The sequence below is a fragment of the Bombus vosnesenskii genome, unplaced genomic scaffold, assembly GCF_011952255.1.
Source record: "Bombus vosnesenskii isolate JDL3184/JDL3185 unplaced genomic scaffold, Bvos_JDL3184-5_v1.1 scf7180000013301, whole genome shotgun sequence".
Lineage (NCBI taxonomy): Eukaryota > Metazoa > Arthropoda > Insecta > Hymenoptera > Apidae > Bombus > Bombus vosnesenskii.
The window spans coordinates 366,696-614,569 of NW_022882950.1; the positions used below are offsets into that span (position 1 = coordinate 366,696).

Consider the following 247,874-nt stretch of genomic DNA (forward strand, 5'->3'; position numbering starts at 1 on the left):
TTCCTTGAAGGCCGCCGGTCCTATCTGGGGGAATGTTTCTGACCGCACATGGATCTTTCGGAAAAAATGTTCGGCAATGAACCAAGGGAACGGAAACCATTCCTTCCTCCCTGTGGTTGGCTCTTGGCCGATGATACTGAAAGAGAATCCTGGAAAATCGTGGCTAGTTTTCTGTACGAGTTTCTAAAGTGCCAAAAAAAAAAAAAAAAAAAAATACTCTGTACATTTGTGCGTGTAGCAACAGGACCTTGAAATAACAAAGCTAAAAAAATGTTTAATTCTTGTACACATACGAAACACAAATGGTTGGAACAACAACTTTGCAAGATGGTCGGAGAAATTTTAAGCTTGTCCTTCTGAATGTTTCACGATGCTCGATCGGTCGAACGTGATCTGCACAATAAACATGATATTACTTGTTCCTCGACTTTCCTTTTATTTTATTCTATGATCGTCTCATTCGTGGTTCAATTACATTAAGCCGAACGCATGCAAGGCTCGGCTTGCAGCGGAAGGTTTATCGGTTGCTAGAGATCGTTTCGTAATTGCCGCCAGATGAATTTGCTGTGGTGCGAGGTAACTGCGAATATATCGTACCGGGGCCAAGCAGGAAGGCGGAAATTAAAGGAACGAGAACTGTGTACGGGCAACGAGTTATGAAATACGACACGGGTACACGGATCAGTCTGAAATTTACACGAAGTTTAATCGGGTTGGGCGAATACACGCCTCCTACTAGTTGTCTATTGCCCTATAAAGATCGTTCGTGCTTTACAATCTTCTGTCAACATTTCCACTGTTATTCATCATAGATAAGAACAGGTTAAACTACATTTGAGATATATGTATACACGTACAGACGTATGGACGAGTTATATCAATTAAATCATCTGTAAATTACACACTTAACTTTTAATTTCAGTCCCAAATGCACAAAGAGAAACATGCGTGAGATTTCACTTCAGCGAAGAGTTCGTAACATTTTAGAATTTAATCCGGAAAATCTCATTTTGAGAAATCATATTAAGGGCAAATTATGAACGAATAAATACAATAAAAATCGTGAAATAATTTACGTAGGCTTTCCAAGTTAATTCGAAGATATACGTACACGTATGAGATCATTTTGCTTTCATCCGCAATCTCTCGTTTTTGTCGCAAGAGGATGTTCTATGGTCGCGATGGGATAAACACCGGGGGTTTGTGAAACAATCGAATGGGGCATTCGAGGGAATTTATCAGTGACGCGAAGTGTGTTGTAACGCAGCGATTTAAAATGTTAAACGCGTATCGTGGAATTATTGAGGGCAGCATCGAATCCAAATTATCAATAATGGGCTATTTAAAACGATTAGCGAATTTCCGCCGAGGCAAACCGTACTTTACAGGAAATCTGTATAATGAGATTGTCATATCGATATATTTTGTATCGCCTCTTCTTTTTTTAATTTTAAAGTCGCGTTCAACTGCGTATTGTACTTTTCAAAGTGTTACAGAGCAAAGTACCCGTGCAAAAGTTATTCTGTGTACGAAACACGAAGAGAGTAGCTTTCTTTTTAACTTTGAATCGCTTTTCCGAGAAAATCAAGTTCGAATGTTTATCAAACGCATATGAATTTGGAATTTATGGACTTTTAACGAGATACGAATGAATAATTGGCAAAAGATTATCCTACAAAAATAAGTTAAAAATGTAGAATACGAATTTTTCATGTAAAGCTAGATTTTCGACAAAATCCAGTTTGAACATTCGTCAAATACGAACTCGATTTTCACTAGAACGAAGCTTCAAACGAAAAAAGTTCAATTCCATTTTTTACTTATTTTCGTCTATAAAATAATCTCCTGTCGATTATCCACTTGTCTCCAATCTGGAACTAACCAAGTTGGTGAAATAACTTTTCAAACCTAATATTCTCCGAAACGGGACATCGAATGAAAGAATTACATTCTATATTTTTGTCTTACTTTTGCATGCCACACCTCGTATACAAACGATAAACGGTGAATCACTGAAAATCTTATTCGCCTGGTAACAATGGCAAATGGAAATTACTATGTAACTCCGATAGTTCAGTTAACCAGAGGTTCGCTAAAAGCCATCGACAGACGTCTCTTCTTTGTTTCTGACTGTTATTTTACCATGGTAGACAGCGAAACTTTTTGAAATTCCAGAAGAACCAGCGAATGGTCCCAATGGCTCGTGAAAGTATGAAAACTTCGACTAGGAATGGCGGAACAGTTTGCTATATTTCGTCTGACAAAAGCACAAGCTTCTGGCGAATACGCAGGCGAAGTTCGTCGAAATGGTCGGACACTTAGAAAATTGCGATTCTTGTATTAATGTGTCTTTTTATACAGACACCTTGACGTGTATCAAGAAACATTCTGAAAGGCTGTCTTTAAAAGTAAAAGTGTACAACTAAAGTGAAAACTGCGTAAATCTTTCTATATGTATCATATGCATATATTTTTAGGGATTTCAAATAATCTACCTTTCTTCCTTGTCGTTATTTTCTTAAATGAAAATTGTCTTTTTATAAAGTGTACGAAAATTTTTATAGATGATTATACTATGTTTATCTAGCTAATCGATATAACTTGCGAATCATTTGCAAATATTGCTGTCTATCAATTCAACGAAGAAGTTGAACGAATTTTCAAAATAGTCGAAAGTGTTCAGGTTTTAAGATACTCGAAACTTCGGATTGAACCAACGAAGTTGGCTCGGAAGCTTAATCCACATTAATCCAAACACACAACGCGTTGCACGAAGAACAGGAAGAAGAACACACGTCAAATCAATTAACGCGCGGGGGATACTTCTGTTTCAGAAGAAAATAGGTCGAAGGGCCGGCAGGCGACCGAAAGCGAGCGTAGCCATCGTATGTATGCTAATTGAACGAGGGGCAATCTGGAATGGACCCAGCCAGTGGCTTCCAGTTGATTACCATGGCAAGTACTCGGGCGGAGAGTTCCTCCACGAACGACAATGTGAAAACAGCTTTAATGTTCCTTGCCGGTTTCCCTCAGGATGGTTCAAAGAGAAAGAGAGAGAAAGACGAGAGGATGAGAAAATCCTGTTCTGGGATTACCGTGTCATAGAAAGTATCAAGCTTTTCGTCTAGATTGAAGTTACAGTGAATGCACATCCATTTTAAAAAATCTTAGGGTGGTTATTATTATATTTTGCCTCGAAACTGCATGGATTTAAAGTAATTTAAATAAAAAGATCTGACGTGGAACGTTTATGTAGAATATCTTTAGTTGTAAAGATATGAATCTTCATAAATATCTGCAATCTCGATAAAAGAATAGTTTTGAAGACCTCTGAACGGTGTCGTAATTTAGTAAATATAACACTAAATCGAAGATTTATTTTTACGTTCTTCACAGTATAATTTTGCATAAATACGTAGAGTGTATCAATGGTTCTCGTATCAGAGTTAAAAGTACGCTTCGTTGGCCGGAAACCAGGTAGGTTACGGATAACGAAATGCTGGAGGGATGGTTGTATAAATTAAGTTTAGTGATTAACTGAAACATTGAAATATTGTTGCGTTTAAAAGCGAGATGCTTATTAAATTCGGATGGTTGAAGCTATACCGCTTGCTGAAATATTTACAAGCGGGAAATGAAACGGTGGAAGATTTAATGAGCCGATTCCGCCGCGGATTAACATGCAGTTTTTATATTTACTCATTTTGTTAGGTCCTTCGTTTAATGCAACTTCAATCTACAAATCAAACGTAGATCGTAATAAATTTTATTATCGCCAAGCGTTACAGTTGTCCTTGGTATACAAATAATAAATTCTCTTAATATATACATATAAATATATATAATATAAATAAATAAAAGATAAATTAAAAAATAATAATTAATCTCCTAGATTTTCTAAAATCAAGTCTTTCACCTTTAATTTTTCCAAGATTACAACTATCGCCTATCGATTACGATTCCAACTACTGTACGATCACCACGGCTCATCTCAACACAGTCGCATTAGAGTATCTTTGTCACGGCGTATCACGCTTGGAGAGAATCCTGCGGGACACGGAACTGGTCTCTTTCCGCGGTGGAATCGAATTTCAATTTAGCGAGTGGCAGAGGGCGAAAGAGTGGCAAGACCAGGTTGATCGTGGAGGTCCGCGGTTGTTTGTCGACAGGCGTGCATCGTTCTCTCCTGGAACGCTTTTCTTCGGCAATCGATTGCCGGACAGGACCCGGCATCGAGGGATTTCCTCGAGTGCTTCCGCTGTCTCGTGCAGCTTGCACTCTCTCGAATCGGTTCGCTGGCTATGGGAATGGGACTAACTGTTTTCTCGATCGTGTCCGTTGATCGAATTCAACGGAAACAATGACCACCGGAATAACCGGTACACGTACGGTCTGCTCGAACTCGTTCCTCCGGCGAGTACGTTCGATTTTCCGAAAATCGTTGACCAGTTTGGTGTAAACGGGTCTCTGGCCGTGGATCCTGATGACGGTTCGCGAAGTACACGAGCGTCCATGGTGTAACCTGCGTGCTAGCATTGTGAATTTCACGCGGAATCTACCGTTCTGTTGACGAGCAAGTGAATTGTTTGATCCTTTGCGCGTCACGGTTCGAAAGTGCTCGAACTGTTGCCCACTTTTTGGCGACGTGTAATTTCATTAGGAATTAAATTGGTTTTTCAGGAAAGCAGCACATTATTAACGGTTCGTCTATTTAGTAACGAACAAGTTTTTATTCTTCGCTGATTTTTAAAATGGCACTTATTGTTATTTTAGTGATAAGAGAAAGAACGTAATGTAATAGGGTTAGTTGTGATCAGTTGAAGGTAATGTAGGAAAAGTATGAAAACGTCGTATAAAGACTTTATGTAATGTAAAAAATGAGAGTGCAGTATAAAAATTCATGATAAAGTAAAACACGATGGTTGTGTATGGAAATTCCATGTAAAGTAGAGAATAGAGATACTTTGTAAAAATTCTAAGAAAAATGAGAGAGAGAGAGAGAGAGAGAGAAAGAGAATTTTATATAAAATGGGAGATGGAAATTATATAGTATGAATATTCTGTGCAAAATAGAAAACAGGAAGATTGGATATGAAAATCCTCTAGAACAGAATAAAACAGAGATTTTGTTTAATGTAAACAGACAAAGTTCCTACGTGGAAAGAAATCACCAGACACGAGAGCAGACAAGAGACGAGAATAGCAGGATCGAAGAGAGAGCGTCTCAAGAACGAGTGAAGTGTTTCTGAGTCGGTCAAACACTGAATCCAGATTTCTCGAGGCTTCCTCTTATATACCAAATCTTCCTCAAAAAGATCGACGTCACATGGATTACAACACTGTCTCTTACAGTGTTAACTATAGTTACAAATATTATAAAATACCACCGTTTACTTAATAACAAAATATTCAAATATTATATATACCGAAAGTATCGTACAATTCTAAAATCGATATCCAAAGAAATTTCAAGCTCGAGAAATTTTATATCGAAATATGGATCTTATATATTTTTAAACTTTTACTGGAAATTTTGAAACTTTTACTGGAAATTTTGAAATTTTAAATTATTCGAATTTTAAATAGTAAGCTTTTTTTAAGTGAACGCATAAAGAACATACGCATAATTAATGTTTTGTATAATATTCAACTTTTACTAAAAGAAACGGAACCTAAATAACAGACGATGTATTTTCAAGTGTTCTCGAGAAATAATGGCGAGATTTTGGCACCATAACGACTTTCTGCACGACTTCCGGACAGGGTGGTGGCATGCGCTTGCTCCGTTAACATTAATACGTTGGACGTCGCGTAAAACTGGTTGCTTTACTGCGATACGAGGGAAACGTGCGGATCGTAAGAACTTCGTTACCACTGGCGCGGGAAATTGCACCAACTCGCGAAAAAACCCGTCGCACCCTGTAAATTTGCCATTATTAAATTCGACAAGGACGAACGAGGCAGGAAAAGCGGTCCGCCTACTTCCAGCCAGAGCGAGTTCTTGCTTCTAGAAACGGGGGAAAGATCCTTTCTGCTTCTTTTTCACCAATTTCTTCTCTTCTTTCATCTTTATCCAATATTTTCTTCCTATTCTAAGTGTAATATGTCATATATTCAGCGTTTTAATATTCCCACTGATGTTCCTATTCATAAGTATCACGTGTGCAAATTTACTGGTTTGCAAACTGTACAGGGACAAACTGCAGATACGTTCAATGATAGACGTGCAAAATACGGTCGTACTTCTTTTAAAGGGTAAATACACCGTTTTTGTGGAAAATTTACAAATATTCAGGCAAGTGTGTCGCATAGAAATGAAGTTTTAAGTTTCAGTAGGTAAGAGAAATCGGTTAAATATGCTTTTTACCTTTTATTTTTGATCAAAGAATGTGATGATTCAAAAGAGCCTTCGAGTCAAGATTGAAGCTGCCCTGATAGAATCATGAATATTGATGTTTGTCCCGAGTCGTCGCGGATGAAAATGATGGAGCAGCAAGCTGGTGTAATGAGTTATTCAAATTTTGTTTATGCCTTGTAAAATAGAGAGTATCAAACTAGGTTGCGAACCTTTGAATCCTGAAAACCTTTCACAGCAATATTCCCAAATTCCGAATTGCGATTTAACCACTACGTCTGAGTAAAAGAATAAAATAATAATAAAATAAAGTAGAATAAGCTCGGCCATAACAATAATATATTGGTTAACATATTTAACACTCGTTACACTAGCTTCTCTACTAAATATACGCTTGCAATAAATATTTTGTAATATCTACGTATTTTTAGATTTGTTCCAAATCTTTTGCTTTCTAAAAGTATTCCAATATTTTCGTGAGTTACTGTAGCTTGACTAATCTGTATGAAGTTTATCGATCGTTCGTTTTACGCGCAAGAAAGCCTCGATTCGCTTGACACGAGCGACGGAACACAGCTGTAAGTTGCAACGAAAGAACCGCACCCTCGTCAGTTTGTACGCGCGAAACCGCTGCGCGAAACGAGGCGTATTCGCGAGAATCCCCTAGGGATTCTACCGTTCTTGATCCCTGTTAGTTTTCGTTGCTTCTTGCGAGCTATGCGGCTAGCAGTTTAAATCGAGTCCGCGTCATCGGAACGAGCACGCAATTATGCTTTTTTCCGCTAGTCGGTCGCTTCTCCCGCCTCGGGACTTCCCGATTCCTCCACGAGAACCACGAATCTCGAGCTTTCTCTAAACGTGATGAGGGTGGAGTGAGGTTTTTCTTCACTCCCCCTCCCCCTGCTGTCAGCCTTGAGGAACAAAAAGCTAGATTCTCGAATTTTCTTTAGCAGACGCTCCAGTCGAACTGTTTCGCCTGTTTCCGACGGAATTTTGGCCATTTCTCTACGCTTTTTAGCGTTTCATATCCTTCTCGGTTATTTTTGTCGTTGACAGATATTATGGTATTATTGATTCAACTTTTGTCAGTTAATTAGTTTCACATTATTTCACGATCGTATATCGGAAGGAACCTCTGTATTTCTTTGATGTTTTATTATACCTGAACTTACAGATTGATTTGACAGTTTCTAAATTTTCTATTCAGATCTTACTTTATCAGTCACGAGGAAAATATTCTTTCATATAACAAAGGATTATAAAATTTTGACTATCGTGTTTTATCGTCCATCGATACAATTCTTTTACGTAATAAAAAAAAAAAAAAAGAAGAAAAAGAAACGGAGCAATGTAAGCTTTATTCCATTTAACCATCGGTATCCAACGATTGTACTCTAGTAATTACATCTGTTCTTCAGTTTCTCCGATTCCTTTATCTATCGCATCGAATATCTCGATTCGTCGGGGGAGGAACACGATCGAGCACAGTGAACGCGGTTTTTTATCATCGTCGCGGTCCCCGGTCGAGATTTTCGAAGCTTCCGTACCATCTCTCCTCCATCCGTTCCTTTCTTTTGTTCAGACCCATCGATCGTTCGACTCGATACGACGGGGAAAACGAGCGGTTTAGTGGCGCGACTCGATTAACCGATTCCCAGTAATCATAGTGAAAGCTATCGTCGAATCTTGGCGACGTACTTCTGCGAGAAAGAAACTCTACGGACTCTTATCTTATCGTCCGTTGCTCTGGTCTGCGTCTTTATCGTCTTTCTCGTTCTAAACGAAACTTGTTTGTTCCTCAGAGGCCGTTTCGAGAGTGTATCGTAATCGATGATCGATTAATCCCCGCGGAGGACGCGCGCGTTGCTTCGTTAAACGCGCCTGTCTTCCGGCGATGGCTTTTCATTTCGATAAAAGCTTCGAGAAACGTTCCTCGATTCTTATAGATCTCTACGATTGAAGTTAAACTTGATCGATGCTTACACGGAACCGTATTATATATTTGCGTTGAAAGGTGGGGGAATTTTTGTTGGGCTTGTGAAGGAAGTGTCTGACGTGGAAATATGATTCTTCTTCGACGGCTTTGGTTTTATTTTCTGGTTTGTTTCGGTTTCCAGAGCTCTCAGTCCGTATCGCTGGAATATACAAGCGGACGTAGATCGATCATCGTATCGCCTTGTCCGCTGTTTTTCTATGGGGAGATTGAAAATGGAATCGTTGAATTAGGGGGAAGAATAATTAGAATTAATTTAGACTGTTGGAAGAAAGTTTCGGTTTCGATAAATAGAAGAAGCAGTAGATAAGAAGCGAAGACTGGACGAATTTTTGATAAATAAGTTTCGGTTAATCTGTATAACTAGCCTTACTAATAAGATTATAATTTTTCTACCCGAATTGTTAATTTCGCGCAATTTACCCATTGCACGTGTTTCTCCATAATCCACCTACCCATTGATTAATAAAATAGCAACGTTCACGCGGTGTCTGCGTGATAGAAGTAAGAAATGTCAAGAGATAAAATTTCAGCCAACACTCGTAGCTACAAAGTTTTTAAACTTTTCTTCATCACGTGGTCGCCTTTCTAATGAAAGTCCGACGCGGGTCTCCGTTTCTTTCAGTGGCGCGCGTGCGCTTCCATTCTAACTCGGAGAAATTAGAAAATTAAACAAATAAAGCCGGAGCGGCGCCGCTTGAGCAAAGTGTTCCACCGACAACACATACAGCTGCATATACATAGATGCAGAGGCGCAAACTTCATTCCGTGGATATTTCTAGCAAAGTTAGAAAGTTACTGTAGCTTCCCTTTAACTCTTTTCAGCTGGCAGCAAGTTGCTCGGTCTACACATGTAGGGTTTGAGAATTAGCAACTCTCCGGCGAAAAACGAGACAGCAACGAGCGTGCTCGGATGAAACTGTCTGAGAGAGACATTAAAAATGTACGAACGAGTAGTTGAAACGTTAAATGCAGTGAGGACAGTTTTTTCTGATTTGTTAATTGAATTTTGGGGACTTGTTGAAATTTTGGTACACGCGTAAAGTGGTTGAAGGAAAGTTTGATTTTTATCAGTTGTTGTTTGATTATGAGAGAAAAGTACTTATTATAAAGAGGTGTAAAGTACTTATTATAGCCACGAGCTAGACAAATATTGTCCGAATTAAATTATTTCATTTTTCTCAATCGATCTAAAACCTGATCGTCCGAAATTTTCCTCGTTCATTCGATTGACACCGATTTTTCGCACATTTACGAACAGCATCGTTCGTCGAGCGACTCGCTGATGGCTCATCCGGGGAATCGATTGATTCAATTCAGCCGGTCCACTAACCCGATCTATCTGGCAGAGATTAGGTCCGCTGGCTAAGCCAAAATCCAGACGGCCATAGAGCCAACCCGGTGAAGCTGCCCACCGATCTCCAAGCGCCACCGCGTTCCTCGCGGCAGTGAAGTCGAACCTCGACAATACGCTCACCGAAATCTGAAAAGGAATTTCCGTACGTTAGTTGTATGTATTTGTACTATAAAATTTGTTCCCCTTGTCAAGCCTTTCCTTATGTTGCAAATTTTTCTTTGCACTTGCAATGCTGTTCGTAATTAATTTTATATATGTATCGATATAACAAATATAATAAAATACAAATATAATGAATAAATGTAAAAATATGTATAATATATGTAGTATCGTGGACGAAAGGCCTAAGAAATATCGGGCGAACTATGAACAATGTCGCGAGAGCCGAGGCGCCGTCGGGCCCATCAATGTGTCATCAGTCTTTTCAAGTGCATAGTTTCGTGGAAAAGACCTACGTGACCCTGGCCACGAGCGCCTGCAGAACACGTGTGCGGTGGGCCTAGGAAAAAGACAACGGAATGCGGCAACGGCCAGAGCATTAGTCGAAAAGCAGAGTGCGAGTCGAGCGGAGACAGAGGTTGCGAGTGGCGTTGCCGAGAGAGTGTGGATTGCGCTGTTTTCTGTGCGTTTGGCGTGAATAGTTCAGGTTGAACAACAATCGTCTTTTTCTGTCTGATTAACATCTCTATTGTCCACTCTTTGTAAACACATTATATCACGATATTACATATAAATAATAACGACTACGTGTTATAGAACTCAAGAATTTGAGAAAAGAGCTTCAATTTTACTTTGTCTTGAAGCAAGTTTTTAACAAAAAGATCTGCCAGAATATGGGCAATTTCTATTGATACAGTCTATTTAACAAAAATGTGAGTGGCGTAATTTAGTAACTGTTCGATATGGCAGTACAAATCCTATTTACTATATATTAAAACGCTTTCATATTAATAATCGGCTCGACCAGCACGATTGCCTAAAATCTATAGCATTAATTTCCGATTAATAATAAAATTAGCTAATATCGAATTTCAGGACTTACATCACTGGAATAGCGATGTTGTGGTAGTTGAAAGTAAACCGACCAATAAAATGAAATTTTTGAAACATAATTAAACATAATGAAAACAGCAAAAGACTATTGTGCTTATAACAAAGTATAGGTATTAGAACAGGAAAACCCCGCCATTTTACGTTCAGCAAGATACCAATATTTTAACAATAAGTAATATGGTGCAGATGATTTCCAAAGCGATGAGAGAGATCGATAAAAGACAAAACGGAGCGAGGACACGTAATGAGGTGCGGATTAAATGTAATGTGCAGTGGAAGGGGTGATAGTGGTCATCAGTCGAGGGAAACATTAATGTTCATTATATTTCATGTGTTATAGGTTGAACACTGCGCGTCATGATTCTGAGAATTCGTGGACAGCTAGCGAGACAAAACTTGGAAAGCTTAGTGGTCAGTGACCAGGGAGGCGTGGAACAGATGATAGTGGCCGTTAGATGAGGGAAACATTTATGTTTCCTTATATTTCATGTTATATTATAAGTTGAACTGTATAAGTATTCGCGACCAGTTAGCAAAACGATTGGAGATATAATATTCACGAATTTTTACGTTGATTATTTTATCACATTATCTTGTTACGTTATCTTAGTCGAAGGACATCAGATTTTAAAGAATTTTTCTTGGATCAGAATAATTTGCCGCGCGAGCTTTTCTTCGCATAGTATAACATCTTGTCAATGAAGGTATAATGTCTAAGATGGTCTTGTTAGATTTCATAGAATATTTTTGTCGGATGAATACGATCGAGGGTTGAATTACTAGAGCAACGAAACGATGGAAATTTGGCGTGAAAAGCAGCCTTTCACCTTAAAATATTACGCGTTTGCGGGCTTCGATGACACGTGGTATCATCGCGTCCAGGCAATCAATAATTCCGAACGAATCTGATAATCCACCGCTATTTCAGTCCGCCTCTCGTCGACTCGCTTGCAGCTCTCCACTGTCGCGCTTGTTTATTCTAGATCCGCCAATAGCTGCAGCGATAAAATTGCTGCTATCTACGCTTGTAATTTTTCATTCGATCATCTGTCAAAAAAGAGCTTTGGAAAATCCGCGAATTACGTCGACTTAATCCCTTTGGTCATTTTTCTTCAGCAGATTTTTAGAAATTCCCTCTGTTTAAATAGATCAATATTTGATTCGCAGTGTAGAAAATCAAATATAGTCTTTGACATAAACGTATCTAGAAATTACAATGGAAAGAATAATCTACGTTGGTTCGACGTTGTCCAACGATCATTTCGATAACAAATTTGATCCATCGTGAAACGCACTTAATCCCAGCCATCCCGATTCGACTAAGCAATTGTTTGCGCCGGCCGGCGCGTTATTATTGATTTACCTGTAACACAAACAGAAACGCGATCAGGACTACGGTGGAATAGAGCGTTCCGTTTAGCACGCTGTTGATGGCGACGAGACAGCCCCGAGGGTTTAGGCTGTCGTAAGTGGAGTTTTGTTCCGAATTTGGCAGCTGAAGCGGATCGTGATAGCACGGACCCTTTACGTTGATTCGGCAGCAACTCCACGGCACCACCGGCGGTGTCACGCGACCATCCACTTTCGCGTACCTGAAACAAGATTCCTACGTGTCGGATCGCCTCCACACGTACAATCCATTTTCTCTCTTTTACGTTCCTCTGCTTCTCTAGCCCTCCTTCTTATCCCGGTCTCTACGGTGTCGTTCAGAAGAATCGTTATACTTTGGTAGAAACGTGTTTCCAAGATGTTGGCTGCTACATCGGTACAGCTGGACAAGGGAAAGATGGTTATGCCGTAAATGGACTGAGTTTGTTTTAAGGAAGTGGCGATTTTGAGTTGAGGTTTTTCTTTTGCGGGAATATTTTTGTCCCCGATTATGAAAGTAATATCAAAATTAGAAAGTAAAAAAGATCGTTACGTACGGTTGTAGAGCGATTAAGAAGGGAGTTAAAAATTAAAAGAAATTGTCACGTACTTTCGCAGGTACTGACAAACGCTTCAATTTTTTTCAATTACTTCTTGGATAGTCATAGAAAAAGCCAGGATCAGTGGACGCCAGGCGTAGGAAATTATCGGGGAACGTCGATAGCGAACATTAAACGAGCCACCGATTGGCATTCCGCAAGTTGTTGAACTTGCTAATTCGAACTTGTACGCGAACAGGTCTGCGAAGTACAGAATGAGCTACGAACCGTGTCGCGTACCCTCCTGGACCGGCGACACCATCTCGACCGTGGCTTTTCGTGGCAAGTTTTCGTGCGAAAAGCGGTCATCGACCACAGGACTTTCACGTGTCCTATACGGTGGCTACGTTCGGGTAATTAAACGCGGTGGCATCGATCTGCGGCTTGAATCGGTTCATGGACATCGATAGAGGCGAGCTTGGATTTCGCGATGCGAAATTGGAGAAAGATCATTTCGGAAAGTTGCTTCCATGAATTATAGATTCCGTCGAGAGCTAATCGGATGTAGGAGTCTTTTCAAAATTGCTGGCAAATCTGGGATCACTGTAAGAATTCTTTAAGGAAAGAGCATTACCATCGTTATAATAATCGATATTTTTGAAATGTACCTGACAGATGGTAAAGATAGATTTTTAGTACTAAAGAAAAAAAAAATGAAAAGGCAATATCGATAACACGATATTAGTTGCAAAACTATTGCGAAAAGTAGATTTTAAATTAGATTAGGTATTTTAAGATGTTTCAATTATACAGGCTGAAAGCGGCGATAAGGAATTCAAGAAACTCTTGCCTTAAAATTTAGGTATCCAGGACGTTCGAATAATTGATCGAGTAAAATGGTAGTTCTCATAATTAAAACGATGTTATATCACGTTAAACCGTTAACAAAGAATCAAAGAAACGACTGTTTTGAAATTTAGGTATCTAGGTCATTCGAGCAATCGACCGAGCGAAATGCTGCCTCTCATAATTGAAACGATGTTATGTCACGTTACACCTTATCGAATTAACCCGTGGCGTCAGCCATTTTGTCGCGTGCATATGATATAATCTCAATGGATTTTACGAGATCAACGTGGAGAAGGGGGTGGTTGACGCTTGGGGAATAGTTGCGGCGGCGAGGAGAGACCCGGGGCTCGATCCTAGTGGAAGGTATAATTCTGCAATTAACATAACGAGAAATCGATAACCCACTGTTCTATCTGCGATTACCAGCCACGACACAAAGGCTTCTATTCGGAACGCGCTATTAACCCTTTATTATCGAACGTATTACCGCTACCACATAATGCACACATACGTCAGCCTACAGAAACCTAACTATTAGGCAATTACCGCGAAACTACTCTAAGCAACGCGAACTCGCCCCGACTGCATGAATTGTTTCATTCAAATGTTTCGCATCCGTTACTTCCGCTTCTCTACTCGCAGCCAGCAAAATTCGTTAACCTCAACAATTCCAGGTATCAAGCGCACGGTATCTGTACCAAAAATCCTAAAGATAGTTTGCTAACTGTCAGAAATTTATTACAATCGGAAAACTCTATGGAATAATTACAGAAAGTGCAAGATTTTTGCGGAAATTTCTAATTTTTAATTCTTCGTTGGACGCTGATTCGAACGAAGAACATTGTTGCCAGATATTTTGCAATTTAAGCGGTAATAATGATCATGAATTGTGTACTTCGGCATTCCACAAGGCGATCGATCTTCACAACAATCGAGTTTGAAATACGGTAATTTGGTACGATAGAAGTTTTACAAAATGAAACTAGAAAATTATAAATATACAAAACGATGTCAGAGAATTAAGGGAAATACGCGTATCATTAATTAATTATTCATGCATAAATATTTATTTTCACCTAATGTACCAAGAAGAAGCACATATCGCCTACAGAATGATCGTGTAGCGGCACTCGACAGCAAACTTTCCAACGGTTTCTGTCCTGTGACTTGCTACACAGAGACCCTATCCTTCGGACAAGATGATTGCCAGATCATCGACGGAGCCAAACGTACGACGACGCGTACGACAACATAGACGCGGTGAACACACCGTTCCGCGTACTACCGTTCTGGCCATACGATGTTACACTGTGGTTCGCGATGCTGGAAGCGCAGTTCGGAACTGCCCGGATTACGGGCGACAAGACGAAATTTCAGACCGTTGTCGCGAATATTACCGCGCCGCACGTGCAGCTATGCGCGTGCCGCCGGGACATACTACTCGCCCCGCCGGTAACGTACCACGATGTACGCCGGAGGGTACCTCAAGAAGGAGCTCATTAAGAGATTGAGGGACTCGGACTCCAAGAGAGTGCGAAAGATGCTTGAAGATGAACACATAGGCGATAGGACGCCGTTCCAATTCTACCGGGATCTAATAAATCTTGCCATCCCGTCGACATCGAATGACTTTATCCTCACGCTCTGGGAGAGCCGACTACCGGTACATGTGCAACACGTTCTGGACGCCATGGACGAAAAGAAAGCTGAAACGCTAACCCGGATCGCCGATAGTATACACAAGATCCTCCCGGAGGCAGGACGGATTGTCGCGGTCAGCGCAGAAAGAGCGACAACGAACGACTAAATCGCGTCTGGGACGCGATGGAAGACGCCCTTTACGAAGACGAAACCGGAGTCGTCGTAGATCGACTTCGAGAAACAGATTGCAGCAGTTCGGACTCTGTTACTACCACGCGACGTTCCTAGAATGCGCGAAGAAGTGTCGTTCCCCGTGCACCTGGAATACGGGAAACGGGACCAGCCGTTCGTAAGCGGGGCAAGCGACGACGGCCTAGTATCCCGCCGCATATTCGTCATGGACAGGCACTCGAAGATCTCCTTCCTAGTGGACACCAGCGCCGATATATGCGTATATCTGCGCAATAAAATACGCGGACCCGCGAACAGAAGCGGATCGCAACATACGGTACCATCGTGATTAACCTGAACCTGTCCCTAAGACGAGCCTTCAAATGACGCTTTATAGTAGCCCATCATCGGCAGACTTTTTGAGCTGCTATGGGTTGCTATGGACCCGCGGAACAAACGACTCCTCGATACGACAACCCAATTGTCATCAATAGGATACGCTGCCACGGCCGACCAAATATCAATAAAAACCATAATCAGTGAATCAGTTTACCATCGACTCTTGGTGGAATTTCTGGACCTAACTCGTCTACCGGTTTTCGGGCGAGAGGAAACTCGACACGGCAATCGCAAGCTCTACGCAAAGTGTATATCGAAAGTTTGTTAATAAATATATTGTTAACTATACTCTAGTTTTTCTTTAGCACATATCACGACTTATCCACCTCAATCCAATATTAATATTCCGATGGCCAGACAGGCCAATCATCCTCCTTTGTGATGTAATCATATCGCAAACACGAGACATATAATTTTAACGATATGAAATAAATAGTGCGGAAATGATAGTCGAAATTTATTTAATATATTCACAAATTCTCATATGGATATCTAGGTTGGTTTGAAGAATATAACGGTTCACGACCTCGCTTAAAAATTCCTCCATGTTACACACAACTTTCTTTCTAAAGAAACAAACGAATCTGAGCGATCGAGGAGCATTAACGTGCAACATTTCACCGGCCGTAAACCATTTCTAAATCCAGATGGAGAATGCTTTCGCATGGGCGTAACGTGTGGCCGGTAAAAGCACACACGAAGGAGCCCTTAGAGGGTGAGTTAGGTGGGCCAGACCTGAGGTGAAAGGCCCTTTCCACGGCGTGGAAATAATCTGGCCATGGAAGGGCACTTTGCCGAGGAGCCAGCAGTGTTTTAAATCCTTTTCTAGGAGCATCTCGTGGAGGGCGTAGAATCACGTTTCATCTCCTTCACGCTCTTCCTTGTGCTTTTTCTTTTTTCGATATACAGGGTGTTAGAAAAAAGTGGACGATATATTAGGTTCATGTAAACTAGTTGGTGGAGTGCAACGAATCACGTAGGAATTAAGCGTAATTTAATCAGCGGATTAAACGTATGATATTTTCAACGCACGATTAAAGTTTGAATCCAAAGAAACATCCTACGTGCATCAACCTATAAGTATAAGGCGTATATTTAATAATCAAGACCACGAACACGTTCTTTTAACACAACGTATAGTTTCATTAAGAAATGGAAACCTCTAAGAAACAACGACGTCGATGTAGCGAGTATGAACAGCTTTGCAGAATCGTGGATGGCCGCTTTAAAATCGTATGACGGGACCACCCCTCTCGGTCAACTACTCCCGTTAAAATTTCGTTTCTACGCGGTGGGAACGCGTATAGTCGTAATTAAAATCCTGGCATACTTTCTGCGTTTCCATTAAAGTTCCTGGAAAATTTGTTCCTCGCCGTCGGTGGACAGAAATGGCTTGGGTATTACGTGTAATTATTGCGCGGATGCTCGTGGAAAAAATGTTACCAACACGATGGGATGGGTGTCGTGATTTGTTGAATTTCAATGCGCTTGATCGTGTGATTTCTGGTATCCTATTTTATATTCATAGAATAGTAATATTCTCCTGTGTTTGCCTGCAATTCAGGTTAGGGTTCATGTTCCATTCATAGTTTTATACAGGGTGAATCATGAATTACTTTACATTCTTTTGTTGTCAGTGAAGCGACTGGAACTCTTTCCGTGTCGTATCATATAATTGAAACGGGTATTTGGGACGATTGGAGTTCCCTTTTTATCAATCCTGCTTTTCCCAAGAAAATGAAAATGATAACAATGAAATTGTAACCTGTTCCCGCTCAGTTTTTAACTAATGTTCAGACAAGTTTCCGTAATGTTAAACACGCAGCATGCAAAATATACAGAATAATAAAAATATTAAACATATCAAATAAATAATACATAGTAGGATATATGTATGAAATAAATAATCGAAAATATATAAAATAACGAAAGCAAAATTCCATTTTTTTTTGTTACGTTTATAAAAATATGGATTTGTACGGACATTAAGTTTGCATTAAATTGCAGTTCGTATCTTTTCGAAGAAATTCAATTTCCGGTTACAATTTTAATTATAATTATAACACCGTATGAATTCTTATGATAACAGTTTAATAGCCACGATAAAATTTCGATATACTACTTTCTTGGGAAGATGTTCCACTTGGGTTAAGCAGGATCACTTCCTTGGAAGTAACACGACTATCGTAAGACGATAAAGCTCACATTGTCCATGAACCATGGTGGAGGGTAGGTGAGAAGATAATAGTCGATAAACGCGGATGAGATATAGATTTTATGGTGTATCCGATCGATAGGTGCTATCGACCCTCGATTGTCTTGACATAATTAAGCGATAATTACCTCAAGATATCCGGTGAGTCAAGCACAAGAAACTCCCGTTGCAGCCAATATGTCTTGTGCCAATCGTCGGACGAATCTATTCCACAACATTGCATGTTAACCTGCATGCTGTCTATTTTTCGCTTCCATGACACATCTGTGAAGTATCTTTTCATACCTATTTCACAGAATACGGAGAATTTTGACGATGAATTTTGATGAATTTTAGAAGGAACTAATTCTTTAGAATACGATCAAACACGATTCATTCGTATTATCTTAAAAAAATCATAATTATTAAATGGCACTAAAGGAGAGACGCAAATAATATTTAACCTATGCATGATGATTGAATCTCCCATGGGTTACCAATAAAGTGACTCCTGGGAACGAGACATACGGTGTATGAAAAAGAATGGCAGAATCGTCGGGCGTACATGAATCTCGATTATTCTCACACGAGATGGGACGGTATTCTGTGGAAGCGCCGACAAATTCCACGGAACGGTGGCCGGTAGCCTGGAATATTTTGCATTAGCCTACGACTTTCCGATATTTTATATCCTATCGAAGGAATTTGTCGAAGTGGTTGGATCCGTGGAAAATTGAAATTTTCATTTTCATTTCGCGGTCGAGACCTTCGGCGTATTAATTAAAAACTCATGATCGAAATAATCAAATGTCGATTCTAGTTAAATACTGGCGATTGAAGGTTCACGCGAGATCGAGCAGTTTATAGCGATTTCATTAGCGGTTTGGGAGATTTCAAAGTAACCACGTGGATCTTTCCATTTTAACGCAAGTGTAGAATAACGAATACAAAGATTCCCCATAGATAATTTTATTTTATTACAATTCTGTTTTTTTTTATAACTTTGTCATGCTTCATTCTACATTTATTTTGTCAAAGGAAGATAAAGAAATAGTAAACGCACGAAGATCTTCGTATGGTTCGCGGTTCGCGGATAATCAAAGTAAAATATATGTTTATCGTGGACCAAACAACTGTTAATTCGATCACCACGAAACATTTCACTGATACATTGTTTCTTTTTGTATAATTTGTCAGTGGTATTAATGTTTGGATTATTCTGAACTCTGTCATTACCACTAAATTCACGAGATACAAAATATACAACACATGTCCTGCACCATAAACGATTCTTCACCAGCACTCACCCAGAAGCACTAAGTCGATCGCGATCTCCATATCTCTCACAATTTACAGCTAATTAGGGTAAATTTGCGTAGAGCACGCAGCGGAACGCGACGCATCAGCCTGCAAGTTTATCGGGAGCAAACGTTTCGAATTTCGAGGCCCGGAGCAAGAGGATCCACAGAGTCACGTATCTATTCATTAAGTAGCTAGACACCAAACGAGATTTCCATCGGTAATTTCGAACGGGACAGCCGGTGTGCGTCGCGTTCGACCGTCGATTTGCATATTACATAGTCGGATACTATTTCGCGGAAGCGCACCGTTTCCACCATCTGCCTGCCATATTGAGACAACACTCTGCTGAATCTAGCGTGCCTCGCGTGCCTCGTATACATCCAATCTTTCCGCTATTTTTCTCTTTCTTCTGTTTGCTTTGTTAAATATTCAAATTCGGAAAAACGACGGGCCAGCGGAAAATGAAGAAGGGAGAGGAACGTGGAAGGGGAAAAAAGGATAGGCGACAACGGATAGGCGTTCACGAGGCGATCACGCGGACAAAATGAATTCGCGTACAGCCACCTGCCGATCCGCGAATATCGCTCGCATACATCGTTTGTCGATGAATATTTCACGATTCCGGCGTTTGCCTCGGTTTCGCTTTGTCTCTCTGTTTTCGGAAAATGGGTTATCCGCGCTCGGCCACCGACGAATACCGTTTGCCTTGCTTTCGTTTTCGTTAATGGAGTTATCGTTGGCTTCGTGCAACGCCTGCGAGCGTTTATTGTTCCAATGGATGGAAATTAGGGAAATCGCGAAGCTCGAAGATATTATAGATCTGTTTGGGATTAATCGTTTGGCGAAGAAAGAAAATCGCTCGAGAAATTAAAAATTTAGAAATGAAGACAAAGCGATATAAAACCGGGAGAACTCAATGTCCATAAAAAATAAGCGGCAGAAAGTAATTTTTCAGTTAGAGTCAAATCAAATAGACATAATCGATTTTTCCCCAATTTTCCCTCCCCAATATTATTTTAAACTCTGGAACTCACCCTCGTGAAGAGTTTGCCTAAGTTGAACCGTTAAAAGATCCGCTGTAGAGAAGCAGATGCTGGCCATGAAGCAGCCAACGAGCACCACGAACAAACCTATCAGAGTCCATAGGAACAGTCTCAGGTTCATCCCTGGCCTGAAACAGACGAATCGTCCGTTATCACCAACTGGATGGCTTAATCTATAATCTTTATTTAAGACAGCCTAGAACCGGTCCATTTTTAACTCAGCAAGGAATCAGTCGTCTTCCAATTTTCACACTTTGATGCAAACACGGGTGCGTCTATGTGCGTGTACGTGTATGAATTGAAAGGAGGCGGAAAATCATTCTAACCACCGACTAGATACCGCGGAGATACATTAACGAGCGAAAGGATAATTAAAACAAATGAAGTTTGGCGGAGTATCGGTGGAATTACTTGAAAATTCTGACAAATCGATCGGCCTTCGGCAAGCGGCCGTTTTCCAATTCGTACTCGGCCGGTCGACAGAGAGAAAGAAAATTAAGAAAAACACGCTAGGGGTTAATTCTCCGGTCGTTCTCCAACGAGGTTACGCTCGAATCCACTTTTCGCCACTCTCTTTTTCCTCCTAGCCCTTTTTCGTTGTCCATTTATCGTTTCTTTTCGTTTCGTCTATAAAGAGTCGAATGAACTGGATGTTCTCTTCGATCTTCGTTGTTCAGGTTAGATACTTTTCTTAGACTTAGATGATTGTGAAGTTTAATCGATAAATTCGTTGATCGATATACCATTGAGAATTTTCGTCAATTTTATTCGACGAGTATAGCGCAAAAGAATTCTTCACCTTTCTGAAAATATATACTCTACCATATACGTTTAACGTTACTTGTTTAGATGAATTTGTTTAGATTTTCACCATATAATTTTACGTACATCCGATTTTCTTCGGGGAAAAATCCTAGTTTCCAATTTTTTAGCACTTTTGTCTCCATCTCCCACGGATTTTGTATAATAGCAACCGAGACGCACATTGTGCTCGCGTAGATCCGATTACAAGGACCAATTGATTGTATTCACGCACACTCGACATCCCTAATGAATGCTTCAATCCGGTGAATTTCCGTTCGCGGCGCGGTTTCCGCAGGGAAATATCAAGAATATCCTGTCGTTGTTCTCGTTAACTAATTTACGCGAAATCACAGCTTCGATCCGGCTAATTCGCAATTTGGCCGGTATTGTACCACGAAATTTAACCTTCCAGCCTTTTTCAGTCTTCTGATTTCTCTAATTGTACTAATTCGCGTACCGATGAAACGTTCAAATAACTACATGGAAACGTATTGCGGCAGAGAACAAAGTTACAAATTAATTAATTACGAAGCTAAAGGGATGACACTGTGAAGAATTGAAATACGCGATTAAATCGAAAAATTCTCCGAACCTTTACACATGCCACAAACATGTTCAACCTACTAATTAATACGTAAATTTGTTATGGACAGAATCGACATAAAATTACAAAAAGCGACAGAATGTAATTTGAAAATTTGTGTTACGACAATAATTGGTTTACCGTTACATTTTAGTATTTCTGGAATATTTTATCATAAAATTAAAATTCGGAAAGAGGTTACTTTTTGGTGATTCGTTTTCGAAGCCGGTACACGTGCAACGAATGAGCAATTTGCAGAAAAATGAACTTATCTTTCTTACGACGTTTCTCTTCCACGAGGCTATCGCAAAAACCGAAGAAATTAAAGGAGGAATGTCGCTCGCGGTACCTTTGATCGCGTGGATGTTGTGGGTCGTTAATTAAGCCGCGATGTCATCTTCTTCTTCGTGTACACTTCGTGATTGCGCGTTTCCACGTTGAATATTGTAAGTTAGAGTGATGTACGTTGATTACTATCACGATTACTTATGTATTGCGTACAAAATGTTTACCAATGTAACGATTACGAATGCATTTTTAAAGGAAAATGAAAAAAGATCAAGATAAGGTTACAGACGATATAAATGAGATTATATACGAGATATGAGACAGACAATGTAGACGATGTAACAGATGTAAATTACAAAAGTACCATTCAATTTACTTCTGTTAGTCATTTTAATATTCCAGAAATTTGTCAAAAAAGCTTCTCAAATGATACAAATTTTCTAACCTAACCGCAAACGCTATAAACCAATCAATTATATTCTTAATTGTATCATCGATTCATTAATTATTCATTAATCCCTACAATCCATTATATTAATAACTCAAGGATTACATAAAACAATTAATCTTCTGAATATAATATACGAATAAGGAATAAAAAGATTAAAAAAAGAGCATTTCGTTAATTATGTCACACGTTTCTCCGGTACAGAAGGCACAGAAAAGTGAAATCTTATTAATTCAACTACAATTACCCTTCGGCATAGTGGAAGTAATTATAGCACAGCTTCACGCCCACCAGATTATGAGCGAGCACGTAAAGACCGTATAACGTCAGGGTTTTAAACACAAGCCCGAAGAGATTCTCGTCGTCGAAGCGCAGTTTCGTCGCAATCACGAACGAAGCAATCACTCCCATGAAAAACAGCAAGAATCCGATAAGAAGACTCGCTAGAATCGCGAGCACTACGTATCGATGCAGATATTTTCTCTGATTTTTCGTGAATTTTATATCGAATACTGCCATTTTAATAATGTCACCGTGTTTCCTTTCTTTTGTCCCATCAACGCCCTCTCGTACGATTTAATATTATCGGCGAGTTTTGTTTCTTTGATAATTATTAAAATTAGGTATTAAAATAGAAATCAGTCGTCTATTTGAAATTGACATGGATATTTCTATTCGCTGGAAGAACCATGGCTATTCGGCGTAAAATAGAATAATTCTGTTGTTAAGAATATTGTTAAATAAATTATTGTAAGAGAACCCAAGGATGACTGGAATAAATCGAAACGAGGAAGGACCTATAATCTACATCGTCGTCGCTAATTAGTCGTTCCCATGTCGCGTAGTTCGTTCAGAATTCTGGCACTTGTGTCGAGGCCGGTTTGCTGCCGTGTTAAGGATCCGGAATTTCCTCATTCCTGCGACGGAAACTGTACCCGCCGAGGTATTTCTATGGTATCTAGGGAGTCTTCGTAGTGAATCGCGTCCATGTCTACAGGGTGGAACACGCCACCTTGCGACAAATCCCTTAACACTTACAGCAGTTCACAAAAAATATTCCAAAACTTACGAAAATCTTTTATGAATGCGTTGCTTATGTTATTGTGTACCAATGAAATTTCAAAATGTTTTATATAACACGTTCAATACGGACATATAAGTTCTTTACGGTAAACATTCAAATACATTCTTTAATTTACTACGTGTATCTTCCATGCATTCAAGTCTCTCCTGTTTATTTCACTATTTTTGTTTATTCCTCTTTAAACACAGTTTCCGATAGAAATTATAATACCCACTCTATAGTAACTTTACGTTAAGCAACTATTACGATATAAAGAATCTTGAATTTGTTTCAACGTCGAAGAAATAAAGCCACGGAAACTTCCAAGAAAATTTTAGTCTTCTGCTATTACCTACTACATTAAAACTACCACTTGCGTGAAGGTTAAAACGCAAATTTCCAGTATGCTTAAGCTATCGAAGTTTCTGGTGGACGATGCAAAATCGTAGGATACACGGTAAAAGCGACGAATTGAAGGGAACACGAACAACGATCCTTCCTTTCTCTTACACATTCTCCCTTTCTCTCTCTCGGGGTGAAAATCGTTTAAAACGCGCCGAAAGTTTTTTAATTCCGCGAGAGGATCGTGCAGCCAGGGTTTTTCATTAACAGAAACTACGAAAAATCTGACGATGGGCGGCCAGCAACGGCGTGCTGGAGGATTACTTCCAGGTCACCCGGTAAGTGCTAACGCGCTATACCAGCGTTGCTGTAACGGGCATCGTTGCAGGACGAGAAGAACGAGTAAACGAGGGAGTATGGAGGCATTCAGTGTACTCAAGGGTGGAAGTTGCGAAACGTGTACGGTCTCTCGCCTTTTGCTCCCACCCTTTTCTGTTGCCTATCAAAACAGTCGTTTCGTACGGAAATTTCACTATCCTAGTCCGAATGAATATTAATTCAATTCCTCTTGTATCTGATAAAAATCTCAGCGTACACTCCGGTGGGAGGAATTCGTTGTTGCGTGCAATCGGATGGCAGAGTTTTATTTCCTCTTTGTTCGTGGCCACGACGTTTTAATTAATTTTTCCCTTTATCGGAGTGACCGTATTTATTTAGAATTTCTACGTACCTTTTAGCTATCGTATCGGATCGAGGTCTTTTTTATGGCCATGTTACTGGAAACTGCAATGTTTTGGAGAGTAGAATCGAATTAACTACCCATCTCTTTCAAATGGATTATTTAATTCTTAATACGTGGACACGAAATATTAAAAAGACAATGCGCCCTACATATGCTATTTGCGAACGATTTTTTAAAATTAATTCCATCAACAAACGAACTTCTATTAATCTGTAACAAAGTCAAGTCAGAATTTGTAATTCTACCTGTCAATAATTATTCCAACAACATTGAAAATATTCCAAGCAATCATTCACATCGAAACTCTCGATATTCGATATTTACGTCTTACATTTCATAGCACGTTTCGATTAATCGAACGATCTACTGTGGCTGGTCGTATCGATAGCCGCAATACCGGTTGGAAACGCGGGGTAAAAAGCTCCCCTCATAACCGCGATAAATTCATTGACAATGTATGGCCACGGCGCGCCTCGTCCCTCCGGAATAATCAATTACCACAGGCTCATTAATTAACTGGGAAAAGTGCAACGATTTAAAGGCAGAGTAACGATGCAAGTGGTACGGTGCCACGGATGAAAGAGGAAGTATAACTGGATGAGCATAAGATGCCCTATAATGAATCACCCTCAGATGATTCAAGGATTTAATGGGAAAATATTTTGTGGAGATAGTTGAAGAATTTTTTTTTCGAATTTGGAAATTGATGCGATTATGGAATTTAGCAGAAGTATCGATTAAATAAATATTTTGCGAAACGTATCGTATTTCTTTAGAACAGAGAATTTTGATTCGATTACTATTTATCTGTATCTACATAATCTTAGACTTTATAATTATTTCTCGAGTGAATATGTAATAAAATTATCAAACGTATACTTCACAATTTCCATCCAAATTCAGAACGAACTAAATCATCCGTTTGCTAGGATGCGATAAATTCTCCATAGAATTCATCCCATATTTGCTACTAACAATAATTCATATTCCTCACAATCAAACCATCAGAGGGTTCTAATCGATCTATTATTCAATCTGTTTATTTCATCAGGCGTAAAACTAAATCTATCACACCTCCGAATAAATCCAAATTCAAATTTGCCAAAATTAACTATCGATCGTTCATCCGTGATAATTCTTGCATTGCGTAATTCGTCGTTGCTTTTTCCCTCTTTTCACCTATTTTTTAACCTTCCCTTTTTCCTCTGTTTATCACGGTAGACACAATTCCCGTTCGCTGGTTAACAACGGCCAATGAAAACGTTTCATTACGCATCGGTGTTCCGTTGTTCGTCGACCAGGACCAGCTTTATCGCGTTTGTTTGCTCTTCTCAGCACGCTGATTTCCGGAAATCCGCGGGAAATCATCGAGCCACCAGTTTAAACGCGGCTTCAGCGACATTCCCGAGAGGATTCGAACGATCCCACGGTTTAATCGAGCATTGCGACTGCTAAGGGCCGATTCAGCGGGCTCTTTGGTCCAAATTCTGACGTTTCAGAGATTCGATTTTAGGGGCAGAGTTTTATGGAGATTCTGTGTGCTGAGATCTAACCTTGTTACCTGAGATCTACCTAGCCGTATTTGAGCTTGCGAAAATTGAAAAATGTTTAATCCATATTCGAGGATTTTTCGTTATACAGGTTTTTTTATTCCCGAGGAATTCTATTATTTAGAAAGAGATGTGGGAAAGTAATTTGTTATATGTCCGAGAAGTGAACTTGATGACAGTCACTGCACAGGATTAATCACAAGCATCGCCGAATAAAATTGATTTGTTTTATCTCTCAAAGATTATTCTTTAACAATCGTACCGTTATTTTCCCAGCTTATAAATCTTTTATCTCAGAATATCCCATGCCCTCGATATTTACAGAAATCAATGACAAAATGCACAAAATATTCGCGCAAATAGTGGCGTCGTAATCATACAATTTCACGTTACAGGTTTTGTTACCTGCTGTAATAGGAGAGAAATAACGTAAGCTGACAGATCGGAAGCGATCGATTCAATTTTCTCCATCGATATAGTTAGGATCGAGGCGACAAACGCGTGTGGCAACTCAAACAATCAAACGGAACAAACGGCCCGCCTAAATCGTGCCAATCGATCGGTCCTGGTTGACCAGCGGATCTATGCCTCAATTAACACCTGGCTGGTGCGTGCGCACCGGTCGCAATACATCGGAATCAATCCTCATTAGCATAGGTTTTAATTTAATTGCCGCGGGGAACGAGCAGCGCCACGATACCTCGTTATTTTTCTCGATCGAGTTCGTTTCTACCGGACACCCTGTTACTTCGTGTCCAATCCGGTGACCGTGTTCACCGTGAAATGCTAAATAGCTTGGATTTATCGCTTGTAAAGAAATTCTCCGAGGAAAGTTGCACCTTTTTTTTTTTACCTTATTTTACAATCGAAATTTTTATCAATTTCTTCTTACGCTTCAATATTACGCCGTTAATCTTCTTGTTCGACTGTATTTGGCGGTTACATTTTTTTACACTTTTGATTTACATTCTTTTGTAGATTATATCAGGACATTTTCAATTATCAATGTTCTTAGTTTATACTTACAATGTTGTACGATGCTAGTTGAATTTTCTTCTTTTCCCTGATTGACCAAAGATTTCGTCAACGCAGAACGTTCTCTTTTTTTCTTTTCTTAGGTATTATTTCATGATCGCACAGGCTGACGACAGACGGCAGTAAATTACCACGAATTCAGCTATTCTTCGCGCGAGCTGGCGGAGATCCGCGCGCATTTTATGAAATCTCGCGGGCTAATAGCTACGGGTGGATAAGATGCGGGCCTCACGAGCTCGTAAAGAGGAAAGACGGTTCTTACGTAGCAGGGCGGAGGGTAAAGAAGCCGGCTCGCGAATTATCCTTCTAGCGAGAATGGTGAAGCGAATTCAGGCGGGCGATCGACCGTGACGAGTCACGCCTTTCCGTCAGAGAATCGGGAGAAGGGAATTTTTCTCAAAAAATATTCTCTTTTCCTTAGATCGGGATCTTCTGATCTCGTGATTTAAAACGAGCCAACTGGAAATGTCGGAGAAACGAGATAAAAGGATTCGACGATCGAGAAAGATTTCAATATTCTGCTATTAATTTCCGACAAGATTTCTCGTAATAGCGAATTCTCCCAAAATATATTCTCAGTCGAAGCGTTTGGAATTACCACGCATTTGAGAATTAGAAAGACGAATAAATTTAGAATTTTCTTTATCTTCGATCCAGTATGGATTTTTAATTAAGAATGTAACAAAGTAAAAAAGGATATATGGTGTTTATTTTGTGAGGAATTTATTGAGAAATCTACAACAACAAAGAGAGTTTACAACATCTACCTTAAACTGTAATTTTTATATGAAAAAGTCATATGTTCTACTAATCAACAAATAAATGAATAATGTCTGTTTTGTAGTATTCCTGGCAAGAGTTTAATAATTAAACAAATTAGAAAATATTAGACAAAAATGAGAGATGTTAAAAAGCTAAAAGATTGTCAAATCACAAAAATGAAGCTTTCAAGAACGAATCAAGAAGAATCAGCTAAATGACTATAAATTTAACAACAAAAGGACTATAGTGAACGTACACGTATAGAGGCAGTCCGATTATAGAATACTAACAGAGGCTTCCTTTTCCTTCATGCAACAGTCGAATCGTGTCACGATTCCCTCGTCGAATTCGACTCGCATTATGCACGCGTAGAACGTGGAAACGCTGACGAACATAATCGCATTAAGGTCGCGACAAATTTCGACGCTGCCTGGATGCTTATTGCTTTGCACGTACCAGGATGCATACACGAATACGTTGAATCAAGCGCAAACGCGATAAAGGAATCCGTGCTCCTTCAAAATTTCGACGAAACAACCTGCACCACGAACTTTCCAAATAAGCTTTAAGCTTATTAGCTGTATTTTAAACGGCGTTCGTTCGTTTTGTTTATCTATCGCGAATGTAACCGGAAAATTTCTGGAAATAGATCTTTCACGGGAAAAGGATAAGATTCTTCCAGACATTTTGATAGGATGACGATTTTTCTATACGCGCGACACGTACAAAAAGTTCTTAGAGAAAGATGCATAAGTATTTTATGAGAAAAAATTCACCTTTTAGATACAGTATTCTAATATATCGATGTAAAATTTCCTTTACAGTTGATCCAAGTCATAACCGAAGGAACTATTGCGATAATCAGGCAAGCAGCACTTTCCATTAAGGTAAATAAATAACTAACTGACCAATTGAAAATCAATCACAATCAAATGAGTTTTAAACACGCGGTATAAAGTTATAATTTATGGAACGTTTGTCACGTATCGCAGAATGCGACATTCGTTTCTACAATGAGTAATGCTCGTTTCGAGCTGCGCTGTTACTGTAGAATCCCGCGTGGAAACTTTGTTCATATATATCGGATGTTATTGATATTTTAACTATTCTGCTGTTCATTTCGTTTCCGATAAAGCTGTCTCGATTTGATTATAAATTCTGGTTAGCGTTGTTTATTTGAAGGAAATTTGTTTCCAGTTGTTCGGCGAAATTAATATTAAATTTATTAACAAGTTGCTCGAGGATTCTCCTACAAATTGCATCTTGACATAAACGGGGCTAAAATTAAAAAAAGAACCAAAGGAATGAAGTTGATGGAGCTGGAACTTGCAAGCATAAGTTTTCAAAGCTCTCGGTCGACTGCTTGCTTTTAAATACACTGCCGCTCAAAAGTTTGCTATTATTGTTTGAAAAGAAAGGAACTTGGATTCGTTAATGGAAAAAGTACGAATGTTCTAGCCTTTTAGTAAATTAGTACACAAAGAAGATTGAACTCTACAGAGTTAGACAAAAAACATACATATTTAAAGAAAACGATGCTGATATTTCAACTGTTGACCCCCGTGGTTGATCGAATATCGTTGTATCTTGCGCGTGACGCGCCGATTAACTAAAAATAGCTACCTATCGATGAGTGTCGATACTGTGACAAATGACGACCAAAGAGGACAACTAGCAACTCAAAATGACGATTAACCATCAACTAGTTATGTCTAAGAGACAACCAATTCCGCAGTCACCTCCTCCAGTCGGTCTGTAGCGAGACGTACTGCTCGAACAGGTGTAAAAAAGTTAGTCGCTGATGGATGACGGTTTGGCAATAGGATGATTCCTCCAGGTCAAAACTCGGTGTTACGTTACGATACGTTTTTTAACAAGAGAACGAATAATGACCGGCTTCTAACGAGACGAATTTCTACTAACTGCCGTGCGTAGTGTTACGTCGGCCGACTCTTTATCTAAATCGGGACACACACCGCGGTCAAGATAGCACCCAGATGTCTTCAAATCACTTACTGCGTACCCTCAATAGTCTCAAGTACCCTCCATAAATCTCAGGAATTTTCTAGTTAAGATCTTTCAGACCGAACAAATATTCTTTCACTGAATTGTTTTCTAAAGTTTATTGTCCACCACGGGTTGACACGGGAAAGTTGGTTTTTCTCAAGTATGAGGCCTCCCACTAGCAACTTTATATCGAGGGAGGTTAGCATCCTTCCTCACCCACCAACATAGCAAATAACCAATTAACAACGAAGCCTACTTCCCTCACTCTCCCAGCCAAAATTGCCATCAACAAACCCGATGGTCTCGTGCGCTGGACACACCTATCCTTAGCTTTCCTCCGCCACAGCATCGTCACCGAACTTGACTGATTTTCCATCTTTCAAACAGTGAACATCTTTTGACTGGGTTTCCACCCTTAGATCAGTCACTTACTTAACTTATACATACGCACCAGCGTAACTATATTCTTTACAAAGTTGTTGGAATAAACTGTAATTTATAACTTGTTATATCAGTGTCATATTTAATTTAACTACCTCTATTATCCTAATCGAAATAGGGGATCGATCATTTCGTGGTGTCGATTATCTAATCGTAACGGGAATTTACGACTCCCGTTAATGTGCTTCCTCGCGATCGCGTCTCTCCGCGAGTGGTCGAAACACGTAGACTAAGGAAATTTGTCGAATAGCGAACTGAAATGTATATGATGCCTCGCTGTATCGTAATGTTACCGCGTTGCATTCTTCAACACAAACAAAATCATCTTAATCCGAAAAAGATGACGCGCAGAGTTCCGAATGTATCTGTCAAGGAGTTCGGTTTCCACCCACAGAAATCATTCGTTGCTGATCGTCGCGAGTTATTAAAGTCAAAACTAGATTGTCACCAGACTTCACTGGCATGTTCCTCAAACGCTGTTAAATATTGAGCAGTCGCCGGGTGGTCGCTTAACGCGAAGGCTATAGGTTCGTTTGACCGTCCTCGATGGTTCCTCTGGAAGACCTTGGGGAGCGTATCGCGGGTGGCAGTCATTTGAATTTCGAAACATCTCCAGAGGGGGATTACGTTTCGCTGTACATGCAACTTTCCGCTCCTACGAGTTCATGCCGGTCGGGACGCGGATCCATTCGATGATGAGATCGGCTGGAAAGCAGTCGATCTTACCAGACGAGGAGAATAATTCCGTTCCACTGTTCTTTCCCTGTGAAATAATGGCTTTCGTCGGAGGGACGACAACGAAAGAAGAAGCGAAACGTAAATAGGAGATGTTCCTTTAAAAGATGAGGACAGAGAATGTCTGGTTGATGAGGTGGAGGAAAAGGGTGAGTTTCAAAAGGAGGAAGGGTGAATTCTGGCAGACTAGTCTGGAGGCCGCGTCGTTTGTTCACAGGGTGAGTGAGAGTGAGAGTGAGAGAGAGAGAGAGAGAGAGAGAAAGAAAATAGAAGCTAGTCCGCGAAATGTAGCGTTTCCACGTGAAACGAGTATCGGCTGGTGTTTCGTCCATTTCACGGTCCACAGTACGTCGACGTTACGTTCTCATACGGTTCTATGAACAGCAGAGGATGAGTGTGGTTTTGTCGAAGGCGAACGTCGACGAAAATCGCTCGATAAATGTGAGTTCATATAGAATAAAGTTTGTCTTTATTTTATGGTGATTTCTGCCGCAGACGAGTGTGCGACTCTAATGGGATATCATGCTGGAAAGATAAATTGTAATCACTGGATTGTAATATTCGTATACAGTTGTAAAATATAATATTCGATCATTTATCGACACCTTTTACGAATATATCGTGTGTGTTATATGAAACATTTTGAAATTTGGATAATTTGGAAATCCTGTATAATAAGACGTATTTTTCTATAAAAATTCCTGTCTTGTAACGATTTTGATACAAAAGTTTGAAATTAAATTTACTGAGTCTCGCGCAAACTGTTTTCAAGAGATACAAAAACCGAGCCGCTTTTCTGATTGTTTTATCAGCTCTCTGTTACGTATCACATCGGCGATTTCCGATAACTCGTTCGGTGTTTAAGCTCCGCATGCGTCTACTTCTTCTGTCGCTACTGATTCAACTGATTCGACGTTTTTTTTTCGTTAAACCGAGAATCGAGAATGTTGAAGGTTTCGTACAGAGAGGCTACTCCCTCCACCTCTGCTTCCTCTTTCTCTCTCGAGTGTTTCATTTTGCTTTTCTCTTGTATTTATTGTTTCACGTGAAAGCACAATCGACTACGTGAAATATTTTTCCACGCTGCCATGCCAATTTGCAAATCAATCTATCCCCTCGTTAAATATTTACCTATCCGAGGATGGCTACAAAATAAAACCTTCTGAATTCTATAAATAACTTATTGAATTAAGATCAATATGTACTCAGATATCCAACTCCATTTCAATATAAAACTTCTGCTTCAAAAGTCAGCGTACGTATTTCTCCAACGCTTTTCATTCTACTCTACTCTTATCTTTATTCCTTCAAAACACGTTCAAAAAATCTCCAAATTTTATACAAACACTCCCTCGCGGGTAGAAGAGATCATATTCTTTAAAGCGCATTTTGTTTCGTCTCGATATCACGATCCGTTACGGAGATACAGCCTTTGAAAGCGCGCGGTTTGAAACGCACGAGACGGCGTGAATGGCAGCCGAAATTCCCGGAAATAGCGTGACCCATTTTTCCCCCACGGCATACGCACGCGGCGTAGTAGTAGTAGTATTGGATAGTAGAAAAAAACCGCTGACTCGGCGTCCGTCACTGACCAGCGCACAAGTGCCAGGCGTGAGATAGGTCAGTGCTCGGGAGTGAGGGAGAGACGCGAGTCGCGCGACGAGGATAGAGACAGCGAGACGGCAAAAATTACGTTTGGATTTAAAGGACGATATCTCGGGAACGGAAGGTCGTATCGACTTGGGACAAAAAGCATTTTAAACGACAGAATCCCGTGCTTCTTACCAACTTCGTAACAGTTGGCTCTGAATTTTATTCCTTGAATTATGCAGCTTCTCGTTTTAGATATTTTTAATTCGTTATACGTAGTTGTTGACGTTATTTGATCGATTATTTATGACTGTAAATGGACTTCTCATGTGCAGCATTATTATCAGCGATGGGAACAAGGGTGATACAAGTTTGAGTCCAACTGTAGAGTTTGGAACGTGACAAGAGTACGGCATAAGTTCGGTTATTAGAAATTGTGATTAACGAAAAATTTGCAAATGGTCTCTTGTATGAAAGACTGAGAAATAAGAATAGTGTTACGTCGCGTAACACTCTACCTAGCCGAGGCCACACACCGCGGGCAAGATGGCAACCAGATGTCTTCGGATACTCACTGCGTACCCTCAACAGTTTCAAGTACCTTCCATAAATCTCATAGATTTCCTAGTAGAGGTCCTTCAAACCAAACAAACGTCTGTTTCCGAAGAATTTCTAAAGACTATTGTCTATCACGGCTTGACAAGGGAAAGTTAGTTTTTCTCACGTATGATGCAACTTTCCTCCTACTACCCACTTTCTCTCGAGGGCGGTTAAGACCCTTCGTTTAACCAATTAACGACGAAGCCTAGTTCCCTCACTCTCTTAACTAAAATCGTTACCAACAAATCCGATGGTCCCGTGCGCTAGACACACCCATCCTTAGCTTTTCTCCGACACAGCATCGTCTCCCAAGACAGTACTGATTTTACATCCTTCGAACGGTCAACATTCTTTAACCGGATATACACACCCGCAGATCAGTCACTCACTCATCTCGTACATACGCACCAGCGTAACTGCCTTCGTTATAAGTTGTTGGAACAAACGGTGAAATATAACTTACTCTACTGTGTCATATTCATTTAACCACCTCTGTTATCTTAACCGAAATAGGGGAACGACTACTTCGCGGCGTCGATTAACCCGAATCGTAGCGAGAATTTACGCCTCTCGCTGACGCGTTTTCCTCGCGACCGCGTCTTTCCGCGAACGGTCGTAACAAATAGAGAGATGTTATTTATTTTGATTTGAAAGCTCTGCTGTCTGTTCGATAAATTAATTAATAAAATGGTTCGAAGTAAATTATTTTCTCTCATACGAAAACGAAGCCTCTTTGATCAATCGAAAAATTCGATTAGTTCATTCGAGGAATTTGGAATGTTTTAGGCGTTTGAACCTCTGTTGATAGAACATCAAAAGAGTTACGTTATACACAGACGATGAATATAACTGGATAAAATTTTCAAGAGAAAGATTACTAGAGAAGTTCAAAGACAATATAACGAGGGAATTGGTTTTCATCATTTTCGTACGTGAGCCAACTATATTTGAATTTCTATCTAATCTTTCAATCACCGATTATTATACAATCACAACGAGCGAAATCATTCAAAGTTTCTCAGAGAAAGAAAAATTCCAGAGGATCTGCAAGCTACGGTTCGTCAACGCTCATAGTAAGACTCATCGTAGAACGAGAAATTCAAATCTTACAAAAGCTTTTACATTCCCTCACTGTGTCTGCAACTCGCCTCGCGTTTGTGATTCGCTTCCTGGCTCTAGCTCACGTTGATGGTAAAGTTTTCATCGGTATCACTCTCGATGGATGCGGCTGCGTCTCCGTTTTCCGCGGCGAACTTCGATCATTCCCAACTTTGTCCCTGCCATCGATCTCGTCTTGGCGTCCCATCGACATAAATTAACCGACATGGAATTTCGTGATATTCTCCGTTTCCCTTAAAGCGTTTCCTCCTCTATTTCTCTTTCTCTTCGCCACTGTTGGTCAACTACAAATCACAAGATGTTGGGTCGTGGAGAGTTTTTCGTTCCTTCGACGATGCAACAAACAAATAAAGTAATAATAATTGGCCTACGGATATTTATGCAAATTCATATTTTTGCACGATCGAAGAAATGAGATTTCGGAGGAAACTGAGTTCTTTTTTTACCTTAATAAAACATGTTTATCACATTTCGCCAAATTTCTCCGTGATACCACGAATCCTAGTCTGCCAATGCATTTCCCAAATTGTTCCCCGCTTGCTTCGCGATACTTTGCTATCGACACTTTGGTACAAAGCTTTGGCAATTCGCTTAGTTCTCTGTACAATACGAAGTTTACGAAATGTTTACGAAGGCTAAGAAGCGTAGAAGATCGATACGCTATTTCGTAAATATCCATTTCGTAGAGAGACGTTCCCGAGTCCCGTGAATTTTATTGCATGGGCGAAGTGCTCTCGCCAGTTGGTTTCCTCGGTGTGCAACCCTCGACGACCGGGGATGCTAAGAAACAACGGCCGGTAGATTATCGTTCTCGCGTTTCATTGTAATTCAACGGTCCTCTCGTGTTAAACGCTGCACTAGCTGCTTCCTGGCTGTGAACGGAAGCTATTTGGGACCGAGCAACTCGAGAAAATAGGCTAAACTTTTTCGTGTTCCTCTAGGAAGCCGTTAGATCTCATTTTGAAGGATTCTGATCCAACTTGACGATTTATAATTTCAGATAAAATTTGTGGAAAGCGAAAACACCATCTTTAATCGAGTATTCTCGTCGGATTCGATAGAAGATTTTCGAATCTTCACTTTATCGGACACTGCAAATTTTCAATTCCTTTTTCACTTTGTTCCTTGAACGTAAAACTAATGCTTTTTTTTTTAAATAAAATATCCACACTTATAAGCAGTTAATCAGGAAGATTTCCTGAAATATCTTCGAAGACGCGTCCTTCATTCTTGCTTTCCTTTCTCGTGTAAGACCGTAAATCATCGATGTCCGCGTATTCTCGTGATTGCACTCCGCTAATCGGCCAGCACTCTGCTCGGCCAATTATCATTAAATCGCATGTGCACACACGCGACGTTCAACCGGCGCGAAACGTGAAACGGCTGGGAAAATTGTTTAACGTTGGAAAATTGGTGCAGCGTGCAAGTGTTTCTGATTCAACGACGTCCACGAAAATTGCCCCGGATACGGTACATATTTACCAGGGAGGCCAGACCAGAAATTTATCGTTCGATCGACCATCATCGCCAGAGAAATACACTTATCCTGATTTATCGCGCTCGCGAACAAATACGCGCTAGCAAACGTGTAACACGCGTCTCTCGTTAATCCGCCTCCTGGCAGCTGACGATTTTTTCGTCAATTAAACCAGCTACAACACCCCTTCCCCCACTCCTTTTTGATCATGTGTTCGTTCATCCTTCCGAATACAGCTTTTAATTCACTCGTTTAATCCCCTTTGTCACTCGAAAACTCTCTCTTCACTTTTTGCTTCATTGTTTTTTATCTTGTCTTTTTTTATCGGAGTTATATCGATAGTACGGGGGAAACTGTAGAGCCTTGTACAGAGATTAAGAGTTTTCTGTCTCCTGTTACAGAATTATCCTCTGTGATCCCGAATTAATCTTTAATTACAGGGGGACACGAAAGTCGAGCATAAGTAGCAAATGTACAGGGCAGTTTTTTGACTGGTTTATCATTACTCTTTTACTTAGATTTATTCTCTGTCGAATAGTTTGGTGATTTTGTTAGTGAGTAGACCACGGATATTTATGCAAATGAATAATATTTCGTGGATAAACTTAAAGAAATGGAACGTAACAGATTTGTCTCGTTTACTAAATATTACAATAAATATGCATCGTACTTGGGATATTTTATATATTACCTGTATTTTTCTAATTTCAGAATTCCCATAAATAGTTTAGGTAGAGATGAAGGGTACAATGGTAGGTTTCGTCAAGATAGTCCATCTCTTCTCCACATTAATCATCCACAGTCGCTAGGTTTTGGGAAGAGATTAGACATCAAACCGCTTCCATCTTCTCTACGATTCCATCTCAGTAGACCATTCGGAATGTTCTTCCTTATCCGTCATAACGACGATCGTTCTCTTCGATCTTCCCAATTTACGATATTCATCGCGACTCTATGAACTCGATAAACCCTCGTTCTACCGAGATTGCATTACACGACCATGACGAACTGAATATTTCACAGAAAGACGACATTCGTGTAACCTAATAAGGACGATCGTTCCTTTTATCGGATGTTTAGTTGCAGACAATAAATCATATTTATAGAAAAAGAGAAAATAGACAGTTAAACAATTTAATTCAATGTTCGAGCATTCTTTTATAAAACGCGTTTGTTTACGTTTAGCAAATAAACCAGCGTTTTGCAAAAGTTATTGGAAAACAAATTAGTATTAATAATATTGAACCAAATAAATAGTTCAAATTAATACCAAATGTTTCTAAATTTGATGCATTTATTCCTTAGTAAAAAATTATGAAATGATACGAAAGTAATCCCAATTTAAATTAATCTTAAATCAGGTCTATAATACAGGATCGTTACTGTGATAATGACTAAGTATTCCTAGCTTAAGAGTATTAGAGCCTTGAATTTTCAAGTTATAGTGAAGACACATCATATATCTTTTACCGCAAGATAAGTCTAAATTATTATACGCGAACGCTTCATTAATCATACGAATACAAGATTGTTTATCGTTTAGTCTATCTAAATAAATTTCACCATCATCAATCTAATACGTTAATAGATATTGATACTTTTCGTTATGTAATACCATGCATTGCAAGGTAGGCTTCACTACCAACTTCAAGAAAAACAGTATTCCTTGTACTTATTTCAATTAATAATTATTCTTCTCTTTATCGTAAAATTGTTAAGCTTTAAGTTTTTAGGTTTTCAAGTTTTCGAGATAATACTAGATCTTAAGAATCTTTTCTATAGAAAAATTTTATCTTACCTTACCAAAGCACGATTCACGATCAACGACAAACAATCACCCCCATAAATATCCAACTCGTCCTTTTTCACTTAGAACCAGACAACCTATTCCAGAAAAATTCTCAAACAGCTTGTTATCTTGCCCACCATCAATTTCAAACAATAACGAGGCCAACTAGCTACTTTTCTACTTAATCGGAAGGAACGTAGCGCGCACGCAGGCTGTTTCCAGTTTTCCAGAGAAACTCTCGTAGAATTCGTAGGAATTGTACTACAACTTGTGCCTTTTGTTTTTCTTCAACCTGCTCGTCGTACGTTTCTCGTAGGAGAGAGAGAGAGAGAGAGAGAGAGAGAGAGAGGGGGGGGATGAAAGAATAAGGAAAAGGGGTGGTGAAACGCGAAAGGGGTTGGCTTGTCCGCGTGAATTGCGAGCACGCAGACGTTACAATATCCAGCGGCAACGATTCTTCCGCAGGCCGCTAACTGGAACTCACTGCATTAAAGTTTACCCCCGCCGGTTCTTTCTTATCATAATCGCATTTGTGGATAATGGGCCAGGGATAATTTGTTATCGCGAGATGTCATGGAGCAGAAACTTTTTAAATTACTTCGTTCCTTCGGACCAACTTTTCTTCCCGCCGCCATGCACTCCCCCCACCCTCAACCTCCACCCGTTATTCCACATCTTTCTTTCTGTTCTCGCACAATTCCACACCCTTTAGTCTCGTTCCGCTCTGTCTAACCCCGCACTGACTTTTCCACACGAGTTCAGTTGCCAGAGATACGAAATCACCGGTTAGTACATTCGGGTTACATTGAAATCATCCACTAAGATTTCACTGATACAGATTTTATTCAGTAGAACTCGCTAAAATTAGTCTACACCGATCACCATACTAAGGAACAATTACAAGATATTAATGTTAATGACATTACGATACGTCACATTTTCTACTTATTACAAGAATATTTTTGCACAATATTTACGCAGCTTGATGCAATACTGTAAATTAATTTAAATTAATAAAAATTATCGGATAATACTTATATTAGCCTAATTGTTTCAATATCGTTGTCGGTAGAGATTGTTTGTGAATTTCGCTCGATTCTCTGTTGTGAAATTCGCTCTGTCACTGATATCGACGTAACATGAAACGTTCACGCATGGAATACAATACGGAGATATTTTTCTAGCCATTATTCTACCTTAACCGCTGCTCTTTTCCCATTTCTTCTCTTTCTTGTTCCAATCCTTGTCTCAAACAAGGCAGCGGAGACGCATTCAACTCGAAGACGTCGCGTTCTTAATGCGTCGCGATGCACGGGCAGCCGGTTGTTTGCCTCGAAAACGCGGCCCGTTTAGCCAGCGTGGTTCGACGCGTAAATACTCGCCGCATCCGGCCACTAGCTTTTACACGGATTGTTTCGTTGCCAGACGGAAGAATCGGTATAAAGTGGAGGACTTGGTACGAGGCGAAGACAGTAGGAGGAAGTTGCAGAGTCGAGAAAGTTTCGGCAATTCGCGATGGTTTCGAGAAACGAGCTACCGTCTCATAACTTCCGTCATGGCAAACGTTTCACAAAGGAACACGCCGTTTCCTGGATCCTTTTCCACTTCGAAAGGACGACGCACTTCGTGAAGGTTCACTGGGACGTGGCCGATTTTAGGAAACGGCTGAAAATTGCGCGCTTGTTTCCGGTTTCCGTAGTTTCGTAGATTCCTTAAATTCCTTGGCTGCAACTAGCGAGAGGTTTACTTTCAGCAGTAGTACGAGTCAATAATTCACCGGGCAATATTGCCGGTGCTTGCGTTAGTCAGTGGTACGACCAGATGATTTATCGAACGCCCCTCCGGCGCAGTTGCTTATCTACGTCGCGGCGGAACTAGTCAATGCTCTTTCTCTTCCGCCGTGTCTCTAAACCGTCGCTTTAACTGTGACGGCAGTCGATAATTTAGCGTACACGCTATAGCTTCATTCTTTTTCTGATATTTTGTCATCGTATGTTTTCTGCTAAGGAATATTGAGCTATAGCTAATTTAATCCGCGAGTGTAATTGATCTCTGTATTGAGAATCTTGCCTCGATAAGCAGTTGAGAAACGAGCAAATCGTTCTACGTTATCTCCGAATTACTCCTACATCGAAAACTATCGTTCGCTGAGAGCCTCTCGAATCAAATATCCACCGGAAGCGAAAATGACCAACGACGCGGAATATCGTCAGGGAACATTGTGAAACATTCCCGCGTACGCGCGCGTCAGAGAGAGAGAGTGTGTGAGAAAAGCTGCATAGTGACCTTTCCAAGCAAAACCGGGAAAAAAGAGAGAAGAAAAAAGCCGGGTTGGAAAAAAAGATAGGAAAAAATGAGAAAACAATCGCTGCCGGACGAAATACCTTCCAGGATCGCTTTTTCATCCCTCGATCGTGGCTGTCGAACCGTCGGAACGAGACGCAGGTGACCGGCCGTGAATCGAATAATCCGGATAACGGCGGATGCATTTTTTTTCCATTTTCCCGATAACCCTGAAAACAATGTTGTATCAGTGCACGTGCGCGCGCGCTCGTCTGCAGGAACGCACTGTAGCTCGTCACGAGCTACGTGAAATCGGTGAATTACATTTTTACACCTTTTGACGAGGCTTTTCCTCCCTTTCCTCTCTCGCTTTCGTTCTGTCTCTGTTCGTGGATTACGATCCGGTCGACCGACCGGCAGAGAAATAACGCGGATTTCTCGTCTGTTGATTCGGCCGCGCTGATTGTGCCTGTGATTTACATCGGACGGCCCTGTAAATTTTTCGTGCGACGGTACGTTCGCCTGAAACTCGTACTCGTCCTGTATTTCGATCGCAGTTAAAAGAAACACCGTGTTTTTTCCCTTTATTTCTGCCCGCTCTCGAATCGTCGAATTAGCGATTGAATGCGGCGGCGAGTAATTGAGTCGTACTACTTGCAACTCCATACTGATTTGGTGGATTATTCCTGCTATTTGCTGAATGTAATTACAAATAAAATACATGACAGAAATATCATTGGAAAGTAAGAATGAGAAAGAAGAAAACTCGTTTTTGTAGCGTAGAGATATCCGTCGATCCATATTAATTGCTTAATTGACCAAATTAATTGGATTATCGGTATATCGGTATTACCTGTTTAATGTAGTTCCAGATAGAATACATATCTTAAATATAATGGAAAATTAGAATTAAGAACAAGAGAAAACGTTTTTCTACTATAGCGTAGGGGTAATCATAGACTCGTACTACTTGCAACGATTTTTCTCCGATTAGCGAAGCAATCCAAATCGAAACGATTCGAAGTTAAGGAACTTGAAACTGATTTGCTAACGCGGAGTTGTTTTATTTTATTTATTTAAAAAAGATACGCTTCTACTATTCTTCCACGCATTGAGCTCTTTATATAACATCAAAATACACGACCGCGATCACCCTGAAGGTATAGTAATCTGAATTCGATCGTGGTCCACTAATATCGCGGCCAATTTCAAGGTGAATTAAATCAACGTGATCGAAATTTAAATTGGCCGGAGCGCGGCGTTACAAACTGCGCGTTATCGAGAACCACGGTTCCTCTCTCTCTCTCTCGGCATTAGAATATAAATTAAAAAACACACGTGCATATACTGCCACTCTTGTTCTTCCTGCAAAACTAATTGAGTTTCTTCTCTTATATTTTAAATAAACTTCCCATCCCTTTAACCTGTGGTTATATAAATTCGCATCAATTCAAAAAAAGAAAAATCCTTAGGAAATTTTCAATCTTATCTTTCCTGAGTAATTTTACTGGCTCGTTTATGACAGTCCTCGTCGGTTTATCAGATGGAAAAGGCAGGTCGGTTTATCGAAGTTACGAAAGTAAAATGCCTTCCGTTGGAACACGAGGGAGTGGAAAAATCGCGAGGGGGAAAAATTACACGAACGCGAAATCACTCGACCCTCGGTTTAATAGAGGCAATGGGGGGCTATAACAACGGTTATGGCATCGTTACACGAAAGATGTTCATTGCAAAGCGAAGGAACTCGCTCTTGAGGCATGATTTACGTGGGCCAGCTTCCAGATATCGAGCCACGCGTTCCAGCTTTCGCTGTAACCAGATCTTGAGGACACTATGCCTTTTAATTGCCTCGAATCTGGTTACCATTATTCGCCTGTTACCTTACCTCCACTCTAGTCGAACCTGCCTTGCACTTTCCACTGTTACTCCGTCAAACGAAATGTTCATTACGAAATGAGAGCTATTACTTAGATTCCCTATTGGAGAGTTTCAAATGCATGGCATTTGTGATAACGGGGCGAAACGAGCTCAAAGAAAATTTAGTACCCACCATTATTACTAAGCTTTGTAACGCATGAAATTTTTGATAATGGGATTACACGATGTCAAGAAGAATGTGGTTAGAAATTGAATTAGAATTACGTACGATTAGAGAATTTGTCTAGAATTTAAGATTCGTTTCGTTCAATTTTAGTTACAATACTGTTGAAATATAACGATATCAGTCGCGTGCGGATAGAGCGTTTGATCGTACAGATTCTTCCGTTCGTTGCCCAGCGCCATCCCCACCAGCGTGCGTTCGTGAGATGCACCACGGCAGTTAGCACGTGCATGCTTTTTCAAAAAACGCCGGAAGAAGCGTGAGGATATGGATGGAACATTCTAGATGGGCACGTCGAGAAGCTACTAGAAGGTTCTGTGCCACATGTGACGCCATACAGACACCCACACAGGTCACACTCATTACTGCGTAGAGAGTGGGGCTCTAAACCTTTTCAAGGGCCATGGGTCACTAAGCCAGTCTGTGAATAACTAGCCAACTGTCTACATTCCAGAACGCACATTTATAACTGTCGAAATAATTGTTTAATAAATATCACATTGTATTATTTCAACACAAACATTGTGTCTTCCACAGAATATTAATCCTAATTCCAAGATTAAATTCTAACAAATACACTCAGACATCTCTTTTAAAATATAAAGCGCGATGTCTATGTGGCTGGAAATTTTTTCATACCTTTGTCTATTAAGCAAGAAATTGCGCACATTATACTTTAGCATCTTTACACGGACAGTTTTCAAAGTTACCATAAACTAACCGCAAAAGTTTTTCATCCCCAATTATCCCAATTATCAAAATTGTTCACGAATGAAAATACACAAAGTGAGGACGAAATTCGGCGCTCCCATCTTGACGCATAGGGGCAAAGTAAATATTTGAGAGGCTTAATTAACATTTCTAAGCAGGACCAGGCCAGCTATGCGAATAGAAAAAAGCGAAATCCCTTGGCTGCGTGTACGTCTGGTCTCTTTCGTTATCCTTATTTACCATGGCGCCGACGGAAAACAACGACTAATCCGTAAGAAGAGAATTAATTGGCTGAACAAACAATTAGCGAGAGGAAAGGTAGTTGGGGATGGGGGTTGGTTGTGTGCTCGAGTTTAAAACAACGAGCCTCGACGAAGCCTGAACGGAGAAGTTAAGATCGTGAGATAAACGCGTAAACCACAGCCGCGATCTCGTAAATCAGCTCGCAACGCGGTATAAACGGATTATCAGCCGGGAAAATTTACTGCACGCTTGCCACTTTTCTTTGCGGTGTAACTTTCGAGGAGAAGAGGGCGTAACGAAACGCGTGCATCGAGTTTGACGGCCGTGTTGATTCGTTGACGGAAGTTTCCGCGGCTTGGATATAGGGCTGCGGTATTAGAAATAGGATTATACAGGGTTGGAGAAGTTTGGAGACGGTGTCTTCGGGGATTATGTTGTTTACGAACTCTCTATTGTTACCCAATCTGCCTATGGATTATGTAGTAGCTCGTAACGTATGAAATGCGAAATTTCAAGATTTTAACGTTACAAATTCTTTATATAAATTACACATTACATTATTATTTATATCAACATGTACAATTATACAACGCACGAATACGTTATTGTCCATAACTACCTATTTCAATATTTTCGATAATACGTAATTAGCCATTCGCTTCTCATTAATTTATATATTTCAGTAATAGCTATCGCGACAAATCAGCTGCAGTGTTACTTCGATCGATGTTTAATAAACGATAATTTAACGATAATAACGAGCAACGAATACAGAAATTTATATAATTCAAAGAAAAAAGCCAGGCATAATATATAATTTAGAGAAGACAGTACTTTTATCACTGTAATTAATGCAAATTAATTCGTAAGAATACCAGTAAAATAAAGCAATTTCAAGAGAGCCCTCCCTGGAGATTTTCTCGAATTCTAAAATGTAGAAGTTACGGGTATCCTATGAAACTAAATTAAAATTTCCATCTAGAACAGAGTACTCGTCAAAGACTCCTGTGGGTTAATCGAAGCCTCGCGATTCACCCAGACAGTCATAAACTCGAAATCTACCGCACCGACGTCCAAATGATTCATCTCTGAACCCGAGACGCCGAAGGAATCGCGCAATAACCTTGTTGGACGTGTTTCAGCCACCGACAGTCAGTGAACACAAGACAATCTTACATTTGCATCGCAAAAGTCGTCGTCTCCATCTTCCTGGGAGCAAGTCCGTGGAAGATACACGTTCATTTCGAGGAATCGATCCTTACTCTAAGGGAATGAGAGAGAAATCCTAGATCGCAAGGGTGAGATTCGTGATATCGGATGTTATCATCACTTTTAAAGGAAACGACATACGTTCGTACGAACATACGCATTGCTACTGCAAGAAGTATAATAAATAATGTCACGATATCAGTTCTTCGAGGAACTTGAAACACGAGATCTGCCTCGAAGAAGTAGATTGCAACGTCTAGGAAGACGTCTACGACTGCGTCAATGTCTACGTTGGCGCGAAGCGTACGTGCATAGTGCAAGTACAACGGTTGCACGATTGTAGCCGAAAATCAATATCGTGACACCCCGCCATCGTGAAAATTTGAAATCTAAAATATAATAAATAATATGTAACTGAATTTTGAATGCAAATTGCATAATATAAAATCATGAGCTTCATAAGACAAGAAATCGATGGATTTACGTTTCTCGAGTTGTGCCACTATCGATGCCAAGCAGCGACGTCTAAACTCTAACTATTTCTCAATACTAATTAGGCGATGCGAAACGAAGAACTTCATTAAACGAGCAACTGTTCAGTTTGATTTACAACAAGCACATATGTTACTTTAAATTTCTTATCACTTTCGAGATTTCACTGTATCTTTTTCTCTATACGTGACGGACAATACGTGACCACGTATCGCGCTTGAATTCCACGTATCTGTAGCAGAGATTAGACGAAAAGAGCGAATGCTATAAAGAAAGAAAGGGGGTAAGGAATAAGGGAAACGCGATGCACGGGTTGATTTCTTAGCAGCGCGTCGCAAAAAGGCTTGACGCCATTCCAAGAAACAAATCGATCCGACTATACTCGCTCGTCGCTTTCCTCCGAGTCCTCTGCTTCCTTTTACCCTCTGGCTTCGATGTTCTCTTCCGTGTTTTATGGTGTCACATTTTTATTATTTCTGCGACTCTTGGGGACGAAGCGAGTGCGAAGCGAAGCGTTCGTGCCTCGTACGTGGAAACGCTTCGGGGCCCGCAGTAGAATCGTTCTGTAATGGTTGGACGTTGTTTTGAAAACGGACGTAGGGAGAAAGCTGGCGTGATCGCGTTTTCGTGACACGTTTCCTGATGCACGCTATTGTGTCTCTTGTGCCATAGTCGGACAGGTTGCACGGGAATGATATCGTTTTCAAGAGTCGCCGCGCAACGTGCGTCCGACTATGAACGGGGTTAATCTACTGGCACGAATCCATCGGGTTATACGGTGCTTGGGTAAGATTTTACTGCAATTTTTCTCTCGTATTTTTGTTGCGTTTTATGAAGCTAATTATAAGATTTGACAGAATGCATACGGATTATTTAAATTTAAATCAAGTTTCTAATTTCTCGGACAATACTCGTTTGATTCGTTTAATTTTCATTTTTACTTTGTATGCTACTATATTTTTGATTGTGATTTGTGAGATCTTATAGAATGTAAATTATTTGTCTTTTACTTAATCTGTCACAGACGAAGCACAGGCTTCGTATGCTACGTATGATTTCAATTAGAAATTCCGTTACTTGGAGTAGGTTTACTAACAGTTGCTAAATTTTTTACTTCATTTTATGCATCCCAATTCCTATTTTCTAAAATCTGTATCATTCCGCACGGAATTGCCAAAAATTTCGTCTCGTGATATCTCACGAGGGATACGAAGCAGATTGTAGACAAAAGACACGGTAACATGTTTTAACGTAAACGTACTAGAGAGAGAGAGAGAGAGAGAGAGAGAGAGAGTGTTGACAAAACGTCCCCAACGAATTTCACCCTCGTTTGGAACGGACCACTCAGAAGCCATTCAACCGTCTGTCGAGGAAGGAAGGGTCGCGATGAAGCTACCTCGACGACGAAACGAGAAAAAGTCTGTGTCGCGTGGCGGCGCGGTGACACGACGCCCTCTTTTGGGGATGGAAAACGCGCCGCTCCCCAGAGTGTCGTTCTATGCTCGAGCCAACATAGCGTCCTGATGTTTTACGAGGTGGCGACCCGGTGCCAACTATGTCTCGTTATATTAGATTTTACTGGCCGCTCCAGGCGGTGCATAAATTCGTTAACCAATAAAATGCTCATCGTGTACCGCGATAATCGGGTCGGCTGCCTGTGATAATCGAAGTCTGTCTCGCGATTCTTAGCGCCAGGCGCCTCTGTTTTCCTCCCCTCGTCTCGTTATTCATATGGTAATATGCGTGAGCAGGAGTTTGCGAAGCTTTGATTAGAGTAGCGGAGAAAGCTACTTAATAAAATTTTGTAGTTTCGAATAATTGAATCGTATCTCTAGATTGGAAATTGTCTACCTAGATTTTTGTATTTTTGATTATTCTTTCCATAAGCTGTTGAAACATAATTTTTTTTTTTGAAAAGCAGATTCTCAAAGTATTCTTTCTACAGAAGAAGAAACATTATCGTTTCCATAAGCTTTTAAAAAATCTTTTGGCAGGAAGATTGAAAAAGTTATACGAAAGTTCGAATGGAAAATGGAGTGTAGTCCAAAGAATTAAGACGGTTTTCCAAATCATCGAAAGCAGTTCAGGCTTGAATTTTTCGTTTTATCGTAAGAAAGAATCTTCTTGTAATTTATGTTGATTTAACTAAATGAAAATCACTGCTCTGACCATCGCTGTTCGACCCTCTTGTAACCCGGTACCAACCATCTGAGAAAACGGAGACTCGCAAAAAAGTACTTTGAAACGTGCACCTAGTATCTCGCTAGGTTTAATTAAAATCACACGTACCGTTCCAGAACAAACAGACGTTCACCTTTGCGGGATTTGGGCGAAAGATTGGGTCGAGACGAAGAGACCTTCGCTTCGTTCAAATTCATCCATCTTCTTTAAGTTTCGCTCAGACTAATCAAAGTTCAAGTTGATCGTTCAGACTCCATACAGATACTGGTAATACGTATTTAGAAAATTTTGTACACGATGATAGGAACAACTTTTCGCTTCAAAAGCAAATAAGAAAATAATTTTGGTAATATGGAACTGGTCGACAATGTACTGAATTTTAAAGGCGCTTTCTTGTAAAAAATGGCAAATATGATTTATCGTGTTTTTGCTCTTTGGTCTTCGAATAAGCACGGAATACGTTAACGTGAAAAATAACATCATTTCAAAAGCTACGATTCCAACGTTGAAAGATATGAGTACTTCGTGAGAGAAGCACAAGATGAAAATATAATTTCTTTAGATGGTCTAGGATATAAAGTTTTATTCTTCGAAACACGTTATATTTTTTAGACTCGAACGCGTATTCGGGAAGCTGCTCGGTAGCAAGCAAGACGAACAAGGAGATGCGGCCCCGAGAAAGACAATTTTCCTTCCATAAAGCTTTCCCTTTCCGCCGGGGAAAGGCTCTTAAGATCGTAAAAACCGAGTTATGCCGTTGTACTCTCGCTGCGTCGACGCGTAATCCTTCTCGACTAGCTGCAAATACACCGAGATGATAATTAAAAACCGCCCTGTGTTCGTAGTTTTTCTTTTTTTTTTTCTCTCTTCCATGAATTATTCAGCGGCAACGTCGTTTACACGACTTTACACCTTCCTTCCGTTCTTTTCCGTCGCACCATCTTCGATTCACCTTCGACCATTTAATAAATTTTCGCCTCGAGTTTCTTGGAAATTCGTGTAAGGTACAAGATTGAGTCTAGTTTTATACTTAGTAGCTTTAATTTACATGAGTTGTACAATATTAGTGTGTTACATTTTCCTTGTGTTCGTTTCTTTCGTACTACACTGCGTTTACCACAAACTGTTACGTAAATTTTTTTTCAGCTCTTTTCTCTCTAAGCAGGAGCTCTACACTCGATTCTGAAACTGTTAGAAGATTAAGAAAAGATTCGATTCGTTGAAAAAATTAGAACAATATACCCTTTTAGGGTAACAAACAGACTGTTGAAGTGCAATTAAAATGCGAGCAGGGTATGCAGGGAGAAAAGCCGGGTCACGTTTCAATCGTCGATAGTTCCAGGACGCTTCTTCAAAGCGATAGAAATTCAGATCTCTGGTCTCGTGGAATCGAGGTTCGTCGCGACGTTACAAGACAAACAGGAGTCGATAAGCCGGAGCCATGAGCGTGATAAGGTCGCCATAGAGGGGGCGAGATCCGCAGGCTGCTCGACTTATTCGCTGTCCGTGATATAAAGCTCGGATTTCCACCGAGTCGTCGAACTCCGGAACGTGAAGCTCGGAGAACCGAGGCGCTCGTATTAAAATCCCTCTCAACGCGCGCGAATATTCGAGCGGGTGAACCCAGTGAAAGCTGTTTGATCCTCTCAAAGAACACATTCGCTGGGAAATTAATCGAGAAAGAGGAGGAAACTGTTGTTTATTATATGATCGAAAAGTAACAGTCTCACCTGTTGGAAATTTTATCAAGAGAAAGACTCGGAGAATTATTTTATCGCACTACGTCCGAAAGCGTCGAGTTGTATAACAAGCAACTGTACGAATCTTAAAATTCTCTCAAAAACTGAAAATCCTCGATATAGAAAGTTCAGCGGAAATTATTATTTTATAGTGCAAGCTAAGATGTACATCATAAAGATTAGTCAATTCCCATGTATCATCCCCAGAGAAAAAAAGACAGCAAAATTGTCAACCAGTCGTCGACATAACAACATTCATAGTTGTTGGTAAGTCGCGTGCTCCTACAGCGCTGAGGAGCACTCAAGAACCAAAATGGAAGAGAGTTCTCCGAACTTCCATTAAGTTAAGGATTTCGCGCGTGAGAAGAGAGTGAGCAAGATTCGGAAACATATACGATAGAGCGAGACGTAGACAGTTGAGGCTACTCGATGGATACGAGCAAGAAATTCTCACTGCAAACTCATCTTTACCTTCCCTCTTTGAATTTCCTCTCTGAATTTCTTCATGTGTCATTACTAGACTGTGGATTTTCATGCAAATTCATTTTTTTGCAGAATGTAGTTAACAAAGTACAGACGCGGTATAAAATTGTCTCACCCACCAAATATTATAGAAAACATTTGGGAATATCTCGTATATATTTTCATATTACGTGGATTCTGTGTAATTTTGCACTTTCAAATTTATCATAAATGCATGAAACTTCGTCGCATTCTAGTCATTACCCATCCAACCCCTTTCTTCTTCAACCCTAAATTCCCTCTCCTTCGTTATTTCTTTATAAAAGAATTCTTTCCCAATGTACTCGAACTTTTTACACATTCCCCAGTATTATTCGAAAGCCATCTATCCTATCTAAACTCGTTTCACGTGTATCATAGAGTTTAAGGTGAAATTTCCCAGTTTTCCGTTCGCTTTTGTGCACCGTCAACTCCCCAAGACTCTCTTTCTTGATTCTATCCCTATTTCAATCCCTTCGCCCAGCAGTCTCGTTTCCACCCCAAGTACCCATCCTCTCGATTCCGTTTCCCCGTCCCCGCATGGTCGATGTTTCCTCAGGTGAACGAGAATCGCGTTGGCTCGTTACATCCAGCTCGAAGGAATTCTCTGTTCGCTTAGCCCACCCATTTCCACCCCTCCCCTCTTCTCGTCTCTCTATCGCAGAACACGAGAGTGTACAGCCCGATCATCAAATTGGGATCACTCTAAATTTTCAATACCATTCATTTTTTTGGTAAAGTTTAGAGACGCGAGCAAATTCTATTGGGTTGGCAACAGTTCGAAGTTTTCACTTTGCACTCTGGATTACTATCTTGCATGGACATACAATTCTGATCGACGTTCCTTTGACAGTATGGATTAATTATCGCGTTTGATATTTGTTAATATTTATGAACGGAGTATTTATTAATATCTATTAATATTTATCGACAAAAATGTACACCATCATATACATATTTATTAATAAATTTAGGTAATCACGACTGCCATTTATCTGATACTGCATGATTCCTTATAGTCGATGAAGTCAAATTTCTGCATGTGAATCGGATTTCGATGGTTAGTGATCGTAGAAAGGCGGATCGTGACGTTACCGCGATTTTTCCCGCACGAGGTAACCCGTACGAGGATCCTAGTTGCCAGGCAGGATTAAACGAAGTTCACGTTCCTAAAGTCGCTATTACCTCTGACACGTCGAAAGTTTATAGCCTAGAAAGAGGGAAGGGGGAGAAGGTCGGATCGATTTTGGCCGCCTTTCGGTTCGCCAACACCCTTCTCCACGTCCCTCTTCTCTCTACTCTTCGTTCCGAGTCGAACGTCTGTCGTCTTCACCCCTCTCTCCCGTTATGTATAACGTTTACCCTCGCAGTTTGCCCCGGCCAACAGCCCCGAGAAAATGTAATTCCATCGTACAGTCGAACTTTCGGGCTTTAATGTTTGCCCGATTTATCGTCCAACCGACTAACAGCCAGCTTCGATCACAAAAGGGAACCAAAGTACTAAGCTGCCTGTTTTTATCCCTCATCCCTGTTTACGGTCGTTCGGGAACAAGTGGTAAGCGATATGAAGCTTCCGATTGATCTTTGCGGACGTCCCAAGTTTCTGATGGTTTAAGGAATTTCTTGCTTCCGAGGATTTTTCTTGGCTCAGATTATGGCTAACATTTTTAATGGGTTATTGATTCGACCAGTATACTCTATTTATCGATCCTCTCCGATATTTTCAGAGATAGGATTATTTTTTGATATTTCTCTTTCTCTTTCTCTCTCTCTCTCTTTCCACACAGATTTAACATTCTTACGAAGAGTTTAATTCTAATTATAAGAAGATCCATTTTTCTACTTTCTCAAATTATTTCACTGTACGTCATCCAACGTAAAGAATATAATTCTATTTTCTACGAATATATTCCATATTTCTATAATTATAAAATGATGCGTTTCAATCACATGGCTAAATTCTGTTCCGCAGCTACATCAAACAGAATGAAAATTAGCTATCCGATCAACAGATTCCAATAATCCCACACTACAGAAATCCAAGTGGTCTTTAAGCCTGGCCTCGTTAGGGCTCTCGCGATGAAGAGGGTCATAACTCGACGAGACCACAAGAAACCTACCTCTCCAACCCTCCGCCTCTTAACCATCTTCACCACATGTAACCACGTTTCTCCGTGTGTTTAAAGCGCTCAACGTTGCAGAGAGGAAAAGAAGCTTCAAGTGTTCAAGCAGGGAAAAAGCGATCGAGTCGCAAATACGATATCGGTTGAAAGTTTGAGGAAAGATTCCAGTTGCTTTGCTTCGCGGAACGATAACAGGTGGCCAGGAGAAGCTTCGCGGAAAGGAAATTGATATTATGTTCCTGATAAAAATGGGAAGGAGCACGATGTCTCTACGTACGATACGTACGCAATAACCAACTTTCATAAAGCCGGCAAATATTGACGTTTGGTGATTTCTATTTCAAGAAGAACCAGTCCACCGTCGTTTTTTTCTTGTTTCAAAAGATATACACCCCGGTTATTTCCCGGTTATTTAGTAAATCAAATCAACTTAATGCGCGCAAACAGAAGCCTGTCTTCGATTCAGAATTAGCAGAATTTCCGAACGTTTGGTTTCGCGAATCGCTGTTGGTATATTAAATCATAAATTCCAAGGTAAACTTTTAAAAATCATTTTCCTCTTTTCGCCAAATTTATAGAATTGATCGATGTATTTAACTGACCAGTGTGTATTATAAAAAAAACATTAATATAATATTTTATGTAATTACGTGATATTTTCAAAATATTAAAGTAGCGAATATTTTTGTGAATGAATATTTTTTACATATTCTATTGACTTACTTAAATTTAATTAAAATTCAGTTTGATGTATGCGCGTAATTATAATTGTAATATCCAGCGGATAACGAAGTTTGAAAAATCAAATTGCATCGCGAAGAAAGAGCGAAACGTTGCGGTATGCAGGTTGTATAACGTGAGTGATTCAAACGCGCGTATATCAAAGGGACAACGAAAAGTTATTACCATCCAGGCAAACTATGCTACGATGTATTGTTTAATTTAATTAAAGAATTCGCCAATATTCGTTGATTCATTCCTGAAACGTGCGACTGTATCGAGAAATTCTTTCTTCATAAAGCGGAATATTAAATCGCCAATCTTCAATATTGGCAAATCGAATTTCGTTTCTTTTCCCTCGAAAACTGTGACAACGAAACCTTCTTTGTCCCTTAATCCGATCCATCTAACGCAATTAAACCCACACTCCGCCGTGCTTTTCGCATAACAAGCGACAGCTTACAACTAATAAACGTACCAGGTTGATGCACGCGAAGTATAGTTTATTTAAATAATAGGGGCGTGTAATAACTCAAAAATGATTAGAAACCCGACGCTGGAGACGGGTCGGGTCCAGAAAGAATTTCGGTATTGGCCTGTCTCATACATTATTATTATTAAATGAGTAGACACTGTGTATCTAATCTCTAAATATGATTCAAGTACTCAAAAGTGCAACTATTTCTGGATTCTCGCACGCTTTTGTTAAATAACGCTTCAACTACGCTCAGATGTCTTAATTTATATTTAAACAAAATAACTTCCACGTCGGTTAATACACTTTCACGATAATTAAGCAGTTTCGTTATCCCAGATTGCCGAGGATTACTAGTTGTGAACTAAAATCTCTTGGGATAAAGCTGTTGCAATTTGTTCCAAGATAATCGGTACATCATTTTAAAAAAATGACAACATACATAAAGTTCGACGATGAAATTGGTGAGCTGCGTTCTTTTTTATACGGTTACCGTATAATAAAAGAAATAAATAAGCAGGAAGCAACAATTCGAGGGAATCGAAACCACGTAATAGAGAAAGGAGAAAAAGACGAAGAAAGAGGAATGGAATCTGAGTGGCGGATCGCAACGAGATTGCTTAACTAAGACCTTAATGAGCAGATCTTCCTTTTCACTTGGCCGCGAGGCGGAGGATCGTAGTGGAGATGTATCCTTTGACAGGGATCGCGGTACACCGGCGATGAAAAGCTAACGAACGCTTGTCAAAGGACAAAATCCACCATTCCGCATTCTTTACGCAGGAAAAATTACCGTTTCGTTTCATTTCCTTGCGCCAGTATTTCGCCAGGAAACAGAAAGTCTTGCAACGGAGGGGATGAATTGTACGGTCGAGAGTTACGATCACGACGATCGCATTATCGTTGTTGTTCGGATAAAAAGGGATGGCCCCATTGATTTATCCTGTTTCGCGAAGGATAAAGGGATTGGGATCGTTGCTCGTTTTCGATTTCTAAGTGATTTTGTGGAGGCGACCGATGATCTCCCTGTTGCCTTCGAGTGGGTTTAAGATGGTAGTTTGTATTGGGATTTGTGTCACGCAACTGGAATTATTTTTCAGTGCTTGCGAAGAACACTTCTTTCTTATATTTTGATACTTTTCTTAACAATAATTTTATCATATTCGTTTTATATTCTTCGAGTGATTTTCAGATAGAACTATTATATTAACTTAACGAGATATTTTATGATATATGTATAGAGAGAAGCTTAGATCTCATATTTCTATTAATAATTATTTTTTGGTAGCCAGATAAATAAATAAGATGATTCGTTTGATATTATGTAAAATATTGCGAAGAAGTCGATTATGCTTTCGACGTTTCAACGACTTTCTTTGAAAACTATAAGACTAATATACTTATTAACTTTAGAAAAATCGTAGAGTTTATGTCAATATGCTATAAATTGGTCAAGAAGCCCTTCAAGAAATTCTGCCTGTTTCCACAGAAAGTAGGACTCATAACTTATCAGTGATGACAGAAAAATTCTAACAACCCAACAATCCGGCCGTCCCCAAAATAATCTTAAAACATATCGTCCCATAAATCTCGAAAAGTCGACTTTACACAACTCCCTCAATTTACGAATGTATCAAAATTAATCAAAGGTAAGAACAAATTTATTTCGACTCTTCAAAGAAAATTTTATCATAAAACAACCCTCCTCGACGTCGCGGTTTACACTTCCTTCGTGTGTGTTCCTATGAATAATCCTGTGTACAGATTTACGATGGACATACGCGTGAACCGTGTAGCCAGCATCCTTTTGCTTCACTTCCTCGTGCCACGTGTACGTTCGAATATATTCAAAGTTCAGTCTCGTTCTTCCTCCTTTCTCCTTAAATTTGAAAGGGTTCAGGACTGGTCGGGTTTATTAACGAATTGACACAAAGAGGAGCATTGGAACAATAACGATCGTCGGCTGGCTCGAACGTCGAATTAGCACGTCCATCCGCGAGATTCGAATCCATAGACTCGTATCGTTCCATGGAACATCGTAGCCACGATGGCCTCGAGTAGCTAATTAATGGTATCAGCGGCGTGATAGGATCCCGCGTACCTCCGATGCCTTTCTTTCTCCTCTTCTCAACGTTTCTACAGTTGGTTCTTAACTAAGATTCAGACGATGGTTTGAATAAAACGAATACAGGATAAGCTAGCGATGGAATTTCTGGACAGAGGGAAGTTGCTAAGTAAGGGCTGTCAAAAGGTAATGAAGATTGTTAGTTTGGAATTTGGTTAAGATCGTGTTCTTGGAATTATCGAGAAGACCGCCGAGTAGATTTGAGCTTGAAGTGTCCAATTTGAATGAAATGTGAGACAAATCCAAGGAAAGTGGGCAGCTTAACGATTGCACTTTTGAAACTTTCCTGTGAGATCTATCAGATCGAATTAAATCGATGCAAATGGAAAAGATAGGAAAAATAATCTTTTGCAATATCATAGACGATAGTCGATTCACCAGGGATCAAGTACGTTTTGTTCGATTTGCCAATAGCCATGAGCCGCGAGATAGGGGATGGAAAACGTCGAGTCCTTTTCATCGACTCCCATCGATTAACCCTCGCAATACTCTTTGTAGAATGCAGGAGCGAAGCGATCTTCGAGAAGAAAGCACGTTGAGGGCGAGTTTCAGCTCATCGGTCTTATTTACCCCTGGTAAGGTAACTGTGGATGAGCTCAAATATCTCGAAACTTACTTCATTATTTCTGTCATGGTCAACGGAGCCTCTGGTTTTCGGGCGTCGTCGTGGATTTTCTTTTTCTTAACTGGACAGATTAAACTGGACGGATTAAATTAACCACTGCCGCTACCAATGCGGCTGACCGCTCTTTCATTGAAAAATTGTGTTTGCTGTTCGGTTCGCGTACAAATTTTATCTTCTTGTTACAGTTATGGCATCTTAGATCATGTCAGAAATAAACAAATGTCCGGTCCGTTTTAAACAATGGCATACGTCAGATCTGCAGGCTTCAATTACTAAATAAAGAAGTAATTTGCCAATGTCCAGTCGCAAGACCACGATAATTCATCACCGACTAATGAATTATATTTCGTTCGAACGAGGAAATCGATTGGAAAGGAAATTTTAAGGATCCCGTTTTGTGCTCCTTCGTGATTAATGGTTCACGTTTAAAGGGCTACTTACCACGGGTAGGTTAATAATATTTTCCGAACGATGGAGAAGAACACGTTTGCTATGGAATTAAAGGAAACGTTTCCACAAGTTACTTACGATCGTGTTTCGAGCTCCTTCGTGACGTGTGCGCGCACATCTTCGAAGCTATTCCTTTTGGTGCGTGGTTCGACTTCACGAGAATTGAGCGTGGTCAGTAGCACGGGATGTTACGAGGCTTCGTGAAACCCGCGTAAATACAATAGCTGGCCAATGCCAGACCTCGGTGAAATTAATTTCAGCCTGACTTCACCGAATTTGTGAGCTAACTTTTATCGCTTTATCGACGCCCGCCAGAGTCGCTCGGTGAAATAAATTTCCAGAGCGGAATTAATTTTGTCACTACGTTTCGACCGGTCTTTCTCTCTTTCGTTTCTTTGGTAAAACGCGTTTTCGACTAATGACGGTGGAAATGCATTGGAAATGAAGGTAGCATGTTGATTGTTTCAAGGAATGGAGATGCGGTTTGTGGACATTTGATTCGATTGCGTGTTTGAATTCAGGATAATATGTGACGAACATTTGGAAAATGAAACGTAGATTGCGTATAATTTCCAAGAGTTATTTTCTACTAAAATTGCAGAATTTACACACTGCGTGGTATGCGATGAACAGATTGGATAATAAGCATTAATATTCGATTTCTAAAAGATGAACGAAAGATTGAGAGTAAAATCTTTTACGTAAACCATAATCGTTTCCGGGGAATGAATTAAAAAAAATAAGTTTTCCTTTTTTTGTCATTGAGAAAGTTCGGACGGTTCGTTAAAGCAGCAAAGACACTCTAATTTCCCGACACGATACAGGGTTAACGCTTGACGGGGGTGAAATACGCGCGAGACGACGATAAATTCAGCAATCACGAGCATAGTTGCCGCGCGTCGCAAATATTATCAGTCCTCCTTACGCTAATGTCTCGGAAGATTACGCGCAGGATTAACCCTTCGTAAATAGAAGAACTCGCCGGATTCCGGCGATGTAATTTATGACGGGCTGCCAGGGTTGAAAGGCTGGTGTCCTGGTGTATCTAACTAGATATGAAAGTTTAATGATCGCTTAATGATAGATGGTGTCGTTAGAAGGGTGCCTTGAAAAGACTGCACGATCTTTCCGGTAGTAAGACGCGCTTCGCCCTTCTCTATCGGTTTCGTTTCTTTGGCTGTTTGAGTTGGAAAGGGTGCAAGAAAGTGTGCACTTCTTGAGGCTGTTATTTTCTGACTTTTGAAGAGATTACGCTATTCTGTAAAAGAGTATGATGAAAAATGAAAGATAGAAGAATTTTTATCCCTTTAAGCGATTTGGAATATATTACGTTTGAAAATTCACAAATTTTTAATGTTATACGTATATGGATAAATTTTTAAAGGAAGATTAATGATTTAACACAGAAAAAATCAGTCAGATCATCTTGTCGACTTTTATTCGATGCATTTTGTACAATATTTAGAAGAAGAAATATCTGCAACAAATTTTAGAAAATTAAACATTTCATTATCCGCCTTCTATGAGCTTTACTGCTTCATAAAAATTTTCTATATAAAACTTGTACGCGATTCTCTCTTTCCATGGTAGGTAGCTTCGTCCAAAAAACGTGTCAAAAATAGAGTGCATGTGAAAAAATAAAAAAATTAATTTGAAACGTGAAAATCCGCTACAAATACTCGAATAAATGTAGATTTAATTTTTGCTCAATCGATCAGTAACTTCAAACACAAGATAAAAAATGCAGAGAATTAGGTTGAAAGTAAAATTGAGGATAATTCTACGTAATTCACTGAATTGCGAAAATTCTCGGAACTAGATGTTACGAGTTTGTTTTAAACGAAATGTGTTTCGTACAATTTTTCCATAAAATAGAAAATAGGAAAATAAAGTATGAAAAATAGGAACATAAAATAGCAGAAGCTAGTCAACAAAATGCAAATTCCTGGAAAAGCATAAAAAAATTCGAGTACAAAGTGACGTTTTTAAATTCAAAAGTACATTTGTAAAAGGGCGCCGTGTACGTGACGTTTGATCAAATTAAATTGTGTAGAAAGGGAATTATTTTTTTTGTTTAAACCGCGTTAAATGAAACTCCAGTAAAATAAAAATTGGGTGCATTCAGTAATTAGAAAAACATGAGTTTTTAATACCAGCATTTGTAAATATTCTCAGAATATTTATCCACGTTTAAGTTCCTTGAAACGCTCTAGACAATCATCTTCGACAATATTGCGCATGAAAAAATCATCTTAAGATCGAAGAAAGATTAACAAAGTTCTGACCAATTTGTACAGTTAAAGAAAGAATGAAGAACACAATGAATAATACAGAATAAAGTACAAGAGAAAATAGGTGGGTTCGTTTGAGGCGCTTCCTTTATTCCGTGAAACGATATGAAAAAGTGGTTCTGCCGGAAGTTACACGGGCCATGTTCACGTTACACGAGCTACCCTTTGTGGTGGAAATTGTTTCTTTTTAAGTAGGGGTGCAAAAGGGAATGTCAAGCTCTCTCGCTACTATTCCCGGTTGAAACGCGATGCTACCATTTTTCACTTCCTCTCTCATTCTTTTTAACCGATTCAACATTTGCTAGTCGACCATTCAATGAACACGAAAAATAACCGCCCCAAAAAGGAAATCGAAATAACTTTTCAGTTTACAGCCTGTTAAAGAATATCTATTGTAACAATGATATTTCGCTAACACACTCAGGAACCATTCCTATCAAAAATTTGTGTGAAATAAAGCATCTGTTATTCAACCATTCAACGAATACCGAGAAAAGAAATAACCCTCCAATTTACGGTCTGTTAAAAAAAAAGAGTCGTATTCTATTTCCTATGACACTTTCAGAAACCGTTTCTACCAAACTTTTTTTCAACGTTAAACGATCGTAGAGGGTTGGAAATCGTGGTAGAAAATCGTAAAAGGCAGCAAACGAACCGCGCAGAGGACCAGGATCCAACAGGAAATCCGGCCGATGCGTAATACGCGATTTCGTCAGGTGGAACGGCTTGGGAATCGAATTACCCCGCGAGGAGTATCTACAAAATGGCCGTGCAGTTGTTTCCCGGCTCGTAAGTGGGTGCAGGAGAGACAAGAGCGGAAGGAAACGACGGAGAGGGCGAGAAAGTAGTTGAAACGGTCAATGCGAGGAAGATACGGGGAGACAGTCATTCCGACGTCGTCTCTCGGCATCGGGAAACCCTCTCTCGCATGAGAAATAACTCGAATTTAAACGGCTCGCATGCCGCCGTCAGCCACCCCTTTTACGACCGCTGGAGAAATAAACGGGAAATGAACGACCAAAAAAAAAGTTAAGGGGAGATGGAAAGAGGCATAATGGCAGCTAGACGCTACGATGACTGAATATCCAGGAGTTTTTCTTACGCCAATTCCTTCCTTTAACCACTTAGTTAACTGGAAGAAGATACACGTATACATAGTATACTATTAATATATATATATTTTGTTTTTGTATAATTTTGGTTAAGGGTTTGGGATCGCTGCGTGTTCTCTAGAATAGGAGCAATTTCAAGGCAAACGTTGTTAGAATTTTCGTACTTTAGAAAGTTTACAGACAAAGATTTATTAAATTGCAGGAAATTCCTATCGAGATCCGAGGCGTTAGTTTTAAATTGATAATAAAATTTTATAAAAGATTCGACGTAGATACATTGACAAAATTGACCAAAATTTCCCCGTTGTCATTAGAAAACCGCCAGGGAAACGTTTCGAGGTGCGCTGCAGCGGAGAATTCACCGCTAAGTAGAATAGTCCCGTATCTATCCAGCCACGGTAGAAATTCATCGATAGCGGGTCTCGCCGGGAAATGTAATTTCCCGGAACCTATCGTTATCGGGACACGAGTAACAGCCACGATTTACATAACATCACCCTGCTGGTACAAAATGCAGAAATCGAAAAGGAGGGACGAAGAGGACCAGAGTCCGAATGAAACAACCTGTTTGAAACGAAACCACCCCCTCCATTCTCTTTCCAATTTCCCAATTCGGGGCGTGCAAAGACGACAAGGACTACTGCATTAGCCTTCTATATACATGTATAGGTACGCTGAATTGCAAGAGTATCGCGTGAAGCAGCGCATATCTAAATAGACCGTGCCAGGAATCGAGCGCTATCTGTTCGAGAAACCTGTGAATAATTTTCACTGCAAGCGCTCCCAAGGCCTCCGGGGGTTTTTAATCGAGCGTCGGTTATTCCAGACGCGAGACCTTATCCTCCTGCGTTTCGTTCGCGTAGAAAAAAGTAGAAAATACTCGAGAAAATAGACGAAACACGACGTCGCAACCTGTACCGTGGTTATCTACGTCTACGTGTAAGAGAAGCAGGGGTAGCAAGGGGGATGGTTACTGATGCACGCTGAAATTTTAACGAAGCTTCGCCAGTAGCCTTTCTGAATTCACCGACGGACCCGTACTTTTTTTCCTTCTCTTCTCGTCTCTTTGAGATCCTCGATGACCTCGCCTCCCATCCACCTTTACGACCGCTGTCATCACCTACGCCAAGTGGATACGCAAGCCGGTCCGAGACCAGCAAAGTTGGACGTGCTTCGAATCCGCGTTTCCAACTCATTTACGAGTGGTAAGAATTTAATGGAGTATTAACACTAGCCCAGGGGAGAAATGGTAAGGTGGACTTTGCCAAATCTTCTGGTATGGGAGGGACTTCCGTAATTTAAGTGACAGGAGTGCTGGCGTTGTTTGATTTTCGGTGTTAGTGGAGAATTTTTATATATTTGAAGATCACAGGTGAGAATTCATATTTTCTGCCTCTCCTTTTTCTTTCTTCGCAAAAGAGCAATTTCTAAATTCAATTATATTGTTAAGGAATATTACATCGAAATTATCATCGTTCCAGATGCACCAGGCTCGCCAGAAAAAGGATAAAAAGTCCATGGTAATAATAAAAAAGGAATCGCAGCGAAACCAAATAGCCACAGAAATATCGATTATACAAGTGACCAAAGCTTCATTTTCTAATCGAAGTTGTATCTGCTTTGTGCCCAACATTCTCATCTCAAACCTTTGGGCGTACATTCCCGTTTGAACGGTAATTGAAGAGCTATCGCGATATTATTAAAAACAGAGAGCGGAGCGTAAAATGATATGAAGCATTAATGGAGAGCGCGGGGTGAGCGGCTGTTCGCGATGGATGTAATAAATTTTAATTAAACGGCCTGCGATAAAAGCGGCGCGATAGGCGGTCGAATCAAAGTAGAGCGATGAAAATCGTCGGTCGATCCATTCGCGAAGCAATCGTAGGGAAACAAAGGAGTCGAACAGAGGGCGGAACTCGAAGAAATTAAGCAAATGGCAAAGAATAACCTGGAAGTACGAACTACGAAGGGAATGAGGCGTTGAAACGAGTCGTGGAAAAAAGCATCGAGGAATTTCAGTGAACCATGCCGGTTTATCGAACTACTTAACTGGAACAAAGAGACAAAGCAGCTAACACGAGAGTCGAGCGAGGGTGACGAGAGGGAAAGTTTTTAGGACTCGAATCGAGATTATTGGAACGATATTTCTCGTCGATCTATTCGTTTTGACCTTTACATAAGACGAAAGATTTGCTGAAGGAGCTGTAACCTGTTTCCTTTCAACGAGATTCGCAATCTTTCTATAAAAGAGGAATTCCTAGTCTTGTCAATTATCGAGAAAACGTTCCGCTGGCTATGCGAATTAAAATCATTTATATTCCATAGAGACGTACTTTAAACCAGAGACAAAGAACCAGAAGCCTCGTAAAGACCTTTGAAGACCGCCGAGCTTCTCCGCCCGACTTTTTCATCAAATTTCACGAATTATTTTTAAATCGTCGCGTGGCAAACGGAAGAGTCTACTTAAAATCCATTGTCTTCTATAGAGAACCCATCTCGCGCTGGACTAACCGACAGATCTAATTTCTCCATTGAAAATCCTCTCTAAAATGGTGTTTCCTTTCGCATTAAATATCCACCCGATTTCAATCTCTCTGATTTTCCCTCGGTCAGAAGTGAATACGCGTACGATTCAAATAGAACAGAAGCTGTTTGGCAACCTAAACCCAAAGAACCTCCAATTTCGTGGGGTCTTGCTCAGTTGTTCGTTCATGAAACAATTGAATCGTCTTTGTATAGCTACACGTGTGGCTATGTGTGCGCGTGTATAGGTAGCAAAGGGGAATCTTTCGTCGAATTACGAGGATTCGTGGCACGGGTCAGTGGTCATGCAATTTTCGTGTCTCTCGGGTGTCTGCATCGACTTTCTCGAACTCGTGGCAGTCCCACCGAGACTTCCGTCCCTTCCTGCAGCGTTTATGCGTCGCCTGGGACGCGAGTACGTTGAATAACACACGCTATGAGTAGAATGGGGTGACTAGGCTCGAGGAAAGACTACCCGAGGCTGTAAGAAAAATAGACGTGCTTCCATAGCGCCAGAAGCTCGCTTATTTGTCCAGGCCAAGGAATATTTTGCTATTCTCACGCGTCACTGATGGTTTTGCTACGATAAAGTGGCTGAGAGATAGCGGAGGGTTCGAGTGGTTCTTGCGTGATACTTTGCGTCATTATTGTAAGAAATCTGATTCAACGTTTTTGGAAGATTTAAGCGTTCGTACTGTTTGCAGTATTTGCTGGCTTTGGGGCGAGGGATTGCTCGAGGGAAAATACGAACCTTTTTAAAAAAAGAAGTAGTTTCTTGAAAAATATAAATTTCTGGAAGAAGGGCTGATATTTTAGGAAAAATTGAATTTCCTAAACAGGAATTGTTCCTTTGAAACGTATAAATTTGTGAAGAAAGGGATGTATATGTTTAAGAGATACGAATTTTTCAAAAAAGAATTACCTTTTCTGAAAAATCTGAATTCCGTTTGAATGTTTTAGGAGATATGAATTTTATAAGGAAAGGATGATTTTGAAGAAAATATGAATTTCTGTGGAAATCACTTGAAATTATTATAGTATTGGTAGATTGTGGTGTAAAAGATACGATTTTTTCCATTGGACGTAATTACGTTGTTCTATTAATCGACACGAATTTAAATAATTAAGGGGGCTAAGCAATTAATCGAATGAATCTGCGGGCGGTTGCATGATTTACAACCGCGCCATCGGCTTGTTAACCGACGGATATTTAATCAAGCAAATCTGTGTAATGCATACGGGATTTCCTTTAAGCTCGTTGCATATTGCACGGCATGGCTGTGCAAACAGAAACATGCTATTCCTTCGATCGTTAATTCCACAGCAACCCGAAATAGTAAATACAATTTTCAGATGCTACGATAGAAGAAAAAATTCTAGACAAATTAAAGAGTTCATAAAAAATCGATTCTTATTTACTTCTACCTGTTACTTGTCGAATGGTAAAAAATATCTTTGTATTTTTCATCTTGATTGAATGGATTTCAACTATTTTAAACAAAATATCATATCATAAGACAAATTAAACTAAAAATAAAATAATCGAATTAATAAAGTTGGTTCCAGGAAATTTTCACGACACATGTTCGGGTTAGTTTTCGTCATTTAGATCAGTTCGTACTGACTACTACACGATGTGTTTTTATCGAAAAGACGGAGAAATTTTACAATATTCTTTTTCGTTACGAGATCCTCGATCATTAGTGTCATTGTGCATAAATGACGAACCGATAAAATCGACGACGAAGGCTAGTTGATTTTTCAAATAATTGTCGAAGTAAATCAGAAAGACTATAAAAGGAAACATCGCTCTGATAATGAAGCAAGATGAAATCGCAAAAATCGATCAGCCGCCGATGAAACGGGAATTAAATTCATTCCATCGTCGATATTACTTCAACTCTTTACACGGCGCGCTACGGTTATGCGACCCATTAAAGCCGGGCAGTGTGCTTAAACTCTTTTCGATCGAAATATTAACGGCTATTGGTGGATAAAAAGCGTGGACGGCTGGATAGAAAATATATAAACGATTCGATAGCAGACTGAATTGGGACAGGGAGAGGTGTACAGTACAGAGAACAACGGAACGCGATCATCGAATCGATAGATAACAATATCTAGTGTTCGAGATTGCATATCGCGTTACAGAGAATCAGTGTATATCGGCTGATTGCCTCCGTGCCCATTTATGACGGCAATTTCGCTATTTTCTCGATACGTCGGGCTTGAAATAGAGTGAACCGATTGGGGATGAGGGTGGAATAAGCGGAGGGGTGGGAAAAGAGCGGACGACGGTCTACGCTGTGGCGCTTCGAAGAATTCATTCACAGTATCCTACGTGCAAACAATGAACATCTACGTTTGTGAATTCCTAAAAAGTGCGAACATTTCAATTATATTTTTGTGGAGATAATTTAGAAAACGTATTGGTCTCGAAATATATAACCAACGACGACTTCAAATATAATATCGTACAAAGTAAAAGGTACTTTCTGTTACAACGCTTGTCGTTAGGATAACGTAACTTGACGTTATACTTTTAAGTCTGCAGAGAGTAAAATTCAGGCTCTCCTTCCATTTCATTTAAAACACGAGTAATTTCCTGGTGAAGGCAATCCAACGAACACATTCTTTCCACCGCTCGTGAACGAAATTCCCCTATTACCTCCTTCTTTTTTCCCCTTTTTTCCTCTGCCCTGCATAACGATATTCCAGAAAGTCGCAATGTCGAACGAAAACGTAACTTACTCTGCCGAAAAAAATGCACCCTAAATCACCTGTCCCATTAGCGTGGACAGAAAAAAATGAGATACACCTAATTACTTTTCGCTTTTTCCCCAGCATCCGCTCTTCATCCAGATGAAACGCGTTGATTCTCGTTAAAGTAACCCAATAAACGTGAGGCTCCTCTCTCTTTTTGCTCGACTCGAGGAGCGGCCACGGGATAAAATTCTCTCGAGTCCTCCGGCTTAACACGTTGCGAAATATTCGACGCATGTTTCGTAATTCTCGCGTTGCGCAGTCCTCCGGCGAAATAAGGGCGAAAAGTTGCAGTTAAGCGCTAATTGCTTTATCCTTACCTCGACCGTAATGCGGATCGCGCGTCGTCCAAGCGAAACTATGGCCAACCACCTCCGGAACCTGCAACTCTCTCTACGGATCGATCGCTTCCTGTCGACGTTCTGTCGCGATACGTGATATTCTTTTGAAATTAGACGAATTGAGAGACGAAAGCTGTTCGTTCTATATTTCTAAAGAGATTTTGGCGGGGCTTGCTGTTGTTAATCCTTTCAAGGACTAGGAATGGTGGAATACACGCATACACACGCACACACACACACACACACATATATATATAATATATACATATATTTTTTTAGTATTTGATATTTTTAATGTGGAATTTATTGGAACGCCGTGTCGTTCATTTTATGTCGTCGTTACTGTAAGAGCTTAAAAATGTGTAGAATAGAAATATATTAAAAGATAAAATGAAAAATGGAAAATAGAATGCATATGGAAAGGTACAATAAAAATGAAATATAAATAGTATATGTGGAAATATATAAAGAATATATGTATGTTTCTATATGCACGTGAAATGTACAATAATCTTCATTCATAAAATATAATTTCCACAAATATTTAGCGAACATAAATTTTCGGATACAAACTATTAATTCATACACGTTAATACACGTTTCAACCAAAATCAATTATTAACCTATAATAGAAGCTTTTTAAACCAATCTAAAAGAAACGAAACCTGTGAATTTGTAATCCTTGAATTAGTCCAAATTTGTTCAGGCAATAGAAAGTATTTTTTATTTTTTAGACAATATAGAATCAAGTCCAAGAAAATGTTTACGAAATATTCGTCATTCAACGATCCTTTCCACATATTCCGCGACATTCAACCAGCTTCTGAGTCTGAATGAAGACTACCTGCATCGGTGCTATCACTATCACCGCGTTTGTTACATTTCGCGTTATTCCTTCAACAATGTTCTATGTTAAACGTATACCTCTGTATCGAATATCGTGTCACGTGTTTCACGCGAGTTCTTAAGAAGATTGATCGTTATCTGTGTGAGAGTATACTGAATATACGTGTACGCGATCTCGCACCATGCTCGTGAAGGTGAATGGGGTTTCTGTATATACGTGCGCGCGTTTTCAATGGAGCGTTGTTTGCCCAGACATTGCGTATTTTGAGCACGTTGACTTGATTTCGACGTAGTAATTGAAATGCTAGCTGATGAAATATATCTTTAATTCAACGCCATTCCCTCCCAACAATAACTTCTACGACGTTTTGCATTTTTTACGTTGTTATGCTTCTATATAAATCTCCGTTAAAAGAGAAAAACGACGTTTTGTTTCTGTTATACGTATTTCCGGCAATATGTACGATTAAAAGATTATTCATAATCATGCTTGAATTAAGGAAAAATTGTAAGCACACATATATGTAACAGTAAAAGTTGAAAAATTCAAATGAACATATCGCATGCTACTGTACGAAATCATTTCAACAAATTACTAGAAATATTGCTGATCAGCTAACAAAATCTTCCTCCACATTTTCCAATAGCAACTGTCTTCCTTCTGGATACTTCATTTACGCTCGCGGGGTTTTTTGAACCGTCCGCATTCACGAAAGGTTACCTTCCTTCAAAATTCCGCTCTATGCCCGAACTCAAGCCCCGCAAACTATTACTCAAACTATTCCAACTCATATTCAACTTGTCCACCCTCATACGTGGCCCGGTGTTCGAACATGTTTGAGAATGCATCCGCCCCGCCTCGAGTAACGTCAGCGGGCTTGTGTTTGCACACGCAAACATCAATATTAGCACGTGCATCGTTCGCGCGATTCGCGTTTGTTTGAACCGCCGCGATTCGCCTGCGTTTCTCCGTTCTCTTCCGCCGTTGTCTTCGTGTCCACACTTTCCATCACGAAATCATACTCCATCGACGTATACAAGGTGTTTCATGCAACATGGTCAACACTATACGACAACTGGGAGAAGTAACTGCATATGGACGGTAGGTTCATGAAAATACATCCGCTTGTATGAACGAAATGTCTGATTGACTGAGCTTAAAGCCGAATTTCCGCTGTATCACATTGCAGGAACACGGTGGATGGACGCGGATGAAACGAGAATGAAAGTAGCTGTTCATCATTCGTGTTCGTCCAAAATGAAACAATGTAAATTCCGCTTTAACCGAACTCTTTTACCTGAACTATCGCCGAGTGTCAACCCACTTATGTGAACGTCTAACAATAAGATGTAAACAGTAGGGGCACGCGTTACGTGACAGACTCTCATATTTCGCAGTGGATACAAGTTTGCAACATTGTTATGTATTCAAGGGTAGATGTTCCGAGGAATTCTCTTATACGAGCATGAACTTCTATTAACCGAGTGAAAAGAATTACAGATGGAGAGAAATGGGTGGATACCTATTATGCAAATGACCTGGTTATATAAACAACTCGTATAAACAGAGTCCTACTGCAATTAGATGCTACAAAATATTCTAAAGTTTCATTAGTATTGTTACAAAACTCGACTACCACGATTATAGATGTCGATGAAGTTCGAAAGACATCTGGAAATACATATATTATTTTACATATAAATTGTACAAAATACAAATCATATTGTGTTGCTGTAGAAAACAATTTCTGAGCATTTACAGATATAGCTTGGTCCAGTTACACGAGACACCCTCTATACGAGATTTAGGTATGTATCCACGGTGTGGTCGAACGAATACACGCGAGAATAGGAACGCGCAAACGCGGAGAAACACGAGCCAGCCAGCGAGAACGCTTTAACGAACCAGCAACGCCCGAAGCGATCGCGAGAGACACCGTCCTTGTTTCCCGCGTAATGAATACGAAATTGAATAACATCCGGCGTCGAACGTTTACCCTAGCTTTACAAGCTTTCAATGACGCGACGAGGGAGTTGCGAGCTCAACTCGTATCGTTTCGTTTCGTCGCGCCGCGATGTTTTTGTCAGCAGATCGTTTGATCGACAAACGAAGGAGTTTCGTAGATGCGAGGTATACTCGAATTTTGCTTCGTCATGATTACTTGCTGCCAAGGATGTAGGTACTATGTTATGTATCGTGATTTTAGATACTATTACCACGTTTCATCAAAGGGGTAGTTTTCGCTAAATTCGCGAATATATTATGTAGGCTATTAATTTATAGCTAATGAATATTTTAATGGGAACTCGCCAACAATAAGAGTATAACGTAAGATTTCAAAATCTAAGTAGCTATTCGATCGTAACACGCGAAATGACCGATTTGTAACAAGATTCACTAAACGAATTAATAAAATAAAGAAATTAGCGTTACATATAGAAGAGAAAATTTTCAATTTAAGACTTATAGATAACAATTATCGAGTAATCAATTTTTGTCGGTCTAATGACCAGTTTAACTTTTCAAAGGCAAAATCATAGTTGGATTAAACTTGGATTAAATTTGAGTTAAGCTTGGTACATGGATAATTTATTTTATAGCGTCTGGGAGTACCTGGGAATTATCTTGAGGCAATAAAAGTTTCTTTCTATTTGTCTGTGAAATATTTCTGTCTTAAGTCGAGACTTCGGATTTTAGTCGCGTCTCCTCGATCTGTAAACTCTACTTTATTTTCTTGAATAATATTTTACGATTCACGAAGTATACTAAAGAAACAAAGATTGTATTCTAAAGAGAATTCAATTATAATAATGTGCTGGCCAGAATTAGCATCTTATCGACGAGATGCTTTTACCGTGAATAATAATCTTATTGAAATCCTGTCTTTTAAATTAATCGAGCTACCGATATGGAAATTTAATAATATATTAAAGAATCTTTGATTATTATTCGTATTGTTAGAGTTATGGAAATTCCAATATTGAGATATTTGATACATTTATACATCTCATCTACATATTGCAATGTAACATGTTAATTTTAATGGCCTGCCTTGCCGTTAAAATGTTCATGATATATTTCTTATACGACAAATACTCAGTCCAGAATTCTTTTATCTTAAGGAATTTATTCATCAATAATCCACTGAAATAAAGAGAATTAATGCTGGTATCTGTAATATTCAGACTGCGCATTTTTACACATTCACGGAAAACATAAAAATACAAAAATGCATAGAATACGCGTAATATGCAAAAGTATGTAAAATATGCAAAGTTCACCACTTATTATGATATTTAATAGGCAAAACAAATTCCTGTATCGGTTCTATTCCTCTGTTTGTTTCCTTCACAAAAATATGAATTTGCATAAATATCCGCAGTCTGGTAATACTAATTCCGAAATAATAACAAAATCAGGTTCAGATTCAATGTATGTACAGCTGAGTTCACGAAAATTCAGTAACTCCAAAGTTTTTGGAATTAGCGTATAATTTACATTCTCCACTACTTTCTAAGCTTTATATACCCAACTATTCATGTATCGTGACAATACAATTATTACGCATCGTAAAACACGAAATCGCATTTAACACCGTACTGATATCGTTTAATGTTTAACTAATATTAATTCGCTTACTTGGCAATCTTCACTTCCCGTTTAATATCTGCCTTAATATCCACGTTTGGATATGGTTATTCCGCGTCACTTTTATTTCCACGTAAACACACGTTGAAAATAGATTGTAGCGGTAACAAGTCGTGGCAGGTACGGTGGCCCAGTTGTTTAGCGTCGTTTAACTGCAATGCTCTCAATCGACGCCAGTATCGATGGAACAGAATAACGCTTGTCCGTCACTTAGGACGCGTCGCGATCGACTAAATGTTTCGTATTCGAGGTTACTTCGGGCGAGGGGCACCCCTTGTCTGCGATGAATGCGAGCAATTCTGCTACCTGCGGTTTGTTGACGTCACGCGGATGAAATATTTCGTGGGATACGAAACCGTTCGTATCGTATATCTCCATTTGTTGTTTGAAACTTGTGCTACGCGAAAGACACGTGCGATGATAGAGTTAAAGGATAATTCGATTTGGTCAATTTTCTAGAACGAACCTTTAGCGATAGTATTGTTGACTTTATAATATTAACGTAACAATGTCCGTTTAACGGTACTATTTTTATCAGTATAAAAGAATTGTTTAAGGGATACGTGGAATCTTTATATCGTTTACGAAATATTTTGATCTACTGACAAACGTGGTAATTTTAGTTGCATAGGTGACAGAAATCGTGTGATAAAAAATATTTGTTATGAATTTTTATCTAATTTATATTTAATGTTTCTAGAAAACTGTGTTTATGTTTCATTTAATTGATTTTTCAAACGTGATAAATCTAATTTTATAGGCGAGGAAAGTTGTTTAATGAAATTTTTGTAATGAATTTCTCATCGAGTTTATACATCGAATTTTTATTACGCGCGGACAAAATTTTATTTATTCCATTTAATTTACCTAAAAATCCTGTTTGATCATTTAAATCTATTTATTCTGTAGAACATTTTGTAATTTTAGTTTCACGGATCGTATAATCAATTTTTTCGTAATAAATTTTTATTGAATTTTTATTACATTTATTTCTTCTATAACGTATTTAAAAATTCTCTTTGGTTTAATCTATTTGTCTTCTTTAAAAGAGCTCAACAGCTTCTGTTTTACAAATTTTTCACTTTTTTTTTTGAAATACGACAGTATCGAATGATAATTAAACTGTAAATTAATCCTTCCGCCGGAAAAATTAGTTTCGTTTTGAAAAATCGAGAGGCTCGGTATTTCTAAGTACTTGGTGAGGCTTGATAGCTATGCTACAATGTACAATGTACACAGGCGAGTGGAGACAAAGCTGCTCTGGAGAGATTCAAATTCAGGATCCTTCTCTGTCATAGACAAGCGTATTACCTCCCAGTCTCCAGCTATACTGGTAGCTCGCGTTATCGTTAGCCGGGATTTTGCTCGTAAATGACAGCTGCAAAAAGGAGAGTGACCGTGCTTCTTTGTGTCCAACATAGTGGCGATATACCAACGATATTAAACCTATTTCCATTTATTTCTCTATCCTTCTTTACGTCCAAATTTCAAATTATTCGCCGAATAATCATACAAATGAATCGAATAAGAGTAATTTAACCCTGTTGTTCGTATTGTCTCTATAATTGATCACAAATGAATATTATATTTCAAAAATTATTATTCAAATGCAGATTATTTTGAAATATTTGGTTATAGTATCATTACTTGGTAATATCGTTTGGTATAATTCAACTGAAATTTAAATTGAAGCGCTTTAAGTTCAATTTTCGACGAATTCCAAGTCCCGTTAGAATTGATAATTATAGTCGCTCGCAACCCTAAGGAATAGGCGTTTTTCACAGAAAAAGTACGTGAGCGGCAAAGCATCATAGGGAATGTTCAATTCAAAATGGCGCACTGCCAAATAATTCGCGGAAGCTTCGAGTCAACGAGAGAAATGTGAAAGAAATAAAGGCGACGATTTTCACGAAACAGAGGCACCCAGTATCCATACAAAGATACGAGAAACACGAGTACGAAAGAAACGGAGAAAGAATGCCGTGGATTGCAATCGATAAGAAGGAAGAGATGCGGAGAGATAAAGGATGCTAGCCACACGGTGGCACGCAAGCGAAATACACTTTCGAAATACAGACGGAGGATTATAATCTGAGATTTCCTTCTCCCTGGAACGAATAATCGACGGTTTCCTGGAATTCGAGTCAATGGAGGGAACCGCGATACATTTTTAATCGAAAAACTATTCGCTGGATTGTTGGAAATATTCGAGGAAAAGATTCAACAACGATCTCCTCGGTAGTTTTCTACTAATGGAGTATTAACGTTACATAAATTTCGCAGTTGTTAATTCATCGTCAGAACCTCGTCAAACCTAATTTAAATAAAAGTAATTGAAATTCAAATTAATTCAAGATTGTGTTTTTTACGTAGTCCGTGGACATTGTATCTCGTTTCATACCTTCTCTTCGTCTATGTAGCTTCACTTCGTTCTTCGTAGTAAATTTTTAATGGACCATCGTACGACGTATCGAGACTCGTTACTGCAGCCACCCAGACGGATCCCCGCCGTTATTTGTCTCCGAACGCGAGTTTTATAAAAAGTCGCGGAATTCGGTATAAAATTCAGTGGAAATTAACGCGCTCGCGGTTGGGGTGATTTCAAAGAAACCGGAGCCCCTTTAGAGACGATGGAATCCGCGATAATTATCGCGGCCAGGGATTTTTTCTCGCGCCTCGATATTATTTTCAACCCCTATCCGCGTGTTTCTCGCTCGAGACGCGTCTGTATCGCGCGCTGTAAAGGATAGAGGGGCCGGAAGCGTCAGCATCGACGTGAGATTAAAAAGTATCAAACAGAAAAAAAAGAGAAACGAAACAGGCAGGGAAGCAGAAAAGAATTGCATCTGCAAAGTTACACATTTGCAGCGCAATTAACGAAAGTTTCAATAGTACGATGCAAGAAAACAACGAGTCAACTCGGCCGATCGAAGCTTCGTTGCGATACCATCGAACGTTGTCGGGGCTGGAACCCATCAAAATCGAGCAAGAATGCTTTTAGCCGACGGTTTTCCGTCGCTCGACCGCCGAGCCGCTTCCGATGATTCAATTTCCACGCGGAGTATTTGCGAATAAACGTTGATACACGGCAATCGGAATGTTTAATAAACAGCGATGCGGAGTACGGGCCTGCTATCTCGACGGGTAATCGTCGATTGATTTTTCCCGATTCGTTTTCATTCCCGGCCGTGTCATTGTTTTCACTTATCTTGTCCGTTTTAGTTGCAGCTTTCCTTTGACAATTCGTTACGATTCAATCGACGAATATTATCATTGTGCATTAATAATTATCTACAATTTTATTCCATCATATTAACCCATTTGAATTTCACAAAATTCAGACACCTTCCCCAGTCAGCAATAACATCATCAAATTGCATCTCTATCCGATTCCTATCCAAAATCCTATTACCTAATAATTCATGAACTAATGCTATTAATAAATTGACAAGATATGAGGTTACAGGCGTCTCATTGGTAATATCGAAATTTCACGTTTACAGCGGAATATAATCAGATGATACGTAATTTGTAAAATTTACTTGTCAAACTTCGTTCGCTCGATCATCAAACGCATATCCCTGTTATATAAGAATTATTATTCGGCTTAGACTTGTAGCTTCTTATCCATAAAATTTCGCTTAACGATTTCAATCGAATTATATGTATAATTAAACGTGTCTTCTATCCTCGCCAACAATAAATCATAAAATTCAAAGAATTCGCAGCGAAACGTAAAAGGCTCGTTCGTCTATTCATCATCGCCTACAACATATACACACCGTGCTGATAGCACGGTCAGTAACAATGCTCGAATCATAATTGCGCGTGCACATAATAATTGCCGGGACGTTTATGCAAATGCATAACTAATAACTGGTCCGAGGCCGCGACCGTGCATTCATCGAAACGTTATTACGGTTAATGGACGGCCGTGTCGCATGTTTGTGTCGCAAAACAAATCTTGTTGGCCGCTTTGTGTGCCATGTATCCGCCTATAGTAATACATTGGGGCGCGAGAGGTTGGAACGGAAGGGTGAAAGGGCGAAGGAAGAGAGAAAGGAGGAGGATTGGCGCTGAGATCCGCAAGCATCTCGGTGACGATACCGGTTGGCAGACGAAGAGCGCGGCCTGTTCAGCGGCCCACACGACGACATTCAACGGGAATGACAATGCACACTCCGCTGCACTTGCTGCTTAATGTCATCCTCAAGCCGTGCCTAGTACCATTAGTGCACGCGTACATGCACCCCTCCCCAAGCCCCATCCTCCTCGCCAATGTACGAGAGAACGCGTCATTGTCGCGGCTTGCGGTCGAACCTGCGCGCGCCAGGGGCTGCTTTCCATTCTTGGGACAATGACGATGCCTGCAACCCTTCAACTGAGACTGGCCACTGGTTCCAACTACGGATGTTAAGGCGTTAGCAATGGCTGGCTTTAAGCCAGGTTTACGATGTAGTTTCCTTGCTATCTTTGAGTGTTTGATTTTCTATATGCATTTTTACGCTAACATTGTACACCGTTGGTTCAAAACTTCTTCGATTAGCTTCTCTGGAGACTTAGAGATAGCTCAAACCCTCGCGAGGTTTCGTCTGTATAACGTGGAACCTGTCTGTGCGGCCTAATCCGAAGCAGTCAGTCAACCCTAAACTGACCCTGACCGTTTCTCCCACTCGGTACGTGCTGGGTAATTCAGTTGGAATTCAGATGCCTTTGCGAATGTTTTAAGTTTTCTCCTTACGCTTGATATTCGTCCTGACAATTCTGTACAATATATATCTATATATAGAATTTGTAAAAGTAGAAGGATAGTAGAAGTGAATATTTCAATTTTAGGGTGTTGCTTCGTTGGTTTGAATTCAGAAGGAAGATATCAAGGTGTTGGTACGGAAGGAAAGAGGATAATGGTTCGGGTAATTACACGATCGGTAGGTGGCACCTGCAGTAAAGTAATTATGGGGTGCAGACGATGTTGGGCTTTTGAGACTTGATAATTGACGATAAGAACCTGCTTCGGGGAAAAGCTTCTTGATAGCTGTGGTACTGGTAGTGGGTCGGGGGCTTGGTTAAGTCTCTGATTAATGTTATTTGGTTTGTAATTCGAGATCTGTTATTGAGAAATAGAGGTTCTTGGTGAAAGAAGGGTAGTCTGTAATGTGGATTCGAAAGGTAAGTGTGGTTAATAGATGGTGATTAGGAGCTGTGAAGAATTATTAACGATACGTCTTAGAAAATTCAAGGTAACTGACTTTAATTGTTTTATAAAATCTAGGAAAGAGGATATTGTTACGCGATTAAAAATTTATCGAGGCGTTTATAAATGTAACTCGAAATGAGTTGGATTCGATATCATCGAATGGAAAATTAAATCTCTCATCGGTCGAGCATCCTGTGATCAACAGCGAGGAGAGAAGATTTTTCTTCTGTAGCTTTGAGTACGTTCATCAGTGTAAGGATTAAAATTACGGTCTTTGATCATCTTTAAGCCATATTACTAACATTAGAATTAATTACTAACGATTAAAGTATGAAACTTGTGCCGGATTTAAATGAAAATTATATGGAAAATGGATCAAACGTGCATTGTTGTAAAAACGTGCATTTTCACTATTCTAGTAGTTTATAAAATTATTCTAGTATTAAAATTAGAGCACAGTTTAATTCAAATTAATTAATTAATTAATCGAGTTTCAGGAAAAGAATCGATTCTAAAGCTGCACATTTGTTAATGATTGACCAAAAACTGTTGCGTTTAATAGAGCTCAATTTGAAAAGATAGGAAGAAGAAAATCGAAACTCGAAACTTTCCAACGAAGTTAGAACTCGCGTCGGAAACATCAAATACAAACGAATCGCATCCGGAAGCTTTCAGTTTGTCGTCATTCGATTCAAAAGCGCCGAATTCGGAAGATTTCGAGCTGAAAGCTTTCTACTTGTTGCCAACCACTCTGCAATCCTTAAATTCGCACGAACTCACTCGGAAAACTTTCCAGTTCTAACTACTTAATTCGAAACATGAGAATTCGATGAAACTCGAAAATTGCTCAATTTTCTGCTTCAATCTTATTTTAGCTTATTTCAACGTGTTGCGTTTTATTAAACTATACATTTTGATTACAGGAAAATTTCTTTTTGTGTGTGTTTTTTTTTATTCAAAGCTTCGACGTGGCTGTTGCAATTGCAGATAGACATCGCGATTTAATTCACCGGAGACAATTACCAGGGTCGCGTCGTTGCAACAACGAGTCTTTCTCGCCGTAGAGCCCTGATAACGCTTATGATGCATCGTGGCAGCGATAAGGCGGTTGTCCTTAAAAATGTTACATCGCAACCACTGCCGTTGCGCGTTGTCTCGAAACGAAAAAAAAGGGCAAAAAATGAGAGAAACTTTCATGAGAAGGCTGACGGAAGATACCATCAGAATTTTCAAATTCGAACTCTGATATTAAATAAATTATCCAGGAAGTTGACTTATTAAACAAAACTTCTGATAATTGTCTCAAATGGAAATTAAACTTTCTTTCTTACAATTACAAATTATTATTATTCATCAGTTTTCGTAACAATACCATTATTTACAAAAATAGTATACCAATGTAAAAAATATGGTATGTAATATAATATGAAATAAACAATTTTAATTTGCAATCCTTGAGTTCGAACGAGTTCGTTCTGCAAATTTTTCAATTCTAATTTTTAATTCGATACGTGAGAAATTGGTAAGATTCGAAAAATCAGAACATTGTAAAATAGGCTTAATTCCATGGACAAGTGAACATTGCCACTTGAAAAGTACGTAGATACGTGTTGTACGATGTGATACCATTAACTACAAAGCGAACACACAAAAGGAGCTTGATCGAGGTGATAATTGAAATGCCACACGGTAGAAAATTCCACTAGACCTCAACAACACAATCCATCAGAACGTAGAGTCGTACAAATATGCATTCGCCTGTCTAGTTAACAGTAATGGTGAAAACATCGGCGTTCCATGAATAGTTTATTATATAACCTCTGGTCATTGAATTAGGACCAGTGAAAATTTTCATCAATCTCCCATCCTCGTCTTTTTTTCTAGTAACAATAATTTCGATAGCCAAAAATGATTCGCCATTTAGCATCGCAATTAGAAAAGAGAAATTCTTGTAGTATCTGGTTCTTCTTCAATGACCAAGGAGTATATATAATTGCAAATCGAGAAGATATCATCGTGTTTCGACTAACCATTGAATCGTCAAGGATTCAGTTAAGCAGTTTGTTCCAGGCCTCGGAATTTCTCTAATTCGTGTTGAATATGCGATTGACGGCCTAACGCCCATTCAAGTTAAACTTAGTTTCCATGCAATCCAAGCTATAACCATTTACGAAATAATTCGTACGTAACCGGGAACCGGAAGCAGACCGAACCTCGACCTAACTTAAATGAAACCGTGGAGCCATCGCAGACATCGCCTACCTTTAACTTACCCCTAACTTCCATCTAATTTGAGGCTAAGTAACGTGTACTTGGGTGTCGACAATTGGCAAGAATCTACCGAAACACAGGCTCGAATATTTACTTCGTTTCACAAGATATATCAACAATAATTCGCTGTTGCTTTAATTCTAGGCCCGGGGCAGGATATCGAAACATCGTACGTACTATATATTCGATGGTACAAATTATCATAGTCTTTGCTTCGTTCCAGCGAGACCTACTAGAACCCTCCGTACCGTTCTGTCAAACACTCGAGAATCTCCGATCAAAACCACTTTCTATAATATGCAAATTAATCGCATTTTTATCTCTCACTAATTGAACCAAACCTTCTGTAACCATTTCAAATCTTCCATTCCGCGCACATTCCACCTACCCAAAAACGTTAATTCCAGTCTCACATACAAAGAATCCATCCATCGTTCCCTCTGCTCTCGGCTCAATGCCACACCCCCTTCTCATCATCTCCGTATCCACGTTCATTCTTACAGAAAATCATCAGCCACCCTGAAACCCTAAACATTCTCAGGATCCGGCTGCATTTGAACGAAGAAGAACCGTGCGATTTCCTAAATCCACTGCCTCGGAACTCACACCCTCACTGACACTGCGAACAGAGAAACAGCGTGGCTGGTAGGACGAGATAGAGACAACCAGAGCGGAGATATCCCGGGCACGAGCGCCCGACAGAAATACAATAATCATACAAGCCGGTACATGGCCCGCATAATGGGTTCGTCGAGAGGCCAAAGGAATACGAGTATCGGAGGCGGGCGAAGAGAGACAGGGAGCAGGAGCGCAATCTCGTCGGGCGGTCGCGCATAAATTCCACTTGGATCGACCGTTTGAAGGGCCGGCCAACGGGTCGCATTCGCCCCCGGTCTCGTGGTCTCTTCTTAATATCTAAAGAGCTGGCGCCACCCTCGAGGATACTCCATCGAGGCTGGCGTAATTCGTCTCGGTCTTCTTTCGTCGCTCGTCCCACCAATAGATCAGTGAACCTTTTTCTTAATTTCGCCGCTTCGGAGCTTAAAATCTGCTTCCCTTTCGGATTTTTACGGCGTGCTACGGGTTTCGTCTCTCTTACACAAGGGAGTGTAGTTGTGGCTAGTACTTTGGGAAAGAGAATGATTTCTCGAAGAGAACGGAGGGAAGATGGTGGTGAAATTTCGAGATATTTTAAAGTGAAATTAAAGAGTTACTTTGATCTCTGAGAAAGTGGTTTGTTGGGAATCGAATGAAATGCCGGACGATGTTTATAAAGGTAGAAATAGTATTGTATAATTACATTTAGCTAAGTAGGTTATTAGATTTCTAATTAGAAACGAGATGGACCTTTCGCGAACTGTAGGAAAGGAACAGTGGCAGAATTGTGAGAGATTTTTAGAAATTATTGAAAGGTGTGACTTTGATTTTTGATAAGGTAATTTATCTTGAATCGAGTTAAGTGTTGAGATATTTACAAAAGTGAAAATTACATTATGTAACCGAATTTAAATTGGTAAGTTATGTATACAATTATATAATTGTCATATGATTGTGGTTAGGTTTAACGTTGTATACCTGTATTTAGATTTAAATTTAGAGACAGACTCGAGACACAGTAAGGTCTGATAGGGGTTTAGATCGAACAATTTGTCCACGGTTGTCGCTCGTTTTATCTTACGTGTCGGTAATATTATTAACTTTGTTTGATAGAAATCACGGCGCATTTATGACGACGAATTAACGGGAACAAGAGGGGGCGAGGAGGCTGTTGGTATAATCAATAAGTTGAGCTTGTTATATGAAACCGATTGATATACACAGAACGAGCAAGGTGTGCGGAATATAAATGTTTCCGCACCTAGTGGGAATAAAACCACCATGTTCAAATCAGTAGCCCTGAATCACGAAGAATTGCCTATCTGAAAAACTCCATTTCAACCTGTGTCGATGTTGAATAGCTTCCGTTACAAACTTTTGTAATCTTTTCTTGTGTTATTTAAGCATTCTTTTGACTTGAACAGATGCAATATATTATACGTACAAAGGCATATTTAATTTTAATCATATAAAAAATAGTATTGAGAGATAATGTTCATCGCACGAAATACAAGTTAAAACAACATAATATTCTAAAACTATATTGTAATATTTGGTCCAAATCTTCGTAAGCTAACAATATTAATTGAGGATTAAAAATTGCTCTCTGATATTCTGGAAAATCTTTGAGAGGTATCGAAACCGCAAGTCGCGTCGTAATGACAGAAGTGGGTCGATAAAAAGGGCGCAACTAATTCAACTCAGAAATTCAAGAGTGAAAAGGGTAGCAAAACGCATAAAGAACGGCAGCTACCAGGAAAATTGAACGGACCACCGCTTCTGGAATTTTCATCGAATTCTCCTCGTGTAACGAATATCGAATCACTGAATCGTTCATCGATTGATCGACAACCAAGATGGGGGTATTGGGATTGGGGATGCGACCAGCTGGAAATCCGGTCGGCTAAGGGTGCTTTTAAAAATTCAGTCAGTCCGTTCGAGGGATGTTTCAACAGAAAAAAAAAGTGTCGCTGTTTCTCGCCGAGGATGAAATGTTGAAATTTACCTATCTCTCCCCCTTGATGTCTCTTTTCAAGACAAACATTCCAAGGAATAAGTGTTTATCCTCACACCGGATCGTTTGCCATCGATAATTTGAATTTTTCATTCTTTCTATATTTTGGTTTTAATTCTGCTTTGCTCAAAAGGATTCAGGTAACACGTAGCGATAACAACTATTGGACGATATTCTAATAATACTTGGAAATAAATAAAGTAAAAATAAGGTGGCAGAACAGAGGGTTAAAAGCCAAATCCACGACCTTTATCGCTAGAATCTTTTCTGCTGTGGTAAATATTTCTTGCGGTGACTTTGAGGATGAGTTAACTCAATCTATAGCGAACCCTAATTTCGCGAAGCTGTCGTTGTTATTGCTGCACGAGGTTGCGTCTATTACCCCCGTGGATAACGTGATACATCGCGTCTGGCTTTAATGTCTTCTGGCTGCCAGTGAAGCGATGAAATTCGCGAATATCGAGGCGCTCGATGGGTTGTGTAACATGTTCAACGTATTGCTGGTTGAATAGTCGGGAAATTCAAAATGGCGGTCGTGGGCAGGTGCTCGATGTTCTATGCGGGATTGTATTTTACCAGATTAATTCTTATGAAAGCGGTAATTGTGAATGGCCTAAAAAAGTATTGCCTCGCCATTGTATTTGCTACAATAGCCACATATTAATTAATTGGATTTAAGTATATTAAATGTTGTAGTATTGGGTGGTATTTTTATACAACTACAAAAATTTGAAAATTAAATTTCGTTATCGCGCTATATATGAATTTCAAATGAAAAAGTCTTTCGCGGCTTTTTTTTTCAGTGCGATTGATAATTCGTTTTGTTTCCTACGAAAATTCACAATTAAATAGAATAAATGGCTTCTTTCCGTTCAAAGAATATTAACGAGACAATTTATTTTCTAGAATATCTTTCTCGATATCTGTCTAAAGTGATTTAATAAATTATAATTCCTATTATCAAATGCTTCTCTTAAACGATTATTAAATATAACGTTGCATCAACACTCAGAAGTTATACGTTATTCTATTCGAGATCTCCACATCGTATATTAGAGCCATCGTCGATCGCGATCGCGACAAAGCTTGCTCTTTATTTTTTCGCCGTTCCTCTCACGTTATGTACGTTTAGAATTACGTACATGTCACATGCAATTTACCGACGCGTCTGTTTAGCGACGGACATCGTGACAAACAATTAATTAACAATATCAGCCAGTTGTGAGCGGGAGTAAAGAGCAATTTGATCGTTAAATTCGATTTAAAAGGCTGTCCAAGCTGACACGACCCCCGCAACCGCGCTTTTGCACGCGTTTCCCTTATTTTTTCTCTTGTCCCCATTGAACGTTTTCAACAATTTCTCTCGTCATCGTTCCCAGCGTTCGTAATGGAGAGATAAATAAAATATACGCCAGTCGATGGAAATCATCGATCGCTACAATGACAAATGCCTTTTCTCCTTCGAACAATTGGACACGCGACGAGTCAAACGCGGAATTATGCGTTGACAATGTTTCGAAACTTTTCAAAAATTTCATGATTATAATTGATGATTGATGTAATGATAATTGAGAAATAGCACGAGCGTAACCTTTGATTCACGATACGTGCGACGAGCTTCATGGAAATTACAGTGACTGACTGTTAATTTTTTGTCAATTTCTCAATTTCATTGCACAAGTGTACGACTAATGTTTCATCCTTATCGATTTAAACATAATCGATGTTGAAACCAATTAAAATTATAATTATCGATTTAAACTTAACTACCACCAATAATAGAACTACAATTTCCAAGTTATACAATTTACTCCATCCACCACATTGTCTATATTTTCCAGAGTGCTCCTCTATTCGTTCGATTAACGAGAAATTCATTTTCCTCGTTGTATATCGCGTAGCCGGTGGGTACTTTTCGATAAAGATTTCTCGTACGATTAAAACGTGTTTGTCGAATTGGACGTTAAAACGTTCCGTTGTGCGAAAGCGACTAGCTGAGACGTCGCAGTAAGCATCCTTTGTTAGCATTCCACAAGGGGATAAAAGTGAATTGAAATGTCGAAGAAAGCGAGTGGCAAGAACGTAATTGAACGTTTATCGGCCACAATAACTCGGTTTAAAGGGGCCATACCCTGTTTATTCGACGTTGAACCGCGAGCTAAAATTCATATCGAACTCTTACATTGTTAGTTCATCGTGAAGCGATTTTCAATAATAGACTCGATATAAAAACCAGAAAAATTGCGATGTATCAGTTTCATTTTTTCGCTTTTTTTTTCAAAACAAAATAACTTTCTATACGTACAATCTAAACTCTACCAATAGCGTGGTAAACTACGAAGGTTTCACGGATTACTAAAATTATTCGATACTGGTTCGACAAGCGGCGAATAAAGTATCGCGAATAAACACCAACGAATATGTAAACAGACAAATGAAGAGTGTCAAACTGAAAAATGCAAACAAACAAGGATAGAAAGAAACTCGAACGTAAACAGACAAACTGAAATTGTAAACGAATAACACCATTACGTAAACGAGTGGCGAGTGGGGAAACCGGGAAATTTTTCACGGATAAAAATTAATCGACATTTTGAGGACGAAACATTTTTTTAATCGCTAAACGGAATCGTTTGTTCGAGCTACTTCAGGTGATCGTATAAGTGATGACAGAAAATCTCTTTCTTAATCCGCAGCCTTATATCACGTTATCCGCCACGTGAGAACAACTGACAACTACTTTCCATTAGTAAACTTTGAATAATGGTATATTCTTGTAAAAAAATATTTATAGAAAGATGTCGCGTGTATCTATGAAATCGGCCAACCCCCAAAGGGATCATTGAATTATTCGAAATTAATGTTAGCGGGAGTGAAAAACGTGAGAGAGCGAAACAAACGAAAGAAAAAGAAAGCGGGACAAAGAGTAGATAGGGATGAGGGAAACCGCACTCAAAGAGTAACATCTCCCACGAGATCGACGTTCCGCGGCGCTTTTCCACGTTGGATTACGAATAACGGCGTTGTTTCAATTTACCCGCGACCACCAACGCCGTCACGCCTTTCGTTCGAATGTCAAAGTTACTGGGAATCTCGCTGCTGCCTTTCGGATCGGTTCACGACAAAGCCACGCTGGTGTTTGAACGATCACCGAAATCGTACTTTGAAGGCTGTTCCGCTTTTGTCCTTGTACGATGCTAAACCAGCGAATCGGTTCGATGGTCCCTTTCTTGGTTTTTGCTGCGGTTGCTGGAGGATGAATCTGTGCTTTGAGTAACTTCGTTTGTTACTGGCTACGTTGCGCGAAAGTTCTTTTATTAAGAGAAAGTATCACACTCGGTGTCACTTGAGATTCTGAATAATTTGTATGCTAAAATTTATGTACGCTTTTTATTTACGGGGCTTGTAGTTAAATCTTCGAATATAAATCGCGTGCTGATATACAGCGAGGGGTTCATAGCGAGTTGAAACGAGGACATGTGTCGTATCTGTTCAATTTTTGGCTTTTCTATGTCAACAATTTCAGTTTCTGCAATTCCATTACCTTCTAGTATAATATCGTGTGCATTACACGTATTCACATTACGTGGTAACATATAAAACATCTGTTACCTACGATTGAAACAAATATGCTTCTGCTTTCTACCAGAGTCAGTTTATTAATCCATATACCACGTCGTTGGGATCGACACACTTTTGCCATCACAATACAATATTTTCCTATCCCTGAAAAATATCGCTGTCCTGGATTTTACAAGATTTTCGCACATCGTCCTTCGTTTTAGAAAAGTATAGAAAAGAACGGTGGATAGTGCATTTCGTTATTAACATTCTTTCATTCATAGTATTTACTTTGATCGAAATTAATAACTGCTATCAACGTTAGACGGAATTCCACCATAAGAATTCCATGAATTACGTTCATTCGTTCGGTAGCAACGACGAAAAAGTTGACAACGAACCCGGAATTAACTTCTTTAAGCCAAGCCCTGCTGCTTTCTTCGCGGCGACTGTCTCATTTAAGTCGTGAAACTTCATAATGAATCTAAACTCGCCGCTCTTAACCTCTCGACTGCGGCAAAGTGAATCATACTTCTTTTTTTTTCGAATGACGGTTTAGTCTCATTTAGTCGACGGGAAAGCACGCTATCGCCAGAAGTTTCCTGTGTCCGCCCCAAACGCGGTTTCCAACGAAAGAATTTCAAGCTTTTGCACGCTATTACGGAAACTCGATCCAATTTTAAAGCACTTCTAAGACATCTTCGACTTGGCGCAAAAACACAAAGATCGTTGCAAAGACAGCGAAGCTTGACAAGAATTTAGACATTATTTCAGCTTTTCTGCCGAAAGATATAAACTCAGATATTATGAAATATACTTGATGAGAGGCTCTTATACAACCTGCTTTAAAATGAAAATTTTTAATCAAAGAGCGAAACTTATTCCAATCTGAACTTTCTTTTATATAACCTTTTTTTTATAAGTTTGCCGATTCTAGTTTTGAGTTTTAGCTAGTCCGAAATAATCTAGGTAAGCTTGCATATGTTTCTGAACGTTGTACATTGAATAAAGTAAAATGTAATTGTTTCGAGAATATTATCAAACCAATTAAAAAGATAATAGATTTTTCGAACAAGATTACATATTATTAAAAACAAATATCAAGTGCTTTATCAGGGTAAAATGATTAAAACAAAATTGTTGTGGAAGAATTTGTTATATTAGCAAAAATACCGAATGCAATAAAGCAAAGAAAATCACGCTGTTCTCAACTAAACCTCAAAAGTTTAACCTCGAACTCTGTTGAGAACAATAGAACACTTCACGAGAGGTTTGGGAGGGTGCAGAGACTAGCAACGCGTATGCGTGCATCGCGGAAACGAGAAAGGGCCACTCAACCTGCCGCTAACAACTTTAAAAGTTCCGACTAAACGAGAAATTGCATTAAATTGCGTTTCAACCGAACCCTTTCCACCGTAGCCCGTCCTCCATTCTATACGCGACGCTAATGCTCCTCGCGGTTGTGGTAATCCTTCTGCGAATCACCCGCCATGTTGTGTTACATTCTCCCCAATTTTTGGTCGTCCAACGATTCGTAATCTCGAATTTGCGATGATAAATCAGATTAGAACCGAGGATTTCTGGATGCAGATTTCAGTGTGACGTGTTATCTCGCGTCATTTTGAAAAAAAAAAAAAAAAAATGTTGAGAATTGTGGATCTTAATTGCCGAAATAAAAGTAAAGGAACACTAAGGTTGCACTTAGAATTCATATTAAAATAGTTTTAGATTTATTTAATAAACGATTTCCAGGATTTTCGTCGATATACATTTGCACGCGTCTCAGCACTTTCTTTGTCTCACTATCTTCCATACCACACTGCCAACGGAACCGTTACATTCGTCTGTTTTTCGAGATGCCGCGCACACACATACTTCCACACACTCATATTCTCATACGTGTCACTTCTACGCGGCCAATATAGTCTAGCACACAAAATGATACATATCTTAATAAAAAAAAGAGAACACGAAGATTAGAAAGTATATCTTTGAAAGGAAACAGTCACATTTCCAAGTTTGATACCATGTCGAATCCTTTATTTATCTAATGATAATATCCCATATTCTTCGACAAATCTTCTTTCAACTTTCTCGTGAAAAAGAAATGTTTCCAAAATTTCTCTTTATACGTCAACGACAAGTTAATTAGTTGGATAGCAGGTTGTTTCCAGAAGTAGTTAGAATCGAGAACCAGTGGAGCAGAAAGAGAAAGGGAAGGAGAGTGAAAGAGCAAGAGAGGAGGTGCAACGTTCGGTTGAATTACGCTTATAATCGGCGAATACCGCTCGAATCGAGCTTTGAGTATTAATTCCACGACGGGCTAATCTCCCCCAACTTTTTACGACTCTGTTCGCCGTCGTTATTTTCACTCGACCCGCCCGCTTTTCAAGTGAAAATACCTGCTTCGCGGTTGACGTTGGGCCAATTCGTGTGCCTCTACTTCCGCGTGGACTCACGGTTTTTATTCGCCCACCACCCGCTCACTTGGATCAAAAACCATCCTCTGTGTCGCGTTTTTTCGCTAACGATCAAAGTCTCGTTATGCGAACGGCAATCACATGGTTGAGATCGATTTCTTGGAAAGTATCAAGAAAGATTGTTCACAGCTTCAGTTTAACTTTTGGTTTAAGGACCAGATAGGGAAATGTTGGGAAAAGTTTCGGAAATGTTATAGCGTTGAGAAACGTATAATAATTTGTCGAAATTTCAGAATACAAAAATCTACTTTCTATAAAATTGTCCAAGAGAAATACATTACGAGATACAAATGTCAGCCGTAAAACTTTCTTGAGAGGTCTTCAATAAGATCGTAGGTCGCAGGTTGTAATCCAGAACTCCGTGAATGGAAGGACGCGTGTCAAAGTGCGATTTCAACAGTGAAGACGCGCTAATGCCTCGTCTATTTGGCCTGCACGCGTGGATTCAGCTTTGATCCACGAACGTGTCTCGCCACGCTGACTACACGGTTAACACGCCCTGTGCACCTGTAATTTAACTTCCTGTACTCGTGTGCGTACCACAATCTTCTATATTGATGACGTTTGACACGAATGAAATTCAAGGTCACGTTTCGCGACTTCACATCGTAGTTTTATTTCCCTCGAGTAATATGCTTAGCCTGAGATGGTCGCGACCGACGAACGTCTTATTTTACGAAGATAAAGTCAAGAGCTAAATGAGAAACACTTTTACTCCTACGAAACCGTAAAATTCGTTTCAAAGAATGAAGCGTCCCATCCGAAAATGAAGTGAAATGTCTGTATACATGAAACTCCTATAAAAGTTGTGCATAAAAATTTCTTCAAACATTTATTACGTTGTAGGATTGAAGTGACGAAAAAGAATATTTAACAACCTCTTAAAATTTACAAATCCAATAAAAATAATAATAAAAAAGAACAAACGTAGAGAATTCAATAAAATAAATGAACAGAAAGAAACATTCTATATGAATTGTTCTTAATAGATCAGCATCGATTAAACACTTAGCACCATGATCAAGAGTTTAAAATTCTCTTATTGTTCGCAATAAATAATTCTCGATATCTTCGAACATTAGAACAGTAAAACACTAGGGGTCTGTCCTTGATTTAAGAAATCCATCGTAAAATCTCAGACCTCGCTCGAATCCCTTCAGCCCCTTTCGTCGAACTATTTGTACTCCTTGGAGTTCGCTCGAATTTCCATGTAGCCGATAACCTTTAGGGTGCGAGGAAGCATGGGGGTAGATCGCTATCAGTGGAACGGGCCGATCGTCGGCTCGACTAACGAGCGAATCGTCGTGCCTGGAACGTCGTCACGCGACCTTCCTCCCCATCCTCTATATTGCCAACCCCTTTTCTTAAACGTATGCATGACTCTCGACCGAATCGGCCCTGTTAACATATAAATTGCCGCTTAACGGCGAGACAATCAGTCGCCGTGGAAGCCATGGCGCGAAGGTGACGATGGTCGGTTAAAGAGAAAGGATATCCAAAGACGAGAGAGTTTGAGTCACGTGACGAACGAGCAAAGGAGACGAAGACGGATCGTCGAAGAGGAGAACGAATAAACGTGGAGGGGGGAAGGGTTGAAACAACCGACAGACAGAGCCCGAACAACGAGAGGGACAAGCGTCTGGAAGCGGTAGGACAAGAAGAGAAATAACAAGAGGAGGAGGGTAGCTCGGGGGGTTGGGATTCAATTCAATTTCCTAAGAATCTCTTTAGTGTTTGAGATACAGCCAGCGAAAGGATGCGCGCCAGCCTGAAGGGGACGAAGACAGAAAGGTAGGACTAACTAAGAAACGGCGGAAAAGAAGGGGTGAAAACGAACCGAAAAGAGACGAACTGCCCTCTCTCCTACAGGTCCACGGTAACGGAACACAGGTAAAACGAGATAGAATCGTCGAAAATTCAATGGTAGAAAGAAACAACTGTGGAAGAGCGCAGAAAGAGAGGTGGCCACAGAGAGCGTGCGGAGGGTGAGAGCGTGTTGATATCGAGGGCGACGAAGAGGCGGATAGCGTACAGCGGAAGAAGAAGGAAGAAACCGAAAAGAGAAACTATCTTCCTTCTCTTTTCACTCTTCGTTGCTGGAATAGTGGAAGCGAGAAGAGGCAGCGAGGAAGGGTGACTAAGTGACCTAGGGTGCCAGGAGTGCAGGGGAGTAAGGATTCTGTGCGCGGGCGCGAGGCTGGCGCAAACTCTTCGTGCAGCATCCCTCGTCAGTTGCAAGTCAGGAACTGTCGCGTCCGCGTGGCGTGTGAGTGGCGAGAACGTTCGAGCGCGCTCGCGCCCCTCAGTGTCGCGGTGTATTTTTGTGCACGGATTTCTTCTGATTTCTGACAGTAACGTAGCCAATTGTTCGCGGAAACAGAAACCACGGAGTCAGAGTCGAGTGGACCCGATGACATTTGCCCGCGCGGCTCGCGTCCCTTGACACTGTTCGCCACGTTGCAATAACGGAGAACGGAAGTTGCGGAGAACATCCACATTGCCGATGATCGTCGTTCGAGGATCTACGAGCGCTACCAGGATCCCCAGAATGGATAAAGACGTTCGACGGAAGTGCGGGAAAGTGCGACGTGCCCTGTTCCAGCTGCTGCTGATAGTGGGGGGTAAGTTTCTTGGGGGGTGCGAAACCATTCGGGCATCAACGAGATTTTAACGAGACCAGTCAGTGACGAATTCTAAATGAAATGTACATGCAATGGATTTGACAATGATTCTCGATGGTCCCTGTAAGGAAAGTTCAATTTAAGCAAGTTGAAAGAGGAAAGTTAAAAACTATGCACGATCAGAGGGGGTAAATAACCCTTGGTTCGAAGTTGATCCTCGTCTGGAAGAAGCAACGTCGATTCTTGAAGTTGCGTTTGCAGATTTGGTTCGACCCCATCGTTCCGCAAGCAGAATCTGCTGATGCAGCAAAGAGCAAGGATTACTCGCGATCTTTCCCCAAAATGGGGGTAGTCTAACGTGGCTCTACAGCCTGCCAGCAATTGCATCGTTACCGTGACTTTTGTCCGCTCTTCCAAGATCTTACTAGGATTTCGAGTTTATGCTCCTTGGAACAATTAATACCAATAACGGTAACATTATCTAACCGGTGGTATTTAAAATTCTTCGATCAACTTTTGCTTTTATTCTTCGCCTTTTAGTCTAATTCTTTAGCTTTTCTTAACATAGCAATTTTGCCTTTCGAGGAACACATTTTATTCAACAGACATTTATAGTCCAATCTCTTTTATTGTCCCTTTGCAGTCTGGAAAAATCCCTCGAATATTTCCTCCAATTCGCTTTTAATACACCCTATCTTTGGGCATCTCGAATGTTGACCGAATTTTTCGTACATTTTCATCGGATTTCTCTGGTTTTAACGGGATCCTCTAGCCAGCAGTTGGTTTGCAGAATTTTCTGAATCGGCTCCTATTCGATCCATGGCTTTTCCAGTAGACTGATTCGAGTCTCGAGAACGAGACTGGATACGTACCTAGACAAATCGCGACGAACACGCGCCGGAATGTACACACACGCCGATTCTCGAGGCTCTTTCTACATGCAGACGAGTTTCCAAACACTCGTCTCGTGAAAGTTCGATATTGAAATTCAGTCCCGTCGCTTGCTTACTCGATGGAATGTAAATAATATTTCTCGCGACCGAACCGCGATTTCTCTCCGTGTCATTTTTATGGAGAATGGATGACTCAACGCTTCTTTCGAGGATGACGACCAGGATCGAGAATCGTTTACAGTATGTTTAAAGTTCGATTTTATGAGATCGATATGGAACAATATGAACCATATCTTTTTGTAGCTTCCAGAGATTCTCCACATTTTTCTTCTCGTGTTGTTTCACTTTTGCGTGGCACTTTTATGCAAATGACTTTATGAAGATAATTGAATATTTTTGGCATCGTGTTTGAAAGCTTTCGCGGTTGTGAATTTATTTGATCAACGCTAACTTCCTGATTAATGAATTATCATAATATATATAACAGATTGTTTTATAATATAGATAATACATGTACAACACTTCGTTAATTTCAATCTGCTAATCGTGCCAGTCTTTGTCTTTATTCCGTCACTTCCTTAACCCAGGTCAGGTTGTTAGAATGTGAAAGGTGACGAGATTGAATAAATCCACGCTCCCCTGTTCCAACACGGAAGCACACAACAACGACGTGTTTTATGCTTTCCTCGAACTTCTCTCAATGAAGAAATTGCTCCTTCCTCTGCCTTATCTATGCATACACCGCCGATGCTCCGATTCGTTCAACGTTCACTCCAAAAGAAAGCATAGACTTTAGATAGAGCACTTTGACTTTAATCTGGTAATTGCGGTTGCGCGTTGTCCCCATTGTCTCTTCTTTTATTTACAACTCTCTCCTTTCTTCCTCGTGGTTTTTCCTATTTCTTGTTGTCGTTCTTGCGAACAAAAGAAAGAAAGGAAGGAAGAAAGAATGGAAGATGAACGTAGAACGTAGAAACGGAGCTGTGCACGCGATACTCTTATTTCGTTTTCGGGGAGAAGCTATCCAACGTTCCTCAGCGCGAACGGAAGGCTGGCCCGGTTGTTTAAGGGGAAACTTCCCGAGTAAATTCTTAATTCAACGTGGCTGCGCGAGGCGCGCGTCTCGCCCGAGATCCCCGCTGTTCTAATTCAATTTCCTCGTTTTCTCCTTCGCCGTCACGCTCGAAAACGAACCGTCTCGAGCCGTGTGGAATAGAGAATCTAATTCGCCGATTGTGCAATCTCTTCGTGGATCCTTCGAAAGAATTGCTTCGAACAGGTCACGGTTTTCTGGTTATAAAATAAAAGCATTCTTTCATAGGCACTCGTTTTGATGGATTCTGATACCTGTCTTTTCTTCTTCGTTTCTTTTTATAAAAGTCACGCTGAATTATATCGGTGAAATTGATTGGATTTTGATGCGAAATATTTTGAAATTTCTTTCGTATGGAGCGTGGTTGATTTGAGATTTCTGACACTATGCCCAGTTAAATAGGATTTCTTGATAGCAATTGACGGGACGACGTGGAACATTTAAGTAAAAGATCTACGGGACATTTTACAGACGATGTTTGCGTTACCCGTAAAAACGCAATAAACGACGTGGACGCATTGCAAATGCAAAGCCATAAATAGCGTACCCACGACCATTAACTTTGCCATTTGGTGTTCGCTATTTGGCCAGAAATGATATTCATTTATTTTCAAACACAGAAATACAAATCGCTATGTGCTGCTCATAAAGAGAGCAGATTTTTCTAATCTATCTATATACGGTATATTTCAAAAGTGAAATATTTTCCATTCCAATTCATCCTAAATCACTATTCATCCAATCAATTAGTATTATGAAATAATAAAATTCTACAAAATAAATTTGAAATTATATCCTTAATAGAAATTCCCCGCATAAATCTGTGAGAATTCAACACAGTGAACAAAGGATCATGGAACAATTCATTCGATTTTGTCGAAAACATCTGCTGTCGAATTGTTCTTCATTGTTCTCCATTTCGACAAGCGTCTGCAGAGACGACAGTAAACGAAATTTCTTAATCTAACGACGTCAATTCGTAGCTGCTAATTGCATCCGACCGTTGGCCCCGGGTCCAAGCTTTCTTATTACTGCATTTGTTGCGAACAGGCCAAAGTTGGCTCGCGCCTCTGCTCAGCCAATTATTCTGAATTACTTGATCGAATTATCCGCTCGTCGGTTACATCGTTTAACGAGCCGCGCGACGAGAGCTCTGCGGTCGAAACGCCGACAACGAATTAATCGTCTTAGCGCGTGAACTTTCAACAATCTCGGTGCTTATAAATCGTCGATCTCTGGTCATAGATTATTAATTGAAAATAGTTTATGGCAAGTAGAAATCGAGCTAATATATCGGAGATAGATGGCGGTGCAAGGACGTTAACGGAGAAGAAAATTTGGAGAGGAAAATTTTATTTTTTCCTGCGACAGAATTAAGGCTCGAATTATTTTAGTTCGTAGCGTAAAATTCTGTAGAAACGTTTCTTCGTGGCAGATAGTGAAAATTGTATGGAACGATTGAAAATAAAATAGAAGACTAAATACTAATATTAAATAATACTAGAATCATACGTACTATAAATGAAGGTTAATAGTGCCAATTATATCGTCACAAATTCACGCTATAAATGTTACACGAAATACTTAAAACCTCAACTCAATTTGAAAACATCAAGACTTTAATACCTTGTGATTCGGGATCCCCATTTCGCATCCATCCTTCTCCATACCGCAAACAGAGCTCCTAAGATTCCGGCATAGCCTACACAGGAAGGGTTGTACTTCTCCTAACAAAGGTCAGAACTCGGTAGGCAGTGCGGTTTCTCTAGCGGAAACCGCGGAACTGGAGCACCAGGGTTAATGACCAGCTCGACGATATCGGAGATCTGGCAAGGAGAAGGAGAAAATCTGTTAGCGGACGTGGCCTAGTAATAATCATCCGGCAAGCGAGATGCATTGATTGCTAGGTTCGTGTACTTGATTCAGAGACTCGAGTGTCCACAAGCGGAAGGTCTATTCTACCGTCTTTTCGAGTCGTCTAGGATCAAACGATGGCGCAGTCACGAACGCGAAAGTAGACCAGGCGAAAGATTTGCTGGGAGCCATAGGGTATTCAGGATGCGCCTTCGTCGACGATACATTGTTTCCTTTTTGATTTCTCTTCCTTTATCTGTCTTCTTTCTATCCGCGCCTCTCTTCTTTCTTTTTCGTCTTCGTCGCTCCTTCGCTTTGAAATCGGAGCACGAAGGATGCAGAAACGAAGAACGAGGGGTGGAAAGTGGTAGGTCGGTATTCGCGCAGTTCGAAGACCTCATCGACTTCCACCCCCTTTTTCCGATTGTTCCACTCTCTCGTGTTTCAACGGTTGGTTCGTCATCTATCTGCTTTTGCTCTGTTCTCCCTCGAAAGAAGTCTTTCTACGTCGGTCTCGTTCGACGCACTAGGAAACGAGCAAGGATTCCCAGAGGCACGTTGGCCTCGGACATTCGATCCTACTTGCTGGTTTCACGGAAAACATGGACGAAGAAGAACGAGAGAGGAACGTAAGAGTGGGCAGAGAAAACCGACTCCAAGCGGGTTTTATTTCGTTTTCAACGGGTCGAACGATGTCTCCTTTTAGCGATTCTTTCATCTTCCGACCGTTTTGTAAACCCTTCGTGCTCCGTACCCGTTGTACGTGTCCGGAATTCCTTCGTTCCTATCCCCCTTTCAACCCTCTCACCCTTATCGGTCTGTACGAACGAAAGACGAGCTCCTTTCGAGGCTCGAGTTTTATCGCTCAGACTACTCGGTCGCTCGATGATTCATCGAGGACCAGATTTGCATATTCTACCCCGTTCCTTCGTTTCCCCGTGGTAGAACGTTCGAAGGATAGTCCGCGGATGACTATATTAAGTCAGCGACGCGTTGATTAATCACCTACCCCTTGGTTTGCCTAGAGATATGATGTTTCCAGGTCGAGGCTCACGTTCAAGCCGAACCTTGCGACCGGGTTTCGTTAATTAACGAGCCTCTGTACAACCCGGACGCTGATTAAGGGTAAAAACTGTACAAATTAGAAGCCTCTCTGATAATTACTAACCGCATCGACAAAACGAAATGGCCAAAGATTCTTGAAGCGAGATCCGCTAATTCGTCTAGATTTCGTTGCCTCTTGCCGTGATTTTTACGCGATTCTGTAGAATCGACCGTGGAATGCCTCTCTTTTGAATAATATATTTTGAGAGAAAAAGATAAATAAATATATAAAACGCAATTACATCGTTTCTGTTGTGTTCTTCTATTTTTCTTTCCCTGACGTTCCTCGTACGAAACTTGTCTCGCGCATTGACATTTCCATCGGTTACGAGACTCGCATGAATATTCAAGACGGGTGCAAGCTGCATCCAAGGAGAATGCGCCTTTCCGATGCAGTATGCAAACATAATACCATCGTACCCCGCCAGTGTCCTTCTTTCCTTAGCATTGCTTCCCTAGGAATTTAGGATTATTCTCTGTCCGATATCCTGACGTCTGATCTAATCTCAACGATCTTCCAACAATTCCATTTCCATTTTCATCAACACGCTTAATAATATACCGTGTCTTTCGGTTCGTTTATAGCAGTAGTCTGACCAGAGATCATCCTATTTTACTAGCTTGTTTCTCTACAACAGCTTCCGGGGTATGTGTACAGCCGTGTTGTCTGACCAGTTGTCGTCTTGTTCTACTTGATCGTTCATAGCATAGTCCTGTACTACTTGCTTGTTACTTTATGTTGATCGTAGATTTTATACAGAATGTAGCATTAGTGTCTGTCCTGTGATGCAACTACTTGCTGGTTACTCCACAGTTGCTTCTATGTAGGTTTCATGTAGGATTACTGTCCGACCATTGATTGCTCTGTACTACTTAGTGGTTGTTCAACGATAACTTTTACGAGATCGTATATAGGACTATTATCTGATCAGCAATCGTTTTATTCTATTTGCTGTTTACTTCACACTCGCTTCCTCCCACCGCTCGAAGAGCAGTAAATAATGTTAGTGATAGTAAAGCGTCGATAAATGTTAACTCGAAGCAATCAAACATTTCTAGAAATTAACGTAATCAGCGCCAACAATGTACCGTTTTCCTATCCATCTCTCTAGCCACTTCGCACTCATTTTAATCGAAGCACGGTGACACGAAGGGACAAAAGATCAAAAAGTACATGCGATCCATCCCCATGATACAAATGTTTGATTTTTTATAAATAGATACCAGAAGATATAGTGTAATGTCGAAAGGAACTTCGTAGAAAATTACATCAATTAGTAAAGTAGTTTCGTAACAGAGAAGATTAGCAGTACAGAAGTAGTATCACTGTAAAATCGTCGAAAACTAATTCGAAATTGTGACAAGGTGAAACAAAGCGGATATAAAATACGAGAATTAGGTGGAGGGACCATCGCAAGCCGCATACAAACCAACGGAAGGTAACGAACGAGAAATAGGCCGATAACGAGACTCGATCGAGGTATTGTACAACGAAAGGTGGAAGAGAAGGGGTAGTATCGTCGACGATGGTACCGGGGTGTTTCCTTTACCGCGTTACTAGTCCGGAATCGGAGCTCGTTACGAGCCCTCCTCAGGGCAAGGACGAGATTTTCATTGTAATAGAGGAAGAAGCGATCGCGGATTTTACTCGTTTCTTTATTCATCGCTCAAATTGTTCACCTCGACTAGTAGAGTCGTGGCCGCGAGCAGAAGAGGAAGAAGGCAAACTGGAGACTAACGAAGAAGTCAATTAGTTTGTTACACCAGTCGTGCACGATTTTATACCGATCGGAGTGAAGGAATTGCCACCCCATTTCGCTTCTTCTGGTTTGCTTTGAAATTTTAGAATTGTTGAGGAAAAATTTAATTTATGGGAGAACGTTTCCTTGTCTATGACAGACATTTTATTAAAGAATTCGATATTGTTGGAAACTGTTATCTATTAATGGAACTCGTATCGCAATTAGGTTACGTTTCAATTGTATTTTTTTGTTGTCTTACAATAAAAGGCAAGTTCCTTTTTTCCTGATTTAACGCGAGTTTCCCCAATATGTTGTATCTATTGGTAATAACTCGACACAAGGTATACAAGCAAAGATTTCGGAAGAAAAGGATCGATGAAAGAATCTTGGTAAAATTTTCTTGCTTCTTCTAAGTGGAACAATTTGCCGAAGCTTCGTCAACTGAAAAGAGAGCTAGTTTACTCGAACTGAGCAAACGAGGTGTCCGGGGTGTCACGATCTCCAACAAAGTTCTGGTATCAGAGGTACTTTTTCTGGTACAGTCGTGCGAACGGACTAGGTTGCTTATCGATGGACACGTGTATATCACGGCTCGTTTTAAGAAACGAATGCCAGTCGCGTGAGTCGAAAAGGAACCGATTCTCCTTCCTATCACCGATCGATTCGTAAACATCCCTCTACCTCTCTTCCACCAACAAGCACGTCTCTGTCCTCTTTGAATGATTTCTTACTAGGACGAAACGAAAAAAATCACAACTAAGCGGATTGTCCTTTGATTACGGAAAAAATATTGCCTCTAGATCAAGAAAGTTAATTTCTCTCGAATATTTTATCGAAATACCGTAAGGGTTTCTTTCGAAACGAAAGAACAATTCGATAGATCTCACCAAAATTTCTAACGCCTCGATAAATTTATCGATGGAATTCAAATTTTAACAGCTTAAATGTCGCTATAAAACGCGACGTTGCGTATCGGAAGTCACGAATAGCACAAACCAATTTTCCCTCTACATTTCGTTCCTCTCTGTTCGCGATACGATCGTTTCGCGAAGATTCATTCTAACGGAGTACGTAGAAGACGAGAGACAAACGTACGTGACGATTTTTCGGAAACGTCGTTCGCAAACAATTCGATGCAAATCAAAGCGAACATTTCTACAAGAAAAAGAAAGGAAAATAGAAAAAGAGAGAATAAGTCTACGTGACAATTTTTTAAACGTTCCACGGTAGAACAACCCTCGAGAGAGTAAACAGCTTCCCCACCCCTCTCCAAGAGCGAGAATTCCGCGGAATTTGCAAAAACTCAACGCGAGGAAGCTTCGCGTTTCCTATGCCAGTCGAGTCCATCTATCATGGCCTGTATGAATTCCTGTAACGTACCCTGGTTTCGCATACACGTTTCTAAAACTACCCTCCAGCGGCGTATATTTTCAAAATGGTAAATCGCTGCACTCGTTCACGACGATGGTTTGCGACGCCTAAGAAGCTTCCGTGCGCTCGAGTCTCGTCCTTCTTACGTTTTGTTTGTTATATACCGATCGCTTGCTCGACGTTCGATTTCGTAGGATGACTGGTTTCCAAGTACCACGAGCAACCCTCCTTCCACGTCTGATCTTGATTTGTCGCCATTCGGTCGCGTAATACGTGCAGAAGCACGCAATCCGATCTGGCCGCTAGGCCGATAACAGGCGTAAGAGACGCGTATAAATTTGTAGACAAGCTTACAGCCCCTTCGTATATACTTTGGAGGGGGAGAATCAGGTGTGTAGATTTTCTATCGCGACTTAAAGCTTATTAGAGAGTACATTATCGTCGATCTACCGCATTTGTGCAACTGAGAAGATTTTATAAGAGAAATGGGAGCAAGGGTGTTTCTTTTTCTTCTTTTATAGGAGGAATTTTCAATTTTGGAGAACGGGTATTCGAATTTTTTCACGGAGAGGGTTGACCGACACGAATAGCGTTTTCCAATTTCAGAAGGTGCCAATTCAAATTTTCTGGAAAAGAGATTTCATCGATAGGGAATTTTCTAGCTGCTGTAGAAGGAAATTTGAACTTTTTTGTGGCAAGTGGTAATCAATGAACGATGTGTTTATACTTTCTGAAGGGTGAAATTCGAATTTTCCGTGGAGAGGATTGATCGATGAATGATGCTTTTTCATTTTTAAAAGCGGAAATTCGAATTTTTTCCATGCAGAAGATTAATCGATAAAAGTGATGATAACGTTTTCGTTGTTCGCCTGACACGTCCCAAGAGCGAAAACGAGGACAGGCTACATAAGTAAGAAACAATTTAGAAATTCGAAACACCATAATTCAAATGCCAGCTAATTTTCTAGCGAGCAAAGGCAGTGCTCATTACGCTAATGAGACTTCCATACCGTATTCCTTCTTACTGATATTTATACTACAGAGACTGTATATCTCTAGAAAACATAAATTTCCTACGACAATCTGTCTCGTTCTTTCTATAATTACTTTTTAATTTCTACGAACAATTGCATACCGTTTAATCCAATTAATTTCATATGCAATTACCAATAACAAATATATTAATTTTTCTTTATTCCTTCTTTATTCGTACTATCGCAACTCCTCCACGGTATCCACAGATCTCTTCCAAGTACTAACTACGGTAAGTTCATCTCTTTGGGCAATCGTAGGAAAAAACAGGACTGGGAACGAGTCCAATTAAAGCTCTAGCAACTCCCTCGCTAATTATCAACATAACGAAGCGAAGCGAGTTGCCTCTTTTTTCCCTTCTATTAAATCGAGTCAGTGTACGATTCGACTTTAATGTAAAACCCGTCTTATCCTCTTCTCCATGTTTCAATATGTCGTTCCGAATTAAGGATCGACGCGATTCTCTCCGCAATCTGCTCGCTTGTTTACCGTCACGCATTTTGCGGATACCTTCGGTGTTCCACGATTCCGATTCGACCAGAAGTGTTGAGCAAAGACGACGTCGACGTTCGTTTCTATTTGTTCCGTCGACTCATGGGCGACGCGCTAGAGAAACGGGAACCTGTTTAAACCGGAATCTTCTCCAAGTTTTACCGGAAAATGCTTCTGTCGACTGTGTTTCGTTTCTCTCAAGGTTGGATTAAAAATGTACTCTTTTCGAAGAAGAAAGACAAACTAAAGAAAAAAGAGTAAAAAGAAGATTGAGTCGGATGTCGATGGTTGATGAATTGCAAAGTTAAAAGTATAACGTTCAAGAAATGTTGTTCGCTCGTCGAAGCGGTTCGATCGTTAACAATTGAACGAATATTTCTTGAACGAAACACTAAACGCTTTTTTACGTTATCCGAATTGTAGACGATTGACTAATCAATTCGCTTTTGCACCGTTGTATTTCGATGACATGGTGAACGGTGTATTTTGAATTTTTCTAATTTTTCGAACTCGTCCATTAGTAGGTCGACGGTTTAAAGAGAGGCGTGTTTCGTAATTAATTAACGGTCACCGGTTTGCGTATGATTCAACCAGTGTCGGAACTCAATTAAAGCGAATTATTCATTCATTATCCAGCGTGTTTCCTAAGCTGATTCGTTACACAACAAGCGTTATCATGGAGAGAGAAACTACCCCCCGTGTTCCATTTCGAGCCTCCATTTCTCAACGTGTTGCGAGCGAAATTTTGCGTGTCATCGAGGATGGCTGGTTGTTTCCGACGGCGGAGAGTTCATGCTAGTTTTCGTTAAATGATAATATGTTACACGGTGGTACCGTTGCCTTGGGATATACATATATATTTCCGCTGGAATCGCGCACACAGAATCGCAACGTATTCGAACACTTTTACGAATTACGTATGTGAAATATTATGTACATTGTACGAAGCATTTCGAAAGTTCATCAACCAACATTCGACTATGATAATTATACTGATGAAGTTTGACAGAAAATTCTATGGAAATTAAGAGGCGTTTAATACGCACATAATATTTTCTAGAGATAGCAAGAGTATTCGATCAGTCAATTATCGATTATATGGATAAATCTCGTGGGATATTAAATGTTTTAACGCTTTCCTGAGTCACTGTATGTTACGTGTGACTTCATTTTGATCTTGCTACGTCGAATCTTTTCCGCCTCTCAATTCTTACAACATCGTATGTACTTGTTTTGTCGTGAAGAGTTTCTTTGAAGAAGAAATATTTCTCGATTGCTTTACGAAGAGAAAGTTTTCTCCTTTGAATGACGGTGTATCTTGACTATGTTCTGAGGGAAATAGGTATCAGAAATTGTAACAAGAAAATATGATGCGCACGACAACAGAAGAAGAGAAATGTTTATCGATAAGAGAAGGAAAAGGGAGAAGCCGCGGTGCAAGTAGTAGTGGAACGTATCGTGTCAGGCACAGGTTGATATTTCTTAAAAAAAAACAAGAGATACAAAAAGTTTTCAATCCCATGCTTTTTTTATATATACAGCGTAGAAAAAAGAAAAGAGAAAAATTGTAGATAGATGTCACGTTGGATATGTATCGGTGTAATACGGAATCACATCTCAATTAACAAGAAATTAGCTACGATTATTACGCGATTAATGGTGTAATTAATTGAATCAGAGTAGCAATAAACCACTCATGGCTATTAAACCTGAATTACCGAGTTATGATCATTAGAAACCAATTATGGACGATCAGCGTGTTCGCTGATTAGTTCATTAACTTATTTCATCGTTATGCCTATATTCGACATTTTAAAAAGGAGATAAATTGTAGCAGTTTTTCCTCCATTGCTAACTTTGGTTTCCTTTAAAAAGTCAATAAGATTACCGTTGTCTTCATCGAAATTCAAGTTCGTCGAACTTGAAATGACCGCGATGGGTTCTACATTTCGAGCAAAAAATTGAATTCTTTACGCGTGCCTATAAAAATACGAATTTGCATAGAGAAACACGCTCTGATCCTCTGTAAAAATTCAGAAAAAGCTTTAGCCCCGAGGAAGATTCGCATTCCGCGGGTCACGGTGAAATAAACGATCATCATTTCGAAATTTGGCACGACACAATTGCTGGCGCGGAAATTCGTAGAAGCCGGTCGAACCGGGGAACGTCAATCGGCCGAATTCGATTGAATTCATTCGCGGGAATTGAGAGGAGCAACGCTCGTACCAGAGTCGATTATTGCGAACGAGCATGGTCAGGCCGTTTTGCGGCACCCCCTGCGGTTTTCATATTAATTCTCTTTTTCCGGTATCGGGGAGAAACGTTTCTTTTTTTTTTTTTTTTTTATTCTCGTTGGTTCATCGAAGAGGAACGGGAACGCGACGGTAATTCGACTATAGCGAGCGCGTAGTATCGCGAGTCGGATGAGCGTTTTCGATTTTTGCGCCAGGTGTCCTTCCGTTCCTCGTTTCCGAACGATTTCATTGTTCCAGGTGAATTCGATCGATTCTGCTGGATCATAAAAGGTATCGGAGGCTTTTACATTGAACGGAATGGAATTCACGCTCCTTTTTGTCATTTAAAATGCTGAATTAAAATTGTAGGCCACTTCTTTCCTTTACTTTCCTCCTCTTCTCCTCTCCTTTTCGTGTTTCCTTTCACATTGATCTTTGATAAATAATCTAATCTTCGATAAATCTAAAATCTTCAAAAAGATACGCGATATTTGAAACAGAGTAAAAATCACACGAAAAATATGCATGCAAATTTCTCAGTTCAAAGGAGAAAATCTTCTCGAAATAACCAAGGATGTAAGAGGAGATGATGCTGATATCTGAAAGGATCTCTGTAGAAAAGAGAAATTTAAAGAGAGGCAGTTGCGTATGTAATTCCTTAAACGACCCACATATCGGTTCCCTCGAAACCAGTCACGAACTGTTCCGCAAATGTTTCCAACGTTTGGAGAATTTTCGTAAGAGACAATTTCGAATCAAGTGGATGTTTTTATCGTCGGAAAAGAGCCACCGGAGATTTCCTTTGCAGATTCTTTTTTAAACACGTCTACGTCCACGGGGACGTTCCCTCTTTACATGGTTTTTAATTTCATTCGCGTCGAGCATTTTAGAAAGGTTTCTCACAAAGGCTAGCGAGACTCTGTTGCTGTGGGAACGTTATTCTTTCAACGCAACGACGACTTATTACTACGATGAGTTTTTTTCGCGTTTGAGAGGTTTTTAGCTCTTTGAACTCCTTAGAAAAGGGGGAAAAGGTAACAGAGACAATGAATGATATTCCCTACTAGAACGACGCATATATGACATTTCAGAATCCTATCACTCTCTCTCTCTCTCTTTCTTTTTTTCTTTCTTTATATCTACCTCCCCCTTCTATTTCGAGCGTTGGAAAATTGAAGTTGCAACGAGATGGAACCGATTGCTTTCTTCGATCAATTCACCATCGGTTTTTGCTGGATTATGTTAGCGTAATCTTCTCGATATCTATTCACGCATAAAACCACTTCAATCTGGACACGGAAAATTGCGAAATGAGAAGATACCGAGCGCTGGTGAAATTTCTGAGAGATTCTTCGCGAGATGAACGGAAAAAAGTAGAAACGAAGAAGCTGAAGTAATTTAGCATGGATCTTTAATAGAGTGTGGCGGTTTTGTCAATGGAAATTATACTTCGCGGACACCAGCAACGAAAAAGTGGAAACAGTATGGCCTACGCGACCATTTTCTGGCTCTGTGAACCGCAAAAATGTCGTGAATTCGTCGGGTCGCGAGCTGGACGATGCGCGTGCCTGGTCACGCTCGGTCGAGTGGAACCGAAACCGGAACCTATTTGGAGAATTACATCCGGAAGCGTTTCCCGTCTCTCCGTGCTGTCTTACCGACTTATTTATGTGGCCGTCTTTTCCTTAGATTCCACGGTTTCTTTTCGTTTGCTCTCTCCTTTGCTTCGCTTCGCTTTCCTCCCTTCGCTGTGGCAATCGATGGGCAAAAAGCTGGATTTCGTTTCTCGTTTGGCTTGTGGGAAAAGCGTTTGCCTTTGCTCTTTGGCGTTTAGACTTCATTTCTGAATTATTTATTTTATTCATCTCCTATTCCTTGCAGCTTCATAATTGATGTGTTCTAATAAATAGTTTAATATTAACGCACGCAAGGAACGAAAATTGTAGTTTTTAATGAATTCTGGAACTTTTTAACGAGTTCTGAATATTGTTAAGATACTCGACATCTTTTATTTAAGTGTAGTCGTAACTGGTAATCGAAGCAGCAATATTTCTTCGAATATTTTACTGAATTAATATTTGTTAAATATTTGGCCAATATTCCTTAGTATATATCCTGTTAAATCAATATTTCTCAAACTATCGTATTAAATTAGTATCTCTTATCGTTAGAATATTTCATTTTATAAATGTACACAATACCGTAAAAGTATCCTAACAAGCCCATTCACTTTCTTCCACGAACGATGTTCAAAACTCACCTTAAGAACGACCCTAAATTTCCAACCTTTAATATCCTCTATTTCCAAATTCCTGTAACAACCAGGAAACAGCGATAACTAGGGGAAATCAGCAAAATCAGCATCTCGATCACTCCTTTCATTTTCCTTCAGAGAGTCGCGCAGGAAACCAGAATCAACGGAAGAAAGCAAAATTATTCCTCCGATAACACCGAGACACCGTAATCCACGACAATGAAGTCAAATAAGAGGAATAAAATAGGAAAAATCACAGGTATGAAACCAAACGTTGATGGTATTGCAGAGTTAAAAAAAAAAGAAAAAGAAAAGAAAATTCGAGCAGAGTTAAAAATTACGAGGAATTCCACCATTAAAAAGCGCCACCGATCTGATTCCGCTTCTCAATTTTCCGGCTGTGTCTCGCAGCGACACAATGGCGGGCGCGCGACGACAACCGTTCGTAGAATGTTTACAATAATCTGAAGGAAGAATCTGCGGGGGCCATCTATAGAAATACAAGAGAAGGGAAATGTCGCAGTACGGAGGGACGGGGTGGCACGTGGATTGTTGGATGGCTCCATTTTCCATTGTTCCCGTTCGGAGAACGCGCTGAGATCGCGCGTTTCTTACATTGCAAGCCTGCAGCTTTTATAACGGTTGCACCCGTAGCGCGCGCGACCGAAGAAAGACCCGACGATAAAAGAGCCGTTAAGCCTTCGGGAGGAAGAGAAACAATGGGACAGCAGAAGGGATGAGGGGCAGAGACCCGGTGTCCAGGCAAAATCGAGAGAGAACAACGGATCCACCAGGAAACTTCGGTTCGTTCCTCGAGTCTGGCGTGGAATGGCGCGCGAAAAAAACTTGTTGCTATTTCCTGCTGAAATTGGGGGCTGATATGGTGTTGCATCGATATTGTTGGCCATTCTGATCATTAAAGTAACTTCTCTTGGTGCTTGAGAATGTTTCGTGAACTCTGCGAGTGAGAGACGAGGATGGAAGAATAAGAAAGTCGTAGTTTGTGTGCTCGCGTTTGGTTTGACGCGATTGCTTCGTGGTTGAGAAAAATTATGTCTCATATATACGCATACGAAACGAAAGAATAGAAAAAATTATATAAAATTAGGGAATAAAGTAGCTGGGTGTAAAATATATTGTGGAAAAGTCGGTGAATTACGAATTTGTAACTTGATCAAGAATTTAGTATTTGATGACGATATCAGCAAAATACTTCAACGTGGTATTTTCAGTGGGATTTCTTAGAATGTCTGACGAGCGAAGAAGCGATGTTTTAAGCCGGCGAATAAGAGCAGGATATAGAATAGAGAAACAGACGAGACAGGATACGGAGTGTACGAAAAATACAAGGATATAGAGACGGAGAAAGCCAGAAAGGGGAGACTCACCTTGGAGTCGAAAGTTTTTCAGCCAGCTGCGAGAGCCGTTTGGCTATTACCGAGGATCACATACTTCTTTCACTGCATTCTACTCCTATTTCTTGCCAGAAATGGTGGCGCTATATCACTATTTCTACGAAATCACCGTTTTCCAACAAAACTTTCCCCAATGTTCAAGCGAATTAAAAATTTACATGGAGGAACAAAAAATTGATTATATAAAATGTATTTTTTTTCCAAATTTTCTGTAACCTTGATTCTTCTGAATTCTTTGAGATATTTCTGACCGAATTTCGATCTTCTACTCTTAGGAAATTTCTTGAGATTGCGAAGAATACGAGAAAGTCGTTATCCGCATACGCGATTTCTTATTTCAGTTCCTCTTTTCAGAATCAGTCAGCATACTGCGTGATTTGTACTCCGAGAGTTATTTTCTCTAGAATGAATTTAACATTTTTTTTTGAAGTGCTTATGTTCAAGTTACGGTTATATTAGAATTTTCCTTGTCGACGAATTATCATTTATATTTCCATAGCACAGGGGCCTGGATTTTCTATGGATTCACTGAAAAAGAAGGAGGTACTGCTAAATGTTCTTCGGCGTGTTTAGGGGCAGCCGCGTAAGCTACAGAGTGGAAAATGTAAGCGGATCATTGTGAATTTGTTGAAACGGTGGGAAGTGGTGTAGTAGACAATGCAGCCGCTTTTCTTCTTAAGCGAGTTATTTTAATTGAGTAGAAAAGACGAAGGCTCCAGTTCTCCCTATTCATTACCGATCTACTAGAACTTTAATTTTTTACACTCTTCATCCTCTTCGTTTACCACGAATGTACTACGATCTAACCAAATTCATCTCGGCTTTGCATAACTTCAAAATTCTACAAAGGTTTCTTGAAAATAATCCCTAAAAGACAGTTTGCGCATCATAATAAACTAACGACTGACAGAAGCGAGGTCGCTGTTAAAATACTAATTTTTTCTTTCTATTCATCCAACAAGTATTTTCTCGCGTTGAGATAAACCGTTTAATCAACTACACCTATTATTTTCCCTAGCACACAAATACAAACTTGCTAAAATTCGAGAAATCCGATTTATCTTTCTCGAGAAACAACCGCGCGTTATCCGGCGCGCGATTGATAACACGCAAACAGTCTCAGCAAAAATACGGACACAAGGATAAGAAGATCCACCCTCTGGAAGCCGGAGTTGCTCCGTAGGAGTTATCCGTGGCAAAACGATAAGGAGTGGCGCTCGAACTCGGTAGAGGGGGTGTAGTTCGAGGCATGCAGCTTCCGCTCGCAATAATAAATGTTATCACCGCGCGGCACGAGGGTTGCAGCTGCAGAAGAAACCAGCTGTTTCAGTTCGTGACGATAAATAGGGTGATTCCTTTCGGACCGGGGAATTTATTCCGGGTCGCAGTGGTAGCCAGTAGGTACTTTTAACAAAATAATGCTCTTAGGCTGGGGCAACAAATTCTCGAGGGTGAAACCCGGGGATGATACGTGGACGAGCCGATGTCGTAGAAGGAACGGGGTAGTTGGGCGTCGGAGACGGGGATGGCAACGTCTCCTGCTACACCAGCGGGCCACATTTAAAAGTATAATTTTAAAATGGCGTCGGGAACACACGAAGTGGCTCATAAGCATAATTTATGCGCTCGTTTCACCTTGCTCCCACCTCTTCCAGCCACCTTCTTTCCCTTCCTCTTTGCAATGTCGAGTGTCTCATTGTTTCTCCAGGCCACTTTTAATAAAGGATTCACCCTCTCCCCTCTCCGCGACGACGAATCCCGGGGGTAGGTTTTTTTGTTTTCCGTAGCACCCTGACAGCCAGCAGTCTCTTAGCGTTCCTTTGAATTCGTTTATCCCGCGACTTTCTTCTCCGTCGTCGAGAAACACTTCCTTTCCTCTTTCTGTTCCGAAATAGAATCGATTTTTAAAGATGGATCTGCTGTATGCAAGCTCGAACGTTACAGAATATTAGAGGGAAGTGGGGAGAAGGTACGAAGCTCGGTATTATTCCTCGGAAAAAATTAAACGAGTCTTTAACGAGCGTAATCAATTGGTACGATCGAGTTAATCGATACGACAATTACGTCAATTTCTGCGCCGTTAACCGCACCTACGCTATTTCTATCTCTTATTTCCGCTGGCTTTCACCGGCAAAGCTTGCAAGCGGTAGTAGAACGAGAAAGAACAGAGGAATGTAGTAAAGGCAAACGTAAATAATCAACAGCGAGAACGTTGGGCGAGCGTTATCCGGAAATAGGGGTGAATTTTCGTTGCGTCTCTTTCTCTCTTCTCCATGCGTTTTACCGTGAAACTAGGCGTCGTTTAATAAGTAGCTAATTGTGAAAACGCAGCCGCATTCTCTTTGTCCCGTTTTCGACTGACGGAACGCATTTGAACATTAGAAAGAGCGAGATAAGAGGGTGAAAAAGAGAGCGACGGAGAAAGTGAATTCGCGTGGAATTGTGGAGGAGTTAATTAATTATTCACGGCCAATTTTCCGTTGCTTTGACGCGGCTCGCCGCATTGACACACTGAAGCTCGACGTAGCTAGACATGGGAAGTTCGGGAATTAACTCGGAAACTCGACGAAGAAACGCGGAACCCCTTCTGTCGAACCCTCGGGATGCAGAGTTTTGGAAACGATGGTCCGGTTGACAGCGTATCGAGGAATCGTTCTCTGTTTCTCTTTCACCGAACGAACGTTCCCTGTTTCCAAGTTCCTGAAGACTACTTTGACGAAACTGCGTGGCTTAGGGGATGATGAATAGGGGTTGGAGATGATTCGCTGGTGAATAAGGAAGCAGGATTATTTGGGTGAGACGCAGCATATAGTTTCTTGTTTCTTGTAAGATATTAGTATAATTCATCATATACCGTAGTGTATTATCACTATAATCTTCTCCAAATTCAATTTAACTCCAACTCGTATCGTAATTTCTGTTTTAATTTACCCTACAATTTATATCGTAGCTTTCTGCGTGAAATTGTAAATGTATTGTACATTTTATATGAAATTACCTAGACGATAAGTATACACGGCGAAGAAGAATTTTCGTGAAAATAACCATCACGATCATTCTATTTAAAATCTCACTATAATATCTAAAACTGATACCACTCGATGCTGAAACGCACGGTATAGCTTTACAGCTGCTACAAATGCGAATACAACATAATATCAGCTTCCGTAGATCCGGAAACAAGAAACAGAAATAGTAGCTCGTACTGCGTAACGTTTACCGAGACAAAACAAGCTGGAGAACTGGGTTTTCGCGCGAGATTCGATTGTCAGAGGAGTCAGTGTAGTGCCAGCTAGTACTGAACAAACGAAAATTGAAATTGGCGCTGGATGGAAACGTCACGCGAGTCGCGCGTGAGCATTATGGCGAGCAGTTTTCCTTACTGGAAATAATATTACCCTCGGGCGTTAATAATTCCCCCGTTTAATTTCGTGAATCAGACCGTGACAAACGTCGCAGAGGTGCACGCGGATGGAAACGTTCAGCTTTACGGTAACGTGTTTATTATGTAATTCTTCGCACAGCCTTCTTCCTCCGTTCCTCGCCTCCGACAACGAAGAAATAATTGTTTCCGACCTCTTGAGGAATTACGTAACCGTATAATTTAAACAAACGAACAATGCGATTCGATGTAAGAGAAACATAAAAAGAAATGACGAAGCTTCTATAGATATAGACAGAATCGATGGAATTACAAATGTCGAATCTTCGTATCTTTTTTTTTTGTAAAAGTAGCGATTAAAATTTTGCTGCGACACGAAAATACACGTATGTGGAAAAGTTTCAGTATTACGCGTTTCCTTCAGAGCCTAACGAACCTTCGAAATGATTCTCCATTATGCAGAAGCGTTTTGCACCCTTCGCATCTTCGATCAAAGGGACGTGTCATTCACGAGGCGTTTCTAATTGGTCGAAACCGTCAATCTTTTTCCTTGACACGATTTCCAACGGTATTATGTGGTTCGAATCGCTTTTACTAAACGGTGTTCGCCGTTTAACCGCGTCCTACCCCTGGCAGTCCTGGTTTTCAGTTTACTCTCGTCTACTGATTCATCCCTGTCCGCGTTGCCACGGCTAACGCTTCGCTAACTCGAAGTAATGGGCCGGCGGCGTGTTAATCGTACCGCGCCTAAGTTAATTAGTCGAAACTCATAATCGTACTGTTACGTCTACGGGGATAAAAAGGGATGATTCGCGAGGTGTCGCGTGTGGGACAGTTTCACTGCCACGATTCCATCGATAGTCCACCGACTTGCATCAATTTACACGTTCAGTCACGCATCATGCAGTTGCACAATCGTCGAACGATAACACGAGCTTTCGTAAGGTTAACGAGTAATCGAGAACCGAGACGATATTTATACAAATATTCCGTCTTCTTCGTTTTAAAAGAAATACACTCATGCTACTTTTCTAGCGAACCTCGATTATTCGTCGTTTGATCGAATCGTACAGCCAATCAATTCAGAATAAAAATTTCAGATCCTTAGAATTAAATCGAAGCAAACTAATTGAAGGACTTGCTCCGTCGCTTTTTTATTTCACCACTTCCCCAGACGATTCCTTCAGCTTTCGCGTTCCCGTCGGGAACTGGCGCGTCACCCTTCATATTTTCCTCCACGTTTTTCAGCGGAGCCTGTTTTTCCATCAGCTCCGTTTTCTTCCCGGAATTTACCGACGTCACCGAGGAAACGTTCTCTGATTAATCAGCGACCCTCCGTCGCCCTGATCGCTCAACGAATTTACTCGAGTGCCCCGGATGAAAGCGTCTCGTAGAAAAATCGCAGAGTTTCAAGCTTTTTCAAACGTCGATGGAAATCATCCCAATGGAATGCAGGCTCGGTGCCTCTTTTGTCGAGAAGAAAGGAACAGTTTTGAAAAATTCTCCTCGCTTGATTTTCAAATAGTTAGAATTAAGGTTGATGGAGCGGTGAATATTCAAGATGTTAGTTTATTGTCTCGAGGGAAACTGTCTAGATTGTAATTGCCAGGGTCTGTTCTGCAGATATACTCTAGTTTCTAATAAACTGCTACGCCCTTCGCCGCCGCACCATCTCTCAGGTTATGTATAGAGCATAGGTCGAAACTTTAGGGATCGAGAGTTTTATTAGGGTTTAAATGGCGAGCGGAGTGAAATTGTATTTATGGCCGGGCTAAATTCTTATAGATAGAGATACTTTATCTGAATAATATTTTAGAGACTATATCTTTGAAATAGTAGCTGGACTTGGTAACTTACGTTCGATGGTCTCGTAAATTTCTGAATTTTTCCGTGGCAATGAAACGATGCTTGAAAGTGACCTGAGAAACAGAAAAAAAAGAACGACGGTAAAAATAAATCGAAGATATTTGACCAGTTTGTGGGCAAATAAAACGGTGGTAATAAGCTGAGGATGTTTGACTGATTCATTAGAACAAAACTTTAATTTTAATCCAACTTAAACTTAATTTCTACTCAGCTATGTAATTAAACACCCTATATATCGGAACATTACAACACGTTTCACAAAGTAAAAACAATCAACAACATAACACGCCTCGTGATTACACTTTTACATCGTGAAAAAAATTCAATTCACCGCCCTCTTACGACACCGATTTAAATTCATGAATTCGTTGGCATACAGGGATTCCATTTCCTAGAAAATTATTAATTGCACATCTGATTTACTTTTCGCGGAAGCCAATTAATCCTCGCGGCACGACTTTCAGCTCCGTAATTAGTTTCATTTCTACATTAATAAAAACCACGATAAATCATAGAAAATTTTAATTAGAAACCCAAGCGCTCACACCCCTACCAATCTGAACTCTCGTTTGCTCAACATTATTGTCACGTAACCGAATCGATCTCTCTCGCTGTGACGATTGCCGAGTCGAAGTCACAGTTCGTCGTTATGAATTTTTACCGACTCACCGCGACAAAATCCAGCCAGAATTGTAATCTGTTTCCTTTCTTAGACGAGTCTCAGCCTCTGCTCTGCGGAAAACAGGTGGTTCCCCCCTGTCGATCGCTAACGAGTCTCGTCGAATTCGCGCGAGATACATTTCGATCGTAACTGGGTCAAACTGCGTCCTCTCTCTCTCTCTCTTTCTCTCTCTTTCTATCCGGTCTAGATCGTAGCTCATAAATTTTTCAGAGGGCCACGTCGTGCAACTTCCTTCGCTTTATTGGCAGCCAAGGAAGCGGAATCGTTCCACGGGTTTCCTGTTTCACGAAAATTCCTTCCCCGTCGTGATGCGCGTGTTTCTTTTAAGAAAAATATTCGAAAAATTGAGATTAGTCGAGATATAAGGGGAGAAGGTTGAAGAAAACCAGATAACAGGTGGTTGTTGCATTCTATAGAGTGAATAGTTATTTTTGATAATGGCGAGGAGGAACGATTGTTAGTTCGCTATAAGTTTTGATGGATGTGTTCAAGTTTGTCGTTTGAAAGGGAATATTCCTTTTCCAAAATCGATGGTACTTTTATCATTGGAAGCAAATTTTAGGAATTGGAAATCGTGGAGAAATAAAAGCACTGGAATTGTTAACACGTCGGATAATTATTGCGTGGAAATCGACGCTCGTTCAAAGGAATTTCTAGATCCATGAATTCCTTGGTAAAGGTAGGGGGCAAGACTGCTGGAATGGAATGGTACTTTACGGTAGAGGGATTACGGAAACAATAGGCCGGGAACAAAGGCGACAAAGTTTCGCTTGGTGGACTTTATTAAATGAACGATAATGAGCCAGCCGCGTGCATTTAGTTAATTAGTCGTAACATCGAGCAGATCTTGCCTCTCGATCTTGGTAACTGTGCTCTTCACGGTTTAAGCTTGTCTTCTTACGCTCGATCGAGCGTACAATCTCCCACGAACTGAATAATCCTTGTTATAACGATTAATACGTGCGATACTGTAGTTCTCTTTATGAATATTTAACGGTTAAACAATCGAAATTAAGATAATAAAAACGTACGTACTGTAACAAAAATAAACGTTCGGTGTTGAATTAATATAAGGAGAAACGTTTGATCGAAAACGGCATTTTCAATTTTTCTGTCAAGTCGCTGAATATCTTTTTGATAAAAATATAAGACTACAACAGAGTACAAGGTTTTTCGAGAGAACATTAGATCGTAGCTTTTTGAAGAAAGTACAGCAGTCGAGTTACTAAATTTGGATATAAAAGTTTGAATATAAAATTACAATTTTTTAACGAGGATACAACTTTTGAAAAAAAATAGCTCCGACTTTTAAAGATAGAAATTTGAATATATAATTTGACCGTAAGGAGAGGAAAAGATCATCGAATTACTTCATCTTGGCATAGAAGTTTACCAAAAATACATATAATTTAATTAATGATTTTAAGCAACAGAACATGAACAATTATGTTGTTCCAAAGTAACTAATATTCTCTGTATGTATCCATAAAGACAACGACAAATTTTAGCAAACACGACGAGCATTTTCTGCAATTATGTCAAATTCTCCGGCACGGACACCTCATTTAAATCGAGTCGATTAATCACTCTGTTGTCGGCCACAATCGCATCGCGGAGAATTAATTTTAAATCCGACGCCTTCCACCGAGGAATTCGCGTGGTTTCACCGCGAAATTTTCCCCCAGGAGAGTCGCGTAATGATTTAAAATAGCCACGGCCAGCGGCCGAGTATTTTCCACTTTTTTCTCTCCCTTCTCTGTTGTACTTTCCTTTTTCTATCCTTTTTCATCTTTTCTCTTTTCGTTCTTTTAGCTGGCAAAATTTATGTTCCGCACACTGTGTAACGCGGCGGTTCGTTAGACGAAGTTTTAGCCGCTGGTTTGTGATAAGATATTTCTCGCGTGCACTCTTCTATGTCCCCGATTTTCAATTAACGGGTAACGAACGAGCACCTAGATTCTTTTGGCAACGAATCGCATGAAAATGAGCACGTAGAATGAGTTAATACAAGTAGAACAGAGGTTTCAGCGTGTTCTCATTTTATTTCAAACGTTCGCGTAATGAAGATGAAAGAGAAAAGTTTCTCGCGAAAATATGTAATTTAGGAAATAATTATGCAATTATCTCTTTCACGGGACTACAAATTTCACCTTTTAAATATTTATTACACCCTACTTAGTCATTAAACCCTCTTAACTATTTTCCTAAGTATTCAACAGTTTCAAGTTCTTGGATGGAAATGAATATTTCTTACATTGAAGAAATGATTCGATGTCCCGGTAGCGAATCTCAGACGATTCGTACCAACTAACTCGTTAGAATGACCCAGCTTCCAAATTCTTATCGCTATTCGCGAATTTTCATCAATTTCAGCGTATTAAATTATCGCCACTTGACATTATCGTAAAACGCGATTAAACGCGCTAGCCGAACTTTTCGCGACTTTTTGTACCGATCCTAGTGTTTGAAACATCTGCACCGCTTACACGGTCAACCTTCTCCAGTTTAGAATTGAGGAACAACCTGCCTGAATCTATCAACGCTTGTCGTTTAGGTCATAAGTGGGACCAATACTGTGCATTTGCCTTTTTCTTACAAGTTTTTTTTTTATATATAACGCGTTACATTATACGTTGTAGACTCAAATTTGGAGCCTTACAACATAAAATAATAATTTTTGCAATCGAGTAGCTAAGCCACGACTAAGATAACTCCATTTTCTCAACGAAGTATGAAACATAATCACCTGTTCCATCATCGCCGCCCTAAAAGCAGATTACTTACTCTGCTGCACTCGGTTATTGGGTAAATTTATACAAGCCGTTATCCCACGATATAATTCCATCCTCATACTATGCGACTTAATTAAATTGACTTAAATACACGCAGAATAATCGCCAAGGTTTCCCAGACCTTTAGAAATTCTACAAACAATTGCGGTCTCTTTGTCACTCGACGGGAAACTCGAATTTTCAGCAGAGAAAGACAGCTTCGACTTATTTCATTTTTATTAGAATTCCGCGACGGTCGTCCTTTGATGAATCTTTGATGCGTATTTCGAAACTCGGATACTCGAGGTTTCGGCTTGGAATTTATCGCTATAAATACGTGAATAGGGTAGCCACAGTCGGGGGATTCTTGTACCATAACGAACGATGTTCGCATACAAATTTTCTTAGAAATCGTTCCATTTCTCAGGCATTTTTTGTGATGCAGCAATTTCTTTATCTCAATCACGCCCTATGTTTCTTATATTTGCTAAATACATTCGCTTTTCATTGATTATAAAATCGAAGAATTGAATTTAGCAAAATTTATAAAAGAAATAAAATCTTCTATTCTAGTTACAAAATTCCACACGCATACACAAAAGAAATATGTATATATATACGTAATAGAGAAATTCGTGTCATTTGACGCGCGAGTTTCTCGAGTTCCGTGGGTCTAAAGGAACCCGATTGTCTGCCGGACCTTCCACGGGAGAAAATTGCTTCGGCGAGGCAATCCATTCACTCGCGAGATTATTTGTCCGCGAAAGAGACACGGAACCGCCAGAGGTCGGCCCATTAAAATCCGAATGGAACGGTCGATAGGAAAACACTTATCGTCCACTCGAACGACAAGATGTTGGCCGGAAGTGGAGGCGTCGAAAGGCTCCTTCGTTGTCGGTCCTTTCGCCGAACAACTCCTATTTCATCGCTCCGTGCAACGTCTTTCGGACACCGCTCGTTATATTTTATTTGATGCTCGGAAGAGCCGAGGCTTCTCGCGGCTTTTCGAGTCCCCCAAAGAGGAGGGGAAAGCACCTCGATTCTTAGGAATTCAATCAGCTCGGCCAATCGAGCCTGACAATCGAGTAATCCGGATTGCCAGCTGCACGGCTCAGCGTTTATCCCGGTTATGGGGGTAACGGCTCGATTAAGAAGCAACCGTGTCGCGTCGTTCGGTCTCGTGGCGGATAAAAGATATTTAATAGAGTAGTCGAAACTTCGTGATAACGAATAAAAATTTTTGTAATAGTATATATAGGGTTTTATTTATTCAGAAATATTAGAAATTAGGGTTTACAATAATTTCTGACCTATATGATAAGTTTATTGATAGATGTATCTATTTATAATGAATTAAACAGAAAACGATGATTACTTAACGTGAACTAAATACAGTAATGTCTTATAACTAAGACAACGAAACGGATAATTTACAACTCACAACTAATAGTTTACAATTCATAACAACTCGACTCTCAACCAACAACTCCTCACAACTCGACTTTCAACTCACGACTCTCTATTAATTCGTCCTTTTCCTAAGGGAATTAAGGCATCCCTTTGTCTTTTCTCATAGATCCACCATCTATGATACGTGTTCCGTAACTGTCCACGGTTATATTCACGTAGGCCATTTTTCCGCGTAACTATTCGACTGAAGGACCGACGACACATTGATGGGCTGCTCGGTCCATTGAAGTTCCCAGACTCTTTTGGCTTGACGGCGCTTGACTTTCTCGCAATATTGTTTATAGTTCACCCGATATTTCTTAGGCAATCCGTCCAAGATATTACATATATGTGAGTTATTTTTACGTGAAATGTATATGTAAATAAATTACAGAAAATATAGAGATGAACGAGAATTCCGAGAGCTGATGTAAAGTATAGGATTTATAAACTTTAATAAGAAATTTGAACGAAGAAATTACATAAGAAAACCTCCAAGCGTAATCAAATAGTGAGGTATAGTAACCGTTGTATGCAAATAAGGAAGTATAATGAGCGACAGATTGAATTTATACGTGCCTTTCGTGTGTCGTAAGAATGTCTGATTGAATACGGAGTTGTTCTACTTGCGCGCGCCACGACACATAGTAGACGTGAGTTGTCTGGACGGAGACAGGGTCATTCTCCTTGGAAGAGATACAAAAGGCTGCAAAGTTACCTGAACAGTATCTGACGATCCTCGTTGCACGTTGTTTGCAGAATGTGATCAAACAACGAGAAATCGTAGAATCTCGTCGATAACGAAGCTCTCATTCATCTTGATAATTGTCTGATCAAACACGAATCTACTTCTGCAGCAAAGAATTATTTGTCTTAATACGAACGGAAGAAGTATCTCGTATGAAGTATGATTCATTATTTAATAAAAGGATTTTCACAATCAATTTAAAAACTTCTTTGTTTCATTGTAACGTACGAAGAATAAAATGAATGTAATTCTTTGACTATTTCGAAAAGTTATGAACTTCGTTCGAGGAGGTACGATATTAAAAGTACCTTTCTGTAAAACAATTTTATAGGAAACATTATACTTCATAAATCTACATAAAGATTTAATTAGTTTAACTAAGAGAAAAAACCGATTGTAAAGAGTCGATATAAAGCATACGCTTTGTACAGTGGTATTGTACCGCTGTTACTTAACAAAGATAGCCATAATGAAAGGGTCAAGCTGTACTGCAAACACTCATCCCTTGTCTACATAATACAAAACATACATTTAACGCGAAAAAACGAGTAAACAGCTTGGAAACTTTATCGTTTAATTATCAAAGATCCCATATCCATACTGGAAAACCCATTCTAGTCAGTTCAATTTCCCTGGTCAGCCGTAGGGACAGGAAAAAGAAGGGGTAACTCGGATCGTCGGTCGGAGCAAGCGACCACGATCGAACCTCCAGCTTACCGAACTCGTAGCCCGATAATTCCCCCTTCCGCTTAATTTGCCGACGACTTATTGGCCGCTGCAAAAACCTGTTTTACACTGCACCCTCGACGTTACCGGCGTCAACCCCCTCAACCCTCTTACGGTTAATAGGATTCAACCGCGGCGATACGTACAGCGGAATTATTCCAATCGGGCGAGTTTATCAGCCGGCGAAGACGAAATCCAATTGCGCGCGGACGCGATATGTGCGCATCCATTTTCGCGGTGGTTGGTTCGTCGAAAATTCAGAGCCGATTTGCAATTTTCTTCCTAGATCTATCAACGATACCGAAATCCTTGTGAACTAATCTTTTAATAGAAATTTGCTTCGCAGGATTTGGAATTTTTTGGAAATTTAACACGAAGTTTCATTCGAGAAATTTACAAACGAGAAAGAAACCACGTTCGTCGTTTGTTGAATAGTCGGCTATCCGTGCATCGGAAACGATTGACAACAAAAATTCACGCGTGCGATCCTTCGAATAGTACTCACAGAAACGTGCGCGTGAAAATGCGGGTGGAAGGTCGAACCAACGTCGATAAATTTCCAGCGCGATATTCATGGGGTTAGGCGCATTGACGAGCGTTCATTCGTGTCTCTTTTCGAGGCGTTCTCGTCAAACAAAGAACCGCGTCAAATTGGAACACATCCCCGCAAGAATATCCTCCTTTTCTGGTCGGCACTTTTATCGCCCGACTTCCGTCGCATTCACGTCCACGTGAATGCGTAAACATCCTGCCTACTACTAGCCATATCGGCACGCTTTTCTTCGTACCGCCGATCCTGGAATATTAATTCTTCACCGACCTTTCTGGCAAAGGTAACTCGAGTGCAGCCTGTTCGACTTTGCTTTCACCCCTTTCCACCCGTATACGAAACTCCAAGGAAGGAAACCAGCATTTTTCTCTTGTTTGACGTTGTGTAGACAGGGGTGTCAATTCGGAGAATGAATTATTGCGTTCTAGTTCCGTGAACTTTCTCACAATCTTTTCTCCAAACTTCTTTTCTTTCGTACATGTAGTTCTTCTTTTTTCTTTTCGGTAAGATACTGTGGCAGGTATGCTGTAGACACGTCACCCTGTTCAACGCGCTGTTCTAAAACTCTTTTCTAAGTCTCGTTTTAAAGTTCGTGCTCGCAGATTTTTATAGACATTTTCAATTTCTGGCCGTTTCGTGCTTAGCTTTTCCAATAGACGCGTCTCCCGTTTTCGGAGAAGAAATATTCTTGTAAATCCTTTTTTTCCCCGCGTTCTTTAGCTACTAACGAAAATCGATATCAATCACGATAGTTGAAAAATTCTTACATGGGGACCAATACCACCTTTCGTTAATCCCTTCGTAAACTTCGTTCTCTAACTTCTAAAATCCAGTAAATTCCAAACTCCTCCCTCAATATCTACACATCACCCATACAATCCAAGCGTTCGAACCAGCCTGTCACCCTGTTTATCGTTCCATACCGTTCGTCGTGCGACACAACCGTGGACCGCGGTCGAGCCACCCTATATTCGGTCGCCAGTTGTTCCAGCGGAAACAATGGGCGCGGTTACATCGTGTCGCGCAGTCATTTATTTCCGGCATCGGTGCAGGCCGCTTGAAACGTGAGAAGATTACTCAACCTTCCTCCAACCCTCTTCTCGTCTCGTCTCCGTGTTCGCGGTTATTGAAGATAATTGGCAGAAGTCAGGGGTGGAAACACGACTCTCTCTCTCTCTCTCTCTCTCACACACACACACATACACACACGCTCTTTGCCTGTGTGTACAGGTTCGTGTCTCACGCTGATTGCCAGCAACCACGTGAACCGTTCGCGATTTACACGAGACGACGACGCTCGGCTTTCCTCGGTTTGCGGATCACGGGCGTCGTACCAACATCCCAAACGCTCTTAGGTCCGCTAGTTTCCGGTTGCAAGCTCGCAAGCACGTTGCATTGTTTGTCAAAATGAATCTTCCGCCGTTAAGAGGTGACGGGTTGTCGCGAGAATTCGACTACAGTTTGTTTCCGGTTTACTGAAGGTGAGCTGCTCGAAACAACGTTTATACTAGGGTTTCTTCGAAGACAAGAAGATTGCGTTGCAAGAGAATAGGGTGTCGGTGGTTTCGCTCGGGATTAATTGCTTCTGTTTTGTGGAAACGTTTTTGGTTCCCGCTTTTGCGTTTGTCTTACAGACAAGTGATTTGGGAAAGACGCGGACGAAATTCGTTTAAGAGATTTAGAGACGTGGAAGCTCGCGCAAATGGATCTATTAAAATACTGGACCAGGTTATTCTTGATAACCTTTGTCCTTCTTTTTTCCTAGTTTCTTTGATATTATTATCGTCCTTCGTAGTTTGATGCTCGGTGAACTTGTATATTTTAATGACTTAACAGCCATTGTCACGATACGAAATGTACATAGAAAATTTTAGATACTTTTACTTGTAATCTATCTGTTAATAAATAGCGATATGAATTTAACGCCCGGTGAATTGTCGGATTTTCTTTGGAATACAGAAATTTGATACCTGAGTTGGTATTTCATAAAAGAATTGTGATAGGAATTTTAATTTATACGAAATATGGCAAAGCGTGAATGAAAATGAGAAGAAAGGACATCAGATTGATAAGTTTTATCGGAATAAATTATTCTTGTAACCATTTAAAATCATTATTTCGCTGTAATTTAATATTAGTTCCCTTTGTACAGAATTCGAAATAAAATGCGTTATTTCAGCTTTGAGACATTAAACACAAAACTGATTATTAATTTTGTATCTGCAACGTATCTTACATCTATCGATATATCCAACCATCCGCTAATAATAATAATGGAATCAATGAAACGGATTAACGACCGTAATTCCATACCAACCAAAGAGAAATATTTAGCAACATTTGTTAAAACGTACATCAAATCGAAAAGATCATATGCAAAGAAAGTGACTGCAATCATGGTTCTAATTAGAATAGTATTCCGACAATCCCAATTAGGCAATTGCTTATGACAGTTAATCCGAGAATTTTAATGTTAATGTTAATGTTAATGTTAACTAGTATAATAGACCAGTACGTAGCCAGACAAATTCCGTTTAAAGAAATACCTTCATAAAATTCACCTCGTTTTTTTCCATTACGTTCCCGATAAAAACAGCTTCTCCGCGATGTAACTCACATTTTGAAATATAAATTACAATTCACAACTACCCCTCGCGCAAGCCACATTACCCAACCTACAATTCCAAACCCACGACTTTGCTGCGATGGGAAACCATTGTGGTCAAAATAATCTCAATTGCACCATCTAATTCACACCTCCGTCCACGATTTCGAACCTGGTGAATAAAACATTCATCTTGCAAGGGGATGAAACGCGAGCAACTTGCGAGGGAAACCAAACAATTTCCATAGCGCTCTACGGAACGGTTTCTATCAAACAAAACCCACGTATCAACCAGACCAAATTATTTTTTTATAACGACATCCGGTATCACGAAAGCTTGTCGCGTTGACTTTCCCCAATTCCACGTGTTTTCTGTACGCAGGAATTTTTTGTTACCAGGCTTCGTTCTCGTTTCTTCCATTTCTTTTCTGCTTGTTTCAAACGGTTGCGATGGATCACTACCGCGACAAGGGAGCAACGGATACGGTTGGAAACGGCGATGCGAGGCGACGGCGACCTTAATCCGCGCACCCCATCCTCGCCAGGCCGGATATCTATGTAAATAAGCGGCTTCACGACCATTTCAACGAGCAACGATCAAGAACTCGCTTCTGTCTGCTCCTAAACGTTTCTGGATATTACAGGGTGGCGAGGGAACGTTCCGTTTCTCCTGGGAGGGGTTGCAAGTTGCGTAGAGGTCGGAGTTTAACTCGGAGCACTTTCGAAACATCTCTTTCCATCGTTCTCGATAGAACGTTCGTGTATTTGGCAAATGTTTGAGAGAATAAGTTGTAACTTGGAAGATATTAATAGTTAAAAGTTTGAATACCTAAATTGTCGAGAATTTATCTTTATATTTTATTCCGAGAGATTTTACAAAGGAAATATTAATCGTTCCTTTGCGTTCTATTCATCGACGAATTTCAAAGCGATTAGGGTGGCTTGCAAGTACGTGAACTCGTCTAATCTAAATTTACGTATAGTTCTATATCTACATAATCTAAATCTCAGCATAATCCTATATAATCTATGTAATCTAAACTTGTATAGTCTGAAATCTTACAAGTACGTAGACCGAACAGCACAATTTCGCCCGAAGCCCATCTAAATTGAGTCTAGAGAAAATTGGATCGATTATTGGTCTGCAGCTTGGTGGAATTGTAATCGATCACCCATTGATCCATCGCGGACTCTTGATGTAATCCAATATAAGCGGCAAGCTCTACGATCAGGCGTATCTACTACCGCAATCATCTATTATTCCTCGTCCACCTACACGCGTCCATCCAGGCCAATCTATATCCACTAAAACGTCACGTTATGCTAAACATTCGATTCCTAGCAAGAACCTATTTCTTCAGAACCAACATTGGATCGATAAGAACAGTACTTTACAAGTTACCATATATTTATCGCAAACATACTGTTCACAATGGTCACGAAATTGTTTCAACAGTCAATTACTTATTATGTTAACAAGACTCGATTAATTAATTTAATGATACCACTTTTAACACTGATTATACTTATTCCTTTTTACCAGCTGTATGTTAACACTAACGTCTTGTAACCTTCATATACATTTTCCGATTGCTTTCAAATTCTACAAGGTTTTTTTTCATGCCAGTTACCCTCGATTTCACAAGAAATTTCATTTTACACACGCGAAAGTAGATTAAGTTCCCTCGAATCCCATTAAAACTTCTCGCCTTCCATAACCATCGACCATCCGTTAACGAATCGAACCGGTTACCCTATTCCACCCTCCCGTCCCGCAATTCTCCATAATTCATCGATCCGTCGAACCACCGGTGTTCTCAAGGATTCCTCGCGGAAAAACTACCCTCTGCCTCTCGCACCCTTTCCCACCTACCTTCTGGTTCCATTTTCACGATGCTTAAGTGGTCACGTTCGACGAAACGCTGGGAATCGGAAACTCGCGAAGGAAGTTGCGGAATCTTCGAGAAAGAAACTGCGTTCCGATAAAATGACTGGCGTGTCTATATATCTACGACTAGTAGAAGATATCAGCCAAGGATAGAAGGATCACTTTGACGCGACGAACGATTCTTAGTCGTGTTTCAAACGAACAGAAAAAGAGAGAGAGAGAGAACATTCTCTTGGGTCCGTGTGTCTGCGAGGCCACCGCGTGTAAAAGCATCAGAGAGACGAAGCAACTCGTTGAAAAGTTTCACGTCGAGCTGCCACCACCTCCGACATTTCAACCGAACCGCTTTCTCGTACAACATCCTGTACGCTGAGTTTTCCGTGACTCTCTATCTTTCTCTCTCTCTCTCTCTTTCACTCTTTCCACCCTTTTGCTCCCGTTCCCAGTTTCTTCTTTTCTTACGCTCGTTCCCGCTCGGTGACTTCGTCGACGACACACGGCAACTCGCGAGATTTCATTTGCAACGCGGATAGGGTGGCTATTTGAATTTCCTCAGGGCGAAGCTGAGATTTTTTGTCGCTCGCTCGAGTGGCAAGTTCGATAGTGCGAAGGCTGATCGCTGAGACGTCCGTTTCAACGCGGAGATTGTAATTTCTTTTTGCTCGGGAAATGTTGGTTAGATCGATCAAGTTTGATAAACGCGGTATATTTGTTAAATTTTCGAAATATCGCGTATATCCTGATTTTTACAGATTTCGAACTTTCACGACCATCAGGTTTCCATCGCGTTAGTAGTCACTCCGAATGTCGATGAGTGACGTTTGGATAAAATCGGAAGCGAGGTTATGGATAATGCGGACGATGTACTGTAAATTATTTTAGAATATTTGAAAGATTGATATTTCGAATTTTGAAAATTTCCTGTAACATCACGTGAAAGAAAACATAAAAAGTGTATAAAAACCCAAAGAAAGGGATTGTGAAAGATTCAACGAGCGTGGATTTCAGAACAAACAAATAAAAAAGGGACCGAGGAAAAAAAGGGTTGTCTGTCACGAAAGGAGGGCACAAAATCGATCGTTCACGTTGGATTTTGACGAGTCGAAATTGTTTGAACGTCTGGTTCGTCAAGCCTTGTTCGACGTTGACGCCTGTTATCTTCGTACGAGACTCCTCTTCTCAATCAGCAGTTGACGTACGGTCGACTTGTTTCGCCATTAAATTACATCCGCATCGGTTTGCTATCCGGGATTAGATTGTCAACTGAGAATTATTGTCCCCCGCGCTGTCGCAACATGACTGACGTATTGTAACGATTTACGATAATCGACTGTAACAGGCTAGACACGTAGCGGGATCTAGCTGATAAACCAATAATAGATCAGGATATTTTAGCTGGCGGTGGTCTGACGCGTCTCGCCACGTATTAGTAGACTATGAAACCGACTGACGATCGTTTCTCGATACCGCGTTTCACGACTCGTTCGATTTATATCGCGTGCACCGGAAAAAACAAAAAGGTTACGAAGACTTGCAACGTATGAAGTTTTCGTAATAAGAATTTTATTCGTTTGCTTGAGAAGAAAATTGTAATAAACCGCAGATTTGTATATTCCTATCCAACGTTTAGAATCTGATAAAGTTACGTTATAGGGTTGTTCGGAAAGTAATTTCGTCTCTTTCGTTTAGATGTCGTTAGACGTATTTTTAAACAGTCAATTTCGTTTTAATCTATAGGATGATTGCATATTACATTTTGACTACTGACGTTTCAAGGAAAACTTGTTTTTGAATCTGACAAGCCATTTTTGTTTGTTGTCGAAGCAAAAATGGGAAAGCAAAGTGAACTTTTCTGGCTTTTGCTCTTTTATTACTGTAAAGGTAAAAACGCAGTGCAAGCAAGAAAAAATTGTGTGACGTGTATGGTGAGGATGTGTTGACTGAACGCCAGTGACAGAATTGGTTTTCGAAATTTCGTTCTGGCAATTTTGATCTCAAAGATGCGTCGCGTGCTGGAAGGCCAGTGACGAAGACCAAATGAAGTCATCGGTGGAAGCAAATCGTCACTTGACAGCACGAGAAATTGCTGTGAGATTGAATTTACATAACTGAGTGAATCTATTTCCTTCTATTAAAAAATCGTCTTTTATTTTCATGTAAAAAAAAAAAAATAAAATTACCTTCCGAACAATCCATTAGCTGAATTGACTGGTGTAACAATAGTATGATTAATGATTCCCTAATAATCTTATAGTGTTGTGGCGAGATTCGATTGGGCGCAATGGTTAAATGTCAAACACTATTCTCTGGATAGGCAAAGACGAGTTTAACCCTTCAACCTACGATTTACGTTCGAGAATTTTGGGCCGAAAACGTAAACAAGCTATTATATATTATATTACATATTATATTTGGCCCGATTATCGTACTACTGGCTATGCCCATAATATTTACGTTTGGTCCGATCATCGCGCTACGGGCTATGCCCGTAGTTGTAGATTAAGGGGTTAAAGCTGCAGATTTCTGCGTTACATGATTGCAGTCTGATTGATGGATTACAACAGGCGAATGTACTGTCTTCGTCTTAAGCTGCTTAAATGACACGTGATATGTTTGAGCGATGATATTACAGCCGGATACCTTAGCCGATATTTAATAGCAGTAAGTGGATAGTATCGAATTATGTAAATCAAAGTTTTTCGTTAATATTATCATACATCTATTTATCATCTTCTCCCTCTCTATCCTATACTAATACACAATTATTTCTAACATACAACATCCTAAAATGAAATACCACAACACGTAATTTTTACGTTAACGACAGTCTCACCCAGTTTCGGACTTGCTCTCTCAAGCGGCTTTCAGTATCAAGGAAACGAACAAATTACGGCCGCGGAAGTGTTAATTGGAGTATTCAGACTTTCACAACGACCTAGTTTACGATTCAGTAAAGACGTATACTTTTTTCCTTAATTATATCCCTAATTACAAGCCTGTGAATTTTCATTTCGACTCAATCGACCATCATTGCAGAAAAGAAAAAAGATACTCAACTCTTTCCATTTTTTTTCTCTTACTACTTCATCATTCACACCACCGCTCCATCTCTTCCAAAATTAACCCTGCCACACTTGAAATTTCCAATCCCAATAAGAATCATACTGGACTCTCGCAATCCCAGAAACCTTATCAAGATATCGATATCGAAACCCAGAGAGAAAGACAGAGAGAGAGAGAGAGAGAGAGAATCCCGTTTCTTCACTTTGGATCAATCTCCGTCGATATGAAGCAGCAGTTTTTCCTCTCATGACCATCCTTCGTCCTTCTCCTCTGTATTACTCCCTTATCCCTTCAGAAACATCCAGAATCGAGGAAAATGACCCGAACCGAAGCGACTGTTGGCGTCCAAAAATCAATATCCTCGGATATCAAAATATATACGTATGTTGGTTTTGGGAGACGACGATCGTCGTCGTCGTTATTTCTATAGGCCTTATTCGTTCGCGCGCCGATTTTAGAAATTGGATCCGACGTGGCATAAGCCGTAATTCATGCCTGACCGTAGCTGGCCTAACGTCCAGCAACGACCTATAGTAATCTATCGTGAAACGGGGCTTTCGGGCTGCACAATCGCGCCGATAACGCGCAACGACACGCCGATAACAGGATTTAGATGGGGGTAGGGAAAGAGTAGGGTTGAGCGAGAGTAACCGTTCTCCGGAGCTACGAGAGAGTTAAGTAGAATTCGCTGAAAGATCCTATCGATTGGGTCAGCTGTCTCTGATACCATGTTTCGAACTAGGAATTCTACCTTAGTTTTGCGAACTAAGATTGGAATTTTAGCGAATTTGATTGTTAGGGTGTGATATAAAGCGTCGTAAGTTGCTACTTACAGCACGCAATTAAAAAAAAGGTGGAACCTAAACGGAGATTTGTTTTTATCTAACGAGCATCGATCAGCAACGAGTACAATATTTTGGATCTTTAATATTTTTGCGTGTTATATGCGATCTCTTAAAAAGATCTAGAGCGAGACTCATTTTGACGTTACGATTATTATTGTTTTATCTGAATACAATTTTTAAGTGTAACCCTTGGCATTTGCGTTCATATTTATCAAATAAAAATCTTCCCGCAATTTTCCACTTTTACGATATTATTAGCGATTAAGAAAATATTACATCGGTTAAAAAAACTAATTCGCTACTATCTGATGTTCTCCTACATCGATTCTCCTATAACACCAAAAAGGAAAGAAAAGGGAGGAATCGACGAGCTGACGAACCCCCATAGCTAGCCAGTTTCCTGTGGGTCGAGTTCGTGAAGGGTTTCATTTTGGCTGGCAATTTCCTCGGACGATCTCGTCGGGATACGACAGAGTGGCTGCTTAAAATTCTGACTTGGGGTGGGGATGTTATTAAGCATACTCCTCATGACATGTTCCTTTCTCCTTTCGTTCCCTTCTGCACCTCTGTTGGCGACCAAGAAACGTTCTTCCTTGTGTGTAACGGAGGGAAGAAGACGAGCCTCGAGAATCCATTTGAATTTCAATATTTTTGAAGCGCCTGCGATCGATTGCCGACTTCTCCGGTCGAGAATCGTCATGACGATGGATTTTTGTTGCTTCTTTCGAATACTTCGTAGATCGCTGTGTACGCGTACGTAATTTCCTCAATTTCATAGCGAAATGTTAATCGATTTCGGTGTCTGATTTCTGTCCGAGTACAATTGTACCAAAGGTACATTTAGAGTCCATTTAAGTATGCTGAGATAAAAATTGGAAAGATTCGAAAAATATATACAACGAAGAAAATTGCAAATAGTTAAAACGCAGAAATAGTATAAATAAAACTCAACGAGAAATGGGTTACATTTTATAGCGCCTAAAGATTTAAACACATAGGCCAGATGGAAATAAACTCAGAACACTTCTTTCCATTTATTAACGCGATAAAGAGGAGCAAATGATCAGATGCGCAATCATCACCATGAAGAAAAGTAGGCTCGTTCCTTTCTCTTTTCCTTCCACTCTATGAATGGGACTGTTTTTATCCGCGTAAACAACTTTACGGTTATAGCTCGCGCTTAAGGGCGGGTGAAGGGCCTGGCCGGAGAATTCTGTGGGAAATTCGGCGATAAAAACGGGACGCGCGATGCTTCCTTTCCGAGCTAAATTACCCGGGCATACTTTACGGGATCTAATTTCGAATACCGTAAATAACTTATGAGGGTAACCGGAGATCCGGCTGCCGCTGCAGTTTCCCCTCTACTCTTCCGGTTTGTTCGCGTTGGATTCGTCGCCGGGCAAAATTCGTTAACGTAAACGAACCGCTATTGCACCTCCGCGTACATACGTACATGTACACAAATGTGTATTATAGCAAATGGGAATACAGATCGTGATTTGTGTCTTTGGGTATCGATGTTATCACTTATTAACAGATGACGAAATTACCCTGGGCTCGTGGTTAAAACCCTTAATAAACGTTACATTAATTCGGAATTAATAAGCACCGAATAGCGACGAGGATATCACCAACCAGTTCCAAAATATTTCAACGTCCACGGGGATGATATTACGCAGCGGAAGTTCACGCGCCGCGCTATCTGTCATCGCGAACGTGCCACGCTCCATCGAGCTTGCTTATTTTCCGCGATAACGCCGCCCAGTGATCCTGTGTCCCTTGTTGCATTGCTGTTGGAATGCGAACAGACGCGAGCATGCCACGGCTTGTAATAATGTACAGTCCTGCAATATGGCCCGTCTACGAGCGGCCATTTAATATTCACGTCTCCTTCACACCATAGTTTCCTATCTTCTAAGACCTACACTCAGTATTTTCGCATCAACACCGTTTTATGATAAAGTAACGCTCTAAACCTAATTCTGACAGTTATACGGAGGTGAGAATGTTAATTCCAAAGGTGGAAGGATAGTTTGAAACATCTTACTGACAGGAAATGAACGAAGAAACTACGTTTTCTCAGAGTTAGAGACTTATTTCCTGGACCTTAGAACGAATTCTCAATTGCATCATTCTCCCATTGGATGGAAGAATTGCATTTGCTTTAACACGGAAGTCTTTCTTTTTTAAGGTTTTATTACGATATTGGGCATTTAGACTGATATTTATGATCGTTTATGGCTATACTTTTATTTTCATAATTAGAAATACTATTACAAAATTAGAGCAACATTCTAGGAATATTGAACAGCATGATTAGGTATTATGCAACGAGGAAGTATGGATGAAAATAAATTTTAGATTAGCGAGACATGAACTAATGAAATTTGGATTTAGAGTCAAGTGTTCCGAGAGTTTAGCTGACGAAGAATTATGAAGGTTTTACGATATACCATTATTAATGGGCTATTCGGACAGATGTTATTAATTCTACGGTATTAGCACCCAATTTTCGAGTATTACACGGATAGTTCTAGATCCTTCTTAATATTTACTAACCCTTTATGAGAAGAACCGGTATACTTATGCACGTACATAAGTATCCTAATTGAACATTTTCCGCATCGCTGAAATGTACGAGAGGAAAAAATTCAGTTTTGCCGAATTTCGGCGAACTTAATAAGAATACCCGGGAAATTATACTGCAATGCAGTTCTGCGTACGTAAAACTGCTTACGTAACCAGATCTTCCGACCTACGAGCAAATACACCTAATTCCTCTTGATAATCCACTTTCCAAACAAAACTGTTCTACTCGATCATTAATTTAAACATCCATTAATCTTTGAAGATTCAACAAACATTTTGGCTCTTTATTGTTCAAATACTGCAACCTCGTCAATTACGATGATAAAACTAATAATGCTAAATTCTAAGGTAAATATAAAAAGCCAATGTTTCTATGTTTTTCAATTTACAGACTTATGAAACTAAACATGCGTCCCTCGATTATCGACACTCTCTCAACGGTTCTACACACCGATCAGCTCGTCGACCAGCACAACGAGGAATAAACTCATCTGACCCATTTCCGTATTCCACTCCATTTTACTCCCAGAACCACCCCGTGCCCGGCTCATCCCCCTGAGACACACCGTTACCCCAACTTCCTCACGGTTCTCCAATAATTTTCAAGATAAGTGGCCGAGGTTGACCGCGGTTAACTCGGTTCCGGTCCATCGTGGCCAAGTTTCGCAAGGGCTACCTCCGTTCTCTCGAGTTTCTTAATTTTTTATTAATAGCCCAACGCCTGGCTTCAAGTTTACTCGAATCCTTATCCCGATGGATCGAGTTTCGCGGTTCCGTCTCATCCCTACGAATTTCTTCCCGCTCGTGGCCTCTCGTGTCGATCGACGTTCCTCCGTCTTTCCTCGTTACTCGCCACGCCAAGAAACTCGTAACCCCGCCCATCCGACGATTTTCACCCGTTTACCGTCCCTTTCGTTGATCTTTCGAAAGCTTTAATTCCTGCCAGTCAGTCTGCAAGTTACTGGATGAAAAACGAGCAATCGCGCAGCCGTGTCCCGTTGGAAATCGTATCGATCAAAGATAATCGGGAAATTATATTTGCCCTCTGCTCCACGAGAACTCTAGCCTGTCGCAAAAATGGTCCCAGACGCGTTTCAATATTTACGCAGCTCGTAAGGACGAGCTGAAATTCATCGTCGAGGGTATTTTGCTTGGAACGTTGTCAAAATCCTTAGCTGAATACTTTCCACGGTGTACGAAGGCTGGAAAGTAATCGAAACTGTTTCTACTGGGATAACGAGTATCGGAAATTGAAGTTACGAATTTTAAAGCTGTACGGAGCTTTTCTTACATTATATCAGTTATTGCTACGTTCTTCTTTAGTTTGTATACATCTGTTCAACGATTAAACAGTAGATGTTCGTGCAAATTTATACCACGTGCTTGCTAGAATACTGACAGCATTAGAAACGATTTAGGAAATTGCTATGAAATAGAAAGGAAAGTATATTTTCCTATTAAATAGTTGAATAATTAATAACCAGCTGTGTCTCGAAGTAATTTCACATATGTCAGACGTGTTTTGCTGTGTAAACGATGGACAGGTTAAGGAACCCTTACGATGGAATTAGAAATAGAGCGCAAAGGTTGAAATGGAACGGGTTTGGAGAGTAAGACGCGAGGAAAAAGAATCAATTGATTGGGTCGATGGGCTGGGATTCGGGGCTGGATTTGTCATGTGACGCGGCGAAGAATCGCTCCAATTAATTGGACTGCCTCTCGACCTCTGGAACTCTCTTAGCCAGGGCTTAAGCGCGTTTTAATTAATCGTAGATGATTTCTTTCTTTCTCATCCCGGCTATGTACGCCTTTGCCGACAATTCGGTTTGATTCCCCGAGTGGTCGAGCAAAATTCTGTTTTCTTCTTGAGAATTTTATCCAGCAAGAGAGATTAACTCTCGAAATACAAAGGTTCGTAATTTTTATTACAGGTGAAACTTTCATTCGTCGCGAGTAATTTTTCATATTTCACAGTTTACTAGAATTACGCAATAATTTTTCTCATATATTCATATATTTCGTAGTATCTGAAAAACATCCTAGTTCCTATCGATGTTTGTATTTTAGAACGAAGAAGATAACAAAAAGAATCTTATAATCAAGAGTACGATTAAATCGAAATAGAATCTTCAATCGTAGAATGGGAAAAATTGATAGGAAGATGAGAGAACTTTGTAGTTGAAAAGACTATTGTGTTTTATTTTTATTCGTTCCTATTTTGACAACAGATTGATGGAATTCGATGTTTCACGGGTAAATGGAGTACCGTAATATTTCAATAACAGCCAGGAAACAATTCGTCGGCCGGCTATGGACGTGGGCTCATCTCGCCTGAAAAACGATACCCTCTCGATCGATAGGCATTATGCGTATTGGTTGTTCCTAGCTTTTCAGTTTTTTTTCAGTATTGCCTTCTGACCCTTTGTCGGAAACTGTACCTCACTTTCATGGTTTTCAACAAGGACGCCTGGTAATCTTCTGCACTTCCTTTTGAAGCCCGCGATTCGATCTCGTTGATTGATTCTCTAACGAAGTGCCTCAAATAAGTAACAAACGCGTTAATTAAAATTAAGAGCGAACAACGTTCGTGCGCTCGAACGTTGAACTTTGAAACTGGAATAATTTTCGATGGCAATTTAATTTTTTCGAGGATAAGAAAGGTAATAGAAGGAAGATTTTAAGATAAGACTTCTGACGGCAGACAGACTTCAAAAAATAGATATTCAAATGGTAATTGCGAATCTAAGCTGTTAACAAGAAACGTTGAAACGTCTCGAAGCGTGTTCCATCTAGGCTAAACATCTACGGTATATTCAGTTATGGCGCGTCTTTGAGGAAAGATGATTCAAATGATAATTAGGAGATAAAGTTCTGAGAGATTCGTGGAAATACTATAACTCGTGCTTAAATTATTCCACGTAATATCCTCTATTAAAACATATTACAGAACATATCAAAATGAATGGTATTTTCATGAAACGAAGATGTAAATGGCACAATTAGAGAAGCGAGTGAAGGTTCAATCTCAAACGACAAAAGACACCATTATATTCAACTTCGCAGTGTCTCTTCATTCCCTTTAATTTACTTGCAATCGTTATGAGCAAGCAACGAATACGCGCTGCTTTGCAGTCCATAAACATCTCCCAGAGTTTAACGTTTCATACGTTTTTAATATATTTAACAATATACGTAATATTTTCCATATATACAATTCTAAAATTCTATACAATTCTTCGATTATTAACGTTAATACCATTCTCGTTAATAGCATTCCTTCAATAATTGTAAAAAAGAAAAAAATACAAAGGAACGTCAACGTCGAAATATCATCGAAATGATTTTTTATCGAAAAAATTGCCACGAAAATTCCCTTTCCCAAGAAACAGCCAGTCACCGAAAACGCGAGTGGAACGATAACGAAAGCAAGATACTTTCAACCCCCGCGACTAAGACTGTCCGTCCACCTGTCTACGAGGCGGTTGCTTCAATTTCTGTCAGTCTTCCACCCACCATCGCCCCCGCGGAGAGGCGTTGTTATCGGTTTTTCGTCTGCCAGCGAACAGAATCGTACGTGCCTCGACAAACGTTTTCGCCCGGCGCTGTATGGCCGAAGCGTATACCTTTTGTCCGTCGTTTGTCCCGATTCTCCGCGTCGTTCGTGCGCGTCCATCGAGTATCCACGTTCCACGGACGTCGTGCTTTCTCTTTTCCTTTTCGGTCAGCTCTCTGTTCATCCTTTTGACTCGACGATAAGCACAGCCCTTTCTTTACCTGGTTGCTCCCTTCATCGCCAACGCGAGAAGCTTCCCTCGAGGACGTTTTCCTCTTGTTCCGCGCGAGTGGCTTATCGTCAATGTTTAATCCTCCCCTTCCTCGGGGTGGGACTATCTTTATTTCCATCGCAATACGCCGATCGAAACGACAGTAAAAGCGACGAGAGACGACGATTGAATTGTAAAGCACGCCGTGGGAGTTTCTACGGGCGCGCAGGTGAGACGACGAATTAGACGTTTGCGGCCAACGCTCGTGCCATCGTTTCCTTATAGGCTGTAAAAGATTTTTGATCGCGTTAATCTACTCGACAATTGCGGATGTCGGTTTTTACACAGAACCCGATGGATTTTATTTGCTTCAAATTGCGGACATTTATGCAACCATAGAAAATTTGAACGCGCCAAAATGTACAGGATGTATATACATACGCAAAAGTACAGGGAATATTTAAAATGTCTGTTACAATTTATTTTAGAGTACGAAACAAATCTCTATTTAGATCTCGTTTCTTTACGTACGTATGTTCATAAAAATTTGCAGTCATACGAAGCCAATAATACTCGTACAAAATAACAGTAAAAAAGCTCATGAATGCCTTTACGGATATACCTAGTCGTTATAAAGAAACGTCGATGTAAAATTTTCCTCTTCTAATAGAAATTTTACTATTTCTAACTGTCGGAAGCCATTGATGGCATAAACTACTCGGTACGCGTAGATAAAAAAACAATTTAAATGAAACGAAATACGAAGTAAAAGGTATCGTGTTACGAGTCGTTAAGCAGAGCAACAACTTTTCAAGCTTGGTTCGCATTTAGAACATGAAACTTTCATCGCGAGTGTTCATGGTGATTAAAAGTGTTTTCCCTTTAGCATGCGAACGTAGACGAACGACAAGCGTCCGGCATTCCCGACGTATTTTTCACCGGGACGCGAATATATTTTTTATCGTGCTGCACGACGCGTTCTACGTACCACCCTCTTTAAGTTCTCCGTCCCTCCCTTATGCTTTATTTATCCAGGACTGGAGTTCGCTGCCTAATATCCACCGGCCGTAATGAAGATAAGGCACGGGGAAACGAAGCGAGTGGCTGCGCTTGAACGTCGAAACTTTTCGCATAGAGCTTCGCGGCAATTGCCGCAACGCTTTCCGCGGAAACGCCTCGAGATAAAACTTGCGAATAACACCGAACCGTTATTTACAATTACGTACGCAGCCAGCCAATCTGGGACCGCTGTTTTCTCTTCGTTTCTTCAAAAGCAGCACGCTCGTTTCTTTCGAATTTGAACAGTTTCACAGATTTCAGATTTTTACCAGATCTTTTGATATTACAGAGTTCTTCGATAATTCGATGATTAATATATATGCGCGTTGATCGTATGTACATGGATATCGATCAACAGCATATTATATCGTAATATGTATAGCATTCTTCGATACTAGAGTAGAAGAAAGTTTTTTCGATAAGGGAAAAATTATTTTCATCTCGTACAGTAAAACAGGTCAAACGTATTTATGGCATAGAACGACGCGATGATGGTTAGGAATGTTTAAAGCAGAATAATGTGAGAAACTGTGTGCAGAATAAGAAGGATATAAACGTGGCGCGTAAAAATTCCGAGGTATTGTGAGATTTACGACTCTATTTCATATGTTAAGAAGTTCGCCGACTTCCACCAGCCATCTAAGATTCCTGGAGACATTCAACTTTGAATAATATCCTTAGCGCCGAACGATTCCGGTTTTCGTGTGTAATTGAATCCTCGTAAAATTTGCTACGTAGAAACTCGATTTAAAAATACACGCGAAGTTGTCGGGTGCTTCGAAAACTCGGAAATTCTTTCCATGTTGATAACTATCCTTTAACGGAAACATTTCTCGAATCATAGTAAAATGTAGTTTATATTTTTGTTCTGTTTTTCCTCGATCTGTGTCGCGATCGAAAGAACCTTAATCTTCGACCAGGTCCACAGAGGATACCACGGCTCCAGATTTTTCTCCCTCGAATTCCAGACGAAATTTACGAGCCAGTTCGTTCGGCTGGACCCTCAGATAGAGACCCTTTCAGATGGAAGCTGCTCGCGTGTTTATCTACGGCCATACACTCGCCAACCGTCATTACCGATATTTGTAACACGATCGAGCTGAATTTATAACTGTGCGGGACATTAAGCCGGTCGTATGTGAGCTTAAACTTCCTGAAAGCTTGTTGGTAAGCAAAATCTGATGCAACTGTTTATATTTTTTCCCCAAGTATAAACAACCTTCTCGTACTTTTATTCGCGTTTAAATATCAGATAAGAATGTAAATAGAAACGTGATACATGTTTTCGCACGTTCGCGGGGAGACGCGATCTCGAAGAAGCGCGCCAACGGGAGTCGTAAATTCCCGTTACGATTTGCTAATCGACGCCGCGAATCGCTCGATCCCTTATTTCTTTTAGGATAATAAGGGTAGTTAAATGAAAGATAACGCTGTTGCTAACAGGTTATTATATATTTTCACAAACCAACAACTTCGGTGTAACACAAAATGAATATTTGTTATGAGATGACTACGAATGAGTGCGACCTGAGTCTCTAGACGGATTATCGCGTATACTGATGGATTTGTCGACTCACTGTATTCGAATTGTTGACCGCTTGACGAGATGCTTGATTGAGACTGACTGATCTTCGGGTGTAAACCCGGTCGAAGAATGTTGACTGTTCGAAGGATGTAAAATCAGTGATGTTCGGAGACGATGCCGTGGCGGAGGAAAGCTAAGGATGGGTGTGTCTAGCGCACGGGACCATTGGATTTGTTGGTGACGATTTTGGCTAAGAGAGTGAGGGAAATAGTCTTCGTTGTTAATTGGTTAAACGAAGGGTCTTAACTGCCCTCGAGAGAAAGTGGTTAGTGGGAGGAAAGTTGCATCATACGTGAGAAAAACTAACTTTCCCTTGTCAAGCCGTAGTAGACAAAGGTCTTTAGAAATGCTTCGGAAATGGTTTGAAGGACCTCGACTAGGAAATTCCTGAGATTTATGGAAGGTATTTGAGACTATTGAGGGTACGCAGTGAGTATCCGAAGACATCTGGTTGCCATCTTGCTCGCGGTGTGTGGCCTGGGCTAGGTAGAGTGTTACGCGACGTAACAATACAAGCTTAGGATATTTTAAAATATCAAACAATAAGGAGTGTAACGAATTCAGTTCTTGGACTTCTGAGTCGTTAAAAAATTTTCGCCGTCCTATCTTCTTCTCTCTTTGTTTAATCCTCTGCGTTTGCATAATAAGATTTAATTTCACTGAAGCGTAATATTATTATTTTATAAACCCATGGGACAAAATTTAGGATTCGGCAAGTCGGTTCCCGGAATGTCAGGAAAAACACTACTGTCGTTAAGAGCCGGATGCAAGGGTATGCAGATGGCCGGTCGTAAAACAGACCACCATAAAGCGCCACGCCTCGCAATTACTGTCGTCTGACTCGCAGTAGTCGTGGAACGTTACTGGTCAGACACGTGCTCTCAAGAATCGAGCTTTATCTACATCGTTACATCACATTGTTCTTTCCGCCTATTCGAACTTACTATTTTATAACGCGTAATAGTACAATTTGCTATTGTATAACTTGTACTATTACGTAGTTGTATTGTGTATACTGTTGCTAGCGAAGTTAAACGAATATAACTGATGTTGAATAAGATCATTCTTGATTCCCTCTTTTCTATTTGGATAACATAACCATCGTGTATACCTGATCAACACGTGCTATTATTACTAACGTTATATTACAGATAATTGTATCTCTTGTCTGTAAAAATTTCAATTTTACGGTTCACTTCGCTAATATTCCCTAACTTATATCTTAAGGCGGTAGCAATTAGTTTAAACAGGATTTATGACACGGACATGACGTCTCTGCTATTTTGCAGTTTACGTTTGTATACGTATCGTTGCCATGTACTATTTAAATTCTACAGCCAGGAAAATTTTGAATTTTAATAAAAACGAACGAGATAGTCCAAGTTCCTTCTGGCACTGACGTATCGCAAACTTTCGAGTGTCGAATCTATGCACGCGGCCGGTGAGTATCTTCATCTGGGGTTTTCCCTGACTCTAGTGGTTTCGTAGTAGTGTTTTCATTGCCAATAATTAAGAGGTTAAGTAATTCTTGGTATATGTTGATAAATTGGTATATCTTGTGGAAAGGAATGAAGAATGCAGGTTCGAGAGTCTACACGCAAATCATTCGCTAAATTATACTCACGTACGCGTTATTATCCAGTCCATTTGAAAGTCGCCAACAGTCGACTATTCGCGATGCAACGATATAACTCGAGAACAAAGTACACCAGAACGCGTGTTTATCTAACTGTTTTCACAGCTTTGTTTCATTCGTACGTTGCTGAAACGTATCCCACATATTATAAAACACTGTGCACGAAAGCAGGATAAGGGAACTGACATCGACAAAAAGACAAAGAAACCTTCGTAACACCTCCATAAATGCGCTTACGAGTATTCCTCGTCAAAGATAGCAACATCACTCGTTTGTAGCCCATCCGTTATAACGTTACTGTAATTACATAAAACTTCGTTTAAAACGAACAACATCGTTCTACTTAAAAGAAGACGTAAAGCATAAAATGAACACGAAAGCGGAGCTTCATTAATTAACTTAGTCTTCAGTTCGTTGAAATTGGTTCGTCTATTAACGTCGGCGTTTTTAATAAACGAGCGTGTCGATCGAGAAAAATTCCGCTCGATAAAAATACTTGCAACAAACATTGCCCTTTCCCGTTTTCTTTTTTTTCTCCTTTTCTTTCTTTATCGATATTCCTCCTCTTTTTCCTCTTGGTACTTTTTATTCCGCTTCTCCTGTTCGACGAGTAATTATTCTCAGTGACTACAAACCACCCCTGTCCGGCAATTTCAGTCTCCCTTGGTGACGTTCTTGAAATCGCGGCCACTCGCTGATTTTTCTGCACGATTTCCCGCGGGAGAAAAGCCGGTACGAAAGAATTCGCGGAAACAAAATCCTGTGAGGATACCGGCATGGAAATTTAGCTGTGAGCACGCCCTCGAAAAAAATCAAACTCGATTGATCCGATACCAACGCTTTGTGCCTTTTCATATCTCCGAGCCACGGCCCATTTTGGAGGGAAAAAGTTTTTATTGCAAGGTTTCCATTTCATTGCTGACAGTTAAGGCCAATAGTCAAAGAAATTTCATCGGTTAACTTCTAAAAGCTTTGCTGAGTATTGTAAAGTAAACAACTCGGACAAACGAAAAATAGAAAATTGGAAAATATTCGTTTGAAAAGATTTAAAAGATATGTAAAAATTTGCATAAAAAAATTCTGCGTCTGGTACGGTTTATCTTCGAGGAAAATATCGCGTGAGACGGTCTCGAGAGTATCGGAGTGCGATCTATCGACGCCACTAGGACGGAAATCCCCCGAGGGGTGAGCGCGAGCATACGATTGCCTTCGATTCTTCGTATTTTTACGTGCGTGCGTCGACGTCTCGGATCCGTTCTCGCGAAAAATTGCACGCAGAGAGAAACTTCTCAACGACTCGAGAGTGTTACGCTCAGTTTGGTCGTGATAAACGAGCGGGGACGACTCTTGGAAAATGTCTAAGCCCTTGTTGACTGTCTTCAACAGCCTGAGGGACGTTCTCGCGACGAGTGAAGCGAATGTGTGCTTTGTGTCTGGGCGCGGATCAAAGGAATCGAGGTTATCGGTATGTTTCCTTCGTTCTTTGATGTTATTACGGTAGTAAATGTTACGTATTGACGAATTATTTGACAAAGTACTGTTCGAATTATTCTTTGACAAAGCATTTATCTTGAGACTTTATCGTAACTTCGTTTGAACGTACATCAAAGAATATTTTATATTTAATACAGCGATATATTCGCGACGAAGATCTATTAAACACGATAGAGACGAAATCTTTGATAAGAATACTGACCATCGTTCAGCGTGACGAAAAAAAAACAAGCCGTATCGTCGACCAATGGAATCGTTCGCATCCCGTCAGATCGGCGATAATATCGTCCAAGTTGTTACCAACTCTCGCCTTTCTCGATAAGACCCTTCACTTATCCCGACGAAAAATCTCCGGACCAGCAGAGGCAAAACTTCGACGAAACTGTCGTTCCCGTGGAAACACGTACGTGTGCCGGCTGGTAGACGAGGAAAACGTCGCATAAAAGCGACGACCAATCCCCATATGGAGGATGAACGGTCTGATAAGGCAGCTTGCTCTCGTTCCACGCACAAATCCGCACCCCTCTGCCCGTCTCCAAACTTGCCTGTAAATATTTGGAACGGAGAATCGAGAACCAGACCTTTCTTTTGCCGATTGGCAGATTCTATTTGCGACTGATTGTCGAAAATGGTTTAGATTGGGGAGTGATTCGAGGGCGAATGGTAGTTTTTGTAGAGTTAATTGGGATGAATTGTGTTTTATGAGGTTTTATGAGGTGAATAATTTATTCGTGTTGATTTATTATTCCATTATTCTTACTTTTATATTACGGTAATATATTATTATAAATATTAATAATTTTATTTAGAATCTATTATTAAACATTTTGACAGATTTCTCGTCTATTATTCATCCTATGAGTTTCATAGTTCACGCACTACTCACTATAAATGGATTATGTAAATTTCGTGATTATGTATCTAATTTCTGATTACACGTATAACTATCGCATGTATATTTAAGCTTAAGAAATTGTCGTTGAACACGCCATATCTAAAAATTTATTAATTTAACGTGTATTTTATCTAGCTTTAATGTTGATACATTTGAAACACTACCCTAAACCTCTCACCAAGTATCAAATTTCTTAAACAAATTTCAATCGCAACTCCAAAACCATAATCCTCGACTAAACTGTAACCTTGACTGTAATTATCGAACTACGATCTCAAGATCGAAGAGAACGAGCACCAAGTTGCACAATTATTTCCGTCTATCATCAAGTTTCGAAGTATCATCTCCAACTGCAATGAAGATATCATTGAGTAAGTCCGTTCCGGAGGATTTCGGTGCGGAAGTCGTAGCCTTATCGTCGCCAGTTTGTTTCGCGTTGGATGCGAAGATAGGACGGCGACTTTGCGGACATTTCCCAACGGAAACGGCTACGGGAACCCGAATGGCATAGCATCGAAATGGCGATGGCGATCGCGACGAGCTCACAGCCTTCGAGCAACTCCCACGCGATATGCTGGCCAAGCGCCTGCCAGCCATTTCTGTCAGACCGATCGCGGATATTTCAACGAAACAAATTCACCTCTATCCACGTCGTCGATTTTTCTCCGGTGGTGACGCAGGAAAATCACCACCTTTCGCCGATACAGGCTGAAAGCTCGCGATCAAATTTGTTCCTTGTCCCCGTTCTGGATTGGCTTCATTTTCAAACCGATCGATCCAGAGCTTTGCTTCGTGTGCTATAGACGACAGAATTGAAATTCTTCTCGAATTCGTGGCTTTACTATGTTTTCTTTGTTATTCTTTATTAGGGAACGTTGTGTCGTGATTATTTTAGACTTTATCCTTTCTTGTTCTATTTTCTTTCAACAAAAGAGATTCTTCTCTTTCTTTCGACGACAAGTGGATTTTAGAATATTGGTAGGAAAGAGGAATTTCGCTTTATTCGTTGTTCGTTTAAGGGGTGAAATATTGAGTGAAATAATAGCAGTTGCATATAAATATATTGATAATGTAAATGTAAGTGATAAAATTTTACAATTATGTAAAGCGTCAATGATTTTATTTAGGTACTGTGTTCTTCGCTTCATTTTTAAACTGGAATCATCCACGCGTATCTCTCTGGATATACGCATTTATTTACGCATTTAAATTTGTTTCGATTTCTAAGAGGACACGACCAGCCTCGTAGATTCGAATAGACTTCGCTTTAAATTTGAAAAATTAACCCTTTGTAGAATCGGAGATAAAGAAGAAATAGCGCGAAACGTTCTTTGGAATCGATTCACGGATAGGATAACGAGGTAAAGGGGCCAGTGAACCGACGTGGCAAATCTTCTCGCTTCGCTTCGTTATCCCCGGCTATTTTAATTCGCGCTTTTTGTTTCACCGTAGGATTCCAATTCTCCTTCGATCTCGTTACTTTAATTCGGTTCGCAGACGAAGAAAGAGGAAACGCGCGTTCCGGACACCGATCTTCCTGTTCGATCAATTAAGGAACAGCGGTCTGGGATCCCGAGATAGCCAGGTTACTACCTCTCATCCGATCGATATTCGATTTATTCGCGAGCGCGTGACCTTCGTCGAAGTGTCCGAAGGAATTTATGGCCAGCTAACTACGTTTCGTTGCCTTTCCTGCTAACAGAATTATGGGAAACGAGCGTGAGGAAGATTAAGAACGATATTACGATTCATGGAAAAATTGATAAAACTTTTTTAGTTCCCGAAGCTCCACAATTTAGAGGAATTTATGGTGAACTAGCTGGCCAGAAAATGAAATATCAGAGGCGTGAATTAGTTTCAGGGCTTTCAACAGAGTGCTCCAGTTGTAAGTTGTAGAATTTCGCGGTTATATCAAATTACAATGTGACCATGTCTCGATATTTATGTTTGACGTTTAATATGTTACGTAAACGATTGAATTTTAAAAGCAGCGAAATGAAACCCGTAGAATTCACAGTCGATAGGTAATGCACACTGTTTGGTGGGATCAAGAAAATGGATTCTATGAACCATTGTAACTGCACGAAGGTGTTACGGGGAATCGTTATCGACGTCAACTACGTACAGCTTGAAACGTACTCTAGACCAGGAACGTCCACAAATATCAAATAAACGACACAAAGTCATTCTCTTGCATGACAATGCACGACGTTGCAATAACCGTGAAGCAAACGTTGTTGGAGCTCGAATGGGAAGTCCTTTCCCACTCTGCGTATTCTCCAGACTCCGGTTCCATTGGACTACCACCTTCGCCGGTCAATGCAGCACGTACTGGAAGGCACACACTTCTCAAATATCGGAGAAGTGCAAAAATTCACCGATGAATGGATCAATTCGAAAAATAAATCGTTCTATCGTCGCGACATCCATCTCTTGCCAGAAAAATAGGAAAAAGTTGTAGAAGACGAAGGAAGATATTTTGATTAATGTAACTCCTTTGATTCTCTTGGAATAAATGTACTTTTAGTCAAAAATATCTCTGAAAATTAATTCGCAATTTTAATATAAAAGAATCTTTACATTTTCCAAAAAAGCAACACCTCGCAGAAAAATAAATAAAAATACCGTGTCCACGACAACGTTCGATAGTTTACGCACTTTATAAAAGCACTAAAAGTATACAGTAACCACCGCGGAAGTATAAGAAAATATTATGCTAAAAAATAAAAAAAAAAATCTTCCCAGTTTCTACATGTAAAAACCATCGAATGAAAAATTTTCCACTGATATAAAGAATGAAATCTCGCGAGAGATTGCAAGATCGGATTCACTGAACCGTCCGATACAACGCCTGTAAAAGTAGCGACGTTAATTAAAACTTCGCAACGGGTACTCTGGTTGGTTCTCTTTGCCACGGAGCGAACGTCGTTGTGTTTTTCAACGTGGAATCGACGTCTTGTCTTCGACGAGGGTCTGCTTGCAACGTGGCAGACTTGTCGTAGCGGCGACGAGTACACGGAATCGCGGGAACGTCGTTAGGCTGTTTGTTTCGTTCGCACGTACTCGTGACGACGTGTCTTCGTGACACAGGCTTAATTAAACATGCGACGCGACGTCCAATCAGCGGGTTAGGTTGCTCGTCCGCCTTGGGAAATTCGAGATAATTGAGTCGACAGATGGAAAATAAATAAAGACACTTTACTCGGACGTTTCGCTGCATTTCTGCCCGCATTTTCTTCGAGTTTTGTAAAAAACAAGACAGCACGGTCTTTGGTGAATGTTTTTGCAATTATATAATTATTTTTCCAGAACTCTTCTTCGCATTTTTCTGTGCTTTTTCTGTTCGAGATTGTGTTTGGTGCCTGTCAGCGAACGTTGAACGTAGCGTGTTTCTTTAGAACGTAACTTGACTAAAAAGGAACAAATTTAATTAAATTAAGCAGGAAATTCATAAAATGGTTGTACTATAAATCCATGTTCTTGAATGAGATATTTCTTCAATTAGCATTACCTCGATTTCCTCTTTCTCCGATTTTTACATTCTATGCCATTGTGCATCTTATACTTACAAGATGCCAATTTATTAATAATTAGACCGAAGTACTTCTACACAAAAGAAAACTGAAATGTTTGCATCTGATCGATTACATTAAATAAGGACAACTCATTGCTATATTATAGAAAAATTTCCCCATATTATATTCGCTAGATTTGAATGTTATATAACATTATATATGTGCTTCATTAAGGAGAATATATTCTAGGATACTCAATACAAAGACCAAGATTCCAGCACAGTATTTATTCAAATCTGCAGTCTAAGAACTTCAAAGGTACGTCGTCTCCCAGAGTACCTAATCAAGAAGCAAACCTAATTTATGTCATCCTCACCGGGTCGCGTCCCAAAGGAACAAATCGATGTTCCAATCCCTCACGCATTCGATTCAATTTAAATTATGACAAGAGACCCTTCAAACGCTAATTCAAATTCTCGAATCTTATATAATTTACTATTGTCGTACCTCGAAGCTACCACTCGTATTCGCAATTATTTATTTTAAATTATAAATTAACTCAAAGCTAACGTAACGCTAATTCGGATTTATTCGTACGAACTCGAGTTAACTTACGACCGTCGTATGCCAAAGGTCACCACCACTCGCTTCCGCAATAATTAAAACCTCGAAACCGTCACTCTGATTCCTTGGTCGAACAATTAATTGCGTTCGAAAATCCTGTGCGTTTTCCTTTCAGTAACTCGGCCAGTTACCGCGTTGTCCGCTAATGAAGCGCAGAGTTCCGGCGGGCGAGGGGAGAAGGGGAGGTAAGGACACCGAGAACGTTGCTCGGTTTCCGAGTCTCGTTTCTCGATGGAGAACTTAATCAAAATACGAGCGGCTAATTATGTCTGCTCTCCTTACGAGAGACTGCAAACTCGAGTGAGACGTGGAAACATCGACGAGGAGCTTGAGAACAAGCTGAAAGCGTGGATTGAACGAACGTAGAGAAACGTAAGGGGAGAGATAGGGGCAAAGAGGGACGGAGATGGGAAGCAAATTAGGGGTGTGGAACGGAGAAAGACGTTGCAAGGATGGAGGAGAAGGAGAAGGTGTAATTGGAACCGCGGACGCGGAAGAAGCTTCGTTTTCGCTTCGTTCCTCCCGGCACAGGGTTTCGACGGGTTCTGGGCCTCGAAATTAAGAGAACTCACCTTAATGCTCGACCCAAGCAACAACCGTGTCGAACGTTTTAACTACGTGCAAACACGTGAAACTGGAGGCTGACTGAAACAGAGAACTGGAACGAGCTATCGAAACAAATTAATCGTATCAGAGAGAAACTCGATTTCTGTCGGAGTGGTTGACTTTTGCGGTACGTGCACGATTAGGCAGGATCTTTTTGAACTGGATTTTGGTCAAACCGGTGATTTTTAATGCACCAATTTCGACGTGTGCCTCGAGTGGCATGGTTCGTTGCACAAAGTCTCGTCGATGAAACGTAAACGGGTCAGGAGCTGTGGCTTGGTTTGCTCTCGGTACGCGAAGCATGGAAAAACTTGTACAACGGTAGAGGTGTAATGGTCGTTGGAATGTGAATCAAAGTGACGGAACGAAGGCATCAAAAGTAATGGTTCCACTTGTATTTCGTCCACGAGCTATTGTGGTTGCAGCGATACGGATTTTGTCAGTTAATGTATCGCTAATTTTATTTCCCTTAGTTTTTATTTTTGAATTTTTCATTGTGTAATAATCGGACAGATTAAATGTAAATTTATGTTCATAAATATTAGGTGTATCTTCAGCAGGTGTATTTTCAGAAGCGTGTGTTTACACATCCGCGAGTACTAGAACACTCGCTCAATTTCTGGTCATTTTAACTTTGCAATTATACTTCTCCTAATATCACGGAACAATGTCGAGAAACGTTCGATCTACACGTAGTTAATCAACACGAAAGAAACTCGATTAACGATTAACGGTGTGTTTTCGGTGGCTATGGTAGACAGAACGACAAACGACGTGGGTCCAATGAAATTGCCGCTCGAATTCAAGGCTAAATTAATCAGCAATTATCGAGATCCACGTTTCAGTAGCACGAGCGCCGTAGTTGCCCCGGTTAATTAGCCAGCGATGCCTCGCTATCAGCGTACGAGAAACTCTGGTCGGCAATTATAGCCGTGTCTCGAGATCCCTCGAGTGACCTGTTTTCCTGATGCACACGTTGCATCGAATCCGCTTCGATGTCAATGGATTTTGGGAACTGTGCTCTGATCGATTGCAAGTGGAAACCTGCCACAGGCCTCGGAAATAATTAAACTTGATACGAACCTGTTGCTGGATGAAAATATTATCGCTCACAACCAAGGACTAAGTCGTACAAGAAGAAAGATTATGTTCATTCGCATACAGAGTATATATCAATTAGGTAGAATTAAAAAAAATTTGTTTCTATCTTCGATACAAGTATAGAAACCATCCTAACAATTTCAATGAACAGAGGTATAAATTATTGTAGGACCTTTACTACAATTAGTTTATTTACAATGGATTAAACACATGTTGGTTAAACAGAAAACGATGGTTATTCAACATGAACTAATCACAATAACGTATTATAATTAAGACAACTAGGTAGTTAATTTGCAACTCTTGTCACCACGGATCCAACGCTCTCTCTCACGCGGACCACACTCTCTCAACAACGCTAACAACACTATCTCCCTGACTTCTCGATTCACAGTCTCTGGTTTCTCAACTCACACTGACTGTTAATTCGTTTTTGTCCCTTAACAACCCCTTGTCTTTTGTCTTAGCCCCACGTCTATTGTCTTAGCCCCACCACGTACATGTTCCGCAACTGCTTGTTTATAATTCGCTCGATATCTCTTAGGCCTTTCGTCCACGATACCACATTATCCAGCATCCTTTCTCTTTGCATAGAATTTTCGCCCCTAAAAGAAATTAAATTTCCAACCTTACGTTATACTGTTTAAAAAGTCTGAGTTGCCAGCGATTTTACAATTTCCTAATCTAGTTCCTAAAATAAAATCTCCGTTTCACGCGATCTTATCAAAACCAATTACAGTATCCGAGCCCTAAAACCCCTTCCCCACAGAGGTATATATACACAACCCTAATTCCCATTCCCCAGCTAGTAGAAACCCCCGAAATTAAATCTCCTTCTCGTTTCTTCCACCAAAGCACGCTCTATTAGCCAGCCAGACCAGCCAATACGTACGCAAACAATCGTTCGAGTTGGCCGTCTCTCGACGAACTTGCGACTTAGTCGAACTTCCAAGTGACGGGAACAATGCCAGACTGAGAGTTTCGTTCCTCGAAGCGAACAGGACATCCAGATGCACGCGAGATGAGAGACTCTGGAACGATCGCGGAAGCGAGTCGCGAAACAAATTGCGAGATGAAGGGGATCGATGTTGGTGGCGATTGATTAGCTTGTACTCGTGGAATCAATAGCTCGTACACCCCGTAGGTACCGAAAGGAAGAAATCGGTCGTCGAGATCTTCCAAAGTTCTTAAGGAGATTGTCGAAGAGACTAATCGGATTTTTCGAGCCCAACGTCGAGCGAAGCAGATTTAATGTATCGCAAGCTCTAAGAGGGTAGCTTGTGTTTCTCGGTGGCGGGAAATAATCGCAGACCGTAAATTAAATTGTAATGCGAGAAGCAGTGGCGTGATGAAACTGATCTATTCGTAGGTTTATATGGAAGTTTCGTGGGTTTGTAGCTACTGTTAACTGATAGATTCATGGATATTTTGCAGGTGCATTTTTGGATTTGAATGATTTTCTTCTAAGCATATAGAGTTAAAGACATAGTGACTATAACTGCATAGTCAGTGAAAAGTTTCGTGAGCAAGTAACGTAAGAGAAAGAACGTCGAGCAATCTACAAAGTGGGTCGTACGTAGAAATGTCGGTCTGTGATCAGCCTAACGCCAAAGAATCTCGTATCTACGAACTCTAGAACACGCGCAATCTCGTCAAATATTTCTCAGAATCTCTTTCTTCAAATAAAAGAACAAAGAAACGATTATTGAGAAATCAACATATAACAGATACTAAGCAGAACAGTTCGTCTATGATCGGACCTCCGCTACAGAATTTCGTATCTACGAATTCAATACTCAGCTCAACTGATATTTCTTCAAGGAACACGTACACAACGCATCTGCGCGAATTGCTCTGAATCTACGTTTCGACGGTTGAACCGATTTGCAAATTGAAAAATCGAATTATCTCGAAACAGCGAGCGGAATCGCTCGGTAATCGCATCGTCGTTAACTCGTCCCCGGGCAACTTTAACCGAGGCGTCTTTCGCGGCAACAAAAGAAAGGTAGATCAGAGGACGAGAAGGAGGGGTAAAAGATCAGCGGAAAGAAATAAAGGAGGTGGCTAGATACCATGCTGCGCCTTATAAAAATGCAATATCTACGGGCGGTGACCGCGCGAAATGCTTCAACCCCTCTTTTCAAACATCCACGCCGCGAAGCTTCATCTTTTTGTCTCTTCTTAATTCTATCTCTTCCCCTTTGTGTTCTCTCCTTCTGCTTAAAACCATCCCTGCTACCATCACATGCCATTTATTCTTCTACCATATACCGTCTTCTTTGTTCCTTAAAGCAATCCTGTTCCTTTTTCCCCCGTCCTTCTCCTCTTTCTTTTCTTTTTCGTTGCCGTAGCTTTATCCTAACGTCCACCCACGGTGTCCGTGACCTTTTTTCTTCCCTCTGAAACCCGATTTCCACTCGTCATCCCCACCACTGTGCTTGCTCTGCGCCAAGCTAATGGCGAAATTATGATCAAGCCAAGTTCTTTTCAATGGGACGACGTAATTACCGCGCCGGTTGTTCCCGGATACCGGCGTCTAGCTGCATTATTCAGCAGCCGCGTGTAAGCGCGAAAGCTTGGACCAAGCCTCGCCAAGGGGAACGACCATTTAATCGAGAATACAGCGCGATTACTTGCACGCCCCCTTTCACGAATTTCTGTCGGTTAGACCGGTCTTTTTGCAAATCAGTTTGGTGGAGGTGACGATTGTTTTGTACTTGGAGCATGTCGAATTAATTGCGGTTTGTCAGAAGTTTTGTAAGGGTTCCTGTTATCGATGCCGATAGTGTGTATATATTACGTGTATATTTTTGAAATCTGAATAATTTTCTATAAATGATTCCTATGAAAGGAACAAGTGAAAGCTTCATTCTCATTTTACATTTTACAAGCTTACGTAGTTTTCCATATACGTAGCTTCCATTTTATTTAATCGTGTTTCAGTTGTCAACTGTTCCTAGCGATAAGTATATCCGACAACCTGTTATTTTTCAACGATTTAAAAGATAATTTTCACAACACCTAGAATTCCACATTAAGATATATGAATAATGAATTTCAAGACTCCACTGTATAAAAGAAATCTTGTTTTCCTTTTCATTTTCAAATCATATTTAAATGATAATTTTCACCATTGCTCGAGTTCTAAATTAAAATTCGCGAATAACAAATTCCGAGTTTCCATTGCATACATCAAATCCTGTTTTTCTTTCATTTTTAAATCAAATTTAAATGATTCCCAGCGGAATATCCATTACCCTACGAATTCGAGATTGAAATACGTGAATAACAGATCTCGTAAGTTTCCAATTGAATAAAGAAAACCTCGTCTTTTGCCTTGTATCGTAACAAGAAAACACGTTCGAAAGTCGTGCGTCGATACGCCAAATCGTTTACGGAGATGCTGTTTCCTTACACTTTTACTACGCCTGTAAACGTTTTTACTTCCGAATCAATAGCATCCTTCGATCACCCTGACGAAACATCGACCGTTCGAACTGGATTTACTTTGAATAGCCGCTTCGGCCAGAATGAAACATTCCGCGAGGATTTAATTGAAGTCGCTATTCACCGCCCGCCCCATTCGCTTCCTTTCCACTGTACTAGCTTCTTTCCGCTGTTTGTTAATTTGCTGGCTGAACAAACTGCGCACTGATTCGATTCACACAGCCAAAGGTATACAAATTCGTAAAAGATTTCGAAATAGCTTTCGAGCTTTTGTTCATTTACGAGAAATCTGCATTTAAACATAGAAAAAAAGAAAGAAACGATCCCTTTGAAAATTCTTTAGTAGCGGATCATTTACTTTTTTACATCGAGAAATTGTAAAATCAATGCTTTTTTTTTGCTATTTCGTTGTCTTTCTACATACGCGTACATATTTATTGGGTTGGCAACTAAGTGATTGCGGATTTTGTCATTAGGTGGTATTGACAAAATCCGCAATCACTTAGTTACCAAGCCAATAATATTTCCGATATGCCTGTAAAGCGCGTAAATCGATTCGCCGACTTCTTAAATCGAACTGAAATTATGCATGTGTATCATATATATATATATATATATATATATATATATATATATATATATATATATCGTATTTGCGCGTACCGTGATTTTCCAATAAAGCGTTTTGTTACAAAAATCCGGAATCCAGAAAGAAAATCACTCGTCTTTTATTTGTAAACGTTTGTAGAGAATCTATCTACTATCTCGATATATCCCATTACAATTTATTACTAAACATCGGTGCAAATCTCATCTATTGAAAAGGATGAAATCAGAAGCTCGATAGTTTCACAAAGAGAACGACGTCAGATATAGGAAGTTGTTCACGATGGATCCCGTAGAATTTTATGGGAAACTCCAGGAGGATCAAGCGATACTAAACGACGATTCCTGCTCGCGAATGTTTTACGTATTCACGATTGGTGGTGAAAGAAAGAGCGTATCGCCTTCAGAACGTTTATTATTTCCCCGTCTGTCTGCTATTTCTACAGAGCGAATCTATTGAAAGTAAATGTTGAATAAGAATCAACAGTATTACATCGAGTCTGTCGTGATTCCGATATTTCTCTCTCTCTCTCTCTCTCTCTCTCTCTCTCGATCCCGTGAGACGCGAATCGATGTCTAAGAACCGGCAAAAGGGTATTTGAGAGAAGAAGAGAACGATTGGATGCGCGATTGGAAGGATCTCTCGATTGGCAAGCTGCTCTTTTATATCACGATACGAGCAACTTGATATTTAATGGAAGAATGTCGAGTCTATTCGATTACAAGTATTTTTCAAGCTTATTAAATATGCAAAGAGGGATTAGCGAGAATCGAATGGATCTTCTTGGGTTTCTTGTGCGGGAAAGACCTACTTCTACATTTACGTTACGGTAATAAATACATTTACATTAATCTTCGTGATCTGTGATTATTCGAGTCGCTGGTTATTTTTACAATTATACAATATTTTTAATACACCGATACGGACGAATACAAATGAACGAATAAGAAGGAATCGACAAGGATTAGTTGTGGTTTGACTAGATCTTCCGAATCTTTAAATGTAAGGACGTATCGGAGAAATGATATTACGATACGAAAAATCTAATATTCAATGGAAAAGTATTAACGTCACCGAATCGCTAGCTTTTAAGATTATTAAATATGTCTGCAAAATTTAAATAAATTTATACACGGGTAAGGTTTGGTAAGGGTTGGCTTAGATTTGGTTAAATCCTTTGTTGGTCGTATTCTGCATATTTTATAGAAAAGTATCGAAGCTGTTCGATCCAGATAATTTTTAACCTCGTGAAATGTTCAAACAAGGTTTGCTACGTAAAAGCTGATCTATGATTGGATTTGTGTATTAACTCTTAAACTGAAAAGTAATCTTGAAAGTTAAATTTTTATGAAAAAGTACTAGAACTGTTCAAATACAGATAATTTTGAAACTCGAAAAAAAAAAAAAAAAGAAGATTAGGTAGTATTAAACCACTTGAAATAGACGTATAAAAAGAGATCACAGTTGGTTGAAAATTAAGTAGGTATTCCTCAAAGTGGCAGGAAATTTCGTAAAACGTTATTTGGGGAATAAAGTGTCAGTCACGCTAGAGGCACATCGAATTTTTATGAAGTGGAATTTTATGGATACTAAAGATTCCTCATTATGGTAAAGTGTGATTCAATTACATCTGGTTTACGGTCCATCCTCCAATCACGACTCTACATCTGATTAGATTCATCGAGCACTTATCATAATTGTAGAAACTATAGAAACTCCTTAAGACGTACAGAAATTTTACATCTCCATTCTCTAAACACTGAAACCTTTTTGTGGAATTTTTAAAACTTTCGAAAATACAAATTCAATCACGCCTCTACCCTTTAAACGTATCATCCCTTTAGTTTCGCAATTAATCAAATTACAATTTAATTCTCCATCGCGATACCTTTTTGCGACTTGCAAGAATATAATCAACTTTTTTCAACAATAAATGCAATTTCCCTTCCAAGGTAAAAGCGTTTCGTTTCTGAAAGGGTTAACCATCCTCGTAGTATAAAAAAGAGAGCTAAAAGTCGTAAAAATCATAAAAACGGAAAAAAATACGCTACTAAAGGGGAACGAAATCCACTCGAAGCTCTAATTGCTAAACGCAACGGCGAAACCACGACAAAACGATAGACCATTCGGCTGGTAACGTTCAGCCAACTCTTTGCAACTGCAATCGAGGTAGCAACGTTAACAATTAACCCTTCGCCGACTCTCCAATAACGATTAATATTCCCCGGACACGGGGCTCGCGATTCTAGGAATTTCACAGCGATAATGAGAGCGACCCCAATCCCCTTTCAATCCCCATCTCTGGACCAATTCAGCCAGGTACCGATCGGGAAACGCGGTGGAAAGTTCATCGCGTGTGCCAGCCAGTAATTTACAATTACGGGAAAATTCGCGTGATCCAAGCTTGCCTCGGTTGAACGCGTCGAGTTTGTTAACGCAGTTAACTCCCAGTTAACTAGCAGCTCTATTGGTCCGTACTTGTTTATTCGTCCTCGCAGCGTGTTAATTAACGCGACTCTCTACCAGCTTGGAAGAAACACGCCATATCTACGCTTGCTCGAACCTATTCCGTGCCTATTCCGCTCCGACGACCATCATGGATTGTCGTCTCGAGGCAGACAATGTAAATAATCCTTGATTCGATTTCAATCTCCACGCTGTCGGATTATTAAGTTGATGTTTCACTAACGATAATAAATTGTAATTAACAGCGGCATCTTCCCTTTCAAATTGATACTCCAGAGATCGCACTACAAAGAAATTCTAATTAACAATTCTTACAACAACAAAAAAGATCTTCGCAGCGATAAACATAATCGAAATCTTAAAGCACGAATGTTTATACATTAAACAAATAAAATAAAGTCTACGACATACCGTCAGATAGACGGAAGAGACGGAAACCTGGTTGATCGGCAATACGGGCCAGACAGCGAGGAATTTGTGAATCCAATTTGACGGGCTCGGGATTTCTGGGGCACGCAACGACATTGGAGACGCTGATTCCTAAAGCAATTATCATCCGGTCGGTGGAAGGTTCGAATGAATGGCGTGGAGACCGGTCCACTAGCGATAACCGGATTTCTCCCGTGGGACGCTTCAAAACTGTCGCACCCCTTCTTTTGGCCAGCTGAGATCTTGTTGAGTAGATACACGTATACACACGCTGCACGTATACACGTACAGAGAACAGAGGAACTTGAAGAAAATAAAAAGAGGAACTGGATGGAACGGGAATAAAGTTCGTAAGAACGGAAACTCTGGGGAACTTGTTCTAAACTACGACACGTGACGCGGAGGAATTAAAGAGGCGCTGAAAGTTGAGAATCAAGAACCCACGATGGCGTGTCATTGATTTTTACCGATCTTACGGGATTTTCAAATTGTTCGCTCTAGGTCTTCCTTTATTAATTTAACGTGTCTGAATTATTAGAGCCAACCATAATCCAACGAAGAATTTAACGAAACGAAACATTCGAGAAAAAAGAAACGGAGCTTTTTCTCTTTCGTTCGACGTAGCTTTTAATTCAGAATGATCGGCTCGAATTGAAACATGGAAATAAACAAATTATTCTGTAATTTGCTCGGAAATGTTTAACGTTTGCAAATTATTTGGACGCTGACGCGCACAATTTGTCCCGATGCCATTTTTAAGCGAACCAATTTGGACAATTCCATTGGAACGTGTAAACATTCAGCTTTGAACTTCGCTGCGCCGATTTTGTTAAGTAAACCACATTGTTTGACCACAGTGAACCATGTAAATTCACCTTTAATGGAGGAGAATAATTAAGCGAATGGTAAACGCATTTCGTCGTAATAATAGTCGCGTCGCTTCGATTTCCAATTTTTCATCTTTCTTTTTTACCTGCATTTTCCCCCTTCCAGTACCTTTTCTATCGTAAGAGTGATTCCATTGAAATATACGAGAGAGTTGGTTCCGAAAAAGGATCGACGAAGTCTGTATTTAAGAATCGAGGCTGGTTTACTATAACTACGATATCGAACGATATCGAGTAGTGCAAGAATATGCAATTGTCTGATACGGAATTAACGAAGCTACTAGCACGGAAGAAAAATGCATCTATCCTCTGCTTCTGTCGAAAATGACAATGTGAGTTCGCGCTCGCCATCCATATGCAGATGCGCTAGTTACGATAAATAGTAACTAGAAGATAGTTCTTGATACAATCAATAGGTTTAAGATGTTCTTTTGTTTTTATCCCTAGGCCATGTAAGAAAGTGCAATAAAGGCTTTTCGGCTCAGAACGGTGCTATATATATATATATATATATATAGAAATATAGAATATAGAAATAACAACAACTTCGTTGATTAATTTGTGACAAGTAAACTACAGATGCTTATGCAAAGTAACATTCTCCGAACTTAACTACAAAAATACGATCTAAATAGAGGATTGTTTCATCGATTAAATATTACAACCATTAATACGTCTAAGACATTAGGTTGTCCGAAAAGTTTCTTTCGTTTCATAAAGTGATAATAGATGAACAACAATTTCTGTTTTATATTAGTTTACTGAATTATACACGAATATGATATTAGAAATAAATCGAAATGGATCACACATAATTCAATAAAATAATATAAAACAGAAATTGTTGTTCATCTATTATCACTTTATGAAACGAAAGAAACTTTTCGGACAACCTAATATACTATAGAAAATATTTAAATCAATGAATATCTATAGAAGAATGCCAATTTGGATAAATAATTTTATTATAGAATACCGAAGTAACTCGTAAATTTTTATAGTAAAAGAAATAAAGGAATATTCGGCACCGTAAAATAAACGCGACAATTTCAAGCCAATTCTCATAAAGTAAATCCCCAATTTACCTCTATTAAATTAACTCGACAGAATAAGCCGAACAAACCCACTCTAGCCAGCCAGTCTCTGAATTATCGGAAATAATTAATACCAGTATCCGTGGGAATAGTTTGGAACCGGATGCACAGACATCGAATAGTCCTATATTTAGAACTGCATCGTATCGACGCCACATTGTCTCGCGTAAAACGAGAGACTTCGAGACGAGCGTAGCAGCTGTAGCAACGCAATTACCGATGTTGCGTGTAATTAGACGATCAGCCGAATCGTCGGTGTCACGATCGAAACAAGAAACTGCAACGGAACGCTCGAATGTAACCCAACTGTTATCCAACTCGCCTGTCTTCTTCGTACCGCGATAGCTTTGTATTAAGCTTCATGTTTATTGACAATTATATGATGTGTACGTTAAAAGCTTTTAATCGTCACTCTCGCAGTGCTTAAGATCAAAAGAAAATTACTAAACAAAGCAAGAAAGTATAAGAAGTGCGAACCGAGATTAAAGGATAACAATTTGAAAAATAGTGGAAGAACGGAACAGAGTAAAAGAAACCTTAAAAAAAAACGAGAATTTTCAGCGAAATAGTAATTTAAATTAATTCGATTTCCCGAAGTGTACTACGGCTTATAATTAAAATCGGAGTCACGTTAAACGCTTGTTAAGTTAAAAAAAATCGTATTAGACATCTCGGCCAGTAATTTGCGAAACAACGTCAGAAGTTTCCCAGATTTCCCAGCTTGTTTTCCAACCTGGAGAAAAATCCTCGCCATTCGTATCGATTGTACATTAAGCCGTCCGGTCTTGGACGATGGAAACGTAGTTTACGCGGCAATAAAGCAAGTTGTACGAAGGAGAGACAGATTCGGAAGTGCGGTCATGATTAATGTAGCATACTTTTTTCTTAATCAGCCACACGCGGCTTGCATTCGGTTATTGTTTTAACTTAATACTCGCCAAACAGGACGACTAAACACGATGGAATGGACACTTTTTATCGGTTGAAAGTATATCGTTCGAGCGAATAAGGATTTGCTGGAAACTTATGAATTGTGTAGAAATAGAACTTTCGAATTAGTAATCGCGTAATAATAATGTAGAGTTACATAGATCGATAATCCCGAGGAAAATAAGCCACTCGAGAATTCTATGAATTATCAAACACGTTGTGGTTTCAAAGTACGCAAACACAAATTTATCGTTTAAAAATATTCTATGACAAAAAAAAAGAGAGAAGAAAACACTTGGAGCCATCAAAATCAACGTCTCCATAGATTCAGCCCGAATTTCCATAGAAGACTAAGGAAGGCAAACATCGAAGCGATAACCGTTCGAAATTTGACTTTCCACGAGTCGAATTCAGTTATCCAGGTCGGAGACCAATAACCGTAGGGAATTTCATTTTTCTCTGGGCGAGGGTCGAACGATCGGCATTCAAAGGCCAATAACCAGAGAGGCCGGGGAATTCTAACTTTTCTCTCGCAACTCGTCCGAACGATGTGTCTCAGTTTGTATCCGGTTCGCGGTCGCAGCATCTCGAAGTCACGGCAAGCTACTCAATTATCCACGAATGGATTATACCGGTTTCTGGATTAAACTTGAAACTTTAAGAGGCCGGCCACTTCTAATAGTAATAAAGCATGGCGCTCTCTTGTCAGGGATTTTCGGATTATCCGCCAGCTTCGGATTATCCATTCCACTTCTTATCGTTGGATTATCGATAATCGAAGCAGCATTGTATCGCCCGCGATGCAAGCACCGATACACACGCGATAGTCTTCATTGCCACGACGACTATTTCGATCTCCGACCACAAATCCGCTGCACCTCGAATTTCTCATTCTTCGATTACGTGATTTCCAGTCTTCTACAAAGTTACTGTATTTTCAACCAATCGCAGGGAGACGCAATCGCGAGGAAACACGTCAACGGGAGTCGTAAATTCTCGTTACGATTATAATAATCGACGCCGCGAATAGATCGATCGCCTGATTTCCGTTGAGATAATAGGGGTGATTGAGGTGGTATAACGCTGCGATTAACAAGGTTATAGAATTTATATTGCCAACAACTTTGTAAAGATAATTACACTGATGCATATGTATAAGTTAAGTAAGTGATTGATTTAAGGATAGAAACCCGGTAACGACATGTTGACTATTCTAACGATGAAGAATAAGTAAACTTCAGTGACGATTCTGTGTCGGAGGAAAGCTGATGATGGGTGTGTCTAGCGCACGGGACCATCGGATTTGTTGATGACAATTTTGGTTAGGAAAGTGAGGGCGGCAGACATTGCTTCTGATTGGATAATAAGAAGGTTGGTGGACTAGGAAGGGTCTTAACCGCCCTCGATAGAAAGTTGCTAGTGGGAAGCATTATACGTGAGAAAAACTAACTTACCCGTGTCAAGCCGTAGTAGACAATAATCTTTAGAGAACGATTTAGAAAAAGATATTTGTTCGGTCTAAAGGACCTTAGCTAGAAAATTCCTGAAATTTATGATGGGTCCTTAAGACTATTGAGGGTACGCAGTAAGGATGAGCGGATATCTGGTTCTCGTCTGGCCCGATGTGTGTGGTCTGGTCTAGGTAGAGTGTCGCCCGACGTAACAGTTACAGTGTACTTGTTACGACCGTTCGCGGAGAGACGCGGTCGCGAGGAAAACGCGTCAGCGAGAGGCGTAAATTCTCGCTACGATTCGGTGAATCGACGCCGCGAAGTAGTCGTTCCCCTGTTTCGGTTAAGATAACAGAGGTGGTTAAATGAATATGACGCAGTAGAGTAAGTTATATTTCACCGTTTATTCCAACAACTTATAACGAAGGCAGTTACGCCGGTGCGTATGTACGAGATGAGTGAGTGACTGATCTGCGGGTGTGTATATCTGGTTAAAGAATGTTGACCGTTCGAAGGATGTAAAATCAGTACTGTCTTGGGAGACGATGCTGTGTCGGAGAAAAGCTAAGGATGGGTGTGTCTAGCGCACGGGGCCATCGGATTTGTTGGTAACGATTTTAGTTAAGAGAGTGAGGGAAATAGGCTTCGTTGTTAATTGGTTAAACGAAGGGTCTTAACCGCCCTCGAGAGAAAATGGTTAGTGGGAGGAAAGTTGCAGCGTACGTGAGAAAAACTAACTTTCCCTTATCCAGCCGTGGTAGACAATAGTCTTTAGAAATTCTTCGGAAATAGACGTTTGTTTGGTTTGAAGGACCTTTACTAGGAAATCTATGAGATTTATGGAAGGTACTTGAGGCTATTGAGGGTACGCAGTGAATATCCGAAGACATCTGGTTGCCATCTTGCCCGCGGTGTGTGGCCTGGGCTAGGTAGAGTGTTACGCGACGTAACAGTACTCATTGATAATTGTTGAATATTTTGGATCGTTAGTGGTATCATTAGATTTACAGATATTTTGGGAGTTACAAAATTCAATGGTAATCTTCGGATACTTTCGATTATCGCGTTTCGTGAGAAATCGTTGCAGTTTGTAGGTTTCTTCGATGTCATGGTAGAACTCTTTGACGATTATTACGCGTCTTCGTCTACTTTATTTCGGTCTTTCCATCTATGGGTAATCATTTAAATAGGAAACGTGTCTTCGTTCCTGCGTTATCGTGATTATAACGTTCAGCGGCGCGACGTTCGTTCATCCAGTTGAGAATGTCAGAAACAGACGAAACCATCCTCTTCCTTCCGTTCAACCAGCCCTCGGACATTTCGTCAACGGGAGGGAAAATGGCATCCGGGTTAATTCACGTTCCTTTGCCGGTGATGTAGCTAGTGGTACGATCCCTGTGCGGTCAGTCAAGATGCATATTCGGACGCGCGTGTTTCGGTGATGCATTATGCGTCGTTCCCGTGACGCCTGGTCGACGAGGGAATTTGCGGCCGCCATGGTGGCTGTTTGCATCCGGGAGAATTGCGGTCCACTTCCGCCCGATTTATGTAACCGAATAACACCCTGTTTTCAGTCATCTTTCGCTTCGATTATCGCTGCCCGATGCGAGCCAATACAATTTCGTTTTACGCTATTGATCGGAAGCTTGGAATCGTTGCTAGCGAATCACACTAGCGCTACGAAGTTCAAGAGTCCGAGAACAATTTCATTATTTTAGCAATTTTTGTTCGTTTGAATGATTTAAAATACTTCCTCTTCAAATAATTTTCTTTTACATTAAAAGATCGTGACTGTTAAAGAAAGGTAGATATTTGACAATTGAACGGATCTACACTTTGCAGATTTAAAATAGTTGCACGTGCACTTTGAAAACCTCGAAGCAAATATTGCACATCCCACTAACCGCATTTGCCAATAGAATCGATTTCCAAGTAGTTGGTTCCAAGGCATTCTTTTCAGTATTCTTCGACGACTAACACGTAAACCCGTGGAAAGGAAACGGAAGAGCTTTAACCGACCGAATTTCAGCCAGTCCACACAGAAAATTCCATCTCCTAAACGACACAATGCCTTCCGATCGCGAGTTTCGTATCATCCGGCACATTCCAACGAAGCGTCGTTCAGAAACGGCGTCGTCTGTAAACTCCACCAAGGAAACGCGTATTCGTGGGCGGGAATGAGCGCGGAAAAGCGACGATCGAACGAGTTTTACGCGCCAGACGTTTAAATCCATTTCTTTGCAGATCTCCTTGGTGGTTTCGTGAAACCACAGACTACCAAGAAACCCTGGACAAAGGAATATCTTTCTTGTTGAATTTGCGGAGAAAAGATGTTTGGATACGAACCCTCCCAACCAACGAAATACAAAAAAACAAGAAAAACACACACAGCTTTTTCCACCCTTAGGAAATGTCTTCGTCTACAGAGTAAAGTCAATTTAATCTTCCATAAAATATTTTAATTTTCGAGCGAAATTACTTTGAACGCTTCGCGAAACTCTATCGATGACACGTAACGAAGGTTTGCTTCTTCTGAGCAATTCGCTGACAGCTTCCACGTTGATAGAATATACTGCAAAGCAGACCGCACGCGACAGATTAGTTTTTATGATGACGTGGACACGAATGACAGGATTACCAGAATCTTGAGAACATCTCAATCGCAGAATTATCGTTTATTAAATTACAATTGTAGGCGTGGCGTTTATTTATATATTTCGAATAGAAGATATGGTACATCTCATTGGGCGACGCGAATTTTTTCCACGCAAAAGTGGAGATTAATAGTCAAAAAAAATACGAAGAATAATGGCGCGGATGGAACGCTGTGATGCGCCGATAGAGAGATTCGAGGTTCCACGACTTAATACAATGATCGCAGACCTTCCAGAAATTGTCAACCTGATGAACATGGCTAAGAAGGTTTAGCATCTGCTTTGAAACAAAGCTGAGCCTGGGAAGGGCAGGCGGTGACAATAAGACGAACACAATACCGGAAACGAAGTTAGCCATACGTGCGTGTGCTTGTTGCGTGGTACAAAATTGTCGCCTCTGGCTGATTCGTTTGCGAAACTTTGCCTTTGCTTGTTGCAACACGGATGGAAAACTAAGAAGACGCTCGCATTAAGGATTTTACTGTTGCAAATACGCTCTTTGTGGACGGTTTATGAGATTGTGTACGGAACAATTGCTACGAACTTTGCTCACGAAATTCTACTCGAGTTTAAAGTTGCGGAAGCTCGGTAGACGCTCAAATACTTCACGTTGATTTGAAATAATTAGGCACTTGAGGAAATGTACATACAGGAAGATTTTCATATTCGAGCTGTTCATATTATGTACAAGTTATACGTGGAAGAACAGCTGAGTTTCTTTCCAAGGAGAAAAGGATCGTGTATGGTCAGACGCGTCAGACAATGCTCAATCGATGCAAACTCCTAAGTAGAAAAGGATCATACGTGGCTAGGCACATCGAGAAATGCTCGATTTATCGTAAATTCTAGTCTATTACTTTTTGAAGAAATTTTCATAACAAACTCAATTAACAAAGTTAACAAATACTCAATTTGCTATAAATTATTCTTCGCAGATTCCTAAACAAGTTTTCGATGAAACATATTAACATTAAAATCGACAGGGAGGACTATGACAAAGATAATTACGCTCTAGAGACAAAATAGCTAAATTATTTCTCTACCGCAAATACACGTGTATGGACGATAGTGTAATTCTTCGAGTTCGCCAACGATCTAGTCACTTGTTGAAACTTATTGAAATATGTGCCGGTGACAGTGAACTCGTCACGACGGAAAGTTCCGAAATTTTCCAGCCAGTCTCACGAAAGCTTCGCGGTCTCCTGTTTATACGGAAAGTTTTCACCGAGACGTGGCGGTGGCCACGAGTCAATAATTCAAGCATATTACAGCCACGGACTATATTTCTTCGAACCGTGCGGCAAGTTTCACAATAAGTTACCAGGAACTCGTTCGTTCCGCTGCGCTGGCTTGAATAATTCTCCCGGAGGGTTAAAACGAACAGTGCCATGTGCAACGTCGCGAAATATTCGTGCTTCGTTTGTATACATGACTGAAACGACCGCGATTTTCAAAACGCCTGTCAGTTCGATAAATACTCTAAAGTTGCAACGTCTGAACAAATACTGGAAGATGGAAAAGAATAACTTCGTAACGATGGTTTAAAACATTTATTCGAACATCGTCCTTCCTCGAATCCTTTAACTGAAAATTCCTCGACGCGTTCCAAAAGCACACGCACCGGTTCCAATCTCTATCTGTACAGAATATTTATATCACTTGCTTACAGATCACCAGTCCAACCAAACAACAAGTTTTCTACAACCCTCGAGTCACAAAAGAAAGATAATCGTGGAACAAGAGTGCTATGATAAAAAGCGCTCGGGTAAAGAAGAGTCGTTCGAACTGAAGCCGTAAATTGTTCATTAAGGTGTCGGGCCAGGCGATAGGAGAGAGAAATAGGATTCAACAGAGTCGAAGTGCTCGTGGATTTAATCTGAATCCCGAGAGAAGGAACGATGGCGCGTGCCCTGGAAAATAAGGGAACCGGAATCGCCGGTCGAGGGAAAGTTTTCTCGTTAGAGGACGGTCCCTTTCCCGCGTAGGCTGGGTCCGTCGCGAGCCGTCCTCGATTATCCTTCTTTAAATGCATACCGACGAAACGATCGGGACAGACGGCCTAGAGGACGACTTAATCCGTTGGCAGACTTGCTAATTTATGATAAGACCGAGAAACGTAGACTGCCAGCACTTCAATCGCATCAGAGGGTTCTCGTTACTCGCTCGTCCCAGAATGTTTGCTTCGGTTCCAAGCAGATTATTGGCTTCCTTCTATGTTTCGAGTAATGGAGGAAGGAACGTAAAATTTGTTCTTTCTGCGTTGTTATTCAAGATCGAATGTTACTAACAACATTTAGAGTATGGATATGGATAAAAATAGCTGCTATTTCTGACGGCTAAAATATTTCACTTGTTTTGCGCTCGCGTAATCGACTGTCTAAAAATTAAAACATCGACAAAACGATACTTATCATATTTTATATAACGCGTGTAAGGATTTTATTTCTTTCAAAGTGGAAGTTTGGAATTTCGATACTCTCGAGGCATTCGGTTCTTTGAGGCAGAAAAGTTGGAAGTAATTCGTTCGGCGAGAAGGAAGTCGTCGAGGATAAAAGAGCTAATCAGTCGAGACAGAATCGAACTCTGAGGCCAGGGCGTGATCTTCTCCGTGACACTTTGAGTACAGTCACTTCGAGTAAAAAAGTGGCTCTTCAGCGGGAACGGTTCTTCCGTAAACGACGAGGTCGCATGTCCAAGATAACTCGAATCTTGGAAGATCTAAATCGTCCTGATTCGCTTGTCTTTGCCTCTATTTTTTCTTTTTTTATCCTTTCGAAAGAATTCTCTCACTTTTTCGAACGGAACATGATTTGAAAATCGAAATATCGGAATTCAGAAATTTCAGTAGCGAGTCTCGCAAAAACATACTTCCACCCTTCGCGTGAAATAGGATTTTTGTCGACGGTCCGAGTTTCAGTGAAACTCTGTCTCTAACGCGACATTCCAGCGCAACTCTCAATTAAACCAACTTCAGTAACAATCCCTATCCCGAAATTCGAAATGCCCTGTCTCCTAACAAAAAGTGAGCCAAGAACCCTCGGAATAATCCTCTTTACTCATAAAAGGTCCATTAACTGTGTCCTCCAGCTAAACTCCAACTTCCCACGAAAGCCAGCTATCAACCCGACTACGTTAAAGAAAACACTTCCATCCCCTAGAAACGACACTGGCAGGTCGAATGGGTGTTACGAGACTCTCCCTTTCTTTTTGTCCTTCCAAGAGGTAATCCTCCACGAAGGTTCAAACAACCACGTTGAAGGTGTGAAACCTTTCGTTGATTCAGCGACGATTTTCCTGGACTGGTAACATTTGCAAGAGGACAAGAAATGGCGCATGTCCAACCCGTCTGCCAATACCAAGTATCTCGAGAGCGTTACATCGTTGCCGGTCGATTACAGCCGCGATATCGATTGTTAGGGGGCAAGAAGCCGTGACAGGAGAGGCCTCGTCTACGGACAAGCGGATAGAAGGCTTATCAGCGATCTTGTTTTCTCGAGAATTTCCAAGTGTTCCGAGACGTTCAACTGCCGTAATCCCTTTCGCGTTTGAACTAGGAATTGTTTCCAACGCTGCACGCACAATTTCCGTTCGCCGTGTAATTTGCAATCAGAAAGTTCGCGAGTGTTTCGGAGATGTTGGAACCGAGCGATTGAAACGACTTTTGGTGACATGTTACGCGGAGGAGTTAATAGTCGATAGATCAAAAATTCTTTCGCGCTTTTATATAATTAGATAGCTTTTAAATAAATTAAATTATAGCTCTTAAACAATTTCAGAAGCAGCAAAATGATGTCTTAAACGCCTTCTACTTGTATATGAATCGCGGTATAGTTTAATTGGAACGAAAATTCAGATATCGATAAAACATCGAATAAAACTAGTCGATTCGGAGTGGAACAACTTTTACACGAAGAGAATAATTGTACGTTTCAACGGTTCGAGTACGAAGAAATTTCCTTCAACAGTCCCCCCGATTTATTCATTTATTGTTCACGATAATATTATTCATTCGCAGAAGATAGCGTAATTTAATTCGCAAACAACGAAATCTCCAACCTAAAGCCCTAATTCAATAAACGCGTGACCCACTCTTTTCGCGACTAAACACCCAACCTTTTCTTCAGCCCCCTCTACGGTACATTTCCCGTCCAGATAATCTTCGTCTCGCTCTCACGCTCGTCATTTCACTACCTAAGAAGCGTTATTTCTCAAAGACAGTGCTGAAACGGTTTCTGCCGCTCTCAACGGACCCTGCCGCGATCGAAAATTCAAGCCTAGCTGTGAGTTACGTTCAACCCCTGGTACTTTCGAAAAATCCTGCGCACGGAGTTGGCGAGGCTCCACGGTCTTCTCTTAACCTAATTAAACGTCGTTTATCGCCCCTGTGTATGAGACCATACTGTACAGTGAAGGGAAACAGGACATTGAAAACGGCAATCGAGGGTTGCAGCTCTAGGTATGAGGAAAATAAGGATTGTAAAATCCTTAGGGATCAGAGCTGGATAAAAGTTTGCCTTTGGAAGATGAAAGGAAAGTATAATTAAAGGGAAAAGACGGAACTCCTGAAGATGGACAACTGCCGAATAGAAACGATTAATAACATAATTTCGCCGATTTTATCGCAAAATATATTTTTCATTTTGTTTAGTTAGAAACAGTTCAGCTAATCGGTGATTGGAACCGTAGTTGGTGTTGGAGGGAATCAGGGAACGGTAAGAGTATAAAAGACGAGACCTGAATGAAAGTTTGCCTTTAGAAATTCAGATAATAAAGAAAGATGAAATTTTTTATAGTGGTAATATTCGCGATGGAAATTGGTACGAAAATAATTTCGTTGATTTTATTACGTTGAATGTCAATAATGGATGCGTCGTTAATCTTATTTAGTTAGGGACAGTTCGATGAAATGGTCGGGTACGAGTGATTTATCGTCTCCGGATAGAGAAAGCGCGGTTGGCTTTTTCTTAGTTGCCGATGAGCCAGCACCATCCACGGGTGACGTTCGTCGGGTAATGGAACGTGATTTAAGATGCCTCGAGGTGAGGGGTTGCTACCTCGAGTGTTACTTTTAATGGGTGCCGTTGAATATGGCCGGTGAATGGAACATTGGATCTATTTATCGAGTTCTTCAGCTTCGAGTGTTTGGTTGCCGAAGTGCTTTGGGTTGTAAATCCTTTGTCTCTGAGTAGTTTCTCAAAAGCTTAGGAAAATATCGCACAGTCTAATAAACTTTGTAAGTTTTAATAATGCGAAGAAATCTAGAGGAAATTTTCATAGGAATTTTCAAATAACGTAGAAAGAGCACCTACATTTTTCTTAAATATTTTACACTTCAAGTTGTGAAAAATTAAAAGTAAAACCTAGAGTAAGCTTGGAAATTTATTAAACGAAGGGGATATATTTTTGAAGCAGTCTATAAGAATCCACATTTATAATTGTTAAGTGTTTTCAATTTTCTTGGAAGATTTTTGCGATACGAAACAAAAAACATCTCGATATCTCATACACCTTAACATACAAATTCTGGATTAAAAGAATTTTTCATGAAAAAAGTAGGAAGTTTTTAAATATTCCATGCTTAATTCGTCCCGTATTCCATAAATCATAACTTCCATATTTTAAAGGTATAAAATATATTTAAGAAATCTTAAATGTAGATATTAATTTCCGTAACTTATATCTGTATTTTAATATACGAATCTCAAGAATCGAGATAAAAAATTCCCGAAGAAGTTTCTAAAAAATAAAAAGAAGAGAAAAATACAGGAGCAGAAATTTTCCCCTAATTTCCGCGTGTCAAAAGCGCAAAAAAACATTTAGAAAATCTCCACAGAAGATAGCGAATGTATTAACCCCCGTAACTACCCCGAGTTCCAATTCACGTCGAATCAATTTCCAGCGATCGACGTCGCTTTCACGCAATCAGTCTTCCACCCCTAAACGATACTCGACGACTGTAACATCCCGTGGAAATCCCTTCAGCCACCCTAAGGCATTCTTTGCGAAACGAGAAGACAATTAAATCGATCCCACACCCCTTCTCGAATCCGACGTGCTCGCGTCTCGGAGGGACGGAATCTCCGTCGAAAAATCCATCCAGCCGCGTATTTCCCTCGATTTCGAAGACAGAATGCACGAGAACGATCCATTTCCAGGCTGCAAATTCGTTTCCGCGATACAAGAGCCTCTAGTGAGTTCAATTCCGCGTGGCCACGAGCTGATTTTGAAAAATGCAACGAGCGCAAAGAGGGTGAAGCAGAACGAAACGAGGCTCGTCCCCGTTTTGTGTTTGCGCACGATCAAATAAGAAAGCCGGCCGGCAAATTGAATTTCCCATTCGCGGACGGTTGAGAGGTGGATGGGGTAGGACGAATAAGGGGGTAGTTTCCCCTCAGCTTTTTTCCCTGTAACAACAAAAGGGAGAGGGAGAAAGAGAATAGAAGTTAGCTTGAAATGAAAACGATTCTACTCTTTGTTCCTTTTTTTTCGTCTTCCCCCACCCCTTTTTTGTCTCTTCCGTTTTGTTTCTTTCTCTGTTGGCTATTTGTTTTCACGGTCTAGATTGGGTACGTCTTTCCGCCACGATTTTAGAAAACAGAGAGAGAGAGAGAGAGAGAGAGAGCAGCAACACTGACAAGGGTAAAACGTGGCGTTTAGATGCGGCAGCTGTTAGGCTACTTTGTTAAGCACTCGTCACACAGCCGGAAGCTCACCGAGGGACCACGAGGGTTTTTCTCATTTCTTCGCCGGTTTTTCCGCCACTTTCTGCTGCTGCGGACCGTTAATAACGAACGATGGTAGAGCTCGATATTAAAGCTGGAGATCTCGCGTGCACCCTTTGAATCCCGTTGAAGAACTCACAGACAGTTCTTTATCCCTTTTGCAGCCTCCTATTCTTTTTACGATGCAGAGAAGATTAATATTGAATTATCGTTTTTTAAAAAATATTCTACAAATACTTCGATATTTACAAAACAGAAATTTTATCATAGGATCTGCCGAGCGAATAATTTTTGTCAAATATTTAACGATGTACATTCTATGAAAGTAATAATTGTTGAATAAGAATAATCAATTTTTAAGGGATATTCTGTGCAATTTCTAATAATTAATTTTTTTGAGATACCGTTGACTTTGTTAATAATACAGAACTTTTTAATTGGCAAGAAGAAAGTGTTATCAGATTGTAGTTTTAATAGAACTAGTAAACAGTAGAAGTTTCGTAATAGCAAACTTCGTAAATCAGAGTAATCAAGTTCTTAAAAATACACTATAACACTTTTACTTGGCGAACAAGGTAATTCCTATAACATTAATTATTTAGCAGGGACGATCTTCGTAATCATTTTGCCAGCCAGCCATAGGCGATTTAGCGTAAACGAAGTTAGCGTAAACGCGTCTAAATGCAGATTTTCCCGGAGAACGTGGCAACATATCCAACACACCAAAGTCGTGCGAGTAATTAGAAACGCGTAATTAAGACCAGCTTAAGGCGATATCGCGTCTAGCGACTACGAAATTCCCGTCCAGAGATTATACGGTTGAAGCGGTGGAAACGTTGGACTGGCGAAACGCGGCTGTCCGTTCCCTCTCTTCGTCACTTATATTTAAAACGACGAGACCATTGTAAACATGTGCTTATCTTGCAAAGAAATCTCCCTAAGAGCCTCTACTAAAGAACATTTTATTGGAAGTAGCCGGGAAGTGTGTCCTAGGCTCCCTACACAACTTCCATCATGAATTTTGAAACCTAAACTCTGTTTCATAAACTATTTTAGTTTATTATTTTAATAATTAATAATAATTTTTATATTAATATTATTATCTTGAGTTTTATAAACTGTTTATTACTTTCTATATTGCACGTTCTTATTTTTATTAAAAAGCAGAACACTACGCGATATCCGTATTTCTATCGAAACAACGTTCTACCGTTTACGTTCGACGATTGACGTGTAAAGAATTCGTGTCGTTGCAATTTTATTTCGCCCATAAGGAATGGGGTTAGGAAGATTAATATTACGAGCGAAACAAAGAATTAAATTTGCAAGAGTTTCTGACGTAGTTTAATTATAGGACGTAGAACTTTTCTAGGTTTTTCGTTGCACAAGTTAGGAAGATGGGAAACTTGGTCGTGATGTGAACGAGGGTTTAGGTGTCACGCTCAAAATTCTGGAAAATAGTGTAGGCGCGGCGCGTCCTCGCGAGAAAGAGGATGCATCATCCTAAAAATATCGCCAACATCGCGATTATTTTCACCGTATCTTAGGAAATGTGGACGTTGGCGATAAGAAATGATAGATGCGGCGTAAGATACCGCGACAATCCAGCGCCGGGACGAGAGAAAGAGGCGGCAAAGGAAAGACTTAATGGCAGTGTCGTGGAAAAACTCGGCGATCTCCGGAACGCTTTGACCGATAAAAATTTGTTAGACTGGGACGAGATATAGGCCATTCCATTCGATATATCAAGGTGGAAATATCTCTGAATTAGAAATTAGAATAAGATTTCCACATTTTCTCGTGAAAATCCTCTCCTGACGATAAAACATGTACAAATAAAAATATAAAAATAGAAGGTAAATCGTATCGTAGGTACTCATGTTTTTTGTTTCTGTTTTATTCTTCTCGATGGAATAAATCAGCACAGAACGATCAAAGATAATGGCGTTTTAAGTGACTGAAGAAACAATAGTCGCTGCAATGGTAACGCAATAGCGACATCGCGATGGAATAAAGAAACGTATCTTTGGAAAGACGTCGTAAAACAGCGATTATTTTCTATCGTTTGTGCTTAGAACGAATAAGATGATCGCGAGAGATCGAACGCACAAGAAACAGAAACCGAACACAGAGAAAATCGTGGAATAACACGTCGTCGATGTTATAGGATTAAGATCGGTCTCGAGTCATTGGAGATGCGGCTTTATGCACGCACGGTTTTATGACATTTTTACGCGGTCCGATAAAGGAATAACGGCCAAGCGAGGAAATATACAACGCGATATATAACGGGACAAGAAAAGAGGCGATTCTCCGTGAAAAAGTGGATAAAAAGCGTGAAATAAAAGATATACAATTTTTTTTTTTCAGAGAGGAAAAATATAGGTTTCCGTAAAAGCGAGTTTGAACGCATACACGATTTTCGAGAATAATCGAGATAAAAGAGATTGAGCAAACGATGAACGTTTAGAATAGACGGTGGAGTCTATATCGAAACGTTTTATCGCTCGAGTATCGGAGTCGCGACTGGCGATGTTTTCACATTCATATCAATTCATTTTTCGATTTAAAAATTCCTATCGTTAACCGTGAGAACGTTGATAAGTTATTCTAACATTTCCTTTTGTAAACATTGAAATACATAGTTATATTTGTTTTAAATATCGTACAATATTATACCTTTGTAATACATGTATAAAAAAGCACGTAGTTTTTCATTAGTATCGCTAAACATTCATAGTCTAGTAATTATATTAGCAGCCCTAACACAAGCTAATTAATCTAATCCATATTTGGCCAAATATGTTTTTAAAAAATACATAAATAAAATGCAAAAGATGCGTTAGATATATGTACCACGGAAACTAACTGATTATAGATATAGACAGTATATAAAAAAAAGTATCAAGTTCGTTGGAATCTTTCTCGTTCGTTAATATTATATTACGCGTTAAGCGAGGCGCACGGATGACTCCCAAGAATGCAAAGCAAACGAAAGCCACGATAAACCGACAAACAACGAAAATTTCGTTAGGTCTCGTTACGAGGGTAAATTGGCCGCGTCGATTTAATATCGACACCCGGCAAAGGGCGTCGATCTTCACAAAGGCACCGAATGACTTTCAGATGAGCTTTCCGGAGATAATAAGTCCGGTTTTTCGACAAAGAAGGCCTCGATCCCCTTTGGTAGGTGGGACGACGTAAGAGTTTAATGAATTTCACGGCATTCCGTTCGACAGCCTGGAGATAAGTTGTCAAAGAAAAACCTCTCGCTCGAACCTCTATCGGTGGGGAACAAAGAATAATTTTTTATAGGGGGTAGGAAACTTTTCTCGCCCTCCGGGATACTCTCGACCTGGGCCAGAGGAAACGAACGGATACCGAATTCCTTCTCGATGATGCTGCAGAGAATCTTCTTGTTAAAGGCGAACAATTTCCACGGGAAGTTCCTCCTGCTACGCCAGCCAGAACAATCGAATACTTTTTAGATTAAATGAAATTTTCCAATCATTGGCGCGAAAAAAAACTCGACAAGCCGGGAGTTTCATCAATTCCTTTCTCTTCTTTCGATTCGATTGAAAATATTCGCCTTTTCTCAATATCTTTCTACGTATTCCAGAAATCTTTGATGACATTCTTTACTGTAAATGTTTTTTTCGATTGTTACTATATTATAGATAGAGAAATATCAAAGATGGTCACTTTTCGAACATAACTTCAACTTTTATATTATCCGACATATTGTAACAATTTACGATGTCAAAGTGGAACTTACTATGATAGTGGAAAATACGTGTTTCCTAACATCCACTGAGAAGTAGAGCGCAGAAACGGATTCACAGCTTTCTATTTGTACACTGAAGCAAAAACTACAAACGATACTTCAACAAACGATATCAAGTTGCATCGACAATTACCAAATGGTTAACATTCCCAGTTCAATGATTCGCCTGTAATTTAAGTAGAATAAGACGAAGGTATAGACAAAATCCTCGCAATCGAGGAGTGGAATGACGTTCCAGGGATTGAATCGGGTTTGGGAAGTCGCGAATTTGGCTTAAACAGGAAGTTTATCGGCTAATGTACGGCACCTACGATAGTTGTGCACGAAAATTCCATTCCTTCAACCGAAGGTTCGAGGTTTAACTCGCGCTACAAATTTCTGCTCGAACGCCAATCGGGGAGCTCCTTAAGGCGCGTTACGCGAGATACAGCTCTGGTTACACGATTGGTTCTAACCTGGTAACTTCGCAGTTTACATCCAGCGTCGTTATCGTCGGCACGATTGCCGCTAACACGGCTCTGCGCGCCATACATATACGCGTATATCGCGCCGCTATGAGGATTCTGGACGATTACAGCGGCTGGCGTGGAAACCGGAGAAACGCGATGGGGGTTGTCGTGACGATTGGGCTGCGAAGTTTGCGATGTGTAAAGGGCGAGATTATTTTAAACGAAGAGGTGGAAATTCCAGGAAACTGGTTCCGGTACGTGTTGCAGAATTGTTATTTTCTCTCGTCGAAATGGAATAAATGAGAGCGTAAAATGAGAGGACTTACTTACTCTTTGTATCCAAATCATAGTATTTTCATAAAACGTTAAAAAATTCCGAGGGCCGGAAATAACTAAATCTACATCAATGTATTATCAAAATGATTTCTTATCAAATAGACTCTAATAAAAATTTTCAAACCGTTCTTTTCTGTTCCACTGTTTATTATCCAAAACGTCCAAACAAAAACGAGGCTGAGATTCTAGTCGACGTTATCATTTTTCCACTGTTCACGTAGAAGTCGGAAATCGGATCGATCTCGTGCGAATTTTTAACGCAGCCGCGGGCATCGCCGGTCGGTTCAATCAAGATCACGTCACCAATCCGTTCAATCATTCATCCTTCTCACTCTAGCACGCATAGATTCAGAAACGCGATTGTTCACGAGTAACGATCAAATTTTCGTTCGAGTAGTAATGTCAGTTGATTATGGCGACTCACGGTAGAATTTGAATATTTATCACGGGAAACTTTTATGCATATATTTATGATATATCGCATTTGGTTAGCATTTATGCATATATTGAGTGCGTTATGCAAAACATTTTGAAACTTTATTAACACAACATCGGTGACCTATATAGCGAGAAATGAAGCCCAAGCTAAGATTTGTTGCGCCTTTTAAACATCACAAGTACCTTACCTTAAATATTTCTCGTTTATTTTAACATTTAAATTTTCCACAAATGCGTAAAAATCCCCAGTCTAATTATGAGACGTAATCACCGCGATTACAGCAGTAAAGTCTGGAAAAATCCGAACATGTTCATAGAAGTGACAAGTTTGCAAAGATAATAAATTGTTCAGACATTTTTGTAAATTTCTACAATAAATGGCATATTTTGACCTAATGGAACAAAGAATAACATAAAATGCAATATGTGTTTGTTAAATAGTTGTATTAAAATATTGTCAAAAGACAGTTGCTACTAAAAGAGCAAAGGTATTAGGAATAAAATGTCAATTATTTTAAACGCACTTTTTTTTTAGATAATCAGTAATCATTGATTCTAGAATTTCAAATTTTTTCGATGTAAAGACGATATTAGAACCAAGTACCAAATATCCGAAAATTAATTTATATAATAACCAAATATTTTCCTCTCCAACGCTTTCGCATAACATATTGCAGTACAAAGTCTAAAATCCTATTAAACTTTAGCTTAAGAACACTTTGTGCAAAACACTGCCGTATGCTTCAACGACGTTAATTATAGATTTATCGACATAATAGCTCTATTAGTTACGCACATTCATCAGTGCATTAGCAAACTCTTCGAACTCTAATCTTCCAAATCTTCGCTTTTCTTTCCATGGCGATTTCAATCCCAAATCTCATACGATCGTAAACTGTTAATCATGCTATACGTGTTTCAAATGACAATTTGTTATATATTAATTAAGTATTCTGATGTCATAAATTAACGTCAATTATATATGCAGTATTAATAATTAAATTAAAGCAAGGGAGTTCAGCAGACGCTCGTATCTGGAATCATATACATTAAATCGTAAATGCTATAACAAAAATATTTTACAGGAGAATGGTGAAAATTGTTGTGTTGGCTAACTAATTTTCTAAATCGACATATTCTCACGATTAGATACGGTACTGATATTTTCATAGTGCATTGACTCGAAAAGAGTTACAAGCAGCATTGTACGATGGAACATATAAAAGATGAAAAGCGCGATTGTTCGTTACAATAACATAATTCATCGAGGAAACCGTGCAACAAAATTAGTTTCGTGAAAATAGAGAAGCATGCGCGTCTACATTATTCTACCTGTGTGAACTTGCACAAGCGTTGAAATTGGTTGAATTAGACTCTGCAGGAGCAAGAGGAGGCATACTGGGCAAGAAATAGCGAGTATAGTATAGCAGATGAATCTTCGCAAATATGACACCCAAATTTGGACAACTAATTGTGTGTAACTTGCACCGAAGCTCCGTGAATCCTGAACCCGCGTTAATTGGACTGTTATATATATGCGAAGTAGTTGCAGCAGAAGGGAAATTTCTAAATTACGTTAATTAGGATGCATCTAGGTTTACTCACGACTTCAAAAAATTGCACCAACCTTCGAACTACATAATAGAACCTTCCCTAGCGTGTTGTAATGTTAATGAAACCCGCAACTCTGAAACTACAACCCTATTCGGAGTTTTGCTTAGACACGAATGATTGCCTTTTGTGTTTCCTATGTTATTCATAAAATAAGGAAAAATGAATTATAGACATTTTCCTAAAACTTTGAATGTTTTCTTCTGCTTTTGAATATAGAGGACATACAGAATAGTAGTTATTATTAGTAAAGTTATTAATATGAATTACAGGGAATACAGTACCTTTTTATACATATGGTATGATGGAAGTTATGTTGTATAGAAGATGAGAAGATGGCTAGTAGAACGACAAAGAACCTTTGATACTTTTGAAGTCATCAGTGTTTACGGTGACAGCAAATTTTAAAACAGTCATTAAACAGAATTATGTTGCCATAGTACTTATGTTAACACATTCACTGTACTACCTACAAATAATTTTAATACAGTACCTATATCTATTGTTCAACTTCACATATGTATTTGATATAAATTGCTATGAAATATTTTCTCATAATTTCATACAAGTTGGTATCATGTACATATACCTGATCATTTTCAGTTTTCTATCATACATAACCTGAGAGTGTTGATAATTAAGTCTCTGACAACGAATTCATCTCCACGCCAATACTTGCTTGTTCATACTTCATTCAATCCAAATGTATTTAATAACTGCATTAGTAAACGTACATAGTTAAGAAACAATTAAAATTTTGTTAGATTTCCCAAGAACAAAATTTCAGCTTCTATATACGTCAACTCTGTTTCACACTACAATATGGAAATAGATAAATGGATACTTAAGGTTTTCAGTCAACATAATGAAAAATGTAAAAATATTGTTGAGTTTATAATTATTTACCGATACTATATAATGATAGCTAAAAATGTAATCATTACAGTTTGATTTACTAGTAATGTAGTAATTAAAGTACATTTTGTTAAACATAAGAAAATAACCGGATACATTTGAACGCTTATGTGTTTCATGCATATAAAACGGAAACATAACCTTAAAATGACAGAAGAAATTTGTTGTCAGGATTTTGATGTGATAAGGATTCTCGGGATATCGTAGGCGTTTTCGTGATAAATACGGGCGATGCACTCTTACAGCATATTACTTTTATATAGATGTTATTACTACTTTTATTAATTTTACACTGAAACACAATAAACTGCACGTTTACACTTAGATCACCATCGAAGAACTCGAGAGCACGAAAGTATCCGAAGAAATCCGAACGCTTTTCCGCACGGCAACACAAGCGCGCGAGATACGATTGCGAATTTGAATATATTATAATGAATTTACGCATTTTAGACAAATATAAATCCTGCTATTTTTCAAACAAACTGTACATATACTCTATACATATATGAGATCGAAAATATCGAATATGTACATATATATAGCAAAGAAACCGATAAATGTATTTATATGAAATTTAATTTACTAATTAGTCTCTATAGTGTAGTATAGTACGTTTTTATGAAAACTGAAGTTTTTATACTTGTTAGTTTATATAGTAGAAGCGAACAATAGCGTAAAAGATATATCTATCGAATAATTATGAGCTGCACTACACGGAACATTCGTGATAGACTGTACTTTTTTTTACTAGAATTTAGATGACTTTCAATCCCCATAAATCGACTATATTACACTATGCGGCGGTTTTGGCGAAAACCAATATTGGTCCACTTACTATTTATCCATATTCATTAGCGGGTCGTACCGACGAGCCGCCTACCAATCAGCGCCGATAATTATCCGCGTAATTAGGCCGAGGCCAGCTCAAACAAGGCTATTTCGCCGGTCTATCCTATATTTCACTTAGTAGGCAACATGAAATTGAAGCAATCCCAGCATACGCGAGTCGCGATTACTTTTTCACGTGCACGGAATCTGTTATGCGATCAGAGATTGTTATAATTATCCTCTGGACCGATACTATTAACGATTATTGCGATTGTGCAAATTGACATTACTTACGATTTACTACCAGATGCGCCCAAATTTTTTTAATGGTGGTTTTCATACTAATTTTGTTTCTCTCCTGTTTGGGATTTAAATTGAATATATTGATTAAATTTTTGTATTTTTATGACTACAAAATAATGTTTCTACAAACTTTGAATTTAATATACCTGCGATGCTCCCCATTAAACTTAATTAAATTTTATTATAGGTTGCGTGTATTTAATATTCAGAAAATTTACAATAAAAATATCAAAATCTCATTATTGGCTATCATGGATAATCAGAATATTCACATTGTTCTTTAATCAGTTGAAATGTAGGAAAAGTGCCATAAAAGTTGATTGGAATTATGAACTATACATTTATATTGAATTATTAAAGACATTTATTGCTCGTAGACAATTTTTCAATGCATAAATTATTTTGAAACAAATGATCATAATTATATTCTCAGAATTTTGAATTTATTGTATAAAGTTTTAAATTCTCATAAATATGGAACAATGAAACTGGTTAGTCATCATAAAAGATAAGATTTACCTGAAAAAACATTTTATATCCATCAACCCGGTATTATTGTTTACTACTAATTAATTTTTCCAACTGTTCGATCAATATCATAAAAAATCACAAGTTATGTAGAAAAATTATTTTTGTAATCGTTCTCCTGAAAGTATAATAGGTATGTTTGATTTGATATCCCGCTTTTCGGTTGAATAGAATAATAAAAAAAAGTTTGGGGGCCACGCTTCGTCGACTGTACCATTGATGTTTATCAATTTAAGTGATTAACGAATTCTCTTTACGGAATACAGATGCATATCGGTGGTTATTCATGAGAGAGAGAGAGAGAGAGAGAGAGAGAGGGAGAGCGAAAAATATTCAATAATAGAACGAAAAAGACGAAACTTTTTTACGAGAATTCTGTGACTGCATGTTAATCGACCAAAAATCAAAATGTTCACTGAGTGTAATCATACGGTTTTCTTTTCCCGAGCTACCAATTAGAGCTGATAAAAACGCCTCGTAAGTTTTTGCTGACTGTATTTTTGCTGTTCCGTTTCGAATAATATCGATATCTCGACCATAATTAAGCAAATTCGAGACGTTTGCGCCCTGGGATTTATTTTAACGCGATCTTGGGGCAAATAAATTGATACGTGTTTTTAGAAAGTTAGTTAGCAAGAGAGACAAGCAAAGGTTAAAATGTAGAAATGTTGCGAAAAGAAATTATTTAGATAATTGAATCGATACAGCGTAGGTATCCGTCATAATAGACAATGTGTCAAATGATTGATTTTAGCTTCTACTTTAAAATAACCATTTTAGCAACGAGTCGTGTAGATAACTTTCATGTAAAAAACATACATCACTTGCTAAACCGATGCTACATTGTTAAATCAATGTATAATATGTATCGTAGCAACTAATGAAATAATTGATTTTTTTAAATTAAGGTTATATTTATTACTGTGAAATTAAACAATTGAACAAAGCATGCGATTTTAACGTTAGTAATTAATAATAGTACATTATCTTATTCATTCAGAAAGCGATGAATAATATTTTCCAATTTATCGTCAATGCATCAGGAATGTGTCCATCCTCTGCCTCCAATCACTAATTATCTCGTGCAAATACGTGAAAAGCAAGCGCGTTCGATTTTCACCACAAGCTAACCGAATTCCAGTTAGCATACTGAAACTGGCGGACTAATTTGCACGCTATACGTGAATGTGAATCGATCGAATGCTTGAAATACTTCGATTGTTAGTACGGCTGTCAACATGTGATCCGTCATAGCTTCTTAGATATGTCAATTTGGATCGCTGATAGATACAAATCAAATGCGCGAGACGTGTTCCAGACGTCGTATTACATCGTTAAAAAGCAACCAAAATTTGTCTTATCGCAACTGAGACACATTCGCGCTAATTAAACTCGGCACAAACACGGACATCGGTCAAACTCTTGACGGGGAACTGCGAAAGTTGTCTGAATTTAAAACATATACCAGGAGGAGAAAAGACTGTGCTGTCTAGTCGACGTGGAAAAATTATGAAAACGCATTTCTAAGTTTTTTCGACTCTCCTGAATTTTTCTTTCATACTACATACCAACTGTATACTAACAAACAATACGATATTAGTTACCCTGACAAGGTAAAAAGACGGAAGAATATGCGCAAATATTCCAAGATCCTTCACGCTACGCTACAGAAGAAAGGATTAAGGAGACACGAGGGAGATGATAATTCTTCAGAGTGGAGTTATTGTTCCGTCGTGGCACGTAGAATTGGCAATATCGTTCGGCTCATATCCCACTGGCTGGATGGAGAAATGTAGAAACGGGCTCCCCGTGGGAACGTTCATAGCTGAATAAGTCTGTATCGAAACGAAGGACTAGGTTATCCATCTGTGTGCGTTTAACTGAATTCATAGAAACAGCGGGCGTAAAAACACACACGAGGTCTCTCACGGGGGTGTCGCGCTCGTTTCCCTTTAAAATCGATATTTAACGGGCGACGAAGGGTCTTTTTAACCCGGCACAATGGCCAGAAAGCCGATGGGAATATCGGGGCCGACGATTTTTCGACGACCACGTGAACGTCGAATTATCCGGGAATTAAAAGCTGCTCGCGAAAGCTCCGCCACTCTGCGAAATTTAAAGGCGACTGCTCTCTTTTTCCCCGGGCGGGTCGATTCCCGGAGATTTTCAACTACCAGCTACCGATTTCTGCCTCGAAAAATACTCTCGAAAACGATCAATTTTTATTTCCACTCCGGATGGAGCACTTCCTGTTTATTTATTCGTGCAAAGAAGATTCGCTGCTTGAAATAATAGAAAAACGTTTCGTTTTTTGTTTGAAATTTCGCTTCATATCCTTCGCTGAGAAAATATTCGACAAGGTTTTGGAAACATACAAAAAAAAGGAAAAAATCGAAATTTTTTTGTAGTCAATTAATTCAAAGTCTACAACTATTCTAAAGAAGCAGGCGAATTCTTTTATAAACACGGATGCAAAAAAATGTATAAAACAAATTTCAAAATATATTTTATTCTCTGCCATTCCATCTTTCTTTACAAATCTTTGTCCTTATTTCCAACCACTTTAAATGTACATACAATCTACGCTACTTACCTAGCGCGTTCAGTGCACGATTCAATCTGAAACTTCTATTCTCGTCCACGAAGAAGGCAATTTTATGTACAAGCACACGGATAAAACAATAATTAAAACGTCGAGAGTGGACGCGTCTGCAGTGATAGTTTGATAATGATAGTTTCGCTTTTGAAGCGTGACCAGGGAGAAAGCTTTCTGAGTTGAAAACTCACCGTAGATTCGTATTCTACGGTCAGATTCTATTTCACGAATTCGATACAAAGGAAAACAGACTACACGAAATGGAACATCTGCGACTAGTCTGGATTCATACTAGAAAAAAATCAATTTCTTTTCTCTCGGTTCATCTACATAGAGAACAAAGCAGCGTGTATTTTTTCTTTTTTTTTTTTTTTTCAAACTTTCTTTCACGATGCGCCTCTCTGCACCGAAGGAGAATGATGAAATTAGAAAGGAAACAAACGAATAGGAGGATACGATACGTCTACACCAGTCGACATTCCCTTGAATCGGAAACCGAATAATGCCGTAGTAGACAAATGGCAGGGCAAACAAGAACGCAGTCTCTCGATAAAACCATACGAGAGTGCATGGAAATTCCGAGATATAGGTTTTCAGGAAACGAATGCCAGCTTTAAAATGTTTCTTCGAGGAACAGCGAACAGAAATGGTATATTTAGGAATATCTTTACCTTCGGATTGAGTTCGCGTGCTTCTAGAGTATCGATGGAATGGAATTTATAGTTGTTCGGTGGAAGGCGTTTACGATTGGAAAATAATTTTTTTTCGTGATAGCTTCTTTTTGGAAATAAACGTTCCTCCGATTGTACGATAAGGAAGAGCAACTGACGGTACACCGCACAAGCCGTCAATTATAGCCAATTCCAAGTCCTAAAAATAAAGTCTCATCCGGATATCGAAATGAAAGAAATTATCATTGAACGAAGCAGTCCTCCAAAAACATGAAATTCAGTGTTAAATGTAAGTTACGCAAAGACTTAAAAATACTCAAAGAGAAAGCAAAAGTCAAAGAAGAAATCGGCAGGTACGCAGAAAAATACAAGGAAAGAACGGCAACACATCCAAACCAGCTGGCTACTGAAGCGGGCAAAACTCTCATAAAGAGAAGATTAAAAAGAAAACACCCCACTGACTTCACTAAAGAAATAAAACAGTCAAACTCGAAGATGTTACCCCGCTGGGGGTAGCCATCCACACGTTATTTAGCAATTAAGCTGGAAAAATTTACCAAATGTCCAGCTGGACAAATTGTAAAGTACAAATTAAATAATAATAAAAAAAAATGTAAATTTTGTTCGGATATCAATACGTCTAAACAACGAAACGAAAGGATATTATATTTCCTTTGAAAGCGTTAAGTTATAAATATTAATTTTTTCCGTCAGATAAATTTTTGTAAATGTAAAACAAAGGACAAGATATAAAGGGGTGTTAAGGTAAAGAAAGGATTCGGAAATACAAATCGTTTACTTTATTTTACACACAACAGCTATACATTTATCTAACACTCTGAAGACCTCGACAACCTTCTCGCACGCATGCTAGTTCTCAACCGATTCTTCTAACATCTGGCAACAGTCTTTTGTCTCCACTAAGCTACATACTCTGCATACGTCGAGGCTTTTGTCACACACCTTTGTTTTTTTGACTTCCAACTGATTACATTTCCATACAGTCTAATTACATATGCAGAAGTAGATTTCCTATCTAAATGATCTCCTGCCCAATCAGCGTCCACATAACAATCTATCGTTTCACACTTTTCATTCCTTTTATACTGTAACCTAAATCTCTAGTCCGATACAAATATTTCAATATTCGCAAAGCATATTTAAAATGTGTCTCGCTACAACAATCTTGAAATCTACTTAGATAATTTATACTATAGCTTATACCTGGTCTAGTATTTGTACTAATATACAGCAATGCATCAATTAAATTCCTGTATCCAATGTCCTTTCTATTTATCTCAGCTTTTTTCAACCTTTAAATTTGTCTCCATAGGTGTACAACACAATTTGCTGTCTTGTAATTTATATTTGTTTGCTAATGATTCAATGTATTTTGTTTGGCTTAGTCTCATTTCATTTTTGCTATAATCATACTCTATATTTATTCCAAGATATTCTTTTACTTCACCTAAATCCTTCATTTTAAATTTATCTGTTAATAACCTTTTTTTTTATTCTTACTACAGATTAACAAATCATCTACATATATTAGCAAATAAACAACATTTTCTCGCTCTCCATGAGTATATAAGCACAATTCTACATTATTCTTCTTAAAACCCAATCTCGTTACATACCTATCAAAACACTCATACCAATCCCTCGGACTTTCTTTTAACTCATAAATCGTTCTTGATAATTTACAAACTCTACTCATTCATTCTACATATCATATTCTTTGCAACATCGCTCTCTTTTCTCTTTTATTTGCAATGTCCTATATTTTTTTTTATCTCTTTCTTTTCCTCGCTTTGTTCTACTTTTGTTACATTTTTCGCCCTTGCTCCTCGCAGATACTTCACCTTTCCTGCTTCTATCTTTGTCATTACCCTTCTCCAATTTTCTATTCCTTTTCCTCTTCTTATAATTTTCTTCATTCTTACCATCTTCACTATTTTCACAATAAATCGCCTCCTCAAATGTACAAGGAATGTCTCTAGAATAATTTGTGTGAATCTCACTGCTGTTTTCCTTTTCTGATCTTCCTCGTTCCTCTTCGCTTTCTGATGGCTTAAGTGGTTTTGGAAGCTTTTTTTACAATATATGCTGGTGGCTCGTAATCATCATTTCCATCTGAATATTATTCTTCTTCCTCATCTTCGTCCGAATCCAAATCAAGTTTGGCTTTATTGTCTGGTTGTAATCCATCTGGTCCCATTTTTTCCCTGCTTCAATATGTTGTTTTAGATGTGTGACATAATCTGCCCTATCTCTCTCACGATCTCTATCTCTTTCTCTTTCTCTATCCCTGTCACGGTCACGGTCCCTATCTCTTTCTCTTTCTCTGTCACGGTCTCTATCTCTTTCACGTTCCCTATCTCTTTCTCTTTCTTTTTTATTCATACCACTACATTCGGCACTGTTTAGTAAGTGCTCCTTCCCTTTCAATATACTTTTCATTTTATATGTTTCGTTGTCTTTGACCGCTATAGCTGAAAGTTTATTGTTTTTATCTATTATTTTCGCAATATTTCCTTTTGAAATAACCATATTATTATTATCCGTTAACTTGCCTAAGCTAATTAAGTTTGCGGACATTTCTTCACATAAAAAGCTTTACTCATATTTATTTTATTTCGCTTTCCAAATGCTTCGAAATAGCTTAAGCATTTCCTACTTTTGTTGCCTTTATCGATCTATTATCGCCCAAATATATATTTACCGGTTCTTTAAGGTCGATAGATTTGTCGAAATAATCTATATCGTTAATTATGTGATCGGTACAACCGCTATCTAATAGCCACATAATCTTATTATTACTTATCTCTTTCATCCTGCTGCTGTGTGCTGCGTGCGCTGTTGCCATCCAAGTTCCTGCTCCTGAGTTGCCATACTCACTCGTGTCGGTTGCTGTTTGACGATGGAAGTTTCCACGTCTCATGCTCGTATAGCTTTTGTTTCCTCTTCCTCTACTGCTACCACGTGTTGACCCACGCCAATAACTGTTACTGCTTCCCGCTTGGACGCCATTTTGACACTCTTTTGCAAAATGTCCCACTTTTCCACATTTGAAGCATCCTTTCTCCTCGATTTGATTTATCTTTCCTTTCCGCTATTTCTATCTTATTCCTCACGTACGCTACCGCTTGATTCTCTTCTTTCACTGCGTCTATTATATCCGCTATGTAGCTATACTCTTCAGGTAACGCATTTAGCATGTACTTTAGCTTTTCTCTCTCACTCACTTGTGCGCCGGCACTTTTTAATTCGTTTACTAATTTTTCAAAATCACTAAAAAATGACTCTGAATCACTGTATTTATCGAGACTTATCCTCTCCAATCTCCTTCTGCACACGATCTGTAGTGCTGTCTCTTATGTACATTTCGTCAAACTTTCTCATTATTTCATACGCAGTTTTTTCCTCACTAATACATTCCAATTGTATTGTATTTGATATTGCACTATAAATTATATTTATCGCCTCCAGATCCTTTTTGTCCCAGTCTGGATTGTCTGTTTCGGTCTTCACTCGAGTTATAACAATATCACATTCTTTATACCTCAGAAACATCGTTCGTTATTCTTTTCTTCCACATACCGTAATCCTCGCCATCAAATCTCGGTATTATAATTTCCGATCTTTCCGTTTTAATTGGTTTTCTATTCTTTACTCAAGCGTTCCTACGTGCTCGAAGTATTTTTAACTAAACTTACTCGAACTAACTCGCAAGACTAAAAACCACGCACTAAATAGCTTGTAAAACTAGTAACCACGCTCTGCTACCATGTTAAGGTAAAGAAAGGATTCGGAAATACAAATCGTTTATTTTATTTTATACACAACAGCTATATATATATTTTACACTCTGAAGACCTCGACAACCTTCTTGCACGCACACTAGTTCTCAACCGACTCTTCTAGATTCTTCTAACATCTGGCAACAGTCTTTTGTCTCCACTAAGCCTGGACGCCCCCTAACGCTTACACAAACATTCACATGTACAGTGTAAATGTATCATCTACCCAACAAGGTGTTAGGTTAGGACCACGTTAAATCGGAACAGAGTGCGACGGATGGATAGAGCTGGGAGTAGAAACCGTGGAGTGTTGAGATTAGACGTTTTCCAAGCTACGCGTAATGCCGGAGGGTTGCTTATCCGTTTAAAGAGATACTTGGCGGACTAAATGGACTTTGCTTGCGCGATTAGATTAGCGCTAGAAACGGGACTTAATTGTCGTACGTTCTACATTCTTACCGGGTGGAATAACTAATTAGAACGATAAATAACTGGCTGGATGAAAGCGCCGAGGCTCGCGGAGAACAATGTACCAGTTTACAATGCCTTTTGCTCCCTTTGACATTATAAAAGTTGTAAATTGAAGTGTCAAATTTTGACGTTTATGTAATACATTCCGGCAACGTGTAATCATTTCTCGAAATTACAAGTTCTTTGTTCAATACGAACATAACATGGTCGTGGATAGTTACAATATTTTACGATAAAACACGCGTCATAAAGTGGCGCTTTATACCGTACTATGGTTACACTTCGGGCAGCTAATTACAAAAACGTCCGTAGAACGACGGGTTTTTGTCATTCGACGGTTTTTATCCAGAACTCTCAAGCATTTCACCTCGTATCGCCAATTAAAACGACAAAACGAACGCGTCACAGCGGATGGAAAAATACGCTATATACGAAGGTTATCCGTTTTGCCATTCTAACTGGTAACACAACCCTGCGGCCAGTATTAATCTACGAAACCGATACCCGTTACGCGATATACAAATTTGTAAGTATACGTTACGATATATACGTGTTAGTCGAGTATTTTTTTACATTTTTTGCTCTCCTGATCGAAATGAAATTTTTTTTCTTTTTCGATAAAAATGGTCGATCCTCAAAATGATGTATTGGTATTTAAAAAAAAACGTATATATCTACGTGTATACGTTCAGCGATTCGAATAAAATAGGATTGTATTTCACAGCTACTGTTTCTGTTATCAATGTTCTCCCTAAACTTTATAGAAATCACCGTTACGCGATGCAGTCGCATTTTTTTACAAAATTGTGTCGCATTACTTGATTATAGGTGCAACAGGACTGAAAGATCTGACAATCAACGTGCCAGCGGTGGTGCGATCGGGCGACACAGTGACACTATCCTGTCATTACGATCTAGAAGGATTGACATTGTACTCCTTGCAATGGTACTTTGAGGATACGGAGTTCTATCGGTACCTGCCAGAAGGAGATCCTCCGTGCAAAACCTTTAACATCGATGGAATGCACGTGAATGTGAGTGTTCTTTTCTCGTCTTCTAATTTAACTAACTTTTAGATTAGATTATTACGTTCTATGTATTTTGGTTTTAAACTTTCTACAAATGTATAAACATCCATAATCTATTTGTAACGTACGGGGAGCTCAGTTGAAAAAATGTATTCAAGTATACAGGTTCTTTTCTTTATTTTTCCACAAATGACGTAAATACAAATATCGATACGTGAAACCCAGATTTACAAGTGTTTTAATGTTTGAAAACACCGTATCGTAGCAGTTGAAGGGATAAAACGAAATTCATCGGGAAAGAAACATATGTACGTTATGCAAAAACGACAAGCTTGGTATTTTTGTTTCTTCAATTGCTACAGTGCAGGCGTGTCTGATGAAATCAGCATTTTATTTAGAAAAATGTTGTCCATGTAGTAATATGTAAATAATCCACAAATCCGAAATCTCTTCAGCAATAAGAATGAAATTATTCCAGCAACTAACAGATGTCTCGGTAGGCTATTTAAATCCTGTCGACTTGTATGAAACAGAGAGCCAGAGATGAAAGCTAGCGCAGATATATGGGCGTTATGTTTGTGCAAGAGGGTGGACATAGTTTTTCCGTCGATACGAAACGTTGTTAATTAATTGGGAACAGTGTCTTTCCGGAGGCGTAAGCCAAAAACGCGGCTTGTAGCGCCTGAATCCGTCAACTAATGCGCGCAATTAAACTCTTAACGAGCACTTCGATAAAACTTTATGACGAAAAATCTCATGAAGTTCGTGCTATCCCTTTGGTTAGATTTCGCGTTACTTTACCTACAGACCCGTCTGAGGAAATAGTATCCTATCGATGATTCAACTTTTAAATATCCACGTACCTAATTTATTGTAAAACATTTGATGATAATAATCCACGAGAAAGCAACTTTGGCTAATCTTTAAAAGAGAAAAGAAAAAGTGAGAAGGATAGTCTCTTCGGCAAACAAATCTGGTGATTTCAAGATTGCAAATGATTTCTCGCCAAGAATTCGTCCCAAATATATCAGAATTTTAGGAGAATCACCAATTTTTCTTGTTGCTTTGCATTTATATCAACAGCAGTATATGGCAGAAAAATATTCCGTTTTTCCTTTTGGAAGAAAAAATTCCATGATGATCGTTTCGTTCAGCTGATGCATTTTCGCTGCAGGTTGACGTGTTCGAAGAGGAAACAGCGGCAAAAGCTGCGAACTTCTTTTGCAAGCCGATACAAGCACGTACTAGCGACGTCCATTTATCAGTCTGCCGGCTGTATTTCGAAAGCAAGTGAAGATAAGACCGAATAGCGGCCCGATTTTTCCGCCTTCGAGTGAAGCATCCTGTTTTTCCCCTCATCGACTGTACCGCCTGCTTCCCGCGATATCGTCGCGCTTTTCAAACTTTCTAACTGCGTTTTCTGCGGAAATTTTGCAACCCTCCCGAGAGTTGCCGTGTAACGAGCAAGTGTTCGAGGGATATGCGAGTTTTTAGAGGTTTCGAATGGTATAAGGGTTGTGTTTGTCAAGAGTGTGTTGTCGAGAGTGTTCGTAACTTGTCTATTTTTTTCTTTTTCTTTTCACAGGAAATATTCGAAGATTATATTTGAAGCATAATTATATCTCAAGATAGGCTGTTTAAATTCATTTAAGGGAAAGGAATATTAGAAATCAAATTCAGTTCCAAATTTGAAATTCGATCATTTGCCTCGCGAAGTTCAAGCTCGTATTCTCAACTATTTCGCGATAGAAGCTTCCTCACTGTCTCGCTATTTCGATCAACCACAGGATCAAAATCAATCAGAACTGACCTTTCTCCGACAATCTCTCGATTCGTGAGAAATATTTAAATGGAGGCGCGAGTGGAAAGGAAATTACTGTGATGAAAAAAAGGACGTCGGGGCGTGGAGTTGGAGGCGAGTAAAACAAGAAAGTCGGCCGACCTGGGATGAAATCCACTTGAATGGGGATTCCAAAGGGTCGTGTCGCGGTCGTAGCTCGCGCTATAAATCAGCCCTATCGATTTCTTTCGTCCGGTCTACGGTTCGGTTTCGCACTTACGCGCTCCCCCAGGGGTTGGCAAAAAGTTTCACGTCGATGTGACGCGCGCCACTTTTATCGGATCCACCTGATGTCACCATCCTCGCCAGAGTAAACTAGTCAGGCTTGTTCATTTTATCTTACAAAGGATTGCCAGCACTTTTAGAACTTTGTGATCCCGCCGCTTTTCGTTAGATCGAAAAACAGTAGAGCGCTTAAACAGCGTTCTTACGCCTGTGAAAGTTGCGATGCTAAATATTCGATCCGTATTCTAATACGAAATTTTATATTAAAAACGCACGAATGCAGGATGGATAATTTGTATCGAATAATTTTCTAAATATTTCATTGTATATCATTTCGAGTATCTCTGTTTCTCCCGTGTTTTCTCTCCATTGTATTTTGTTCTCATTTCCATTTCTCATAGTTGTACGTTGTACGTCGTCGCTTAACGTTTTATACTTTACAAACTGATATTAGCAACGGCGATTTAAAAAACACAAAATGGATAGAAACGATATACAAAGTAAACACGAAAAGGATACGAGTACGTTAAAGCGGCGCGTTTAGATTCCATTTTCACGCTGTACCCAGCCAGCACCACGTTACCCAAACATAGTATCGTCAATCGAAATTCGTTCGAAACATTTTCGAGGCAATAAAGAGGCAAACGCGACACGTTTCGGCTCTATTTGCCCTCGAGATCATGCGAAAATGACAGCTTTCAGATAAAATTCTATCTAACACCTAATTCTAACCGTAAGAAATTCTATCTAATGCGCGATTCTAATCTTCTGTAAAAGCTATATTTAATATGTAATTCTAATCTAAGGAAGTTCTACCCAATATACAATTCGAGCCGCAAAGTAACCAATTAGTCACGTGAAACTAAAATGAATTGTAAATATTAAACAAACCATCTTAAAAAGCCTTGGTAATTTATTTAGGTCTGAAGTTTTTCTCAAGGAAAGCAAAGAGAGTCTGTAAACTACTTTTTAGTTGAATCGATAGGTTGGCTGCTATTTGCGAACGATGGCAAATGGATGCCGACAAGATAGAAGAGTTTCGAAACCAAGGCAATCGATTCGATTCCACTTCGACTCGGTAGCGAGACATTGGAAAACAAATTTTTCATTCGCGCGATGCATACAGCTGGCCGATAGGTATCTTTAATAAAATTTCCACACTCGTTTCCGAGGTGCTGTTCCGCTGACAACGCCGTTTTGTAGAGTCGTCGATAGCTAAAAAGGCCGAGACGGTGCATTAGTTCCAAGAAGATACGACTGGTATCGACATTTGTTAAGATACAAAGACTTCGTATTCGTCCTAATTATCGTTTCAATTCAGCTTTTATCAATCGTTTCTTTCTCAAAATAATTAGGTTGTCCGAAAAGTTTCCTTCGTTTTATAAGGAAATAATAGACGCACAATGTTTTTTGTTTTATATTAGTTTATTGAATTATGCACGAACATAATAATAGAAATAGAACGAAATGGATCATACTTAATTCAATAAAATAATATAAAACAAAAATTGTTGTTCATCTATTATCACCTTATGAAACGAAAGAAACTTTTCGAACAACCTAATATCAAGGAAATCCATAGAATTCTCTTCATATACAATGTAAAAAGAACAGAATTTTAATAACGTGACAGTAAAATGTAGCGAAACGAAGAACCGCGAAAGCTTAACAAAATATCGGTCTCTAATGGATTAGTATTACCAATATTACTATTTAGATCGTTTTATCTACAACCACTATCGATTATCTGCAGCGGGATTATCAGAACCAACAGCCTGTTCTTCCTCGAAACGACAAACCACCGCGATAACACTGTCTTCCTACGAAACCTGATTTATTCCTCCAATACAGCAAACAAATGGTAAAAGATCGGCTAGCGACAAGGATTCATAGAAGCAGCACGCGTATGAATAGCCTGTACGAGGTAGAGAATGGTTCGAAAAACAAGGTGGCGTATCGACGACACGAGACTTCAGTCGTTCGTAAATCTTCGTGGAAAGCTATCGGTTCCTCGTGATGGGCTATACCATGAAATAAAAATAACCATAGCTCGTCTAATATTTAAAATAATTGTATGAAAAGGAAATCCGAATATTCGAAGATTATTTGATCAGAACTGTCTTGATTCGTCTCGTATCAAATGACTCTCGTCTTCTGACGAAAATACAAGAATATCGATCTTTCGATATTTCGAAAGAACAACGAGAATCCATCGATGAAACGTCTTTCTACGATCTGCGGACGTTTCTTTCGTCGGTCCGCCGATTCCATCAGAAGCGGAGGAAATGGTGAAAAGAGCTTGTTTCCATATCCGGTGTAGTTTGTAAAGCAGGCAGAGGGAACCATCGCGATGCATATAAATGATTGCAACGACGAGGGGTCGGTCGAGGGGGTAGAATATAGTCCGATCGAGATTTAGACGCGGGGAGAGGGTTAGATGGAAGGTCGATAGTCGCGTGGAATACAAAGTAATTCTGGGGGGAGGGGGGGGGGGGGCGAGCTGGAAAGTAAAACGAGCGAAGCGAGCGGAGAAGATAGGAGAAAAGAGATTCGGGAAATTATACGCGTTTCCGTTCGAAATTTATACAAAAGAGACAGAGTGAATAAGGTTCGTTTATGAAGTTGCTGAGAGATTGTTATCAATGTTGGAAATCCGTAGGTGGGTGCCCTGAAATTTAAAAGAGTCTCTTGTTTTATTTTTGTAACGTGGAATGATTGTCAGGGAGTAATCTGTTGGGAAACTACGGTGGATAGATGGTACTACGTATATTCTTTTTTTTCTCCGTAAACAAATGCAGAAAGTAATCACCATGATATCGTCTTGTTATTATTATTTTTCCATCTATGCAATTCATTTCTTCTATTGTATTTCCTGTAATTAAGTACTATTTATCCTGTCAATGGAAAGGAACACAGTCTGTTGTTTCGTTGTTCGATCACAGAAATATCAATTTATCGTAACAACTGTCCGAAGAATTACGAATGGCTGTAAACGAACTGTAAGCTGTATCGACGATCTTCAAATTCGTAGGCTGCTCCATCAAGCAGCGGCAGTCCATTTTTCTTGCAGGAAACTGATTTTCGAAAAGTTAAATAGAATGGCAGATAGTTCGCGAGAGATACGAACGTTCGAAAGAAATTAATCGAATCCGTGGAAGCGAGTGGAGCATTTTCCGGCGAGCCGATAGAAGAATACATTTTAGTCGGGCATCAATCCTGTAACCGAGAGTCGAGTCAACTTCCTGGCGGAACGATATCACCCGAAACGAAAAGAAGAAGAAGGAGGTGCAGAGAAAGTTCCTGGTAGTTCCTTCGACGCTATCAGATTTCGAGCGGCTCGATCGCCTGTAAAAGTATCCTCGTGGTTTCAAGCGAAGCAGCTCGTCTCCTCGACCTCTTCCTTCCGAATGGAAGCATCGTTCACCAAAGCATCGATGGTTTCCGGTCCCGCGAGTTTAACACACGGTAGACGGAAACCGCGAGTCGAAATAAAACTTCGATCGACGTTTTCGGTCTTGGCGAGTTTCAGAAGAAATTTAGGAAATTTTTCTGAACGTAGTTTTGTATAATGATATTGTTAGGAAAGTTAGAATGACAAGTTTCTATTTAGTTAAACAATTTTAAACGATACCGTCTGCGCAAAAGACGAGGAAAATCAATTTCATATTCTCTGGCTGATAGACAATTGTCCAGCTTCAAGGACAGACTCTAAGAACGATCCTAATCGTTTATCTATGATAACAGCACTGATTCTAATATTCGTTATCAACGATGTTCGATCTGGATTTATTTTACAGGTTTCCAAATCGAACTCGAACGACGTAACATTAGTTAACGTGTCGAGGAACCTGACGGGGTTGTACAAGTGCGAGGTGTCTGCTGGAAGCCCTTCGTACCACACGTTGATCAACAGGGCCAGAATGGAAGTAGTAGGTGAGTAGTGGTCGGCCTGGACTCGGTTCAGAATTAAAAAGTTTCACCGAGTAGACAAATCCTTCTGGTTGCTGAATCGCGCGAGCGCCATCCCGTAATGCGGCGCACGTGCGCCCCTACGTGACACCCATTTTCATGTTGGATTCGACGGCTCGCGGAAGACTTCCAACAGGAACGCGACTCGGCCCTCAACTACTACCGGAAGAACTCTCTTTCTCCTCGTTTCTTTTCCAGAATAGAAATTCGAACATTGATGCCGCTTTAATTATCCACGGGCTGAGAAACTGGTTCCATTGTATCGAAGGATTGAACGGTTTGCAATTGAGAAACGTGAAGAAGTTATGAGTAATGGAATAGTTTTAAACTGGATTATTGTTAGATTCTGTAATTTGTACGAATTGTTGTTAGTATCTATCGACTGTGCGTCGGAGGATCACGAAACATAAATTTTGAACTCGAGTCAACTCTATCGAGATTTGAAAAGTCAGATTGATTAAATGTATCACGAATACGTAAATTTCTATTGCAAGTTGATCAAGTCTATCGAAACAAGAAACTGAACATTACAAATTAATTAAATCAAATTTTGTTTGACTTTTTAAAAATGGAATATAATGAAATATATATATAACATAAATTATATATAATATATATAACAACAATAAATACTCTATCCGACTCCAAAAATAATATATATATATATTTACAACCAAGAAAGATCTGTCAAAACACTCGCAACCCCTTCCAGCTCACTCTTCGCATCGACGCCTCGACGTGTAGAGCTGGCTTTACGCCAGGCGTCGAGTTAGCAGTCGCGTGTGCTAAACAACGTAATTATTATGCCTTAGACGCGCCGAAAACGGACCCGACGATCGGTATCGAGAAAGAAAGGATCGCAGTGGGTGAGCTGCTGCGGGCGAACTGCACCACAGGCAACTCGAGGCCCGCCTCCGCCATTACGTGGAAGCTGAACAAGGATATCGTAAGTATATCGTCGGAGTTCTCTCACGCCTTATTCCAAGCCGCTATATATGTATGTCCTCGAGCCGTAGCTACGTGACCTTACTGGATGATTAAAGTTCCACAAGGAACACCCTCGCTTCGACTTCCATCTCGCCAACCTCTAACCCCTCGTTCCGTTACGTTCCATTTACCTTTTCACCCCGTTCGCCGTTCAGGTAAGCTCGTTGACACGAGGTGTTTCTCGCTGTAGGAATAATTTCAGAGAGAAAGGCGAAGAAGGGTGATTCGAGGGATGTGAAGGAAGGTGAATGAATTTAAGGAAGTGCTTGAGGAGATTGAGGGTGCGGAGTGAAGAAGATTTTGTATTCGGAAGACGTTTCTTCCGGGAGAAATATATGAATTGTATTAGTCGATAGATTTTTCGATCTAAAAATATCTCATCGAGTGTCGTGTATATATCCTAATAATAAATATAAGAGTATCGTGCAACTATCTCGGATATTGCAAAGAAAAAAATATTCCAGAAGTCATCTTAAACATTTTAAACACGAGGATATGTCAAATAAGTAACAACTAATTCGTCTGATCGTGTTTCGTTATTAACTAGCGTATCACGAATTTAAATACAGAAATATTCCACAATTACCCTGAACATTCTAAACATTCTATCCGCAATTCTATTCCACGTATTCTGTTCCTTAAAAAAAAGAAAAAAAGAAAATGCCAATCCATTTGGTGGCGCTTCGTTATTACCTCGTACCTATTTCGTACTAAAAACACGCGTGCACACAAATTTTCTCCAGGCCAGGAATTAATCAAAAACGTACCTCGCCAAGGTAACCAGAACAAAAACGATGACCGTGGGTGGGGCGAGACAAAAATAGCCATTGGTTTTTGCGGTGACCCGTGATATGTCAAGGGGGTACAATAATAGCGGGGCGCGATTATTTCGAGTGAATTATTAATGTTGCCGGATATTAGGCCGGCGAAGAGCGGCCGACACAAGCAAACACATATTCGGGCCCATTGTGACGGATTAATTAATTAGAGCAATTTGATGTTCCGCTTATAATTCGTAATTAATTTCCCAGCACGCGAACGAATTATTTGGCCGTGTACGCGGCGCGTGTAAACAAGAGTGAACATAAATGATCGAGCCACGGTTCAACGGCTCGTATCCAGCAAACGGCAATTATTTCGTCGAAAAACAGAATAACGATCGATCCTGTCCGTTTCATCGTGCGATCGATCTTTTTCTTTGGATATTCCTTGAAAATAGATCAATTTCGCGAGATACTCCCGAGAAACGCTCGGAGAATCCTTGATTTTGCGGTGAATCTCGTCGCAGAGAAATCCAATGTTAAGGAGGACACGATGAAATATGCCTCGCCCGATTTTTCGAAAGACTCCAGGGTAGAGAGGCGAAGAAGCGATGAGATAACGTTGAGAATTCGCGTGGATGAAGATGACAGGTTCTTGGAATATGGCGGTTGTGTATTGTGTCGAATGCTCGATGATAGAGGAATTGTAGAATGATTCGAGGGCTAGAGGGAAGAGTAGTGATACTTCAAAATTGATGGACCATTCTACAATGATGGAGTTTCCCCTGCAACCGACGGTGTTTCGAGCACTTGAGAGTAAAGGGTCTGAAGAGTAAATTTACTTAAGATTAATCGTTCACTCTGCGAATGTTTGTAATAATAGAATGAAAATATACCCTTTATAATAGATAATTTACGATAAATCGAACTCGTCGATCGACCGAAAACGATAAATTTTGGGATCGAATGGACTAAAGAGTTAGATGATTTCATTTCGAAGACACAACAAGTTGAATGAGTTTCAACGTGGTAGAGTATTCACTTAGAGAGTCAAAAAGACGAGCATAAATCAGATGAAGGCACACCGACGCGATAACCAATGGAAGGTCTGACGACAAACTAATGAATGCCGTTTTCCCTGTTACACTCTTATATGCTCCTCGAATAACCCCATCCAGGACTTTAATCGACGTCATTTGTCTTTCTAAGAATTTTCCCAGCACAAATCTTAAAGAATGTCGTGGAAGAAGATTCGAAGCCGGAATTTGATACCTGAAATCCAATTTGGTGGAGATATCGGTTCGAGAAGTGATCAAACGGGGCGAAAGTAGCCAATCTTTTAAACGGGAAATAATTTGTCTCGACGAAATCTCAGATTGCTCTTATTTATTACGAAACAGCCACTATAAATGTAAAATAGGCGTGGACGACTTTTTACACGTCTATAACAGATTAGATAGAATCAAATTGCTTCTACTACAAGTTTAGTTGTTTGTAATGGATTAGATCGAATTAGATTGTTCTGGTTGAAAACAAATGAAATTAAAGTAAAATAGCGTTACGCGTACATCATGAGGTAAATAACCATCGCTATAGAGAGAAAAATAGAGATAAAGGGTCACAGGAAATTTGAAAAAATACGAGAAGCAAAGATACAGTGCCAGTACTCTCACTGTCGCCATCGGAAATATCAGACTAAAAATTAATTTCAAAGAACGATTCCACGTGGCAAAATAAAGAAATAAAACTAACATTAAATGACAGAAAATACCTATTAGCTTTTATATCACGATTCATCCAAAAAAACTGTAGAAAATGGGACAAGAGAAAGAAGACAACGGGCGGAAGTGGCCGTAGCATCCCGTGTTCTCGATCGAAAACATATAACTCATCGGGGGTCATCGTGATCGATTAAACGCGTCGAGCCACGATGGTGCCTGCGATTTAACGGAATAATTTGGTTGATTTAACAAATACCGCGGAATAACGATTTATTTGCATACGAGGCATCGCGAGCCACCGGTTATCCACCCTCCCCTGTTCGTCGCTCCACCCTCACGCCGATTGCCCGGATATGTATCTCGATGGATCTCGATAAATTTAATTCCCGTCGCTATGCTGTACACCCGTGCTACCGCACGAAAGCTCGGCGCTGAAATGTGAAATGACCAGGTAGTTACAGTCGGCCCCAGTGTTGATTGAAAAACAAAACTGGATCGAAGGCGTCGAAGATGGACGGAAATTGAATAGAACCGTGCCGACGTAACGCGATCGATCGGAACAAATGGCGCGTATGCCTCGCAGAATATAAAGGAACCAACCAATTTCTTTGATTTTCAAGCGGTGATTTTAAAGAAGAGGACGTTCAAAATACAATCGCGTTCAAATTGTTTTCGATTTTAGGAAAGCAAAAACAAAAAAAAATGGCAAATAGAAATGCCTTGAAACATTAAAATATTTTACTACGCGTTGCCATAAACGCTTGGAAATGTTTATGTAAATATTTCAAGAATAAAAATCGAAATATTTGATTTATTACGCGTATGTTTCATAAAAGCTTGGATATATCTTTCAATTTTTGAAATAAAAGAATATATTCGTAACACTTTTTCACCGAACCTACCAATTTTTAACGAAACAGTGCGTAGAACAGAACAACTATGAATATATTTCTTCGATCCTATTAAACAAAGTAAAAACAGTATCAAACAAGTTTCAGCGAATGTTCCAGAACAAATGTTGAAAAAATCTCTTTGAGAACACTTACGGGAACGTAAAAATGTTATTGGCGAGGAAGGATGTACATTTGTCGGAGGAAAACAAGGATAAAGCAGAGAGGAACGTGTTTAACAGCGTTCGAGTTCTAAGAAAAGTTGGCGATCGAAGCTCTCGAGGATCCCTCAGGGCTCTGCCCGAGGCTTAAATGGACCGCGATGTCGCGAGGAAAAGGATGCCGAAGTTATTTGCTCGACTTTAGTCGTTAGTCAGACTACTGTTCTTCAGACAGCGCGAATGTTTCCTGTTGTTCGGATTCTGCTCGCTTAATGCTTAACTCTTAACGTTCTGCGTTATTCGGTGAATTACTAACGCTAAAATGTATCGCTATATCAGATAAATATAGATAATATACATTCGTTACAAGAGATATCGACACGCCGTTGTATTTATTATATAGTTTACGTACCGATTAATTGTGTCCGAGTACATTAAATCTCGTGTTATTTAACGATACTATCGTATGACTACAAAAATTTGATATCATCAAAGTGAAATATGTAAAATTTGATAAAAGGACGCTTCATTGAAAAATAGAGGTATCTGTCAATACTTTTTGCAACCATTATAAATAAATCTTCCATTTCCATTTTTTTTTCATGCAAATCCATATTTTATAATATAGCGATCCATAGTTGCACTGTTAACAAATCAGTGAGCGTATCGGCTCCTAATATCTCAGTCAGTGGCGCTCTTCGATCTCGTACCTGGTGGTGTTTCAACGCGTCGATAGCCCCCGGTCCACCGGTCCGAGATTTATTTGACGAAATAATTTTCCCGGTCTCGACGTGTTCGGGAAATAAATTTGGCCGCTTTATGGGATCGGATCGGTTATAATTAACGCGTGGCGACGAGAGCTGAAAGCGGCTGGCGATTTAGTTTCTCGCCGAACGAAAACGGGCCGAGAGACGATGGTGAAACAGAGTGGAAGGATGAATGGCCAGAGGGGAGAGGGAGAGGTCTCTAAGCGCGACTGAAAATTCGCGTGTCCAGCCCGTAACAATAGCCGCTGCGAAAATGCAGCAGGCACCAGCAATTTCGCCCTGCCATTTTTGGCTTTTACCTGCGCTAGTGAACGTTGACACGCGTGTCACAAGAACCAAGCTACCCGTACCCTCGACCTCTTCTTCCTTTTTCTTCCTTCTGATCCATTGTCGGCAACTTTCTTCTCACATCATCGTAGACCCTCGCCTTGTTTCTGCACTTCGTTTTACGAACAGTCTCAAGGTGAGTCGTTTAAGATTTGGTCGAACAAATTATTCAGAAAATGTGGCAAAATTTAATACAAAATGTAATTGAGACAATGGAATATCAGATTGAACAATTGATATCAAATCTTAAATAAAGGATCTATAAAGAAAGATCTTGTTTAAAATTCTTCCGTTTAAAATTTACTCAAAAACAAAGTCTACATGCTGTATAAGAAACTACGCCGTATTACAACCAAGGGAGAAAATTCCGGCAAAGCATAGCGATATTTCTTGCCAATGGTATACCGTGCACGAAACATGATCGTATCTAGTTTGTCTAGCTAAATGGTGAAATTGAAAGAACAGAGAATATCCCTCCGGCGAGAAAGCAAAGTGTTAACTCGGTTCACCCATCGAAGGAGCGGAGTTTCAAGACGAAGGATTTATTCCAGCGAGCCTCACGGGACGATGCAACTTTTAATACGATCTAGAGTTTTAAGTCTTCTCGAGCGAACTGTAAGCAGATATCTCGCGAGAAATATCGACGGAGGTAGCCTGGAGAAGTTGTTAAACGCGCGTCAGCTCATGCGGAAAAACGACGGCTGAGAAAGAGATGGAAACAGGTAGAAGTCTTGGGCCGTTCAAAGATCAAAATAGAAGCTGGGTTCATTGAGAAAATGGAGGTTTTTCAACCGGTGGTTTGCTCAACGATACCGGTCACCGAAATAGGAAATCGTTTCCATCTCTCCGTCACACAAAATATACAAATTGTTTCCGAAATCGTGGTACAAGCGGTGGGATGATGATTCTACGAGCAAAAATAAGTCGACAAATAAAGAATAATATTTTTTCGACGTTTGGAACTTCCTTTTCGAGAAAAACGAGTTCGAAGATCCGCCAGGTGCGCGTGTACTAATTGTAAGTTTCGAGGTATCGGACTTTTCTTTCTGCTCGTGCTGACAATAATTTAATTGGAGAGCAGAGGCCATGTATGCTGCAACATTCTGGGCAACATTCTGAACACTTGTTACATTAATAAAATCATTCTTAGAAGGCAATACTCTCGTCCTTATTTACGAAAGCATTCGAAATGCGAAAATTGCGGAAATAAGATAACAGTAACGTGGTAGAAAGCAAATCGTGATACCGTTCGTGTTTACAGATATTAACACGAGGAGAGAGAGAACTTATTTTTACATGTAGAATTATCACCTGATCGCTTGTTGCACAATTTCAGAGACATCCTGTATACGTATGTATAGATACTTCGCAACGTCGTGCGTGTATAGCGTCGCAAAAATGTACGCGTTCGCAGGTGTGCATCCACGAATACACAAGCTGACTCCGGCAATATTGGAAGTTAAAAGCTTTCGCAGACTGCGAGAGTAGTGTTCGACGAAACTTAATTGCATCCCCCCTGCTCGAAGTTCTTATTGGTTGCGCAGCTTCCTCTTTTCTGTAGTGGATTGAAGTGGTCTACTTGTCCTGTCGTTTTATATAATGATTCTTTGGAATATCGGTGGTTAATCGAGCTTCGCGATATTCTTGAGCGCCAAAGATTATACTTAGCTTAATAATATAAGAAGCAGAATATTTTATTGGCCGCAGGTACGAAGCAAATCTACTTCGATGAAAACTAGCGAAAAACTGTAAAAAAGCGTAGAAGAAACGCAACCATCCAATCTTGAAAATACAGTTCGACGTCCGTTAACCCGGTTTCCACTTGGGTAACTGGAAAACTCGGATGGCACAGGAACCCTCTCGTCACCATTCGTCCTCGAAAATTGCAACGCACCCGGAGATCACGGCAATGACAGTCGCGCGAAGGGTTGGATGACGCGTTTATCGGTTTTCTGTCCGTCGTCTACCGGAAAGAAGCCTCTAACGAGCGACGTTTCTGGCGTTCCCGATTCGCGCGACGGTCTCCGACAAATCCGTGACACGGACACCACGATAATACATTTTCGATGGTTAGGCCCCAGGGAAACGGCCTTGTTGCATCCACGCGTACACACTCGTCCCGTATCCCGAATTTGTAACTTTAAGGGAATTTCGTTGGGGTCTTTGTCCGAAAGCTGAGATTTGTCGCAGAAAATTCGTCGATGCTTCGCGTGGCTAAGCGGAAGAAGCGGCGGCGAGAAAATACGACCAAGTACTGGATTCCGGATCGGTGGAAAGAGCGCCCTCCTGGCAGAGGATCAAGTACCCACTTGGTGACTCCGGTCTCGAGTGTTTGTTTCAAAGCGGGTTTTGATTGAGCAAAAATAGCGTTGAATGAAATACGCACCATCATTCAAAACTATTCGTACGCTTGTTTGCTATTGACAGGGTGTGATTTAATTCCGCGATTATGAACGAAAGCATCGATGGTGATTTTAGTATTTGTGATCTAGTTGGCCTAGGATTCAAATAAACGAAGATATTCTTCGCTGTATTGTTCGAGGGACTAGTTTGCGAACGAAAGAAAATTTCTCGTTGTTTCGTGCATGAATTTACGTATGGTTGGAATTCAGCTTAGTACGTACCTTATACAAACTGATCGATTTCATCGACGCTGATTGTTCGACTCCTGAGAAATTAATTCGAAAGTGATCGATCACGTATGTGGATGTTAAAATTGAGAAATAGCGTAGAAGTTCTCTGTATACTTTGCAGGTACTGTTTTCTGCAGTTAGTATTTTCCCCTTAAGAAACACGATCTTTGTTCGTAATAATAATCGAACTTCTCAATCAAAGATGAAAGAGAATTCGTCGACGCTTCATAATTATCCTGTATTTATTTGGAAATACTAATCGTCAAATGGAACAAGAGCTATCAACTCGCGGAAAGAACGCGACCTACATTCTGCCTAGAAGATCCGTGCTAGGAATTTTGTACGAAGCGGTATGGTTGCGCTGACGCAGACAAGATAAACGACAGTGGCAGGGAATTCTGAGAAAACGATAAAACTCGGCGAATTTACAACGACGCGGAATTCCGCCAGGAAGACTCGAAACGCTCATAAAGTTTTCGCAATATGACGAATCACAGAAAATCGTATTTTCAACGAGAAGATATCGTGATGACAGTCGGAGAAGAAGTATAGGGAATACCGAGGGGTATCTGCGCTTCATCAGCTAGGGCCGATAAATCTCGAACGATCGTCGATATCTGACTGACGAAGTTTCCACGTTGGGATATCCGGTTAATTATATTTCACCACTGCGAAATTAATGAGAGGTGTCGCGTGATCAAAGTATTCTCGAGAGATCACCGGCTCGTGATTACGTTCCATTTCCCGCCGGGAAAATCACTGTCTCGAGGATAGGGTTGGATTAGAAGCTACAACGCTATTGCAGTCGATAGGGTTGGATCAGAGGTTGCAATGTGGTAGCAGTTGATCGGATATCGTGACTCAAAACAAAATTTGACGTGGTGACTCGACAGCTTTTGATCGTTGGTCGATCGTCATTCAGGACACTTAAGACGGGACAGTTTAAAATTTGTTCTACGACTGCTACCTATCTTCGTCCGAACTTCAACCCCATAAATTGTCTGAGAAGGTCGTATCCACTGTACCAGAATTTGCCATCTTCCCAAACGAGCAACTTCCATCGCCATTAACCATCGCGTGTCAACGTTGCATTGAGGAACACGCCCGATCTGAATAAAAATCAGGAACGACGGCATACGTTCTCGTTCAGCGAGAATTCTGTGTGACGTCGATATCGTTGGCGAGAGAAGTCGCAATATCACGGGATAAGACGATAAGGCGAAGAGAGAGAGAGAGAGAGAGAGAGAGAGAGAGAGAGACAGAGACAGACAGAGGAGGAGTAGAAACGACGATACGCGACAAGGCACAAGCTTTATGCATTATGTTTTATGAACAGAGACCGCGTAGTCTCGCGTCATCGCGAGCCCGCGAACTTAATGCACAGCCTCTCGTTTGTTCCCCGAAGTAATAACTCCGAGCGACTCTCATGTCGCGTCTTCTCTGTTTCTTTAGCCTTTCTTCTTTCGTCTCTGAAGAAAACCGGGAAGAAGTAAAGCGAAGGAGGAAGAACAAGATGGGAAAATGAAAAGAGAAAGGTTCGAAGCCGTTTCTTCCCGCCGTTCATTTACCTTAAGAGCAACGAAACTGCGTAATATCTTTAGAAGCAACGAATTCATTTCTGAGAGAGACGTAGCAGAAGAATCTGTGGAGACGCCGTCTTCGATGGCAAGCAGGAAATTAGATTGACTAGCGAATCTCTGATAGGCGATCGATAATTATTTGTCCAGGAAAACGTTAAGAGGTCTGGGGAATAACGTAATAACTGCGTAGTAACGGTTTGAACGGTGTATCGCTCGATGGACGATGTTTCGTGCTTTGGGAAGTGAAATTAGATTAGGTTCATCGAGTCGTCTTAAGAAAGATGTCAGAAGAAAAGTGTTAGTTGCAGTTGTCGACGCGGAATGTGCATACACGACAATCTGCAGGATAGAGATTTTTCTAATTGAAGTATTTGGTAGTTGCGAAGAGTATTTTATTTATTCAATGCCTTAAATAAGACAACACGGCACATTTTCCCGGCACAAAATCATCGTCGCATATTCAACGATAGGCAGTCTTCTCGCAGTGGCATAATAATTTATGCTTTATACATAAAAGTATATACAAGTATATACAACGTCGAGCTTCAGAATTAATCTGTTTCATTCTCTAGCCGCTAAATATTTATTTGACGTGTACACTTGCTTTAGTGCATTGTTAACGGACTAACATTCCCTGCCTCGGCGAGTATAGCGAAACTAATTTTCTAATTAAATCCTGCCTAACCGTTAGCGGCAAATGAAAAATACAAACCCTCGTTTCTTCCGTAGACAATAGAAAGCACAAAATTAAAAAAAGAAAGTAGAAGGAAACGATCTCGTCGTTGAAATAACCGAAGCTTGCCATGTTTTTTTGTAATAGATATCGAGATGATCGATGGTCTTCAAATAAAATTAAATATCCTGCGAATGATTATGATCATCTTTATTCCAAACTATTATGATCATTTATAATCCAAAGATATGAACCGAGAATTAAACTTTTTCCTTGTTTGAACTTCTTTGCAGATCACGAACAGCAGTATGACGTACAGAACCAGATACTTGGTCATTCCACAGGACGACGATTCACAAGTATCGAAATCGACCATAGACTTCAAGGTGACGAACGACATGTTTCGTAATGGACGATTGGTATTGCGCTGCACCGCCTCCATCGCGGACGTCTACCAGAAGTCGGCTGACATCGAAATCAGCGAGGACGCACCACGCATTGCCTCGATCACCGGCGAGTCACCACCTCGTGGACATCGTAAGTAAAAGCTACAATTGTAACGATAATATAATGATAATTGCAAGGTGGAGTACGATATCCGAAAAAGATGGAATAATTCATTTATAACAAATTCCCCAACAAATTGACCAAAAGATGCAAGTATTCTGGACATCTTTCGAATAGCTGCACTTTATTGCGAGGAAAATTCCACGATAGGGGATTGAGGGGCAGTAAAAGGCGGGAGAATTATCAGAAATGGGATCGCGTTTAATCAAGGCGTTATTCAATCGCGCGCCATTTATCGCTCGGCTGGATCTAAATTGTCCTAGCTGGTAATTGAAATCGTCAATACAAAGAGGTGGCAAGATAACTGCAAGCTGAACTTTCCCTGTGTGACGAAAGAGGATAGGAAGGTCACCGAGAGAAACTGTATGCCAGGCAATCGGTATCGATTCTATATTCTCGTTTATACGTCGCGAAGAACAGCGATGTAGCCGCGTTGAAATTTTCAAATCGGGTCGAATCGGACAAAAGCGGAGGCGTCTTCCAGCGTCCGGACTCGATCGACCAGATCGACGTTGTTAATTGCGTCGTTCCGATGTAACGAGGCGAATACGAATCGCGCGGATTTTATCTTTCTTCCAGCTCACTGACCACCCGATTTTAGGGGCGTAATCCACGACGAACATGCAGGAAGGGGTTGTTACCGGTCTAACTGAATGCACCGAGATTTTCAAGAAATCTTGTCAAGGAAGATTGGGGAAAGTAGAGAAGGAACGAGAAGGTAGATCGCCTATGGATTGCAGGTATTTTAATACGGCCTTGGAGTTTCTCTTCTATGGTACAGAATGAGATTGAAATTTTTCACTCGATTCATCGATTAGTACTTACTGTCGAAAGAAATCCATTCGTTGCCTAATAACAATAATTTTGATTTGCCAAAAATTAAGAGTGATTTGTGATAAAACATAAATATACGTATTTGAGGATCATTAGGGGGAAATGGTGGAAGAGAGAATTTATTCCAAGTTGGAGGGAACACGTGTCCACGTCTGTCCGCGCGTGTTAACAATGATAAACTGGGTCTGATCGAGGAGAGCAAAGCGTTATCAATCACACTCCATTACGACTCGCTACAGCTAAGCACTTTTATCGCAATCCGTCCTCGACTAGAGTTACGTTCTGAAACGAGCTGAGAAGATTCAATAAATCCTCGAGTCCTCGTAATTTCCTTATTGCATCGCTCTCGATAAATCGTTCAAGCCGCTATCTCTAAAAAGCCCAGTAAGCTTCGTCTCAATTTACCGTTGCATTTTCGTCAACTTTCTTTTCGTTTCGTTATCATACACTTTTACAAAATATTCGCAACAGTGAAATTGTTTTGAGCGATAAAGAACCAATCGGTTAACCGTTGGACAGACGGCGAACACCGAGCCAAATCTGGTTCATGCAAATATTTCATGTTTATTATTTTCTATGTTACGTTTACGTATTATTATATTATCCGACCGAATTATTGTACATAATCTGCTCTCCAGCCGGTTTCTCGTTTAATGTCTATAGAACAAAATATTCCACGCTCGTGGCAACAATGATCCAACTTTCATTGCAAGAGGATTAATTTTGTGAAAATGATTAAACGTGAAAAAAATTTACACGCAGCAACGAATAAAAATATCGCCGCAAAGCGGATTTTACTCGTAACGTAAAATTCTGTGCAGATCCATAAAGTTAAAGTTCAACTTTCTGCACTCGAAGAATTTTATCATATTTTCATTTCTCGTTTGGATGATGTAACAATTGGATGCGATAGAAGTCACGAACATCGGGCACCAGGTTCTCGTAAACACTCGTTCGTACGATCTTCGTTCATTAGCGATAAATATGCGACAAGGATCGTCGTTATTTTACATATACACTAATGACTATAGCAATCGCTAAACAATGCAATTATTTCGATGTTACGTTTAAATCGTGCTCGGCATGCTTCATTAACGAAGCCAATAATATCGTATTTATCACTTCTATCCCTTTAAAATACCGGCGAATTTCAAATGAAAATCGGCTACGATTGTTCGTAACAAATCGATCAAATTTCTCATTAATTTCAAAAAAATGCTTCATCGTTAATCAAAACTACAGGATGAAAGGTAACGAGAGCCTTTCATCAACTTTTGGCGCTTAATTATGAATATATGTATTTTTACTAAATTCTGATTATTGTTATTATTATTAAAAATCCCCTTTTTTCGTTATAATTTTTCTTAATACTCAGAGCTTGACAAACTTTAACTTACAATAAAATAAATTATCTTGGCTTAGCAATAAAACAAACATTCTGTTTGTGGTTAAATGTTAAGAACAGGCGATATTAATATTGTGATTCTATAAATGAAACGTCGAATTTAAAGAAACGATGATCACCCTAAAACACGTAAGATTTGTTATTCACCCAACCGTTCCGTGCTAATTAACGAAAAAATAATCCTGAAGCACACAGAACAATTCTGCGTCCCATTGTAACGTCACAGAACTAACAATAGCAGTGAGATAGCATTTACGATCGTGCAGATCACGTCTAGTCACGCGCGATCTTTCATGTAAACCATGCCGCTTCGCGACAGTTATACGGCTGTTACGGTGGTATCAGTCCTCTGCCAAGGGGGGAGTCCGATTGTTCCAGCTGGAAAAGCAAAGCTGTTAGCTTGTTACGGGAAATGGGATCCATGGTCGAATCGTTCGCCACGATCTCACTGTCTGTCGCGGCTTTTCCTTTCACCGAGCAATTATCCTACCCGCGGCCATCGACTTCGCTTCTACTCTCGTAGATGCTGTTTGTAACAACGCGGTTTCGATTTCCAGTTTCGTCCTATACGGTGTGTGTACGTGTCTATGGATTCCAGGTAATTGATGTCGGGGTGAACCGGGGGACAGTGAATTTCGAGGAAATTAGAGAGAGATCGAGGAATTAGATTTGGCGAGAGGATATGTGTACGTATGTTTGAAACGAAGTGGGATTGGATATTTAGTGTCAAAATTGCCTTTTGAAACGGGAGAATTTATTAATTAAAGGTACTTTTACTTCTGTTTCCTTCTCGGTTAAGGTTTTATTCGACGCGTGCGAAATGTCCCTTATCACTTACTTATTTTTTCCCCGCTCGTTCCTCAATTTTTCTCACAGCGAAACACACTTTGTTTCGCGCGAAAAATTAAACCCGATACTCGTAGAGTTTCACACGAGTCGCCTAATGAAGACAATTTCACGGCTGGGTGTCGACAAGGGGATCGCGAAATCTCGTCAGAAGAACTGCGTTGCTCGTCCTTTTGCCATCGACTGCCTATTGGTTGGGGATTAAAATTGAAAAAAGGAATCTGCGGTTCAGCGACCACGGTGATCGAGGTCAAGCGAACTAAAAGGAAAAAGAAGAATCTGCAGTAAAGAGGAAAGGATTGGAAAAAGGTGAACCGACAAAAAGCGTGAAAATGCAAGGCTTTATCCAGCCGAAGCTACCGGAGGATTTACTCGATAAAATTTCGTATATGAAATGTGCACGACCATGAACGAATGCACCACACAGGATGCGTAATTACACATGCATCAAAGTATACGTAGTCATCTGTACGTGCGTGCACTCGATGTTTCGGAAAGAATTGATTAACGTCTGATGAAAAATTCATAAATATCGAAATAGCAAATCAAGCGTGTTTCACACTGGCCATATTTTATTATTTTCAGAGATATTGACTTTTTTGAAACTATTCGTTGAATGGTTCAGTAGCGAAGAATCTTTTCTAGAGTTATAGTCATATTTTAGTTTCTTAGCAATTGTTCAATTTATAATTAGTATCGACAGTCTTGCCGAACCAATAGATAGTCATAATAGGTTGTAATGGGGAAAAATCTGAGACACCTTGTATAACGTGCAGATATATCGGCTGGATGGCATGGGTGCGGGTTAGAGTGGCACGTTAATAAAACCAGAGCGTTAATTGCTGAATTCCCCATTGATTAATGGCGCTCGAGGCTTCGTTGAAGGCAAGAGGCAAGTGAGCCGCCAATTTCACGAAGGAAATAGTTCGGTGTCTGCGTTACAGGCGTTTAAATTGCGGAAGTATTCCTTCATTGTGTTCTGCCTACTATTCTCTTCTTTTTTTTCTCAATTCTTCAGAACCATCGATAAATATTCAATCAATAACGTAGCTTCCTATTTTTTCCATTATCGTTTCCAACTCTTCTATGAAACCATTTGTAATACCTCATTATTGTTCGGTCAACACACGTCGATTTCAATACGATTGTCAAAATTTCCTCGTACAACGAACAAAATGCGAAAATATTGTAGGACAGTTTTATTTTATCGACCGCTACCGACATTTTCAGAAATCAAATCATCTTTCCCTTTTTCTATGGCGATAATTTTCCTAATAATCAGAATAAATAAATATTTGCATTACCAAGTAAAATGGTATCAGAAATGGTCATTAGCTCTCCATCACGTAAACGCAAATGCATGCATCACAGTATTCTGGTACGTAATAACGGTTCGCAGTCACGGACGTTCATCCTCACGCTCGTCTGGCGTTAGCCTTGAGAGAAATCCGCGCTGAAATATCGCGGAAATCTGTGACGTCCGGTCTGACGTGGCGCTCAATGGATCATATTTCTCTAAAATATCTTCATCGAAACCATCCAATCTCCTTAAACGTAGGATACCATCACATTTTTCTCAACTTTGAACAATTTCTCCGCTTTCTTCTCCTTTACTGCCTTCGCTTCTTTCTTGTAGCCTTTCACGATTTTACAAAGAGCTATCTCGCACCAATAAGGCCGTATAATTAATCCAGATCGTTCCATCGGTAGCAATCCTACGCGCTGTTAACGAGTCCTAGCGAACGTTCGGCTTCCTTTCTTTGATTAACGCTCATTCTGAACGCTCAAGGGGTTGAAACGTTTGCAACAAGGAGAATGAACACTCGTTCAGCCTTTCTGCCGTAATATACCTTTTTCTACATCGTAGAAATGGTACAGAAATTAAATCGCAGCTGCGTCGCTTTGGTAAAAAATGCGGGATTCTATGGTGTAATTGATTTTCGAAAAGTACTCGCTCAGGTTTGAATCGTCATCTCGTACAACATTCTACGTATACCGTATTTAATAAGAAACTAATCAATTTCTAATCCAATTTAACCATCTTCTCGTAGCCCAATCTTCAATTACTGAAAACTTCATGCCAAATCGACAACACCGAACCGTCCAAAATACCATACAAGTCGTCTAAATGTCTTTATTCGCAATTGATTCATTCTTAAGAAACAGCTCTTCATAAACCAAACGTTAAGCGCTAGAACTTGGTTCGATCCAATCGAATTCACATCGACCCTTCTTAGGAAACTCTTAACCACCACCAAAGAAAAAAACAACCTCCTTCGGTGGAGATTAATCCAAATCAACTCAAGTCGATAACACCGATTAATCGAAAACACACTTAGAACGCCATACGAGTGACCCAAATGTCTTCATTCGCTTACCAGTCGTAATCATAGCTCGCTATCATTCGAGGGTTGCAGCGAGAGTGGCTCGTTTACGAGCACGCTGACTCATCTTTCGGAAGTGAGATGTCACAGCTGATTTACGCGGTTCCTGGCGATTTAAAAAGAAAATTCGATGGCCGACACGCGGAGTCCGTCAGTAGGACGCGATAGAAGTTGGTCGGCGTCGCGACGTTCCGAGTATTCGCCGATGGCGTGGCTGCTTAGAAGATTGCCAATACCATTACGCCGCAGCGGAAGTGCCGGAAATCGAACCTCCTCTTTATGCTGTCCCGAGATGAATCTCCAACCAAACGAACCGGATCCGCTAAACTCTCTCGTGTTCGAAACGTTTACCTCGCTTCTTTCTGTACACAGATTTTACCTTTCGTTGCTTTCCGCCGTTTTTAGTAGTTGGGAAAAGTATAGAAGCTCGTTGTCAGAATAAGAAGATTTTCGTCGATGGTTTTTAGGGCGACTCTTATGGCGTGTTTGCAGCTTTCGAAATCTTGTTTGCTTCAGCGCACTCGCGACAGAGTATTCAATTGCTGCTGTTTGGATTTTGTTTGGTTTGTAGCGGGGACGGTTTTTATTTTTAACATAGATCGTTCCTTTTTATCAATTTTTGCACTTGCTTCATGAGAGTGGATGGTTACGTAAATATGACTAAAAATATATAACGATAAAAAGAAAATTGCGAATTGTCTATCGATAAAAATGTTTCGGCAAATCTATCGCGAAAAGTCGCTATATTTACGATCCACTTCCTTTTTCTCGATCACGTCCTTTTCGAGGAAGATCTGGCAGGTGATAGATCGTGCCATTGAATCGTCGTTATCATTCGATTCTTGACATTCGATCGACGTCTATGAATGACTATTCATATGGATCTGGTGCATATTACAGCGAAGGGAAGTCGAAGAGCGAAAGGGATCTATGCCACCAAAGGACGATGCTTTACACGGGGAAAAGTAATTCGCTAATGGCATCGCGAGATGCGCAAACGCGGTCTGGTATTCTTCGGAGTGACGATGCCTTTCGGAAAAAGCAATCCTCGATCCTATGGCTCGACTTTATCCAAATGTATCCGGCGCTCGTACGGGTTCGTGATATTTCAAGGGATATTCCGGTAGTTCGAGGTTGCGATTGAACTTCGCTGTCTTCTTCATCTTGGAAAAGAGGTCTCCGGACGAACTTGCACTGGCTGGTGGATTTCGGTGTAGTAATTTCGTTCGAAACGTCGAATCCCAATTCCCCTTACCATTTCGTGAAAGTTAACGCTACTTTTAAATTATATTCGTCAAAGACAAGGAAATTACGAAGATCCGTAGTAGTTTCCTTTAATTCGTCAGATTTTTCACGACAATGTCTTCCAAGGTAATACGGAATTTCAACCTGACCTCCTTTTAAATTCTTCAATCTTGTGCCACACATAGCGATTCGAAACTTTCGATAGTATCTAACCCACAAGCTCTCCAACATTCCGACTCTCGAAAATCCACGACTCGGAAAATTCCAGCAAAACAAAGTAATCCAAGTTGACTGACTGCAGCTCGCCAGATTTCAAGATTCCACTCCTAAACACTAGCAGCGGAGGCGTCTAGCGAGGATGAAAGTCGAAAGTCGAGAGTTTGAGCGAAAAGCAGGAGGATCGTTGGTGACAGGTCCCGGTTAATATTCATCCCTGTAACGCGGCCGTCCCACGGCCGTTTCTTCTGTTCGATAAGGTTCGCGGCCGATACCCTCAACAATCCCTTTACCCTCTCGGCCGCTTCTTTTCTCCTCGTTCCTATCGTCGACTGGAAATTCTCCCCAGAGCATCCTCCTTGCTCTCTCGCCAGGAATATGGCCGAGGCATTATCAATGCGAGGCGAGTTCTCCACTGCACTTTCGAGGGTATCCTGGAATAGTAAGGAGAGTGCTGGCTGCGCGCTTCAAAGTCGTGGAGGGAAATCCTAAGGAAGGGTGAGTGGTGGATGGAGTAGGAGAGCTAAGAGAAAAAAGTGAAGGAAATGGAGAGGAGATAAAAAAGACGAAAAAACGGAGGAGTGGAAAAGGGGGTTGGACGAACTATCTGGTTCGATTAGTAACTCGGTAACGTAAGCTCCGTCCAGTGAGACTGTTTTTCTTTCGGTCTTGGAATTACGTTCAAGCAACGTTCGAGGGTAAGGGATTTCAGATCCGGCGGTAAAATGCAAATATGGAAATTTATTCTCGTCATCGTGTCTTATCTGCAGCTTGCGCGTTAATAAGAGGGTCGAACGGACTCTGCGATTCTTTCGGGTTTCCTTTTTTGATTCGCCCGTGGAAAGTTTACGAGCGTAAGTGCTTTGATAACGAAAAGTTTGTTTGAAAAACGCTACTCGTGCAAAATGAGTAAATTAAAGAGAGAGTTTGACGACTTTATCGATTAAACGAACCAGGTGTAACACGTTTGAGGTACAATATCGTTATCTCGTAACCGAGTATCGATTTCACCAAGTTCATGGTATTCAAGAACATTGACATGGACATGATACGCTTGTTACAGTGCTCGGTATCTAACAAGATCGTTGTAAACTATCGGTGTCTGACGATCTGTATAGAAACGACGATAACTAAGTTCCCGCGTTCCTGGATCGAAAGCGAGTAGCACACTTTTTCTTGGGAATTCAAACAACGTCAATCTTTCGCGATACAGCTTTGTCCGCTTAATTATCATTTTCAAACTAATTACTTTAACTAGCTATCGACGTCAGTCCTATCTAACTAACACTAATAATGACACCATTGTCATCACTGTATTTATTCTAATTTACATAAACAATCGCAAAAGATCCATTTCGAAGAATTCTAGCGTTGAAGCGTCCCAATTAATCACCGCGCCTGGAAGATCCAAACACCCCACGTTCAACCGCGGTCCGACGCTCCTAAAGCTGTGAAATCGAAGCGAAGGAAGCAGTTGGAGTTGCAGTCTAGCTGCAGGCGGAAACGGTCGTAAATCGAGCCACGGCGTCACTTTCCTCACCGAGGAAATTAATCCTCGACTTTTTAACGAAAACCTAGACGAAAGCCTGTTCGTGGTTGTTTTCGAAATCCATTTCTGTATTCCTCCCTCACGGGTAAGCCCATCTGGCGTCGTGCAATCAAATCGACGGTCTCGGCCAATTTACCAAGCCATCCGAAATTGTTTCGTTTTGATTGACAAGCCGGACAGGCCGGTGACCGCGTGCCGGTCAGTTCCATCAAAGCAACCGCGGAGACAGCGTTACGCGCGCGGATTATTTCGCTCAGAATGCCACGTCAAAGCGGATCTTGTGAAATCGACTGGGAATTTCTGCTTCGACATATGTGCTACATATGTTAGAAACGAAGCGAAACGTTCTCCAGACCAAAGATACCACCGATGGCTAAATTCCCCGTGCTCCTGAAGATATTTTGGCGAAAGAAAGGAACACGAAGATATCGAGGCAAAGTAGTTTTCGTGCTCGAGGAAAACCGATGCTTCTTTTCTCCTCGATAAAAATACGTTTGCAATGGTTTTCTTCTGTCGTTAAATGATCCGACAACGATCGCAATATCGTCCCTGTCATCCTTGATCTATCGCGAACCGAAGCCTTTCTATTCGACAAATTCGTCATCATCCGACGTAAGGTAACCCAACGATCCGTTTCGCACGCTTAAACGCTTCACCACTCGTGCAACCGAATCTCAAACAGCCGATCGATAATCACGATAGCGGTACCCGGGAACGCTGTCAAAGCTGCGACGTACTCGTTTCAATCTCGAAACGAGAAAACACCCCTTTGAAAAAAGACAACGAGCGAAAAAATATATTACAAGCACAGGGAAACGAAACAAAACGAGAAACAGAAACGAAGACAGAGATCGAGTGGCGAAATAGTTAGGAACATGGCGAGGCAATCGCTATCCCGGGATAATATAGACGTTTTTGGAAAACTTGTTTCGCATCGAAAAAGCAATTACACCCGGCTGGCTATCGAAATTGTTATGAACAGAGAACGCGGAACAACAGAACGGTGAATGGAGCGAATGGGGGTGGGTATGGAGAAACGACGGAACGTTGATGGACACCAGTCACCCCTGTTGTCCCCATCCAGCGAATCCCTGTCACGTTTCTCCCCGTTTCAGCCGGTTTTCGAGCCAGTGGTTGCAATCACCGGAACCCTGGCGTGTCCTCTGGCGCCATTCGAACGACCATCGCGATCTATCGGCTACCACGTTATATAATGCGTTGCATCCATGGACGAATACGTTTTGACAAGCTTCGAGATACCACCGTTCCGCATATCCCTCTCTTGTTCATCCATGTTTCGCGTCCGTTCTTGCCTTTACTTTTATTTTTCGTTATTGTGATTTTCGGTGGTGGCTTTCTCTCCACAACCATCGTTGTGTCTGAGAGACGAGAGAGGCTGCATGGATAGAGGTTTCGAAGCGACGAGATCCGACGTTTCCGGGCTAACAAATAATTGGGCCGCTGCCAACCTGTATCCGCGTGTATGCACGTTATTTTGATTTGACGTAGTGTACGCCGCGAGCGAAACGCAGCAACCCTGTGGCGCGTACACCATTGTTGCGGCCGCTTGATTCCCTGCTGCGACTGTCCACCGAACGCGTCATGTAAATGATGTATACCCGTCGACGATCGAATCCGAATAGAAATATAGTCGTCAACGGGATGACCGACGAACGATCAGTAATTGACCGGAGTCGTAGACGACGCCTCGGTTTCTCTGGTCGTTGATTTAGGAACATTAAGCCAGCGAAGGATATAATTCCCTGGATAATGTGAAATATTATGGCGCGTAATTAGAAGATAGCTGGTCGCGTGATAGCAGCGTTCAGTGGCTAGGATCTTCTCGATCCCAATAATTATTATTCCACCAGATGGATATTTATATTCGCTCGCGAGCCACTTACCGCTCTTTATTCCATTTTCCACGCTGCTTTATAATCCACGACGGAAAGCGAAATATCACGTCGCTCAAACGACTCTACCCTCTTTCGTCTCTTTCTCTCTTCGTTCAATAGTACGCTGTTCCTCTCGTTACCGTCATTTTTCATCGCCTTTTGCGACGCGACGCCGTTTTTTGCCCGCCTCGCATCCGACAGACCGGATTAATTCCAAGAAAATATTTAACATTCGAGGCCGTCGACACTGCAGAATCGTTTATTCCGCGTTATCACGCGACTTCTTGGCAGTTCGGGGGACGAAGTTCTTTGAAGAAGAGTGAAATGGCACGGTGGGTATGTGCGAAAATTGCATTACGATGATTTATCTATGTGTGCACCGTGTAGTTTTGTTGCCGCTGAAGGTCTTTTCGTAGAGAAACGTTCGTAAAGACTAAAATGCTGCTTAAAGAGGAAATTTTTGTTTAGCTATTGCGTGAAGATTCTCTTGAAAAGAAAGTTTCTACGATGGGTAGAAGATTATTTTTTAGAAGGAAAATTATCGTGTAGAGTAAAAGATTTTATCTTGTTAAAAGAAGATGCGGTTTAAGTAACAAGCGTTTGCTAACGTCATTTTTTCATTTTCTCCACAAGTTCTATCAGATCGGAAGAAGAGATGATGAATGAATAAGTAGATTAAAAAGTGTAAAGTAACTTTTAAGTAGGTTAATGAAAGATAGGTTATCTTCCATCGTTATAAAGTAATGATGTTTCTTTCCGAATATCGCCAGATGTAATGTGTGCTTCTATTGTATTTATCTTCGCGAATTCTCTTTCTCCTTCCACCTATAATAATCTTTTGGCATCGACGAATACTTGAGTAACAAGGTTCGCAAGTTCGTAAGTATTTAAATTTTCTACCTCATTTTCTGGTGCCACAAATCCTAAAAATTCTGCTGTGCAATTCCTATCAATTTGTAACCTATAATTTACAGAAAAATCACAGAAGATAATTGTTGAGAATTGTGGATCTTAGTCGCCGAAATAAATGTATAGGAACACTCATATTACACATAGAAATTATATTAAAATACCTCAGATTTATTTAATATGCGATTTACAAGATATTCGTAGATACACATTGTCTCAGCACTCTTTTTGTCTCACCACCTTTTTTACCACCGTGCGTACGCAACAGTTGCATTCTTCTGTTTTACGAGACGCTGTTCACTCACGTACTCCCACACACACTCATACTCATATACGTGTGTCACTACTACGCAGCTAATCCAATGAGGCACACAAAATCACATATATCTCAATAATAATTTAAAGTAATTAGAAAATATGCCATTTTGAAATTGTACGCTAAAATTCCAAAATTTATACAATGACATTAATCCACGAAGTTAAAGGAATTCTTAACGCACGTTTCAACTCGTTCAAAGGTCCCAAAGCAAGACAACTTTCTTGAAAATCCACGAAAATCAAGAAAACATGTACGAACGAGGCAAATTGTCGCTAGAGAAGGTGTAGTATCATCCTCTTTCAGAAATGAATCACGAATCGTTCCATCCATGGACTGCCGTCGATTCGATTCTAATCGTGTTCCGCCGCTCGAACGAGCGTCTGAACGAAAGATCGACGCGCTTCTTTACGACTCCGTGGTTTACGAGCTCGGTCAATTCCAGCGTATTCGCCTCACGATCCAACCGCACGTCATCGAATGATCGTGGGCAAGTGTTAACGAGACTAGAAGTCGATTTTACGACCGCCTGCAAAGGAAAACGAGCCGGTTCTTTCGCGCGCTGAAAAGTTAGCAGCGCCAGATGGTCGAAGTTGATTGAATAAACTAGGAGAAATCAGGGGATGGAAATGGATTCTGCGTGATTGATCGCAAAGCGATTGGACGATTCCAAGTGAATTTTCAATGAAATAAAATCAATCGGCGATGCTACTGATTTATCGTCGAGACTGCCAAGTATTATAATCGAGAATTAACAAAATACAAGTAGTAACGTAGAATAATATGCCGTGATATGAAAGGGAAGTTTTCTACATTTAAATTTTGTTCGATACAAGTTTGCATCGACTCTCACGTAAAACGTCTTCAAAACTGTCATAAACTTTATTGCTTCCTCCTTTATAGCAATATTTTATTCTTAGTATAGAGTGTGAAATAAAAGTAAGAACGAAAGCAAGATATAAGATAGGAAAATAAAAAATTGCGTCAGACGTTTCTGAAAAGGAGAGTGGAATATAAATCAAAGATTAAGAAAGCAAAGAAATAATATGGAAATAAAAATGAATTTGGCCGCGAAATTAATTTTTCGAGGATAAATTGAAACTCTTTAAGAGAGACGCGGGAGTTCACTTCCTTTTTCTTGTAGTACGAGCAAAAAATGTTTAATGAAAATGTTTTCCATCTCTGCCCCTACGGGTTTTCCTTTTCCTTGGTTCGCGCTGGTTTTATTAAAATATTACGTGCGAAGCATTTTCTTGAACGTAGAAATTAAATGGCCTCGGCATCGTTAGCCACCGAATATTTAAACAGACGTGTATGAAAAACGAAACAGGTTATTAGAAGGCAAAGACACTAACAGAACATTCGTTCCTAGAAATTAGAATGATCCAATCTGGCTCGCTAACAGAGAAAAAAGAGAAGTTCGCTCGAGAACATAGAAACTGGGATATTAAGATCCCCGACACACCTTAAAATCATCCACCATTCTTAAATAGCCTCTCCCATAACACAAACGCTTTACTCCCATCCTCACGCGCAACTCAAAGAAGCGAAAACGAAGAAAAAGAAGAAACCGACTCGCCTACCCGCGTATAACGACTTTTCTTAAACGAACTAAGCGAACGAAATTATGAAATTCATTAAACTACCCAAACAATGTCTACGACCTATAAAAACTTTTAAATTAACTATAACGCGATAAAGTGGAGTTGCTAAAGGAATTCGATATGCAGTATGTCTTGTTGGTGTCTGTCGACGACTACTAGAAATATATATAACTATGAATATTTCTAGAATAGAAAAAGATAGAGAAAATATATTTGCTAACACGATTATTGTAAAAAAGAAATGAATAACATCCCGTATCGTTATAGGAAGATACATTGTTTTGTTGTAATGAGAGGAAATGACCCAATCAAAGAGGAAGAAAAAACGATACAGGGCCGATAATACGGATCACGACGTCCAGAGCAGACAAGGTGGTAAAAAATAAACTTCGAGATTTAACGAGATTGTACGAAGTAGCTCGTTGCTCGACGTAATAACTCGCATCGACCGCGTCAACCGGCGAGCGTCCAAATAGCTGCCAATACGGCGACTGGTTCGTTAAAAAAATAGAGAATGATTTTCTATCGTTAAATGGGGTCTATCAGACGTCGATTACTCGCGAGTTAACGTGTACCAAATTGCTAGCGAAAACATTGCTAGAATAATAGACAAGCGAGCGTGTAAGAAAAGATTTCGTTTCAAATATTTCACTCACTACACAGTTTCAGGACACACAGCGATGATTTACATTCATGATGAAAGTTCGATCGAAAAATTTTCTTCGGGCAATTAAGAACCAATTAAACAGCCTTGAGATTATGTTGCTAGCTCGCGGCTTTCCAAACGCGACGTTCGTCAGTATTACTTTGAACGAAACGTTTTTTCCTATAGTCAAAAGTTAATTAAAGGCTCACGAATATCTTTCTCCTTTACCTAATAGAAAGCTAATCAAGAAGTTGTAATATTTTTTTTCGCCCTTTTTCCTCTCGGTATCTTCGAGTTAATTGAAGATCTTTTAATATCACTCTCCTCGAATCTCAACTTCTTAAACGTTTCCAATTTTATTTCGCTTTCAACTCTCCTTTTTCTCTTGCAAGAATTTTTATATTCCTAGCATAGCAATTGTATCAGAGCTAACCTGATTTACCATTTCTCAACGTGATACGAAAGAATTATTTAGTACGAAATTCTACTGAATTAGTTGGACGTTAAAGTAATTCTTCTTCGCGAGACACGATCGTCGAATATTGATCGGTTCGGTTTCCAACCGATTGCTATAAAGATTCTAAAGTATTACAAGAAATTACAAGAATAAGAGGTTTGCATCGTTTCCAGACCCGAACGTATTTTTTCGTACGAAGCAATTATCTGGTTTATCAGCTTCAGAGGATCATCGAACTCGGCCACGATAATTTCCTATCCACTGGTTGCACTGGTTTTTAATCACACAGCTCATTGGACAGATAAAGCAGCCTTCAACAAAGAAAAGCAGTATCGAAGCCTGTAAAGGAACAGAAGGATATGGAAAAAGGAAGACGAGGAACATAATCGCCCATTAAGTTTGACCGCTGTACACCTGAAATTTCGACTTGGTGTGTTGGAAATTCGTGATTGCGAAATATATTGGAATAAATCAAAATGAAATAGACGAACAACGAACAATTTCCTGAAACACGCGATTCTAAACTTAAAAGCATTTTACAACAGAAAACTATTTCGAGCGCAAAAGGAGACTCTCCTAAAATTTTCTCCGTTTGATGAGACGGAAATTAGTTATTTCTGAAGAATTCTCTACCAGATAATATAAAGCTCTATTATCGCAAACAATGTGAATCGCGTGTACTCGATTTCCAATATCGTTTACAATTTCAATTCCAGAAAATCTTTATGGTTGCTGTTATATTATCCTTAAATCTCCTTTATCCTTTAGTACTAGACTGCCCATTCTCCTCTGTACTTTTTATCCACCAAGCTTTCCTGCGCTTCGCTTTCCTTGGCCGCGGCGATTCCACGTGGAAACTTTATTAGTCCTCTTCCCTTAAACACAAACCAGCGATAAAGGCCGCCTGTGAGCGAAATATCCTGGTGTTTCATAAAGCTGGCATCGTACCGGTTTGTCCAGGTAGGCGGGTCACTGTTTCCGTAATGAACGAGCACAGGCACCGGTCGGTATGCCTGGAGAAAAACAAAACAGAGAAGGGAAACGCGAACGAATCCCTGGACGATCGATATTCGATTAATTGGATTTGGCTAGGCGCACTGACGATTTCTCTTTCGTTCTTTTTTTACCTCTTCGTTTTTCCCCTCTGTTTTTTAATTCGCCCTTTTTCATGGCGTTTTTCTGCTGTTACTCGTCGACGTACGATTGCATCGCGCGGAGCTACGTTTCACTCTCGGTTTTTGATCCTCGGGCGCGCAGATAATATGCCGAAGCGAGCGAGTGATTGCTACGGAGGATGTTCGAGCACAGTCAGGGAGATTTGTTTTTCGGGGGATTGGATCGCGAGAATCAAATTGGATGGAGATGACGTTCTGATTTCCTGCAGATTCTTCCAAGAGGAGTGGTTTTTCTGTGTTTTTGGATTAGAGGCTCGAGACGTGACAGCAAATGATCGCGCTATCCGAGTCTCGGTGAATATTTTGTCGAGGCAATGGGACAAGAGTTGTACTACCTTCCTTAATCAAACTCTCCGATTTCGCGTATTTGGTATCGCGAATCCGCTGATTTTCCACGAGAAACTAACAAAGATTAATTTACCTATTAGTCTGTCACGATAGTTTTCAAAAACTTCTTCGGAACTTTTCTACGAACGATTTCCGTGAAACTTCGTGTAAATCAAAGTTCGAAACTTCGGTAGAAAAAAAGGACGAAAAAAAGGGAGAGGAAAGGAAAGCAGAAGAAGAGCAATAAAAGGGAAATATTTATCCGAAAAGAGAAATATTAAAACTACACTCTACGAAGATTGTTCTCCATATGCTGTGAAATTACAGCGCATCGATCGACGAAAGTGGCAGCCTTCCATCGGAATGGAACGCGATAGAGCGTGCTAGATAGAAATCATCTTCGTAACGATTCGATCGTGTTTCGACCTGTGTATAATGTTACGCGATTCACGCACGATCGCGTCGTAATTTTGCCAGTAATAACGTTGATAGTAATGCTTGTTTGTATGTAAACGATTCCCGGCCGGTGGAATAATTATTAACAGACAGTATTCGGAGCCGTGTATTTTAAATAGTTATGCAATTCGAATTGGTTTCGGCCATCCTACGGCGGCCAGCGATGGACTACCACCACACGTAATTCGACCCGTAAACACGAATCCTGCGCGATTCTTTCTGACAAAGTGGATGGCTAGTGTGAAATAACGATTGTGAGGTGGTTTATTGAACGTGTTGGTTGGTTTATTAACACGTTGGCTGCCACGACATCCGTATTCGGGTGTCAGCAAAGTTTCTAGTCAGGCCGCGTAATCCATATTCGGGTGTCGCTTATTTGACTACTTGCGAAGGATCGTCGTAGGTATTTGAAAAGATATTCCATAATAATAAAACTGTTGAATTGTTATAAAATAAAAATACGAAAATGGTTTATTAAAAAAATTACTTAGAATGTAACATTTTAAAGCATTCTATACATAGCTGATGTTGGCCGGGACAATTTGGACAATAAGTTGTTGTTTTCTTCAAATTCTTTTGTGCCTTTGTTCGTTCCATTCGACGTCTTTTATTTGCATAACATAGTTTGCATGCGCGTCTAATGCTTCTTCCGGAATCATTTTTCCGAACGGCTATATTATGCTGACTCCGTCGAAGACAAGGATTTTTTGTATTTTCAGACAACCCTAATAATTTTGCAACTAATAATTGTCTAAATATTCTAATATTTATATTTTTCCTTGTTACAATTTTGTAAACCGTCAAAGCGTTTACAACAGAAATTCCCAGAAGGAATTGAATGCCAAATTTTCTGTACCATTTGATTCCTTTTCTAATTGTGATGGCATAAGAAACCATTTGGTCGGAATAATCTACACCACACTTTCCTTCGTTATATTCAACAGCAATTAGTAGTTTTAATGTTGCGAACAAATGAAACGAAAGATCATTCTTGAGACCACCACTTGAGCGACTCGCATTACTAAAATATCGATGGGAGCACCTAGCAGGGAACGCTTGGTACCGCTGTACGCGTGGCCTGATGGAGATTTCTTTCAAAATACGCGTGACAGTCAACGTGTTAAAGAGACGAGTCATAAAACGATAATAGTCAATTGTAATAAAATCACTTTAAGTACAAGTACAGAGTAATCGTCGCCCACTCAATGCTACTATTCCACTCTCTAACTGTTCAACTATTCGACTCGCTAAACTATTCGATTAAATGTCCGTCTTAGAGAGCATGTTCATCTATTTGTATCGACAGGCGTTATTATAAAAAGTTCAAGTGTAACTCCGGTTGACGATTACAAATAACGGCGATAATATTTTGTTTTATGTTCGTCTACCTTTGAACCTAGCAAACCAAAACAACGTTGGTATTCCAAGGCACAACAATATTCAATCAAATCTTTCGTTGACTCATGTGTCGCTACAGTTGTTCTTCTACTTTTTAAGAATCTACGTCTACCTTCTCGATGCTTCCAAACGGGTATAGAAAACAAAATGCAATCGTACAGGGAGAAAAATCTCCACGAGGCTGACATTCTTGCGATTGCTTGGAGAGTGATACATCGAGCATTTTCGACGATCGCATTTGCGTCTAAGTTAGTTTCGCTTAGTAAGGAGTTATCCCGGTGACCGTGAATTCGTTTGAACTCAAACATTGCTAATAGTATTATTTAATTTAATTATTCGTAGATCGTATTATTCATTAGGCTTAGTGTTTGTTAGACTTATTATTAGTTGTACTTATTATTTGTTAAGCTTAGTGATAGACCTGTATATACGTGTAAATAAAATCTCGGCTTTGTGAAACGATGGCTAGTCCACATGAAGAGTCGTCGCGCGCCCAAAATTCGAATCGTGATCCGACATATATTCTTTCCACCATTGATAGGGAAAGTAACCAAAGAAGTATTTAACTATGAGACTTTGTCCGGCTGACGGTAGATTCGGTTTGCATGTAGTCAGACATTAAACAGAAATCGAAGTACACGTAATGTCTACGATAAACTCTTGTTTATATCGTATCTTCTAGTGGTTTCTTGAACAATGCTTAATGCAAATACAAGAATATTTATGAGACACAGAATAAATGAACAGCAAAGCAATGGTTGAGCGAAGAGTAAGTTGTGGAAAATGCACGATGTCAAATTAACTTGTTGCAATATTTTTATTGCTTCTAAAATCATTTTTAAATATTCAATGGCAACGCTGATGGAAACAAAAGACCGTAACGTGAAAGATTCATGAGAATATAACAACATAATACATGTGCGGGTAAACAAGAAGAATTTCGAGAAATTCCATTTAAATCTTTTATCGTCGGACGTTTCCACAACGAATCATAACTAGGATTCTGTATCTAGCACAAACAGAAAATGTAAACAAACAAATCCAGAACAAAAACAAACAAGTGGAGAATATATACGAACAAGCAAATCAAACATATTTATGTACAAACTGTAAATATAAAGAAATCTTTTTTGTTTTGTTGGATAACATATTTGCAATTTTAATCTCGCCACAATATACATCTGTCGAAACCACGTGCATAGTAGAAACGTTATCGAATGTTTATTTGAAAAAGCGGTTGAATTTTTCTGTAATAAGAGAAGTTAGTAAAACTTAAGATAGTAGACTTTCCAAAATAAAAGTTTCATTTGAATTATGTCGAGTATATAAATAGGGAAGGTCTTTACCGCCAAACTTCTATATCAGATACACCAAAAAGATAGAAATAAAACTTTTCATAAATCGATCGGATCAATTTATTTATATTTATATTTATGTACATCCGTCATTGTACATATTTTAATACAAGAGATACGGAAACTTCAATCCGTACATATCGACGGATAAAATAAGCAAAATGTCAAGAGGAATGTACCACCTAAACCCGTATACATCACAGACGGCCAATTAAAATTATTAAGTGATCAATAAAATTAAAAAAAAGAAAGAAAGATACAAATTTCGATATTAACACGGAGAATACAGAATAGAAAAAAATTGTATCACGCAAATTTAGAACGCAAATCTCAAGACTAAAAAGAAGCAAAATGTATTATTTAAAGAGATTTCAATCGCCAATTCTAGAGATTGTCTCCATTATTGCTACGTTATCCAAAACAAGAGCGGCTAATTCGCTTGCTCGCGAACTGGCACGCTGCTCCACTGCTGGCTGTTACTTTTCTTCTTGTTCCTTGAAAATTTAATCGCCGCGACCGCACCGCCTCTAATGCGATTCCCTTCGCCCACATTGCCTCACACCCGGCGTTGCAAAATCTTCCCAAGACAAACTACGACGTAAAAACGATCCGACAACAACACGGTTTCGTGCCAGATCACTTTTTGTGCTAGACCAGAGACAGTTCCCTCTACGTCTGTACGAATCTAGGATATTGAAATATCGAGAAACCGTCAGTTCATCGCGACAAAAATAGTAAATATGTAAATATTTAAATTAATAAATGAATATAGGCAGTAGACAAATATTTGCGATGAAAAATGGTGTACGAATAAAAAAAATATATATATACATGTCGGGTTCACGTTATGATTAGGATTAGGGACGTGTAACGAATCTTCATTTGGATTAGACATTGTTGTTATGCAATAGAGAAGATATTTACTAGTACAAATATGATTATTAGTACAAGTGTGGATATTGCAGAATTGACAAGTAACCGCGGTGATTAGACACTAATGACAATGGTCTTAGGTTCGATAACGAATCCGCGGTCAGTGGGATAACAAAATGCGCTTTCTTACAAAGTCCAAGTTGTACTCGACTTGCTTATCTACGGTACAAGTATTACTAAACTAACTCTTTGTTAAAACGCAGAATATTCACCGAGCGTAAAGACGCTATGTAATTCGCTAATGCGACCTCACGAGAGAATGACTTTCCGTCACGATGATGCTGCAGAGGAAAGCTATGATGGGGTGTGTCTAAGGACACGAGATCCTCGGATTCATCGAGAAAAGCCTTCGTTCGGAAAGCGAGGGAAATTGATGTTGCTGTTAATTGTTCAATTTAGTCAATTTGGAAGGATGCTAGTCGCCCTTGAGGGAAAGTTGCTAGTGGGAAACGTCGTTCGTGAGAAAAATAGATTTCCCTTATCTTCCTGTAGTTGGGACAAAGACTGTTTATCTGTTTGAAGGACTTTAGTTAACTAAATGTCAATGTCTTCTCTATTGCATAACGACAACGTGTAATCCAAATGAAGATACGTTTCACGCCCCTAACCCTAATCCTAATGTAAACCCGACATATATGTTATAAAAATTCCTATATATGAACAACTCTATCCTCTCTCATTCCGTTTACGGAATAGATCGATGTTTTCAATATTTTGCAGGATCTAACATATTCGATATGGTTAAATAAATATTTTTATTAATATGAATATTTATACGAATTTATAGGTTATTAAATTCTAATTGTATATGAATTATGTATTTCGAATCGCATAGTGTCGTGGAATATTTTCAAAGCACGGGAAATACGAACAAAATTCAACAAAACTTAAACAAAAATAGTATGCATAAATAACAACTATTATTTGCATTACAAATGTTCTGAAAAAGGAAGAGCGAACAATGCCACTTTTGTCAAAATTTAACGGTGAAACGAGTACTTCATAAAAATGCAGCGACGAGTGAACAAGTACTAAATTAAAATGTAGAAAAGCAAAGAATGTTTCGACCGAACAATAGCAACAGAGTTTCAATAATCCAAACGTTTCCCTTTTTCCTTTAAACTTCCAAGGTTCCTCCTAAATTGAAGAAATATTGTGAACCCTTCCGCGCACAATGTAACCAGCCCAGCGTGCTGTAATTCGTATTCTTGAAACTTTCGATAATTCCATCGCAGAATGGAAAGAGAGACGAGGACAGAAGAGAGGAGAGACAGAGTGGCGTTTAAAGATTACACTATTCAGCCAACGAAAAGATTGAATCCATAACACAGTAAAAATTCATCAAGATACTCTACTGATTTCGAAAGAAGCGGTTATTGGCTAAGCACTTTAAACTAAACATTCGAACGTTTTAACAAGTCCAAGAGGGCAAGACATTTTATTTCGCCTCCGATTGACCCGTGGCTCCTAATTGGTCCTTCCTGTCTAGCCCTGCCCCATTGTTTTAACTGGAACAACTGTTCAATTTACCGCGGTTTCGCCAATGAAGAATAAAATAAAAGAGGAGGAAAAAAGGAAGAGGAAAGAAAACGACCTTATACCGAGAACAGAAGTGGGTGCGCCCTTTCGCAAATAATTTAGGATTAAGGCTTAAAAGTATGGAGCAAAGTTTACGGAAACAGGTTTCTGGCCGAGAGGACTTGGCAAAGGAACCGCGCCGGAAGTGGCAGACTCTACATTTTCACCGGAAATAACGAGCTGGACTACCTACGTGCCTCGACCACTTACTTCTTTGTCTTCTCTCTCCTTCTCCCTGGTGGAATATCTTTTTTCTTTTTTTTTTTTTTTTTTTTTTAGATTCTTTTTATTCGACTGTAATTAAGAAAGAGGACAGTGGAGAGGGTCGCGTGTGTGAAATCGTTTCGGTGAGCTTCTAATTGGAGAGGAAAACCTCTGGTTTCGGACGAGGGTGGCCGGTAACACGCTGACCTCCGATGGAACCGCGACAGAGTTTGATTAATACCACACGCTCCCGGAAGTCTGTGGCAAATGGATTTTCGATATTGCCGCGCGCTGCCAGTCCAAGGAATCTTCGAATTAATTCTTCCCTTGACACTCGACTATTTCGTGCTCAACCGACAAAATAATTATTGACGAAATAATATATTCATCAATTTACTTACGTTTTTCAATATCGACGTATTACGCAGCTTTTTAATTAAAAGAGCTACAGTGCTCTCTGTATTTGGTCTCATCTCATATGAGAAATTTGATACACATAAAATCTTTATTTTCGATTTTTAAATCAACAGGAGAGCATTTCAACGATATATCGAACGCATGAAAATAATACGAATATGTTGCATTTTTCGAATGAGCTTCCCATTGATAGCTTTATTTATCGTATAATTTGAACGGTGTCCAGTGAGCAAAGCTGTTTGAACGATACGCCGATATTTCGTATCTTTTTGATATGCGGTAACCAAATATTGTGGATTCGCTAATGTCTAGAAGAAACAAAAATACAGAAAAACGGAAAAGAAACAGAATGGGAATTCCAGTATTTCTTTAAGCTTCGTAATTCGATCAATGATTTTCAGATGTTTAAAGAAGAACGGGATAAACAATAGAATGTCTCTGTGATGGTATCTTAAACTTATATTCGCTAGGTACAAATCTGACGCATACAGAGAGTACAGGTATTAAATGCCGAGACATTTCAGACATGCTTACCCCCGGGAAATCTAGCTTGCAATCTTGCGCTCCAACTGTAGCCAGATTATCGGAAATCTGACGTTCACGCGGGTTTACGATGTGCCAATCCCTATTGAATACCGTGAAACGCTTCAAGGTTCATAACAAGGGAACGTCGCGAACGATCCGGCTGCGATTTAGATGAAACTTTGTAGATGAGAAGAACAGGCAAAAATAAAAGATACGTATTTTTCCTTATCTACAGTAACTTAAGTTTAAACGGTGAAATTACTCTGAAAAGTTCAACCCCTTAAGAGCTTATTCGGGAAGTTAACAGTTAGAGATAAAAAAGATTTTGTTAGCAAAAATTAAATATTTTCTAAGACGGTGGAGGGAAACGTTAGAATTAACGAAGAATTTTCGAAAATCTTCACGTTGATTCGAAAAGATACACAGAAAAAAGAAAGGAATAGTATTTCTAACACTCTGTCGTAACAAGAATATCGTATCTACTTCTGGAATTATTAATATTCATTCACATTAATATCTATGTCTCTATGCTCAAGTAAAAAGTGGAAACAAAAAAGAAACCATCTAGGATCGTCCTCAATTTCTTTAATTACCAATTTTCATTTGCCGTTTCTAATAATGGTATGCTGAAATAAAAGAGCCACATGAAAAAAGAAACGAAAAGACAGATACATTACACGAAAGCACCTACCAATTTCCCTAATTACCAGTTTTCATCCGCCTCTTTATATCCAGAATCATAATCTCAAAAAATGAAAGAATAAAATCTAGAAGGACCAGATGAAAAGAGCAAAAATAGTTTCTCGAATTATTAAACTTCGTTCTCTGTTAACCTACTTCTTCGATAAAATAAGAAACGGAGAAAAAGAGGACAGCGTGTGATTCGTTAAAAAAAAATCATTTTCGCTTTAATCTCTTACCTTTCTCTTGAATTTACAGGTAGCAGCAACTCGGCGAGCTCGAGCACGACCTGGACTACAGCGACGGTGATGATTCTCATCCTGCCAGCGATCATGTATCTGATGTTCTCCTCGACGACAATAACCATGACGCCTTACACCTCGTCGACGTCAACTCCTACCAGCAGGTAGCTCGTACGCGCCCGCAAGTACACCACTGCCACTGTTTGACCCGATTAAAAAACAGAAGAAAGAGGAAAATAAGAAAATAAAAAAACATCGTCCATGTAAAACCTAGTAGTCTAGGGCTTCCAGTTATGTATGTTACTATGTATGGAGTAGATAGCTTGAATAACAATTGATTTTTATTCACGAATGGGCCTGTGTGTTAAGCGGGAGGTCGAGATGACGCAGAGAAGAATATCGAGCAAAAATATCGACGAGGAAAATACTCGCCCAGGTATAGTTTCTTTTCCTGGCCAGCACGCGTTTGTCCTATTTCGAGCTCATCTCTAAATAAATCGAGATCGTGACGCAGACAATTTTCAATTTTGTTGACTCGTGGCCATTTATTCATCGATTTTTCTCGAATTATACAATGTAAAAAAGGAAAGAAAATGAGATAATAGTGATGGAAGGAAAAGAAGAAGAATACGCGGTGGCACGTGGCTAAATTTGAGAAAAACAACATGGATCTGAAAAAACGTGGAGAAGTTTTGTTGTAACCTCCTGTATATGATAAACGCCCCTGAGACACGCGTAAAAAGACGATCGCGCTTTTCAAATCGATCGTTTTTATTCCGGCTTCTTCGTTGATTTTCTACGGTATTTGTCGTTGATCCATATTTATTTGTTCATTTATTTATTTTTTTATTTCTCATGGTGAAAGATCGTTTCGATCGGGTTGTACGCGTCATTCGTTTAGCAACCCCAATGTTCACCGAGAGTGTCGAGGATATATAGATATATACATACAGGGGTAAATTAATATTAAATGAGTATGAATAACGTTAGCGCAGCGACGAACGGCGTTCTGCTCAATATCCGCTCCTTTTAAGATGTCTAACGAGGAACGCGACACCATAGGTACCGATTTGTAATCTGTACAAATTGTAATAAATTACCATACGAAGTACGATTCGATCACCGGTGTATTTCGTTTCTTCTCGTCCTTTCCTCCCTGTAGAAATGTAGTTGGAAAATGAGCATTGTGGAACGAGAGATCGAGGTAAGTGTGTACATTTTTCTACGAAAAATCTACAGTACAATGAAACGTTATCGTTAGGAAGACATTGATTACGTATTTTCAAGATACGAATACATAGTTTATATTCTCGTAGAATAACCGACACGATACTTATAGTAATGTAATAATACAGAAATAGTATCGTGTTCTGTATATGGCGTTGTTTGTTATTATGTTCTGAATATTAGCGTAACTGTATATAGCGTTGTAAGGAGGAAAGTAAACAATATTTACATATTTTTAATTAATATTTCCAAATCATCCGTAAATATTCGAGCGTGGAATTTACCTTTAGGCCAGAGAAAGCCTCTCGATGGTGCCGATCTCCGATCGTCGAGGAAACAGGTAACGAGAGCGTGAAACGAGCAACGAGAACGCCGTTATTAAATTCCTCGAGCCGGCGGCGTGCGAACTAACGATTATCGGTTTATGTAAATACCGCGAACAGGTACGTGCACGCGGCCGCATAGCGAATTAAACGATGAATCCAGTAAATTCGATTTAACGAGCCGATAAACCTCCCCACCGATCCGAAACTCTTTCGACGCAATTACGCTGGGTCAAACAGTCACGTTTCACCGACATAATTCATATTTTGCCGATGTATTTGGACGTCGAGCCTGGCCAACGCGAGTGCACTTCAACGTTTACGACCGGCCATTCCCTTAACAACCGTCCCTTCTTATTGGGCTGATCTTGACTTTAATCGCTTATAAACCCCGATTTCTCTTTTCGGAAATGGAAGAATGAGACTTTCAGCTAGCAGAAATCGATAATAATGCTGTAGAATGGTATATACGTATGTGTAGTAGAGAGTAGCTTACAGAGACATCTGTACAGAGTCCATATAGGAACAACCATATAGTATAGACGTACGTAAATTAGGTTTGTTAGCGACGCGACGATATTCTCAAGGGTTGTCGACGACGATCGATTTGGACCTGCTTTAATTTCGTACAGTTTAACAGAGAGTTGATGTGGCGTTACGCACAGTTATTACGAGAATAGATAATTTATCATAGTTATGTAGAGATGATTCATAATATGAAGTTAAGGATTATTTGCTATAATTCAAGCTATCACAGCTAACAGATATCGTTATCCGATTATAATACTATCGGTTCTCCGAAAAATCGCATCAATCGTACCTGAACTGATCCACTCTCGATACACGTTCCTCTCGATTCCTCTCCATTCTATGAAAATCGAGCAAAACACAGTTGCCATTGCAACGAGCATCTCCTAATACAATCACTAGCGAAGGCTAGCCGAATCTGGACGATTTAACGGACTCATCTAATACAGTGGTGGTCCGAATGCTCAGTAAATATCCGCATTAAAATTCAGTGGATGTTATCGGTGCACGAAAGGGGCGAGCTTAGCATCGTCCACGTAGAAAGGAACGTGAGTGAGAAACGGCAGTGGTCTAAATCAAGCTTTAGGCGTCCGCGCACGTCAGCTTGCGCACGACCAGAGACCACGTGCTGCGAACACGTGCGAGAAAGCTTTTAATTTCGCCGACAAGCCAGATGGACCGAATGGCTTCTATCTCTTTCTCGCTCTCTCTTTTTTACTGCCGTCTCTACGCTCTTGATTAACGTCGATTCCGCGGTGGTCTTTCCCTGTTACCTTTTCATCTTCTTTCTCCACCTTGTCGACGTCGCTCTTTTTCTTCCCGTATTATGACCTCAAGTCGCCACCAATTTGTCGACGCTGTAAATTTGACCGGTTCAAGTATTCGAAAGAAAGAAGAAATGGGAAACGTTTTCTTTCGGTATGTTAATTCTCCGTAATTTCGGCTAGAGAAGAAGAACGAGCTGAGATAATTTTTTTTTCTTTTTTTTTGGTGCTATAATTTCTGATGCGTGATTCCGAAATTACAGAAAAATTATTTTTTATATTCGAAGATTAGTCTGCTGGGTGGAAATGAACTTTCGCAAAGTCACCTCTTTATACCGTTCTGTGCAGCCACCTACGTCTTATCTACGCTACCTACGATAATCTGGACAGAGAGTTTATTACGGGTCGACGATGTTTCTTCAATAATTGGCGAATTAATACCTCTTCGGAGGTATTAAGGACGAGCCTAGAACACCTCGAAGCAGGACTTATCGCGGACCACGTTTCCGATCAATTTAACCAAGTTTTGGAATACGGAAACGCCAAAGTTTATTTCCAACTAGAACTATCAATCATTCTTAAAGTACCAATGTCTAGGAGACTGAAACGGGTCTTGACTCGAGCATAGTAGCACTAGCATGTAAAACGGTATGTAACATTTTTCTATTAAAGACAAAGAAGCTATGAGAAATATCTTGAATTAATTTGAAAGCAAGATAGTCGTATCTTTTAATATGAACTAGTCTTCTTTGTTCGGAAGAAAAATTCTTTTGATACTGGATAGACAGAGTAACAGGTTTTACTTTCCTCTTTGTGAGACTTTCCTTTTATAAGAAAACTTTATTCCGTGACAAATAAATAGAATATAGAAATAACAAAATTGCTACTTGAAAATCAGTAAGGTATAACAAGGGTGTACGATTAGTTTGAAGATAACAAGCATTATCTTTTGATACAAGTTTTCTTCTTCTTATCACAGGAGAAATGTTTTTATTGGAAGGTAAATGGAATATTCCAATAGTAAATTTCATCCTCCCGTTTATATGGTGACAGGTAATTTTGGAAGAATAGTAATTAAAAGACAAGGTATTTAAGAAAGAACATTTCGAAGCCGGATCTCCGTTTCACATTAAATTCCAAGACGATCTCCAACAACGATGGTTTTCCACAGAATTTATAAAAAAATTTGGATCGTCATCGATCGGATTCACACCAGAAGCTTCTTAAAACGGGACGAAAGAACGATTTTCGAGGTTTCGTCCAATTAACAAGACTAAAAATCAAGACGCCTCTATACGAATATATTTCTAACAAGATTAAAATTAAAAAAAGAATAAAGGTGATAAATGAATAAAGCTGCAAGTAAGCCACGGCAAAACGAATTCGTTAAGGTTTTAATTGACATCGAGTAGCTTTGTCGTTGGGAATGAGCGAAATAATTGGATGACTGGTCGTTCGAATCGAGGATCGACCAACTGTAACGATGTCCGTTGAAAAACACGAGGAAACGAGATTCGAAGGGGAACGAGGCAAGTTAAAAAGAAGAAAAATTGTATCGTAGATTGAGAAGGAGTAATGGAAATGGTCGTGGAAGACGAATAAAAGGTAGGAAACAAGGCGTGTTCTTCTTTATCGACGAGTGTTACCAATAGGAAGGTTTCGACGAGAATTAGGAAGCATGGATTATTGGAAGGTAGTGGGTACGGTCTCGATTTACCTGCTCGACCCGAATCCAGCGATGGAGAATTATTTGTATCGGGTTTCGTGCACCTACAAAGACTTTAACGAGACCAAACGAGCCATAGTTAAATATATTGTATCGAATCTTTACAGCGTTGCAATAAAGGTTTGCTCTCGAAGCTACAATTGCGTGACAGATTTCTCTTTGAATATAATTTTCTATATATATTATTAAATTGTTATATAACGAATGTCTCCGGATAAATATAACCTGTTTTAAAACGAGAGTTTCTAAACGTAGAATTATCTGTGTCGATAAATGTTTCCAGCGATTACGATAATTTTCGTATAAAATTTTCTCTGAGTTTCATTCCGATATGACGATTGCGCGACTCTGGCTGGGAGTTTAATGTAAAAAAAAAAAAGAAAGAAACAAAAGCCATTACGCTAAAATCGAAAAATTTTCTGCCAATGAAGTCTGAAGATAAAGAATACAGCTCTTTCTTCCGGAAATGTTGGAGGATTCGCGTTAACGCGGCCACGAAGACGTTTAGACGGGGTTGGAAATTTTCCATCGCAACTTGCGCGCTGGTGAAAAACTTCGCTCGGAAAGAAAAACGCGAGCAAGAACGTGAAAAGTGAAGGAAGAAGGGAGAGGAAGAGGGGCAAAGTTGCCAAAGTTAGCGACTGATAACTCACGGCCTCCATAAACCGGACGGAGTTACGACAAATATTTGTCTTCTCGCTTTTTTCCCCCGAACGCGTTCTACCTCATCCCATCCCTCCGACCTCGATGCTTTTCCCGGTATCGCTTCGATACTTCTCGTTTTCCTTAAGCTTCCGTGGATTCTAGACGTTGAAGAAAAGTAAACCATCGTCGACAACGAAGGAACCAGCCCGATTCGTACACTCGACAGATTTCTCTTGCCTCTAGAAACGTTTTTCTAAGTCTCGTCCTGCTGTTTGATATTTCATTGTGAGTTATGAGTAGACTGGGCAACTTTCATGCGTCCATACAAGCTCTGGAAGTGTAAAATTGCACAGAGTGCACCTAATACGAAGAAACAGAATAAAGTATCCAAAGTGTAGCGTCTCGTGTTATACTTGATAGATGAAACGACTATTTTCTGACCGTCTACTTTTTTACACATATTCTCAAAGGTATGAATTTCCATTGATCTTTCCAAATAAACGAGTCTCAACGTAATTCGATTGTTGAGACAGCGGTGGAACAATGGTGAACGGGATATGGTTTGTGGATATTCAGGAACGAGGCTATAAATATTGGAAAATGACGGTTTAAGAGGAAGATCGTTTTACGATGAACTTTGGGTTTACGAACTTTAACATTTCTTCGTGAACTATCGTATCGATATTAAAAGAACGTCCTGGAAGAAATGAGACAGAGTAAAGGAAAATTTGGGACAGAATAAAGAAAATACATAAATAAAGTTACCGGATTCCTTTGCTATCTTATTTATTTGGTTTACCGTGTAATTCTCGAGAAACTCTGTGAATTCTGACGTGCTAAATACAAACGAGAAGTACCAAGAAATAACATGGAAAATGTGTAAAGTGTAGTCAAGAAGCGTGGTTCGGTTTCCTCGTGGAAACCGGCTGTGAATACGCTTTTGCGGTAGAGCCGAACTGCGAATTTCAAAGTTTTAGCTTTCAACCGAGTTTAGCTAGTGCCTGAGAGTTAAAGAAGGGAATCGAATCGAAGGCTCGGATGCAGAATTCGAGTTAAACTGTTCCAGCAGGAAGTCTAGAATTCCTACGTTAACACGCGAGTAGTCAAAATTTTGCGCAAATTCAATTCAACACTTTCTTCCGAAATTTGAGATATTCCTTAAAGACCACGACGAATAAATGAATAAAAAATAGAGAAAATCAACGATCATAATAAGACATCAATCGGTAATACACAAGATTTGTTGTAGTTGACTGATAGAAGAACGAGTGGATGAATTTGAGTAGAAAAATACATTGAGATAAGTATAGATATAAGGATAAGTATAGTTTATACCGATCCAGATGCTCACTCTTACAGTGTTAAAATACAATAGGAAGAAGCTATGATAGGGAGCACGTTCATATATTTATAGCAAAGGACATTAGCAAGAAATTAACCTTGTAGCTCTAGCTGAAGGCTACAAGAAACAGCAATAGAAATCTACTTATAGCTCATTTGTTTCTAGACCTTGTAATCCAAAATAAAATGTATATTCAAGGGCACAATAACATGGACCTCTCGTTGTTTCGAATTTCTTTTTTCACTAAAATCTATTCTCTTCGTAACAGCGGTTTGCAGGTCACGGATATACAAAAGAAAAAGTGTAGAGTTTTTCTTCAAGTAATTACTTCAACAAGATTAAGTCGTCTTGTACAGATATCCTACAGACAAGAAATCAATAATTCGCCGAAAGAATTCACTTTCCTTTGTTCTTCTTCCTTACTCCAATAGCTTCCGTCCGAAAATGCGGGTTAATTCCTCACAGGAATCTCTTTTACACGTTAAAAGAATCAACAAATGTTGAAGAATGCAAACGCGTACGACTCCCAATCGGGGATAAGCTTCGATAAAAAAAAGACGTAGTCGTTAATGCTTTCGAATCCACGAATCTACATTTTCGTTTGCCTGATCGTTTCTACCACCTTCTATGTTCGCTTTTCCTCTCTCGAATTAATCTGTTTTTGAACCATTCTCTTCCCTCGACCAAGGAAATTAACGCAAAAAACGAAGAGGATAAAAAAGAACTGGAGAGAAAAGTGAGGAAAAAATAGCGGACTAAGCAGGAAATTGTTCCAATTAGGTGAAAGTTTTCATCCTCCGAACAGGATTCAAAATCCATTAATTAATTACACGAAGGCGTGTGCATACACGCGCGCGCGTGTGTGTGTGCTGGCGGAAAAATGCGATGCGAGAATTTCGAGACGGGTCCTTCGTTCGCACTTTTAATTAAACATCGCAACAGAGCGGGCTGTAATTAATTGGCGTGAGTCCACGCCGCGACCGCCTCGATTTTTCCGTGGAGCAATTTTTCAAAAAGGAGCCATCCTGAAAAAAGAACCACCGCGAGGAAGAAAATTGATCGCAGCTCGCGCGGTTCGTAGCCATGAATTGCATAGTTTATTTCGTTGGATTTCTATGGGACGATAGGACTGGGAATTTCCAACTTGTATGCTTTTACAAATACGTGTAAAACGTTTCGCGAGGAAACACAATTATGAGGTGGTATTGCCAAGTGTACAATTCCGCGCCATTGCTAATAATTAGTTTTTCTAGGGTTCGAGAGTAGGCAGGTATATTATTTTCTAATAAAAATAAAATTTAATATCGCTCCAATACGATGGTAATTATGAAAATTGATATTGCCGTATAATAGAAAAATGAAAATTGCATTTATAACGAAAAAGTAATAAATTGTTGTACGATATATACGCATTATTTCTAGTTCAATTTCAATTAATTTTACTTGTGTATGCTCGGGCAGTACAACTATCGAGTCGAATAAACAATTTTTATCTATGAATCTTCAAGCTCACGATACGTTTCTTTCAGAATATAGCGTGAGTTTCATCGTCGACGAATTTCCATTCGGTAGAATCTTAATTCCATAATTTTAATTAATCCAATTTTAAACGACTAACCTCTTACTTTATCGAAGCAGCAAAGTTGGTTAAAACACAAAGTAAAGTTCGAACAGTTAAAACCTTAATCTCACTAATCCTCGAACTTTCATCCCTCCGCAAAATGGAGAACAAGTCTCGCTTCAGGATCCTCTCTTAACGTTTCGATATCAAGTGGAGATCTGTTTTACGTACTATATTGCAAATTATAACGTACTTCAACGTTTTTAAGTTTCGCGTAACATTACAAAAACTCTCAATCTAGTGACAACTATCCTAAGATAGTTATATGGAATATAAGTAAATAAATTCGAAAATAAATTCCCTTTTCCACACGCTAACGCGATTTCCCAAAATTTCGACGACGGATAAAAGTTATGCCGTAAAATAAAATAAAAAAAAACACGTAGAAATGGTTCTCGGGGGACATAAATAATATCGACAATGAAAAGATTCGATTAAAGGAAATTTGATAATGGAGAACGACGACGAACGTTCGTTGACGCGCGAATTGGCCACGATAAACACTCGAGAGCTCGCTTTCGGTACGTGGACGATGAACTATTTAGGAGAAAAAACGAAGGAAAAAAAACATGGAAACGACGAGTGTAACGGGTTGGTTCGCGTAATTTATTATAAACCGCATCGAAGCGCGAAAGTGCGAGATTCGGTTCGGAATCGGTGTGTTAGTTTCGTGCGACGCCGCAGTAAATTGTGCAGCTGTTTGCTGGCTGGCCCCGAAATGTTTCTCGCGATTGTAAATGATCGCCGTGGATCCTACTGCTTCTAGTTGCAGCGAGCATAGTCCGGGAAATAACCAATCCCATGGAGAAACATAATTTTCGTCCTTCAAAATATTGTTTCGCGATATACGGATGTAAATTGGTAATTTTGTAAAAAGATCTGCGATATTTAAGTTCCAACTAGAACGTATTCGTGAATTTATGATATTTATGCATTTATGGTAAATTTCAAGATGCAAAAGTTTGCGGAATGCGCACAACGTTCAGAAATATAGAAAATATGCAAAGTAAGCCACGCATCGCGATATTTATTACACGAAGGAAATTTCTATTTTTTGTTATGAATTTGCATTAACATCCCCGATTTAGTTAGTTATAATCGGGTTGTGTGGCTTCTTTTCAAAGAAGAATTAAAAATCTATGTCTCGCTTCGATACCTAACTCTTTGGATTGAAAAAGCTTGCTATAAAATTTTCAACGACTATTTCTGATACGTATCAAGCTGTAAACCGATCCACTTTAGGCGACAGCAGAAAAATTGCACGACTTTAAACATCTCATCCTCCGAAACCGGACCGTTCGATGTCAGTTTACACGTGCTATCGTTAAACTTGCAAAAAGATAAAAGCGTGCAGAAAAATCGAGTCTCGACTACGCCCAGTCACGATCAGTTTTCCAAATAGACCGCATGCATTAATCATGCACACTAGCGCAGTTCTACATGCTGTACATTCTATTTGAAGAATTTGCTACCGTAGGGAATGGACATGGATTGGCTGCATAATTGATTCGTTGTACGTTTTCGTTGTTTCAACGGCGGAACTAGTGAAAGTATCTTGGAAAATGTTCTTTAGCAATCACGAAATGAACGGAATCGTTAAGCGTATTAATCGAAATTGATCTATTAAATTAGCAATTATCAACGAATTTTGGAATTCTGGAATTGGAATGAAAGAATAAGAGTTTTTAAAAAATATATAAAATAGGCATTTGCGTAATTGTTTAAAAGCGATATACGGATATGTTGTGGATATTTATAGAAATTTATTTTTTTTTTATTATTGTACGTGCTAAATATTATAATTACGTAATTCCAGGATTAATATCGTAGAAATTCAGAAGGTTAGGTAGGATTGCATACTGGTGGTGGATGGGAAAAAATTGTAAGAGAGAGACGTTTCAACGATGCGAGAAATAACCGGTAGCAATTGTTAATTAGTAAACGTCTATCTTAATTAGCAAGCTGTTCCAGTGTTAATTAGGAAAATTATTTCCCAACCACGCGGACCAGAGTTTCCGGCCGACGTTCACGAACAATCAGAGCCGGCCAGGCGCGGAAAAAACAGTAGTTTGTAACTTTTACCGTATCTACGTCGCGAGGACGTAAAAATTGTCGTCACAAGTTTCGCCGGCTGGATGACAGAAAACTCGTTTTACCGACCGTTTCGCGGTTGATGGGCTCTCTCGACGTGCGCACTTCGAACTTCCAATTACGCGAATTCGGAATTTTTTTGATTACATTTGAATCTGGAAAATCTTTTTCATACGAACAAAAATGTCAAATTCCTATCCACCGAGCCGTTCAAAGCCTAAAAATTACAAATCTAACTAATTCAACGTCAAATCTTCATCGTGCGCTCTAAATTCCCAAAATACAAAATCAATTCCATCGTCATCGAGCGTCCGAAATTCACCAACTTTCCAACGAGCTCGTTTCGCTATTCATTTAAAACCTAACCACGATCCAATCTCTGTCGTTCCAAATATATAAACAGCGCTACCAATTACGACGATTAACCATTTACCCGATCAGGATTACACAAAACGTTAAAACTACCAGGAGAATAAAACTCGTAGAAATCAAAATTTTTTCAGGACAATTTCAACCCAACCATGTTCGTATCATCCGGGTCATTCGTCGTTCTCTTTCGTGGTAATCTCATCGGTATAACGAAGTTGCAGGTTCGTATCCATGAGAGATGGTGGAATAATTTTCTGGCAACGAGAACGCTACAATATATCCAGGTGGCGGCGTGTAGGCCCACGGGGATGCGTTGATACGAGAACGATAAATGCTGGTGAAACCGTTCGCGGAATTGCTAGCCGGCTAACAGGACATTTCGGTATTAATGCGACGCTGATTCACAGCTGTGAAATACGTTCTACGTTCACCGACCACAGCCTTCAATCACGACTGATTACCTCCACTTCGTCTAACGAAGAATCCCTGATAAACAGATAGCGTTTCAATCAAATTCGCTGGTTTCGTTTTCGGAGTGTCGGACACACGTTTGACTGGGTTATTCTTGGTGGTTAGTTTCGTTCGTGCCAGATTGAGAGAGTCTCCTCGAGTGTCTACCGTTTAGATTTACTTAGTTTCTTTAATTTGATCGTTTATTTGGTCGGCGTCCTCTCATTGAGGTTGACGGATGTTGATCTATTTCTTTATTAGACTCTTTGCAGTTGAATTTTGCGCATATTAACAATTCCCCGCTTATATTCTATTCTTTGTCTCTTTGTCGTTGCGCCCACGAATTTTTTAATCTGTATAAATATTTGTAATAAAAATTCTCGCATCTACTCCATTCAGATCGCTACAGAATAAAAATTCCTATCGCTACTAATTAATCAATCAGTCGCTTGTTATTTTTCCAACGAATCAGTCGCAGGAGATTTCAATTTCTTCCCTTGGCTTGGTTCGTTGAAACCAATTACAGCCGTGCGGAAACAGCGGAGGTTGCTAATAATTTGGAAACGCAGTGCGATCTCACGGCAAACGCATAATACTTGAACTTAACCGAATGCATAAACTGACCGTTGCTTTCAGCGTCTCTTAACCAACGACAGGTCTCGATACGACCATCCCAATCTACTTGGAGATCCTGGGCCCGAAAGCTCGTTCGTTTCGATCGAGCCTTGGAGACATTTAACGGCGAGTAGCAAACAAGACGGCGGTCTTACTCAGGTTAACGGTCCTCGTAATAACCGTTATCATTATCATTCCGTGCGGAGGACTATCTGAACAGGCAGTCACGGCCAGTTACGCGACGTGCACCAGGGAGCTTGGTATCGGCAATTAAAATTCATGCGGACGTTGTTAACCTTCGTCCAGCGGCAAGTATAGCGAAAACGTGACACCTACAGTATGGTTCATAATAACGACAGTGAGATGAGCATACGGCAGCCACTTTGTTCTTTGTGCTCTTCCACGAATGTGGTAATATTCTCGAGAGAGGATTAGAGTAGAAGATTAGAAGCGAATTTTTGGTACTCGCGAGTAGAATACCAAGCTTCTTCGAGGATACTCTGTAGAGGATGGAATAACATTTTGCAGTGTTTGCTGCGAATAGCTTTCTCTTCTACCAACGCGTTTCAATCGTCTAATTTCACCGATGCATATACGTGTACCGAAACCGTCGACGAAAATGCGAAGGTTAATTTATGAAAAGTTTACAAACGAGCCACTTTAAAAGACCAACTGGCGGAATCGCGTAACTAAAATCCGCGATTTTTAAATCGGCTGACGTATTCCTCGTAGACGAACTCTTTCAGAAAGAAGGGAATAAGAAAGAAAGAAAAAATTTAGTCGGGGAAAAATAGAGGGGGAAAAAGAGGACGAGGTAGCGGAATATAACGGAATTCTAGTTCTCGATACTTCGCCAGGGGCAACATAAATTTACCGTTGCGCATCGGCTGAGAGCGTGTCGGATGCATATGGTTCCGGCGCGATGCACGCCGCGCCCAATGCATCGAATTTATCGCGAACATATGATATGCTCGATCGACGTTTCATTAGCCCTTTATCGTGGTGATTATAATTCCAATCCAGGATAGAGTACCTAGAACGCTGCACAAAGGGCCTGTGGGTAGAGCTTTGAAAAAGGTTCCCCTCGCCGGAGCGAGCAATTTCAATCGAAGTTGTCGCTCTCCTTTCCTTCTCTTCCTTTTTCCATCGGGAATCGCCAACCATTTTCATCGATTAAACGGTACCACCGTTGAACTACAGGATACAAGGGAAAAGAAACAGAAAAATGAAATATACATATACAGTCGGTCGCAGAAGTATCTGTTCTGAATATTTTTGAAGATTCCCGAGTTTAATACTGTTAATAATTTTGGATCTTAATTGCCGAAATAATGGTAAAGGAACATCAAGTTTATGTGTAGAATTTATATTAAAATAGTTATAGATTTATTTGATAAACGATTTCAAGGATATTCGACGATACACATTTACACGCATCTCAGCACTTTTTTTGTCCAACCTTCTTCCATACCAGACTGTTAACTGAACAGTTTACATCCCTTTGTTTTCGAGACGCCGCTGACATACATACTTCCACACACTCATATTCACATACATATATCACTACTACGCGGTCAATCTAGTCTAGCACACAAAATTATACATATCTCAATAAATACGTCCCTTTTTGACAACACGTCGTCTATTCGATCGTCTAATTCTACCGACGCACAGAATGCGTCTATTCCACGATATTTCCATAATATATTCATTTACTAATTGTCGCCTTCCCTTTCCTTTCGATCGGTTAGTTACACGCGTACGAATATGAAATTGCTTGAATACTCGCGATCTGGATACGTTATTTCATATTTATGGAGTGATGCGAACTTTTGCAACTGACTGTAGATGCAGGTACATCTGACAAGGTGATCGAACGTAACAACGTATCGCGTCCCGTGATTATAATTGGTAGCTATAACGAGGGCGATCGACTGGCTGGCTGAAAGTAAACATGCCGAAGCACTTTCAAAGATAGCGCGAGATGCAGGGAATTTCAAAGTCTCTTGTTATCACTTTAATTATCTGCGAATCGAGCGAAGCCGAGGATGATCAATGGAGAGGTTAGGCGGGGCAGGTTGAAATATAGGTTGGGTAATTTGGAGATGAGGTAGTTAAGTAAGGCGAGCCTGCTTTGAATTTTCAATGCGATTACAGTTGGAAAGTTACTCAAGGGCTTGGTAGATTCATTTTCTTACGTAATTTCAGATTTAAAATAATGCTATCGACTGTTAAGGCACAAATTGAATTTAATTAAACGGAGTTAGAGGCTGGTTTGGATATGTTGAAATAGAGTTACCTTCTTAAGTTAATTCGAACTTGCGCCAAGCGCTCTTAGAATAGGTTTCTGTGTGTACGAAGCATAGGTTGAAGCGAGTTAGACGTAAGTTATACGTGCTATATAATCATCCCTAAATGTACGAAGTACATGGATTCCGAGATGAAGCGGATGCTTGCGAAAACAACGACGTTAATACAGCAGGAAAAGTCTAAATTGTCGCAAAGATCAGGCGCGTCTGATTTATACAAACACTAGCTTCAAAATAATATATATAAAACACACCTAATTTGTTACGAAATCGGATTGAACCAAAATCTCGTATTCGAACCGAAACTTTGCTTAAAATCCAAATTACAGGTAATATAATCGCCCCGTGTCGCGCATCAGTTGTGGAACAACCCATAGAGAATAGGCATGACGCGTGTGCGATCGCATACGGAAGCTGGATCGCGCGTACGTATGTATTATGCTGGCGCTTGTACGCGAGCAAGTACGTTAATTGGCTATGGCGCAACGGTAATGCGCCGATTGATACGTAAATGGAGTGGGCAATTATGCGACGGAGTAAACAACAATCCGGTCCCACCGGTTCACGCCGTCGTTGATGCACCGTGTAAATCTGCATTCGACCAACGCGTATCCGCCCTCGCGGCGCGAAACCCTACGGCGACGCGGCGCGCCAGATCCTCCCGCGATCATCGCCCGAAATCCCTCGCTAATTACGATCATCGGCTCGTCCTCCGATTGACAAGAAGTTACGCCAACCGAACGTTCCCAAGGTTTCACCGAAAATTGATAAACAAGCGATGCGACTCGACGACTAAGTCAATGTTGCGCGAAAGCTTCGAAATTGATCGTTCTCGACTTCGTTTTTATACAAAGTAGAGAAGAAGACTATTTACGTTTCTAATGTTGCTCGTTGAAAAAATAACGACGCGGATAGTTGCGAACGTAGCTGCTTGAATTTTATTGCGGCAAGAGGCGGCAATATCGCGTCGAAGGCAAGTAAAAAGAAAAAAGGAAGGCGGATAAAGGAGATGGAAAAAAACCATTAATCTTGTCCTCGCAAATTCGACGATTCATCTTCACCGTGGACTACCGTTGCAGCGGTGAAAACAACGGTACGGAGCAACTAAAATTTTCGCTAACAATAGGAATACATGGTATTTTAGCAAGAAAGCGTGGCGAAAAAAAGAGGAAGGAGAAATAAAAAAAGGAAAATTATCGGCAGCGGGGCAAAATGCGGTGCAAATTGAACATCGCCATTAAATAATTAGAGCGAGAGCCGCGGCGAAGAACGGAGCAAAGTATTTCATCACTCTCAACATAACTTTTTCCACCTTTTGTTATCGCTCTCTCTTTCTGTCTGCCTGTCTCTCTCTCTCTCTCTCTCCCTCTCTCTTCGTACCATCATTTTCTTCTCATTTTACCATTCTTCCTTCTTTTTCTCCTGTTTTTCGCGATTTCTCTTCTCCCTTTTTATTTTCCTTCTTTTTTCTTTTTTTCCTTTTTTTTTTTGCTATTTCGATGGTCCCGTTAACATGAAATTATATTTCTATTACGCACGGCCGTATTTAAGCCATTATGCGTGGTCGTTGCTGCAATTTTCGCTGAAACGCGATTAACCCAAATTCGCCTGACGTTCTATACACGTATCCAGCGCGATTAACGTTCCGCTTCTCAGACGCACTTTAAACGCGCTCCATAATGATAGTTCTCTCCTCCGCTTTTTCGCGTCGACCCCATTTTTTTGCACTCGTTCTCGTCAGAAAACAATATTTTAGATCTTAGTCTATTATTTCTTTATTATTTAATTAATTATTACTATAATAAAAATTGGAAGAATGTTCTACGTACATTTACAACGTCACAAAGTACAAGAAGAAATCGAAAGAATTGGAAAGAAGAAGACTGCTCGGAATACGATTTATTACATTTTCCTATTAATATACTCGACCATTCTTTTACACTTATTTTTGCGAGGAAACGATATTCCACTTTTCCTAATTCGTCCTTTTTCTTAATCTGTTGGTTCCTTTTTATGCGAGGAATAGGTCTCCACTATTTTTCCCTTGGATATCGGAACACGTCAACGAAATCAATTAACCGCTATAGAAATCCGTTCTTTCGTCGTTTCTCTTTTTCGAACAGAAACTCTCGAAAAACCTCACGTCCGGCCACGTATTTGCTGAACAGAACTGCACCAAAAACACACGATCGTTTTACTCGTAGCGATGATATTAAGCGTCCCGAAATTATTCGATCGATTCTTTCTACGTACAAAAGAGAAATTAAAAGAGAAGAATTCCGAAGAAGAAAAGAAAAAAGTTCCAACGAAACGACTGGCGTCCGCGTTTCCGAGATTTTCCAGCAAACCCCCCAATTCTCCACTAAACGACAAATTACGCTCATACACAAAAAGTAATCGCGATCGTTGTAACCTCGAGCCGTGGAAAAACGAGTCATCTCCGGAAAGATAATTAACGCCGCTACTAATTGATGTTGCTCGCGTAATTACACCTGCAACACTCGTGAACCAACCACCTTCCGTTTGTTATTTCGGTTATTTCAGAACGAAGGGAACTTATCAGACTCGTTGGATCTTTCACGCGTTCCACTCGATCGAAAGAATATTCTTCGAGATTCCTAATAACCGAGCAAAATATTCCAATATCTTTAGAACGAGTATTACTTTCTTATTAAACATACCTGGTGTTACTAGTCTTCTGTATCTTCTTTCTACGCCACGCTCTTTCGTTTCAACAAGTATTTACGCGATTGGAGTTGCAAAAGAATCTTATATTTTATTCTAATTTGCGGAACTAGAACCAATCCAGCTACTCGTGCAGGGATCCACGACGCACCAGTTACGTTTGCACCAATTGACAAAAATAGTCGTTAATTAATCTTGGAACAGCAACGTGGCACACGACTGGTTGAAACGATCGAAGCGCTGATTTTCATACGCGTTGCAAGAACACGGTAGAGAATGAAACGGCCACCAGATATCGAGAAAGTTTACCCAGCGACGTTTATTGTAAACGTTCGCTCGCAAAAATATCGTCAGGCAAATATTATGCGAGCACGACCAACGTATATTTTGGAATTGTCGAAAAATATTGGTGTTCGTTCAATTATGCGCCACATGGCCCGGGCATATTTCTCCTTTGTAAATGCCGAATTTTAGTTTGTATAGGACTCAATATTGTGGATCTTCTGTATGGGCGAGGCTGTTGGCGCCTTTCATCGAGTCTGGCCGTTTCATTCGAAGTTCTAAAGAGAAATTACAGCCGGATCGTTCTTTGTGGTTACGTGGAAAAATATTCGACCGATAGATTGTCCTAGTTGGATTTAACCGACGCTTTCTTCGGTACGGATGTATCTTTAAGTCACGGTTAATTAGCGTTTGCTAATTGCTGCTTCTGCATGTGGATTTCTGGACGGTGGATAGTCAGATTTGTGAAACATGGGTTAGTAATGACTGGTATTAAGTTTGCATCGGTGAATTAGCGATCGGAGAATTTTATATCGTACAGTTTCTACAGTAGATTCTGTTGGATCTATTATTAATTACCTGAAATTATGTAATCTACATTTCAATTAATCCCGCGTAATCTCTCCATTGATTACCATTTACATTCGCATTCATAAATTTTAGAACACTTACGAGAAATTAGATCGACTTTGTTACAGTATCGATAGTTGTAATCCCGCGAACGTAGCGTTCCTGAGAGACCTGAAAACGCCGAATTTTCTAACAATCTCTTAACGAGAGAAACTTTGTAAATGCAGAAAACGAACCTAGTTTCCAGGCTACGGAGAAGAAAAAAGAAACGAGATAAAAATAAAAATGGCATGAGAATACTAAAAATTTGGCGGGATGGTGAAAAAATCGCAGATCTTTGCGTAGTTTTGGTAAGAAGCAGAGTTCCCTTGGCACGGTTGAATCGCGATCAAGAGTCGCGGGCAGAGTTCGGTGTGTTTGCAGAGACAACGGAGGCAACCAGAAATAAATAAGAGTACACGGTACTTGGACGACGCTTTGGCTTCCCCGCGGGCTCACAGTGGCTGCCATCCAAAAATATTCCGACGGCAGAACGCTTATTTCGACGTGGCGGCGCAGCGGTTGCGTCGAAGAGAAAAGACAAACAGGCAAGAAGAGAGGACTCTTCCGGTACCAACTCTTTCTCTCTCTCTCTCTCTCTCTCTCTGCGTTTCCCTCTCAGATTGTACACATACGTAAGTATGCAACGTACGTCCACGGAAGCGGAAAAATTTTCAGAAAATTTATTCAACGACCCCGAGGCAAGAAAGAACGTCTTGTCGTTCAATGCTAGGATGAACTCCTGGTGAGTGGAACACGGCTCATGATTTTAGAACGAGCGAAGAGGTAATAAATTTAGTTACAGTGATTCACGAAACTTTTAGGTTGTTCGAGAAGTTCACGACCAAGTCACATTGTTGTTGGAATTCGCGTTCGCAATTTTATATCTGTTACTGTCTATTAACAAAGTACATTGACAATAAACAATAGTGTAGTGCTGATTATAAACAAGCGGCTGCTGAGCATGTATGTAGTGAGGCTAAGACAAAAGATAAGGGGTTGCTAGGGGACAATAAACGAATTAACAGCAGTATGAGTTGAGATCTCAAAGAGTGTGGATTGCGTTGATGAGAGTCGTTGATTAATTATTTAGTTGTGTTAATTATTATACGTTTGCTGCGATTAATTCATGTTTAACAAACATTATTCTGTGTTCAATCAACACCTGTTTGATCTACTTATCATTAATAAACTAATTAAAGCAGTTACGATACTACAATAGTAATCGAACAAAGAATTAATAGTTGACGATTAACGAATGAAATCGGTAATATGGATCGCCTCGATGAGAGACGTAACGAAACAAGAAAGAGAAACGTTTCGACGAGGAAGAAATATCAAGGACGAGCGAAGGAAAAAGAAAGAAGAGGGAGGAAGAATTATGGAAATGCTGTTCGCTACAGAAGCTGTTAACGAGCAAGATTTCGTCCGGGAACCACGGAAAAGTTGCAGCGTGTCCAGACAGACGCGACTACTTGCTGATTTTTCGTCGGAACGATCTCGAGACTGGCCGAACCGCGAAGGAAACCGTGAGAAGAAGAACAAGGAATTAAGGGAAATTTATGCAAAGGCAGTTTGCTCGGACCGTCACCGCCGCTTAACATACCTTTTCTCTTCCTTAAAAACTGTATTTCATCTTTGGAACTGAAGGTTCTTTCAACGTATATAAGAAACTTAGCCAGATTTCCCTTACAAATCTGTCAAGCGAGCTGACGTCGTCGTCGTCGTCGTGGTCGTCGTCGAGAGAGAGACAGAGAGAGATAAAGAGAGGGGAAAATGTTAACTTGTTTAGAATTTTGTCAATCTCTATTTTATTTGGAAACCATCGAAAACGCTCAGCGCGATATCAGACGAAGATCAGAGGAATCGGACAGAAACCTATTTAATGTCATTGACATTGTCCAGATAACTCTATAAATTTTACACAATTCAAAGAAGCAGATTCTACTGTTAAATACTTACTAATCGCTAATGATGAGTGACTTGCAATTACAATTTTCCGGGTCTGCCCTCGCTCATTAGAATTACATCAACGTCGTCCTGTAGAAACCGCGGTTATCACGCTGAAATGCGGTTACGGATTTCCGACAGACACTTTGCCGGTCCATTGCTGATCTACCGTATAAATACCAGTGGCAACGTAATAACGATCGTAGCAAGTTCGTATTGCCCTCTTGCTGCAATATACGGGAAAATGGGAGATGCAAATTTCTGTTCTTTTTTAATTGTTCGAAAATGAAGAAATTACCTCGAAACATAGACGACGACAACCACATTTTCCATATCTACCAATCAAATATCCAGCAGATCGGGAAATTTTTACGATACATTAGCAAAATCCTTCGTGCTATCAATCGCTTATTCTTACTGTTAATAGCTCGCAATAAAAGCTGTCAAACCAGCACCCCATCCTGTTTATCGATAAAATCATTTTGATTTCGATTTACGCGAGGTCCATTTGCAGCTTCCTTTCATCGACTTGTGCGATCGTTCGACTGCCTCCGACTCTTTCTTCGGCAAATTTCCAGACGTGTTCCTTTCGCGTCCATTTAAACCGTCGTCGATCGTTGAAACCGAACCGACGCTACGTTTCTCGTTTCGCGAACGACGCGCCCAACACGCGCGTCAAAGCTGAACGAAGCACGAATTAGAAACGACCAATCCAACGAAACTGCTTATACACACCTGCCATAGTCGATACAATCTCGATCTTGCTCAATAGCTGCGTGCAATTCCAGCTCAATTCCATCGAATCTGATATTTCACGCGATACAATACGCGCCAGGTCTATCGAATTTGATATTTGTAATTCGCAGCTCGTGTTACCTATCGACGGAATTTAAGGAATTCGCGTGTTTCTACTGCTTCTCGGGAAATAGGCAAAGTGTATTTTTATTCAGCTCTAACTTCCGGCTGTCTCGTAAATGTACGAATTTTCATAGATATCTGCTAGCGTCCATTTGTTGATGTTTGATTCGTAGAAAATCTTGCAGCCGAATGGTTCTGTTTTCTTCAAACTTTTTAACGTTCAATCTCTTCTTTGCGTGAGCAACTCCTGGTCGAAATTCTGGTTCACAGAGTGTATTTGTCTAATTTCGTACCTTGCGTTCCCCTGTCGAATTATCATACACGTGTATTGCTTTCAACGTTCGATATTTAATTCCGAAAGTTTCGGTTCGGTAAGACGAAGCTGCTGTTCCCGAAAATTGCTGCTACTTTACCCCACGAACCATTTACGAAACCGTTAATGAAGAGTTCCAGGCAACGTTTAACAGGCTACTGTCGGTCCTTCGATCCATCTCTGTCTCGTTTACGTGGTCGAACGCCAATGGAAGAGCGGAGAAGCCGTAACCACGATGAAAAATCTCCAGCATACCCTCGGGACAACCGTGCGAATACTTTGTCCGAAGTTATCGCACGAAAAAACATCTGTTCCACGAATATCAAGCACCGATCGATCGCACATTGAATAAAATCAACCAAATAAATCAAACAGAACATCAACGAGAATGACGAGCACCCTTTCTGTTTAATTAATTTCCGAAAGAGTAATTTAATATTTTCCTTAACTCGCCGAAGGCAGACGTGTTAATATTTCGTTCATAAAGCGTACGCGATATTTCGTAGGAAATAAAAAGGAGAATCGTAGAAGAAACTGATGTCGCGTTTCGATTTTTCGAAATCGAACTATTATACGAATTCGGCGACATTTCGAGCGAGAATCACGACGGAAGCCTGCGAAGAGAAAGGAAGGATCTGACTTATACGGATAGAGGAGGCGTAATTGCGACGTCCAGTGAAACCATCGGCTTTCATACCTCGATAACTCGACGTCTCCGGTTTCAAAGGAAAGAGTTATCCTGCCTCGATATTGGATCAGAGGGAACAATAATTTCTCGGCTCTTTTCTGTCCAGAACCGTAGATCCTGAACGCGGCGATCCACGATGCCCAGTGGATTCCAATTCGCCATCGACCAAAACGATTCGAATCTGCCAAACGACTTTCAATTCGTTTACGAGGTTTTAGCTAATACGCGTCATATCTTTCCTAATTGTACTTGTATACGTACACCTATATAGAAATAAAATACCAGAAAATATAGTTTGTACATGTAACAGAAATACAAACACTCTATTTTCCAAATTTTCGTGAAACTCCTACAATTCCCATTACGCTATAAACCTATCAATGCTGCATTCTTTCCACTGATCGACGTTTCGACCATAAAAAAATATATAAGATATCGATAATTAATTCTTAAACGCGACGTTTGTTGATGAAACGTTAAGAAAAATTCCCAACTGGAAACAGACATCGATTCGTCTAATCATGCGCTGATCGTCTTATTACTTTTATCCAGCTAACGGACAAGCTATGGATAGGTTAACGATGAAAATACGTGGCTGTTCATCGCAGTTTGTTATTAACATTTTAATTAATACCACCTGTCGCGAGGAGGATATCTCTTCTTTTTTTCTGGCGTAGCATCGCTCGTATAAATGTAAATCGCGACATCCCTTTCATAAAGAGCGGCAACTCTGTATCCGATACAACAGCACCGTCGTAACTCCCGTGTTAGAGATACGAGATAATATAAAATCCGCTTGCACCGTAATTACGTATGCTGCTCGTTGCCGCGTTCGTAAATTGAACGCGGCCAAATCTGCCCCGGGATCGTGCGAATCGAGCGGAAACAACAGCGTTCAGCCTCTCGAAGCCGTGTTCCAACGTCTTTTCAGATAATCGAGTTTTACTGGATATTCCGTGCTGATCTGCCGTTTACAAATATTCCTCCGTTTGTTTACCTTCTCGGCTTATTTGTTTATCCATACATTATCGGTACCCTTTTTTATCTATCGTTCATTACGGTATTATAGGCACCCTGTTTATTTTTTGGATGTTGGAGATCTTCGATTAATTTGTTTATTTATAATTCAAAACTATCGACACAGTCCATGCATAAAACGAGACCGCGATAACGGTGATAAAACGACACAATGGAATAAAATCGAGCAGAGCAAATCATCTGGAAACCGAGTAATCAGAGATGGATCGATCGACGAATAATTAGCAGAGCTAGGAACGGGAAAATCGCATTACGATCTCTTCCATCTGGGAAGGAAGCAAATCGACAGGACTTCAGGCCGAATTACCTGGTTAGCCGTTAACCGTCGCGTAAATCTGATTTGACCTCGAAAGTGTACGCAGCCCGCAAGTTCGCTGGAAAGGGGTTGGACAACCTAGTTACTCGTCTGTTAGAGAATTAGGTTATGTCAAAATCTATCTTTCATCGTTTAATATCAACCGAACGTCTTGATTTTCCTTCGATCGTCGCCTGTTCTTCTTCTTCTTCTTTTTCTTCTTCTTCTTCTACCTCATTCTTCGTCAGACGCGACCTATCCCTCTGGTTTCCACGACCGAGAGTGGCACGAGGCTTTATGGCTTCCATCCAGCCTCGCTGCCACCATAAAACTCTGCTTCTTTTAGCCGACTGACAAGAATTGCGATCGAAGCGGAAAGAGAAAATATGTGAAATCTAAATAGGCTGGACCAAGGATCGATCAATGGAACCCGACTTTGCAACGTGTCGAAGCGTGAACGGAAAGTCGCTGCTTTCCTTGGAAAAGCGCTGCTACGAGTCTCGTAACAGTGACAAGATGGAGACAAAACGTTCGATGAACAATGAAATAGACAAACCGAGTTCTCGCGGATTTTACTCGTACAACTGAGATTTTACTTGCGCGTATATAGCTTGTTTGTGAATTTTCACGAATCACCGAGATAATTATCGATGCATATCGATCGAAATACAATTGTTATAATATATGTATATAATGTATGTTCTTTCTATGATTTTCATACTGTACTAAACAAGCATGTGCTTTTTATATTCAGAAGTTCCAGTGAAACAATAATTCTTCAAGGTTTTTGCAATTCCCAAAATATTATAAATGCGTGCGAAATACGGATGTATACATACGTAATATATGGAAACGTTTGTCTATTTACTTGAGAATTTTTAGCATGGCAGACCACGTTTGGATAATATCATACAGCAACGCGGAGAGACGACGTGCTTCAAACTTAATTCCATAATGATACGTTGCTGCAGCCGGGCTTATTTACTTTGCACGTTCAACGCGCAGCCAGCGACAAATCCTGACGGGACTGAAAAAATTCATTACTGAGAGAGAAGGAGGCCGGCAATTAGCCTAACTGCAATTTTCGTTCGCGCGGAGGAACGGCCGAAACGAAGTTAAGGACGAGGAAAAGACGCAACCGGAAATTCTACGTTGAATTTAACCATCTGACGTATTCATAAATTTCTCGAGGACTGCTGAAGAAGAAAACGAGCAACGCGAAATAAAAAATGTGGTAATAAGGGAATTTCTAAACGACGATACGCATCTTACGACGATGCAAATTTAAATATAAATTCTGCCTGACAATTCTTTCTTATTCTTTGCGCTTCGACATATTTGAAATCCAAAAATTTATTCTATAAAATTTCCTATTATATAAATAGAAAAGAAGTTTGATAAAAATTCAAAGGACACAGATAACTGAACTCAAAGATAACTAGCCTTAATCCTAGTATTATGTTTTAAAGTTTAACTTTCGTGCAAAGTGCGAATATTTCCTTGGGGTAAAATCGTAAGGAATAGTATTCGATCGAATTTCCATGACAGACAGGAAGTTTCATTCTGTGAGACGGGCAATTTCTAACAAAGACCGTTTCTGAAATCAATTGTCGATAAAATCATCTTCGCCGAAAGCTCAAGACGCATTGTGCCGTTGGCTGTACATTAACCGGCATCAACGTATTTACGCATGTACATAGTCACGCGCCTATATTACGCATATGTGTATCATCAGGATGCGTATTGCATCTGCAAACTTCTGAGCTGGCATCCTTCCTCTGGGATACCTTGAGTTCTGTTCTCTACAGGGTGATGCCTCAAATATAGAATCACTCTGAATCGTATCTTCCATAAAATACATACCATCCTTTTCCTCTATTCATTTCCGCTAAAGAATATCTTTGACGCGTTCTTTTGTAGCTTCGATGGCGAGAGCGCCAACTAAACGAAACTATTTTCGATAAATCAGCCTGTACATTGATAAAGCGAGGTGCTTCGATCGCTCATATTTGTACAATGCTCACGTTTTTCTGTTATTCTCATAAATTTTGTTTCTTCTAACGGTAACAAAAATTCGAATACAAGCAAAAGGTATGAACGCGGAAAGTAGCTTAAAATACATTTTATTTAAATACATTTACCTATATTCTACTAAGAGATCAATAAAAAATGGTTCGATAGTAAGCGGTTTAAAAGTTTTGCACGATACTGTAACCTGTACTTACGAACATCTTTCACGGCCAACGAACAATGTCAGGAAGAAAAACTTAGGAATTTTCCATCAAAAGAAAAGAATTCGCCATAAAAGATGTACTGGTGACAAAGGCTTCTGAATCCACAGCGTTCGTGTCGGCATACGGATGTAACGGCCTTTCCATTCGCGATTAATTTACCGTGCCATCGATTCGATTTATATATTTCGCCGAAATATTGCGTCGGCAAAACCAATAGCCCTGGGCGTTCGGTTGTATCCCAGCTGATGTATTATTATCGCGGACCATGACTCAGGTTGCTCACGAGATGTTCTCCAAACCGATTCATCCTGCGATTCCGCTGTATAATCTAAACACAACCGCATTAGAACGGAAATAGCGGACTCGCGAAACGAACAGAAGAAAACCAAAGATATGTGGAAGCTATTAAACGCTATCTGACAGGAATATTGCAGATAAAGAACGCGAGAAGATAACGCGGATCGAAAGAAAAATCGAAACAAACTACGAAAGAATGGGTAGGTAATGGAGCTTGTGTTTCGATAAATGCATGCAAAGACTAATCACAATCGTACGACAAGCATAGCATATCGTACGATAAACATAAAAAAGAACTATAGAATTATCAGATGGTTGGACATTAAAAGAAAATCAAAGAATAGACAACGTGAGATCGATAATGGCGAAGTCGCGAAATTTTTCCATCCTCTGCGATCTGAGTCGTTTTGTCTCCGACACACGGGACGACGACTCGGTCTAGGATTAACCAGAATACCGAAACGACGTGGCAAGAGCATGAAACGACGCAAAACAATATTTGACCAGGAATCGATGATTCGAGAAACATATTGCAGTGTAGAAAGGCATGGCCTATTATAACATTATAACGTATTATGTTATATTGCATAACGATATATAGTCTAATGTGATTACGTAATACGTTATACAGTAACAACGTTATATGGTATAACATCATA

The 247,874-nt window shown here is 39.9% G+C and overlaps 2 protein-coding genes across 2 annotated transcripts; one reads left to right on the forward strand and one right to left on the reverse strand.

Moving 5' to 3' along the window:
* Positions 1-7,725: 7,725 nt before the first annotated feature.
* LOC117233936 (photoreceptor outer segment membrane glycoprotein 2-like) lies at positions 7,726-69,351 on the reverse strand. Its single transcript, XM_033494676.1, has 6 exons — positions 69,134-69,351; positions 20,256-20,392; positions 18,069-18,225; positions 12,122-12,350; positions 9,682-9,831; positions 7,726-8,546 (listed from the first exon to the last, which is right to left on the reverse strand). The coding sequence occupies exons 2-6, from the start codon at positions 20,383-20,385 to the stop codon at positions 8,478-8,480; spliced, it is 735 nt and encodes a 244-aa protein (XP_033350567.1). The 5' UTR covers positions 20,386-20,392; positions 69,134-69,351; the 3' UTR covers positions 7,726-8,477.
* An 18,128-nt stretch (positions 69,352-87,479) lies between these two features.
* LOC117233943 lies at positions 87,480-223,078 on the forward strand. The gene is made up of 6 exons (XM_033494683.1): positions 87,480-87,883; positions 181,059-181,264; positions 187,121-187,256; positions 188,105-188,238; positions 198,086-198,329; positions 221,973-223,078. The coding sequence occupies exons 1-6, from the start codon at positions 87,766-87,768 to the stop codon at positions 222,122-222,124; spliced, it is 990 nt and encodes a 329-aa protein (XP_033350574.1). The 5' UTR covers positions 87,480-87,765; the 3' UTR covers positions 222,125-223,078.
* Positions 223,079-247,874: the final 24,796 nt, after the last annotated feature.

Bases quoted from the DNA above. Each gene is read 5' to 3' on its own strand.
- LOC117233936 (XM_033494676.1), bottom strand. From the start codon at position 20,385: ATGAACCTGAGACTGTTCCTATGGACTCTGATAGGTTTGTTCGTGGTG. The intron at 9,832-12,121 runs GTAAATCAATAA...ATTCCTTTTCAG, and splicing joins CGTTTCTGTTTGTGTTACAG to ATTTCGGTGAGCGTATTGTC. The intron at 8,547-9,681 runs GTTAGTGGACCG...ATCTCCCCATAG, and splicing joins ATCTCTGCCAGATAGATCGG to AAAAACAGCGGACAAGGCGA.
- LOC117233943 (XM_033494683.1), top strand. From the start codon at position 87,766: ATGATCGTCGTTCGAGGATCTACGAGCGCTACCAGGATCCCCAGAATG. The intron at 181,265-187,120 runs GTGAGTGTTCTT...TTTATTTTACAG, and splicing joins TCGATGGAATGCACGTGAAT to GTTTCCAAATCGAACTCGAA. The intron at 198,330-221,972 runs GTAAGTAAAAGC...TTGAATTTACAG, and splicing joins GTCACCACCTCGTGGACATC to GTAGCAGCAACTCGGCGAGC.